The sequence below is a fragment of the Eucyclogobius newberryi genome, unplaced genomic scaffold (assembly GCF_026437365.1).
Source record: "Eucyclogobius newberryi isolate DKJ021-1_F unplaced genomic scaffold, fEucNew1.0.hap1 SCAF_3, whole genome shotgun sequence".
In the NCBI taxonomy this organism is placed as follows: Eukaryota; Metazoa; Chordata; class Actinopteri; order Gobiiformes; family Gobiidae; genus Eucyclogobius; species Eucyclogobius newberryi.
The window spans coordinates 22667157-22928980 of NW_027315945.1; the positions used below are offsets into that span (position 1 = coordinate 22667157).

Sequence of the window (261824 nt, forward strand, 5' to 3'; positions counted from 1 at the left end):
CAGCACCACCGTCATATTAAGCGGTTAATACATTGAGCTTGCGTTGTTGGCACCAAGCATTCTGTGTTTAATCAATTAATAGGAGTTAATTATGGTTAACTTTCAAGGGGATATACAGGCACGCAGCCATTACCGTCAACATGCAAAGCTCTACAATGGAGATAATTGCGTGATAGTTCCCCCATATGTGCAAATATGAGTGGACAATGTCTTTTTGGCTGCTGCCATGTTGATGACAATGATTAACTTACTTATGAAGATATTTAGCATACCAAGCTCCCAAGTGATGGATAGCGCTGTATTTTGTTTAGCACCGTGCAATAATGATGTAGTGATCACTTTATTCACTGCTACACAGTTTCATAAAATGTGATTAAGCAACAGAGAAAAATTCAATTTCTTATATCTTGTGGAGAATGTGTTGTATGAGCGAGCTGGCGCAATGCAGTGTTGACTGTAGCACTTTAGCAAAATAGACTTGGACAATGTTAGTGTGAAACCAATATGGAGTCTGCTGTGTATATATGCGTGTGCTGGGCTTTTATTTATGTAAGATGGTTATATCCACTTCATGGTTTCTTTTTTCATGGCAGAACATACATATATTTAAAATTCATCATTTAAAAGTTATAACTTTTTAAAAACAGACTTTATGCAATGGCAGCTACCTAAGCAACCATATTTTAAATTGAATTCATTTAAAGACTCTTTGATTAATATGAAACAGCACTTAAAAGTTATAATAATAGAAATATGATAGTAATGAATAGTTTATTTCTGAAATACATTGAATATTCATTGTTTTTCAGTTTTTTTTTACAAAGTTTGCTCTCATTTTATCAACAATATGGAATGTCAGATCTAACGCTTATGAGATAGTTCATAATAATACCTACTCAGTGGTAGGTATTGATATGAACTACGAATGTATTGATATGGAATGTCAGATCTAACGCTTATGAGACATGAACTACATATAAATAAAGTGATATATTGATATAAAGTGCTATTGGATTTTTTTTTTTTTTTTACATTCAATTCTCTCCATGGCCGAGCATTAAAGTACATCTCGGACATGTTAGTGCCATATGAACCATCTCAGTCTCTGAGGACCTCAGGGACCGGCCTCCTGCTGGTGCCCAGAGTCAGGACTAAACATGGACCGGCCTCCTGCTGGTGCCAGAGTCAGGACTAAACATGGACCGGCCTCCTGTTGGTGCCCAGAGTCAGTACTAAACATGGACCGGCGTCCTGCTGGTGCCAGAGTCAGGACTAAACATAGACCGGCCTCCTGCTGGTGCCAGAGTCAGGACTAAACATGGATCGGCCTCCTGCTGGTGCCAGAGTCAGGACTAAACATGGACTGGCCTCCTGCTGGTGCCAGAGTCGGGACTAAACATGGACCGGCCTCCTGCTGGTGCCAGAGTCAGGACTAAACATGGACCGGCCTCCTGCTGGTGCCAGAGTCGGGACTAAACATGGACCGGCCTCCTGCTGGTGCCAGAGTCAGGACTAAACATGGACCGGCCTCCTGCTGGTGCCAGAGTCGGGACTAAACATGGACCGGCCTCCTGCTGGTGCCAGAGTCAGGACTAAACATAGACCGGCCTCCTGCTGGTGCCAGAGTCAGGACTAAACATGGACCGGCCTCCTGCTGGTGCCAGAGTCAGGACTAAACATGGACCGGCCTCCTGCTGGTGCCAGAGTCAGGACTAAACATGGGGAATATGCATTTCAGTTTTATGCAGCTTAAATCTGAAACATTCTTCCTGAAGATGTGAGACAGGCTTCTACTCTGACAATGTTCAAATCTAAGCTAAAAACTGTTTTGTACAGCTGTGCATGTGACTGAAAGATCTTCTCAGCACTCTTCTCTTTTATGTCTTAAACTGTTTTGTGTTTTGTGATTTCTGTCATGTCTTTGTGATTATAATGCATTTTTTTGTCTCATGAATTGTCTCATTTTGTCAAAAGTTTATCAAATTTGTCAATTTCCAAATTAAGTCTGAACCTATTTTTTTTCCCATTTGTCTGATGTATGTTGTAATGTCAGTCCAGTCTTTGATCCTTGATGTGGTTTGTATCATTCATTTATTTTTTTGATGGCCTTTTTTCCTGCTGCCAAAAGTACATTCCAAAGGTATCTGTTCATTTTGTCCATGGCAGGAGTTTTGAGGCCTAAGTACATAGTTAAAAAATTGAGAGGGATGATTATATCAAAAACAGTCTTCAGTGCATGGTTTATTTCAGCCAAAGGACACTTTCAACACATCAAAGCTGAGGCCCTCTTATCGCATATCTCACAGTAAACATAACCTTGTGTTTTGTGGGAAGGTAGAGTTGATAAGTTTTCTTTCAGGTAAAACAAGTACATTTACATCATTCAAGTGACAGTGGCAATAATAATTAGCAAGAAAAATGATGAGCATGAGTCATTTACTTCCAATTCAAAACATGCAAACTAAACACCTCTGGGATATGTTGGATCAAAGCCAAAGTCATTAATGAATCAACCAGAGGACACAAACCAAAGCAATATGGACAAGCCTGATTCTGAACGAGGAAGGAATACAGTCTAAATGTAAGTAAGCACAGACTGTAATAGCATAATTCAGTTTGATGACTGCACAGATTTGAAAGTGCATTAGGAGAAAAACAAAAGTCTGGAAAAGTTGTTTAGATTCTAAATGTCACTGAAGCCCCACTGCGCTTTAAACTCTTTTTTTCTGTCTGGGAATTTACAGCATTTATTTTAAAGAAGATTATTGTGGTTAGCCGTGACTGCCAGGGCCTGACTCATGGGCCACTGCTGGAGGTTTGGTGTCCCTGCCTCATCTCTCCTCTGGGCCCTGTGGCAGTGTCCTTTGCCTGAAGGCAACTCTTTGCTCCTGGTGCTGATGGCTCCTCTGATGGTGCTTCCCCAACTGGTTTATCTGTACTCACCCTCATGTATTTTGTGTGTGCATAATATTATGTGCATGTGAGTGTCTGTTGGTGGGTTGTTTTGTTTTATTGATCAGGCGGTTGTGGGGTGATTAGGTGGGAGGTCCAGTGGGTTTTAATGCACTGTAAAGTACTTGTGTTATATGGGTTATGTTTGAAAAGCACTTCATAAATAAAGTTTGTGTGAGTGATTGATTTTGTCTGCTATATACTGTAGATAACTGTAGTTATAATTTATGACATTTATATTTTGTCATTTTAAAGCGCAATGATCTAAATTGACTCGATCACTCAAACACAACTTGTCAATGAGAAGGGAAAATAATATAGCCTGGTTTAAATTAGAAGGTACATTTTGCATATTTAAATACATGGGTATAGTTATTTTCTTCTTTTTACGCATGCTCTAAAAAAATGTGGGTGACTGGGGTAGCTATACTTGTTTTGGACTTGCCTGACCAGCCATTCCCAACACGTTTTGGCAAACTACTTATCAAAACTGTGTGTGGGTCTGGGGCTCGACCGCTGAGGTTCAATTTCTAGGGCGGAGTATAGAGACAGAACCAATCACATAAACCCAGAAGTGACGCAAAAAACGCGACACACTTAACCGGAAATTACGTAGCCCATGTCAACAAGGCGTGTTCCACGTTATCCGTCCCCCGAACGCTGAAAATGTCTCCTGAATCGCGATGACGCCCTTCGTATAACCGCATCTAACGCACATTCATCATGGCGAGAAGAGCGGACTTTCCTGATTGTTCAAACCGAAGCGAGAGCAGAAACACTCGGTCATGAGCCGGGTCACGAGCCGGGTCACGAGCCGGGTCCGCCATCTTGAATGTTTTGGAACTGGGGTGGAAAGCGCTACTTCCGTATCTCAGTGTGACGTGTTGTCGGTAACTGGATGACCGACGATTTCATTGGCTCTGACTCCGATTCCAGACCCTTATGCATTCGAACAGAATGTGGGTGGAGCTGGCGGGTCAAGCAAGTTTTGGACAGAAATCTGTGTCTTTTTGTCCATGATTTTGTGGTGGGAGTTAATCAACTCACCATCCTCCTACACTCACATTTTAACCTATAAAGAAGAATAAAAATGTTAAGCAATACTCTTAGTTGTTATGTGTTTGGTTTCTTTCGTAAATTACTGCCAACATCTATGTCTCTACATTCAATATGTGTAAGCAGGCAGCTCTTATTATTTTTTGCATTATGTATTAAAACTAAGGCTCAACCATTAGTGCACTGCCTATAAATGGCCCTGCATGTGCTGTAACCCTACACTGAGGTCATGTCTGCCTCTCTAAGTACCCCTAACCGCTCTCAACACCTCCACTCCACACTGGTTGTGTGTCTCATTGTCTCTGCTTGTCTCCTCATGCATCAATGAACCTCTGCAGAGAAGAGAGCTTCCCAATGCTCTTAAAAACTGTAGCATAGCAGCCCCGTGGAATTCAAAAAGAGAAAGACAGAACTTCATTGAAGTCATCATCTCCCCAGTGTAAAAATGGTTGCACAGATGGATACAACCTCCTGCTCCAGACACAGCTGCTCCCAAACAACATCATTAAACATTTGAGATGGTATTATTCTGTGCAGACGTGAATGGGAGTGTTGCAATTTTATGGACTTTATATATGCATAAACCACATCTGATGCTAGAAAATTAGACTATTGCTTTTTTTTGTAGCTTTTTTCCCCTAGTATTATTGAAAAACATTTTTTTTTTTTTTACCTGGGCTCTGACTTTTTGACAAATTGTTAAAGACGGCATATTCTTTTTTTGTCTGCATCTATCTATGACACCCGTGGGGGGTAGGGGAAAACAGGAATTTTCTGAGACATGGTCTTGAATGCAGAATAAGTTACTCAAGCATCCAGAAATAATTCTAAGCAGAACTTTGTGTAGTTAAATGAGCAAATTATAGTTAAAAGCTTTTGAAGTTTTTGTAACCTTCTAAGGAGTGTAGATAAACAAAACATATTTTTCGAAGATCCAATTCTGTGCAAGAGAATTGTTAAATAAAATAAAACAAAAACAATGTGCATATTTTTGCCAAAATGTGGTCATTTCAACCATTGTCAACTGTGATTAAATTACATAGTTATATGATTAAATTAATCAATTAATTTTCTAATAAAGTTTTAAAGTTTGTTGTTTAAAAACCTTTTCCTCATTTGATTTATGTTTATTTATCTGGTTACATCTTGTTTTATAGTCCGCTGAGGCGCACAGTTGCAATTTTGTGCTTACAAACAATGTAACTTGAACATGGATTTAGCCCTATACCTGATCTATTTCTTTTATAACACTTGCCCCATAGCTTCTGTCTGTCCTCTCCATGTGAATCTGATTGTTCTTTTGACACTATCCCATGATGGTACATGTAATTTCACAGACATTATAAAGTGTCTTTAGTGCCCATAATTAGACTTCCATCTGAACTCCACCCAGTCACGAGGATTCAACTAAAGTTTCCCTTAGTACTTTTCTTTTATTATTAATGAAGGTGTTAAGAAGAAAACTCCATATAGTGCATTATGACTCTGTGACTTTCATATGTTTTTATACCCCATTGTATCACCACTCTGAGCACAGTTTTTATATTTTCTTATGATTTCTGAAATATAGATGGTGGAGACTGGATTTTCCACTCAGCAGTGGTGCATAGGAAAAGACCTTTTAGAAAGCAAGTAGAAGGCAACAGATTATTGAAATTATTCAGGCGGACACAAGTGCTCCAGAGAAAGTTGCAAACCTGAGACATAGGAGAAAATAGAGCAGTAGTCAGCAAGAAAATAATAAATATGAAAGAGGATAGGGAAATGGGCTCCAAGAGGACTTTTTATCGCTTGTTGTGTTCGATTTCAGGGAAACTTCAGAAAAAGACACCAATAGAATTCACAGTGGGGTGATCATAAAGTGGAGCAAAACACTTTACAACTACAAAGCAAGAGAATTTAGCTCACTTCCATATCTGCTTACACTGGACAATGTAACAGTTTTTTCGTTTTAAGACACTGGGTGATATACAATACAGAAGTGAAACTGGTAATTCAGCACATTTATCCATGGAATTCTTGTGTGAGGCAACACGCGCCAATGCCCAACGGGCATCAATAATTGGACTGCAATCTCGTTCTGTCTCAAAAAGTCTCAGTTTTCATTTCAGTACTGTATGTTTCTCAAATGCTCCACAAGTTACATTTTAAATCTTATTTTCAGCAATGGTTGTGTCAACTTTTCTGTAAAACAACAATTTCATGGAAAGGTCAGGCACAGGCCGAGTTCACTCAGAACAGTTTAAGAGCGTTCATGGTTTGATTGAAGCATACGTCTGACACAAAGCATAATCAAGTAATTTACTGTAAAAATCTCTTCAAGGACGCCAGTGATTTCTTTCACTCTTTGAGACGCACTTGGGAGTCTTCTATGTCAATCAGAGCCTTCACCTTCAGTTGTTAAATACTCTTTCTTTTTTGTGCTCTTGTACCTCAAGGTTCTTCATTATTCTAGCGACAATAATCTCAATACAGCAACTTTGGCTTACAAAAAGCCTCTTAAACTAACAAATTCATTCATTTATACTTTTTGCAGTTTTTTAGATATTTATTCTCAAACACTAATTTTAATTGCTCTGTTAAATGGTTCAATGAGCAATTCAATCTGTTATTGGTGCACTATACCAATTTGTAACAGGTGACATTTTCTAAAAAAAACAACGAAACAATAAACAACCAGTGACACCAAATGACAACCAGTGGAGCACTGCATCTGCAGTGAACTGAGCCACTGATACTATAGAACAATAGTATTTCCCTATTGTTCTATATACAATAGGGAAATACCACTTACAACTAGACTAACTTATTGATCCTCTGATTGTTATTATATTTTTTGTATTATACAATTTAAAAATGTCAGCAAATGATTCATAATCATATTCTAACTACTGTAATCACTTAGCATATTCCTCTGCAGAGCAGAAAGAAACGGAAACAGTCTAGTGCTGCGCACACAAACCAAAGCTCCATTGGGCGACACATGAATCATATCCACGCGCCCCTTGTGAAGCTAATTGCTCTCCCTACACAGTGCGCACAATTCTGTTTTTATCCTCACCATTCCCAGCCAACAGAATCGCTCTGTTCCCACGGGTACTACACTAAAAAGACCCAACCTTTGCACTCTCTGATTTTGCATTGTACCTTTGCGCCTTTACAATGGAATTCATTAGAAACTAAAAATAATATAAAAAATAATAAACTATTTTCAATTCATTCTTTCATATATTAAATTATCTTAATCACTTAAATCAGATCCTGTGATTGTGCCTCTATTAATTAATAATTGTAAATATGTGCATGTGGTGAAGCTGTAACGTGCGCCTTCTAGACTCAAACACTAAGATTATCGATCCACAAAGGAAATAATTTGGTCTCAAAAGCTCACAAATTACAATACGGAAACAAAACACACGTAAATGTGTTTTTATTTCTCGGTTAATTAGTTTTTATATATTGGTTGATTTTATTGAATGTTTTATTTGTGGTTTATCTGGATATCCTGTTTATTTGTTCTTTATTCTGTGTTGTGTTTTAACAGGGTACCCATGAAAAAGAGAACTTTTCTCATTATGTTTTTTTCTATATAAAAATAATAAAAAGAAAATAGTAATAAAAAGTAGTGAATACAACAAGAGATGTACAGATTTCTATATGTACAATTTAAAATAAAAATTGAATGCTTTGGCTTAATTTTCCTTAAAATTAAAAAAAGTATTTTAACTAACTAATTTTAACTATTTATGATGCATTAATAAGCACTTGTTATATATTTATAGGCATGTGAAACCCATCTAGCATAAGCCATTAAGCATTTATCACTTGGTTGTTGAAAACAACTTAGTAAGGCTCTTATAATTTATTTTTACATTGTTTATTAACACACATGTTTTTGCTTAGTTGCACATTAACATTTATAAAGTATTATAAGCCATATATTATAATGATCTAAGTGCTTTTAAACAAATAACTGGGGAACCTTAATCTAAAGCAAAAGCGCCATATTAGATGGGTGGAGTTCTTTTTTATTGTTGTTGTTTAGTGACTCTGAGTAGGATGACATTTGATGATTGATTGACTGGATACAATTGGTTTTCCTCTCTGTTTGACATAAGCACTGCTAATCCATCTTTCAGTAACATCATTAGCCTGTGCATCTGCTACGTGACTTCAAAAAATCCATCTCCAATCATTCTCTGTATAATTTTCATTCTAATAGAGCTTAGCATGATCACATTGTCTGTGCAGAAATGTACTTCACAAGGCACTTTGATAATTAGTTTTGGAAATGTAAAGTGTGTCTAATGTCCATCAATATTCATTCATTACATGTATCTGGTTACATTAAATACATATTAAAATCATTTCAGTCTGCAAGAACACTGTGACCTCACAGTATGCTTTATCTGTGCCATGAGCAATGAGCAGTGCTGTGATAGAAGTCAAAGTTAATTCAAGATATTATCATAGGAATTATATTAAGTGTGTCGTCTCAGCCCGTGAGCTAAAACTTTACATTCACACAGAAGAAAAACCCTCATCATGCCATGCAAATATAGACCTAAATGTGGATGTAGCACATGTGGGAATGAAAATCATATTATTTACTGAATCTCTGAAATTTTCACATCACATTGTAGACTTGAATAACAAAAGTTCAGCCTTGGTAAAGTGTGCAGTGACTCAGTGGTACAACAATTACTGTACAGTCACTATATTTGTGCACTTGCCTATGTAGCAAACCACAGATTACCTTAGAACGTTACAGGGCATATGTTACATCCCCCACTTGCATATTTATGATGTCTCTGCAGGAGCAGAGACTTAACGATTTGAGCGTTGGAAAAAAAAAGTTTTCCATTGAACGACTGCTTTTGGATTCAAATTAACTCACATGGCCATTTTCTCTCCCAAGACAAAAGCTAAAACACTAAAGACTATGCGGTTTCAGTAAACAATCATCTGATTGTAGACTTTCTACACAAGTTGAATTTACTGTACATAATGTTACACATAATGTTATTGTGTTCTGCATGTTCATTGAAGGGTGCTCGATGGTGAGCGCCTGGTGGCCGGGTCTTACCCCACGGGGCCCGGCCGGGCACAGCCCGAAGGAGCGACATGGGGCCACCCTCCCGTGGGCCCACCACCCGCAGGAGGATCCATAAGAGGCCGGTGCAAAGAGATCTGGGCGGCAGTACTGGACAGTGCACCGACCGGGGACTCCGTTGTTCTACTGGGGGACTTCAACGCCCACGTGGGCAATGACAGTGACACCTGGAGAGGGGTGATTGGGAAGAACGGCTTCCCCGATCTGAACCCGAGCGTAGTTCTGTTATTGGACTTCTGTGCTAGCCATGGATTGTCCATAACGAACACCATGTTCAAGCACAAGGGTGTCCATCAGTGCACATGGCACCAGGACACCCTAGGCCGGGGGTCAATGATCGACTTTGTTGTCGTGTCATCTGACCTCCGGCCGCGTGTCTTGGACACTCGGGTGAAGAGAGGGGCAGAGTTGTCAACCGATCACCACCTGGTGGTGAGTTGGATCCGCTGGCGGAGGAGGAAGCCGGACAGACTTGGCAGACCCAAGCGCACTGTGAGGGTCTGTTGGGAACGTCTAGTGGAGCCCTCTGTCAGTAGTGTATTCAACTCGCACCTCCGGGAGAGCTTCTCCCATATCCCGAGGGAGGCTGGGGACATTGAGTCCGAGTGGACCATGTTCTCCGCCTCCATTGTTGATGCGGCTGCTCGAAGCTGTGGTCGCAAGGTCTCCGGTGCCTGTCGTGGCGGCAACCCCCGAACCCGGTGGTGGACACCGGAAGTAAGGGATGCCGTCAGACTGAAGAAGGAGGCCTATCAGGCCCCTCTGGCTTGTAGGTCTCCTGAGGTCATTGACCGGTATCGGCAGGCCAAGCGAGCCGCAGCTTGTGCTGTCGCAGAGGCAAAAACCCGGGCCTGGGAGGAGTTCGGGGAGGCCATGGAGGAGGACTATCGGTCGGCCCCAAAGAAATTCTGGCAAACCGTCCGGCGCCTCAGGAGGGGGAAGCAGTGTCTCACCAACACCGTTTACGGTGCGGGTGGAGACCTGCTGACCTCGACTGGGGATGTCATCGGACGGTGGAAGGAATACTTTGAGGACCTCCTTAATCCCTCAGTCACGTTTTCCGAAGAGGAAGTAGAGACCGGGGACTCAGAGGCTGGCTCATCCATCACCCAAGCTGAAGTCACTGAGGTTGTTCGCAAACTCCTCGGTGGCAGGGCTCCGGGGGCGGATGAGATCCGCCCTGAGTACCTAAAGTCTCTGGATGTTGTAGACTGTCTTGGCTGACACGTCTCTGCAACATCGCGTGGCGGTTGGGGACCGTGCCGCTGGACTGGCAGACCGGGGTGGTGGTCCCTCTGTTCAAGAAGGGGGACCGGAGGGTGTGTGGCAACTACAGAGGGATCACACTCCTCAGCCTCCCGGGTAAGGTCTATTCCAAGGTACTGGAGAGGAGAATCCGACCGATAGTCGAACCTCGGATTCAGGAAGATCAGAGCGGTTTTCGTCCCGGTCGTGGAACACTGGACCAGCTTTATACTCTCCATCGGGTGCTCGAGGGTTCATGGGAGTTTGCCCAACCAGTTCACATGTGCTTTGTGGATCTGGAGAAGGCTTTCGACCGTGTCCCTCGGGGTGTCCTTTGGGGGGTGCTCCGGGAGTACGGGGTCCGGGGCCCTTTGCTCAGGGCTGTCCGGTCCCTGTATGACCGGAGCAGGAGCTGTGTTCGCATCGCCGGCAGTAAGTCAGACCTGTTCCCAGTGCATGTTGGACTCCGCCAGGGCTGCCCTTTGTCACCGGTTCTGTTCATAATTTTTATGGACAGAATTTCTAGGCGCAGTCAGAGGTCGGAGGGTGTCCAGTTTGGGGACCACAGGATCTCATCTCTGCTGTTTGCAGACGATGCTGTCCTGATGGCTCCATCAAACCCGGACCTGCAACATGCACTGGGACGGTTTGCAGCCGAGTGTGAAGTGGCTGAGATGAGAATCAGCACCTCCAAATCTGAGGCCATGGTTCTCGACAGGAAAAAGGTGGCTTGCCCTCTCCAGGTGGGTGGGGAGTCCTTGCCCCAAGTGGAGGAGTTCAAGTATCTTGGGGTCTTGTTCACGAGTGAGGGAAGGATGGAGCGTGAGATCGACAGGCGGATCGGTGCAGCGGCTGCAGTGATGCAGTCGCTGCATTGGACCGTTGTGGTAAAGGAGGAGGTGAGTCGAAAGGCAAAGCTCTCTATTTACCGGTCGGTCTACGTTCCTACCCTCACCTATGGTCATGAGCTTTGGGTAGTGACCGAAAGGACAAGATCGCGGATACAAGCGGTCGAAATGAGTTTCCTCCGCCGGGTGGCTGGGCGCTCCCTTAGAGATAAGGTGAGGAGCTCGGCCACACGGGGGGAGCTCGGAGTAGAGCCGCTGCTCCTCCACGTCGAGAGGAGCCAGCTGAGGTGGCTCGGGCATCTGTTCCGGATGCCTCCTGGGCGCCTCCCTCGGGAGGTGTTTCAGGCATGTCCCACCGGGAAGAGGCCCCGGGGAAGACCCAGGACATGCTGGAGAGACTATGTCTCTCGGCTGGCCTGGGAACGCCTCGGGATCCCCCCGGAGGAGTTAGAGGAAGTGTCTGGGGAGGAGGAAGTCTGGGAGTCCCTGCTCAGACTGCTGCCCCTGCGACCCGGCCCCGGATAAAGCGGCAGAAAATGGATGGATGGATGGATGTTCATTGAACTATTTTATAATTCGTCTTGTGAATAATTTTACCTTTGTAACTATGTGGCCCTTTTTTCTGATCAATTCTGACCCAGCATACGTTCTCATTGGTTGCAAATGGTGCCAAAACCCAACCCCCTCAGGGGTCCGTCAGAGAGAGGAGAGAGGACCAACTCAATTCTATCAGGGCGGTCCCCCAGATAGGAGATGAGATGGGGATGAGGGCTCATCTCTGGCATAGCTATGCTAAGCTTACTTATGGAACAAAGACATTCCAAAGACACGCCCACAGAGGCTAACTGTTTTCTCCCATAAATAAGAATCGTGCCTGTCTTTTTTTAGACTTGATCAAAACACTATATGCAAACTCAAGCAAAGGACCTTTTTGCAACTTTTCAAGTCTACAACATGGATCCAGGACAGTTTCTTCAGACCAGCCTCATCTGTGAATCAGTGCAAAGGCCCATTTTATCTGAGGAACACCTCAGAGCCAAGGTGAACACACATCACTGAACCTGATCCACTGCTTCTTCAGCCTGATACTGTCCTGACCGTGCCCTGCCCAGCGTGTGGACCGAGCTGCCGCAGCCTCTCTCAGCGTGACCCCTGAGTGAACCCTGGAGGACACACATTGGCCAATCTCCTCAGGATCTCAGCTTCTTCTTCTGGTCGAATGAAAACGCATGTAATTCACAATCTCTAACACACAACTAGATAGATCTAGAACAATCATGTCCAGCGTCTCCATCTGTTATCGACCAATTTGCATATTCTCTATTCATTTTACCTGTTTAATTATTTGGTCAATAAATCTTCATAAACCACATCTGGTTAAGTGTTCATTCATTTCCAGAAAATGGGTCAGTGTCACGGTTACGTTCTGATTATAGAATTGTTAAATGCCTAATACAGGATGGTACCCCACATAACACTGATAAAACTTTAATAAACAAACCCACACCTATCATGTCATGATCCAATTCTTTAATCAATATCAACATTGAATGTCATCCTCTCTCATAAGTGGGAGGACATGAATAACCTTACAGTACTTGTACTAGTAAGAATCCCCTACACAAATGAGGCACACCATACAACATTTCTGGTCAAGGATCAGCCACCTGTTATTGCATTGGAATGTTCCATTGTTTTTTTACCTTCATGTAGACAAAAAAACAATTAAATTATTTTTTGAGCAATGAAACTGTATTCTTATAAATGCAAGATAAGTTTGATGCTTTGATCTATCCCGCCTGTAATTATTTGAAAAATTAAGAGTCTGAGTGATACATTTGGGGTTCTAAAATGTCACATAGCCACTTTAAACAAAATAAAACATCAATTAGAATCTGCTGCTTGTTACGATAAATATCCCTAGGAAGAGGCGGGACTTATCAGTTCTGCAATTTTGAACAGGAAGTCAATGGACGTTTTGGATCACTATTGAAATTTATAATGAACAAAATGTAAAATGATGAGCTACTTATGATAAAGTATGTTGTTATAGTAGTATGTTGTATATATGTATGTTATAGTAGTACAATATGTCTCCTTTAAGTGTCATCACTTTCTACAGACTGATAGTAATTATAATATTTACTGCACCAGATTTTCTTTCAACACACAATAGACGCTTTATCTTTCCATTATCACCAAAGTTTACAATGGAAACATTTGGAGGAGCAGTGCATGACCGAAAGAACGTTTGGTGGAATCCAAATCCTAGTCACAGCTACATCTGTCATCTAAATGCAAGAGAGACTAAGTAAACTACTCCTATATGACTCATGCTGAACAGATTCCAAACTGCATATAAATAACATAAATATTATCAGTCATGTGTTATGGAAAGATTCTTATTATTATTTTTCCATAACACATGTTACCTGTTTACCTGACTAAGACTAAGTGGGTTCAAGGTTACATTGGCACGGACCTGCACATGGCGTTTCCTCTCAGATTGCACCGTTCAACCTGTTATTTCCTTTGACATTGCAATCAGTAAAATCATAACCTTCGTGCAGTGACATTAACCCACCTTTTGGCCATGGCTATTTCACGCTGCATAAAGTCCTCCATAGAAGCGTAATAGCTAATAAAACCCGAGAGTAAGTAGAGGTTTGATGGTCAATAGAACCTCACTGCTGTAGGCAAATAAGTACAGTACTTTAACTGGCTCTTGATTGATTTTTGCCTCTCTCCAGAATGCACGATTGCTGTTTTATGCCGTGACGATAGATGGCTCCAAGTGATGTGAAGAAACTCAATCGTTTACAGCGGGGACACCATGTCCTTGAACCATTAAAAAAACAAAAAAACAAGGCTGAACTCCAGGTATACTCTGAGTCAGTGACCCTCAGTTAATGCAGACAGATAACCTGACCGACATTTTCATTTCACATTGGCACCAACCTCTGGTGTCAGTGAACCCTCTAAGCTGCTTATGCTGCTAATGTTCTCTGCATGTGAACCGTTTTCTTATAGAAGGATGTATATTTGGAGTGACAGGGATGATACATTCTTTCCTTTGCCAGAGAGAGAGTTGTGATATATATGTTCGTACTTTTAGTCGCGTGGTTGACAAGTAGGCCTATACAGTAGACATAGAACAATTTACTCCAAAATATAAAAAATGTATGAAATCATACAAGAGGCCCTCAAAGTGACAAAAAAATGAAAGCATAAATAAGTACTTTAAAATGTATTAAAGGTAATGAATTGCAGCTCAAATGCTTTCACTGAAAAGCACAGCTAAACAAACCCGTTTTTAGCCTAGATTTAAACACTGCCAGCGTGGGGGCCCATCTCACGACTTCAGGGAGACTGGTCCAGATTTTTGCTCCATAAAACTGGTAGGCTGATTCCCCATGTTTGGTCCTGACTCGGGGCACCAGCAGGATGCTACACCAGGATGCTATCCATTTTCATCTTTGAATCCTACATGACATGGCCCCAGCATCAACACTTTCTAATTTCATCAACCAGAGAGAAGATGATTGTTGCAGACACACCAAATCTGCCTCCGCAAACAGTCTGGTTTCCCCTCTACGAGAAAGTCCCTTCAGCTTATCTGCTTTCTCAGTGCGAGCTGTCTAGTATTGGAACACAACACAATCTCATATACGCAATGATGGTAAAGCACTTTTAAAAACATGCTGAAATCATGGTTCCTTGAGAATCCTGTGACCACTGTTAATAACGTGGATGTAAATTATAGGAGTAGCGAGTATTTGTCTTCCGATCCAACGGTCGGCGGTTGGAATCCTGCTCCTGACATAAATGTAATTTTTGGAGTGGTCAGATTTACTGGCCCACAAGTGCAATTCCAGCTCCTACAGATAATTACAGTTGTTGTGTTCTTGGGCAAGACACTTGACCCACCTCGCCCTCAGTCTGTAATCTGTAATTTAGTTTAACTTTTGTATAAAATATTGTGTTTTGTATTTTTCTGACATTTTGCAGCTTGCCTGGGGACAAAGGTCGGAAATGATCCGTATAGCTAATACTGGTACAGTTACAGATATTTAGTAACTATTTACACCACATATTAATACACAATCCTATGAGAAATCTTACAATAGTTCACCAATTTGTTCATGTCTTTGGACAGTAGGAAAAGGTGGCGCGAGGCCACTTAAGGTCTGAAACTGATGTGGGATACACTCAGAACAAACAGACACAAAGACTTACTCATCATATCATTTCAGTTTAGTCAGATTTCCATTACAAAAATGTATGTGATTTTCATTCAAATCAATAACAAGAATATTGGGGGTTTGGTTGGGTACTCTCTTAAAAAGCTTCAGTACAACGTTCCTGACAGATTTGACAAGTAGTCGCTAAAAAATAATCGACTACCAAATCATCCAAGGAATATTCTCCTACTGCATATGGAAACCTTGCTCTGGGTCCGAGGTGTGTTGTTCAAAGGCCTAAAATACCCCTTTAGTGTACAAATACAGATGACACTCACTTATGAAAGCAGTTTGAATGGGTAATTTTCTTCCCAGCAGGATCTTGAATTTGTTATGCAGGCAAGCAACAGACACTTGGCACCGATATACAAATTGCCTGTACTTACTGCCTCTGTACTTTTTGACGTCAGTGCCCTATTTTAGAAAGCATATAGTTCAAGGTAACTCTTGAGGTATTTTCTTAGATAGCTTTATTCAGCTATACATTGGCTTTTTTCACACCTCCACAGTTATGTCGAACACAGCAACTTGAAGGTATTTTTCGTAATTTTTTCCGTCTCCCTCCGAGGAATGAATCAAATAGCTGGCGTTTGCTTATTACACCCCTCCTCTCATCTCAATCAGCATTTTCATCTTTTGATCTTTTATTCATTAGATTAAGTCTGTGTATCACCAGACTGTTCATTCTAAATCTCACTATATGGCGAGACCATATCTTTGAAGTTGGGCTGTTTGCTGTGTTCACTTCAAGCCGCTTTAAGTTACCAGAAAGGAGTTTTGCTAATTATTGCTGGTGTGGGAGTACTTTACTGCCTAATAATTATCCCCCTTTTAAATGGTCTGACCCCGAGCGTGCAAACATAGGTCCTTAGATTTCCCCACCTTAAAGATTCTGCCTAACCTAGAGTAACCTTACTGTAAATATAAGCTTCGAATTCAATATTTGCATTTCCTTTTTTCATTTCTGTCCCTGTGGAAGCTTCTTGTGACTGTGTTGCAACATTTTCAGGACAAATGCAGTCTTTTAAAAACAAAGCATTGTAGGCCCAAGTGTATCTCTTCAGATCTCTGCTCATTACATTTCTCTTGTTGTACCGCTATTTTTGCCTCTCACCACTATTTTTCACCTGCTTGATATAAAGTGTTACCCTTGCCTGTTTCTTCCTAAGCCTCTTTATCAGACAAACACTACTAATCCATCTATCTGCTGCCCTCTTTTCTGTGCGTGTCCCATTTGCTTTTCATGTTGTCTTTCAATCAATATACAGTTAACCCTATTTTGTTCCATTTTTGTCCCGCACCCGCTTTCCAGTGCCTGCAAACTCTTTTGGATAAAAAAGATAAAAGGTGCAAGGCTGTTAAATGTCAAATGAACAAAGCACATAAACAGGCTTTCTCCTCAGGGATCAGATATAAAGTTAATGAGAGGGGTAAAAAACGCAGTGTGGCAAGCCAAGCTAATAAGCTAAAGGTGGTGATATTTCAAGGCAGTTTATATAGGTTTCCATGTACTTTCATCATCGGAATAGGTTTCCATGTGTAAGCAATGGGTTACACAGGGGTAAGACAAAACGTTGCATGATTCATATTTTGTGAAGCCCCCCGAAATAGATCAAAATGGTTTTCATGTTTTTTTTGTCTTTTTTATTCAATGTTTTTTCAGCTTCATTTGCCATGGGTCGTACCTCCCCGAGTGTTGCCTTGAGCTAATACGCTAGTGTTGCAATGACGGTGATCTTAGCAGGCATGTCAGTAAAAGCTGTCAATGCTGATTCTTCACACTGAACCCACAAGTAACTTGCTAAAGGATTAAGCAAAACATTTTTAGGTTTGGGTGAAGCTTCTCATTTTGTGTCATTCAATAAAAGCAAAAGTTGTTTCCCTTTTAACACAATTTTGCATATTTTTTATCCCGGGGCAACACAGCAGCCAAAAGACTCTCCACACTGGCATGATGTCAGAGTTAGTACAACCATAATTTACATATTACAGAAAGAACACAGACAGAAAGTCGACAGAAAACTTTCTGTAAAAACATACAGCATACGTATGTATTTCTACAATCAAATGTGAATAAAACTATTCTGGTGGCTAATGAGAGCGTGCATCTTAGTCCAAGCTGAATCCTTTTTCTCACACTGTGTTTCCAGGTGTCCTTACCAGTAGCTCTGACATGGCGCCCATGTGAGCACATATCCCCCCTCAGAGTCTCACCTGTCCCTGCCCTGAAGGCACTGAAGGCAAGGCCCGACCATGCACTGGATTATCAGTAGTATGTTAAGGCCAGATGCACACAGATCCCTCTGGGCCACTGCAACCTGCTAAACCCACCCCAGTGCTGACTTTATCAACCCCCTGCAGCTGTACTCTCTCTCTCACACACCCGCACCCGCACACACACACACACACACACACACATACCCGCACCCGCACACACCCGCACGCACACACGCACGCACACACCCGCACCCGCACACACACACACACACATACCCGCACCCGCACACACACACCCGCACGCACACACGCACGCACACACCCGCACCCGCACACACACACCCGCACGCACGCACACACGCACGCACACACCCGCACACACACACACACACACACACACCCGCACCCGCACACACACACCCGCACGCACGCACACACGCACGCACACACCCGCACACACACAAACACACACACATACCCGCACCCGCACACACACACCCGCACGCACACACGCACACACCCGCACCCGCACACACACACCCGCACGCACACACCCGCACACACACACACACATACCCGCACGCACACCCACACCCGCACGCACACACACACACACACACACACACACATACATGCACGCACACACCCACACCCGCACGCACACACACACACATACACGCACGCACACACCCACACCCGCACGCACACACACACATACCCGCACGCACACCCACACCCGCACGCACGCACACACACACACACACACGCACACACCCACACCCGCACGCACACACACACCCGCACACACCCGCACACACACAACCACACGCACACACCCGCACGCACACCCACACCCGCACGCACACCCACACACACACACGCACACACCCGCACACACACAACCACACCCGCACGCACACACCCGCACGCACACACCCGCACGCACACACCCGCACACACACCCGCACACACAACCGCACGCACACACAAAGCAGAAGCCATGCATGAAGATTTCAGCTTGATGTATGCCACAACACTTCATCTGTCCTCTAGCGCCAGCAAATCAACACAGCCACATTTGGAGTTCATCCCCAGAGGGCACCTGCAGTCATACCAGAATCCTCAAGCTCAGTCCCTCATCATATACTGTAAACAGACAGCTGACTGGACCCTGGGGCCCTCCACAGGTGTGACGGGGACCTCTGGCCCCTGCGTGACACGGACACCTCTGCTGCCGTCAGTCCTAATACACCACTGCTGCTAATCACAACAGCAGTCAGCACGGTCCCTGTGGGCTCCCACTGTGGCTGTGTACAGTTGGCTGAGTGATTATCTGGATGGTTACATGGAAGCTGCCTTCCTCTTAAAGACACACTTAAAGCAGATGTACATGATGGAGTTGTCCTCAGGATGAGCTAAAGTGAACAAATGTTTAGATCACTATACCTCACCTGCCCTGTAGAGCTGGTGACGCACTTCTTGCATCAGAAGATTATATGATACTATAGTCTGCTATACTATGGTCTGTACATAGACAGAAAGGGCTACAACGCCACCAAGATCAGCAGTAGCTTGTGATTGCTCATCAAGCAGCAGGCTCAATAGGACTGAAGGCTGCGTCTCCTGGGGCCACCTGTCGATTCCTCCTCTGGAGCCTGAGACTCGTGTAGAAGCAGCTGCTTCCGGAAACAGAAATCACACTTCACTCCAGAAGATACAGAGTAGTTTTCCTCTGCCGTACAAACCACTGAGATAAACAAGTCTACTGAGGAGCAGAGGCAGGATACAAATCCATCACCAGAGTCTGTGAATGAGACAGATTAATATCAGCCCTCCACAGACACATGGAGAAAAGGAGTTGTACAAAGACCCAAAATCTATTTCATTCATCTGGAACAGACACAAAAGATGGCTGAATAAATTGAAATTCACACAACATATAAATAAAACTCTATTTGTGGAGAAAACAGACATATCATGCAACAAAGGTTGATGCAGTCTCCACAACACCGTATAGCCGCCTTTGTGGAATTAAACTTGGATGAGGATGTTTGTCCAAAGGACAACAATCCCATTGCCCTCCGCTGCGTCGTAATTAGATGAGATCACGACAGGATCAAGCTGTTTCCCCATTTGTTTTGCCAGAGGAGAGCACGGGGCAAAGGGAGATGCATCCTTTTGGACAACTAACCTTGCACACCACTAATGAGAAGTATTAGGAAGGAAAATAGTGTTGTGCTGTTTCATGATTAGCATGTTATTTGAGTTTAAGTGACGGGTCAGAATTTTAGCTTTTACTTGTGGGTCATCTCAAGATGTTAATATGGAATGAAAGAAAATCATTTGGAAGTGTCTTCGAACAGTTTTGATTAAAAAATAGAATCGGATTTTATTATTGGATTTTGTTAAGATTTTTGAATTTGATAAACTGGCAAACACTAATATTTACTTCGAAAACTTCTCAATTACTAAATAATCTGTTTTAAATCTAAAATGATTATTGAGGCCTCAACGGCCTGAAAAGGGGAAAAACAAAATCCTCGTGAAGACCATCAGCACCACGGAGATCTTAATTTTGCTTATTTTTTACAGCTCTCACCTCACTGACTCCTGGCTAATAAATCCTGCCGACACGCCATATTGATTTGGACAGAGGTCATTCGACAACTTTGATTCATATTTAAAAAATGCCACGTCATCTGTATCCTTAAGTGGCCAATTGACATATTCAATCACAAGTCAATCGACCTTTAGGCCTAAACCTACGTGACAACACGTGAACGCACGCATCCTATAACCTCTCTCTTTTCTACTTGTTTCCCCCCCTTTTAAATCTAAAGCTAGATGGCAGAAGAGTCCCACTGCAGCTCCGTTCACTTTATGTACCGTCATCACCAGCTCTCTCTTTCTTTTCAGATTCACCCCTTTTGTCCCTTAGTCCCAACCCCAGAACGACCACGGGTGTAATCTGACGGCTTCAGCTTCAAGACCACCACAAATCCAACAATTTAAGATCACGCCTTCTGACCCTCTCTTTAAATTCACTTTTAATTACAAATCCTTGGACTTGACTTGGCCATCTCCGGCTTGCCTCACGCACCCACGCTTGTTCACGATTTGTTCCCCACGCGCTGAAACCCCCGTCTCATCCACCCCAGGACGCCCCCCCCCCCCCCCCCCCTCTCTCTCTCTCTCTCTCTCTCTCTCCTCCTCATCCTCTCTCTCCCCCTCTCCTCTCCAGCAGCACCCCTTCTCCCACTCCGTCTCACTCCGCTGATCGATAAAGCCAAGCAGCATTCAAAGTGTGGACTCGCTCCTTCGTCCCGACGGCCGGTTCCACGCGGGATTGGCGCACGGACGAAACATCCCGGAGACGTAGAGATTCCCGACTTCTGGATGCCCCTTTTGAGCCGCGATGGTTGAGCCCTGGTCCAGGTTGCCTCGGTCCTCTCCAAAAACCCATTCACCACTTCTCCTCCGCCTCCTGCTGCTGCTGCCGCGCTCCCATCAGCTGACATAACGCGGCGTGCGGTGCGTTTCTCTCCCCCAAGAACGAACCACGGACACTTGTTTCACATGTTATAGTTCGGACCATGAAGGGGATTTATAGAGAGGGATACTACGACGGATCTATCGAACTACGGGACGTTTTCAACAGGAGATGCGTTAAATGCGGCCGCGGGGACTTTGCACAAGGCAGAGCGATGAGGATTAGGGCGAGCGTGGTTTTTTGGAACGTCGTCTTCTCGCTGATGTTCACGTGTGTCAGAGGTAAGAACGTGGACTTGGAAGGAGAATAATCCACTGCAGTATTTTTTCCCCCGCCGTGTCTTTATCCTGCGCGTCTGTCTCACGAGCGTGTGTTGCGTGCGCGCGTAAAGAAGGTGCGCATCTCCAAACGTGTGCGTGTGCGTGTGCGTGTGAGGGGGAGAGGATTGTGAAGCGTCAAATAAACTCCCACTTTTTTTGTGTGTGTGTGTGTGTGTGTGTGTGTGTGTGTGTTGTTGTTGCTGGAGGGAGTTTTGGGGGGGACGCGTCCGCCTGCTTTTGCGCTGAATGCGGGGCTTTGAAACGCGCAATAGATATTCTTGCGGCTCCTTCTAATAGCCTACGTGAGCTGCTTTGCTTAGTAGGTGAACTCGTGAATTGTTAAGCGCGTGCACTGCAGATTTCCCGTATGATTGAGCCCCGTTTGGGTTCTACATCCCCCCCAACAAAACCCCCTCTTAGTTTCTGGGTCGAGTTTGGGACGCGGGATTTGAATTTCAAGGCGTCGAGCCGGAGACCCTGTGTCATTAGCGGCGTGGAACCAATTTGTCGACTTGTGTTTATCGGAGTTGCCGGCGCATGCAGGTGGAAGGTGGGCTTGTTAGTATTCTGGGGGGCTTTTACACGCACACTGCCCTGTCCTTTAAATGCAGCGTCTGAGGCCAGAAGTGTTCACTGTTGTGACAAGTCTCAAGTAAATTTGAAGCTGGACTTTCGATGGTGTAGCTTGTGCAATTATTCATCTGATTTGAAAGGAATGGTTAAAGTTTCAAATAGTCAATCAGCTCAATGGGTTTTAATGGAAAGGACTACAGTCTTGTGATGTTTTGTTCGGGGCAGAGTTGCATTGTCTATGAAGCTTATACTTGAAAGCCACATTTATTTGAAAGCCTTTGAATCGAATTGAAAACAAATCAATGCAAAAAAAAACTCATTATGATCATTGTTTTGACCGGATCATTCATCTTGCTTAAGCAGGGTTATTCGGCTTGTATCCACCACTGTGATGTCCATATTAAACAAACAATGTTCTGTGTGTTCATCCTGAAGATTTCAATTGCTCTTCTCTCTGCTGCAGTTCTGAAAGATTTCATGACTCACAGTATCTAGAGCCTCCTCTCATATCCAACCCATCTTTGAACACAGTATGTGGTCTAGACCATGTTTACACAGACACAATGTGTAGCCAAATTAAGCAGGCTTCCGGCTGATCAGTCTCCTTTTATATGTGCATCTCCAAACAACAAATTATCACCCTATACTTACCCTTTACTTCCTCTTCTATCGCACAGTCGTCATTCCCCTTTTCAGTAAATGCATAAATCTCTTCTTTGTTTTTTTTTATTGATGTTTCCAGCTCTACTATCTGTCTACCAATATTCACTTTCTCAAATATTTCTGCCCTGCCTTGACTCTAATCTCATTTCTTTCATGGCATGCATCAATCTCCGTTTTGGATTCGCTAGGCCTCCAGCTCCAACATTGTCATCATGCAATTTGTGTTTTTTCATTACTCTTTTTTTACTCAGCGTTTGGTTTCTTTAGCGTTCGAGACTTGAACTGAAAAGTATTTTATATTTCTTCATGTTCCACCACATCATCGGTCTTCCACTGGGTCTCTAGTTCCAATCTTAGCATTCTGCTCACAATGTTGCATTCATTAAACTTTCTCTGCAATGCATCCCAATCTGTCGTCTTTGACTTTATGTCCCAAACATCTAACATGAGCTGTCTCTCTGATGCACTCATTATTAACGCTGTCCCTCCTCATCGCCGACAAATAGCACTTTAACTTTACGATTAGAAAGAATTTAGGTCTTTTTCTTTTTTTTTTTTCTCAACAAAGGGAAAAAGAACAGAGAGTGAAATGACAAATTCAAAGGAAAAAGAGCCCAAAAACTGTATCGGCAAATAAAAAGTGCATCAGGCGTATGTCCCATCTGCCCCTGTGTCTGCTAAATCTGTCCATATTTAAAGCTCAAAGTAAGTCTTTCGTTTCATTGTATAAATGTCCAAACTTATTTCAGTCCAGTCCTTAACAGTCGACTCCATCCCGTCATCTTTTGTTGTTGTTTTAGGCAAAATTACATTCCGCAGGTATCCATCAATCATTCATTGTTGGAGTGTTGCATCCAAGATTTCATTGTCAAATCAAATATCAGTATTGAAGACAATTTGCAGTGCTCCATTCATCTCAGTCCAGTATTTATGAATAATAGGACAGTCCCAAAACACATGGTAATGATGAGGCACTTGACGACCACAGTCTCTCCAACAACCAGTCCTTAACCTGTGAATAATGTGCACAATAATGTACATTTTTCCAACCGCATTCTTTCCAAACATGAGCTTTTTCGTGCTTCTCCATTGGGATGTGTGTTTACATGTTCCCATTCTTCATCAAAATTGAAGTCTTAAACAAATTCAAATCTTCTTGAGTGAATTTGGACACACACACACACACACACACACACACACTTTCTATGCAGATCCAAGAGACGATGAGTAATTCTGGTGTCTGTCTGTTGGGGGCGGATGAGAGGTGCAGCATGCAGAGTAGCAGCACCCACAGCACAGAACCGAGCCAAGTCAAGGGCCCCTGTTTCATCACCACCCACGGCAAGGCGATGTCAGAGCACCCATAGGACCACTGCCAGATCCTGATTCTTACTCGGAACCCGGCCAGAAAGTTTTTTGAAAGACGTAAAGTCTTGAATGAATATGAAACATGCCGTTGCTCTTGTTTCTCTGGCTCGACACTTGACAAGAAGATATATAGCTGCAGCGCCGACGCCCCGCTAAGATAATAAGGCTTCAGAAATGCCTTCTGAACAAAGTCGAAAGTTTGTTCAACACCACTTTGCTGATTTTTCATTCACTTGAGCAAACCCAATTAAATATTTAAGCCGTGAATCGAGTGTGAGGGAGCTTACAGCAGTTATCCTTAAAAGTTGTCTTCTTTGGCACCTGTTGAATGGTTGGCAAGGCTTCTGAGAAAAAGAATGGACCAATTAAGTCGATGTTAAGGGCCTAAGTCTAATTATCACAGCAAAACCTTTCATTAAGATGGCTGTCATCTATTTCCCAAGGGGCTCAATGAGATTTATGCACCACGGTGGAAAAAAAATGGACTTTATCTGAACATACACACTATTGAAACTAAATGTTGAAGATTAAACATTTTAATTCATTCTAACAGATTTTGTGAGCAGGTGAAAATGGATACTGGTATTTTGAGAGAGCGCTGACAGTTTGGGGACATTGACTGAAACACAAAAAGTAGAGCTGGAAATGTAGCTTTTGTGGCAGAGGTGGCTATGATATAAAAACGTTTGTGTTAAGACTATTGTGAGAAGAAACATCATTCACAATTATTTTGTGACCTGAATATTAACCTAAGAATCTTTACATCTCAATTTGGGAGTGAAAAGAAAAGACGGGAATAAATACATTACATATTCTGGAGATCTAGTCAAAAAAGGAAGATTGACCTACAAGAGTTTAGTGAATGCTGAGCCAGCTAATATAGATTGACAAAAAGAACATTTATTCATGTATTAAGAGAAAATAATACGTTGTTATTGAAATCCAGGAATTGTTAGATGCAGTTATGACTCATAAAGCATTAAGGGGCGAAAAGTACTTCTCACAAGTTGCTTCTAGTTATTGTAAAATTATGCTGTCAGTTGCTCTACTTTTGACATTTACACACAATTTATTCCTTGTTTCTCTCTATTATATATATTTTGCTATAGTGTTCCTGCTTCCCCTTAAACTGACTGGTATAATGCCAAAATACATCACCCTGGAATTAAACACAAGTTTTGGACCGGAGGTTTTTTAAAAGCAGTAAAAGTCGCGGGCTGAAGACAAATTGAATTCCTTTGCGCCGATACTGTGCTCCTTATCTTCCTGTGAGTACAAAGGCGCATTTCCTCTCATTTTGACAAGTACAGTGCTTTCATTGATTCAACAACAATCAGTCAAGTTACAATAATGAGACAGCGACAGGCCTGCAGGCAACATATTGTGTAAGCAGCAAAAATCTGCTACTGTACTGGAAGCAGCTCTCAATGTGACTGCAGCCGAGACACGACACACGGCCTTAATGGGAACAGGCTATTTGCTGCTAAACGTTATAGATGGAGCTCATTTCAGAGATTATTAGGACCTCGGTGAGTCTAACTTCTGTGCTGCAAAGTTAGAGGTGTAATTGAAGAAAGTGACATGCTTGTGAGGTGAATGTGGTAAAGGATAGAAAAATATGAACTCTGATAAACTTACGATTTCGAATGAAAATAACTGTATGAAAGTGTTTACTCAACCTTAAGTTAGAACACTATATTAGGTCGGTGTAATCCCTCATTCGTCCAGGCGTGTTCCATAGTAGAAAAAGCTTCAGTTGTAGTCATCTGGACTCAGTTTGAAAAAATAGACGTTTCGACTCTCATCCAAGAGTCATTGTCAATAACAGAATTTAGGTCGAGAACTCCGATATTAATACTGTTCTGTGGTAAGACCCGCCCATTGGGAGGAGCCTTCCTGAAGTAGAAAGAGTTGTTTGTTTCAACAGAAACTCCCCTTTGTATCTACCGAGCTAGCCTATTCAGAGTGCTGGATTTTACACAGACAGCACAAGAAGCACAGCACAGGAAGAGCAAAGAACGCCAAATCAAGAAGTTCAACATTCTTTTGAACAAAAAGAATGCAGGTGAGGTCGAGCTAGATATTAGGACTGAGACAGACAAATTAGCGACCAGCAAAAACAATTGGATTAAGAACCTATCAGATCGTGTTCTGACACAGGCAGAAAAGGAGGTGCTCTCTAAAGGGCTCAACTTTTCTGTCACCTCTAAACACATCCCTACAGAGGACTACATCACAGCCACTGAAACTGCAATTAGGAACAACAAAATGACTGAATCGGAGGCTACAGACCTGAGGTTACGTGTCACAGCGACCCTGAAGAGTGCCAAACCACCGCCTTCAAATATCACAGCTGAAGAGAGGAAAGCACTTTCAGCACTGGAAAAAGATCATAGCATCAACATCCTCCCAGCAGACAAGGGACGTTGCACTGTGATTCTCAACGCAGCTGATTACGAAGCCAAAGTCCACACCCTCCTCGAGGACACGACCACATACGAGCGCTTGAAAAGAGATCCGACCAGTGGCTACAAGAAGAAAGTGATAGACTGTTTACAAAGGCTGGAAAAAGAGGAAGTGATAGACCGGCCTCTGTATTACAGACTGTATCCTGGTGAAGCCATGCCTTGCATTTATGGCCTTCCAAAAATACACAAAAAGGAGGTTCCACTCAGACCCATAGTGTGCAGCACAGATTCCATCACCTACAATGTGGCCAAGCATTTAACAACTATATTGGCTCCGCTTGTGGGGAATTCGGAACATCATGTGGAAAACACGCACAACTTTGTGGATAAAGTGAAACATCTCCAACTGGACCCAGATGACCTCATGGTTTCATATGATGTTGTGTCCCTGTTCACCTGCATCCCGACCTCTGATGCAGTAGCAGCAGTGAGGATCAGACTGCAGGAAGACACCACCCTACAGGAAAGGACCAAACTGACACCTGAACACATATGTAAACTGTTGGACATCTGTCTGAACACCACTTACTTTCAATTCCGGGGACAATTTTACAGACAGATTCATGGCTGTGCCATGGGCTCGCCCGTCTCTCCCATAGTGGCCAACCTGTACATGGAGCACTTTGAGAAGAAGGCACTGTCCTCATTCTCAGGCATAGCCCCAAAACTGTGGCTCCGCTATGTCGATGATACTTTTGTAACAATCAAGAAACAAGAGCTGGAAACCTTCTCTGATCACATCAATGCTGTGGACCCACATATTAGGTTTACAAGAGAAGACGCTAAGGAGAATCGCTTGGCCTTTCTTGATTGTTCCACGATCAGAGGAGAGGACGGGAAACTCCAAATAGAAGTATATAGGAAACCTACACACACGGACCAGTATCTGCTCTTTGGCTCCAACCACCCACTACAGCACAAGCTGGGGGTGATCAGAACCTTACAACACAGAGCTCAAGGTGTGCCCACCAGCTCAGAGGACAAGAAGAAAGAGGAAAAACATGTCCGAAATGCCCTCTCAGCCTGTGGTTACCCCGCTTGGGCCCTCAACAGAGTGAAGAGAACCAAGAAGCAGGACAAAAGGGAAACTGAACAGAGAAGGAAGGGTGTCTCTATCCCTTATGTGTCTGGCCTGTCGGAAAAATTGCAGAGAATTTTTAGACAACACGAAGTCCCTGTTTATTTTAAACCAGGAAACACTTTAAGACAAAAACTGGTTCACCCAAAGGACAAGTTGCCGACTCAAAAACAGAGCAATGTAGTTTATTCGATCCAATGCAGTGAAGAAAGTTGTAAAGAACGTTACATAGGTGAGACGAAACAGCCTCTACACAAGAGGCTTTATCAGCACAGAAGAAATACTAGTTCAGGACCTCAGAGCGCCGTGCATCTCCATCTTGAAGCCTCTAATCACTCGTTTGAAGACGGTGAGGTGAAGGTTTTAAGCAGGGAGAAAAGATGGTTTGAAAGAGGAGTCAAGGAAGCTATTTTTGTTAAAAAAGAAAGACCTTCTTTAAACAGAAATGGAGGGCTTAGGTTTCATCTTCCTGTTATTTATAATGGGATTCTGAACCCCTGGAAAGGTAAAGGACATTCAGATGCTAATCAGGTACTCAGGGTGGTCGAGCCAGGGTCTCACAAAGACAAAGAGGTTTCTAATAGCCCATTAAGATTCTGAATAGGCTAGCTCGGTAGATACAAAGGGGAGTTTCTGTTGAAACAAACAACTCTTTCTACTTCAGGAAGGCTCCTCCCAATGGGCGGGTCTTACCACAGAACAGTATTAATATCGGAGTTCTCGACCTAAATTCTGTTATTGACAATGACTCTTGGATGAGAGTCGAAACGTCTATTTTTTCAAACTGAGTCCAGATGACTACAACTGAAGCTTTTTCTACTATACAACACTATATTAGAACACTTTATAAGATTAAATGGTAAATAGTCACATTTATACAGTGTTTTTCTACAGTCAGGGCAAGGGGTTTACATCACACACAAACACACACACACACACACACCAGATGTACGCAGACACTGTGGGTGAGCCGGGTTAAGTGTCTTGCCCAAGGACACAACAGCAGTATTTACCTGTGGCAGCTGTGCTCGTGCATAAGTGGATGCGACCGCTCGAGCAGGAGAGCTTCGGCTCAAATGATGAGCATTCTACCACTGAGCCACTGCCACTCTTTCCATGTATGATAGCTGCTGCCCCACATTTTGTAACTACCGTAGTATTACACATTTCACTCACAATATTTTATGACATTACATGATTGTATTTAAGACTAAGATTTTTCCCATTAATTTGAACATTTTGATTATGTTTATGTTTATTCTTCCTTTTTGGACTTGGGCTGCAGAAGTAATTCCATAACTGTTACCTTGCCATACTGCAAAAGCTAGTTTGTACACAATAGTTATATTTTGATATGTAAATATAAATTACAACAGCTTTATTACGTTACATGAACGCTTAAGCTGAAAAATTTAAATCCTTTGTGTAAATGGTCATTTTGGATGCTATTGGTGTGTGTTGATAGATACTTCCAGTCCATGGATTTCAGAATTATGAGAAATTAGGGCCATTGCAATTAACAATTTCAAATTTCAAATGTTGCAAACAACTGGAATTTGAAGGTCATGAACAGAGCAGCTCAGGATTGTGTCTCACCTCAGTTAACCCAATGTTAAACCATTAGAGATTGATTAACCCTAACCCTAAAATGCTAAATATTAAACTTCATTCAAAAAGTGTTCTGACATGATAGAGATAAATGTATTTACCATTAGTGACCCAGCAGTTAATGGAGTTAATTGGAAACAATGACTTAGATTTACCACATCAGGTACTATCACCAAAGGAAGTTGCTGTTATCTTTATGTTATCCTGTTATCCACCATTACCACTGTTAAAGTACTGTTATTATTACAATTTACTGATCATAAAAGTACACTACACTACACTACTAAATGGAAAACTAAATATATTGTCATGTCTAAAAGTATGAGGTAGGTCTGAACTGAGTTAAAGGGAGGAGAGTGCACCTCAGCAGTAGCTTGTTTCCATATTAGCACTTTAAATCATCTAATGACAGCTAACAGAGTTGTGAAAATGCTCCAGCTGTTGTCTCTCATGTATTCTTCTCCAACTTTCTTCTTCACGTGTTGTTTAGGACATCATTCTTTTTCCTACCCAGTCCGAGGCACTTTAGTAATTAGTGGTAATCAGGTGCGTGGTGGACAGACAGTAATCTGGCCACTGAGCCCTTGATGAAGACGTTTTTTGGATATGATTATGTAAACAGGCTGGATAGGCTGCTGGGGCTAATCAGGATTACCATTTGTTGGTCTAATTATGCTCTATGAGGGACTAGGGGGCGTTATACATCTGCCCTACAGGTTTCTCCTCTGCACACAGGGGGAGACGATTAATGCAACCCAAGAAACTATGGTGTTGTTCATGACTAAACCAGAACAGAACAGGAGCTATAAGTCTATATCAAGGCTAAACTGGGCTAAACTGGGCCCAAATGTGAACGCACCCCATATCTCACAATGCTCTATTGGACCTCAACCAAGACAGTTCAGGAGTAAATGCACCGTACTGGAGTTGGTTGGGACTGGAACTGAACTACCTAAAACAATTTTGAAATAGTTGGTGCAATTTTAAAGTTTAACGTCAGATTTATAAATAGATTATAGATCATAACGATATGGAAAGTTAGTATTGAATATTGTGTGTTGTATTCATCACAATACAATAAAAACAACTCAATCATAAACAATTGGCTTTCTATTCAATTTATTTTTGTAACTCCCAAAATCACAAAATGGTTGCCTCTGAGGGCTTTGTGAATTCATTGGATTCATTGGCTCTTTCCATCAGTGTGGATGAAGAAGTGCTCACTGTTACCACCTGGCCCCCTCAAAGATATCTCCTGTGACTTCAGGCTGAGGTCGGTTACAGTTTGCTTCCTCTGATTAAGTTGGTTCTTGGTTCAGGTTTCATTTTTAATATAAGTAGTCCTCTTGGGTGAGGGAGATTTGAAATATCAAGTCTGGAGTCAAGAAATATGGCAGTCCGTTTGTGGTGTGAATGCTTTCCCAGTCAAGGGTACAAATCTTATGCACTGCATGTTGCCAGTTGTAGAGGGGATTTAACAGTACACATTTGTTTACAGGCCTTTCGGATGAAGAAAAATACACTGTGTGAGACTTCAAAGTCACACAATAACGAAGGACAAATTATATTTTAAACTGGATGCAGGTTTAGGGCTAAAGCCCACCCCTGTACTGTTTATGGGGCCATTACTATTTGTGCTTATTTGTCATTTTTACAATGTGCAATGTTTATGCATTCAATATGGATGTGCACACGTTCAGTGAGGCCCATTCAAACTATGAGGAAAAATACTTCACAATAACTTATAGTTCTAGCAAACTAAAACAAGAAATGTGTTATACATTTCACAATGACTGGACTTAGTTTGATAAGATTATATACTGTATCGTATTGTGATGCTACAGAATAGTTTCTGTAGCGTGATCTAACATAACATTCCTGGCAATACACGGGCTTGTTCTTTGGCCACTGTGCCTCTTTGGACCTTTCCATGAACAATATAACTGCCCATTTCCATGATAAACGCCACAATGGTCTCACTATATTGAACAGTGTTGTTACCACACAATTTATAAATTTATTATTATGCACTCCATCACTCCAAACTGTTGCATATAGGCGTAGCTCCATAAATCTTTGGGCCCCTTTCAGTGCTGCTCTTGTTTGCTGCTGCGTCTGACAGCTCTATGTTTTGATATGTGACAGTAGAGCAGACGGGCTGAGGGCCTAGATTCGGAGAAACAAAGCTGAGATGTGATGGTAATTGAAGCGGTAGGCTGGTTAGTGCGTGCCGCTTGCTACGTGTTAGCCTGGCACATTTCAAGAGCAATTAAAATGATAGCCGAGTGTGTGGCTTAAGATAGCGCAGTTGAATCACTATTTCCTGTTAAATAGTGTGGGGGGCCGTTGTTCTGAGGAGAGACATGGACTCTGTTGTGGAGATGTTTGAGATGCTTTCTAATGAGCTCACAAGAATTTTCATTGCTTTACACTAGGTCCATTTAACAACTGCTTCACCAAACCAAAGATGTGCCTCTGAGAATAATTGTTTCCGTAGTTTCCATCCATTTCAGACTTACTTAATTTTAGAGCAAAGGATATGCTTCCTCTCGCAAACTGCAAAACAGTTTGGCTTTTTTCAACATTTGACTTTTTTCAATACATTAAAACAAAATGAATTCAGTAATTAATATGAGATTACGGAAATTTTCCGTAATCTCATATTAATTACTGAATTCATTTTGTTTTGTTGTAAAATATTTTGGCATTATTTAGCAAGATTGCATGATTAGACATGATTAATTAATTGATCAAGAGATTATTATCAATCTCTTTTCAAAGAAATCTTAATGTTAAATTGAAAAAATATTACTTACATTTACCACAGCAGATTCTATACCACCAAAGGAAGTTGTTATCTTTGTACTAATCACCACTACCATTGTTAAAAGTACAGTTATTATTACTATTTCCTGGTCATAAAAGTAAACAAAGACAAAATGTACTGTCTTATAGGTCTAAACTGAGGTAAAGCGAGGAGAGTGCACCTCAGCAGTAGCTTGTTCCCATATTAGCACTTTATATCATTTAATGACAGCTAACAGATTGGTAAAAATGCTCCATCTGTTTCCCCTCCAACTTTCTTCTTCACGTGTTGTTTAGGACATCATTCTTTTTCCTACCCAGTCCGAGGCACTTTAGTAATTAGTGGTAATCAGGTGCGTGGTGGACAGACAGTAATCTGGCCACTGAGCCCTTGATGAAGATCTTCTTTGGATGTGATTATGTAAAAAGGATGGATAGGCTGCTGTGGCTCTGAGCTCAGCCAAGGGAAGTTTTATATTCAAAAAGTATACATTGTCCCTCAAAAGCATGTTTTGCCCCCAAAACTCTCAAATGCAATTCACTAGCAGGGACCACGCCACAACGGAGTATGAAAGAATATTTATTGATAATAACGACGATGGATTGGCGATGGAGCTCGATGATGGAGCTCGACGATCGTGCAATGAGAGTTGGCTGGGTACAGACTCAGGATGGGGGCTCTGTCTCGGGTAATCAGCCCAGCCGATTCAGAACCCCCCTCTGTAGATGGTGATGTGTTAAGGTGAAGATGATAGAGACATGGGGTGGGAGGGTGGGGTCGAGAGAACAGAGACGTAGAGATGTGATTAGAGAGTGGGGCGTGTTTACTAGTGGAGTAGAGGTTGAGGCGTGGTCTCTCTCCTGAACCCCAGCTGGCGATTAACATCTCCAACTTCCACTGATGTGTATTTCTGTGCTCCTTCATTCATTTGACACTGAGAAATATGCCATTGGGGTTCACTATATATGTTATAGGATGTGTCAATACATTCATACAGTTATGAAATAGACATTGTTTAGCCCAAACTCCTTTACTATGAAGAAGCCTGTATTTTGCTCTGTTCTGAGAAAGAGCTCAATAACTGTGTGAACTTATGATAAATGTTTCAAATGATAAAAACACCTAATCTTCTGTTTGGATACATATTTGAGTCAAATGATCAAACACAACCAAGTATAAAAATTCATTAAAAATGATTGAAAAAACTGTATGAGATACTTATCCCATTGCGTTCACCAATAATCTCAAGTCTGTACACTTTCTTTTGCTGGCGCTGCTGGAGCACTTCTCCTCTCTGCAGTGTGGTTTGATGAAGCGGCCATCGTCAGGCTTTTTATGCTGTGGACATTAAGCGCTGCACCCAGACCTGTGGCACTGCATCTATTAAACTACTTATTCATCCATCTCTGTCCTTTCTCAGTTTGAAACCTGGCTTTAATTTGGTTTCATAACTGCATTAACAAGGACACACACAATGTCACCAGTATGGGAAAAGCTGAACCAAGGCCTGCGGCTGATAGATATTGCTTGAGTTTCAGTTGTTTGCAGAGCCAGCAGTTTTTCCCAAGCTCCAGACCTGTGGAGTCTTAAGGGCAATAAACGCAACAGTCGCAGCGCCTTAGATGGCTGCAGGTGGAGATGTGCTGATGTCTGGAGACCGGGAGAGTAATAGCTACTGTACAAGGGCCCGGTTACAGTTCAGACCAACGGGGGATAGATGCATAAAGCAAACAAAAATTGTGAAGAGAGTCATACAAATATAAATATGAATAAATATGATACGGAGTGTGGAAGTAATATTAGTGGATGCTGAAGTGGTAAAATGAAAATTGTTGGTTAGGAAATATTCACATTCTTCTTGAAGTAATCCACATAGTTTTATAGCAAATATTCCACTTCTTTTGTACTGTTTTTCTACTAAATATAAATGTATTGTATTGAAGAAATGTGAAAACACTCTTTGATACTACAGGAATACTACAGATAGTCGTAGTGGTTATAGTAATAAAATATATATGATAAAATAACCTTTTATATGTATATATACTTATAGCACAGTCATTTCCTGTTGAAAAGAAGAGCGGATGAAATTATAGTATTCCATAATTTGAAGTAACGTTTTCAGTGCTTATTCTTTCATTTTAGTCAGTTTGTCATGTTGGTTTGAAATAGCTTGTTTTAAGACGAAACGAAAAGATTGAAACAGACAATTCTGTCCCAGTAATTACTGTATTTAGTGGCTCTGCATTCATCGTACGTACATTTTCTTTGCAATTGTGGGCTATATTTGGCATTCTTTTGTAATACAATACAATTTGAGCTGTGGAGGGTTTAGTAATTAACTTATATAGTTTATTATTATAGTTTCATTCTGCTATTTATTTGTGGCAGCTCATGCTTTTTAATAAAACTGTACTGTGCTGCCCGGTGGTTGAGTAGTTATGGCACAGCACACATATCTGAGCCAGGCCCCAGTGTCGTGAGTTTGATTCCTGACTCCAACTATTTACTGCATGTCCTCCCTTCTCTATCTTTCTCATCCCCCATTTCACACTTTCCTGTCAATAAAGCCTACGAACACAAAAAACAAAACTGTACATTATGGTCATTGTTTATGATATTTTCTGTAGCAATATATTGTGCTTCAAAATGTGCTTTGTGACAGGCCTAGACTAACCGTTCGTCTTTGCATTAACTCAACAAGAGGCTGATGTTAGACGCATACGTTTAGTGAATACTGTTGCTCAGCTGAAATCCGTTCCCGTCCATTTTCTGTGTATGTTTGTGTGTCTTTGGTTAAACTTGACTTCGCTCCAACCGTCCATCTTCACACGCCACTGTTTTCACTGTTTAGACTCGGCCTGTAGGGGGCAGGGCAGAGTCAACATGGCAGACTTTTCAGGCATTAGCTGAACTGTCCTCCATGCGGAATACTTGGCAGCTCTGCAACCTGCTAAATGTTAATGAGTGTTTTTACATTTGGATTGGGACCAAATTTCTATCTCAGCTCTTGCATCCAAAAACAGAGTGTGAAGCTGATGGGGGAAGCTGTTTACAAGCCACACAGTCATACTTTGTGCTGCTTCTACTTGTCCAAAAATACAGAAAAGATATAGTGGTATTCTTCTCTTATTTTTTTGAGGTGGACTTGGTTTATTTTAGCACTTGAAGCCAGAGGACACAGATATCCTATTGTATTCTGGGCTCACGGCATCACAGAGCGGTGACGTGGCATCAGGTGCAATGTGTCTCAAAAGCACTTTGAGGATGTATTGGTGTCTGATCATGAAATACTGTATTTGTCGGGGAGTGGTTAAAGCGGCAGAGGCACACGAGCCAGGGCTGACACTTATTATAGTTGGCGAGGCAGTGGCGCAACCTGTGTGTTATTCTTTGTTTGTCTCCAGTGAGCGCTGCAGTCAGTGTGCTCCTCTATTTGATTTTAGTATTTTTTTCACCCCAGTGGCTAACAATTTAAAACCAACAAATGGAATATTTCACAGTTCTTCTCCAAATTGGAGTGGCACACACTCAAAAGTCGCTCGTCGCTGTTTCTCTTGTGACGACCATTTTGTCTTTTCATCTAACATGAAAGAGCCACTGCACTCAAAAGGGGGAGGTTAAATTGTACTTCAAGTAGATATACCGGGAAAAAAAAGAAAAAGTGGTCATCTGTGATGACATTGTGTCGTATTTTAGGGGTGTGGTATTTCTTTTTACACCTTATTTTGGTAATTTGTCATTTATAATACTTTGGCATAATAAATCAAATTATTTCAGAAGATTGACGAAGAATAAAGGATTAACCATGACCTACACTGCCGATTTTCCCAGTTCAGCGGAACCCTCCTAAACTATAGAGAGAAACAGATCACAGACAAACTAAGCACAAAAGGTACAAATAGATTTAAAAAAATTATCATCATTAAAGGTGATGAAAAGTAAACCTGGTTCAGTAATTCTGCTGCTGCAAATATGGATAACTACAAGGTTCAAATGCAGAAGTTGAAAAAGGACATCAAGAGCCTCAATCTGAGTCTCACCATTTCTGAAGTTGAACCGAAGTTGAACAGAAGGAATGGGTGAAAAATGCAGAGGATGAGATGTTCTGATTAGGTAGATCAAAACAACAGAGAGAAACACCCTTAATGTGGTCATCCAGAAGACCAGATTGGCCTAAGATCAGGTTGTTCTAAAAAAAATACCCAAGATATCGTCATTGCCAAACATGGAGCATCTCTGGAAGTATCTGAGCACAGAAAACAGCTTATCTTACGAGAGTTGGAAACCCAAAGGCGTTCCCAATAGGAGGAACTGCAAAAGCTCAAAGATGAAACAATGTCTTTGGTATCTGAAAACCTTGAAGTTAGTGAAGCAGCCCGTCATTTGATTAAAGCTTGAAATGAGGCAAATGAGGGAGCAAGAGATCTGCCAAAACATGCTATGCGAGAAAACTACTCTCAAGAAAATATCTACAATCTCAAAGAGGCCACGCAAGTGAAGGACGTCCAGTTGCAAGCCACTGTGGAGTAGATGGAGCATCAGGTGCATGAGAGCTGAACACAAAGGTCCTGGAGGAGAAGATTGGTGCTTTGAAAAGGAAGCTGAAATGAAGGCAGGAGGTGACCACTCCACAGGTCTGTCTTCGTGCAGATGAGAGCGGAAGAGGCTCACAGGTCAACACAAGAGGAGATGATTGCTCTGAGGAAGGAGCTGAAAGGAGAACAGATGGAAAACAAGTGACAGGTGGAGAAGGTCAAACTCCTGGAGCAGAAGCTAAAGAACTCTACATCAACCACCACTTCACCCCGTTAACAGCATTTGGAGGTTGCCAAGGGAAATCAAGAATAGAAATACATTTAAATAGGATTTAAGAAATATATATATTATAATTTTTTTCATAATTTTCTTATTTTTTTATGATTACATCTGGCCACCAAGCAGACATATTTTCAAGGCTTTAGTAAAGGTACTCAATGTTGCCATCAAAAGAACGATGTTGAACTCATGTCTTCATGATGTGTTTTCTTTTATGTCTAAAACTTAACAAAAAGGAAACGGCCCTTAACACCTTTTTTCTTTAGGGACATCAATTAAAGATTCCTGTCAAAGGCAGTAGCTGGTTTGTCATAGATCTAAAGAAAAACGTCCATGGATTTCTAACAACAAAAACACCTCTAAACATCATCTGTAGAAGTTGCATTGGCTCTGAGTGTTATATGGGCTCTTCACTATCTGAAGACAAAAGTCTATTTATATGTTTTGTTCAATTGGAAACCGCTTTATAGAAACAAGTGAATGCGTTTTACAAGACAGTGCCCCATAGTTCAACTCAAAGGGAAATGTTTTTAGGTTAACCACACTTCCTCATTTTGGTTGTGTTATTATATATTTCAGGCAGTGCATATTTTCATTTATATTTTGTGAAGCACTTTGGATTTCTTGCATGTATTGTGTTTATGAAAATGTGCCTTTATTTTAGTCCTAAACCCCAAAAGTGGAGAGAATTGTGTCAAAAGATCATGTAAATACATCAGCTATAAGACTGTAATCACTGTGTGCTAAGGTTGATCTGTGGTGTGTCTTTAAAGGAAAAGTCAAAGACAGAAAAATAAGCATACTCTGTCATGATTCTTATTATTCATGCCCTGTCGTTGGTCATAATTCAGACATCATGTTTGAATGGCTGTATACAAATTGATGTACACCAGTGTATTTGTCACCGTTCATTGCTGCTGTCTGTCTGCCTGTCGGTATTGGAACAGCTGTGTGGACTGAGCTGCAGAGTGGCCCGGATGTTTGTTGACCTTTGCTTTGCTCACTAACAGCTCTATCACTCCACTTTTTTACCCCGTAACCAGCCCGGCCTGATGGATATCTCTATATTGGCTCACTCACCTTTAAGGTCAGGTGCATATCAGTGTGTGTTTTTTTGTTCTTAAACTTTGATTGGCGGTAGTGATGCTGTTGGCTCGCTGTCTGATAGCCCATCATTGAGAACAATGATGAAATCCATTGGCTGTAAACGAGGTGTCCTTGACTAAGCATACGCCACACTTATTCATGAAAAATTGAGAATCAGGCGCTGAGACCAGACTGATACATGCGGCTGCTACAACAGGAAGTGAGGCAGACTGACAGTAAACATCGTTCTTCACTGGTAAACAGGATGACAAAATTGCCTGTGTGGATATATGGAGACAGCAAAAAGTGAAGGTCCTTTCTCGATTATTCAAAATATTTGATCTTGAATTCTTATTCCTTGAATTTGAGTGTATTTGAAACAGTAGTTATGGCTAGGTTACCTTCTGTATCAAACCGTTTTGGAGCTCAGAATATGAATGGCAATATACATACATGGGAATACATATAAATATACATGGACATGACTCAAAATACTCCAAACATAACTGAGACTTCACTGACATGGAAGTATTTTTGCATTAGAGCTGCACCATATAAGAAACTATAGTGATATGGCTATTAAGTGCTGCAATATTGATATTATTGAGATTGTTGTGAATATGCTTTTTGACACAATAATTACATTTTGTTCACGCCGTATTATATTAATCAGAGACAGAGACAAAACAAAGATTAAATCAAGGTTAAGGAGGAGGAAAATTAAATTGGCCATTTTCAACGTTTTAATTTCAAAAGCATTTCACTTGTCAGATGAAGGACTTTGATGCTGTTGCACTGTTATTCATTTGTTGTGATATAGATATTTTTGCAACATATTGTGCAACTTCTTCAGATGCATTTTTTAACACCACTTTTGTGAAACATACATTGTAATCTCTTGTAATCTCACTGCGATGGTTAAAACGTTGCAGTTTTCAGAGTGGATCTTTACCGACAGTGAGCTGACATTACAGTCTGTTGTTCTGCTTGTCACCACACACAGTCAAGTCCTTGCAGCGAGATGATACACAGACAATGAAAAGAAAACGGAGTTGCTCTTTCCTCCTTTAAAGTCTTGAGAGACCAGAAGTCGTCCTTATGGCATTCAGTCTGTCCCTGACACATCTGAAAGTAGCAGAAGCTGTTTAAGAAAGGTGTCTCTATGATGCAGCACAGTCATTCGAATAGAACATACTGCATATCATACGTTGACTACTATTGAATACTGATAACGTTGCCATTTGCTCACTCTTAGAACTGTAGATCTACCAATAAATCGTTTTGTCTTTGGATATTGATTCATGGTTAAACCCAATTTGCCCAACAATGTACATTTTGCATTAATTAGCATTATTATAAAACATAAAAAACACTGTTGTCTTCTTAGATCTGCAGTTCAGCATTGTGAGTTTAAATTCGGGCTCCCTCCTTTTGCAGAATGCTCATACTGTTCTCATCTCCTGCTGGGCTGCTCGACCCAATAAAGCCTATGCACCAAAAGAATCCATGAAAAAGAGACAAATATTACAATTAAACGTTAGCAAGCTTTATGTTTTTTAACAGTGTAGCTGGAAGTAAAATAAATGTTTTTTATTACAAATAAATAAAATGTAATTTATAGAATCTATTTGAGTGCTGCCCGGTTGTTCAGTGGTTAAGTCACAGCACATATGCCTGGCTCCAAGTGCAGTGTCGTGAGTTTAAGTCCCGACTCCAACGATTTACTGGATGTCTTCCCCTCTCTCACATTCCCCATTTCACCTTGTCCTCTCCTGTCTAACAACGCCTGAAGGCAAACTAAATCTTTAAAAAAAAAAAAGGATCTTAAACAAAACGTTTTGAACGTTTCTGTTTTGCTTCAGCACAGTATGTTCAGGGTCTCATCCTGCCCGGTTCCTGGAAACTGGTCATGGTGTCCCCACAAAGGTACAAACTGTCCTGACCCTGACGCCAACGCTTTCTCAAAGAAACAGGAGTGTAAAGTTAAAATCAAATTATATTTTTGCATTTTATTCAGGATTTTTTCTACTCGTTTCTAAAAGGTAATTTCATGAAAATGATATGACATGGCCCACTGATCCCTGGCACTCCATTGTTACTGCTTATTGTGTCCAGGGTGTGATGTAACACGTCATGTTCGTTGAAACCAAAGTGCATGAGTGTTTCCATTCACCAAGGCTGCAATTTTGGGAATATAATTGGATTGTGTGGGCTGGATATTTGAGATTTTGTAAACAAATTTAACAAGCACAATACATAGCTATTCACCCAAATAATACCACAAACTTGATGCGAAAAAAAAACTTTACACTTTAAACATTCAAAACACAACACGTGATTTCTCAATGCTTAATACAATGAATGAAAATGAGAGAAACAATTAAGTGTGAGCTCTATCCAAAATGTATTTTAAAAATGATTGCATTCTTGTTTTTATTTTGAATGTGCAATCTACTATTTCTGTGTGGAAGATATTTCAAACGTCACACTTGAGGAAGGTAAGAGAAGATTCAGGTGGATGATTGAAGAAAGTCTTGAGTGATATCAGTACAGCAGGTAGTAGTTGAGGACTCACACATGCGATGGTAAACAAAGTCAGTTTTCTCACAGACTCAGATAATCTCTAACTACAGTACCATAGCACTATTGGCAAAAAAGGACATACCATAAACTGGACATATGAATGTGGCTACATCTGAATGGAAAAGGAAAAATACTTCTAAATGTAGAATGCATGTTCATGTTACTTGTGAAACCAGCATGCTCACATTGGCAATATCTGTCAAGAGCTAAAAGTGCATGAGGTATGAGGTTTACAGGCACGTTGTGGTGAGCTTGCAGATTCTAATCAGCTAAACACCCTTCTTCTACCAACCCCCGTAAAGAGTCATGGCGACAGTGACAAATTATGGTACAGTGATTTTCCCATTCTGGACCACACCAGGAACATTTACTGAACAGCTGAAAATGTCATGGCTGTGTCTGAAATGTCCACATTATTCCATAAATAGGGAACTGTTTAGGACTCATTTTTAATGCTGTCCGAATGTCCAGCTGGGGACAAAGTATTGCGCTGAAAATTTCCACAAATGCACCTTGAAAAGTAATGTCCAGCTCTGATCATTAGACTGGTCAATATAGATCACAATTCATTGTGAGAGTTGTAAAAACAACAGCAGACAGCAACAAGTCTTTAACTGGACACAGCCTGATATTAACAAAGCACTGTCCTGTGATTTCAAATAAACAATTAAGCTGTGAGGTCGCTAACGTTAGCCTCTTAGTTTAACTTGAGCTGTAAAGACATCACCATCACAGAAAAAGACTGACTAGCAAGTCTCTATGTCTGGGTCTGGAGGAGACGCCCCGCTCATCACCTGGTCAGTACCGTCCCTACAGTGAAGCACTGTGGGGGCAGCATCATGCAGCAGTGCACAGACACATCCTTGATAAAAACCTGCTCCTGAAGGCTCAGGACCTCAGACTGGGGTGAAGGTTTATCTTCCAACAAGACAATGATCCTAAGCACAGCCAGGTTAACAAAGGCGTGGCAACAGGACAAATCTATGAATGTCTTTGAGTGGCCCAGCCAGAGCCTAGACTTGATCTTTGGAGAGATGGTTTTCTGCTTTGGGTTATTTTGGCATTGAGCGAACATTTCATTACTTCAGTCCAGTCAAGGTTGAGAAAGTCGGATATAAAATCAGAGACCGCCACTGTTCTTTTTACGTCAGTGGTTACAACATTTTTGCTTTTTTGTGTGTTTTATAATCAAAGCATTTGGTCCAAGATGTTCAACACTAGTTAATTGCCTTTTTTTTTTATTTAAAGAATATTTTCTGTATTGTGCGTAAAATCTTCTTTTGGTTCATTTCTTTTCCAAAAGGTTTCATCAGTTGTAGAAAGAAGCGTTGTTTTCAGTGACCTTGGTTAATCAAAATCTCCTCTGCTAAAATGATAATGGCTACTTCAATTACAAACACAATCAGCATGTTCCAAGGACTTAATTTGATAGAAACAGACAAAAGATAATGTGAAGATTATTAATGTTTTCCCCAATTCCATATGGACTCCAAAGAAGTAAACCAACACATAAAGAAACATACAAGAACAATGGTGATGTATTTGCCAATCTGAATAAAGGAGTTTACTGTTAGTGTCTTTATTATGATGTAAACAATTCCTACAATAATTGTAACACTAAATTATATAGTGACATCCCTATATGAAAACATCACTATTCATCACAGATTATAGAACTAGCCACCGTCTCCTCATATGCTATTTGTTTTTCTTGTTTAGGATTCTACTGTTATTTTTGTTCAGCACTTTGTTAATCCCGAGCTGTTTTATGTGCCTTCTACAGAAAATAATAAAATGCAGTACATATTTTAACAGAGGAAGCACAGTTATTGGTAATACAGGAAGGACAGGACTCAGGAATCAGGAAGCACCAGGCCATTACGCTCCATTCAATACATGTGATTTGTTGTTTGTATCTTGGGGTGTAAATATAGTGTCTTTGGAAACATTAAGGCTTTTATCATAATGGTGTGTCAATGCTTTTCTCTAACATGACTAGACTATTCTTATTTTCAATGATTTTGACTAATTTTTAAAATGACAGGGAATAATAGCTTGCCTCTGCTCTATTTATGACTCAGCCAGGGTTTATCAGCGCAGCAAATTAAAGTTTTTTTTCTTTGTGGATTTTTCTTGGTCTTGGAAATAGGAAGCCAAAAAAGCACCGCATTGTGAGGTTTGATTGCTTCACCTTTTGCATTTGAAACAAGCTTGACAAAAGACCAAACCGCATGTACATAAATATGGATGTGCACTCTACACACTTCTGAGAGGGACAATCCAGTTTGAAGTACAAAGGGAACATGAAACAACTGTCATGTTTTGTGCTTTGCCAAACTATAAAATGATCAATTACCTGCGTCAAATTCTGGTGCTGTATCTGTGTGTGCATCCAAAGGCCCTGACAACAGGACATGACATTATTTCCTTGGAGAGGGACTGCCTTTTGTTGTTGTTTTTTTATTTTTATTTGTTTGGATATTTCCTGTTTGACTTTCATTAGACAGAGCTCAACTGTGACCATCCACTTTGAAGATTAATCTGGCCATGGAATATTAATTGTATTGCTTTTTGTTTAAAAGGGCAATTATCATTATGAGTGGCAAAGTTATTACATATTTAGAAAGATTCAAATTTTAAATACTAAAACTGAAATATTGTCACTTTTTGGACATTATTATTGCATTGCTGGTTTAACTCCAATGTGCCTTTTAACTCTAAATATGATATTATTCTTTTTAAGTTCATGGGAAAAAATAACCGTAAATAGACTTCCATACCTGGACTGTGCTTTGAGAGAAGGATTGTTGAGGTGTGTTGTCACAAATCTTGAAATGTGACAACGAGGCATTTGGTGATTTGAGTGAATTTCTTTGGATGGACCGTAGCCTCCTGCCTAAAGGGAGTGGCTGAAATTGTCCATGTCCAGGGTGAGAAGGGTCGGCTGTGATCCGACCTGCACGTCCCAGAGACCTGGAGACGTACAGGTCCTGCAGAAATGGAAGTCTGCAGCCGATCACCTTCTCAGCAGAGCGCACAATGCGCTGTAGTCTCTGTTTGTCCCTGGCTGTGGCTCCAGCGTACCACACGGTGATGGAGGAGGTGAGGGTGGAGTCAATGATGGCCCTGTAGAACTGCACCATCATCTCCGCTGGCAGCTTGGCTTTCCTCAGCTGCAGCAGGAAGTACATCCTCTGCTGGACCTTATTGATGAGGGAGTTGATGGTGGGCTCCAACTTCAGGTCCTGGGTGATGGTGGTGCCGAGAAAGCGGAGGGAGTCTACAGTGGTGATGGGGGAGTCTGTGATACTGAGGGGGGGCCGGGGGCTATGACTTTCCTGAAGTCCAGGATCATCTCCACTGTCTTCTGGACATTGACTTCCAGGTTGTTACCGCATCACCAGGACACCAGCCGGTCCACCTCCCTCCTGTAGACGGACTCACCCCCCTCCGAGATGAGGTCGATGAGGGTGGTATCAACATTTGATGTCAATGTGCATTTCCCTCAGCGGAAAGCCATATTCTGCATCTCATTTCTCCAAAGGCAACTGTAAAACAATCTGTTACTTGCATCAAAGGTGTGTGTGCATATCCAAAGGCCAGGGCTAAATGTAACTATTTGTGAAACAGCTGAGCCCATTCTTGAGCTGTCTGTCAGCCAGCCTGCTGCCTGCTGGGGCCCCAATCCTGCCAGACTTTTGCGTTATTATCTTGATTCATATTTCTGAACTGCATTCTTCCCACTGCGCACTCACAGCATGTCGTTAATTTGGTTTCTCATCACAATTTATGGTCAGTCGTGTTGTAGCATGGCGCTAACACAGGGTCAATGAAAACCCCCGGGAGTGCCTTTTTGCAATTGGAGTAATGATGAAGGGTAGAAGAAGGCAAATCCAAAAAATACCCATAATGCATCCTTGAGTAGTTGATGAATTAAAGGCAGCTCTCCTGTACACTCACGCGGCTGTGTCGCAGTTTCCTCTTTGAAGTTACAAGATGACTGCTAACAAAGAATGCCTTTTATAGACCCCGCTTTTATGGTGATGACAGTACATTACATATTACAACATAAGTGAGTGTAAAAACAATGATTATAGAGTTAGAAAGTAGAAAAAACTTCAGTTGTAGTCATCTGGACTCAGTTTGAAAAAATAGACGTTTCGACTCTCATCCAAGAGTCATTGTCAATAACAGAATTTAGGTCGGGAACTCCGATATTTATACTATTCTGTGGTAAGACCCGCCCATTGGGCGGAGCCTTCCTGAAGTAGAAAGAGTTGTTTGTTTCAACAGAAACTCCCCCCTTGTATCTACCGAGCTAGCCTATTCAGAATCTTAATGGTCTATTAGAATCCTCTTTGTCTTTGTGAGACCCTGGCTCACCCACCCTGAGTACCTGATTAGCATCTAAATGCCCTGGTCCTGGTCCTCTACCTTTCCAGGGGTTCAGTATACCATTATAGATACCAGGAAGATTGAATCTTAGCCCTCCATTCCTGTTTAAAGAAGGTCTTTCTTTTTTAACGAAAATAGCTTCCTTGACTCCTCTTTCAAACCATCTTTTCTCCCTGCTTAAAATCTTCACCTCACCGTCTTCAAACGAGTGATTAGAGGCTTCAAGATGGAGATGCACGGCACTCTGTGGTCCTGAACTAGTATTTCTTCTGTGCTGATAAAGCCTCTTGTGTAGAGGCTGTTTAGTCTCACCTATGTAACGTTCTTTACAGCTTTCTTCACTGCATTGGATCGAATAAACTACATTGCTCTGTTTTTGAGTCGGCAACTTGTCCTTAGGGTGAACCAGTTTTTGTCTTAAAGTGTTTCCTGGTTTAAAATAAACAGGGACTTCGTGTTGTCTAAAAATTCTCTGCAGTTTTTCCGACAGGCCAGAGACATAAGGGATAGAAACACCCTTCCTTCTCTGTTCACTTACCCTTTTGTCCTGCTTCTTGGTTCTCTTCACTCTGTTGAGAGCCCAAGCGGGGTAACCACAGGCTGAGAGGGCATTACGGACATGTTTTTCCTCTTTCTTCTTGCCCTCTGAGCTGGTGGGCACACCTTGAGCTCTGTGTTGTAAGGTTCTGATCACACCCAGCTTGTGCTGTAGTGGGTGGTTGGAACCAAAGAGCAGATACTGGTCCGTGTGTGTAGGTTTCCTATATACTTCTATTTGGAGTTTCCCGTCCTCTCCTCTGATCGTGGAACAATCAAGAAAGGCCAAGCGATTCTCCTTAGAGTCCACGATCAGAGGAGAGGCTTGGATGAGAGTCGAAACGTCTATTTTTTTCTAACTGAGTCCAGATGACTACAACTGAAGTTTTTTCTACTATGGAACACGCCTGGACGAATGAGGGATTACACCGACATATAGAGTTAGAACTGACAACTTATGGGAAAGGACCAAAAAAATATGAGGATGCTGGAAAAAATGAGTAAGTATAAATGGTTTCAAGTGACATAATGAAGAGGTGACACTGAATGAAAGATGTGGATGATGATAAACCAGAGGGATAAAGTGGAATCTAATGAAAAATAATACGTTTTGCATATTCAGTCCTGAATGTGTTAAAAGGACTTTGATGTTAAATTCTATAAACATGACCTCTCTGTATGAGCATGTTCAAATCAAATATAGATTTGACTAATAATTGGAATCCAGTGGTGGAAAGTAATAAAGTCACAAGTAGGTCAAATCTGCATACCTGGTGCGGCAGTGGCTCAGTGGTTAGAGCACTCACCCTGGTCGGAGGTTCGATTCCCGCTCGTTGTGTCCTTAGACCAGATGGCCTAGTATGAAAGTAGTAGTACATATATAATATAGTAATAGTTACATTTTACTTTTTGTTTTTGTTTTTACCTGTAGGCTTTATTAGACAGGACAGTGTAGCATGAAATGGGCAGCAAAATGTCAAGAGCTCATTTTATTTTATTTTTTTCATATTTACTATTTCCAAAACAAAAAGAAAAAAAAGTCAACTCAAAGCTCATTAGAACTGTCAATATTGTTAACGACCTTCAAAATGTAAGTTAGTCAGTTTTATGCAGCTAAAATCTGGAACAGTCTTCCTGAAGATGTGAGACAGGCTTCTACTCTGACAATGTTCAAATCTAAGCTAAAAACAGTTTTGTTTAGCAGTGCATATGACTGAAAGGATTTTTTCTCTGCACTCTTCTCTTTTATGTTTTAAATTGTTTTGTGCTGTAATTTCTTTGTGATTTTAATGCATTTTTCCTGTTGTGTGAAGCACTTTGAATTGCCTTGTGTATGAAATGCGCTCTACAAATAAACTTGCCTTGCCTTGCCCATCATCATAATCATATGTGCTCTCAGTTGAGGACATCAGCTCCTATCAACAGAAAACATGCTTCTAATAGGCTTTTTCCCCGTTAAATAATCAAGTTGGGCTTTTGGCACAAAAGTGTGAGTTCTGCAGTCTGAATTACCCTAAAAATAAGGGATTCAGAGCCAAATCAAAAGGTAATCAAAGCCATTCTATAAAACTGTGCAGTGTACTGAGTGAAATGTTCCACCTTCAACTACAATGGATTTCAGAATGATGACAAATCAGGATTGTTGCAATAGCGATTCACTTTTTAAAACTTAAGATAAGATAAGCCTTTATTTGTCCCACGATGGAGAAATTCTAATGTTGCAACACAGAGTAGGTACAGAAGTAAATAATAAAAAGCAGATAACTTATAAAAAACACTCTTGTAGAAAAACTCTTCTTATAATAAAAAAACTCTTATAATCTTAATAAAAATAAAATAATAACAACAATAGTATCTTTTGAACGGTAAAAACAAAATGTCACCTATAACAGGAAGCTTATGCTTTATGCTTCTTACAGAAAAACAGAATATAAAATATAGGAAAATAATAGGCAATGTAGGCAATTTATAATCAAGTAGAATATAGTAGAATAAATAATGTTCTGTTTATAGCTTACCTTTTGGATTTATTTTAATCAGTAGCCTATGGATATTAAACTATCTGATGGTACAAAAAATGAAATAAATGCAGGGAAGACATAACATTAAAACACCAGGAAGATAATGATAACACTCTGTTATTCTCTGGTCGAGACACATAGATATATAAAGAGACAAAATGGTAAGGAAGAAAGCAAGCTTATGCACACATGTATTAACCCAGAACTTCACCCAGTGCCAGCACAGGGTTAATCTTCAAATACGTGAGAGCAGCAGAGGAGTGGGTCAGCCTGCCCCTGTGCCCCTCACATATGTCTGCCTCTGTGCCCCTCACACACGTCTGTCCCTGTGCCCCTCACACACGTCTGTCCCTGTGCCCCTCACACACGTCTGTCCCTGTGCCCCTCACACACGTCTGTCCCTGTGCCCCTCACATATGTCTGCCTCTATGCCCCTCACACACGTCTGCCTCTGTGCCCCTCACACACGTCTGTCCCTGTGCCCCTCACACACGTCTGTCCCTGTGCCCCTCACACACGTCTGCCTCTGTGCCCCTCACAGATGTCTGTCCCTGTGCCCCTCACACGTCTGCCCCTGTGCCCCTCACACGTCTGTCCTTGTGCCCCTCACACAACTCTGCCCCTGTGCCCCTCACACATGTCTGTCCTTGTGCCCCTCACACAACTCTGCCCCTGTGCCCCTCACACATGTCTGTCCTTGTGCCCCTCACACACGTCTGCCCCTGTGGCCCTCACACATGTCTGTCCTTGTGCCCCTCACACAACTCTGCCCCTGTGCCCCTCACACATGTCTGCCTCTCTGCCCCTCACACATGTCTGTCCCTGTGCCCCTCACACACCTCTGCCCCTGTGCCCCTCACACATGTCTGTCCCTGTGCCCCTCACACATGTCTGTCCCTGTGCCCCTCACACATGTCTGTCCCTGTGCCCCTCACACATGTCTGTCCTTGTGCCCCTCACACATGTCTGTCACTGTGCCCCTCACACACGTCTGTCCTTGTGCCCCTCACACATGTCTGTCCCTGTGCCCCTCACAGATGTCTGTCCCTGTGCCCCTCACACATGTCTGTCCCTGTGCCCCTCACACATGTCTGTCCCTGTGCCCCTCACACACGTCTGTCCTTGTGCCCCTCACACATGTCTGTCCCTGTGCCCCTCACAGATGTCTGTCCCTGTGCCCCTCACACATGTCTGTCCCTGTGCCCCTCACAGATGTCTGTCCCTGTGCCCCTCACACATGTCTGTCCCTGTGCCCCTCACAGATGTCTGTCCCTGTGCCCCTCACACATGTCTGTCCCTGTGCCCCTCACAGATGTCTGTCCCTGTGCCCCTCACACATGTCTGTCCCTGTGCCCCTCACACATGTCTGTCCCTGTGCCCCTCACAGATGTCTGTCCCTGTGCCCCTCACACATGTCTGTCCCTGTGCCCCTCACACATGTCTGTCCCTGTGCCCCTCACAGATGTCTGTCCCTGTGCCCCTCACACATGTCTGTCCCTGTGCCCCTCACAGATGTCTGTCCCTGTGCCCCTCACAGATGTCTGTCCCTGTGCCCCTCACAGATGTCTGTCCCTGTGCCCCTCACACATGTCTGTCCCTGTGCCCCTCACACATGTCTGTCCCTGTGCCCCTCACAGATGTCTGTCCCTGTGCCCCTCACACATGTCTGTCCCTGTGCCCCTCACAGATGTCTGTCCCTGTGCCCCTCACACATGTCTGTCCCTGTGCCCCTCACAGATGTCTGTCCCTGTGCCCCTCACACATGTCTGTCCCTGTGCCCCTCACAGATGTCTGTCCTTGTGCCCCTCACAGATGTCTGTCCCTGTGCCCCTCACACATGTCTGTCCCTGTGCCCCTCACACATGTCTGTCCCTGTGCCCCTCACAGATCTCTGCCACTGTGCCCCTCACAAACGTTTGCCCCTGTGCCCCTCACACATGTCTGCCCCTGTCCCTCCTCTTGCCCTCCTCCATTCCTCCTCCGTCCCACCTCTGTCCCTCCTCTGTCCCCCCTCTGTCCCTCCTCTGTCCCCCCTCTGTCCCTCCTCTGTCCCCCCTATGTCTCTCCGCGCACCTCTATCCCTCCTCTGTACCTCCTCCATCCCTCCTCCGTCCCTCCTCTGTCCCTCCTCTGCCACCCCTGTTTCTCTGTGCACCTCCGTCCTTCCTCACACGCTTGTGTCCTGGTTCCCTTTTTTCTTGTCTCCTCTGTCCCCTTATAAAATCTAACTTTTTAACTTTCTCCGCTCCTCACCGCTCATATGGTGATATAAACATATCTGAAAAATATGAAAAGAGAACACGTGTGCATTCGCTTCCTTTCCGCTTTGATCCAATGCGCTTTTCGAGTGAAATGTGAAACACAAGTGCAGCAGTACGAGTCAGTACCACGAGTCAGCTCCACGCACAAAACAGTCTGTGTGACGTTGTGGACCCGCAGTGGTAATAGTGATCCACAGTGACGAGTAGTAACGTGGATCTTCTCCTTTGAATGCCTCATTCACCCCAGTGAAGTGCCAATTCTGTGCTGTCCCAGAGGACTGACCTGCCCTGGCTGTGCAGCTAAGGAGGAGAGACAGAGACAGAGAGAGGAGAGCACTCAGAGCAGTGAGGCTCTGTGTTGTGCCATATCTTCATAGCTTCATGCACCAAAGACAGTCTCAGGCTGTCAATGATACTAAAAATAAATGTAATTGAGCTTATTTAAACTCTAATTATATTATAATGTAAATATATAGAAAATAATTAAACTAATATGCGATTATATAGTTGCAATTTGTATTGTTTTATTTGATCATACTTATAATTTCTCGAGGCTGCGGGGGGCGTGGATACATCTTTTATCTCCCTGGGCACGCCAAGTTGGAGAAGCTCTGTATGAACCCTAAAGTTAGTTGACTTGAGGTTTTGTAAGTTTTTAGATGAACGTTAATTGAGCGGGTTTGACTTAACTTAAAGACTATTAGTGTGCTGATTGGTTTTACAGGCAATCCTAATCGCCCTTTTTGAAGAGCGATTAGAGGCAGAGGAAGCTGCCCACACCTGCACAATGATTGAATTATGACATTACAATTAAATGATACAATAAAAGCAGGACATTTTGGTTGAGTTCATGACCTGAGATCCTCCTTATACCAATACATTTGAAAAATGTACTTTGTTAAGTAACTAGAGTTTCCAAGTCCTCTAATTTTATTACATAGACAGATTAGATTAGAATTTATTTTCTCCATAGGGAATTTTGTTCTTTGCATTTGGTCCATCCTTCAATGCAATGACACTGGGGGCCCCTGTCAGGAGCAGTGCAGTGCTCGGGGACAGTAGGTCAGGACTACTGTGGATGGAGGATTTTTACCTTGTGCATGTTTTGGGTTACCACCACAAATATACATTCTGCTTAACTTTTACTGCTCAACAGTTATCTGTATTGGCTGGTCCCTTTTTCATTTTCTAAAAAGCATAAGTTTGTCTTTTCAAATCCACCTTTTTAATGTATTAATTTCCAAATAATCAAAAGTTGCAATCAGAGTGCTGCTTTGTCTCTTTCCTCCCAGTTGACAAGAAATTTAATATTTTATTATTAGCCAAAGATAATGTGCTGAGGTCTAATTTTGTCACAGAGAGCGGCTTTTACTGGGGAAAACACAAAATGTACTGATTTACAACCAAAAACTTTAGGAGCTCCAGCTTTAAATCATTTTTATGGTGAATATGTTTTTTTCTTTTACTTCACTACTTGTAAGAGCAGGTATCTGTACTATCTTTACTACATTTTTGAACTGGACTGAAAAGTAGCGTAGTACACTTCCTTTAATTACTTTGGGATATTGACTAAGTTGCTTCAAGTTCAAACTTTAGGGGAATAAATATGACCTTTTTGTGTTACATGGTACCAATCTTGTTTATGTTCATGCAATTAATGTTAAAACACAAATACAAAATAAAATCGATCAATACCAATTCCATCATGAATTAAAAAAAAACTTAATAGCTCTTGTTTTATAATTAAAAAAAAACAATAAAGAATTGCAAATGTATGAATTATTATTATTTAATGATTTATGGTTTGAAGTTTACAAGGGTTCTGAGCATATGTGAGGATGCTGCAGTAATTATATTAGATCAAATGTAGTCCTGAGACAGAAGAGAGGTGACACTTGGAGACCGTATTTGTTCTGCCACTGGAACATCCAAACAATCACCAGGCAAATGCCACTTGACTGGAAAGGCGCTGCTTCTCGCCACATTAGTTATTCAATGCCTTACAAACAGAGAAATATTTCAGGGACTAACCGAGCCTCATGGAGTAGGTATAAACTCAGGGTGATTGCAAAAGGCACCTATAAACAAGATGATGCCCCACTTTTATCTTCATAAAACGTGTGCACAGTGAATCACTGCCAATTAAAATGACAGAGTTTAGAGGCTACTTGTAGTGGGAAAGTCACGTAAAGCTATGGATAAAAAAATCTATCAGGCTCCCACAATGAAGTAATTATCAAATGTAATTTAAAAACCAATTCATATCCCTGGTTGCATTGCGGGACCATCCACAGTGCAATGTTAATCCTTTGACTCCAGCAACACTCTGAGTAGGGCATTAGCATTCCTCTTGAGTAATGTCATGCATTCCCTCCGTGTACAAGTCTGATTCAGCTTTTTCCACTAAAGGGAATTAAATGTAACCTATAAAAGGATAATAAGTGCACATTAGCAGGTCGGCTGACCTTCTCTTCTAGACCTGCTCTCCTCAATTTTCCTCTGTAGACACATTTAAATAATCAACATAAAGATGTATTCTATATAGAATAGCATGATCTAGTTCACTGATAAAATTATACCGATGAATGTGTCGTACTGTTTAGACACATCTATCTAATTTGAGCTCTGAAATCAAGAAATGTGCACAAGAAGTCAGACCGTCATCTTATTTTTAATTTTTAATCAATCCTTTTATTCTTGCTGTCTTACAACACCACACGTTATAGAGTTTTACCTTATTTGTCTAGATCTGACAGGCTGCCAACTCTTTGTGTGCCTCGGGGAATAAAAAAGGATGTGTAGTGGTGTATCAGTAGGTGCTGAGGGCGTAACACGATGAAACTTGGACAAATGCAGGGCTGACAAGCGTTCACACTCGCCTTCTCCTGGAGGCACAGAGACGTCACATCACAGAGGAACTTGTGTACAATGTAAGAATATCAGACACCCCTTTTGAACATAAGGAACATCTATAGCCATGTAAATAAACCCTCTCAAACCCTATCCTTTTATCATTATATCAATCCACACTGACCTTATTTAGTGTTGCCTAGCAACCTGCAAACGTTTTAGTGTGATTTCTAAATTTAACGCTGCTGTAATGCTCCCAGAAACTTCATAACAACAACATTTGGATGAGTCTCACCTTGAGTGGTGCAAATGACGTGCAGAGCCAAGATACTGTGAAATCCACGAGCGAGTACCAAGCGAATAAGCATTGTATAGTCACGAGGGATTAACATAATGTATTCGTTTTAACAAGCGGTGCAGCCGACGTATACAGAATCAGCTTTTGTCTTTTTAAGCTTACCTTATGTTGAAAAACTACTCATCAAGCTAACTGAAAGCCAATGCAATAATCACTATTCAGATTTAAAAAAAGAAATACACAAACACATTAATAGCATAGTTAGATATCATTTGTAAAATTGTAATTTCAACCAAGAGTTTCAAGGCAGAAGTTGTTACCAATCTTAAACACTTGTTTTACCTGCACTTTATATCACACTAACTAAGCATCTATAAAAGCTCCAGCTCCAAGTCATGAGTGTCACGGCACTAATCATACTCACAATCAATTTAAGACATTGTTTACCATAGACTGATGTGCATATATAAATATAATAATAATAATAATAATAATAATTATTATTATATCATTTATTTTAAATAAATAATCAAAAAGGGCTGGGCAGGACCATAGGAAACTCAGAATGATTTCTTTCTTTTTTTTTTTAAACAAAGCCTCTTAAACTGCTCTACCCTGGAATATTTAAATACAAATCTCTGGAGCACAAATAAGAAGATGATCTTTGATCTGATGTTTTATTAAATATGCTGTCATCAAATCCAAACTGGCACGACAATTAATCATGACTGATGTTAAACAAAACAAAGTGTCAGCTAACTGACATATGCAGAAGTATGGATTATGAGCTGCAGCTCGCTGCGGTCCACTTCACATTAAAACAAGCTCTGATCTTGTTATCAGAGAAGGCGGCACTTCTGAAGTTACATTAATGTCAGTATGCAGCACATATACTGACATGTGCACAGTGCAGCAGTCGTTATCGCATCGGTCAATTGCTCTTCCAACGTTTGCATGCTTCTCCAAGCTAAAAGAATATGCAGTGTTTTTTCTTTTAGATTCAAATATAAAAATATAAATAATAATCAGGCTCAATGCTTAAAAAGACAATATTCAATATTAGGGGATCACTTCTCATTTGTTTCCAAATGCACACCACAATATCTTGTGCAGTAATATAATATAATAGAATGTTGTGAGTTGTGACTGCCATTATCAATAAAACCACAATATAAAAGTATCCACTGAAATGTTCTTTCTGTGGACTTGTGTTGTACCTGCCAGCCCTTCTTGGCTTTCTGTGGTTTTTTCCCATTTCTTTTTGTGCTTTTTGGAGAAACTGTACTTACTGACACTCACCTTCTGTGCAATTTCTGGAAAGGACAGACTTATACTTTTAAGTGGTGTATGGTCTGGGTCCCCTTGTAAATTGCTTTTTCTCTCCATTATGAAGCACTATGCTACTTTCAGTCAGGCAATACTGTCTGGATAATGTCAGTGTACAGTAACACACTGAAGCACAATATTTTGACTCTGCCTTTGGTACAAAAAGCCAGGTCACTTTATGTCTCCAGATGTGGCCATGGAATTGTACAAAACGTGTTGGCAAACCTCTCAAATCTTTCTGTGACAAAGCAAAATATATTGAATGCATTTGTCTTTCTTATCCAAGCCCACTTTTTCAAATCACCTTATTTGAATCCTTTGATTCGATTTGAAATTTCTCAAAACTTTTCTCCTTCTTTGAGATTTTCACTACATAATGCTAATGGAATAAATAATAGTTTTATTGCATGGTTCCAGGGAGATAGGGTCAAGACAATTTTTCACATTTTAACTTACTAACTACGTTTATGTACAAAAGAAAAATGAATCTTCTTTTCTTATATAGTCTGTCTTGTCTACCCAAAAAAACATTTACCGTGCTTAGTTCCTGCAATATTTGTGAGTTCAGAAACTCTGTCTGGGCTCGGTCACTGGATGACTAGTCCAATCACTGCCGGGCAGCATTGTAGTTTGGGTGAAGCCGACGAGGACAAAACAAACAGAGGCCGAGGGACATTCTTTGACACAGTTTAAAAGAAAACATACAGAGGGAAGAGCTTTGTCCATTTGCTGATGGCAGAGATGTCTGAGCTTTTCTCTTAACTATGCTTAGCAAAAGTTGAATTTCTCTGCTCACTCTGCTGTTGTGACAAGTATTTATCTGAATGTTCTGACTTTTCCCGATGGATTTCAGCAAGAGTGATGCTGGATTGATGTTTGTAGAATTTCATTCAAGGTGCCACACACAATAGTTTGGGTTCTGCCAGGTAAAAAATAATCATTTTTCAACAAACAACATTTTTTCTGTTATTGGGTCAGTCGTTCTACCAACTGATCTCTAGTCATCCCCAACAACGCACCAAAATGTGACCAATCCAACCTCGGAGGTGCAGTGATGCGTCGTGTCACAGGTTGGCTTTGCTCACTCCTGTCGGCAGCGCATCTGTTCTCCACAGTCACCATCATCACCCCCCTAGCTTAATGAAAACAGAAATAATTGTTAGTTAGCCACAGGACAATACTTGGCAGCGTCCTGGTCCCGCTACAGTTGGACTAATGGTGGTTTGAAACAGCAGCAGCCCATGCTCATATAATCTGGAGAGGGGTGATGTATAGTGTGTCAACAGCAGTGTATATTGAAGGTCAGCCGCCTTGATCACTCCATCAGGGGGATTTAGTCTGTGCGGTCTGGGCATGTATGTGGACGTAGCAGGACAAATATATACCGCTTTGGGTCAAGACCGCTTCATGCAATAGCAGGCACTGGAAATAAATCAATATAGACATTTCCAAGTGTGATTTCTGTTTTCCGTTGTGTTTTCTTGTCCTCACGTGTCTTCAGAGATCTTCGAAAGCACTACATAAATGTTATAATATTATTTTCACTGATTTTATGACATTTAATATCATAGAGTGACTTACGATTGTGTTTAAATAGTGTATTATTTGGTCTTTTTTCATTACTTTGCACTTTGGTGTTTTGAAAAGCCTGGACAATTTTGTACTTAACAATATTTTTCTACTCGGTTACACATTTTGATGATCAGTCCCGAAACGTCTTTGTCTGAACCATAAACGGCTGCCAGACATTTTAAAAAGAAAATGAAATTAGTAAAGCTACTTCACAAAAGATGGAATCTACCGTAATTGCCGGTTTGTCTCACAGCACAACATTTGGACCTCTTACTTCCTGTCGATTTATTAGAAGGGCGTGTTTGTTTGATGGAAAAATGACTGTAGTGTGTGTCTAGTGTGCCTTTTTAGGGCCCATTTGTGATGCGAAGATGCCAAGTGATCCATGCCTCCTCTCTTCCTCTCACACTGCAGTGGGTGTGTGCGGCCCTCGCTAAACATTTTTCACCTAAAGAGTGTGAAAAGCTAATTACACTAGAGTAATTTGTGAGTGATATACTATGCATCTTAATTAAGGTCGTGTTCCATTAGACAACATGCAAGATAACTCTGGAATCAAACAGACATTTTTGCATTGCGTCCACACTATTAGGGGCTGTATCAGCGGCGTGCAGTCAGGGCAATCAAGGCAAGCAGTGATTGACCAAACAAAATAAAAAAATTACAGTGTGTTACAACTATATTTAAATTGGTCCAAAATGTATCCCGCCCCTTTTCATTCCCTTGTCGTATTCAAGTTCCGCTCTCTACATGAGCTTTTAGAACCGGAGCGGCTTCTTTTAGAGGTCTGTGCACGCGCTCTGAGGACAACACAGGCTTAGATCAAGCTGAATAAAGCTGTGCAAGAATCTTGGATGTTTGCAAGTTCTTCCCTAACTGCGGAAGAGAAGCGAAGCAACAGCAGCGAGTTTTTTTTACCTGCAGCTAAGGCTTGGTTCACGTTTCTTCTGATTAGACGTTAGTTAGAAATACAGTCATTTAACAACACAGAGTTCTAATTTGTGTTATAAATTGATCGAGACTATTCATGCATCCAGCATTTCAAACAGGTATTTTAGGTTAGCTCAGTTTGTTAGGTGTTAAACCCTTCATGTGATTTTTTTTTTTTAACTTTTGCGTGCAAATGTTATCCACTAAGTATTGATGAACACCTCAAGTCAGCTTGCTCATCCATAAAAGTCTCTGCACGCTAGTGGAATGAATAAAAGCCATGTACAGCCTTGTAAACTGAATTAATGGTACAGTAAGGATTCTGCCTTTTAAAGTCGTATAACAAGGTGCAAGCAGGGCAAAGGAGAAGGTCTTAAGTGTTTGTGAGCCTGATATAATGCAGGAGATGTTTGTGTGTTTGCTTCCTGATTGGGTTTTATTTCTGGGGGTTAGAAGCCCTCTGGAAAAATGAGCAACATGAATGCAATTGGGTTATTTACAGAAAGCACAGCTCGATAATGCTTTAGTCTGCCCTTTACTATAATTCAGTCCATTATGATGAGGCACAACAAATGTGCGTTTGTGGAAAAGCATATTTTTATATTTTCCAGTTATTAAATGTTAGATTTATTATTATGTATTTCAAATATAGAATATTGGTTGTGAGAGTAAGTCATATTGATTACTTGTGGTCACTCTTACAGGAACCAGATAATTTGAATACTATTTGAAAATGATTAATTCAATGAAATGTTTGAATTTAGTGAGTTTATATGATCAATCTACTAAATGTATTTTACAATTCAATTCATTTTACAATAACATCAATCACTGAACATTTTTTCCACACAGATAATTAGTTGGCTCAGATGGAAAATTTGACTGAGATGAACTGAACTGCATCAATGAAGTGGATTATTAGAAATTACACTTGCTTTGTATTTATTGTAACATCACAACATTTTGAAAGCTTTCTTTATATTGGAAATTGAAACCTCTTTGGTGTTGTAAGACTGATTTCTTTCTCTTTCTCTCTTTGCAGGTTTTATCCATACATGTGGAGGCACTTTAAAAGGAAAGAACGGGACTATAGAGAGCCCAGGTTTTCCCTATGGATATCCAAACGGAGCGAACTGCACCTGGGTCATTTTGGCCGAAGAGGGGAACAGAATACACATAGTTTTTCAATCCTTCGCAGTGGAGGAGGAATATGACTTTTTATCTTTGTATGACGGGCATCCACACCCGGCCAACTTCAGAACGAGGTAAGGAAGATTTCATTCTGCTTTGAAATCTGCAGGGGCCCAAAGATGTGAGGGATCTGAGAATCACTGATTAGACAGAACAAAGTTCATCTTCAATGTCCACATCATAGAAAATGGAATGGGCTTGAAATCCTAGAATCGTGATGAATCTAAAGCCAGTTTCTGAAGAACCACGTGGTAAAAATAAATACATAAATAAATAAAAATAGCATATTAGTGCCTGTACACAAGGTCAGATGAAGAGAGAAAATCAGTGCTATCAAACAGTGCATTTGAAAGGCTTTGACAATAATATCTATTCAATGAATAATACAGCTGCTTCACCTTCTTTGGAACTGTGAGGATAAATATTGTAGGTATTGTATAAAATCTGGAGTTGTAACGCTTGCTTCAATAATCATGTTTACAAGGTCAGGGAAAAATGGAAAGCTCAGAAATCACTTTAAATGTTCCCACTATCATTATGTCCTAGTTAGACAACCTGCACAGTTTTAAAGTCCATACATCATTGCTAGACTTGTTCTGAGCATGTCTGCATTTGATTTGCACTCATCACAATGTTCTCATTAGCATGCCAGTCACATTGCTTAAATGGCTAGGTTTTTAATATGATTTTTTTGTGATTGAATCCTATTGCAGTCTGTAGATTATGTGCTAACACCAAATCCAAAGGGGAGGGACACTGAAGCAAAATAAACAATGGTTCTAAGTTTGAAAATTTGAACTACTAAAGTTATACTCAAAAGCATGTTTAAAGTCCAATAACAATGAAAAACTAAAGCGTAACAATGTGCCATACATGCTTTATGTTGTAGCTGTGACAGCCTTTGTCCATTAAAAAATCTCATCTGAATCGAGATGGAATCTTCAATGTTCGTTCAACCAGGCCCATTGTTATTTCCTAGACACTTCACCCATAGATTGTTTGCTTTGGCAGCAGCTTCAGCCCTTTAGTGTGATAGACATACAGGAGTGCAATCATATTCAAATCAGAGAGAAATTCTGAACTCTGATTTGAGAGCAAGGAATTTCTTAGACAAAAACCCCGGCAACCCAAAAGACACGAGCAGCCTCCAGCATTCTGCCTTTATTTCCAGACAAGCGTGCCGTGTGGGCCTTGGGGATGTGTGGGTCAACTTTTCAAACGCTTCAGTGATGGAGAATGGACAAAGAACAAAAACAAGACAATGAATTTATCAAAGATGTTTTATTTTTTACGCTGTTGTTACATTTGTACAATTTGTACGTTCGGTGTCTGTACAAAGGGACACAACCCACTGCAACAGAAACAATTCTCTTCATTGTAAGCTGTATTTCCTCCCTGCACAACTGAATTATTAGGACATTGTGGATAGGATTTGGACAATAAATTCACTCAACAGAGCTGCGCACACTTCGGTAATTGAATTTTGAGCAAAAATTTATAATCTTGTTGAGATGACAGTCCATAATTTTGTTCCAGAGGATCTTATTGTCCTGGACCAAATTGTAAGATTGTAATTAGTGGATAGTTCTGAATATTGAACACTATTAATCCTGAAAGAGGAGTCAATATATTGTGGGATTATGCGAGTGATTCTAAACTACAAACATAAAGATTTTATTTTAAGTTCTATTAAAGTGTGATTTCACTACTTTTGCTGTTGAATACCTTAAGTACCTGTCCTGGCTTCCATGCCCTTCCGAAACAGAAAATAATTTATATTTAGCTTATCCAATTATCTACTATTTGTGACATCGGTAAAATTGCTTAGTGTGACTTGCGTTTATAAATCTCTTATACTTGTAGTCGACTCATCGCTAAAAACCTCTTAACCTCATCATTATCTACACGTGTCAGCTAATGCACATTCCTTCACTGTATTGTTGCCGTATATATATTTTCGCCATGGCATCTTTATAGACACTAAAATGGTTCACAGTGCTCTCAGACCAAACCAAATGCCTCCCTGCTCCTCCCTCTTGCTCCTGAGCAGGAGGCCTGAGGTCAAATACTAATATGATGAGGATCTGTAACATGCAGAGGTGATGGAGGAGAACGTGGAGGAGCTAAGACACTGTTGATGCTTGTGCCGATGACTAACTTCAGGTATATTATGTTGCAACATGGACCAAGGTCAGGCTCATAAAGATGTCCTCATACTCGATGGCTTCTAATCACTTCGTTATGCACATATTACGGTTATTACTCTGACTGCAGTCTTGCCAAATAATCCTTCAAATATGCTGTGATTAAGGGTAGTTGCAAAGTATTTTTTGACAATGTTTTGCCTTTGCCCATCTAAACAGAACATGCAGGGTATATCTTTGGCAGCTGCATAATTACAATATCCTTTGAATGACTGATAAATCAGAACCGTGAGCTCCCATCAATGTTGTGTAAACAAAAGGTATTTTATTGCCCGTGATTTGGATTTAATGCCTGCATAATGGCACTGCAACAAGGAATAATGTCATCATATGTGATTACAGATGTTGTTGGTTTTGCGCTTGTAAATTATGGACTGTAAAATTTGACTAACAAATGAACCTTCTGAAATCCCTACTCCCTGTCTTCAAGGCATTCAGCCAGCTTCATTCAACCACAATGAGCTGCAACATTTCATATACTACGTCTGATTATACTAGTGCTGATCAACAATAGCCAGTCAGGAGTTTGGTGAGCTTGTTTAATGCTTGCTGATTGTTTATGTATTTGGTTAATTTAATAGGGACAGTGTACATCAATCAACAATAAGAGGTACAAAAAGTGCAAATACACAAACAGTGCAATTAAAAGGTAATGAAGATCAAATTAAAGGCCATTAAGAATGTGTTTCATTGAGCTTTTAAGCATTGGTATTACTGTTATTGTTCCCACATCAAAAACATACCTGGACTACATTAATTTTCATTCATGCTTGTTAAGCATAAAAGAGACTCCATTCTGAATTGCCCCTGTCTCTCTCATAGGTCGAGCTCTGAGACACATTCTGAGCATTTTTGCCACAAATGTTGATCATTGTAAATGTGTGGCTGCATTGATAAAAATAACTTGACCTGGAAAACGCCAGGTGATATGAATTAATTTGTTTGTTTCACAGCTGCATATTTCAGTCATCCTACTTCTACTACTACTACTACTACTACTACTACTACTACTACTACTACTACTACTACTACTACTACTACTACTATTACTACTACTACTACTATTACTACTACATGCAGTCTCACCTCTTGTGGTAGTCATTTTTGAGACAGCAATTATGTTAAAACTAAACGTCCCTAGATGCCCTTCTTCCAAACAATGGAGGCTATTCTAATTCCTGATATCCCAAATAAATGGTTACGTGTTCATAAAGGAAAGCAATGAAACAGTTGATATCTGAGATGCTGCCAAAAGCTCTAATCCGGCTTTTCAGCGCTTGCGACGCGCGCACACCAGTCATTCTTCCACTGCAAAGAGAGAAAGCGGCTCAAATGTTGATGGGTGTTTCCTAATCCAGCCCCAAACCTCTAAATAGCAACTTTCTTTTCTGTCATTTAGTCACACAGTTGTTTATCCCGGCACCGGATCCCTTCATAATGTGGGTTTATATAGTGTGCTGCCAGAAAAATCCAGATTCCAAGACACACAATATCCTTTTGCCTCTGGGGGCCTGATTGTACGCAATTAATGCTGCGCGCCGAAGGAAAAACGCTGGAGTGGTGGGAAGCGGTTTGAAGGTTTTTTTGGGGGAAATTCTTGCTTTTTGCTTAACTTTGTCAAAAAGGAATTGTAAAGTTGCTCTATAAAGTGCTTGTTTCCGTATAAGGCACTGCTGGTTTGTTCTTCCTGACTCTGAAGTGGGAATGTTTGTCTCATCCAGGTGAAGGAGTCTGATCCAGTTCTCTCGTCTCCTCCGGCGCGATTAAAAATAGAAACTAGAAGATGTCTGATTTATTAACGCCTTTAATGAATCAGAACTATAACTCAGAGGGCAGCGTGACAAAAGCAAGGGTTAATAAGAGTAGAAAGAATGGTGTTGTGATGGACATGATTAGAGTGAGTGCATTGATGTACGTATTCTCTATGCTGAGTGAAGTTTCCTCCTCTGCTGCTGCTCTTGCTCCGGGATCGATCCCCAGTGTGCAGAGCTGCTGTACTGACACTCATTATTGGACTAAAGTCACAGATGAAGCTCCACTCAAGCTTCTATATGCCCTTCCCTAATGACAACCTCGTTATGGTGCAATCTTTATGTAATTATTATGACACAATAGATAGAATAGAATAGTGTATTTAATTAATTTGACTTTACTTTGAGCTATACTTTGCGTTGTCTGATTCTTCTGCTTGTCTTCCATGGGCATGATGATTCTGCAGAATGTCAAAAGATATCCCCTAAAACTAATCATCAAGAGTTGCCAGGTTAATAATAGCGGTTCATGCTTGATACATTTGTAACTGCCACATGTTGTTTACAAGTAAATCCAAGTTGATGAGTCAGAGTGAAGGGATCTTGTGTACAATAAATATATCCCACATGTCAGTTTAATCTCTTGGGATTTGAGTTGTGTGATCCATTAATTGCTGTTGAGATCTCTAGATTCACATCCTCAATCAGGAATCTGATCAGGTCATCAAAAGTCACTGACTTCTGTTTTTCACTCACACCAGTCATAGTTGATCTTGCTACTCTCTATTTTTAATATAACATTATATACCATTCTTACGGCACCGTAGCCTTGTCCTGACAGTCTGCTGTACGTGCCCCGTATCACAAATGCAAGCATCAAATTACTATCTCCACTCAAACTTGCTTGAGTTCACACAACGTGCTCGACATAGCTTTGATGACGGACAGAGTCATCAACACAGTGCTTCAAACTTCCTCCTCTGTGTTTGAGAGCGAGCACTGAGCGAGAGGCGGGGCTGAGGGCTGCACACGATGCCACCGCTCCCGTTACGCAGATTACACGTATGGCAAGTGCTCAAACCTGACCAGGCAATTTGGATTAAATGAAAGATTAGGCAGCAGTTTGCTGTTCCTTCTGCAATATTACACTGTCTTCAGTTCTTTATCATTTTAAAACTAACTCTAGGAATCTAGGGAGTTAGAGATGCGCACGAGCAGCTCCACTGTACAAGCCACAGTTTAAACAGACACAGACAGATCAGGGACACAGCTGGGAGCGGTTTAAACTCTACATACGTATTCTTCGATACACAATGAGCACAACAGTCTTTAGATGATGAAAATTGTCCTCATATTCAATTAGCAACAGACTAGTGAAAAACAACTAATGAAATGTGGCCAGCTGGCACGGCAAACCGCAAAGCTGACACTGTGGCATGCACAAAGCCAAAGTGAATCACGTTTTGTGCAACAGAAAGAGTTCATATCTTTCAGCCTGTAGTGTTTTCTATATTTCTGCTGATAAGCAGGAGAAGTGCATATTTAGGAGTAATGTGTTGCTAATAATTATACATCTAAATTGCACCAGAATACAGGAAATAATATAATCCCGAGACCACCTTTAGCAGTGATTTTAGCACTATTTAAAGTTAAATGGCCTGTATGGCTTGTTTGTTTTTAAATTACTTTAGAAATTCACATTGTTTTACAAGTTTGCACGGGGACAGAGCGCGTGCAGAAGCACGGATGGTGGTCAACAGCGTGTAAGTGTTTCAAATGAGTCAATCTGGCAAAGGATTTCACCAAACAGCTGTAAAGACACAGACACACTTACACTATGATAAGCACAGGCTAAATGCATCAAGCAGATAATTTAATACAAGATGTGGTGTAGAGGCCAGTTGGATGAGGGGCACATGAGTATAGTTGAAACCGAACATGTCTAATTGAACTTGTGTAAATGAAAACTTGGTCAAACATTGTGAAACCATCATAGAACAAAGGGTTTTGTGCTGGTTATTTTGGAATGTGAACAATTTGTAAATATAGAAAACTGTAAATGATACTTCAGTTAATGGCTCATTCTTATGTTGTGGTAATTGTTTAGCTCCTGGCCTAAACAATTAAGGGGCCGGTGTGTAGGAGCCAATTCCCTGCCCTCTTTATACCTGGGGTTACCACACCCAACAACTACCCAACAGTGCCCCATAGGGGCTGGAGGTGCACATATGAAGGGCAGTCAAAATGGCTCCTACATGTGGCCTGAATGTAATTAAAATATAAGAGAGGGCATATTAAACTCCTGAATCCTTACAGCCATATCCAATCTTATTTCTCATGTGTATAGTTGCCTTAAATTCTCAAAATGACAATATAGTTAGATTGTAGTGGCAAGTATGTCACGCCCCAGCTCTAACTGGTTATTGTTCTTTTTTTGTACAGTCTATTTTTGTCCATAATTTTACAAAGATGTTTAATCTGTTGAAATAAAGCTTACATGTTTTATTCTTCCTGAGAAATTACATGAAACTAAAATGATCTCAGAGGGGGTCAGTGGAAGCATGCCCTGGTGGTCCTCTGTGGGCATCTCACTAATCATGTGGGACGCCCTGACACCTGCCACCTACTGCGGGCCTGATGTGTGTGTTCAGGTGGGAGCAGAGGCTGCATCTGTCCAGCCAATCAGCCACGCTCCAAGCCCAGACTCCTGTGTTTCTCTCATCTATAACCAGGACAAGTCTGTAGGACGCAAGCCTACACTGTTGACTGACCTTCTCACCTTCGTCATCAAGAAGCAAGCCCGATAGAAGGCGTTTTCATAGAGCAAGCAAGTCTCAATTTGATGCTGTGGACAGGTTTACTTTGTTGGTTGACCGATCTGTAACAGTTATTCTTTGTTTTTGTTGCTTGATCAAATTTATATTTTATGTATGCTTGTATTATTTCAGTAAATAGAACTATATCAAAATAGGAATACAAGAATAGTAGCAATTTATAATGTTTGATCCAAATATATCTTGTCTTCTTGGGATCTTATATAGTTTATGGCCATTCCAGCTTGAGAATGGTCAATTATGTGCCAATTGGTGGCCGAGTGCATGGCACATATGCCAGGCTCCATCTGCAGCCACTCTGATGTAAGTGGCTCTGACAATTTGTTGAACGTCCATGACTCTATCTTCCTCATTCCACACTATAGTCAAGTCAAGTCCGGGGGGTCCCTCCCCCTCTTTGGGAAACACTGCACTAGAACACAGATCAAATGATGCAAAGGTGCACACTAAATGAGCACTTTACATCGCGGTCGTCATCCTCTTATAAAGCACTCATTTGCCCTAAGTAGCTCACGAATACGTTCCCCATCTCTTGCATGCTCCGTGCATATAAGCATGTAATGCAAAAATTGAACATTATTACTGTATAGAGGGCCAAAAACACAAAGTGGGCGGAGCCCACTCAAAATTAACGACAGTACCCGTCAGTGACCAGGGACCCACACCATTAGGTAGGAAAGCGCGAGCGCGTCAGCGCCCCCAAATGTACCAAAAATGCATTGAGATAGGAAATGACCCAAAAAAAATCTGATCGTAGAATCATGAAATTTGGCGCAGAGGTAGATGGTGACAAGAGAAGTAAAAAATATTATTACGGCAACGCCGTCCACCCAACCAAATGTCGGCCATATTGGTTAAAAAATGGCTAAGCATGACTCGGTGAAATGGTACTGAGGAGTGGGACATCAAAAGTTATTCAAATTACATTGATACCTGTCACGGTCTCTGTGCGGCGAAGCCGCAAACTTTAGCTGGATTTCAGAAATCTCCCAAATTTAACATTTCTGCCGTTTGCGCAGATAAATTGTTAAACTCTTTGCCCTAAACCTACTTGAAGTGAAATAAATTCATTTGGCACCACAGCGCCCCCTACAGATTTTATATGAAGGTTAAATGTTTAGTTTTGCGAAATGATATGAAATTTGACACACAACTCAATTTTAGCATACCCATCAAAAAAGTCAATGAGACCCATGTCATAATTGTTATGGTTTTGCCGTAGCGATGACTGAAACCTCCCATGTTATTCCAATGGGGAAATCGCCAGAACATGTTTGCACTTTAGACTTTCACAAACTCCTCCCAGGGCGTTAGACATATTAACCTGAAATTTGGTGAGACTCATCTTCAGGGGTGGACCATCAAAAGTTATCCACATTTTTATTCAAAGAGTCACGGTGTCTGTGCGGCAAAGCCGCACATTTTGCCAAGAATTCAAAATAAAATTGAACCATTGGGGCGCGTTAGCGCCCCCTCCTCTTGCGGCGTGGCGGCGTGGCGGCGGCGTTGTGGCGAGGGCCGATCATTGCCGCTTGCGGCTTTAATTATTATTATTATTACAAAAATAGAATGCTTGATCTTGTCTTATCCTGGCTGCGTTGCTCGCTCCTTTGCTACTACAGCAAATCCTTTGTAGAAATTAATTAATGACTGCTTTTCGTACAGAGGCACTAAAAGGATTGCTTAGTTTTTGTTCCAGTTATTTCATGTTGACTCCTCTTCGCTGCTGTGCTTGTTGCTCAGGAAACAGGCACAGCACAGTCCCAAATGACTTGTAGTGTCTGCCAAAACAGGGTCACAAAGTGTTTAAAAAGACCACAAAATAATTTCATTCACTTTCCCTTTGTTATGGTGCATATATAACGTTGCCTTTACTGTAGGCACTGTATACATCTGTTCTGTGTTCTCCTTTGCTATACATATCTGCATAAATAAGTGTTCATTTTACCATAGTCCAGAGTTCAGCCTCTAACAGCCACAGAGATAAGGCCGTGAAATTCAGCGATGCTTTAAGTCCTGTGCCTCAAGTCGAATGCAGCTATCGATTCTGCCCCTTTTTACTTGAGCTCAGTCAGTAATGATTCACCACATGGATCCCAATCCTCACACATGTGAAGAGGAGGGCTTTTCCTAAACGCTGCGCCGCATGCACTCAAATTGTAATTCAATGGAAATATATGACTTGGAAATGGATCTGCTCCTCCTCTTCATGGCACAAGGGAGCAAGAACCACAGATGACCTGCCATGACCTTCTTATTTAGTCAATAGTGAAATCCAGACCTCAGCACACTAATTATAACATGTTCTTTCTTCACTGCATGTCTTGGTTTTTCTATATTATGAAAATTGGTTGTGGTTGGTTGTGATTACGCTTGTACCAGGATCATTTAGGTTGTGAATGCTGTTTTGGAGATTTGAATATTGGGTATATTGCTCAGAATAATACTTAAAAATAACATAAAATTGCTGCGAAAAGGAGGAGATTCAAAATAAAAATGGGACAAACATAAAGTGATATATCTGTGCTTTTAATTGTCCCAAAGAGCAAGAGGAGGCCGTCCACATCATCAGCACCGGGCCATTATCTGTCACGTAAGACTGATCCAAATGTGGCAGAAAGAGTTTTTCCCCTTCTTTTTTTCTAACTTATCACGTTCCCACGGACGTGATAAGTTAGGAAAAACAAGAAAGAAAAAAAAAGAAATTCTATGTCACTTGCGGGGCTCCGTATAATGGTGCCACAAAATTTAACATCTTCTTTACATTCATTACATAGCCAGTTGTAATAACCCTACATATTGGTAACTCACATTGTTGAATACGTGTATCTGATAATCTAATCAACTAAAAGATTGAAAGATCCAGCACATGTCTGTTGGATTGACAAAACATCTCCTTTGTCAGGGTTAGTTAGTTTAATATTGCCCACACTTTAAATACATTTTGTTGGTGTCATAGCAGTTTGAAAATTCTGCATCTCTCATAGTTCCATAGCTTACCAAAGCTCTAGAAACATATTGAAATCAGCATCCAAAGTCAAAGCTGTGCAGCCCTGTGCCTACTGCAGTCTATATCTTCCACAAGAGTAATTGTGTGGACCAGGCTAGTTCACTGCGCTGTAATTTGAAACTCTATTGAAGTTGTAAATACAGCATCCTCTTCTTTGCTGCCACTGAGGGGATATCTGTTTTCTCCACATTTGGCCTCCTGCTGCCATTATTCACCGGGCTTATTGTCAAGCCGACCATCAGACACACACAAACTGCCCCAAAAACTAGCAACGGAGAACAAGATGGCTGCAGAAAATACGACATTTAGTTTGATCCACAGGCCGTGCTCATCCGGCGCGGCACGACTCGGAACAGCAGAGGTCGATACAACATAAGCAGCTGCTCGACGAGAACCGTCCGCAACACATCTTGTTTACGACGTCGTCAAAGTAAATGGATTTGCTTGGATCTGCACCTAATTTGAAATGCAGTAATGAAGCAGTCTGTTACAATGCATCTGCCAGCGCTCAAACACCACGCCGCACCAGAACAAAGGTCCTCACATGGCTTTTGATAGTAAACTACCCCAATGTATTATTGAGTTCTCTCTAAGCCATTCACTTTTATTACAAGTTAAATGCTAGCGCGAGAGGTTCTGAGGGGGTCGAGGGGCAGTAGTCATTATTTTATATGAGAATTGGTACCTTCTGGTTTTAGGGCGGGTTCCTCTCAACTATTGTACATTGGCTGTTCATCTAGTGGCCTTGCATATTTGTGCTGCTAAAGATGACGCATTGTACAAAAGGTTCATAACAGAAATAGTGAATATATTTTTGTTTGTGAATCAAAAAAATGCTGTAATCATTGACCTGTTATTGTTCAATTGCCTTTGGTTGTCTATTGAAATCATATTTTATTTTTGCCATGGTTCCAAATTCCACAAAACTTTGGATAAATAATAAAGTAGCAATACTTGAAAAATGTATTATAGGACGTTGTTTGGAGGATTGAAAAAAGTGGTTGTGGGTCATTGTGTGGGTCAGAAATTCAACATGCCTGACTTTGGTCTGCTTTAATCTATATCTATATTTAAAGTTTTGTTACAGGACCTTTTAGACAAGCGATTGTTGGTTTATAATAAAAATACATAAATATGAAAGCTTCGTGAGTGCTAATTTTGTGAGAGGATGGAATATAATATAAAACTAGATAAATAAAAATAATTTGAATTTGAAGCATCATCAAAGTACAGTTAGTCTTTTGTGAGAAACTTTTTCTTATTAAATTTATTTACATTTTTTTGGTTAGTTTGTTTTAGCAAAATATAAGCTTTCACTTGGAACATTTTACAATCTGCACCTAAAGATGTTTTATTATTTCATTTTGTCAACTCCATAGATTTATATAATTTATCATTTCAAAGGTTGTTTTCTGAAAATGTGTTTTTCCCATAAGGACATAATAATCACACACCAAACTTTACAATCTAGTACTTAGCAAGATTTTGACAAATTGTACAGAATTGTGCAGAACATATTTGTTGATATCTAATTCAAAGCATGATTTATTTATTTAAGGGTTTAACTCCCAAAAATTACTGGTAGAAGAAATTTGAATTTACTACAATTTTTGATAGATTTATTTTACTCAAAAACAAAATAACATATTCAAATACCCCCCTATCTATCTAATATGGAACAAAATAAAGCATGAACCAAACCACACATTTTTCAGATGTGGATGTTCCAAAAATAAAATCCTTATTCATATTCACCTTATTCCCGTGTGGGCGTCGCCATACGACGTAATACTTCTTCTGGTTGTTTTCGTTAACATAGGGCGGCCGACCTCGAGAGGAAAGAAGTTCTACACAGACTAAAAAGCCACTTTCGGGCCCAGGAAATCAGTGACTTGTTGGTCACATGAACATTGGATATTTTACACAAATTAATCTACTTTATAGCATATTCTAATGGTGAGACTTTTCCCTCGTTCTCCATTTAAACCAATGGAGTTCCCTCTGGACCGGAAGTGCGATTACAACGGGGAAAAAGAGGGAAAAGTGGGTGGGTGTTTTGTTTTTAAAACCAGAACAGAGGCTTTTACAGATTAGTGTCTTTTTAATAATCATGATAAAGTCTCCTCTCACAGGCCTTTGACAAATGCAACAATGTTGAATACTGTGCAGACATATTAATCCGTGTGTGTCCTCCACAGGTTAACAGGATTCACTATTCCTGCGCCTGTGACCAGCTCCGGATCCATATTTTCACTGAGGCTCACCAGTGACTTTGCAGTAAGCGCTCATGGGTTTAAAGCTACTTTTCAAGGTGAGTGCTTCATCTTTTTGTGTGTAAGTGCGCTCTGTAGTCTGTTACATTTTTTATGTTCATTTTATTCAATTATATTAGTTTTAATGTGAAATTAAGGAATTAGGTGGAAGAGTGGAAATATATTATATAATTTATTTTTTGGAGGATTTTCAGTTCATCTTTCCATCCACAACTGGATTAGTAGATTTCTAAAGCAGCGCTGCCTGTTTAAAGGCAAAGCAAATATATAATCTATAATATAATCTCCCCCTCTCCTCTCCTCGCTCTCACTCTTTGGTCGCTGTGCGCCAACAAGCCATCAGCTTTCTCTGTCCGTGAAGCAGCGGGCATAAACCAGCTGTACTCGCGCTGACTGTAGCTCGCGCTCGGACCGGCCGTTCAGCGTGCCACAGTCATGTGTACACCAGACTTTGCAGCTGGAGACATTTCTTCAGTATATTGTAGGTACCAAAATCCCCACAAATAGACCCCAGCAGAAAACTGGTGGTGGTAAAAATAGAACCTGAAAGAAAAATTGAACTCTGAAAAGGGGGTGTCGGAGGAGGGCATGGCAAGCCAAACTGCTGAATGAAGTGGATGACTGGTGACTGGCAGCTGCTGAGTCCATCATAACAGGGTGGGGTCTTCTAGGCTAAAACCACGCTTCACCTCACTTTACCCAAGTGTATTTAATTTCCTTTAATATTCCACTGTAAAGTCATCATTCCATTCATTCATCACAAAGTCAAACATTTGGTACCTTTAAGAAATCAAATCTAATTTCATATTTCCCAAAATTCATCTGTGAAAAAGTGGACCTTTCGGGTGGCTCCAGAGGTGCCTGTGAAATTGCATGGCAGATGGTGATGGGAATTGGTGGAGTTAATGGATGTAGTGAGTTATGTGTGTTGAAGCAGAGCAGAGTGCAGCAGGGAGTTGTCTAAATATGAACTGTCCTTCTGCGACCAACCCACTGCACTTTCTCTCACCCAGTATTTAATTCATCTACAGCATTTGTTTTTACTCAGCACTCTCATTTTTAATTTATGTAACTATGGAATTAATTTTCAACTAGTTGCAAAATACCATGATGCTGAGGCTCAGACCACTTGTCCCTTGAGTTACCTTGGGATAATGCCAAGAGATTTACAAATTGATTTAATATAATAATGTATCTATTTGGAGTGTCCTGGGCAAAATTCTGTACCAAAAAAGAAAGAACCAGAAAGTGCACCTCAAGGTCTGATTATTACAAATGGTGTGATGTGGTATCTTGTCAACCAAAAAAGTGTCCCGCAATTCAAAAAGGCTGAAAAATACTGCACTATTGTAAAAAAAAACAGTATCATAGGAGTTGAGTGTGCTTTACAGTCAGCTCCCTTGCCTCTCTCAGTTAGGAGAGGACTGGTTCAATTCCCAGACCAATACTCTTGGATTCAAGCCTGCATTTCATTCCCAGTTTCCTGTTTCTGGTTATAAATGGGATTCTTCCTCTCTCTGCAATGGCATGCATGTGTTAACAGGATAGCCTCTAGTGAAAGAATGCGCTGTATATGATTATCTGTGTCAGCCCAGCAGACAATCAATCATTGTCCACGTGAACCCGCCTAAGGCCCAAAATGGATGAGAGAGACTTCAATCACTTGTAACTGCTACACTGGGTTTATTTTTTTGGTCTCACAACACGTAAGCGCTCACCTGGACACAACAACATTGTCCTCGCTGCACCTTAATATGTAGTTTGAATTTCCAGTTAAAGCTAGTGTACTCAAATACTAAATAATACATGTTAATCTCCTCTGTACATGTTTTGTATCTAATATCTAACTAAATTAAGCAAGGGATTTTTTTTACACATACAATGGCTTTTTTTTATATGAAAACATTGCATGATTATACACTGTTGCATATGCTACATCAGTCACCTGCCCCTGACCAGTCCACCCATGCTGCCCTTTCCCCCCCTGCCCGTCCCACCTCGGAGCATCACCTCTCCCTCCATCTGTGCACACGGACCCGCTCTGGCCCTCCATGTCCCTGGATACTTACTAGGGTTTATTAGATCATGCTCATTTGTCTCCATTTGTTCACATTTCAACATAAAGGTTTGCATTATTAAAATGGTGGTAATTTTAAGGGTGGTAAAGTATATTCCCTAAACTAATTATATGAGTAATATTGCAACAGTGAATGATGGTAATTTACGAGTCTGGTAAAGATGATCGTCACCTCATGACCTGAATGGTTATTGTAAGTCAAATATAGCCACATGCTGTAATGCCCAACTTTTTTCTCATGAATGAGTAAATTCTCCTTTTTACCCCCACTGCACACTACATGCTTTTTCAACAGCATGTAGCAACAGAAAATATTTCATACTTTTCAATCCTGTCAAAAGAGTCACTTTGGGGTGTGAGCTGCTCTGTCCTTTGGTAGTTCACCCTGCTTCTCTTCTCTGTTTCAAATAGCTGTTCTAAAGTGTTTGTAGTGAAACAAAATCAGTGTGAATATTAGCGTTGTGCCTAAGGGTTTGGGAGAGCTAGGGACAAGTTTGACAGATTAAAATACCTATTTCTCTTTTCATGGTTTGAAAATCACTTTAAGTTAACATTTGTATGGCTTTGGTTTCATTTTGAAAAATGTGCAAAATTTGATCTGTACAGTTTTTGTGTCCAATGTTAACACAATTAAGCAACACATGTAAACCCGGCTCTATCCATAATGAAAGACTTCTGATATGTTTCATTAAAATATATATAAAGCTATTCAATTCAGGGGGTATATTCATGCACTTTAGGGTGTTTACATTATGCTAAGCAATGGAAAATCTTGGTGCTAAAACCCCAAACATAAACTTTCCCCATCGGAGTCAGGTCCTATCAGGGCGATGTCTCCAAACCAAATAAACAGATATTCAGTCAATGTTCTCATTCATAATTCAGAGTGGTGTCTAACTGCGGTCTGCTGTGTACATCGGCTTCTCTGTTATGCTGATACAGTTAGCTCCATTGTGGACATGAATATGGAAATCGTCTCATTCTTATGGTGGGATGTGGGATGCAGTAGACTTCCTGAGATGATTGAATCATGACTGCAATTAAGTGGATTTAGATTTGCATTTTATGAAGGACACAGTAAAGGACAGAGACTAACTGAATCTCATTTTGTGGTGTAGCTGTCAATCTCCCTTCAGGTCAGGCTCCTCTTACACTGAGCACTGACTTATGCTCAGCGCTGGGTCCATTGTTAGAGCTGTTATTTAAACAGATTAGGCCGCATTAGTGGAAGAAAAAGGATGTGTCCCAAGGTAAGAACTACACATCTAAAATATTGCTCATTTCTTGCAGCTTCATCGTATTTTTGCTATGGATTTTGAGACGCACAAGGCTATGAGTATTAGCCCCCAAAACACTCGTTCCTTCCTATGTTGAATCGAGGCAGCTGTGTTTGTCTGAAACATGTGTGAGCCTGGATTGTAGTTGATGCTTTTCCCTTTGTTTTGTCTGACTTCCTTCCAAGCAGCGTCAGCCTAAGACAGGAGGCAGACGTGAGGTTTACAGACTGTGGGGACATGCACTCCGTCAGACTCATCTTCAAAGAGCTGCAGTCAGTAGAAACACACAGAGCAAATGAACAGATTTAACCCCTCTCAGAATGCAGTTGACGAGGTGCTGCTCCATTAGCGCGTTCAATAGGGCAGCAATCTCTGACATATGGTATCTATACATACGTTTGTTCAGATTTGCTCAGTTTGGAATTCACAATGTGGCGTACAAAGGAAAAATAATGTTGACTTCTGTCAACTGCAATGTTTTTAGCGTGAATTTGGCATTAATTCAAGAAGTTCTTCAGTTCTGGCTCATATCTGGTTAAGGACTGGCTTTAATATCTATCTGAAGGGAGGCGTCACGTCTAGAACTGACTGTTTACGGTAAAAAGTGTTTTTATTCAAATAAGTCAGAGCTGCATCAGAACTGAAGAAGCTTAAAACTTAGAATGCTGTCTTGTTGACATGCTGTATGAACCCCTTTTTGTGTCATTGTATATGTTTTTATTATAGTTGCACATCTCAATCAAGGTAGTTTGTGGAGGAAACAAACAAAATAGAAAAGAAAAGAAAAGTTGCACCATGGAATTCAAACTTGTGCAATATAATTGGTTTGCATTTGGTTTTTATTTACATTTCAGAGCATTGCCGATGTTTTTTTTTACAGTTTTAGTTTTACCAGTATCCCAAGGTGCTTTTGTACCAGCTGGTTTTCCTGAGTTTGCTTCACTGTTATTGGTTGTCCTTCAGAAAGTAAAACTCACTTGCTTTGAGCTACTACTGTACCTAAAACTTTTGGATTCCTCTGGCGCTTCTGGAGAGGCTCATCAAAGTGGATCATCTTTTTTAATGTGGGCTACAGTCTGTTTGGAGATTGTAAACATTACTGGAATCTGAATAAAATGCTCTACTTGTATTTCAGTCCTACAGCTAAACATCATCAACATATGCTGTAAATGTGTCTAGCGCAGTGACATCATGGCTCTAACTGTACAGTGACCGAGGGGCAGTGACTCAGTGTGTGGATAATTAAGCCTGAGATGCATCTATTACTGTTTAATTAGAGACCCGAAGGTGAGCTTCTCCAAACATTTATTGCAGAAAGACACACTTGTTTTGTTGTAAACATTCAAAAACAGCTGACACAGTGCAATGACGAGCCCTTCTACTTAGAGTGGATCAAGTCTATTTGCAAAATGCGCTTCACCTCAAATTATGCAGATTGTAGCAAAACATTCAAACTGTTCATAATTATAACGTATTCTTATTTACTGTTTTGTGAAAATGTGTAATTGGCTAATTAAAAGTTTCTCATGTCTGATCAAAAGTAGCTGGATTTATGTATGGCTTAAAGTTTTATATTTGACTGAATGCAATCTGCTCGAACCCCCAAACATCTGGAGATAAACTGAGTGCTCTGTTCAGGGGCAGGTTCATGGGCGTCAAGCTGCTTTTCATTGAACATGAATGAATAACTCAAATAGAACTTTCTGGCGTGATCTAGTGTTATAGGCATGTGACACCTACAGGTCTATGTCCTCTTTGTTATGTTAGGTCTAAATTTAAGGAGCATATGACAGGTTCTCGTGTTTTTCTAATGATTTACTGTTTAGTGGGATAGTTCCTGTGGTAAATATTTATTTTAAAATATTTTCATCTTTTTCAGTTTACCCTGTCATGGGACAGTTTGTGAAAAAATGTTTTGGAATAAATATTGAAATTATTGGAAGTAGAAACTGTGATATTTCATCCAACTTGCAGGCACAATTTGCCGTATGACAATTTCCACACAACTGACTGTTATTCCACTGACTGTTTATTATTTGTGAAATCCTAACTACATTGTCACTTATATGGATATTATATTTGGCTCTTGTTGCTAGGTAACAGCTTTGGATTTATCTCTACTGATGTCACAGCTGCTGCTCTTGTCCAACCAGCAAATACAATTATAAACTTTAGTGAAATTAAAGAGTCAAAGCGAAATGTGCGAGATGCACTTTAAAGTGTATATGGGAGGATAGACTACACAGTTCACTAAATGTAACATGATTAAATTTCAGATTTTACTAAACATTTTGTCTAGTTCTCCCCAGTTCGACATTTTTTTTTTAAGTTTAGAATTGTCCTTGTTACCTAGCAAAATCCAAACAAAATATTTGACAATAATTATTACCTGAAAACACCTTTATTTTGTTGAATGATTATTTAAACTGTTTGAAAAATGTGTCAGTTGTGTCTAAATTGTGTATTTTCAATGGCACACAGATTCTACACCACCACATCAAGTCATAAAGACAAAAACTGGCTCCGCTCTCTAACATGAGCTTTTAGAACCAGAGCAGAGAGCAGCTTCTCGAACCCATGGATGCTAAAACCTGCTAAATAAACCTGTGTGGGACGTTTGCAGGTTGTGCCTAACTGAGCATGTTCAGAGTGAAGCAACAGCAGCTCCAAATTTCAACAAACAGACTTAAAATCTATCTTTTGGAGACATGTCTTTGTTTGTAGCTCTGTTCATGTTTCCAGTGATTAGATGTTAGTTAGAAATACAGGCAATCCTTTGACAACATAGAACGCTAATTTGTGTAATGAATTGGTCGATGTAGTCAGGTTATTTATCTATTTAGGACTCTGATAAGATATGTGAGTTTAGCTCAGTAGGCAGGTGTTTGCCCTTCATGTGGGAGACCCGGGTTTGAAGCCCACCCTCACAAAATAGGTTAATTATTTTGTTTCCACTTAATATTGATGAACATCCTGGGTCTGCTTGCTCATCCATAAAAGTCACTGCACGCCACTGGATTTAGCAAATGGATAACTGTCCTCAGACACTCCCTCTGGACAAGGAAAGACTACAAAAAACCCTGTGGGACCAAGTAGAGACCTCGACGACAACCACGGTGAAGAAGAGATCCTACTCGCAGATGAGGCTGCAGATGGTCCATGACTGACGTGCTTCCATTTGCAGATAAAGAGAGTTCATCCAGGCAGACGAGGAGCATTTACTTTAGAGTAGAGAGCGTTCCTCGTGGCCTAGCACTTAAGTGATATTCGAAAGCACTAGACAATCCGATCTAATTTTAGTTCCAGTAGATACGTACAACTACAAGAGTGTTAATATTAATCTATCTCTCTACCGGGGTTAACCCAGGTTCTAACTTTACATAATACTGAATACCTGCATTAACATTTATTTTGTATCATATTATTTATACACACATATTTTCACGTTGAATTGCATTATATTATAGCTTTTGGGTTTTGTTTAGCATTTATTGAGAAGATAAGAGAACCTTTTATCACAAATTAAAGACAGACAAATTGCACATGCCTTCACTATAAGAGCTGTATTTTCTATTTCTCTCACAGTGTAGTTCAAACCCTAATCTCATGATCAAATACTACAATGTATTCCCCTGATTTTAGAAAAGTAACTGTATTTTGTATTTCCCAACACTGTATGGGAATACTGAATAAAGATGGCTTGTGGGTTAGCTTTTATCAAGTATACATTTATACAGTCTACATTTGACCTCACTTTGCATACGTTCATGACTCTTATCTTTCTTCATGGTTAAGTTTTTATAGTGAAATTTGTTTTTCCATGTTGTATATATCCAGGGGGGTCTGTTGTTTTTGATGTGTTTAGCTACACTTTGTTGAACCCAGTGCATTTAATATTTCAAACAAATACATCTTGATTTGTGTCTCCATGAGCTCCATAGAGACATCATTGCTGCCAGACACCACGCTGTGCTCGGGGTTTTCTCACTCATTGAAGTTCGTGCTACATAGCTGTAATAAACATGAATATTGACATGAGCTAAAAACGGCATACCAAGAAACAATGCACTGAGATATGAACAATAACACCACTCTCAATGTACTATAGTAGTCCAAAAAGTAGTGGATTTATTGTAGTATTGTAGTATTGAAGTACATTTTTTTAATTTGTCATGTTGTCATGTTTAGCACAAGCTCAACAGCGGAAAGATATTTTCATTTTATTAACAGGCCAAAGCCGCATCTTCCCAGCCTTATTAACTTCTATTGATTTATTTCCTCATGAATGCTGTTATGCATCTTAATATGGCAATAAAATGCACAGTATTTGGCCATTTTAAATGCTAAAGGGGGAAATGTGTATCTGCCTGTTTTTTCCACTTATATTTCCCAGAATATACTATGGTTCGGTGGTGAAACTATTTCATAACTCTTTTTAAAATATTGAAAGAAACAGAACATTAGCTGTGTAGTACTTTCTGTACAAATATTGTGGCTTCCTGTGTTTTGCTCATTTACAGTTGGGACGAGGTTTAGACAGCCACAAGGCCCAGAAGCATCTGTTAAATGCAAGATGAATGGTTTAAAATAGCATCTAATTGCTGCTCTAAACAAACTGCAGTGTTCTTCTGTGTAATTAGAAACAAATCTGTCTAGACCTGTGCCATGGTGAAAACCTTTAGATAGACTTGCGGTGTCCCATGATGCACTGCTGTATGATGGAGATGGTCAGAAGGATTTTATAATGTATGGATATTTATAGACATATTAAACCTATTTTCTTGTTTATTTTCTTTTTCAGAACTCAGGAGCAGTGCATGTGGTAATCCTGGGGTTCCTCCAAAAGGCATTTTAAATGGGACCCAGTTCAATGTGGGAGATAAGATCCGGTACAGGTGTGTGAGCGGCTACGTGCTGGACGGACACTCTCTGCTCACCTGTGTGAGGAACACAGGAGGAGTGTCTGTGTGGGACTTCCCTGTGCCAATCTGCAGAGGTAAGACCGCTACTCATCTGGTTTACTTATTTCATCTGTAATGTTTTGTGTGTGTGACATGTTTGTTGATGCAAGGTGCCTTCTCTGCAAAGGTATTTGTGAGCACCATATTGTACATATATTACTTTTATTTCAACCCGCTTTCTTCTCCACAAAACCCCCACAGTAGATTGTTAAATATTAGGCATAATTACTTGGACATAATTAAAAACGCTGAGAAGCTTTCACATTTCTATGATTTTTACAAGTTTGGTGCTTTTTACCATGGCAGTTATTGTTTGGTTCTTATTGGTCAAATATCAAAACAAATCAAAGTGATTCATGAGAATCCACCTTTACTGTGTGTATGTAGTGTTAGATTTACAACACTTTTCCCTGAAGAAATGTCAAATTGACAGGTTATTGTTTCACATGCCGTTTGATTTCCCAGAATTACATTTAAAGTTAATTGCAGTGCAGTGAAATAATTTCCCCTTGGGAATGATCGAAAGTGATTCTCATGTGATTGACAGGGGAAGAAGTGCGTGCGCCCGCTCTGCCCCACAGTTAAATATGCATGTCTTAATTTGATATATTGATTTAATTCCAAACTCTTGAGATTGAACTGATTTGACTTGAAGACATTGACTGGAGCCGTGCAAAGTTAATGAAATAAATTCCTGTAGGGCAGCTTCTATCAGTCCTTCGATAAGCCACACCTATAACACGATTATAGGCAGTATTTATTGCGGCTGAAATTGAGTTTATATTTCATCTTGTTTTGCTTCCAAATGACTTTAACAGATCTTGTCTATCATGAGGAAAGCTGTCTGTCTTAATTGTGAGTTTGCAGTTAGCATTTGCTTGGAGTGTGCTAGTATTATCAACATAATTAAGTAAAACAAACTGGATGCGTGTTGGAAAGCTGATGTTGGTTTTGTGCTAAAATAAATGCCCATAAAGGTGTTTATTTATTTAATTTGTTATTATTTGTTACTTTTGTGTCTAGATAATACTGAACTAGTTTTCACAGACCTTCTCTAATTGCCAATGAGTAATGGACAGAGTGCCTTAAGTAAAGCAACTCAACAAACACGTAATGTCATGGTCGATTTGAACACATTTTTCTTTCTGCTAGTTGAAGTGCTTCGTCATCTAAACAGTAATAGGAGGATTAACTGAGAAAAGCCCACTTTCTAGATATACATCCCAAAGCGATCCCAAAGCCAGCAGAACAAATTTGCACTTGCCGTCTCATTCGACAGTGCCGAGCGCAGCAGAAAGGAAGTGGTCGAGCATATGCCGTGCTGTGACATGCTCCGAGGAAACAAAACGCTGCAGATGGAGGAGGGCTCTCGCCGTTTTAAGGATGATGTTAGCATTTTTTAGCCAGAGGCACACCAAACATGTCTGCTGTGCTGTACTGGCCCGCACACTGCCCAGCCACTCTCCTCTATCCTCTATGCAGCCAGATGCTCCTTTGATCTTATTCCTTAGAGATTCTGGCCTTGCTGCTTATTGTTTTTCACAATACTCTTCACTACAGGCCAGTCCCTGTGTGCTCGCTCCAGCTCTGCATCAGCCCAGGCGGCTCGCTCATTCAACGTGTCACCTCCTTTTGTGGCATCATTCCACTTTTATGTTCATGCAGTCTTCTGAAGTCCACTCTATTGTCCAGTGTGTTATTTATGGGTTTCTGTTTACTTTATCAGTGCCATCTTGAGCATCTATTCAAAAAAAGAATATTTTGCTTTGAATTGTTACTGTTATTGCAATAGTAATAAAGGCATGGGCTGTCACAACAATAACATGTTAGTATTACAATGACAAAAAAATAAAAATATTTAAGTGTACATTTTTGGAATACACATTTACATTTTTACATTTTACATTACATTTATTTTGTTTATAAAATACTCCCAGTTACTAGTTTTTGTTTGATATATTGTGACCGGAATGATGAAATTTATTGACTAACCAAAAAATCTTTACATCCCTAAAAGGCAGTTATCAATATATTACAATATTGTAGAAATAACTGTATAAAAAGTAACAACACACATGAAATATAAACAAATTCAGTGTGTATATTTAGTATTGATTCTGGAAATGAAATGTTATATAAATGCTGCCATGATCAGGGCCTCTGTGCTGTCCTTCAGACCAGCCCTTTCTGACCATTAGTAGGATTTTGTGAAATCAGTCACTTCAGTTTTGTTTCGGTGGTACATCCAATTTAGGGGCGTGTCCTCCCATGTAGGGGCGTGTCCTCCCATGTAGGGGCTTGTCCTTCCATGATGGTCCCTCCAGCACCTTATCTTCCTCTGTTCCCCAGTGTCTGAGACGTCCACTGAGCACGTCATCTTTAGGAGCCTTGTCCTTGATGTACTTATGGGTCTTGGATGTTTCGTCCAGAATAGTGGCTTTCACACTCACTAGTCCTTATGGCTAGTGTACAGTCTCAGGGTGCTGGATTTTGGATGGGACCCTCCATCCATGAAGGGCGTAACAGTTTTTTGCCATTGAGCTGGCTTCTTAGCCACAACAATTTTTCTATTTAATTTCCCTATGTGTTTTTGTTCTGATCAAGGTTGCTATTTATGTATTTATCAACCTTGCAAATAGAGACTGTTCAACTTAGCAAAGATAGACTCTTCAATTTAATGTCGTGTCAAATGTTACATCATAGTAGTCAGGGCTTGTTTTAGAAAATGGACTCTGAAAGGGTCAGACAAGCGCAGTCAGGACCTGTAGAATAGGCCCAGAATGAATGGATATTGTAAATTGGAGTTGCACCCGTGCCCCCAAAGACCTCATTTCGATTACTTTCATCTAAATTGTCTCTGGACATTCATTAAAGCGGGCAGTGAGACAGCAAACAGGGACGCGACGGCAGGGCACAAGAATATGGGCTATTGAGACAGAGCTCCATCACATGAGTAAAATGAGGAAAAAACCTCTCTAATTGGGTTTAGTACAATGGAACAAACAGAGATGTTCGAGCACTATAGCTTTAATCATCTGATGTACCACTGGCCAGCACTGCACTTCTGCTTTAAATCTTTTGCCTCCGCTTTCAGTCGCCGCTTATCAATATTATATGAAGTCCCCTGAGAACCAAAACAAGCTTGGAACATGTCTCTTCATCTACTATGTGATGGTGATGATGTCCAGGTGCTTTACAAAATGTAATTATAGATAAATAAATAAATTGTTTGCAATAAAATGTCCGGCTCATACATACATTGTTCAATATATGTATGATATATTTGAAAATACAGAGCTGAAGTTTTACCAAAAGTTCAGTTAGTTGAGTTCTTTATTTGTAATTATATGTGCAAGTATAACATCCTCAAAAGGAAATGATTTTTGTTACACACATGCAAACGACCAGTTTTCAAAACAAAGAAACAAAAATGTAATATCAATATAAAATACTATAAATCTTTCTTTTATTATAGTAGAAAAAGCTTCAGTTGTAGTCATCTGGACTCAGTTTGAAAAAATAGACGTTTCGACTCTCATCCAAGAGTCATTGTCAATAACAGAATTTAGGTCGAGAACTCCGATATTAATACTGTTCTGTGGTAAGACCCGCCCATTGGGCGGAGCCTTCCTGAAGTAGAAAGAGTTGTTTGTTTCAACAGAAACTCCCCCTTGTATCTACCGAGCTAGCCTATTCAGAATCTTAATGGGCTATTAGAATCCTCTTTGTCTTTGTGAGACCCTGGCTCAACCACCCTGAGTACCTGATTAGCATCTGAATGTCCTTTACCTTTCCAGGGGTTCAGAATCCCATTATAAATAACAGGAAGATGAAACCTAAGCCCTCCATTTCTGTTTAAAGAAGGTCTTTCTTTTTTAACAAAAATAGCTTCCTTGACTCCTCTTTCAAACCATCTTTTCTCCCTGCTTAAAACCTTCACCTCACCGTCTTCAAACGAGTGATTAGAGGCTTCAAGATGGAGATGCACGGCGCTCTGAGGTCCTGAACTTGTATTTCTTCTGTGCTGATAGAGCCTCTTGTGTAGAGGCTGTTTAGTCTCACCTATGTAACGTTCTTTACAACTTTCTTCACTGCATTGGATCGAATAAACTACATTGCTCTGTTTTTGAGTCGGCAACTTGTCCTTTGGGTGAACCAGTTTTTGTCTTAAAGTGTTTCCTGGTTTAAAATAAACAGGGACTTCGTGTTGTCTAAAAATTCTCTGCAGTTTTTCCGACAGGCCAGACACATAAGGGATAGAGACACCCTTCCTTCTCTGTTCAGTTTCCCTTTTGTCCTGCTTCTTGGTTCTCTTCACTCTGTTGAGAGCCCAAGCGGGGTAACCACAGGCTGAGAGGGCATTACGGACATGTTTTTCCTCTTTCTTCTTGTCCTCTGAGCTGGTGGGCACAACTTGAGCTCTGTGTTGTAAGGTTCTGATCACCCCCAGCTTGTGCTGTAGTGGGTGGTTGGAACCAAAGAGCAGATACTGGTCCGTGTGTGTAGGTTTCCTATATACTTCTATTTGGAGTTTCCCGTCCTCTCCTCTGATCGTGGAACAATCAAGAAAGGCCAAGCGATTCTCCTTAGAGTCTTCTCTTGTAAACCTAATATGTGGGTCCACAGCATTGATGTGATCAGAGAAGGTTTCCAGCTCTTGTTTCTTGATTGTTACAAAAGTATCATCGACATAGCGGAGCCACAGTTTTGGAGCTATGCCTGAGAATGAGGACAGTGCCTTCTTCTCAAAGTGCTCCATGTACAGGTTGGCCACTATGGGAGAGACGGGCGAGCCCATGGCACAGCCATGAATCTGTCTGTAAAATTGTCCCCGGAATTGAAAGTAAGTGGTGTTCAGACAGATGTCCAACAGTTTACATATGTGTTCAGGTGTCAGTTTGGTCCTTTCCTGTAGGGTGGTGTCTTCCTGCAGTCTGATCCTCACTGCTGCTACTGCATCAGAGGTCGGGATGCAGGTGAACAGGGACACAACATCATATGAAACCATGAGGTCATCTGGGTCCAGTTGGAGATGTTTCACTTTATCCACAAAGTTGTGCGTGTTTTCCACATGATGTTCCGAATTCCCCACAAGCGGAGCCAATATAGTTGTTAAATGCTTGGCCACATTGTAAGTGATGGAATCTGTGCTGCACACTATGGGTCTGAGTGGAACATCCTTTTTGTGTATTTTTGGAAGGCCATAAATGCAAGGCATGGCTTCACCAGGATACAGTCTGTAATACAGAGGCCGGTCTATCACTTCCTCTTTTTTGTAAACAGTCTATCACTTTCTTCTTGTAGCCACTGGTCGGATCTCTTTTCAAACGTTCGTATGTGGTCGTGTCCTTGAGGAGGGTGTGGACTTTGGCTTCGTAATCAGCTGCGTTGAGAATCAAAGTGCAATGTCCCTTGTCAGCTGGGAGGATGTTGACAAGGTTTACAAGAGAAGACTCTAAGGAGAATCGCTTGGCCTTTCTTGATTGTTCCACGATCAGAGGAGAGGACGGGAAACTCCAAATAGAAGTATATAGGAAACCTACACACACGGACCAGTATCTGCTCTTTGGTTCCAACCACCCACTACAGCACAAGCTGGGGGTGATCAGAACCTTACAACACAGAGCTCAAGGTGTGCCCACCAGCTCAGAGGGCAAGAAGAAAGAGGAAAAACATGTCCGAAATGCCCTCTCAGCCTGTGGTTACCCCACTTGGGCTCTCAACAGAGTGAAGAGAACCAAGAAGCAGGACAAAAGGGTAAGTGAACAGAGAAGGAAGGGTGTCTCTATCCCTTATGTGTCTGGCCTGTCGGAAAAACTGCAGAGAATTTTTTAGACAACACGAAGTCCCTGTTTATTTTAAACCAGGAAACACTTTAAGACAAAAACTGGTTCACCCAAAGGACAAGTTGCCGACTCAAAAACAGAGCAATGTAGTTTATTCGATCCAATGCAGTGAAGAAAGTTGTAAAGAACGTTACATAGGTGAGACGAAACAGCCTCTACACAAGAGGCTTTATCAGCACAGAAGAAATACTAGTTCAGGACCACAGAGTGCCGTGCATCTCCATCTTGAAGCCTCTAATCACTCGTTTGAAGACGGTGAGGTGAAGGTTTTAAGCAGGGAGAAAAGATGGTTTGAAAGAGGAGTCAAGGAAGCTATTTTTGTTAAAAAAGAAAGACCTTCTTTAAACAGAAATGGAGGGCTTAGGTTTCATCTTCCTGTTATTTATAATGGGTTACTGAACCCCTGGAAAGGTAAAGGACATTCAGATGCTAATCAGGTACTCAGGGTGGTTGAGCCAGGGTCTCACAAAGACAAAGAGGTTTCTAATAGCCCATTAAGATTCTGAATAGGCTAGCTCGGTAGATACAAGGGGGAGTTTCTGTTGAAACAAACAACTCTTTCTACTTCAGGAAGGCTCCTCCCAATGGGCGGGTCTTACCACAGAACAGTATTAATATCGGAGTTCTCGACCTAAATTCTGTTATTGACAATGACTCTTGGATGAGAGTCGAAACGTCTATTTTTTCAAACTGAGTCCAGATGACTACAACTGAAGCTTTTTCTACTATGGAACACGCCTGGACGAATGAGGGATTACACCGACATCTTTCTTTTATTGGCTAAACACCTAAAAATAATACATTTTAACATAACATAAATATAGTACCTCACAACACATACAGCTGAATAATGCACAACTTGACATTAAGATTTTACAGCATAGTTAAAGAGTTTGATGGTGACAGGACGAGTCATTGATTGATCATCAGTGGAGCATCGGTTCAGTAACTGTCTTTTGCTGAACGAGTTCTTGCAGCTGACCAGCACATTGTGGAGCGGGTGGAAGGGGAAGTGCAAATCAGTTCAGACAACATCCTTCCAATCAGAGAATCTGGAAAAGATCAGTAGATATATTGTGTTGTAGCTAATCTAAAAGAGCATTTACCCCTGAACCAAATAATCTTGTTTGTAGACTTTATTGTCCCCCCACTGCATTTGACCCTTCATTCAACCATAGGGCAACCTGTCAGGAGCAGTGCGGGGCCACAGCACACACACACCCCTCTCCAGATTGTAAATTAGGATGGATGTTTAAAGGTGCCATAACATGCTTTTTTTCACGTTTCGTAGTCTATCCTAAGTGTATAATTGATAATAATAAGGGTTGTGCAACACCCTTAACATAATAGTTAAGAAATATCACCCAGACCTTGGACCCCCTCACCAACCAGGAAATGCAGACGGCTTGATTTGATATTCGCCCCCACCCTTGCGAAGAGCGATCTGGCTCCCCCGCCCAACCCGTGACGTAGCCCCACAGCTGTCTGCTCCGCGCTGCGCCGCTCCTGCCGTGCGACTGAGTGAGAAACGATAGAACTTCAGATCAACACTACTTTGAGCCGAAATAAATCTGGTGTTTATTCTACAGCGTGCGCAGAACAGATATATCTATAGATCTATAGATCTATATATATATATATATATATATATATATATATATATATATATATATATATATACCAAGCGGGAGGCGGGTGGAGAGGGGGGAGGGGGAGGGGGGATGATGACGCGTGCCTGGGGTTATGGCGCGGTCCTGTGAACACCCCCCGTCAGTTTGGAGATTCGAGGAAAGGAGATAGTCTGCACTATAGCTAAACACTGCGGGAATCAATCAAAACAACACTCTGGGTACATATATGAAGCACAAATAGCAATGTAAGAAGGTTAAAAGCTCTGAAAAGTCGATTTTGCATGTTATGGGACCTTTAAAGTTGATAAGGGAAACCAGAATGACCAGAGTGAACTAGTGGTGGAAGAGGTACTTCAGTTTCGTCAAAGTAACTAGTTACTAGCAGTTGCTACAAATCGTCTGGATGGAAATCTTTACAAAATGATCATTATGCCATATTTAATAAAATATGCTCTTTCTTTTTCAGACGTCTCACTGTTCTCTCGTCCTGTTGAATGTTTAACGCGGCATTATACTGCTGCAAATGAAGCGCTCGCTCCTTTCCCCGCATTAACACAGGGATGATTACAAAGGGAATTCTGTTGGAAATATACATGAGTTTCGACTCGTCTCTCCTTTGGGGGGGACTATTCTAAGCAGAAAGACAAGTGTTTCATATCTGATCAAAGTCAAGAGGAGTGAGCATAATCCCTCTTCAAGTCGCATTAGAGTGCAGATGCTGCTGATTTAAATGAGCCAGGTAAGACGCGTGCTCTAATATATGTACTCTAGGGTCCCCATGCATCTTTTGTGTCGCTAGTTACTGTATATTACTGAGCTTAGGTCCCTCTGTCCTGGGCATAATGACAAAGAAATGTTGATGTATTAATGAAATCAAGTAGCAAATTGTAGTTAGTGGTGGATTATGTCACATGATGTCAAATGACCTGATACTTGATCCAGTTGATAAGTGAATCAAAATGTAATTATACTGTAGTGTTAAGCACAAACTTTATTGAGCCATGAGGGAAATGTCTTGGACACAGCTTAAATTGCTTGAAAAGCACCTTAACAATTATAGTATAAAATTAATAAGAGTAGTGTAAAATATGAGTAGTCTGAGCTGTTAAGTAAATATAAACTATTTTGTACATTTTCTATTTAGATTTGTTGCCATGTCAGATGAAGATAGACTGATGGATATATAAGTATTAAACAAATACAAGATGGTTAATTTTGTGTTGAATGCTTGGTGAAGCCTTAAGCCCTGTCCACACCGCCGCGGCCGAAGTGTCCAGTTTACATTCAAAGTCTATGGTAAACGCGCGTCGAGCACGTAGTGCGTAATCCGCGGCGCGATTTCTTCGTTTTTGCAGCGCGATTGGTGCGTTTTTTTACGCTCTCGACGCTTAGAGCGCGTATGAGCCGGCCGAGGCGACGAAAGCGGCTTACGCGACGCGTTCAGATATGTTGAGGTCTCTGGCTGCTGCGGCGGCTGCTACCCTTCAGCTGCCAATCAGAGCTGACGCTCCAGTGACGTACGTACGTACGTATTTCTCCTCGCATTTCCGGTATTCCCCGTGGAATTCCCCAAGAAGCGCCACTTTTTCCTTGCTCGCCAACAATGGCAGACGAACGATCGATTGTGGCTGTTTGTGGGAGAAAGGAACTGTACGATGTATTCACGGTGGAATACAGAGACCGGCGCCTCCGTGTGAGGGTTTTGAAAACCAAATACGTGAAAACAACACTCTCGATATCCGCCATTTTACACAATGAAAGGCCACAGCGTCAACAACTCCACTGCTCATGCGACAACACCTCTACTGCGCATGTGCGCAGAGAGCTCAAGTGCGCCGTACACGCGCCTGTGTACAGTGGCTGAGGCGTCCAGAGCGCACGTCCGGTGCGTAAACCTTTTAAATGTACACGCGCTCAAATTCTGCGTCGGGCGCGATTAGGCCGCGGCGGTCTGTACGTAGCTTTAGACTAAAAAGGACACCATTGTATATGTAGGATGTTAATTTCTGTGTGACATAATTAGACTAAACTAAATATTATAGTCAGTCTCACTCTCAACATTAGTCAAAGAGTTAATTTAAGTAAATTACAGTACACACAAGCATATGTACTTGTATACACACATATTTTACAGCTGAATAAGATAATATATAGTGTTAAATGTGCACAATGCAGGTCCATGTAATATAATAACCCTGCCTTGTTTTTGAAGCCTAATGAAAGCTTCCCTCTCAGTCTAATTTGCTAATTTGTGCAGTGTAATTGGCCACACATTAATGACCTCTGCATGAGATCGTTATCATAAAACTGCTTCAATAACTGTGTCACAGTTTAAAGAGCGTTTTCTTCAATCATATAACCTTTATTTCTAACTTAAATTAGGAATAAAGATGAAAGTGTAGTGGCCATCTGTATTGAGGCCCAAACAAGTAGCATGTGTTCACACTATTGGTCTATACTACTAGATTTTCTACCAGTGTGAAAGTTCACCTTGAGGGATTGTCAGGTGTGCCTTAAAAAAAAGGAAATCTAACTTGAGCTAGCTAATTCACACACTAATTTCCACTTAAAAAAATACAAATCTTGAATTGGAGTAATTTGATTAACCCTGCCAGCAAAATCACAAACTGATTCATGTGAATAAATCAATTCAGAGTGAGATACATATCAATCTGGCCTGAGCCAGGTTTACATCAAATAAACACTCAAAAAAAAGGTTGAAATCACCTGTCTGGAGGTGCAATTCAGGAAACAAATCCACACCAGTGCTCATGAAGTAATAGGTCTGGTTCATGTTCACATTTTAATTGTGTCAAACAATTAAAATTGTCTAAAGTGACCGAGGACGCAGTACGACCTTTCACCAGGAGGGGGTAGTGAGCCTTGTGAGAAGTGTGTCAGCGTGTTGGATGGAAACTGTAAATCTGTAAATATTAAAACAAAAGCATAACTCCAACATCCATCCAGTAAATTGATTGACCGAGAACAATGAAGGACACTGGACATTTTTATTAACAGGTTTGATATGTGTATGTGCAATGTAAATGCATTTACATCGCACATACACATGCTCTTGTTGGATTTATTTATATTTTTGTAATGCATATTATTTTTAATAGATCCCTGGATGAGTGCATATATTTGGTCTGGCCTTGGTGCGCGGCTGAAGTGTGCTGCACTGAGACGTCTGATTTCAAATGGACCAAATGAGCACACTTAGCCTGCTTTTGCAGTTGGCTTCCAACACTGAACACCCTTAATTGCAGTAAATGGTTATTTATTTATAATAATAAAAAAATATATAATAATGATAATGTTTCAACTGTAATCCAAAAATAATTCTCAATTGATTTAGAATGACTTTTGGAAGAAACGTCTTGTTTGTTTTCAAACCTTGTCCAGATGACTAGAATTTAATCTTTTTATACGATGGCACACTCCTGGACGAATGAGGGATCACACCGGTACTTAATAAATAATAATTTATGCTTTGGGGGCACTCAAAGATGACACTTGTGCTGTGACCCAAATTGAGGCCCTAAACCACCAACAATCACACAATGTCTGTGAATTCTGTTCATTGACAATGGCAATAAACCTTTTATGATTCTGATTCTGCTTCCACTTGATTGTGACCTTGGTCAGTATTTTTGTCTGACAATTGGAAGCTTTCAAATGAACAGATATTTCTGTTTCATTTTGTTATATGTAGATCACTTTGAATATAATTGCGTTTCAAAGCTACAGAGAAGCCTGTTGTGTTGAGAGGCTCCGGGGTTAAAATTGAGTCACAATGAGGTCAAACTATTGTGTTTGCTCGCAGTAAATTGCCATCTTCTTTTTCCCACAGATTTGTTTTTTTAGAAGGCAAAGTACTAATTCCAATGTACATACCACATACACACCTTAATTCTGGCTGTAGCTGTACTTTAACCTTTTGGTTTAAGATGGGCACAACTCCTTTTCCTGTGAGTAGTTTGCATACATTGAACAAACTAGATTTTGGCCTTGTTCATAGGCTTTTCATAGGAATCATAGCATGCGGACCTGACTGAAGTGGTATCAATATATCCCTCTCTTCATCTTGCCTTTGATCAGTGGCAATGACATGTTAAAATGCGCAAAAGCGTTAACTAGCATCCGGCTCATCTCTATCCTATATATCTTAATTTTTTTCTGCTATCCGCCCACCTCTCCTCACTCCTCAGACCAATGGCGAGATCTGGCACGCAGGAACGTTTTAAGCCTGGCAGCGCTGACAGGCCTGAAAGGAGCGTCGCTGAGATATCAAAAGGGTTTCCACTGGCACAGCTGAGTGTCACATATTAGTCTTAAATGATGTGAAAACTGTGAAAGCCTTGCCATCATTAGCATTCTTCAGGGAAAGAGAAAAAAATGTAAGATAGATAGAGGGTGGCGAGATAGTGAGATGAGACGGAGGATGGGGTGAAGGGTGAGGGGGAGACGAGGGGCGTGATATGAAAAAACGAAGTGGGGAGGAGTGAGAAAAGAGCAGGCCACTGTTAAATCACAGGCATTAACATTCAGCGCTTGTGCTGTTGGTCCACACTCTGAGAAAATATACAATTCCAGAGCCATAGAAGGCTTGTTTATCACCACTATTTTCTGCAGTTCAAGACTGTGGTAAAAAAAAAAAAAACACTATTATGAAAACTTTAAACCTTTAATCGCCTTAAACTTTCTAAGAATAAATCTGTAGCAGCATTTTCTTTGTGAGATTTAGGTCCTCGAATGGCCCTGCTGTAAAACATAAAACAAACATAATATGTCCTGGAAATCACTGGAAACAACACCATAATTAAATGTATTATCTATATATAAGTATATATTTTATGTTAAAGGTGCACTATGTTACTTTTCTAATGGAAGGTCTGCCCAACTGCTTGTCTCCACAGAGATGGTATTGCTATGTTTCACACTAGAGCATTAAACCTATCTCCTTGGAGACAAGAAGGTGACGCCACTGAGCCAAGTTGCAGGTCAGATCTGCAGAGAAGTAACCCAGCAGTTTTTCAGCAATTAAAAACTTGTAATGAATAAATGACAGTCCAGCCAAAACAATAACATCCCCATTTCACAAGCATGTGACAAACTGGCCCACCTGAAAAGTGATATAATGCACCTTTAAAGACGCACTACACAACTTTACTCTCCATTGAAATGTTGTTGCTTTTTAGTAAACATTAAGAACACTGTAACAGGGATTCTTATCTGTAAGTTTTGAACTCTATTATTGCACCATGCAAAGAAGTAATATATCCTAATTGTATGTGTTTCTTTTTTATATACCTACAGGTGCAGTGTGGCCTTTGCATCCTCTGTAACTAATAAAACGTATCACATATCTCACACTTCACACCCTCTCTCCCTCTTGCTCTGTCATGCAGCGGAGGACACATGTGGGGGCACACTGAGGGACACGAGTGGGCTCATCTCCAGCTTCGATGTTCCCTCCAGCGACTCCTCTCCCGGGGCTGGAGGTGGTGCCGGTGGGCGAGGAGCAGCCGGAGGATTGGGCAGCAGCGGGGAGTGCAAGTGGACCATCCTAGCTGACCCAGGAGACACCATTTCCCTGGTGTTTACAGAGTTCCAGATGGAGGAAAAGTCTGATTATTTGGAAGTGGAGGGATCCGAGCCACCGAGCATTTGGTGAGTCACTGTGTAAAACTGGACTGCTGCTGGTTTATCAGATTTTTTCAATACAGCTTTTTTCCTTTTTACAAAATAACAGTCAATCCAGGACTGAATAAAATTGCCGGACATTTTAAGACTAATTTCAATGGTTTATTCTCATTACCATAACCATACACGCAAAAGTGTCATTGTTGGTTTTATAAAATTGCATTTGGGGTTCTATTCCAATATGACAGATTTTCCTTCTGTAATGCACAGTTCTGTTGTATAGGTTAGATGCATGCTCCTGATGTAACCTTCTCCACTGATACACTGGCTAGTGACCTTCTGTATCTTAAAACATCCTTGGTAACATGTCTGTGAAAGATGATTGTACAAACAATCCTGGGGCCAGATTAAGCGCCAGTGTGTAAATGCACCTGACTCCCACCTTCAGGAGAAGGTTATTGATCAGCTGGCATCTGCTGTCTTTATGTGCTCCTGCTGGGCATCCATTGTAATTGGCTGAGAGAAATGTTAGTCCATCACTGAGCAATGAGAGCGCTGATGGCGTTGTCCCTGAAACTCCTTATGTGGAGTTTCAGGAGTTCGATCAGTGGGTCAGATTAGGACATTCTGTTGTGGAAACTGTTTTCAAGTGCACATTTATGCAACTGTTAAAAGTGTTTCCAGGAGAAAACAAGGAAAGACATTAAAGTTCACTGAGCCAAAGGACAAAGCTTGTATCTTTGTTATGTAGCCAACAGTTTCTTTTGACTCTATTAAGAGTAAAATTGTTAAATTTTGTAACATTTTTATTTACTTATTACAGATTAATGATACATATTGGCGTTATGTACATGCCTTTTATGGGCATGGCCTTCTCTATTTATCCTGGCTTGGGAGTGGTACAAAGTGGAGGTGGTGACTCCTGTGGTGGAATGTTTATTCCATAAAATGTTGGTGTTTTATTTCAAAGCTTTTCACATTTTTATGTAAACATAAACTCTAGTTGGAATTGTGTAAGCATAGCACTCAAAATACATCATTATGTAACAAAGCCTTCCTCCAAGTCATCCTTAAACCTGCACATTTGTAAAACAGTCATTTTGTGTAGTCAAATGTCAGTGTCTGTCAGTTGGATATCTCATCTTGAGTCTGGCACTTTAAGGCTGGCATTGAGCTGGGTACATGGGGCGGCTACATTTAGAGTAATGGCATCTGAACAGGTAAACAGAGAGACAAGCAGACAAACTGAATTCAGAGCGCACCTCACTCATAAATTTCATTGCTCTTGCTCGCTATTTTATGGGTGTTTCAGACTGTGCACAAGGCCATTGGCCTGCCAAACTTTCTAGTGTCCTAACTTATACAGCCCCCACTGCTCCCGGCTCTGACAAGAAAACTGTCAATTTACCCTTGAGCTTTAGAATGGCCTAACCAAGACTGACAGCTAAAAACCAAGAGCCAGCCCATTCAACCTCTCGCAACCTCTGCTGCATAAATGTTTTTAGGCAAATCAACCTAATTTTTTTACTGGCTCTGCTACTAGACTGATTTATTTACTGATTTGTTCCAGTTTACTTCACACAGAAACAGTAGTTAAATGTAGCTTGTTACACCTAGTTAGAGTTAGTTTATTTTTTTAGGGATAATTTGCAGTTAAAAAAATACTTGTTGACAGTGTATCAGCTATTAAAAAAAAATGAAAAAATCTGATCCCCACAAAGTGTGAGTGTGATAGTGTGACAGGGTTGAGGGGAGGGCAAACATCAGTCACTTAAGAAAGTGGACACGCAAATCTCCAAGTTCATTCACAAAAGCCAGCATCAATAATTTAACCTTTTATACCATTGTTCACATATCTATCTCTGTATTTTAATGTAGCCAAGAAAAATAAACCTGTGCCTGCATACATTTTGCAGTATGTGTAACAAAATGCATAGAAAAATTGTTTAAATGCAGTTGGACACCATATACATTTGTAAAGCAGTTCTTGAAACATGTTTGCATCTTGTAGCTAAGAAGCCTTCCCTGCTAGAAACGCTTTCACACAAGAATTCATTATTGATTGTCTCTTCCAAAAAACATTGTTTAATTTTAGTACTGCACAGGTCTGTATTTAATTGAAGAAATATAAATTGGCTGTGCACAACTGGGATAATAAGTTAGGGGCACTCACCTGCGCCCCATCAAACCCAAATAACTTCATGTCCTGAATGAGCTAATGACCTGTTTATATTGATTTATTTGTCATGTTTTACAGCAATGGTTTGGGTGGAAGGCTAGACTTATTGTTTGTTATTGATCAAGTGCTGTTACAACCACCTACCTAAAGATGTCATTGAAATAGATGTCAAGTCTTTTGCTACCGACCAAAAAGTGTAATATGCAAGACGATAATGTAGAGACACTTTGTTTACATAAATGGTCATAATCCTTTGCTTGATCCATACAAGTATTATAATACCAAAACCAGTGGTGGAATGAGTACTGAATAGTAGTACTTAAATGAAAGAACAGTTACATGGCAATATATTACTAGTATTAAACTACAATTACGGCTAGAATTATACTAAATTACAAGTAGGCTACAGGTACAGGTTTGAAAATCTACTCAAATCACCTTAATTGCAGTAACACGCATATTTGTAATGAGTTACTTTCCACTGCTGACCATAATACTACGCCTCCGAAGCTTATGTAGTATACCGGTAATGCCTTTGTGGATAAAACTTACAGTTGACAGTGGGTCATGTTTTACTTTGCTCCACAGACCTCTGCTGTTGTGGACCCAGTGTATTTATCTTCAGTTGTCTTCTATTTATAACATCACATGGCTGCAGCCTGGAGCACCCACACTTCCTCTGAATGGATACAACTATATTGTCAGTGGGAGTTTATTCTCACCCTTCCGACCCACAGTGGTTGAAAATGCATATCTTCATCTACAAAATACATATTGCCCGTTCTTTTAAAAACAACCAAGCTCCCACTGAGTTTTTGTGCTGAATAATTTATTGTCAGAGGTGCCTTTAATCTTATCATATCCCCAAAGCAGCTAGTAAGAGAAGTTGCACAGTTTTAAAGTGTTTTTCATTTCTGTCATGAGTCTACCTTTTACCCTGGATGCTCTGAAGTCAATGAAATAACAGCATTAAGTCTAACGCCTCACAAGAATCTCGGAAGGATAACGTTATAACCGTAAGCCTTACGTATAACAAAAAGTGATACATAAGCTAGTATGATATAGCAATACTGTTAGTTAAGGACTTTCTTCAAATCCCCTCCTGTTGCCAGTTCAATATTTTTGTGCTCTTTTTTGACAACCTGTGATAAATACTGAGCACTGTGGGCCTTATGGCCTCTAATACAAGTTTTGACTCTCTGCCCCTGCCATTAGAAATTCTTTGTCAAACTCTGTAACATTTGTATTATTTTCACACAATATTGTTACCTTTTCTGTCTGGCAAACAGACACATTATTTTGGCTGCAATTTTAACTCTTTAACTTAAACATTTGAATAAAAGTTGCAAAATATATATTTACTGAGTATATAACGCGATGTCTGATGTTTGTTTACAATCTGTAATCATTCCAGTTCTACCCCAATTTGAAGGTTCACTAACTGTAACTGATTAGATATTACCTTACGCGTGTAACTATTGGATATTAAGCAAAAAAAAGAGCATTTGCAACGATTTAGGTTGTTAGGTTGTGCATTTTAATTATCATCGGCTAAAACCGGATGTGTTGTCTGTTCTCTCTCAGGCTAACAGGGATGAATATTCCAGCACCGATCATTAGCAACAAAAACTGGCTGCGGCTGCATTTTGTGACAGAGAGCAACCACCGCCACAAAGGCTTCAGGGCTCAGTATCAAGGTAGGACTGCATTACTGATTCTGCATTTAGCTTCAGCTCATTGTAACAGAGGTTTATACTTGAAATGTGATGAACTCAATTCAACCAAACAGTAATTACCAATGTGTTTACCAAGAGAATATTAAAAAGTTGCCTGATGCCCCTTGTTAAGTGAAGCTGGTTCATACTGAGACCACAGACTTCAAAGAGCCTCCCTAATCAAATGTTTGAGAAATGTATCAGAATTTAACCTTTCATTGTTCTCTGGTCAGCTACAGGGGTTGTGCTTGATTCCTGGTAAAAATTGTATTATAAATATCTGATCTCATAAAAGTAAAATTTTGATAGATGGTACATGATTAATTAGCATTAGCTGGTACCTCAATACTATGACAATGGGTTGCATCACTTGGCTTTGTGGAGTCTGAACCCGCTTATGTGTTTAATTAGACTGTTATTCAACTGCTCTTGCAATATTTGTATTGCCTGTATAATGTATAGCCGGATCTGATTCATCCACATACACTAGGAGTTAGATAATGTATGTATTAAAATGAAAATACAAATCCAAGCGCAATTAAGCACATGATGCAACAATTGACCATTAGCTGCAAGTAATGTTCATTTTTACATTATTTATCTTTAAAAAAAAATAAGCTGTATCTTCTCACATGTCATGCTGTAACTATTGAAAACTAATACTTTTTCTGTTGTTCTTAGTTAAAAGTTCTGGAGAGCTTAAATCCAGAGGAGTTAAAGTGTTGCCAGGAAAGGACAACACTAACAAATTGTCTTTGAGTAAGTTTTACATTATACAAATGTATACTTAATCTCATTTTATTTATTTCTTTGTTGATTTGTTATATTTGTGAGTTTCACTGAATGTGCTGAAGTGTGCTGAATGGTTATAACCTTGTGCTGGATTTTCCATCTGGAATCCATCTTGAACAGCTCCCAGCTGATCCATTTGAATCATTTTAATAATCATTTCTAAGAAGGTAGCAAGCCTAAAAAACGGTATGCATGATGGGGAGGAGAAAGGGAAGGACATGCAGGACAGTGTTGGAGCCATATTGGAACTCACAACCCTGCGGCCGGCTGCACATGGAGCCTGGCGTGCACTCTACCACCAAGAAGCACTCTGCAAACAATGGGTGCCATTCTAAATCAATAATACAGAACTAACCTTATTAAAGCTATAACATCAATCTGGCTTTTGCCTGGTTAGAATGATAAAGCTACAGTATTAGATTTTGCAGAAGTGTTGTACGGCCAATTTCATTCCAAAGACCCAACCCCCATAAAATCCAGAATGCACCGATTACCATTTTAGCATTAAAAACTAACTGTAAATATAGCTCTGTTTTCACAGCTTAATAAACAACATCTACGAAGAGTATTTATAAGAGAAATTACATATGAGATGGTACATTGTGCACATAAAAATTATTAAAATGCCATATTGATTTTTTACATTGCCAAATGCGTGTTTCTAAAATAGCTTATTATAATCGTCCCAGTAGCTGTTCACATTCAATAGGCTGTCTACTTACACATAATCTTAATGACAAGTGCATTGTTTGAGCTAATCCATCGACACAATCCATCGATTGTGGCGATGGATTAGCTCACATAAGAAATGTTTATTTAGTGAAATGTGTATATTTGCTGAGTGTGTAGCCACCATGTTGGAAATGCATAGCTGAGAGCAGTGACAGACGGTTTTCCAAATGACTTAATGATGTGTTAACAGTGGTGTTATGACTTATCATAGTGGTGTCTATCACAGCCGTGTTACTTACTGCTCAGCACATTTTCTTACTTTATAGCATTTACAATTAATGTGTCTGTCTTATTGTAAATGTATTTCCTTTCTGTATTCACAGTGAATGAAGGAGGTATAAAACAAGTGTCAAATTATTGCCCTGATCCTGGAGAGCCAGAGAATGGTAAAAGGATTGGCTCTGACTTCAGGTAATGACAATCTAATGGATAGATTATGCAAAATGGACAGAATTATTAACATTCTAATAGAGAATATTATTATTCTATCAAGCTTGTTGCAGTCGTCACTCATTCATTATGTTTATAATCTCCTTAGTATTGGGGCAACAGCTCAGTTTACTTGTGATGAGGACCACGTGCTGCAGGGCTCCAAAACCATCATATGTCAGAGAGTGGCTGAGGTGTTCGCCGCTTGGAGTGACCACAGGCCCGTGTGCAAAGGTGAGCGGCCCACGCGCAGCTAATAAAACAGTTTGATTAAGGCAGCGCCTGTGAATAGAGGCTGTATGCAGATAGGAGAAAGTTCATTTCTGTTAATTATGTATGAAAGCCTTTCACTTTCCAAATTACACTGGCTGCTTTTTTCTTTTTCAAAACACCTGAAGCACATTTTACAATTTGATTAATGGAGGAACTGGAATAGCTAAAAGAACCTTCTCTGCACAAACAATACATTACTTTTCTGTCCTTGTACAATGCAGGACTCAGTGTTTTGTATTTTCGAGCACATTCCTCAGAACTATTGTTACTTTGTAAACAATACATTCATAAAAAAATATAAAACATTCTGACGTGCAGACCTGCAGACCTACAGACTCTATAAAGTTATTTTTGTGCAGTGAAAACCTGTGGTTCAAATCTACAAGGACCTTCAGGGACCTTCACTTCACCAAACTTCCCGATCCAGTATGAGAGTAACTCCCAGTGTGTGTGGATCATCACTGCCAGTGACCCAAACAAGGTATTTACATCTGAGACACATCCAAGCTTAAGTTGCTGTGATCGTTTTATCAGTTTTCCCCTGTTGTGTCTGAATATAGTTTATGCATATATATATATATATATATATATATATATATATATATATATATATAATATTTCACATGCAAATTATGTTTTATATTAGGTGCTAAGGTTGTCAAAATTTGTCAATTGGATTTATACAACAAATTCCCATGAACAGGATCACATTTCAAAATGTCACCTTACCTGACCAGTTGAAGCTTGATTTTGAGCATTATCAGAACAAGTAGTACAAGACCACATAGTAACATAAAGAAAGTGCTATGATGTAGTGTTGAAAATTCCAATCTATTATTTAAAAAATTGCAAGTATATGGTCTATTCCTTAATATCAAAATCGAGTTTGGAATTTTAGTATTTTGAAAACACTATTAGGGTCATAACAAAGACTAATGTTAAAAGATGGATAAAGTCTCAGGGAAGTTATCATTTTATTGAATTAATATTTAATATAACATGCCGAAAGCTATTACCAGGACTGCATAGTAGGTTTACATTTCACTTGCTGCATACATAACAATTTGTCTTTTTACTGTGGGTTACAGAGGTCTGAAGGTTACACTGTGCATACATCTGTATGCTAATCAGTGCTGTCTTGTTATCTCATTTACATAGCTGAAGTAGATTGCATACACCTTTTATTGGGCTGCTGAATAACCCAAGTGTTAAAAGAAAATTACGAATGTAGCTACAGTTTTCTGAATCGCTGCTGACCGCCAGAGGTGGTGCTTAAGAACTGAATTAATCCCTTTGCGCATGTGTAGGGATTCGTCAGTAGGGATGAAATAGAACCTGCCCATGAAGAGAGAATGATGTCCTGTTATACAGCTGCAGTGTAAACAATGAGTAAGAAACTCCCAGTCACCCAAAAACATGGGAGACGAGCAGGTGCCAAACTAAAAAAAACACATACATTGTTATGGCACTTGGATCATCAGCAGCATTATTGTCATCATATAATGAAACAATTACAGACTGATATTTTGTGCTTTCATATAACCACGGTGGTTTCATTAATTGTCAGTTATTTTAAAAAACATTCTATTTCACAGAGTTTTTGAATAGGCATTGTATGAAAAGTGCTTGAATATCATATTCTCCTTTCTCTGTCTTTTTTTATAATATAATGAGAGTCCTCATTTTTACTGTATTGTTTGATCAAATAGACATCTGCCTACAAGGCAAAGACATATAGGGACCATTCTCTTTATAGTCCTTGAACTCCAAGAGCAACTCTCTATCTCGAAGTGAGCTATGGAATATACTATTCTGATATACTCTTCGGAATTATAGGATGTTTTTTGATCATCTGACTGCTTCTTAATTAGAGTACAGGGAATTTACTGAATGTGGGTGTAGTTGGCACAAGGTTGGTTGCATCGTTATATTATCTATTACTATATTCATCTGAATCAGAGAGCATGATATACTTGGAGCTATTTTGGATTAGACATATTGATCAATCAACTTGATTGATTGTGTAAACATTTTTTCACTGAATATCCTGCATCATATCATGCAAACTGAGGCCCAGGAAGTCTCCTATTTGCTGATCCCTAATTTAACCTTTGGTTTTAGGAAAGGCATCTGATGCCCAATTCATATAAAATCAAGAATAATAATAAAGGTAGAAAAAAGAACTAGAAAATCTGCAATGGCTGAAGCCATTGCTGGAGTGTCTGCGTCTCTCCCTCTCCCCCCATCCCCCCCTCTCTCCCTCCCTCTCTCCCTCTCCCCCTCTCCCCCTCTCTCTCTCTCTCCCTCTCTCTCTCTCGCTCGACTGGCTCCGTCACAAAATTCTAAAGAATAAAGCCTAAAGTCTAAAGAATTCCGCAGACACTCAATGCCCAAATTCATTTAAATGGGGAAAACTAATACTTTTGAAATTCGACAATTCTGCAAAAAGTACAAGTTGTTCAAATGTCAAAAGTAATAGCACACATACTACTGTGAAAGCAATCATAATGAGGTATAATATGTTGAAATCGGTTGAAGCGTTAAGGAGTTAGAACTGGCTAAATGGAAAATCATGGAAAATATGATAATAAAAAATATGTGAAATACAAGAGCATATAGTGCCTGCGTGACATCAATTGAAAGGCCTAAAATAACACATTTAACATTTCTTCCATCTAATGCAGGTTATTCAAATCAATTTTGAGGAGTTTGATTTGGAGATTGGATATGATTCACTGACAATAGGTGATGGTGGGGAAGTTGGCAACTCCAAAACAATAATTCAAGTGTGAGTATTGCATCGGCCGCTGAAGAAAAACATTTGTTGTGCATTCTTTGACCTCTTTGTCCTCTACTGCACAGGCTGACAGGGAGTTTTGTCCCAGATTTGATCGTGAGCATGTCCCATCAGATGTGGCTCCACCTGCAGTCTGATGAGAGCGTGGGCTCCATCGGCTTCAAGATCAACTACAAAGGTAGACATTAGGGATAGCATCTTTTAGCGTCTCTATCCATGTCTGGCTTTGTCCGTAAAGCACTCTACTAAATCTCTCTGACTCCTCCAAACTTTTTAACCACATCTCTCCTTATTCCTGAACTTTTATAGATAATTTTTCTGGTCAAAATTAATGAATGCTTTTATCCAGTACGGCAAACCTAACTTTCTTTCCACTCTCCTTTCAGAAATTGACAAAGAAAGTTGCGGTGACCCAGGAACACCTCTGTACGGCTACCAGGAAGGCAGTGGCTTTTTAAATGGAGATGTTTTGCGATTTGAATGCCAGTTTGGATTCGAGCTCATTGGAGAGAGGACAATAACATGTCAGAACAACAATCAATGGTCGGCTAATATTCCAATTTGCATATGTGAGTACACAGTGCAATTTTTTACTGATGGTAAAGTTCAATATGACGGCAGTACAATTTGAAAAAGAATAGCACAGTCTGTGTATTTTAACTTGTAACTTTAGCACTACGGACAGCGCCACTGACTCATGCTCTATTTTGTTTCTTCAAATGTTTCTAGTTCTTAGTTTCCAGTGGTTAAAAAGCAGACTAAACAGAGACTTGGCATTGAACATCTACCCCAAGCATTTCAAACAGTCCTTTGTAAATATTAGAAACATTTAAAAATACATTTCTATTAGGATCTACATATTTAACCTCTGTGTTCCTCTCTAAAATCTGGCCACCACTACTGAAACGGCTAGACATATTCCGTACTACAAAACTGCTCATACATTTACCTGATTCCTCACATTGCTCTGCTTACAGTCGGTTTCTGCAACTTCACGGCCCCCCAGGGACCATATTCAGCACTGTCCTCACACTGCTGAGCTGCATTATACAATATCAGCACACTTTTATGATTTTTGCTCTTGTTTTTATTATGGCAAAGTCTCATTGTGGGACCACTGTTCCTCAGATAATGCCCCCTATAAAATTCTCTGTGCCTGCGTTGAATCAATAATAATATGTTTTGTTGATTCCTCGCCCTGCAGTCCCTTGTTTCTCCAACTTCACGGCTCCCATGGGCACAGTGCTGTCACCCGATTACCCAGAAGGCTATGGGAACAACCTAAACTGTGTGTGGCTGATCATCTCTGAGCCGGGGTCCAGAATACACCTGGCCTTCAACGACTTTGACTTGGAACCTCCATACGACTTCCTCACGATCAAAGACGGAGACCAAAGTGGAGCCACCATCCTGGGACGCTTCTCTGGGGCTGAAGTGCCGTCCCACCTCACCTCCAACAGTAATGTGCTGCAGCTGGAGTTTCAGGCAGACCACTCTATGTCAGGGAGAGGATTCAATATCACCTATAGTAGTAAGTCTCGTTTGATTGGCAGAGCTTTTGGGTTATTTACAAAGCATGATGGTTACTATTTGACAGCTTATAGAACAATGTTTTATGATATCATGCAGACACATTATGTCTGCATGAGTGCTTGTGAGTGTTGAATAATGCAGCTGCTAATGAAAGGCTGAACAAAGTACTTACAGTTCAGTTAAAACATCCACCTACCACATATCAATCCATCCAATCCATCCAGCTACCATGCAAAACAACACAGTAACTGCATGCAACAAGCAGGGCAAAAATACATGAATGTTAGAAGAAAATTGGAAGTGTAAGATTCTGGTTTAAGCTCCATAGGCATATGAGTTGTGTGAGTTGTCATAATGTTTTGCTCAATTTCCAGACAGCCAGTATCCATACAAAAGCTGGCATTCCTCAGTTACAGTACCATTTGTCACTTGCTCTCTCTCTCTCTCTCTTTCTCGCTCATCACTAGCATTTGGTCGTAACGAGTGCCCTGACCCCGGAGTGCCTCTCAACGCCCGGCGCTTTGGGGACAGTTTCCAGCTGGGCAGCTCCATCTCAGTGGTCTGTGATGAGGGCTTTATCAAGACACAGGGAGCCGACACCATCACCTGCCATCTGGAGGACGGCAAAGTCATGTGGAGCGGGCTCATACCCAAATGTGAAGGTAAGAACACTGACGGTGAATGCATGTAGGCGGATAGAAGGCAAAGTTGTACCATGGAGACTTCACTTTGTATTATGTATGTTTTCACTGTGTATACTAGAATTTTTTAGAAATGTTTGTAGAAACATGATTACTGTACATGGCAGTTTTCTTCAAAACATGTATGTATGTTGTTTATTTTGTACTCTATTCTTTTTATACCATATCTTATTTAGAGCTGTATATTTTAACTTTCTCCGATTTTTTTGAATTTTGCATTTATTCTGCCTTTCATCATACTATTTACTTTCCCTGTGTCTCCAGCTCCCTGTGGGGGCCACTACTCTGGGCCGTCCGGAGTGATCCTGTCCCCAGGGTGGCCAGGATACTACAAAGACTCCCTGAGCTGTGAGTGGGTCATTGAGGCTGAGCTGGGACGCTCCATCAAGATCAGCTTTGACAGGTCGGTTTGACAGTGCTGTCACAGCTCAACGGTGAAAACAAAGATTCCCACACAAATACAGGCTTAAACCTGCATGTTGCATAGTCCCACATGTATTTTATGTATCTATACTGCATGCATCTATAGTATATGCTCCAGCCGACATGTGTACATGGCTCTGAAGATTGGAGCGGCTCCTCTAATTCATAAAAATAAGTCTGGTTAATTATTACCCCACATAATCACTTGCATCTGCATATTAACTAACAATTGCTAAAATGTATTCTTTGGGAAATTGAATTAACATTTCCTGCTCACAGAGGAACGCTACCAGTACTAGATTAATGCTAGCTGCCTTTCTCAGCTCAAAGCTATCAATTACTTATTAAGAGAATAGCGTTTTACTGCTGTCTTTCATCTTTTATCTTTTCTCTGTTTCAGGTTTCAGACGGAGCTGAGCTATGATTTTTTAGAGGTGCATGACGGCCCAAACCTCCTCTCTCCTTTGATCGGCTCCTTCAATGGAACACAAGTCCCTCAGTTCCTGTTCAGCAGTAGCAACTACCTGTATTTGCTGTTCACCACTGACAACAGCCGCTCAAACAGTGGCTTCAAGATCTTCTATGAAGGTAGGACAATGTACAGTACATGTATGTTATCTGACTAACCATTTCTCAGTCTGTTATTTTATTGTTTCCCACAAAAACAGGATTATATACTTTTGTTAATACTTCACATGTTATTTTTATTTTCCTTTGTAGTGTGATGTTTTCTTCTCCTTTTTTTCTTCTTTTTTCCCTTCCATATATAAAAATAAAAAAGCCCTGGAATTATCCTGGTTAAACTTCTGCAACGTGGGCACACTGAATTCATGTTGTCAGTGAGTTTGGTTGGATGTGACAAAAGGCTTGTCTTTGTATATTGTTTCAAGAACTGTTGTGTCCTTGGGCAAAACATTGCCTCCAGTGTCTGCTTATACTGTAGGAAAGGTTTCTTGGTATAAGTGCTTTGAGCTCCCAAGGGTGGTAAATGTGCTTCTGGTAAACATTTTCATTAACCATTTATCTGTTTACTGAGAGGACTTTTGAGAGTGCAATGTAAATCCAAGAATGCTATTTTAAAGCTGCTTATCTGAGTGGTGCTGTGTTCTCTTATCATTATTGGCATTACGTTTGTTTAAAAAGTTACACACGGGCGGATGTACATCCACAGTTTGCATACCACATTACAAATTAAATATGATTCATGACATACTTTATTATGTTTGCATTATTGACTGAAAGCAAACCACAAGTGTCTTTGTTTATTAAGTTTTCCATCTCAAGCTATTTTTTCTTTTGTTTATGGGCTATTGAATAGCAATAACTCTAGACTTGTGTTAGCTTCTACCGCTGCTGTTTAAGATGTACATTTTAGTTTAAATGCTTTGGGTTTTCTCTGTTAATGAGGCGGTTTTAAGAACATAATAAACAAGATAAACTATAAAGCCATTTGTTGTAGTTCCCAAATGTCACCCAAGCATAGTACTGCATATTTATTTTGCAATTTAATGTAATAGATCTTTTTGTCTTTAGTTGTCACTTTAGATACTTACTCCTGCATGGATCCTGGCATCCCGGTGAACGGTGCCCGACTAAGCAATGACTTGTCCATTGGAGCTACAGTGCCCTTCCAGTGTGATCCAGGATATAGACTGAGCCACGAGGAGCCGCTGGTGTGTGAGAAGAACCACTTCTGGAGCCACCCACTGCCAACATGTGATGGTCAGTACACAACAATCCAGACAATTTACAAGTAACTAAAATACTGACATGTTATTTACATTTATGAGACAGTTTTTTCACTATTGATGGATACTTTTATAAGTTGGCGGGTACTTGCTCGATCAGAGAAAAAATTTATACAAAAAAGTAAGAATAAAACATATCACACATCTTCCTATTTTCTTTCACATTCAAAAAGCAAAGTATTGGCCTCAGTGGACCTGACTGTGGCAGAGTACAGGCATTAAAATATCTTATCTATGCCGCGGATCATTCAATTGAAAGAATATAAAAGTAATATAAACCCTTGTTTTGGTACGACTGGAGCCGAAATGTTTCTGATGTATTGCCTTGTGATTGTCCTAATAAAAAAATATCTTGGAGTTTTCTTGTGTTCAGGTGTTTTCCATTCTGCTGCCAAATGCATTGGCTGTATGCCTATGGAGCCTCTTAAGAGCATGCCTTGCCAAGTGTTCTCATCCACTTTGAATGACTTTATGTAATTTGGGCTCATTAATAAAATATTTGATATAATTCTGTTGGTGGGTAGATTGAGGGCTTGATGTGTTGTGCCGTTTGGGGGGCTCCTGGGTGGAAAGAGACCAGAGGAAAGGGCTTGGTGTGTGAAGCAGTGAAGCCCTGAGGCAACTAAGTTGCAGGGTTATCTGACATTTGTTATTTTGAAAATATGTGCGCAAGAGTTGTGCTTGAAATATTTGCATGCATTTAATGTGACAAAATGACATTCTGCTAATTGGCTGGAGTGATACAGGAAAATAGTTGAATATGTTGTTTGCATTCTTTCATACTTATTTGAAAGAAAATTCTGGCAGTGTAATTTCTTCTATGATTGGAAAATAAGAATCAGTATCTCTAGTTCTGTTTACTTTATATTTTCTGGGGTTGTATAATTGTCAACCTCTTCACAAATGTTTTCAGAATGCACTGTTTGAAACAGCTCTCTTTGTTTATCAGAGCTTAGGACTGACACATACATTACCCCATAACGGCATTTATTTCATATTTAAAAGCACAGAATGAGAAAGTAGAACACAGGTAGATGTTAAATAAATAATTGATTGCCTATTGACTGTGTTTGAGAAACGGAAAAACGTGATGTTGGCAGAATTACAGGTGCTCATAAACTTGGCAGGGTCTGGTACAAGTCTGGATGCATTTTTCATTCAAATTGCTTTAGTGTCTTAAGTTGAAGGATTTATTGGTTCATTTGAAATATGTCTTCTAGTTATCATTCATTATGCTCCTCTTTATGCAGCATCATGTGGGGGCGATATCAGAGGACCTCGAGGCATCATTTTGTCACCAGGCTTCCCAGATGTGTATCCAAACTCCTTAAACTGCACATGGACTGTAGAAGTCAGCCATGGAAAAGGTGATTTCAAAAAGCAATCATTATTATTATTGATCAAGTGTGTCACTATTCATTCAATTGTTCCACTGCTATGATGTGCATATTCAGTTTGATTATGTCAAAATTACAGTGTGTAAAAAGACACATATCGTATATACCATATTTTCCGCACTATGAGGCAGAAAATATCCCTTTCATTTTCTCCAAAAAATGCAGTGCACCGTAATTATGGATTAATTCTGGTTGTGCTTACTGACCTCGAAGTGATTTGTGTGGTACAAGTTTTTTTTGCTTGATGCGCCTTATAGTCCGGTGCGCTTTATAGTGCAGAAAATACGGTACAACAACAACAACATTTATAACTTACATAACAACATACCAGTAATTCACTGTACATTTTGATTTATTTAATATTTGATTGTAAAAATAATTGTGCATGTAAAACAAATATAGATACTATATTGTGCAAAATTGACCTCACCAAACACATCCCTGGAGTAGCGCTTGCTTCATTCCCCCCAGTTTGATGAATCCTGGTTACAAAGTCCTCTTCCCTCCGAGCGTCAAAGCAGCCAAAGCTCAATTAGTCCCAGGGGAAACAGCAGATATGGATTTGTTTTTGTTTTTTGTTCTAAAACGCAACATGCCAAACTAAGTACTTAAGAGCATGTTTAAAGGCTAATAACAATACAAATAATGTATAATATTTGTCCTTTAATTAAAAAATAAAATTCCATGTATTAAGTGACATTTAGTCACAAACAATATAAAAAGATCAAGGTGTGATAATGCATTCTTTGTAAATAAATGTGAAAAATGAATAGGAAATCCAATATTTTTTTTTGTCTCCTTTCTTCAAGGTGTCCAATTCACTTTCCATTCATTCCATCTGGAGGATCACCACGACTACCTTCTAATCACAGAAAATGGCAGCTTTGCTCAGCCACTGGCCCGACTCACCGGCTCTGAAAGACCTGCCACAGTTAATGCCGGTCTGTATGGGAACTTCAAGGCCCAGCTACGCTTCATCTCGGACTTTTCAATCTCTCTGCAGGGATTCAACATCTCCTTTTCAGGTAGAAAATTCACCATGTCCTATTTAAATAAATGAATTTGTGTATATTTATGTATATATATATATATATATATATATATATATATATATAATATATGCATTATGTATATGGGAATATGCAATGTTAAGAAGGCATTTGAAGTGTTGGTGGTTGGTGGAAAGGCGGATGCTCAGTTCTAGACACAGGGATTGACAGTTTGTTCGATGATGAGATCAAAAGTACTAAGCCCCTCTAAATCAGGCATGAAGTAATGTGAAGAGTGATTTATCGGCCTCACTGGGATCTGGCTTAAGGTGGACCATGCCTCGGGCGGTGCCGATCAGGAGAGGATAATTAAGAGACAAGCAGGTCATGCAGGAAGTGGATGTCTCCCCGTGATTGGAATGATCATCAAAGCGCACCATGTGGATCAGTCAGAGGAGATGGAGACCGAGGCATGTGGGATATATGCCGAGACCAAGAGGTAGAGAAGCAAAGAGGGAGATTGAGAGACAGATGGAGGTGCTGAGTGAACAGGGTTGATGGAGAGGGCGGAGAAACCAGCAATCTAAAAGAGAGAGAGAGGGAGAGAGAAAGTGGATAACATGAGCAAGAGCAAGAGCAAGCTCTTGAAGAGCAAGAGAGAGGGAGGGTCGCCGATGAGCATTCTGGCTAAATGTTTGCCTGCTGTTATCTGAAGTCAAGCATTACTCAGACCACATGAATATTCATTAAACATAATTTGTGGGTGTGTGTGTGCGTGTTCTCCTATTATGTTTAATTAGCTTTTATAGATTCCTTACGTGAAGTCACATTTGAACCTCACATGACCTTGCTCTGAGATGACAGCTACATTGGCCACCCGGAGTGTGTTTTGATGTGGGTTCAGCTCAAGGGGGGGGGGAAAGCCTAAACTCCATGTTCAGACAATCTAATTAAAGAGGCTTTTACTCAATGCTTTAAAAATGTCTTCAGTCACATTCTGTTATAACTCAGATTTTCTGATTTGAAAAAAAAAAAAAAACGTTCATTGTGGCTCGTCCTTGGGTTTAAAACTTTCCTTTTAATTCACATATTTGTTCAGAAATGTTTAGTGTGTAGTGTATCCTTCGTGTGTATTCATAAGATGAATTACGTATTCCTTTTTGATGCTTTTTACAGAGTATGATCTTGAACCTTGTAAAGATCCTGGGACTCCGCGTTATGGTTTGCACACAGGCTCCAAGTTTGGAATAGGGGACTCTCTTGTATTCTCCTGCAATACCGGCTATCGCCTTCAGGGGGCAAGAAGCATTGTGTGCTTGGGGGGTGGGCGCCGTATGTGGAGTGCCCCTCTGCCAAGGTGTGTGGGTAAGTGGTCGGCTGCTTTTCTATTCTTCCTCCTTATAACATCTTCAGTTGGTAACACATGTTAAGTGATGAGCTGATTGTTTTATTTTTTCTCCATTTTCATACAGCGGAGTGTGGATCCACAGTGTCTAACAATGAGGGAGCCCTTTTGTCTCCAAACTATCCGATGACTTATGAGAACAACCACGAATGTGTCTACAGCATCCAGGTCCAAACAGGCAAAGGAATCAACATCACTGCCAGCTCTTTCCACCTGGCTCCAGGGGACGGCCTAAAGGTCTCTGCTGTTTACTGGATGCTTCATGCTTTTGGATAGTTCTTGAAACAAAACAATTACATAAGGACAAAAAATAAGAATGCCATAATAGATGTTTTAAATATATTACATAGATAAGTGCATTTCAGGATGCAGCATTTTTGCTATAGGCATGGGTTATATGGCAAAAAATGTATGCCACAATTTTTGTAGTGTAGATCACATAAAAACAGATCATAAAAACAAGCTAGCTTTTCTACTGTTTTCAAGAAGTTACTACTCTTCTTCCTCTAAATGTTCACACTTCACTGTGATCGAGCATGGCACAGGCAAAATAGGAGATGTGGATGGTGTTTGAGCATTCAACATAGAAGCACAATAGCACTAAAATAGCATATTCAGCAAATCAGATCACAATTATTTTTTTAATCCTATGGCCCAACCTTAGGACCTAGACAGAGTATTGCTAAAAAATTAAATAATACCAGTAAAACCTTAATGTGAAAATTAACACACCATCTTATTATTACATCTTATATTTGTTTGTTGAAGAATTACATCTATCTACAGGATCTGCCTCTTCCCACATTGATTCAATGTTTGATTTGACTTTTCCATAACATAATCAGTTCAAAGATTAAACTCTGTAGCTGTATCTTTGGTAGTTTAAAAAAAAAAAGTGCTATATATATATTTTTAAAAAAGCTAAGCTAAACCTTTGAGATTATCTGTAGTTTTGCCATTCACTTCCTTTAGCCGTTCTTGGCCGTATTTATTTTCTGACTTGTATCAGTGGAACTTGAGCCTTGTAAACATTATGTTACTGCAAAGTTGAAACAAAAAACAGGGCCCTGCACTTGCTTTAATTTGTAGGGAAAAATAACATACTTTTGCAGACTCTCAGTAAATTCTTCTGGTAAATGAAATCTGTTTTGTATACTAATGCTATGTACTTCTATTTCATCTTTACCCCAAACCAGCTGTACGATGGCAAGGATGGCTCTGCTCCTCTCCTTGGGACGTACACAGGGACATTAATGCAGGACCTATCTCTTACCAGCACCTCCAATAATCTGTGGCTCGAGTTCAACTCCGACCAGGAGGCGACTGCCACTGGGTTCCGGCTCATATACCATAGTAAGTCACATGCCATTTCCTCTGGGGAAGAGATCTCCAAAGCTTTTCCAAACAAGTGGGTCTGGGTGCAACGCATCAGCCACAGTTTAAAACAACATTTTAATTGACCCTCACCTCTTCATGCTGTGTCTTTCATTGTTGCATCAATTAAGGGCGGCACGGGATTTCCTCTCCACTCCAACAGGAAATTAGCTCTGTCTCCTGCATAGTGTGAAAGCCCCTGCCGATTTTTCCCTTTGCTCTGTATTCGTACAATTAGAGTTTCAGTCGGCCCAAGTGTGCCTTGTTAAAGCAGGTGAATAATAGTTCGCATTGTATGCAATCAGTTTTGGTTACAGTTGGCTGTGTGTGTGTTTGTATGGAATGTTGGGGATGCGTCTCAGAGAAGGCCGGTAATAAATGGCCTTTGTTTCCCTGCCTAATTGGCTTGCTGAAAGTATTGTTTCTAACCACGTATTATTTATTACTTTGAATTGTCATGGTAACTTTGTGCTTTGCCGTCCAATTTAAAACATTTTATTTTTCTCCTTGCTGTTTTTCTCTGTGTATGCTCTTGTCCACCTGTGGATTTGAAAGAGTATCTTATTTGAAGTAGACGAGGCATAATTAAATAGAGAAGAATTGATGAAAAAAGGAAAATACCTGAAATAATTAAATTGTAGCTAATTTTGTTATTGTTTTACATAAATTATACATCATGTAATTTCAGTAATTTGTTTGATCTTTAAATGTCCACTATGTACATTTTCTAGAGGTCCATCGCCTGCTTATTTCCACGGTGATTGTGTCGTCTGGAATGTTCCACAATAGGATGTTAAACATATCTAGCATGCATTTGTTCAATTGCAGGTGTTTTGTATTTGTAGAAATACTTTGAAAACATGCATTCTTACTGGGAGCAGAATCACCTCGCCACAGATCTGACATGTAACTTGGCCTGGTGGCATCACGTTTTCGTTTAAATAATGTTGAACTTTATAGGTATAACAATAGCATCTCCATGGAGACAAGCAGGTGGTGGACCTTCCAACAGTTCCATACTGTGGTCAAAAGGAGAAAGATAAAAAAAACAGCACCAGACAGCAGTCCAGGCTTCTGAACTGTGTGAACATAAAATGGCTTCTTGTTTTCAGGGCTCTTGGACCAAAAGTGCTGGGGTAATTTTCTAAATGTGAGCAGTAACTGCAGGAGATTTATACTGGGCATGACACTTGTAATACTACCATAACATCTGGCATGGGCACGGCCCGCGCGGTGAGGAGAGCCCATAAATCTGTGAGCTGCTTTTATGTGCACGGACACTGTTGCTGCATGCATAGCAGAGCACTTCTACAGAGCACTGCTATAAAGGCCATGGCCAGATTCAAGCACTCTGAGCAGACAAGTTATTGTAACATTTCAGTCTTTATTTCTTTTCTATTATCTCAAAATGGTGCAAACAACAAGTCTATTTTTCAGTTCTAGTAAATGTCTACATTCAGTTGACCATTTAATTATGTCTGTAGAAAGGGTATATTTACGGGAATGCCACTATAAACCTACTTGCTAACTTATCCTTGTTCTGTCAAATAAAGTCTAAATTTACCACCACATTGCTAAATATAAGCTTCCTTTCTTAAGCTAGGCTTACACTGTTCGATTTCCGGGCCAATTTTGACACACATTTTAATTGCGCGACAATTTCAAAATCGTGCAGAACTCGGTCTCCTCTGTACGGCTTCTGATCGTACGGTCACAGGGATTTCAGACATTTCAGATATTTGTCGTGAGTCGTAGCGTCCGAGCAGTAAAATACAGCTGCAGGGAAAAGCCAAAGCAGTGCTAAAATTAACGGTGCCAATGGTTTGCTAACAGGTTTCTATGACGTTAAACGCGTTGTATGACACGCCTCGTCTGTCTCGTGTCCCTCGTGTACAGTGTGAGCAGATAAACATATCTGTACATCGCCCCTTACAGTGCGCACACTCCCGTCGTGAGCTCGGGCTCTTCTCGTATGAGGGTAAATTGCTCAGTGTTTGAGTTTGGGAGTAATTTAGAATGACATCAAATGTTACAAAATTGCACAGTGTAAGCTCAGCTTTAGGTTTTTATTATGCCAAGTCTCTAAAATGTCTTCTTCTTGTCTGTGTTTGGTCAGGTTTTGAGCTGTCTCACTGCGATGACCCTGGGGTGCCACAGTTTGGCTTCAAAGTCAGTGATCAGGGGCACTTTGCTGGAAGTGCCATCACGTTTGGCTGTGACCAGGGCTACACTCTGCACGGCAGTGGAATACTGAAGTGCATGACGGGGGAGAGGAGGGCTTGGGACAACAGCCTGCCATCATGCATAGGTAAGATTTGTATAAATGATGATGTTATTTTGTGTATATTGACATTTAGTCAGCTCTTTATATGTTTACTTTGGCTTGACTAGTTCCACTGTAATGTAATGTTGATGAATTGATTTTGCACTTTCATTAGTCAAACAATAATTACATAAAGGCATTATTGACATGGTAAGAGTGTGCGTGCGCGTGCGTGCGCGTGTGTGCGCGTGCGTGCGCGCGTGTGCGCGCGTGCGCGCGCGTGCGTGTGTGCGCGCGTGCGCGTGTGTGTCTTTAGCCAGGAAGTACAGTGTCCTTGTTTAACTCCATTACCTCCTGCTGCAGGAAAGTGTTAATTTTTGTGTTTTGCTGTTCATTTATTTTAATTCTACACTTGTTACAGAAGCTATTAGAGTTTACTTTAATTGTGTTTGCAGCTGAGTGTGGGGGGAGCTTCAAGGGTGAGTCGACAGGAAGGATCCTCTCTCCTGGGTATCCATTTCCATACGACAACAACCTCAGGTGCACCTGGACTATAGAGGTCACATCTGGCAACATTGTCAGGTAATGGAATGTTGCTGCGATAGACAATGATGTTGTACTTTATTTGAGAGTCGCATATAAATGCTAATTGTTACATCCAATAAATTGATAAACAATAGTACTTGCTTCTCTTTAATAGCCATAGCAAAAAGTAGATATGATTTTTATACATATATATATATATATATATATATATATATATATATATATATATATATATATATATATTCATAATTTGTGAATGCCTAATGAAAGAATCATAATGTTATGGTTTACCACAAACAGTCTGTAAGATTGGATCTGCCCTGATTTGAGGTGAGTCATTTGCACACTCTGATGTTCATATTATATTTAAAGTTGCCGGCAGCGACTACATTACAGATGATTGGGACGAGGGACTGCCAACGCACCGGGGCATTGTTTCTGGGACACAGGACATTTTTGAGAGATCCTGGTGCTGCAGTGAAATAAAGCCCATATTTGGCCCATATGGAGTGAGCATGATATGATTTTAAAAAGTCAGCCTCACACCCTCAATTTGAGATATATTGGTTCTCACATTTTGTTTTGGACAGAATTTGGTTGCGGATATATTGCTATCAAACAAACTATGGATTGCTTTTTTACCTCAAAATGTGAAGGTGTAACTGTAACATCTAATGTAGCTACACATTCTGAAACTACTACTACACTGCATTTTTGACTACTACTACTACAATTGCTCCATATTTCTGTTTGCCTCAGACTAATAGAAAGCCATTTGTCTTCTTTGTTCCTTGTAGTCTGCAGTTTCTTGCCTTTGATACGGAAGCATCCCATGACATCCTGAAAGTGTGGGATGGCCCTCCTGAGAATGAGATGCTGCTGAGGGAAGTGAGCGGCTCGCTGCTGCCCGAGGGCATCCACTCCACCCTCAATGTGGTCACCATCCAGTTTGAGACAGACTTCTACATCACCAAGTCTGGGTTCGCCATAGACTTTTCCAGTAAGCATATAGTCTTTATCTCATGCATTATTTAGGAGCTTTATTTGCTGAGCTGTTTCTTTGTTTAAGACGGATAAATGAGGCTTGATATGTTTTAGGTCAACATGTAAAAGGTTTGCAGTTTCCCTGAGGCTAAAGGCTGATCTGAAAAAGGCTGAAGAAAATGGATGTCCTAGTACATCCATTTTCTTTACGCAATCTTTAAATATCTGTCATTTGGGATTTATGTGACTAATTAAGCTCTTGTGAAATTTACATTTTTTGTATTTACAGCATATTGTTAAAATGTGATTTAAGTACTTTTAATGGGCAAAAGTATAGAGATAGTCATCAGTCAATGCTAGACATATTTCACATTGTGTACTTTCTTCTTGAGCCTAATTCCAGGTAAATTTCCTTTTCAACCTTTATTCCCATTTATTGGTGTTGGACGAAGGTGTTTGTTTTTATTTCAGGAAATTGCTTGTCATAAACCTGTATATCTCTGCCGTTTGTCTCCCAGGCTCTCTCGCCACAGCCTGTAGAGATCCCGGTATTCCCATGAATGGCACCCGAAACGGAGAGGGACGGGAGCCCGGCGACTCTGTGACCTTCTCCTGTGATCCAGGATATGAATTGCAAGGAGAGAGCAGAATCACCTGCATTCAGGTGGAAAATAGATACTACTGGCAGCCTAGCCCACCCAGCTGCATTGGTAAGTGACTGAGAAAGAAATGTGCAGATTGTGTGGGGCTATAGATTGAATTCAAAGATATAGAATGATAGAAAGATGTTTTGGACAAACACAAAGAAAAAAAGACAAGAATACCACTGTGAAAATATGATCCTAAATAAAATGTTTGATTTATTGTTGTATTCTTTTATGTTTGGCTCATGAGAGAAGGTCAAGTGAGTCAAACATTGACTGATCCAGTCTGAAATTTTAATGTATTTGTCTCGGCTGTTGGCAGATGACAAAAGGTTATAGAATTCCACTCAATTATTTTTAATGACTGGGAAAGTCACTTAGTGAGTGGCAAAGTGTTTTAGAGATGCCTTTTAACTTTTGTTCCATTTTTTGTGTTTTTAAAGCTCCCTGTGGTGGAAATGTGACGGGATCTTCAGGATTTATTCTCTCTCCAAACTATCCACATCCCTATCCTCACAGCAAGGACTGTGATTGGCTGATTGCTGTCCACTCAGACTATGTCATCTCCTTGGCTTTCATAAGGTAACTGAGACTATTATAAGGTACTTTAACGAGCATTTCTCATAAAAGGACAAGATAATGTTTATGTTATAAACAATTATTTACAACTATTTACTGCTACACATAAAACTCTGTGCCATTAAACATTGGTCATGTTCTGGTTGTTCTGGTGAGTTCTCTTATGCTACCGCTACCAACAAATAGACCCACTGCCTCTTGACTGACTATAACAAACTATAGAACTCCTAAATGTTATTCTCTGACTAAATTTGGAGAGGATGCCATTACGGCAGATATTTGGCATTTGGAGTTTATTTTTGTCATCAAATGAAGCTGTAAATAACAATATATCTTAAAAACTAATCAGATTAAACATTAGCAACCCTCACCTGGTCTGAATTGTAGATTGCGTCCTAAATTGGCAAAATCTGTACATCTGCTTCACTTTCCACCTTAATATCATCAAAAGTGTCTCTGGAGATGTTTGTGAGAAATACTTTATTATAAACCCCTGTACATATTACATTTACTAATATTGGAAAAAAAAAATAAAAATACTAACCAATATCAAATTGTTATACTGTTTGTATAATTGTAAGACTGCAAGCTATTTCACTCATATGTATCATTGGTTTAACTTTGTAATTTAATTTTGTAAACAGCGTTTTTTGAAAGCATTTCTCTTGCTTAATTCATAGATTGATAATTATTAGCATCACCAATGCGCCATCTTAATAAAGATTTTGAATGATGATTCCTCAAATGAAAACAAGGAAGAAAATACAAAGACAAAGAAATACATTTGCATCTTTATTAATGTTAGGCTTGACTCACTCAGTTTGTTTAGTTGCAGAAATCCACTTCTCTCTTCATTCTGAAGCTTTGTCAATCTGGTAAAAATACTCTGTCTTTCCTCTGCACATATTCATCAATTTTGTACATTCCAGTGCAAAAATTAAACCAAAATCTCTGAAATGTGTATTTACAGAGTTTCTCCCCAATGGTCACAATGAACCAGATACAATTGCACAATATATCCTTGATTAAAAAAAAATACCATTTTGAATGTGTTATTTCGATCATAACAACTAGAGCCCAAAAAAGTAGGAGACAAAAACCTTAGAACAAAGTTTATTTTTGAAGTCAACTTTCAAAACACTCATCTCTTTGTCAGCACAAATCTGTTCCTCCTCACGGGAACTCTAAATCAAAGGATGATGTTATGATGTAAAATTGAAGTTCCCTCCATTGAATTCAAACGCAATTATTTTTATGCTATTTACATTTTTGTAATAAACCTAACTCATTATTTAGGAAACAAATGCTGCCCTCCTCTCTCATTGCTCTATGTGATTTGATATCCAGTGCAACATTATGAAGCCATCTTTTCACACTGCATCGCTTTCGCCGTCTGGGAAGGTTTTGTGCCACCGCAATGTCACATCAATTTAATCTCCACTCACCTCATGGGGGAGATATCTTTCTTATTTTATCTGAAGATGCAAGACAAATCGCCTGGCCTGATTCACTTCAAGCACACAGGCTTCACCCACATTTGAAATTCCCATACAATCTGTGCAATACTTACGGTACAATAATGATTGTTTCATCTGTTTGTTGTTACAGTTTCAGTATTGAGCCCAACTACGACTTCTTGTATATCTACGATGGTCCAGACAGCACGGCTCACCTGATTGGCAGCTTTCAAGATAGCAAACTCCCTGAGAAGATAGAAAGCACTTCCAACTTCATGTACTTGGCCTTTCGTAGTGATGGGTCTGTGAGCTACACCGGCTTTCACTTAGAATACAAAGGTACTGAACAATTCTGCCATTTTCTACTTTACATTACTTTGGCTTTCAAACATTTTTGCAAAGCACCACAATGTTAATTATTTGGTTTCCACGTTTCCCTTTTTATCAATACAAAAATACTCAAGACTAAAAGTAAATGCTTGTAATTATTCATTTAAACTGGATATGCAAACTAAAACAAGCTAAAAACAAGAGTACCATGAGTTTGCCACTGTTGTTTGTCTAATGTGGAGGGTCTTTGCCACATTAGGTTCATGAAATAAGATCCTGGTGCCACTCACCCGTAATGGGAATTGAAAGACATGCAAAGTACTGCATAGTGTTTTGTAATTTATGCTGCTCTCTTTGTTATCCTGATTGAATACGACTTTGATCCCATTATAGCTCTATAGTAGACATTTATTTAATCACAGCGTTACACAATTCATATGCATAGTGCCATACAGCATTCGGACTAATTAGGAAAGCCCTCCAATTTTGGTCTGTTGCCATATTTCTGAGTCCATTTATCACTCTCTGATTGACAGCCAAACTGCGGGAGGCCTGTTTTGATCCGGGAAATGTGATGAACGGCACCCGAATGGGCACTGACTACAAGCTGGGCTCTATGGTGACATTTCACTGTGAGGCGGGCTACCAGCTGCAGGGCTACTCCACTCTGACGTGTGTGATGGGCAACAGCAAGAGACCCGAGTGGGACAGAGCAAAGCCCAGCTGTCAAGGTGAGAGATGAATGGGGCAATAACGTGACTGCATGCACTCTGCTCCAGCTGTTTGGGTCAATATTTGATAGAATGTGATACCAGGACTCTGCTGTGTATAACTGTCTGTCCTTGGGGTTTTATTTCTCATCTTGAATACAAGAGTGGGAAACATGTAATTTTGTGCTGTGCAACAAACTACATTCCCCCGTGTCAGTGCAGTACAGTTTAGTTTTCTGGTATTGACAGAATTTTTTTTTTTTGTCGAGGTTAAGACACTGCTCTGAGGGGGGTTGGTGGTATGATTCCCTCTCTCTGGGCATAATTATAAATTAACTACTCTTGTCTAAGCCAGGACTAGATAGATACACATTTATATGATTTCATGAATGTTGTTTTGAAGATATGCAAAATTTGAATATTGAGTATATTGTTCATAGTAAAAGTGACATTGTAAACGTTCAAATAGTGGTATACGGTTGTAGTTCTGCTCTTTTGTTAGTCATTTTTAGGCATTTCGCATTTGTCTGATAATTAAGTCTCAACTAAAACTTTTAGACATGTTTTGAAAAATGCCCGTTGCGTTAACGTAATATCGTCCGACTATAGTTATCGCAATACCCTAAAAATATTGAGGTATTCATTTTTGTCAATGTTCCCTACCTCTATCCAGGGCCACTATGTTGTGACTGGAAGGGCAGCAATATTATGTGTGACATGCAAACTAAAGATGCGTTCAAACTTAACACTAACACATCAAAATTGGGACTTTGGACAGAGACTAAACATTGACTAGATGAGGTCTAAACCAGCACCAAAACAGGACCAAACCAAGTCTAAAGGAAAAGTGTGAATGTGCTATATGATAATAACAGTTTTTTGTACTGCATATCCAAGTATATTTAGAAGAGCAAACACGAAAGACTTGACACTTGCAAATATCGCTCCGTACACTATTTTGTTATCATACACACCTCATCTGCCTAGACTGCATAAGGATCCAGGTGTCATTTTGGGGATTGAGGGGGAACAGGGGCTCCTCCTCTCTCACACCGGGGAGCTGTTCATTACTTTTACACTTGGCACCTGCATAAGTCAAACAGCCCTGAGGTTCAGTGTTTTACTAACTAGCCCATCAGCTACTCCTCATTTAGTAGCTTCACTTAGAGACCCAAAATGCGCCGATGGCTTAACTATATAAAGTCTGCTTCTAATCGTTTCAGATGTCACTACATATGGCCAGCTTCTGCTCATTTATATTACCGTTAATAACTGGTAGATTAGTAGTGCAAGAAGTTTTGGAAAACTATGGGTAAACTATTGTATTTATAATGACTTACTATTTTCTTATAAGAACTTTTAGGGCATTTATCACTTGATTATTGAAACAGTTCAGGAAGCAGCTTAATAAGGCTGTTACCAAAACTTTGTACATGGCTTATTAACACAGATTATTATTTTTTTGGTTAATGGCTCATGGCTACAAATGCTATTAAATGTATAAATGCTTATAAATATAATATATTCTTAACTAAAATATTGTAATGTATAATTACATTACGTAAAAAAATTCACAAACGTTAAACCTGATCATTTATATTTGTCACTAAACCATAGAACTAACACACAGATTTTTGACAGCTGATGTTTTGAAAGTTGGAAAAAATGGCAAATTTAGGGAAGTAAGACTGACTAAATTGTCTTATGATAACTGGGCCAGCATTAGTGAGGTGTTTCCAGCCTGCAGCAGTCAGTATCTATTGAAAATGGCCCATGGGAAGAACAGTAGTAAATAATAACAAGTGCTACACATACGAAGGGAAGGTTGGCTTTATTTGTCCTGCAAATCACTGTTTCACTGTATATATCAGAGTGGATGCTACTTATATAGGCCTGGCATGACAACACAATTTGAAGTGTTATATATTGTTTCAGCAAATATCACAATTAGGGATATCAAGATTATTAATTTGCTTCAGTATTTAATTTATTTAGATATGCCCCCTTTCCCCCCCCCCCACGACTGACTCAATTGTCAAACGCTCTTCTCCTCTAAGGCTAACATTGATATTCCGCTGACTCATCTTCCTGCCTTAATGCCTAAGTGCTTATTGTTCCCCCTTGTTGTCTTGCACATCTTAGTGTAGCAACAGTGACATGTGCATTGTGTAGGCCGGAGGGAGTTGAGAGCAGCTGGTGACAGATCCTTTTACTCTTTATATATTTTTTTCCCTCGACAACTGAGAATGTGTTTGTTTACTGTGGAGGCTCCCCGCCTGATGGCTCGGTCCACAGTGTCTGAGGCTACTGCATTAGCGGGGCCTCTTGACAAATTAGGTACATCATTATCAGCTTAAGATAGGACACTGAGCCACGACGCAGGTGCAGGACAAAGCTCTGGTCATATTAATGAACCCACTTACAGAGTGACTGTCGGCCCACGCTGCGACCGCGGTGCATGTGGAGTCTCAAAGATGGAAAATAATGTGTGTGGCTTTGGTTGGAGACCTGTAGTAGTAGTACTGTATACATTTAGTATGCAGCACAGTTTTTATTTGAGAAAAAACATATAAACAAATATGGCTAATTTGGCTGTATTTTATTTGTATTGCTTTAATAAAATACAAAAACACAAGTATATAATACAAAAGCACAAGTTTAGCATTGTAAACACATCTCGATAAATTTCATCTCCATTCTCGTGTTCAAAACCCTGTTCAAAGGGCCACTCGTTTACTATAACTACATTTAAATTAAATTGGTTTCTTGTCAGTATAAATCACTTTTGTTTGTATTTTTAACCGACTGACTTTACAGGATGCTACTCATATTTTTTGCATTTGGATTAGCTGCATTGCATTTATCATTGATACGAGTCTCTCTCTGGTCGAACATATAAACTCAAGAAACAAAAGACAAAAAAATCCTGGAAAATATGCAAAGAACATGACCAAAACATTTCTGAAGGGAAAAGAAAAGGACTCTCTGATGTGACTCCCCTGGCTTTCATCTAGCTCCACTCCAGTAAAAAAAGGGCCGAGACTAATATGGCTTTTAATAACAGGGCAAGACAGTTCTAAAATAGATAATGAACATTTTGCATCTAAAATTACACTCAAATCCCTGCAGGATATGGGGCTCCCGGGAGTATCCAACATGTTAAAAGTGAAAGCCCACAGTAAAGGTCACTTTATCTGATGTGTGAAAAACTGCTTACACCTGCATTAGTGCCACTTCTAATGGCTTTTCTGATTGTATTTCTGCCCTATTTCCCCAGGTATCCGTTAACCTGGTCAACTCCTGTTTGTTAACTCTGCTTCTCTGTTCCTCTCCCTACAGCCCCATGCGGAGGACATTTCACTGGGTCAGAGGGAACGGTGCTGTCCCCAAATTACCCCCACAATTACACCAGGGGGCAGTCCTGCGTCTATGACATTTTTGTCCCTGGAGATTTCGGTAAGCCCAATCAAGCATAATTTTAAATTGGTTTGTAGACTGTAATTACTTGTGCACTGTTCTGTTGCGGCGAACAGCAGCGAAGTGATGGAAATAAAATGGCTCATAAATTGGGACAGCTTTGCGATATACGTGTTTGGTGTTTTTACTGTTAATGATGTGGATAAAAAAGGAGCCAAGGTTTTTAGGTGACGGAACGCTGCCAAACAAAGACTGGAAACATACATTATTCATTTCGTGTTGGGCCCTAATTTGTGTTTTGTACGTTGCTGTTTCCTTTGAAATGGCTTGTTTGATGGTTATAGAAATTTGAGGTAAGGCTAAACGCAAGGCAGTCACTCCGTTTATGGTGAATTTAAAAGCTTTTGCGATGGCAGGGAATGGCAAGAAGACCAACTGTTGCTTTATTGATCCAGAAGTAAAATATGAAGAATAAGTAGAAAAACACTCACATTTACAGTCATTCCAAGAAGAAGAATAATGAGTAAAATAATGATTTGTTGCTTCCAAATTCTCTAGTCAGAGATCCCAGCTAGCCTTTGCCAGGTTGGATGGATGAATTTTAGTTTTTATACCCTCCCAGCCTAGAGAAACAGCACATTATTGACTTATTAGTGCAAATTAATTTTGAACATTTCATACAAATCATTCTCCTTTTATATCATATTCAAGACTTTTACCTTGGTCTCCACTCAAATGAAAAGAATTCTCCATCAACTTGAAATGCCAAAACAACGGAAGTGCCAATCTGTAGCTAAAAGAAGCAAAAGATGGGGGGTGGAATCCCGTGAATAGATTTTCCTACTTGTAAACAAGTTGAACCTTTCCCAGAATCTGATATTGGTTTGGTTTACTTATGGGCCAGAAGGGAAGGTAAATAAAAATGGGCTGTTGTGAAAATATTGTGTGCAATAGATAATAGGGAGGAAGGTCAGGCTGCAGAGTTCTAGGGGAAATATATAAAGCAAACAAATGCACGATCCCTCAGTTTGTCCTATACATAATTCAGCAACGATCTGTGCTAGACCTTGATGCGGCTCAGCCTGGTTTTCCAAGTTTGTATATCAGGGACGCTGGAGTGAAAAAGATGGATTTAGCATTTTGTAAGCCTGTGCGCAGATTAAACCCCAATGTTGTGATCCGGATGGCACCTTACATCCTCGGTTGCCATCTCCCACTGTTGGAAAAGTTCAGAGAGACCACAGGTTTTTAATAAATATTGCATAGAGAGACGGCGCCCCTTGCTTCAACTGCCTGTGAAGCTTAATGGAGTGTGGAAGTAAGCGAGCAGAATTCCCACCTGGCCCTGCGCGGATGGAGTCGGGAGTGGAGAGGCAGCACTGATGAAGAACAAGAGTGCAGTGGCATGGCTGAAGGAAATGTTAAGAAGTGGTCTGACAAAGAAAATCTCATACTATATCTCTATACTATATATTTACCGTAGCTAATACTGTTACTAAGGTGGGCAACTGTCTGTAATCACACGCAGATTTAGTACAAAACAATTACAACCGGCCTTTTGTTATAGCATCTTATTTCCCCAGAAAGACATTTTTAAGTATTTTTAATATATATTTCTTTTTCAAATGAGACTTCTGCTTCTAACTTTAATATTAATTGTATTGCTATTAACACTGCTAGTGCTTCTGCAATAACTAGTACATCGTTACAATTGCAGTTACTAGTACTAACATTATTTTCAGTGTTTTTGTTGAGCTACAAAATCACAATAGCCACCGCTTCGCAGGGCTTCACAATTTCATTGGTCAATGAAAGACAAGCAGATTAAACATCATTCTGGTAACGAGCAAAAGAATAAATGCCCGGGAGCATTCTCTGTTCTTAGACACTCTTTCTCAGAAAGGAAAAACCCAGTGGAACAAAGAGAATCATTGAGGAGAACCAGAGTGAAGGAGAGATCCACTCTTACGGACGGACAGGCTGCAGCAATGTCCAGGACTGACTCGCATCTCTTTGCAGATACATTTCAAGTCACTATAGTGCTTAAATGTTTTTAAGTAAAAGTAAATTGAAGAAAATTAGAAGGTGTGCAACCCAATGCACACACAGAGTTAAATTATTTTGTTACGTTCCACAACTGTTTCAGTAAATCACAAGCACCTTCTTGCCACCAATCCATTGTTACAAACAGTGATGGTATGTGGTAATAAGTCTTTGTTTAACATCTAGCAATCAATTGCAATAAGTCATTTGGCAAAACGTTTAAAAACCATAAAAATAACTGCCCTTGCAAACAGCAGGTTGGCATCAGCACCTCACCTCTAGGCATACTGTGAGAGGAATCACATTTCAGTGCCTCGTATACAGGTAATTGAAAATTCTTATTGCCTCCAGTGGAGTCTGTGTGTCTTGGTGTACCATAAGCCTCTGAGGCAGTGTGTCATTGTGGTTGAACTGGCAGGAAAGAATTCAGAGGATATTGTATATCTGAGCTGAAGATGCATTTCTACTTTTGAGTTAGTGAACACAACAAAGTCAGGTGTTTTTTTGCTTAACTAAAAGGAAATTATTTAAAATTCATCCTGATATCTTTTGTCTCCACTCTTAGCTCGCAACAGTGATTAACTTTGTGCAGGATTAGTCTTCTTGATTCAGTTATTGATATTTGGGAGTGACTCAAATTCTGGAGTGTGGCCAGATGTGAATCAAACATATAATTGATAAACGAACAGTTGGAAACATTTTTACCTCCTGCTGCCATATTAATGGCATTGACAAATTACTGTGGAGAAATTAACTTTTCCCATTGCGGTATAGTCTGTTGTGTTTGTGTAAAAATGAAAGAAAGGTGTTTAATAGCAGTCCCTTCTGGCAGAAATATATTGGGTTCATCAGTGTGTGGTGTTTTCTTCAGGATTTCATTCTGCCACTCCATTTTTCATCTTGTTTATTTTGCATACACATAATGAACTTCCACAGCATCGTGATGGTTTGAAATCTAATGCACTATTCTGCCTCAAGCTCAACTAGAAACATGTATATTGTGTTCCAACAGACGAGAACTTTTTCCCTTTATATACTGTTAAACTTTGTTTTGTCCATTTCAATAATTCTTCTTCTGTTACTGTTTTCATTAGACATTTGATCAGATTTATTTTCATATACTATATGGCTTTGCCGTACTTTCTCTCTAATATGTGTGTATTGTACAGTATGTGGTGTATTTTAGCCCAAGGCCCTGTTTGTGAACATAAGCTTCTCCTCTGGAACGTATTTGCATAGTTTGCATAGGGATTTGTTATGGAACAACGTGTGATTTAGTTCTGATTTAGTCAAGTTAGTACTTTGCCTACAGTGTTTGTTTGCACTGTTGTCCCTAATGCTTATTTCATTTCACATTCTTCCAATTAGTTTTTCCAACATGTTTCTCTGTTGCCGTTACAAACTTGGATCCGCTGTGAGGCGCTAGCTTCCAGGCTAATGAGTGAAGAGCGGGAGGAATTGGATAAATTGCATTCCGAGCTATTTATTTCCTAGTTGTCTATGTGTGATACCTGACATTTTCACAGATGGTACAGGTCTTTAAGTAAAAGGTGTGAAATTTGACTGTGTCAAAATTGAACACAATGTTATCGGCATGAACTACATATTTTTTTCTTCTTTAGGCAAGAGTTTTTTAATAAGTTGTTTCGTGAGCCCGCCGACGTCAAAAACGGAGATTCTAAAAATATATATATATATATTTTTTTTTTTCCTGTTTTCGCGGATTTCCCAGAGTTTTTTTGGCCCAAAAAAAAAAATTACTGCGCCGAATTTAAGCTGCTCAATAAGACATTTTCATTAATTGCACACTTTGTGTTCCTGTCAAGACTCAATAAAGTTTATCAAACCGACTTGTTTGGTCACAGGATGATTCATTTTCTGGAAAGCTGTCAGTCTGGGTTAGTTTATGACATTGAAGGTATTTTTGTACACCGCAGTATAATAAGAGTTATTTTCAATGTCTTGCATTGATAACTATAATTATGTAGATGATGTAGAGAGGTGGGGTCTATGGAGTAGGGCCTATATTCTAAGAATTCAAGAAAATTATTTAGAATAACATTTTATTTTTAAATTCAACTATAACTTTTGGATGGTAGAAATGTGATTTGATAATGGGAAAATAAAATGTTATTTTTATTTTTATTCCGCCCTCCCCTTTTAAAAATGTCAAGGAAAATCCGTGAAACAACAACTTAAAAAACTCTCTCCTCACATCTTAATTTTTTTAGTTTCAAGAAAAGAATTAATAACGAGACTTAGACAAGACTTATGCTGAAGTAGTCTGATACCTTATTAGTTAACTTAGTGTCATCTTTCAGAAGTGTTACATACGTATGCATTGTATTTACATGGTGAAATTAGAAGGATAGGCAAGGTAAGACAGGAGATACATGACTCCTTTTGCTCTGGCAGAAGAACGTGTCTGTATGAGCGACATATGCATGCTCGTTACAGTAAGTGACAGGAGGCGGAACAGCAGCTCTGACAGACTGTTCTAATACTGTACATTTATGTGGATGCACAAGCTACATCACATGAGGATTCAAATACACAAAGGTGATCCCACCAGTCATACTGATAGAAGCGAGAGGTACCAAATGTATCAAATAAAAGTCATTAAAGACAAATATATACAAACCAAATAAGTACTATGTAACTTTTGTGGTGGAGGGCCGGCCACTAGCTTGTCTCCACATTATTATCATGGAGAGAAGCAGGTGAAGCCACCATGTCAAGTTACAGGTAAGATCTGTGGTGAGGCAAGATGTTTTCAAGCAATAAAATGGCTGTAATCTAATAAGTGCATGAAAGATCAGTCCAGGAAACAGAATGATTTATCCATAGAGACAAGCAGGTGGTGGACCGCCCCACCAGAAAAGTGAAATCATTCATCACCTTTTAATGGGTAACATCCCATTTTTGCAGCCATATTTGACCAGACAATTCCTTTGACTGGAAGAAAATGTTCTGCATACTAAAACAAAAAACTGGCTCATTTTTGATTACATGTTGTTTTCTTTTATAACCACCAGCATCTAAATTATATATATAGATACCACTGGTAGAAATAGACTAATGTTGCCCCATTCTTTTTGGCCTGTTTGTGGTCAGTCCACTATGAACCAATTCAAAGATAGACTAAAGCTCGAACCTCAATTAAAGTGTGACCACTGTTTGCCCCATACCGATGATGGCATTGCCCATTGATAATGGCCGTTGAAAATATATGCCAGCAACCCTTGCAATTGTGTCATACGCTCTGCATGCTTTCAGTAAATGAAACGTCTGTTTGCCGTCACCGCTCTGGAGACCCCACCATACCAGAGCAAAGATGACAGACACCTATTTTATTATTCATCAGCAGAAGGATAAACATATGCTGCCATTTTGCTTACCTTTTGTAAATCCCAGTGCTGTGCCTTATCGTGCCTGCATTCAGCTCTGAGGCACATGTAGCTTTTGAAGGGGTTTGAGATCAGATACCAGTTGTGAGCGTTGCTGTTCCATGGTATTTTATTCATAACACCATTCACAGTATAACATGATCTAAGGATAGTATGTGTGCAGAGCTGATTCACGGGACACTGTGAAATATGTGATGGTTATCAAATCATCACATGGATTTATATGTCCATGGAAAATGAGCTTTGTGTCCGAGACCGTTTTCTTGATACAGTGTGATGCATTTCAATTTGCGTCATCACACTGGATCTGAATACATATGAGGGATGTAAAACAATAGTGACAACACGAGGAATGTCTAAATGCTCTTTTAAGCTGTAAGAGATCTTACCCTTGGGCTTTTTTCCTAAATGTTAGTCTACTTTAATATAAATGTGTCACTTCTGCGTTGGAATAACATTTGACTCTCTTTTTTTGTCAGGGGTTGAAATAGCAAACTAGTAATGCTGTGAATAGGCAATTTATTTGTCCGATGCTGTGCTACGACCAGCAAATAGCACAGTTACAATAGATGGCACAGATAATGGGTGCAAATGTTCAAGATTCATTCAAGATTCAATTTTTATTGTCTTTTTTATGTGCACATAAAAAAGAGATATCATTTTGCAGAATCCCTCAAGTTACAAATGAGCACAAAACTATAATACACATAAATAGTATCAATTTAAATAAATACTAGTGTTTAAAGGGTCCCAAACCCAGGGATTGCACAAACTGAGGTTGGAAATGCATTTGAAAATTTGAGCAATGAGCTGTAAGGTGAATTATTTAAAATATTATTTTCACTGTTTTAAAAATTATAAAAGCTTAACCCGCTTTCAACAATTTGCTGCATGTCATTACCCGGTTTCATTCCCATTGTAATATAAAGCCTATGCGCCAAAAATCTGCAAAAATAACAAAATGAAATGGTGAAATCCCAGTCCAAATCTCTCTAAAGGGGACATGCTACACAGAATTAACTTTTAACCTTTAGTTGTAAATTGATTGATTGATTGATTGATTGATGTGTTTGTTTCCGAATTGTTGCCTTGAGTGCTCAGAAAAGTTGTTGTCACCTACCCTCTTACTACATTTTTAAATTAAGAGTCTGAGTGATACACATTAGGTTAAAAATGTCACATAGCCATTCTAAAAAAGAAAAACGCATAAATCAAAATTCGTTATTTGCCACAGTGTTTAACATTTCGGCCATTTTGGACAGGAAGTCGATGCAACTTCCAATACTAAGCCGATTGAGATGAACAATGCATTCTACTTATGTTTAAAAAGATTATGTATCACTTAAGTAAAAGGTCAATCAGACTCATATATCATCAAGTCCACGCCCCTATGTGGTGTACTACTGCAAATAAATGTGAAAAGTAAAAGAGAAAGTTTGTACCTAACGACATTGTGCACATGCGTTCACAAATGGTCTATGCTTGAAGATGTGGAGTTATTCCTTTTTTAAGACTGTGGACTGCAAAATAGAATAAAGTTTGATTAAAAGTGAGAGCCATTGGTCATACCAGGCAATTCATCCAGTTCATGGTCAGTGCCTCCATCAGTCGTCCCCTTGCGAGGCACCATTTGTTTATTCATGGTACAGGAGGAGAATGGAGTGCCGTGGAGCGACAGAGATAGAGGCTGTTGAGGGATTATGACATTTTTCTTTTGGGCATTATTGTGGTGATCCTATCTGCCCATGCCCTTGTTCTGACGGGGAGAGGACTCTTGTCCCACAATCTCATGATAAAGAACCAGGGTTAGAGCTTAAAGAGAAGTTCAGAGTGATGGAGTGAGATACAAGTCAGCCATATTGAATCTGGCATTAACAACTGTTTATAGAAAGTACATTTATTAGGCATTTTTTAATATGAAAATAATATCCTTTTCAAGGTTACAGTGAATTGCTTGTCCAACAGGATGAACCATTTTATATATTTTGTCATTATGTTGATGACTTACATTGAAAACTCTATTGGTGCAATACAGATATTGCTTTTGATCATATTTTTATGGAGTATAAATGCACTGACTTTTCTCTACACAATGCAGCCCTTATTCACATAAATACTCTCTTGGTTGTGTGGTTGTGTGTAACTAAATCTGTTTCAAGTATTACCTCATTGAAATTGAGTTTGAAATGTTGTGACTCTACCGTATATCTCCGCTGCTATGTATGAGGGTTAGGGGTTAGGGGTTAGGGTTAGGGTTAGGGTTAGGGTTAGGGTTAGGGTTAGGGTTAGGTTTAAGATAAGATAAGGGATAAGATATTCCTTTATTGTCCACACATGGGCAAATTCTATTGTTGCAACGCAGGTAGATACAGAGGAAAAGGACAGATAACTTTGAGATATTTCGAGTTAGGGTTAGCATGCTTATTGTCGACATTCTGGCTGCCCAGGTGTGCATCATTGTCTTGCCTCAAAATCCTTTGTACACAGTTGATATTTCCAGCAGGATAACAAGTCGTCTTATTCTTGTCACAAAACGCTCTATTGTCCAAAGCAGTTCCCGGAACATGACAGTGATTTTAATTTCCTCTGCTTCTGTACACCAATCACAGCCCAATTGAGCACCTTTAGAGTGGGGTTTTCTCACCGTGACTTGAGAGACAAATACCTGCAGGAAATGTGTGTATTGAGTCAGAATGAACAAAGAGTTGCTTCCATGTTTAGTCCATGCACCAGTGAACATGCACAAGCTCAAATCTCCCCACGCAGATGGGTTTATGTGGAATAGCAGTTTTGGTTTGCACTTCTTTTATTTAGTTGTAAAAGCTTTTTATTTAGTTGTAAAAGCTCCCTACATGCATATTCTAATGTGCGTGATTTAATGTCGAAACAAAATCTCCCATAAAAAAAAAAAAAAAAATTCTGATTTGGGAAAAAACAACTTTTCATGCAAATACAGATTAATATCAAATGAGTATTCTGTGTGGAGTGTGTTAGTTTTATAGTTATATTTGCAGTGTTAAGCCCTGCAGGCGTCATGAGCAGAAATACCTGCTCAGTACTTAAATTAAATCCACTGCCTCAAAGTGTGTAAAGAGCATCTCTTTATATTTTGGAATAAATCAAGGTTGATTGTGGCATAATAATGTCGCCCATTGTTCATATGCAGTGCATTACATTACTGCGACGAGACCCAGAGGACAAAATATTCATCATAGTCCTGCATAAATTAGGCAACAAGTTTACCATGGTTTATTGACTTAATATCTGGACATGATTACAGCAAAGGAGCAGATTGGTGTCATGGTTGGCTGCCTTTGGATTAGAGGCACAATGAACAGCACTGTATTTGGTACATGTGTGTAGAGTTAGTGAGTGTGCAGCCCCTGTGTTGCTATGCTAATGCTCTAGTAGTGAGAAGTCCCTTAGGGTAAAACCATCTCTTATTCCACATCGGCTTTGTGCCATAGGCGTCCTCACGTCTCGCTAGATAAAGAGCCTCTGTTGTCTTTGTGAACACACCTTCTGTGTGGTGGGTTCTATTGTCTTCCCTTCTAGTCTATGTTTTTGCTGCTTCTAGTTTGTACGGCGAGGCCTGTGTCAAACATAAGGTTACATGTTATCTCATTATGGAAACATACAAACATTGCTCACTTTCCAAGTGACACCTGGTTGAACATTTGTACTCAAGTGTGATCTCATGGGGAAGAGTGCAGCGCTGCCTCTTGTGGTTCCAGAAGTCATTTAGGTATCAGTCTTTCTTAGTTGTTGTGGATATAATGGTCTCATTGTGCTAAACAAGACTGCCAGAGAAAATCCAGGGCTAGAGAGGGAACATGACAGATAGCTTCTACATAATTCATTGCCAGAAGGACCAACATATGCCGCTATATTTTACCTTTAGCAGTAGCGTCTGTTACGTGTGCTGGTTTTCTTCTTTGATGGTTTCATGTGGATTATGTTGTGGAATATAGGACTATGACAAACTTTCAGGAACGATTTTTATAAAAACTACACCTCAAATATTAAAAGTGTTGTTTTTCAAAAGTGTTACCAACATCCATTTACTAAAACTCATGAAATAATGTTACAATAGGCCAACATTGCAGTCAGTTGTATTGATTATTTTTGATTATTTATATAGTTTAAGCATTTTATAAGCAATATATGCCAAGCTAATGTGGAGATAGTTACAGGAAGGAGGGCCAAACCTAGTCCAGTGTTATGTTTCTAAAGATGCTTTGCTGTGTCTATATCCTCAAACCTCTAATCTTTGTGCCAATATAAATCGTGGAGTAAAGGTAAAGAAGTAATAGGTGTAAATCAGAAAGTAGGTACAGTAGCTGGGATCATTGACTTTGTAGGTTTGTTTTGGCAGTTGTTCTTGAATGCTTATTTTTGTTGCATTGTAAGCCGTAACAACCGGGACGGCTTACGCTTTGGTATGCAAAAATAAACGCTGATTGGTTTAGTTCGCTGTCTTCACAATGCGGATAAAACTCCACAAAGGATGTCAGGATGATTCTGCACAAGGCTCTCAGAATACAATGTTTTCTGTCATTCTTAATATACACACGTACTGTACTGTACTAAAGAAGTCTCAGTCCCAGGTTTTCTCTGGATCCAGTGGGCCGCATCTCTGCACACACAATGAAAGATCACATTATTTTCAAGGATGTGCACACAGTGATATCATCAAGAATGTTTAATTGGAAATATTCATGCCCTGAGTGTTTAAAATAATCCCCAGTTCATTACCATAAGCTCTGTGTAGTTCTCCCATTGCTCTGTAGTCGAGATAAGATTTTGTGATCCTGCTGCTGATCCCACATGCTGTGTCATTAGTCAGAGGTGGCTTAATCAATTTAAAGGTCAAAGTCTAGACACATATCCTCATTCCACCATCTTCACATGTCAATTATATAGGGAGTGATAGATAAAGTAGTTAATTGTAGATAGTAGTCCTAACCTGATAATCTTTGTATCGTATCATTGTTCTGAAACACTGATATAGTTATAGGTTTTGGCAATGTGTAAAGGGTAGATTAGGCACTACGTCCAACACGTGTATAATATATTATAATAAATGCTCTTAGAACAAAAAATTACAAATGAAATAAAAATAATATCATTTCATTGCTCCTTATAGTGTGGATAGTGGCATTCAGTTTAAAATTGTATAGACATGACAAATTTGTGTTCCCAGAAAATGTATTCAATGTATTTCATTTCAATCAGGAAAACCCCTACTGAGATCGAGGTCTCTTTTTCAAGGGGCACAAAGAGGTCAGGTCAATAAGGTCAATAAAAATACATTAAAAATAATTATTTATTTTTTTATCAAAAATAAAGTCCAACAGTTTAATAGCAGATTACATAAAGTGCAATAAATGCAAATGCGAAAGTGCCACAGTTTCACAATAAGTTCACTCATCACTCAGCAAACAGGCAGAAATAATGTAAAAGCCTATAGCCACCATTGTTTTATTAAATTATCTAACTTTTACCATACTTTATTAAAATTAAACATTTATTTTGGTCAATTTAATGTTTACTAATAAAACAGGTCTATATTTTCAGCTGTGGCTGTTGTGAAGTGTAAAGCTGTGGAGCCATCCTTTTTCTGCACAATCACGCTGGTTTGATGAACTGGTGTTTCAGTTGGTTCTGGCTGCTCCTTCAGCACCCTCTCCCTCTCCCTCTCCTCATTCCTTCGTTTCTAACTCCCTGTCAAAGCGCATCCACATAATCACTTTCATTGGTTAATTCTTGTTACATGCAAAGAGCTTCACTTTTACGTGCAGCTTAACTCCATACAAAGATAGTCAAGACCTGAAGGTACCGCACATCGAGAAAAGTATCAGGCAACTTTATACTTAACATTTTATTAAACACGCTGCAAGCCTCCTCTATCTGCTCGCAGAGCAACCAGGAGAGGAAGGGAAATCGAACGGGAGATGTGGGGGGAGTCCCACGCCTCTGATCAGAATAAACTGAAAACGTGCATATTACGAATCAAGCTCTGGCTCTCATTTAGTCAAATCCTAAAACACATCACGACTGATGCTCCTTTTGAGCTCATGGTTTCAGTGCTTTCATTGCTCCATTGATCCGGCCTCATCATGTTTATCTGGAGCGTGCCAAAAGCGCAGTTCAGACCTCAGGCCTGAATTAATGTTGGTCAGACCCAAGACTATTTCTTTTATTGAATGGCTTGAGGCTTAAGCTGGAGATGGAGCTTGATTCAGCCCAGGATTTCAGGATAAGCCTGGAAGTTTTCAACAATATTGATGGAATACCTTCTTAATGGCCGAGTTGTGTATGTTGTCCTTTGGTGATTTGGTTCTCAAGATTTCCCAATCAGAATGAGCCTCATGAGTCTCTCATTTGGGTTACAAAATCCAGCGTGTTTGTGTGGCGGTAGAGTGCTTGTCTTCTGATCTGAAGGTCAGCGTCTGCGAACACTGGTGTGAATGCGTGAGTGGGTCCTTGACTCTTGCACTCTAACTACCTTGAAGGTAGAAAAGCACTGTACAGTGAGGAAAGGCAGCAAACACCCTACATTGGGGAATCTGAAATTTTCATCGTAGGTGCAGTTGCACAGTGAGAGAAAAAGAAAGAAAAAAGAAAAATTAGAAATCGCATTGTATGATTTTTAAATTATTTATTTGTATGCTTTTGCTGCATAACATAACTGTGACCATTTACCATTTAACTCTCTGATCTGAACCGTCACCACCTAAAGCATAGCACTTGCACCAATCATGATTTAGTTGGTTAGCTGGTACACTCAGCTGCAGCTCAGTGGGGGAATTCTGGAGATTCTGAGCTGAACATGAGAAAAACATACATACCGTACATACATATGTCCTCAATATGCAGGTTAAGACAACTCGGGTTCAGGTGTGAGTCTAGTTCTTTTTTTTGAACCAGTGAGAGTGCGGACCCTACCATATATTTTATTCATTTTTTATTGTATAATTTAGTCAAGCAATTGCAATAACCTTTTTTCAAATATTTTCTTTATCTTGCAGTGCTGTTTGGACAGTTTGTGTTTTTCCAGACCTTGATGACTGATGTGGTGGAGATCTACGATGGCTCCTCCACAGAGTCTGCCCTTCTGTCCTCTATCTATGGATCTCACTCAGGTAAAAGCTTTAGCTCTCTAACCTTCAGCTTTAATGCTACAAGCAAGTGGGTATTTTTAGACTGGGGAGGAGAAGCAAACTTCCCTGTTGAAGCAGGAAAGTTTGTGCTGTTGTTGTTCCTGCAAATATATATATATATATATATATATATATATATATATATATATATATATATATATATATATATATATATATATATATATAATTATTAACATTTCTTGTCATCCACAGGCGAGACATTGCCTTTGAGTTCAGGAAATAAAATAACACTGAAGTTTTCTGCAAATGGAAGTGAAACTGCAAAAGGATTTCATTTTGTGTACCAAGGTAAGCATTGGGAAATGGTACCATAATATGAATGTAAGGTTTTTACTTTAGCATTTTTTCCTATACTGAAAGAATGATATTTATTATTTTAATTGGCTGATGAAATGTTTGCAACCCAACATAATGTAGATAAATAGAATGTATCAAATATCTTCAATATATGTTCAAATTCAAGTAGCTGACAAAAAGTGAATGAATGGTGAAAAGAAACACAAAAGCGTAAAAATATTACCTATACACATTCACAGTATGACATCAAACTTGGTGACATCACCAAGACAAGATACAAGTCGGTCCTGTGGTGATGCAACCCCGCTCACAGTGAGAATGGATGTCTTTCCAAGTTATTTCTAAAGCAATAAAAACACCTGAAGTTGTATAAATGCAAGACATATAGATCAGTTTATTGCCATACGCAAAGCAATAACATCCCTATGAAGACAAGCTTGTGGCAGATATTCCACCAGAAAGGTAAATGGTGTAGGTTAGAGCTGTTGTGAGCTGTCCTTCTTTCATTGTGGTCTATGTACCTTTGCTCCTTATCTCTCCTCACACATGCGTCTTGTCTTCTCGCCCTGTAGCTGTCCCCAGGACCAGTTCTTCACAGTGCAGCTCAGTGCCTGAACCGCGGTTTGGGAAGCGGATCGGCAACGACTTTGGCACAGGCATGGCAGTGCTCTTTGAGTGTAATCCAGGCTACACGCTGCATGGAGCCACTGCCATCAGGTGTGAGACCGTGCCCAATACTTTGGCCCAGTGGAACGGCACAGTGCCCACATGTGTCGGTGAGTCTCCTCCAGCTACACCACTCTAACACACATGCGCACGCACACGCACGCACACGCACACACACACGAACACGCACACACACACACACACACACACACACAGAAGGAGCAGGTGTATCCAAATGATTGTTATTCTTCCTCTTCGACAACAGTTTCACTAATGTCAGTCTTTTGTGTTTTTCTCTGTATGCATGCATTTTCTTTTTCTTTCCTGCTCGACTGAGTAATACAGTATACAATGTTAAATACTGACGCAGGTGCACATTGTATTAGCATAAATGCGTGTTTACTTTACGTAAGAATTTGGCATGGATTGCAAGTTGCTCATAATCAACCAGAAGATGTAGTAAATTATCAGGATGAGTACAAAACCTTTCTCATGCCATTCCCGTGTCTGTATGAAGGACAAATATAGTTTGGCAACCCTGAAAGGAAAAATAAAATCTGATAAAAACCCTGACAGTTGTAGAATGTTAAGACACCTAGCAAGACGCAATTTAAAGTAAGTCAGATTTCAAGCACCAAATAGCTTTTCGTACATTTGCAGAGAACCATAAACAGATCTGATGAATGAGAACACTGTTACTTTTAGCCGACCTTCACATGCACTGTGTGCCAGCTATGTTTTTACATGGTTTTCGTCTGCTCTTCATTCTGAGATGCAGTGGTTTTGGCATGCAAATCCACAACACATCCCACCTGGTATAAAAGAGCCCCTGAATCAGTTATATATGTGCCATCTGTTTACACACTCCTCTCATCAATTTACATGTTTTTAGCAAGCATTGAATAAACATGAATATGTATGGGAAAAAAATTCACACATTTTTTGTTTGCATGGGTTTACATGGAGCAGTTTTTCTAAGGGGCAATCTAGTGTCAGCCTCCCACATAGCAAGGGTAGATGTGGAACCACTTTTGATTGAGGTAGGAAAATAATAAGACTATAGTCATTTTTCAAAAGCCTGGACTTTAATGAGCTTTTAATCATTATAATGGTTTTCCCTCATAATTATCTTACATGTTTGAGTAATCCTGTATTTAAAGGACAAAAAATATACTACAAATACTTCCATCCATCCTTCAATTTTCTGCCGCTTATCCGGGGCCGGGTCGCGGGGGCAGCAGTCTGAGCAGGGACTCCCAGACTTCCTCCTCCCCAGACACTTCCTCTAACTCCTCCGGGGGGATCCCGAGGCGTTCCCAGGCCAGCCGAGAGACATAGTCTCTCTAGCGTGTCCTGGGTCTTCCCCGGGGCCTCTTCCCGGTGGGACATGCCTGAAACATCTTCCGAGGGAGGCGCCCAGGAGGCATCCGGAACAGATGCCCGAGCCACCTCAGCTGGCTCCTCTCCACGTGGAGGAGCAGCAGCTCTACTCCGAGCTCCCCCCGTGTGGCCGAGCTCCTCACCTTATCTCCAAGGGAGCGCCCAGCCACACGGCGGAGGAAACTCATTTCGACCGCTTGTATCCGCGATCTTGTTCTTTCGGTCACTACCCAAAGCTCATGACCATAGGAGAGGGTAGGAACGTAGACCGACCGGTAAATAGAGAGCTTTGCCTTTCGGCTCAGCTCCCTCTTTACCACAACGGTCCGATGCAGCGACTGCATCACTGCAGCCGCTGCACCGATCCGCCTGTCGATCTCACGCTCCATCCTTCCCTCACTCGTGAACAAGACCCCCAGATACTTGAACTCCTCCACTTGGGGCAAGGACACCCCACCCACCTGAAGAGGGCAAGCCACCTTTTTCCTGTCGAGAACCATGGCCTCGGATTTGGAGGCGCTGATTCTCATCTCAGCCGCTTCACACTCGGCTGCAAACCGTCCCAGTGCATGTTGCAGGTCCGGGTTTGATGGAGCCATCAGGACAACATCGTCTGCAAACAGCAGAGATGAGATCCTGTGGTCCCCAAACCGGACACCCTCCGACCCCTGACTGCGCCTAGAAATTCTGTCCATAAAAATTATGAACAGAACCGGTGACAAAGGGCAGATCTGGCCTTTGTCCAACATGCACTGGGAACAGGTCTGACCGGAGACCTTGCGACCACAGCTACGAGCAGCCGCATCAACAATGGAGGCGGAGAACATGGTCCACTCGGACTCAATGTCCCCAGCCTCCCCCGGGACATGGGAGAAGCTCTCCCGGAGGTGCGAGTTGAATACCCTACTGACAGAGGGCTCCACTAGACGTTCCCAACAGACCCTCACAATGCGCTTGGGTCTGCCAAGTCTGTCCGGCTTCCTCCTCCGCCAGCGGATCCAACTCACCACCAGGTGGTGATCGGTTGACAACTCTGCCCCTCTCTTCACCCGAGTGTCCAAGACACGCGGCCGGAGGTCAGATAACACGACAACAAAGTCGATCATTGACCTCCGGCCTAGGGTGTCCTGGTGCCATGTGCACTGATGAACACCCTTGTGCTTGAACATGGTGTTCGTTATGGACAAACCGTGGCTAGCACAGAAGTCCAATAACTGAACACCGCTCGGGTTCAGATCAGGGAAGCCGTTCTTCCCGATCACCCCTCTCCAGGTGTCCCTGCATTGCCCACGTGGGCGTTGAAGTCCCCCAGTAGAACAACGGAGTCCCCAGTCGGTGCACTGTCCAGTACTCCTCCCAAGGACTCCAAGAAGGCCGGGTACTCTGCACTGCTGTTCGGCCTGTAGACCGCCACAACAGTGAGAGACCTGTCCCCCACCCGAAGGCGGAGGGACGCGACCCTCTCGTTCACTGGGTTAAATTCCAACACGTGGCGGCTGAGCTGAGGGGCTATAAGCAAGCCCACACCAGCCCGCCGCCTCTCCCCGCGGGCAACACCAGAGAAGTGGAGCGTCCAGCCCCTCTCGAGGAGATGGGTTCCAGAGCCCAAACTGTGCGTGGAGGTGAGGCCGACCATATCTTGTCGGTATCGCTCAACCTCCCGCACAAGCTCAGGCTCTTTCCCCCCCAGCGAGGTGACATTCCATGTCCCCAGAGTTAGTCTCTGTGTCTGGAGATCTGGTCGCCGAGGCCCCTGCCGTCGACTGCCGCCCAGATCTCTCTGCACCGGCCCCTTATGGATCCTCCTGCGGGTGGTGGGCCCACGGGAGGGCGGCCCCACGTCGCTCCTTCGGGCTGTGCCCGGCCGGGCCCCGTGGGGTAAGACCCGGCCACCAGGCGCTCGCCATGGAGCACCCATCCCAACCGATCTTTGTCTGACCCGTCACCTAGGACCTGTTTGCCTTGGGAGACCCTACCAGGGGCTTGAAGCCCCCGACAACATAGCTCCGGGGATCATTCGGGCGCTCAAACCCCTCCACCACGTTAAGGTGTCGGTTCAAGGAGGAGACTACAAATACTTGTTTATAAAAAACAAAATCAACATCTGTATCTCTCCTGTTTCCCATGGCATAAATTAGTTGCAGAGGGAATTACACAAGTTGATAAAGTTTTCCCGGGGAAGCTAGCTTGCTAAACAGTTGTACTGGTCGTGATTAGATGGGAAAATGCACTGAATGTGTCTGGCGATGATGTATGGACTTCAAAACAGCCACGCCACAGATTGAGGAAACGTCACAGATTGGGGAAGTTGAGTGTTTTTGACTCTCGGAGGGGAGAGGACTTTCTAACCAGGATCCATTAAGCTATTGTGAATGAAGGGAAATGCTACTCAAGGTATGTTTTTAATGAGGGAACAGTGTTAGAGATTACACCGATCTGTTAGCAAAGACCTTATTTCAATGAGATGGGATTAGCATGAAGTAACATTTTATAAACTACAACTCTAGTAGGATGTTCCTGGTATAGGGAAAGAAATCAAGAACAATAGTGACACAGGTGCGTTGTGATTCATAAATATATACTTTATATTTTTATGCTTGACTAAATTTCACATGGTGCCAACACTGTTTTTCAAAGGGCATGAACTTAGTCTCACACAGACTCCCACCTGTCTAACTCTAGAAGATAAAGAAGTACATGAGCTGTGAGAAAAGATCTATGGAAAGCCAGGACCGATGCCAAACAACAAATTCAGAGTTCACACGGGTTTACTGCCAAGTGCTGAGGGAATAGAAGTGGCACGCGCGCTCCCATTTTAAACACAGTGATTCTTATCTGGAAATTCAATCTGGCTGCAGCATCGCTCTCTCCCAGAGGCTGTATGCAGTGCTCCAGAATAATGGATATATATAGTTTTATGGCAGTTTCCACAAAAACACAATGCTCAATTACCCATCTTGTTTACAGGGAATGTTGCTATTACGTTGTGCTAACATTTGAAATACCGGTACCTGTACATTGTTTTATATATGGGCAAAGACAAATTGATTGAATCTTTTGAACTGAACATTTTGATTTAATTAGTGTAGGATGAATGGTTGCATAATGTTTGGAATAACTACGCTTGTATAATTTACTTCTTGACTAGATACGAATTGGAGTGTGCTTTGTTTATCTTTCGCAACACGAAGTAACATTATTTCTTGTGTAATTGGTGAAGTAATTTTAAATGTTCTGAAACAATCCTCTAAATAGGTTTAGGCGTATGACGCGGCAGTGGTTAAAGTTCTATTCTGTTCATTCACATCAAAGTGCTGCAAGGCAAGTTTATTTGCAGAGAACAATTTGTGCTCAAAGTAATTCAAAATGCTTTACAGAACAGGAAAAGAGGCAATAAAACCACAATACAAACTAATAAAACATAAATAATCATCAAACAATTTACCTTTTGAAAAGAGACAAAACCTTTTCTATCATATACACAGCTAAACAGTTTTAGCCGACTGCTGCACACAGCGTGGATCCTTTCTCACCTGCTACTAAAAGTTAACATGCTTAAGGTCCTGAAAGGTCTTTGCTTGAGTCCAGCTGTCCTGGGGCAGACTGTTGGACATCATTTTGCACCTAGAACAAGAAAGTAGATATAGTTTTCTAGGACCTGTGTGTGTTTAGTAATGAGGGAAATTACAGTTCTGTTAAAGTTGCAGTACTTTCTTTGGTGATGAGTTGCCTCCTTCGAGCTTTCATTGCTTTGCCTAGAATGTTGCATAGAATGGCATTCAACAAGGTTTCATGCTATGTGGCCCATTTAAAACAAGAAGGTGGCAAACAATTCATAAGTTACATAGTGCATCTTTAATTTAAGGGGCAAATCTTCTGACACCTTTGAGATACTACCACTGCAAACTATTTAATCTATGCTACCACTGCGTTACCATTACTCCTTGCTGATTACCGGTACTTTTTGGTACAATATAAATAAGAACATAAACATAGCAAGCAATATACATTATACAACAAAAGATTTAGTACTGGTCTGGCCTTGGTTTGAAACGATACACAAGTCTTCCAAGTCCCTTTAGTTGTTATTCAATTTGCTTGAAGGGACTTCACGGACGACAGACTTTTGCTCAGTGGAATATACCTATTCGTGATGAGGCCTTTGTGGTGTGGTGATATAGATTCACAGTTTCACACTAAGAAAACCCACACGTTTGGCACAACATTTTCAGAGGTGACGACAAGTAAATAGTGTCGCACTGAGCTTGTTTTGAAACAGAGGATTTGTGTTTCGATATACTCTTCCGTTGCCCAATTAAAGCGGGCCTGTGTGTGTGGGAGTGCACTGAGGCCATGTCTACCATCTTCTACGACCCACCAGAGCTGCTCCTAGGTCAGGCTCTGTGTGGGGGTGGCTTCTTGAGGGCCAGTTATACATACAGCATTTATTTTGTGACAAGAAACAATACAAACAATATGGCTGTATTTAATAAAGGACATGTAGAGCTTCCTAGCAAATTGACAGCATACATTTCAACTTCTTCCTCAACAAAATGTCCGGCATGTGTGAGATATACAGTCCTTCTGATCTACTCATTTCTAAACCTTTCCATCCACATCACTCCCAACGAGAACCTTAATATCTCAAGCTCTGATATCTATTTTTTCCTATTGGCGCTCTAGTTCAGTCAGTATTACCCTGCTGAATCGTTCTTTCATCTACACCCACCACAACCTTTTCATATTTATTTAATACACTTTTAGTGCTAGTGAGGTAATTTGTGTTTATGATACCCAAGATATTAAATCATAATTATAAATTGTTTTGAACTTCCTGCTGATATGTTCAAAAAGTGTACCTCATAAAATGTCTAGTTTCTTGTAGTATCGTCCACAGTGGCATATGAGCTCGCTGCAGATTGAGATACTGTAGGTGAGAGGCGTTCACGCTTTTATGAGTGTCATGATATCTAATCTTACTCTTCCAATTACATTAACTGATAGCTCAGGGCACTCAAAGGCCCTGTTAAATTATAACTAAATGGTGCATCACTTTTTTATCTGTTGCCAAGATGATGGTCTCCTATTGATGTGAATTAAAGGATGTGAAGTGGAAGATGTATGCATTTATTTTCTTAGAAGCACCCAAACATTAGTGCTGGATTGAATTGATATGTATCACATTAATATTTCCTACCGGTATATAATTTTATATCATGTGCCTCAACTGAGATTTAAAAAAAAAAAATCCTGTCATGCTTTTATCTTTATGTAGTCCCATGCGGTGGGGTTTTGTCCGGTCGCAGAGGCACCATCCTCTCTCCAGGATATCCTGAGCCCTACGCAAACTATCTCAACTGTGCTTGGAAAATCACGGTCCCGGAAGGAGCCGGTATTCAAGTAAGTGACAAGTGTACTTCAGTTGCCTCTTGATGACTTAATATTATATTAGTTCTTATAATCCTAAAGTGTCTCTGTTTACCAACGCATTCTCTGTATTTTATACTTAAAGATTCAAGTTGTGACCTTTGCTACTGAGCACAACTGGGACTCCTTGGATTTTTTTGATGGGGTCGATGGCAATGCTCGAAGGCTCGGCAGCTACTCAGGTAAAACTGAGACAAGGGAAGCTTGCTTGACAGCCCCCACTTGAGTTTCAATCAAACATCACATGGCCCCAGCTGCAGACAGATGTGGTGATGGAGCTGATGACAATTGGCACGTCCTTTGAGAACAACATCTAAAATCAGTTACGGGAAGTCAAGTATTGGAACCAGGCCGCTGCCTCCCATCTGCAGTATAAATCTTCATAATCTAAGCCCTGTTTCTGTATGCAACTTTACAAGTGTCAGGGTGCCCCCGGGGGTCCTGCTAATCAAATAGGCACTATTGCTGCAGACTTACCAGTGCAAACAGGCCATCCCATAACTTACTAAGGTGGCTAGTCCCTGTAAAAGAGGAGGCAGTTTAGCATAATGACTTCCATTTGGAACAATCAGTTTTATGAGGTGAGGTGTCACATTAACCAAGTGCTGAATATCTCAATTTGGAAGATGTGTGCAAGGTAAGCATCACAACATGCACTGAGGTTGTGACATATCAAATAGTTTATGTATTTGCTGGTGCTTATCTCAGCAACTGTTAAACTTTGGGAGACACAATCTGAAGAGTGGCCAGTTAGATAATAAACAACCACCTACTCTAATTTGCAATGTTAGAATAGATATAATAATCACATTAGATTTAAAGGGACACTATGAAACTTTTCTAGTGCAAGGTCAGCCATTTGCTTGTCTCCATGGAGATGTTTTGCTTTGCCTGGAACGTTCCTCAGTACGGCATTAAAGGTTATCTTACATTTATTCAGTTACAAAGTGGTATTATTGCTCAAAAATGCCATGAAAAACATGCATTATTTCAGTGAGCGGAGTCTCCTTTCCACAGATACAACCTGTAACTTGGCTCCATAGAGATTGATGAATTTAATTCCATTCTGTGGAACTTTCCAGAGACAAGAATGTGGTGCACCCTCCATCAGAGCAGTTTCATAGTGCACCAATAAGAATGTAATTGGTGACTATAAAGGTGCACATGAAGCCTATGTAGTGAATCACTCCTCCATTGTGTACTTGAACTGGTATCATTGTTGAATTATTGGCTTCAAAGTTTTAATTCTGAAAACTTTTAAATTCAAAGTCAGCTTGTTCTTTTCTTAAACATAAATATTCAAAACCTTGATATTCCCAATGGTCTCAGAAACCCAAACGTCTCTTTGACATTATTCATTATTCAAATGAGTCTTCTTCAAGATTTGACTATGCCCTTTCTGAACTAATTTCCTGTATGTATTATTTATTAAAGGTACAACCATCCCACAACTGCTGAACAGCACCTCCAACTACCTGTACCTGACCTTCCAATCGGACATCAGCGTGTCTGCCGCGGGCTTCCACCTGGAGTACACAGGTATGAGGGGAGACAGCCTGTCAGCTCGTCTCCTGTCACTCTGCCTCGGCGCGTGCGTTTCCTGTTGGCTCGCAGCTGCTGTTTTTCCTCCACACTAAACCAGAGGGACAGCTGCTCACGGTGCCACAGCCAGACACATGCGCACATACCATTAAGTAAGGTGGAAAAGTATTGACAAAAGTTTTTTTAGTCTGGTATGAACTAAAGTCATAGTTAAACAAGGCATTATGGTCTAATTCCGATTAAAATAGAAATGTGACCTTTTTTTTTTAAACACAATCCTTTTCAGACACACATTGATCATTTATATTGAAATTTATATTCATGCAAATAGATTAAGTAAACACACGGTGAGCGTTTTAGTAGTAAAACATCATTGAACTTGCATCAGGTACAAAAGATAGTCTAGAATCATGAGTACATAGCTCTGCCTTTATGCAGTATTCAATTCAATTAAGTTTATTTTTGTAACGCCCAAAATCACAACTGCAGTTGCCTCGAGGGGGCGACAGTGAAAAACAGATTAAACAATGTTCATAAGGACTTGGCAATGTCCCAGCACCCCGTGTCCTTAGACAAATGTCCCAAGTGCCCTTGTCCCTACAAAACCCCCAGTGCTGTATATATAACACATCTTGAATGCAAACCAGAGACACGGGCCGTGCTGTCATGTCTCCGTCTGCTGTCAGCTCTGAACAAGCCTTCACAGCCGTAACCGTCGCAGTCGGATCCCCATTTCCCAAACACCTCTGTCTTCTCTCTTCCAATAGCTCTATCAGTGCGTCTGCCTGGGCCCTTTCTTCAGTCTGAATCCTCCCCCCCACCATCTCTGCTGACTGCTGAGAATCACTCCGGTGCTTTCTCGCTGTGCACTCGCAGTTCGGCTGTGTAAAGTGCATACCTTTGTGTCTGTCACCATGCAAATTTGCTATTGACGTTTTTATGTACAATACACGCATTAACTTTACTTGAAATCTGGCAGTTTGTTCTTCATTCCTGCCAATGGTCTGTGTTGACTCCATATATCTATTGAATGTTCTCTACTGACGCATTTGAGGACAATGTTAAGAGGAGGCTCCAGGGACAGTTACACCGCTTCCATCTGTTTTATTTAAGTGACTGCAGTCCTTTGAGAACAGTCTGAGATGTCTCCTCCACCAATACAGATTATTGCTAAATGTATTTCATTGACAACCCATAGACTCTAGCTCTAGGCGTGCGGTGCATCTCCCTTAACGCAATTACTATTTTCAGATTAATTAATAATAATTGCACCCGTACATAACATAAATGCTTAACACAATTGAGTTAGTTATGATTGCAGTTCTTCCAGTGTCCTCATTTGAATTGTAATAATACACACAGTATAGAGTACATATGCAAATAACTTGCTGGAAACATCACTGAGAAACATATTTCTGCTCAATTTCTCTTCCCGATCATTTCTGTTCTTGATGATGTATTTGAACTTAGACATGGGGTTTGCAGATGTAATTTTGTGGAATTTTTTAGCAGTGTCCGGTCCCTTCTGGGTAAACTGCTCGATCTCTTACTACTTTCCCATCAAATGAGTGGCCCCTAAGCAGTCTCCGCTGCTACGTTTTACATCAGCGCGCTCCAGAGGCAACAAACTTACCCATACACGATTTGCAGGCGCGGCTAAGATTTAATTGACCTGAATGATGTAATAGCTGTGGTGCGCTGTAGAAAATATCAGCTCACTTTGATAAGGACGGGCACATTTCTAAAGTGGCTGGCCTGTAGGAAGCTGTGGGTGTTCACCTTTTCACAGCGGGATGAAAAGTGTTCTTGCCAAAATGTGTATCCTGACAGTTAGACTGCTTCCCCTTTGTATCTCAAAGGGAATCTGAGCCATCTGTTAGTGAGCAACCACACTAACCCTGAGCAAAGTACGGACTGGAATCAAATTACTATGTCTGTGGTTTCTTTCCAATCTTATTTCCAGTTAATCATAGCTTAACTTTTAAATGTTATAAATTTGATATATCAAATTATACAAAAATCACTGGCTGTATTTGTTTGTATTTTAATCCTGAAGTATCCTTCAGTATCAAGAAAGGTTAGATAAATGAAATAATATTATTACCATAGGCTGTAACTTATTTTGCTCAACAACAACATATGAAATAAAACATATGACTGTTTTTATAATTTTATCCACCCACCTATTGTGCCTGCTTCCACATTGTCACTATTTCATCCCACACAAAAATCTTTTTCATATGGTGAATACTGAAACACAATTAATAATTTTCAGAGCATTGAACAGCCATCCAGGTGTCGCAGTGAAATGGATTTTTGTTGTTATGAATTATGGATTATGCTGGCAAAGCTTTGGAATGAAGTTATATTAAAATAATTTTGCAAAAACAAATTTATTGTATTTTTTAGCGCATCAACAATGCCAAATAATATCAAGCCGGAAAAGTTTTAAGATGTAGAACACATTTTAGTACAATAATTATTGCTTGGAGATTATGCATTATTTAGATACCTTATCATATTCTAATAACTATCTGCCATAAATGTGGCGTTATATAATACTGTATGAACCCTTTTCCTTGTACATATTCCATTACATGTGTTTTTCAACTGGCTGTTTAATATGCCAGAATGTAAATAATAATTATATCATAACTAGTAATAATATACCCTGAAGTCCATTATATACTGAGCCGTAGATCACAATACCCTTTAGCTACTCAGCATGAGCCTGTGCTTTTTCTGCTGTAAACACTTTGTTCAAACAGAGCTCACCGCTTCTGTCAAGTAACACTTGAGGAATGGCTTTGTAATTTCACACTGATTGCTTCAGATCACTGATGGAAAGATTTTGAGATTAAAACTACGAGTAGAAAAGGGCTTTGTGACTTGGCCCACTTTCTTAATTTTATGATGGAGACAGACAAATTCAAAGGACTGTGAATATGCCATCTAATTATGGAATTACCAGAACAAATGAATCAAAACCGTAATTACCTGTACAATTATTTTCATTAAATTCAGATTACAAGACTTATACATTTTACAAGAAGAAAATGAACACTTGAGTGTGGCTGGAACAGGAGATTAATGGCTGTCTGCACTTGTGTGTTGTGACTCTTTCCTAAGCAATAGGTTTAGATTCGTGCCCAGAGCCGCTGCCTCCCAGTAACGGGCAGAGGATTGGGGATCGCTACACTGTGGGTGACATGGTGTCCTTCCAGTGCAGTCAAGGCTATACCATACAGGTAACACCACACTTTAATGTCATACTGTTACAACTTAAAGGTCTTCTCTATTATAGCTACATGCATTATTGGAATTGCTATTTTGCTATTAGTTACAAATGAATTATTTTTAACTCAGATGTGGAAAGGATAGATACTCCCAAAAGTAAAGTTGTACACTTCCTCTTTGACTACTGTTTGAGGGTGCGTTCACCTAGAATTTTCTACAATTTGGCATTAAAAGTATCTATCCAGTATATCATGACAGCTGTTTTGTGGCTCAAAACTATTCTGTTAAAAAATACTTTTATCCATTGTGATAGAGAAGTTTAATGCCATACTGTGGGACATTCTAAACAAAGCAATAGCATTTCTAAGGAGAAAGTTGGTCACTCAGGTTTAGTGCACCTTACACAGTACTACTACAGTATACTACTAGTACTACTACTGTGTTGCTGTCATTAGATTACTAAATGAGCCATTTTATGTCATTATATTGTATCATAACCACAACGTATTATTTATGATCTATCCATGGGTTGCAGTAATAAGAAATTAGGACTGTAATTAATAATTTAATCTCTTTTGAATGCAATGTTTCAGATAACAGGGAGCTGAAACCTATGATTTGTGAACTTAATATGTTTTTTATGAGATTTCTAAAGAATTGGGTTTGTAATTTGCTCCCCATCATCATCATCATCATCATCATCATCACATCTATCGAGATTTTATTATGATTTAGGCTCTTTAGAAACCGTGTCCTCAGCACCCCCCATGCACCCACACTCTAATCTGCGGAGAATTCAGCATCTTGATTTACAAGTCTAAGTGTGTGTGTGTGTGTGTGTGTCTGTACATTTGTGTTACAAAGAGGCTTAAACGTTTTTCTATCTTCTCTGAGTACATAGTGTAGCTGTGGCTTTGGGAGCATCGTCCAAGGCCATAGGCGGTGGATTGTGTTAACAGTCGCCTCGCTAATCCATACACATTTTTTTCCCCCTTCAGCATTCACTTCATTTTACACTCTCAGGGCTGACTAGCAAACTTCTACACATCTCGCGGCTTAGAGTGAGAACAGCCGAAATAGACTAGAGGCCGTTGTAGACACTCACTGGATAAGCCCTTTGAATTTAGGTGAATGTACTGCGTACTTGAGTTCTACAAACCTTTTATTATCTGTGGAAAATAATAGTAATACAATACTACAGGAAAGTGGTTAATTATTTTTATCATTATCATCGTTATTATTATTAGACAGTTCTTAAATATAGCATTGACATGTAGTAATCATAGACTCCTTTTAAGACCAGTTTTAATAGTAGTTCCTCAAGTCAGAACATTCATTCCAAACGGGAATCCAAATCAACTTCATTTATAAGCATTGCAATAACAGTACTTTTGCACCTTTATGCACCATTCATGAGATGTGCTGCTGTCATCAAATGACAAAATAAGCCATTATATGTCATTAGGTTGTATTATTATTGTGAATGAAGTAATTTGCTTCGCATCAAATTATTGGATTCAGGCAAAAGCAACAACATCAATCACTGCAAAAGTACAAGAGTGTATCAAAACAAAATTAATTGAAATGTCTGTATTACCACAGTATTATCAGAAGTAGTAGTCGTAGGTGTGGCTGTAGTTGTATTTGTCAAAGTAAATAGGTTTAGTCGCAGTTGTGGTTATAATAGTAGTACTTGTAGTCTAAAGTACTTGTAATGTAAACTTTACACTCATATGTCACTCCTAAAGCCATTTAAATTAGTCCCACGTCACTCATACTTTCCTTTATGTATGCTTTGAATATTTCACATCTAACTTTTTAGTAGTCATCCAACAATGGTAACCTTGGTGTATTTGTCTTATTTTGTTCTCCGAGGCTGCTGGATAACCCTCACTAGTCGGATCACAGGTGCTCTCTGGCTTCCGGCGAGAGGCCCCTGTCTTGCTCTAAATCCCATCAAATATTTAAACAAAAAAGTTAAGAAGAGGATTGTGTGAAATTCCCCGTATGAAACCCAAATATGTTCAAAGATTCACAAGGCTAACATTAAAGCTGCCTCTCGCACCTGTTGTGATCTCCCCATGTCACTGCTTTGATATTGTTCAGAGCCAGACTTTGAATGTCTTTGTTTTTATGACCAGGGAAATGCGTACATCACTTGCATGCCAGGCCCAGTGAGAAGATGGAACTACCCTGTACCTCTCTGTTTAGGTAAGGAATGGCCTTATTTCATATTATCCACAGTTTATACTGTTTCATTTTAGATCACTGGTCACTCAAGCTATCTTCTGTAATCCTAATCAGTAAATAATTTAGTTTAAAAGCTTTGCATTATGTAACCGTTCTGGTTGAGGATCCTTCACCTGCTGTCTTCTCTGAGATTTCCATGTGTTGCCCAGAATATGCCTCAGTATTGCATTAGACTCATCTATTAACATGGAGACAAGTAGCTAATGCCACTAAGCTTGGTGGCAAGTCAGATCTGTGAAGAGGCGACCCAGTATTTTTCAAGGTATTTTCTGACCAATCGAAAAAGTAAGTGTTAGATGAGTAGAAATGCCATAGTGTGGAACACTCCAGGCAAAGCAGTAACATCTATGAAGACGAGCAGATGATGGACACCACACCAGATAAGTTACATGGTGCACCGTTATTCAAGTGTAGTTTATACATTATATTTAACCTATTTCATGTCTTATAGCATAGGTGTCAAACTCTGGCCCGCCAGACGTTTTAATCTGGGCCGCCGAACATTTCAAATTTATATTAAAAAAAATAAAATAATAATGTTTAAATCGATTCATAGAACCCTAGTTACATCCATAACCGTTTTTATCGCTAAAACTACGTGTCCCACAATGCCGCCGGTGGCCGCCCCTCCCCCATGGGGCTCTGCTGCACTGCTGTGTGAGCTGCCGAGGGAGAAGTGCACTTTAAGCACTTTTGAGCAGAAGTTTAGTGGTGTGTCAGTTCATGTGTACAGATAACTACACAGACGTGGACATGTTAGTTAGTATTTTTTTTTAGATCTTGAGAAGTTTATTTTGTCATAAAGACAAATGTTTATCTCTGTGTAGAACTGTAGATCAACTCTGAAGTTGTAATGACATAAACTGAACCACAGTATTGGTGAAATTACACTTGTTTTTCTAAATACATTTCAGTTTAACAAACGTTTTGTAATTTTTTTTTTTTATCGATCCAGTAATTTCTTCAAAACAGCGTAGGCTATATAAAGCTATTTATTTCTTATATTTTTAATAGTTTTATGTTTTACGTTATTTTCGGCCCGCAACCCAGCCTGAGCGTCGAAATTTGGCCTGCGGCCCAAATGAGTTTGACACCCCTGTCTTATAGCCTTGGTTTTGATTCATTTATTTTTTAAGGTGGATTTTTGTGCAATAACAAAGTCAGACTCGCACAACCAAGCACATCAATCAGTGCTCTCACATGGCATCTGTTATTGCATTAAGAAAGCTGATTTTCTGTTGTAAGTAAAGAAGCAGGGGGATGGTGGAATCAGAAAGCTTTGAAGCCCGGATTATACATTTTCTGCTTTCCCCTTCAATCAATACGACTTTCCACCATTTCGGGCTATTGTCTGATTCCTCATAGCACCTGATGAGCCCCCAGCTTTAACCCAGACATTATGCGATTTTGATTGCCATTGTGATGCATTAGAGATTAGCAAAGCAGCCGTCCACTTTGTCTTTATAATACCTCGCCTTGCCGTTGCCCCAAATTACACGCACACAAAAAAATCACAGCCTAGACATGCTTTTCGCTGCAATAAATGCTTACACACTTTCATCATGTAAATGTGAAGTCTCCATTGGTTTCACAGTTCACTGCCGGCATAAATCCCAGCTTTAGTGTTGACAAGTGCGTTTCCTGGACTTCCACTTTGCTCATTTGCAGTATATGCACTCACGCCAACGCCTCACTCTCTATGTAGCCTTAATAGATAATGTTACTTCAAAGTATTTGCACGCTCCTCTACAAACACCGTAACATCCCCATAAGTATTTTGTCCACTCCGCTTTTTAAATGTCATGCACAATTCAAGAGGTTATGCCACTATCTATAAACTCTAAATGGTGTTAATGTAAAATAGTTAATGAATTCAAATAAAACAAAATGTCAGCTGTTCTCCAAAAGGCAAAAAAAAAATGCATTCTTACTCTTGATGGTGATATAATTGAGTGCCCTTCTACAAATACTTGGGCATCTGGATCAATGTTACACAATCTTTCATCAAACATGCACAAGAGCTGACAAATAATCTTAAAGCCAGATTGTCATTCTTCTTTAGAAATAAAAAAGTGTATTCCTCTATCAGTTCATCCATTTCTCTCTTAACTATGGTGATATTATATATATTGTATGCGTTCTACTGCAACAGTCCTCTGAACTTAGTTTATCACTCAGCATTACGGTTTAATACAAGAGAAGGATACAGAACTCACAGCTGTCAATTATATCGTAAAGTAGGATTACAATCGTTGGATGTGAGAAGAGAACAGCACTGGGTTTGGTTTGTTTACAAGGCTCTTATTGATATTTTGCCTGATTTTTTAACGTGTATCAGTATGCTGAACATTTGATCAGATATTCGTCATTATTTTACAGTCATGTCAAAACATAATTGGGAAAAAAGGCTTTCAGAAACTCGCAAGTGCTCTGAGGGGCACCACCAGCTTGACAATGCAGTATGGGTGAATAGACTATTTGTGCAGCATCTTTTACAATTAAATGGGGAGCATATATAGTAGGCCGACTTTGTCTTTATTTGTTTATCAATCAAACTAACCCTAGGAGTGACATATGTTGGAGATGTGCGACCAACATCACATGGTCTCTGTGTCTGCATGTCCTTCCTGTGTTAACGTGGGTTCTCTCCGGGTTCTTTTCAAAGCATTTCTGCTTAGGGCACCCGAATGGCTGCGGTTTCCCCTATTGCTATGTAAAATAGGCTCCGCCCCTCTGGATCCTGGACTCCACTGAAAAAGAGATTCTACATCCTAGTAGGACTTTCCCGGTTAAATAAAAGTCAATAAAGAATAAACCTGAAAACAACACTGCTAGTTTCAAAGTGATCCTTATGGTGACTGCAGCTTTCGTTTAGGATAGCACTAAAATATAATCAAGAATGTTATGCAAGGGTGTAGAGAATAACCTACTTGAGACAGGATCACTACGGAAAATATAAGAGACTTAGGGTAGCTGAACTGAAAATGGAAAATCAATATTGAGATTACTTACCTATGTCCAGAGGATGGATAATGAATAGTGTTTGACAATAAACGATGCCAAGGTTAGATGACAAAGGAGATTTATGAACTTACAGAATGAAGTTGGTTGGTGTGAGAGAAAAGAAAATACAGAGGATAGTGTCAGATTTTATTAAGGAGGGAGAAAATGCACAACGATAGAAGGAGGCCGTCAGGCGTTTTTCAAGGTAGTACCGGTACTACGTAATCAATCCTAACAGTGAGAAAGAAATGTCTAATGTAATGCATCAATGTTAATTTAAAGCCCCGTGTAGCACAACACCTAAATCAATCTTCCAAATCAATGGCCAACATCAACATCCAGGGCTTGAAATTAACCTCGACAGAATCAGTTGATGCATCTTTCTGTTTTTACTCTACCTGTCTCCTGGCAAAACTAGTCACACACAGAGAACATGAGATACAGTAAATGTGTCATACCAGTCATGGTGGCTCTGCTCTCACCCCTCAGCAAGAGGGTTTGAAGATTGATTCCCTGATGGGGCCTTTCTGAGTTGCGTTAGAATCTTCTCCCTTGGCTAAGGTTTCTTGTTTCCCCTACTTCCAAAAAATGTGTTATTCATGTCGGACCACTTGCAGTCACAGTGGCTCGGGACTAGCCCCCCATCAGAAAACAGTGATTCTGTTTTACAACTTGCATAATAGCAAGTAAAGAACTTCAGTTTTCTAATATTGCTTTGGTCAAATGGTGATTATAATTCTGATTTATAAAGGGGCCGTGATTTCAACAAAATAATAGCTTGCACTGCCGTCTTTATAAAGTGTTGCTTGAAGATAAGGTTAGTCACACGGCAAAAATGCTTATCAAGTGCAGTTCACACAGTAGGTGTGAAACATTCATGATAATGCCAACACAATCATCTGCCGTGTAAAAACCCTCTTAAACCACTTTATCGCCCACAAACATCCCTCTTTAGTCCACACATATTACTGTATACAAACACAAATCCATGCTGTGAGCCATAGGGGTCCTCAAATGCTCATACCCCAACAATTACTGTTTATACTAAAAGCTGAAAATGTACCAGCACAAGTGCACTCTCCATATGTGATTCTTTTCCCCATTGTCTCTGATGTATGTTAGAAGTGACATGTTATTTCTTATTGGCTGGTCTTCTACAGCTCAATGCGGGGGCTCCATGACAGATTTCAGTGGCGTTATCCTCAGCCCTGGCTTTCCTGGGAATTATCAGAGCATCCAGGACTGCAGCTGGAGAGTTCAGCTCCCTATTGGTTTTGGTATGTCTTCCTTACCCGTAATTGTTCTAAATAAAGTATACAGTTGGCAGAGGTCTTGGACAAGGGTCTTGAAAAATACACATAATTGGAGCAAATCTCAACTTGGTGCATGGACTTATGCCTTCGATTTCACAAAAGTAATGTTGTTCTTTTAGTGAGTGTTTTCAAGTGTCTTCTTCTTAAATTGTGCAAAATCACAGTAACGACACAACAATTTCTCAAAACAGAGCCACTTAATTTGAAACTGGTTGCAACAGTTACAAAATCATTCCTCACTTTGTTAATGTTTTGTTCATGTTTGCATTCTAAATATTCAACACAATGAATTTGTAAGCACATTTCACTTTCAGGGGCCAGGACAGTGTTTTGTCATCTGGTTACTTCCCACAGCACACACCAGTCTCATTTTGACCCTTATAGCTGCTTTTACAACATACCTGTTTTGGGCCAAAACTATTTTTACTGTATTGCAAGTAAAAATTGGGTACAGCCCCTTTAACAGTAGCATTGTTCTATTTTTCTTACACATTTTCTCTTGTAGTGCATATAGACTTGATATATTCCTTTGCTCTCTTCCTTTGACGTGTCGTAGGGATCCATCTGCAGTTCCTAAACTTCTCCACAGAGCCCGTCCATGATTACCTGGAGGTGCACAGTGGGAGCCTGGAGACGGGGACAGTGATTGATCGTTTCAGTGGCTCCGTGGTACCCAACTCTCTGTTTAGCACCACCCACGAAACCACTCTGTTCTTCCACAGCGACTATTCACAGAATAAGCCTGGCTTCCACATCCTTTACCAGGGTAAGCGAAGTCATACCTTATGAATATAACCTGTTTTGACTGTAACTTTTTAAGTTTTAGAAACGTTACATGAGTACCAGATTAACAGTTGTGATATGAAACAGAACATGCATTGTATGTAACAATTATAGGGACTTTCAAAGTTGTATTCTTTCATTTCAGCATACGAGCTGCAGAGATGCCCAGACCCTCGTCCCTTTCGTAACGGCCTGGTTATTGGTCAAGAGTTCACCGTGGGAATGACCATTTCCTTTGAGTGCCTGTCTGGATACACTCTGATTGGAGAACCTTCCCTCACATGTCTGCATGGAATCAGCCGCAACTGGAACCACCCCATACCTCGCTGTGAAGGTCAGTTACAATTGGCTGTAATACAAAACCCCAATCAGGCATAACAGACAGGTGTTCAAGGTAGTGATCAAAAGTGATCAAAAGTTGCATATTTCTAGCATTTTGTTCTCAAAGTCTAAAGTGTCAATAGCAGTAGGCATAAAGGCTCAAACAAAGGGATATAAAGAAGACTCAATGATCATATTGTGATTGCTAGATGACTTAGATAAAATAAAATAGAAGTTTATTCTCCTATAAAAGCAAGAAATAGCAACAGTGAAGCGTTTAGAGAGGCCAGCTTGTGTAATCAGATAATACAATAAAAATACAATAATTTAATGGTGGTTGTGACAGCAAGGTGTCAAAATACATAGTGATCACTATTAGGTGAGGTAGTCAAAATTATTTGAATGACAGTGAATGCTGAGAACTCAAGCGACTGTTAGTCCCTTTTTTAAAAATGTGCATGCACACTCACCCCCCCACCTTCCTGCTCTTTACAAACCTCGTGTCCAACAGCCCCGGTGCTACGTTTGTTTATTAGCACAACAGATCGCATCTCTTGTCTCAGCAGATTTCCGTCTCTTTTGAGCCAGCACGAACACAGTTTTTCTCTGTCGTCATTTTGTACTGTACATTGAAGGAACTCTCTAAACACACACTGGCATATCAACCACGCATGTGCAGCCAGGGAAATGTGCTGCTATCCTGGGAACGAGGCTGCAGGTGTGCAGTAGCGCGCAGGGAATGATTGACATGTGGGAGAACTACTCGGCTGTCCACGCCACGAGAAAATTAGACTCTATTATTCCTTTAAAATGAAAGAAAACCCTCCTCTCAACAGTTTGATCATAAACATATCGCTATTTCTTAACACCGAGGCATATGACTCATGTTGAGCTACTTTACTTTATAAGATTGCAAAGTACTTGTTATGATGATCTATGGAGGAGTTGTTAGTTTGTATTACAGGGCTGATTATGTCTGTCTGAATAAATGTAAGTGGTATGTCCGGTTGTTTGTTAGGTTCAATGAATCATTACTTCACCTGCAAGTAGACTGGAACATTTTGTTTGAGACTGTCTGGTGGTGGCACAGAAAGTCTTTATTTCATTTTATGTGCATTTTTAGGTTTGGCACTGGGTTCACAGTCAACTAGAACACATTTTTAAAAGTGAATTACGTTGACGTTTTATTTTCAGTACCCTTCAATGTCATCTTATTGACCGTTTTCCCTGCGGTGATCCCCGGCAGGTGTATTCTCTCCCTTACTATCTCTATGAAAACCCAATAACATGCAGTTATGGTTTGTTTCATCACAGTTTGTGGTAGTAACAGTCATAACAGCAACTTTATGGCAGGAGGTAAATCAGGCTCAGACTTTTCAATATTTTATATCTAGAGTTCTGCCTTCTCTCGTGCAGCTCTCTGTGGTGGAAATATAACCTCCATGAATGGGACAATTTACTCTCCGGGGCACCCCGCAGAGTACCCCCACTTCCAGGACTGCATGTGGACAGTCCGAGTGTCTCCTGGTTATGGCATCTACATCAACTTCTCTGTTATCAATACCGAGCCCATCTATGACTACATCATGGTGTGGTAAGTTTTTCAATTATTTTTCATTCACATCCACTCCATTAACTGTGTTTCTCAAATGATGGTGCAGATACCATTCCCTTTGAACGTGTTGCTTTGTTCTTTAGTCTAAAAAATCCTGTTTAATTGAGGTCAAGGTTAAGTCAAGTTTTTAAATCTATTCATGGTGAAATGCTGTCCTTACACACCCCAGCTAGATTATTAAGGTCCTCTGACCAATGTCTCCTGAACTGCCCAAACTCCAAGCTTACGAGAAGAGGTGACAGAGCATTGTCCAGAGCAGGCCCATGAACTGTTTTTCATGACTGTCTAACAGTGGAGATTGGCAGCAGCATGTGCAGCATTTGCACAGAAAGCTGCAATAATCCAAAACGTTGTGATGACAATTTCACAAAAATAGCAGATCATCACAGGGATCAGATCACAATAACATTGTTATTGCCATATTGCCCAGCCTTGGCAAGTGTAGTGTTTCCGTTTAAACACCACAGGTACATTGGCCCGTTAATATAATTATGCAGTGGTAAAGTCAGCCATGTCAAGCTTTATGTTAGAAGCTATCTCTCTTTTGGTGTGCCTTGGCATCCTTTGCCTCTTTGAGCTCTTTGTACAAGATTGAGCCTCAGTCTGTTGTCCTCTTGGGTGCTGGAGAAGGAAAAGCCTTGAAGCATGTTGGTCTACTGTAGTCTGAGAAGAGTCAGCCACCAGCACAACAAAATAGTTCATCAACTAACTGTCCTCTAATGGCAACATTTCCCTCCTGACTGCTAGCTCCTATTTTGTTAGATCATACGGAAATGAAAGTGTCTTACAGTAAAGAAAAGTCTGTAAGACACTTTTCATTTCTTTTCAATGTATACAATGGGCTAAACATCCAAATACATCATTACCGTTGAAGAAAAACATTATGAAAGAAATATAAGGTTGCTTGTAAAACAGTTTTTTTTTAATGTAATATCCTTGAACCTTGAAGTTTTGGGATAACTTCATCACACTTAGTTATTACTAAAGGCAATCAGGACCACCTAAAAGCACCACTATATCCCTTTACATTAGTATTTTTTGTGTTTTCTCCCAATATAAATCTCCCCCATATTTCCATAGCTCCTGCTTTATGTTGGGCCATTGACTTGGCATATATGTTGACATAGCCATAGGTAGTTTCAGTGATGTCCCTGTTGTGGTCCTCTTGCCGTCACACTGCAGTGCTTCTCTGGGAGACCTCCTGGAGGTTATACCTAATTAGATGTGAGTTACCTCAGACGCCTCTGTTCAGGTGTGGTGCGGCAGCAGGTGCACTCTGAGCTCTTCAAACACCTCATTTCAGCTGCTTGTATCTGTACATCAACAATGTTCCCCTTCAGCAAAACCTCAACTTCTAATGTGCCATTTTTGTGCAATTCTATTACAAATTTAATATTCTACTTTTCCCACAACTTACAACTATATCCCAAAGATAGTTTAACTTTAACTCTAACAGAAGAAGAAGAGTGGCATCCAATATAACTCTAAGGCAGACGTTTAGCGCCTCAGGGTGGCATCCACACACTCCTGGCATGAAGTCTTATCTGTTTTCATCACAGTTAGAGTCTAATCCTCCTGATATCTCTTCCTGGCTTTTCTTGCGTTGGCTCTTTGGACTTGGAGATACCCGGTGCATGCAGACTGATGCCTATTTTACATGTGTTTTGTTACAAGATATTCAGACTTCACAGAAAACTAGAATACATAGGCCATATACTTATTGATACGTCATAAGGCGCTGGTAAAGCTGGCAGCCCGGTGTAAACGCTCTCTCTTCTTTCTCACACTTATTGTGCTTTATCTCCTATATTTTGTAAATATAGTTAGTATATTTTTTCTATTTTACTGTACGATAGGGACACGCGCTGGAATAGTTTTTTAATTCAACTGTTTTTGACTTTTTTCGGCTGGATTTGAGCGTTTTTCGTTGCGTTCGTTGTGTTGTTGTGACGTGAGCTAGCTCCGAGCGAGCCCACCAGCCCCCCCGCGCCCTCCGGCCGCGCTAAAGTACGGCGTGTCGTCGGTACACGTTTATATACACGTTTATATGAAAGAGGAACTTCACGAACGATCGGGACACGCACTGGAATCGCTTTAAATTAACTTGTTTTGACTTTATTCGGCTGGATTGAGTGTTTTCGTCGTGTCGTTGCGATGTGTCTTGGCTCTGAGTCCCCCGGCTCCGGCCCCGCCCTCCGGCCCCGCCCCCAGCCCGGCGCCGTACCGCGTTTACACAAAGGAGGAACTCATGAAACTGAGGAGAACAGTCGTCTTACCCGGAGATCGTCACGTTATCCCGGCGGACATCCTAAGGAAAACGCAACGAAGCAGACGGGCTGGACGTAAACTCCGAGAGAAGAGAGGGACAAACAGGAAGTCGGTTCCCGCCGTAGTCATGGGTAACGTGAGGTCCCTTCAAAATAAAATGACGGAAATAGCGAGCCTCATGCGGTCCCAGAGGATTTATAGGGACAGCAGTGTCTTGATTTTCACAGAGACCTGGTTAACAGCAGAAATGCCAGACTCTATTGTAGGTTTGGACAATTTTCATCTGCTGCGGGCGGATAGAACGAGAGAATCCGGGAAGAAAAGAGGTGGAGGTCTGGCGGTGTATGTGAACACGAGCTGGTCCAAACCCGAACACTGCACAGTGAAGGAACAGCTATGTAACAGGGATATTGAACTATTGGCTATTGGCATGAGGCCATATTATCTGCCCCGGGAGTTATCACATGTGATTTTGATCGCAGTCTATGTGGCCCCGTCTGCTAATGCTGAAGATGCTTGTGAAGCACTGCTCTCCTGCACTTGTAGGCTGCAAACACAGCATCCACAAGCTCTCTTCCTCATCTCTGGTGACTTTAACCACGCTTCTCCCTCTTCTGTTCTACCAACATACACCCAGTATGTTACCTGCCCCACCAGAGAGAATAGAACATTGGACTTGTTTTTTGCCAACACCAAGGAGGCTTATTCTTCTTCCCCCCTCCCTCCCCTGGGCAGCTCGGACCACAACCTTGTACATCTGAGGTCTGTGTATGAACCCATCGTGCGCAGGCAGCCTGTGGTGTCCCGTGAGGTGAGGATGTGGTCTGCTGAGAGCGAGGAGGCTCTGAGGGACTGCTTCAGCACCACTGTCTGGACTGAGCTTTATGACCCACATGAGGAGGACATCAACACCATCACAGAGTGCATCACGGACTACATCAACTTCTGTTTTGAGAACATTGTTCCCTCCCGGACGGTGCTGTGTTTTCCAAACAACAAGCCATGGATTAACCGTGAACTGAAGGCTCTGCTGAAGGAGAAGAAGAGAGCCTTCAGGTCAGGGAACAAGGAGGAGCTGAGGACTGTGCAGAAGGAGCTGAGGAGGAAGATCAGGCAGGCTGAGGCCGGCTACAAGAGGAGGATGGAGGAGCAGCTGCAGCAAAAGAACATTCAGGGAGTGTGGAGGAGCCTGAAAACCATCTCGGGCTTCAAAATCCCCCCTGCCCAGACAGAGGGGGATCTACAGTGGGTGAATGATTTAAATGCTCACTTCTGTAGGTTTGATCGGTCACCCGCCCCTCCCCCTGCACAGCTGCATGCTCCCTCTTCCACAGCTGGACAATGCCCTGCATCTGTTCCTCTTCGCTTATCTGCCCCGGACCATCAGCTCCCCACTTCGCCTGGACTCACCCATCCCCCCAGCACACGGTCCCCCTGCCAACCACTGACTGTCACAGCAGCACAGGTGAGGGGTGAGCTGAAGAGGATTAAAGTGAGGAAGGCAGCAGGACCTGATGGCATCAGCCCCAGGCTCCTTAAGTCCTGCGCAGATGAACTGTGTGGAGTTGTGGAGCATGTCTTCAACATGAGCCTGAAGCTGAGGGTGGTCCCACAGGTCTGGAAGACCTCCTGTCTGGTACCTGTGCCTAAGACACCGCGCCCCAAAGACCTCAACAGCTTCAGGCTAGTGGCTCTCACGTCCCACCTGATGAAGACACTGGAGCGGCTAGTCCTGGACCACCTCCGCTCCACCGTGAGCTCAGCCATGGACCCGCTGCAGTTTGCATATCGGTCTGGCATCGGAGTGGAGGACGCCGTCATCTCCCTGCTGCACCGCTCTCTCTCTCACCTGGAAAAGCCTGGCAGCTCTGTGAGGATTCTGTTCTTCGATCTTTCCAGCGCCTTCAACACCATCAGCCGCTGCTCCTGAGGGACAAGCTGGAGACGGCTGGTGTGGAGTATGACCTGGCAGAGTGGATCCTGGACTACCTCACAGACCGACCCCAGTTTGTGAGAGCCCGGAACTGTGTGTCTGACACTCGGACCTGCAGTGTGGGGGCGCCCCAGGGCACTGTCCTCGCGCCCTTTCTCTTCACCCTCTACACTACAGACTTCAGACACGACACGGACAGCTGTGTCCTGCAGAAGTTCTCTGACGACTCTGCCATCATCGGACTCATCACGGACGACGATGACGCGGAGTACAGAGGACTGGCGCAGGACTTTGTGGACTGGTGTCAGCGGAACCACCTCCTCATCAACGCGGGGAAGACCAAGGAGATGGTGGTGGATTTCCGCAGACGCCACCCCACTGCCCACTCACCAGTGAACATCCAGGGACGGGACATTGAGAGAGTGGACTCATGCAAGTACCTGGGTGTTCATCTGAACCACAAACTGGACTCCAGTCCAGTTTGTGGTTCAGATGACACACGCACTGTACAGGAAGAGCCAGAGTCGGCTCTACCTCCTGAGGAGACTCAGGTCTTTTGGAGTGACAGGGCCACTCCTGAAGACCTTCTACGACTCTGTGGTGGCATCAGCCCTCCTGTATGGTGTGGCCTGCTGGAGCAGCAGCATCACAGAGAGGGAGAGGAAGAGGCTGGACAGAGTCATCAAGAAGTCCGTTCCGTAGGTCTTTCCTTCCTGCTGCTGTCAGACTTTATAACAAAAACTGTTAGTACTGAACACTCGCAATACTGACCTAACCTAATACTGATGTGCAATTCTGTCATATGTGCAATTGCTGTTGGAATTCATGTGCAATTACTGTGAAATTCATGTGCAATCTATGTGCTGTCGTGACACATATTCATGTGCAATTACTGTCGGGATCACATGCAATGGTATTTATTTATTTATTTATTTATTTGTCTATGGGAGTTTTTATTTATTTATAGGAGATCTTCTACTGAAAGTGTTTTTCAGACTTCCTATAAGTGATCTGTTCTTCTGTATCTACCTTTGTATCTACCTGCGTTGCACCAATGAAATTTCCCCATGTGGGACAATAAAGGAATATCTTATCTTATCTTATATTGTATATTTTATGGCCATTTGCACATTCCACTGTTAAGCAACTGAAGAGATTATTCATAGCATTCAATACATCTGTTAGTTATATTTGTTTGTGTAGTTGTTGTGGATTTCCTCAGCAGATAAAGATTGCAGGAAGGTCAGGAAAGCCACATGACATAGAAGTTTTCAAATTATGTCTTGCTTAGAGGTAGAGCTGAAGGTCTAAATACAATTTTTCTGGAAAATATTGTGGTTGCAGTTAAAAATCAAGATTCAGTCCACAACACACATTTTTGACACATCTAGTATTAACATCTGAGATAAGTGAAATATGCTAAACTAATGCAAAATCTCTTGGAGCATGTTTGCTGAGGTCTAAATCACAGGGTTACCAGGTTTTACATTATTCTTAGTGGTTCGTTAATTACATTTTACTATCAAATAGACTGCAATTTATAGTGTATAGTACAATGAACAGAAGAAAGTTGGGTATTTGAGCTGTTATCTTTTTTACTTGAGTTGTGTTTAATTAAACAATGTCTAAATCATTACAGTTCTAAAAATCAGCAGGTTCCACCTGGTGGGCAGGGCTTACGCAAGTCAGAGTAGGATAAATATCTGAGTTGGACTCTTGGATGAGAGTCAAAACGTTTTGTTTTTCAAAAAACAGTGTCCAGATGAGATGACTACAACTGAATCTTGTTCTACAAATACTGTTTCTATCACTTTATCTTTTAAACTTACAATTACATCAATATGTAGCACAGCTAGAAGGGTCAAAAGCCTCATCAGTTAACACCACTCCAACTTGTGCAATGACATAGTAGTTAATTATGAGAACGTTTTCTCTCAGTCTCTCATTCGACAGCCCAGTACGGCTTTGCTTGAGGATAAGTGGACCTGCTCTTTCATCCCAGCAACCTATTACTGTTGTTTTTTCATTTATCATGCACTCACACCCCTGCCTCCCCGCTCTTTCCTCAGGGACGGACCTGACCAAGCTTCGCCGCAGATAGGTCAGTTCAGTGGGAGCTCGGTGCAAGAGGGTGTGTCCACCACCGCCAATCAGATCCTCATTAAGTTCCACAGTGACTTCAGCACCAGTGGTTTCTTTGTGCTTCACTACTACGGTAACATCCCCTTTGATAACATCTAAGCAAAGACCTTGTTACACAATATGCTGTGACCATTGTTTGATCCCCTTACACAGCAGAAGCAGAGCTTTCTAATCATTATGTGGCCTTTCTCCTTTTTGTACAAAGTGCTGCAGTTAATGATGGATATGTCCTTTGCTCTATTTAGAAGGGGGAAAAAACTGTTCAAAAGATCTTAAAAAATCTGCGGTCTTTGCTCAATTAATAATTTTGAATGGTCATGAAAAATGAATATGTCTGCATATTTTGTGATTTAATAGGCATCTGTGTATTTTTAACAAATGTTATTATTTTGTAGCTTACCAGCTTAGAACTTGTCAGCCGCCCCCACCTGTTGCCAACGCTACCGTACTAACCGAAGATGACCAGTTCGAAATAGGTTTGTCTTTTTCATTTTAGTCTTTTTTTTTTTTTTTTTTTACATTTTTCATCCAAATGTGAGTACATTAAATTAAACAGGAGCAGGCAAAAAAAAAAAAAATCTTTTCAATCAACAAAAACTCTTAAAAGCACTTTATTCCATGTGTGTAGTCTATTTCTAAGAGACTAATTTTCCGATTCATAATTTAGTGTTCTTACACATTACTTTCACTAAATTGTGTGGCTAATTATCTCCTAATGTAGTCCATTTGAATACCGTAGTCAGTGCTGACGTAATTAGCAAAGTGGCATCATATGGATCATATGGCCTGTGGCTGTTTCAGTGTCTGGCAAAGCAATGAGGTGTTATGCCTGTGACTTGTTTGTGTGCTTGTCCTTTGCACATTGACACTGTAATATAATGAAGTGTCTTTAGTCTGTCTGGCTAAAGAGATGCCAGTCTTCATTAGCAAATGCGCTGTTGATTACCATTCGAGCTGTGTTAACGGTTCTGTGCATGTGTGTGTGTGTTTGTGTGTCTGGGTGAAAATGACCTCACAGGGGACATTATCCGGTATACGTGCCAGCCTGGTTTCACCTTGGTGGGCAATGAGATTTTGACCTGTCGGCTTGGAGAACGACTGCAGATGGATGGACCCCCGCCAGTTTGTCAAGGTTGGTTTGTTTCACTGTCAGATTGGACACAACATGTTTGTTTTGGGACACGTTTCTGTCTATGCATCTCTTAGCTAAGTGCACTCACTTCTAGCTGTTGAGTATAAAGGGTTGGAAACAGTGCCGGTTTCTAACTCACTGATTGGGTGGGCGGACAGAAAAGTTGGTGGGCAGTTAGAGAATTCAATACACGGTTTCATATCCCCCCATTTTTTGCACAGAAAGTAATCGCGTGACCAATTTTGGCTTTGTTCCATGTTTAGATGACTGGATATCATGGCGTTGTGGTTCTACTCATTTAGAGTGTGGACTTGATTGATAATAGATTGTGTATTGTAAATTTTGCTTACACTTTCAGTTTGACCAGTCGGAATCACAGACACAGAATGAAAACTCCAATTATGAAAGTCACATCTGCAGATAAAAGACAACACAGGAATGTTAATATTGTTTTGCTTTTATGCAATCTCTGCACACTGACACCAGCGTCTGTGTGGATGAGTTTGGATGAGCGGGTGCACTTGTTTTAGACACAGAGGTGAGGCGTGGGACGGACACAGAGGTGAGGCGTGGGACGGACACAGAGGTGAGGCGTGGGACGGACACAGAGGTGAGGCGTGGGACGGACACGGAGGTGAGGGGTGGGGTGCGGGACGGACACGGTGGTGAGGCGTGGGGCGGACACGGAGGTGAGGGGTGGGGTGTGGGACGGACACGGAGGTGAGGCGTGGGGCGGAAACGGAGGTCAGGCGTGGGGCGGACACGGTGGTGAGGCGTCGGGCGGACACAGAGGTGAGGCGTGGGGCGGACACAGAGGTGAGGCGTGGGGCGGACACGGAGGTGAGGCGTGGGGCGGACACGGAGGTGGGGCGGACACAGAGGTGAGGCGTGGGGCGGACACAGAGGTGAGGCGTGGGGCGGACACAGAGGTGAGGTGTGGGGCGGACACAGAGGTGAGGCGTGGGGCGGACACAGAGGTGAGGCGTGGGGCGGACACAGAGGTGAGGCGTGGGGCGGACACAGAGGTGAGGCGTGGGGCGGACACGGAGGTGGGGCGGACACAGAGGTGAGGCGTGGGGCGGACACGGTGGTGAGGCGTGGGGCGGACACGGTGGTGAGGCGTCGGGCGGACACAGAGGTGAGGCGTGGGGCGGACACGGAGGTGGGGCGGACACAGAGGTGAGGCGTGGGGCGAACACAGAGGTGAGGCGTGGGGCGGACACAGAGGTGAGGCGTGGGGCGGACACAGAGGTGAGGCGTGGGGCGGACACGGAGGTGGGGCGGACACAGAGGTGAGGCGTGGGGCGGACACAGAGGTGAGGCATGGGGCGGACACAGAGGTGAGGCGTGGGGCAGACACAGAGGTGAGCCGTGGGGCGGACACAGAGGTGAGGCGTGGGGCGGACACGGAGGTGGGGCGGACACAGAGGTGAGGCGTGGGGCGGACACGGTGGTGAGGCGTGGGGCGGACACGGTGGTGAGGCGTCGGGCGGACACAGAGGTGAGGCGTGGGGCGGACACGGAGGTGGGGCGGACACAGAGGTGAGGCGTGGGGCGGACACAGAGGTGAGGCGTGGGGCGGACACGGTGGTGAGGCGTGGGGCGGACACGGTGGTGAGGCGTCGGGCGGACACAGAGGTGAGGCGTGGGGCGGACACGGAGGTGGGGCGGACACGGTGGTGAGGCGTCGGGCGGACACAGAGGTGAGGCGTGGGGCGGACACAGAGGTGAGGCGTGGGGCGGACACAGAGGTGAGGCGTGGGGCTGACACAGAGGTGAGGCGTGGGGCGGACACGGAGGTGGGGCGGACACAGAGGTGAGGCGTGGGGCGGACACAGAGGTGAGGCGTTGGGCGGACACAGAGGTGAGGGGTGGGGCGGAGACAGAGGTGAGGCGTGGGGCGGACACAGAGCTGAGGCGTGGGGCGGACACAGAGGTGAGGCGTGGGGCGGACACGGTCGTGAGGCGTCGGGCGGACACAGAGGTGAGGCGTGGGGCGGACACGGTGGTGAGGCGTCGGGCGGACACAGAGGTGAGGTGTGGGGCGGACACAGAGGTGAGGCGTGGGGCGGACACAGAGGTGAGGCGTGGGGCGGACACAGAGGTGAGGCGTGGGGCGGACACAGAGGTGAGGCGTGGGGCGGACACAGAGGTGGGGCGGACACAGAGGTGAGGCGTGGGGCGGACACAGAGGTGAGGCGTGGGGCGGACACAGAGGTGAGGCGTGGGGCGGACACAGAGGTGAGGCGTGGGGCGGACACGGAGGTGGGGCGGACACAGAGGTGAGGCGTGGGGCGGACACAGAGGTGAGGCGTTGGGCGGACACAGAGGTGAGGGGTGGGGCGGAGACAGAGGTGAGGCGTGGGGCGGACACAGAGCTGAGGCGTGGGGCGGACACAGAGGTGAGGCGTGGGGCGGACACGGTCGTGAGGCGTCGGGCGGACACAGAGGTGAGGCGTGGGGCGGACACGGTGGTGAGGCGTCGGGCGGACACAGAGGTGAGGTGTGGGGCGGACACAGAGGTGAGGCGTGGGGCGGACACAGAGGTGAGGCGTGGGGCGGACACAGAGGTGAGGCGTGGGGCGGACACAGAGGTGAGGGGTGGGGCGGAGACAGAGGTGAGGCGTGGGGCGGACACAGAGGTGAGGCGTGGGGCGGACACAGAGGTGAGGCGTGGGGCGGACACAGAGGTGGGGCGGACACAGAGGTGAGGCGTGGGGCGGACACAGAGGTGAGGCGTGGGGCGGACACAGAGGTGAGGCGTGGGGCGGACACAGAGGTGAGGCGTGGGGCGGACACAGAGGTGAGGCGTGGGGCGGACACGGAGGTGGGGCGGACACAGAGGTGAGGCGTGGGGCGGACACAGAGGTGAGGCGTTGGGCGGACACAGAGGTGAGGGGTGGGGCGGAGACAGAGGTGAGGCATGGGGCGGACACAGAGCTGAGGCGTGGGGCGGACACAGAGGTGAGGCGTGGGGCGGACACGGTCGTGAGGCGTCGGGCGGACACAGAGGTGAGGCGTGGGGCGGACACAGAGGTGAGGCGTGGGGCGGACACAGAGGTGAGGCGTGGGGCGGACACAGAGGTGGGGCGGACACAGAGGTGAGGCGTGGGGCGGACACAGAGGTGAGGCGTGGGGCGGACACAGAGGTGAGGCGTGGGGCGGACACAGAGGTGAGGCGTGGGGCGGACACAAAGGTGAGGCGTGGGGCGGACATGTATGTCTGATTGAATTTAGTAGTATTGTTTAGCTTATGTTTGCACACTAACAGGAGGCGAGTCCTGTGTGCGTGCCGAGACTCCTCCAGGCGTCAACTTATACAGACCCGGCCTTTCACTGCTCAATCTGATGCACGTTGAGGCGGGGAGCAAGGGGTTGGGAAAGACATCAGTTTAGGTGGGCAATGCTCAGCCTTGTCTGTAGCCAGAACTGTCCCCGGTATACCACCTAAAACAGTTTTTGTCCAGTTTTGTCGGTTTTGTCCAATTACTCCTCTGTGGAAAAGCTTAAAGCTTAAAGCATAAGGTAGTTTCTTATGTAGATGGTACTTTTAATAACTTGGTTATATATATATATATATATATATATATATATATATATATATATATATATATATTTCAGTCTGCCTAGGCCAGTCGCAATCACTGGCACATTCTCTGTTGATGCAGCGTTTAACAGACGGGTAGAAGCCCTTAAAACAGCACCATGATGACACACAGCTTGTCTTGGAACAAATCTGACCCAAAATCATTGACCTCCACATCTATAAAAACTGATGTATTTCTGTATACGCTGAAGTAATGTTGTGAAAAACACATTTCAGCAGCATAACAAGGTATTAGCTGTGGTCAGATCTATTTTGAAACAGATTTATTTCACAATCCTTGCTCAAAGAAGTTGATTGATGTAAAATCTTCTACCCATACTTTTTTCTCCATTCAAGCAATTGAAACAAACAGAAACATATGCGTTTTCTGCATGAGAGATTTTGTTTATACCAAAAACAAAAGCCATCAGCCAGGCTGTCGTGCCAAAACAGCATTTCTGAAACCTTCTATTCTGAGGATATTACAGGAGACAAAGACCCTGGAGGCCTTTGTCTACAAGTTGATGAGTATTTCTGCCCTGGCATGCAGAATGGAAAAATAACATTGTTCGTTTGATTGCAAAAATTGAAAAAACTGTGTATCTGTTACATATATTTTACTGACTATAAGAACCCGATCATTTATAATACAGAAACCAATGATTTATGTTTACCCATATACATCAGCAAATCTCATTTTTGAGTCATTTTTGGTTTAGTGTATTGATAAAGCTGCCCCATACTACAGCTTATGTCATAGCACTGAAACAACCTCAGCAGGTCAGTAAAATAACCATTTCCATTGTCTCTGCTTTGAAATATACTTTATATAGCTACAAACAATAACACCAGTAATTGTTCAAGTGCATGCAGACAATGAAGAATAATATATTGTCAAACACCTCAATAAATGAAGACGGTTGCATTAGGGGTTCACACGGTTCACACTATAAAACAAACTGTTGCAAATGCAGTCACTAGCACTCGGTTTAGATTCAGAAACGATTTATTCAACCATGGAAATAAATTATGCAATGTTAGTCATAACAATGGGACTCCTACAAACACTAAAAGCTACACTATTGCTACATTCAACAGCTTGTTATATCTGCTCTGAGCATTACAGTTTCATAGTGGAACTGTCTTTGGACGCTTGAGTTGGTAACTCCTTGTTTGACATTTTCATGGATCACCTCATTATTGTAGCAAAGAATTCATTACATTTTTCTGTGTGGGCTCTGAACTGTCCTTGTGCCACCTCCAGCATGAAATTAATTGCTCTCCTTGGGACATGTAAAGTTGAACTTAATTTAAGTTGACCTGCTCCTTGCATCTGAGAGACTTATGCTGCAGTTCAGTTGTGAAGGGGACAATTCCTATAGGTCTTCCTCCCCCTGGTTGTCATAAATTATATATGGTTGTACAAAATGTGTTTGTTTTTTTGTGTCGTTATAGGGCAAACTGTTCAAGTGTGACCTTATGTATGATTTGTAGTAAGACACTAATTTGTTTTAGGACACATAACTTATAAGACATATTTTCAGCACATGATCATTACATATTAAGTAGAGGTAGATGACAAAATAAATAGCTCAAACTCTGAGTATCGCGATTTTGATAATCAGAAGATATTTAGTCAATTCAATGAAAATGTCTTTAAATGTAATAGTGGAGGTTTAAGTATCATACAAATTGAATTGAGTACAAAAAATATAACCAATATTGTAATATGTTGTTTAACGTCAAAACAACAGTCAATGTCATAATGTAGTGCTCTTCCTATTATATTGCAATGCGTGTGTATTTTTATAATAACCTCTATTAAATTCCTCAGCAACATTTTTTACCGGTAATCCAGGCTCTGAAAAATACAATGTGACAATGACAATGTGTTATTGGTGCTAGTTTCAAGCTGACCCAATGTAATTGCACAATTCAAATTACTGTCAAGGATATCGACATGCATACAAATGATGTTGAAAGCCAAGAAATGACAAATACAAGTTTAATTTGAATATGTTTCCATGTACAAACAAGTCTGGACAATAAATATATATTACTCTCTTTTAGTTGAAAATATGACCAAAGTTTGGCTCAAATAAACTATCAAGGATTTAGTCAAAGGTGAAAGTAACAAACTGGCCAGATGGAAGCCAGATGGAAACAGTTTTACTAAAGACCTCATCCTGACGACATCATAAGCGAGTGAGTCTGCTCCTCCCTTGACACAGCAAACACACACATGTTATTCACAAAGGCAAAAGTAATGTGTCTGAACTACAGTCGTGGATGGATCATCTAGCCAGCCTTTTCCCAGTTGTATACAAAAAAGAGCTCTTAGAATACATTATTTTCTACTGTATTTATTTATTTTTTGCACATAAAGTATGAGAAATCATCGTGCCATTTAGGCATTAAAACAGCAGCAATTTTTTTTCATTTGTGCTCCAAAACGTTTTCTTAAAATATAATAATCCAGGGTGGAACGATCCCATTTTCCTGGAACATGATTTAAAAGCTTGGTTAAAGAAGGAAGGGTGAGCAGGATGCATCGTGCTGGGATGGATGAGGATTTTGTTCCTTGTTTGAATAATATTAGGTTTTGCTATTGGTCTAAATGAGAAAAGGGCCCGGGGTAGCTCTCCATGCAGCAAAGTATTTATTTAATGTGATTTTTATTTGTCAATGGATTTTTTGATATTTTTGTATACCTTTGTAAAAGCAGTGGAAAATGGTAAAGAGGCAGAGCTGGGTAAAGTAACGCTGAAGAGGTTGTGTTTCCTGTTTGCACTGAAGAGGATAGGAAGGATTATGAGGATTCTGAAGAATGTAACACACATGAAGTTGAAGAGGCTTCAGAAATGGGATGAATGATTTCATTTTAGGACTGTGAATGTATTATCAGTAAATCATGAACGCTATTTCCAAGATGTTGCTGCAAAATTGGCTGTTTCTGTAATTTTTCATATAACTCCACAGCAGAGAATATTTGGCCACTTCATTCGTATGCTCTAAGCCTCTTCTCTTGATATATGTCTAGATGTTTGCATTGACCTTTTTATTATGAACAGTTGTTCGCATTAACCTTTCATATGCGTCATGTTTCTTCACTAGTGGCTCAGAGACCTACTGATGCTACCGGCACAATCGACAAGAAATAGGAACTAGATGTCAGCAAATATAGAAAAATCTTTGAGCTCAGGCACACACCAACACAATATCCTCAGACAAGGTGCTGCCTCCCCCAACTCTACACTTTCATATTACCATCTATGGACGGGAGAGCAAACATGTTTTAGCTTTTGGTGTTTTACAACCAATGATACAGTAATATGTTTAAACTCAAATATGTGAATTCCCTCTTACTACATCTTGTCTTGTGCAGTTCATTTATTACCTCACTTCAGCGCTGACTCATCTTTTTATAAGACGATTTAATGTAAATGTCATCACACACAGATGAGGCTAAAGGTTAGAGAGAGGCCACACTGCCACACATTTGCGAAGGAGGGAAGATCAATACCAAAAAATACTTAATTTGAATAGCTTTTTCTTCACAAATTCCACAAATATAGTAAATAAACAGTTGGGTAAGAGTTGGGTAGTACTTGCTACTACTCTACATTTGCTACTCTGGCTTTGCTTGTCTTTTCTCTGTTCCAACAAATGATTTATTTTCCACATCACAGTTCAATGCCCTGCCCATGAGGTGCGTTTCGATTCGACAGGGGTCATTCTGAGTCCAGGCTACCCTGAAAACTACCCCAACCTGCAGATGTGCTCCTGGCTCATTAATGTGGAGAAGGGCTACAATATCACGCTGCACTTTGAGCTCTTTCAGACGGAAAAAGAGTTCGACATCTTAGAAATATTTGATGGTACGTTTTTTTGTGTGTCATCGCTGTAGTTGTACACATTCGGTCAGTCTTCCAGTGCTTGAAATATTGACCAAGGTTATCATGTGTTTTGCAGGGCCGAACATCTACAGCCAAAACCTGGCCTCTCTTAGTGGTGACATTGAGACCCCCTTCAGTCTGACCACCACAGGACACCAGCTGCTCCTGCGCTGGTCCTCGGATCACGGCACCAACCGCCACGGCTTCCACATCAGATACGTGGGTGAGTATCAAAGTATGTATCCAGCTTATCATCATTCTCTTTTTTATTAATACAATTTTAATTATTTTGTGCAGAGTGATAAAAGTCACTGGCACTTAAAAGCGTTCAAAAATAAAATAATTTACACTACCAACTTTTTTACCCAATAATTTATTTCAATTTATTGTCATGCCAGGACTTTTATCATAACTAACAATTTTGCCTTGTATGTTCTTTGCAGTATTCTCTGCATGAAGATACTATTTTAGTTTATGGATTTAAAATATGGGTATTGGTTTATTTAGCAGGGAACGTTTTCTCACTGCTAATCATGTGCAGGGAATAGGCTTGCATGCTATTTCGGACAGCTTAATTTCAAGTGGTTTTAAATTCCTAATTGCTTTTCTAATAAAAGAACGGGTGCCATGCAAAAGAAAAATAGAGAATCTTCTTCCATTTGAAACCCATCAATAATAATGAACAGCGCAAAAGGCATTAATCTTTTATGTTGTGTCCCTCCATTATGTTGAATACATGTGTGTATTGTGAGAACAGGCGGTGTGATAAATGTTGTATGCGCAAGTCCTTCTTGACTTGTTTTACTTCAATTTAAACTGACTTGTCCTCCCCGTGTTACTGTGGGTTCTCTCCGGGTTCTCCGGCTCCTCCCACCGTCCAAAGACATGCATGTGTTAGGTAAAAATTGGTGACTCTAAATTGGCCCTAGTGAATGAATGTGAGCGTGAACTGTCTGTAATGTCTATGTCTCTGTGTTGGCCCTGCGACAAGTTGGCCACTGTCCAGGGTGTACCCCGCCTAAGGCCCGAAGTCACTGGGATAGGCTCCAGTCACCCGCGACCCCAAAAAGGGAACAAGCGGTAGAAAATGGATGGATGGATAAACTGACTTAAAATCCTCAGAGTGTCCTTTCCTCTTAAGTCTCAGTGATCTTTTGGTAATTCTGATTTAGAATGTCTCAAAGCGTTTGCTGAGTTCTCTGCCCTCCTTTTTTGTATTCATGCCCAAGCTGCAGTGATATTAAAATAAAACTTTTGTAGTCCACTAGATGCATACAGTATGGTCATTTATAACAACCAGCTTGTGTAGCCATAAGCAAGACATAAACAAAATCTTTGTTGCAACTTCAAGCTTGTAAACTGAGGCATAGTGTTATTTTCTGTATGAAAATGTTAAGTCGATATAAACTAGTATTTTCAGATATATTTGGTTGTCTAATATTATGATGTGTATTATCTATTACATCTTCTAACTGTTCCCTTTGTTCCCCTTGTCTTGTCACTTCCTGTCACCCCTCGTCTACTGTAGCCATGTACTGCAGCACTCCAGATTCACCCCAACATGGCTTCGTGGTGAGTCAGACGGGTGGTCACCTCAACAGCATGGTGCGCTGGGCCTGTGACAGGGGTTACAAGCTGATCGGAAAGGGCGCAGCTGTGTGTAAGAAGACCGCCTTTGGCTACTACACCTGGGATGCCCCGGTACCCGCGTGTCAAGGTGAGCTCATCAGCTCTGGCAGCCTCTTATTTGTGACTCCAGTCTTGCCTCTCCCCTGTTCTTCTGGTCACTGCCTTCATAGCCCTGTGCACAGTGGGCAGACAGGCGAGGCATTTCAGGCAAGCGAGTATCTCAAGACCAAAAAACCTTTTATTGTGCTGGTAGCTGCTAAAATAGATGGCCTGATTGACAACCCGTAACCTGCCAGTGTGAAAGGAAACACGAATCAATTTTCCAATGCTCTTTGTCAATTTCCACTTCTTCAAATTAACTGCTAATTTGTGATTTGCATGCAGCTGCGGTTTGTGTTGGCTTTTATTTGTCTAATTAGATTTGGTGAATCACCATCAATGGTGTTGCACACATGTTAGCCTATGATTTTTTTCCCCACAAGAAAGCTTACTCTGATATGTGAAGCAAACAATGCTCTGTAACTTTGAATGCCATTGATTTAATTTGTTTCAACTTTTTAATTTTTTTTAACTTACTCGTTTAATCTTTGGCCATTCAGGCATCATACCTCACATTAATACATTTAATAATACAAGAAAATGACATTGTTTAAAATGCTGCCAAATTCTGATTGAATGAAATTGTATTAGTGTGCATTATGTTTATAATGTCTAGTCATAATAGTATCATAGTACATTCTATCTTGGAGTAACAAAGAAAGTCATCTACTGTAATGGTATAGATTAACCTGAAATTAGAGATTAAACTGGCCTCAAACTAGGACTAAACCAAGACAAGTGTAAATGGACCCTATCGATATGAAAAGTCTGCAACACTTTGAAAAGCTTGTACAACATACTCTGCAACATATAATTGAACATATTTCCATTTCCTCTAAAATCTGCCTTCTCATTGAATTTGCATATTGACCCTGTCCAACCCTCTCTTTAGCGGTGTCGTGTGGCGTGCCCAGTGCCCCGGTGAATGGAGGTGTGTTGGCTGCTGATTACTCGGTCGGCACACGGGTGACCTACTTCTGCAACAGCGGTTACCGGCTCTCCTCCAAAGAGCTGACCACCACGGTGTGCCAGCCAGACGGCACCTGGAGCAACCACAACAAGATCCCTCGCTGCATCGGTGAGCGCGGGACAACACCAGGGGCATTATCAAACCTTATGTAGAGAGACAGGTTAACCCATCTGATTTTTGCATTGTGACAGATGTCTTCCCAAACGATTAAGTTGAGTCATTCTGTGGTAAAAAAGTTAAAACTATGTGGCAAATGTCACAAAATCTAGACTATTGTCCCAGAAATTGCTGACGTTTTTGAAAAGTTGTTGTGTATTGCGGTGTGGACAGACGATGATTAAAATTGATTAATGGGATCGGTAGCAACTTTGTGACACTCTGGCCAATGTAAAAAACACCCATTTCCTTGCTGCTCAAGAATGAGTGTAAAAAGTGATTGACAATGTTGTTTACAAAGGGGACCTGTGTTTGGTCCCCAGCGTCAATATGTCTCAAAGCAAAACAGAACAAGTTTGATTTGAAACTCATTTGGTTCACATTATTAAACAGCTTTGTTGTGAGAAAAAAGTGTTTTATTGGGTGTGTTATACTTTGAGAGGCAGATCTGTTGTAATCTTGGAGTGAATAAACCATATTGACACATTCCACTCCGATAGCAAGGACAAGCTTGTTTTTGATGCGCTCGCAATTCAATGTTAACATGTTATTACTTGTTTGATAATTCTGTGGTTGAAGGAGAGACAAAGATTCACCCTGTGGTCAGAATTTTACTTTTTTTTTCTTTTTTTTTTAGTACAGCAAAGGGCTTAAACAATCAATGTTTTAGTGACGGTTAATTACTATTCCCACATTTAATTAATTTAGAATACAAGTAGCATCAGCCTGAATCTTCTTGAAATAGTATAGCACTTACTCCCATTTAGTATCGACTGTATCTCATGTACACTTTAGATCTGCCCAAAATATCCGCATGCTTTTCCACTTACACACATCTTTTAATATGTTCCCCTCAGTGGTGTCCTGCCCCAGCCTCAGCTCCTTCTCACTGGACCATGGGAAATGGAGGCTCGTCAATGGCTCACACTACGAATTCAGCACCAAAATCATCTTCACCTGTAATCCTGGTTATTACCGGATCGGCCCTGCCACCATCGGGTGTCTGTCCAACGGGATATGGAGCTGGAGAAACGAAAGGCCCAGATGTAAAAGTGAGTACAGTGAAATTGAAAAAAACATCCCATGGGTTTCAGATGAATGAAAAAGTATCACAGTTGCTATAGCAATTTACTAATTCAGAACAGAATATTATATCTTTTGAATTTTGAGTATTTAAAATGGTGCGTATAAAACAGGACACTGAAACTCATGAATAAAACATTGAGTTTATGTAACAATTGTAACAGTTTTTTTCATACAAGATTCTTTTACATGGCTTTATTGTATTTTCATTTTCATTCAGCTATAAAGAAATTGGCATTCACAATGGAACCGTTCCAAATTGAAAATCCACTCTATATCCTATAATGATAGCAGATTATTGCACCATGAAATAGTTGAAACTCTAATTTACCCCTCTAAATAACTGTGACTAAGGGATTTTGTTCACTCCATATAACTGCCTGCCTTTATAAGTTATTTTAAATTATTTTATTTTACAATTTCACAATCAAATGATACAGCATATTATAAGGCACTATCGTCATCAGTCATCTTTCTCTATAAATAAAAACTTCTAAATGGTATGCTCTGTTAATGACACTTAAGAGATTACACAGGTGTCTGGGGCTAAGCATCTGTTCATCATTTCAAGCTTGTTGAGTATGCTAAATAAGTGATTGTAAGTGCCGTTTGCTTTTCACCTCCTTTAACCTACTTTTTTAACATTATCTTTATAGAAGTTTTAAACTTTTGATGTGGACCTGGGTGTGGCTATTAAAAAGCAAATTAGCCTATGAAATTGCAATGGTAAATAACAGCAGAAGTACCAGCCATTAACATTAACATTGAAAATTGTACTTTGAGGCTCAAAATCCCATCGTCATTCTGAATATAATTCCTTCATTACTTACATTTTATTTTAGTTTGGGTAAAAAAGGAGATTTATATTTTATTGAGTGGTCCTTTTCTTTAAATACTGGAGTAATTATTTGAATGTCTCTCTTCTTTTCAACTGACAACATATTTCTCTCTTAAAGTCAAAACGAATGCTTTTAAACATAAAAAATGGCCAAAAAGCTCTTATAATGGCAAAGGGTCACACAGACAGTGTGATGAATAATGTATAAGGGACAAAGGCATCATTATCATAACAGTTCTGGTCACTCTTTCATCACATTAAGGTCAGTGAGATGGCTGTAAACGACTGATCCGCCCATTGACTTCTACAATATGAGCCAACTTTGTTCCCTGCATGTGTCTTCATCTGCTCTCTAAATGTCTTCTATGTTTCTACCCCTCCTCCTCTCCAATCCCCTTTACCTCATCACAGTCATTTCCTGTGGCGACCTGCCCACCCCTCCAAACGGCAAGAAAATCGGCACCCAAACTACCTTCGGAGCATCTGCCATATTCAGCTGTAACCTTGGCTACGTGCTGACGGGCTCTGCAGTCAGAGAGTGTCTGCTGTCAGGGCTCTGGAGTGGGATGGAGACGCACTGTCTAGGTGAGAAGAAGCTAAATGTTCTTTTTCAAATGCAAATAGGATTGCTGTCATGACCTGCGCTGGACATCCCGGCATTTGAGCTTTTAGCTTCAGACACATTGTCCCAATTTAGACCCAAGTTATAGGTATAACTAGGTAACTGCATTTAGAATGTATCTGTTTTATTTTCTAGCCTTGATCTCAATGAACAGAAATACATTTGGTGAGAATGTTAGCCCAGATGAAAGCCCTAAGAGGAGTATTTCATGTATTTAGCTTGTTCCTTGTTTCTATGTCGGTGTAATCCCTCATTCGTCCAGGCGTGTTCCATAGTAGAAAAAGCTTCAGTTGTAGTCATCTGGACTCAGTTTGAAAAAATAGACGTTTCGACTCTCATCCAAGAGTCATTGTCAATAAAAGAATTTAGATCGAGAACTCCGATATTAATACTGTTCTGTGGTAAGACCCGCCCATTGGGCGGAGCCTTCCTGAAGTAGAAAGAGTTGTTTGTTTCAACAGAAACTCCCCCCTTGTATCTACCGAGCTAGCCTATTCAGAATCTTAATGGGCTATTAGAATCCTCTTTGTCTTTGTGAGACCCTGGCTCAACCACCCTGAGTACCTGATTAGCATCTAAATGTCCTGGTCCTGGTCCTCTACCTTTCCAGGGGTTCAGTATACCATTATAGATAACAGGAAGATTGAATCTTAGCCCTCCATTTCTGTTTAGAGAAGGTCTTTCTTTTTTAACAAAAATAGCTTCCTTGACTCCTCTTTCAAACCATCTTTTCTCCCTGCTTAAAACCTTCACCTCACTGTCTTCAAACGAGTGATTAGAGGCTTCAAGATGGAGATGCACGGCGCTCTGTGGTCCTGAACTAGTATTTCTTCTGTGCTGATAGAGCCTCTTGTGTAGAGGCTGTTTCGTCTCACCTATGTAACGTTCTTTACAACTTTCTTCACTGCATTGGATCGAATAAACTACATTGCTCTGTTTTTGAGTCGGCAACTTGTCCTTAGGGTGAACCAGTTTTTGTCAGTTTCCCTGAACAAAAGGGAAACTGAACAGAGAAGGAAGGGTGTTTCTATCCCTTATGTCTCTGGCCTGTCGGAAAAACTGCAGAGAATTTTTAGACAACACGAAGTCCCTGTTTATTTTAAACCAGGAAACACTTTAAGACAAAAACTGGTTCACCCAAAGGACAAGTTGCCGACTCAAAAACAGAGCAATGTAGTTTATTCGATCCAATGCAGTGAAGAAAGCTGTAAAGAACGTTACATAGGTGAGACAAAACAGCCTCTACACAAGAGGCTTTATCAGCACAGAAGAAATACAAGTTCAGGACCACAGAGTGCCGTGCATCTCCATCTTGAAGCCTCTAATCACTCGTTTGAAGACGGTGAGGTGAAGGTTTTAAGCAGGGAGAAAAGATGGTTTGAAAGAGGAGTCAAGGAAGCTATTTTTGTTAAAAAAGAAAGACCTTCTTTAAACAGAAATGGAGGGCTCAGATTCAATCTTCCTGGTATCTATAATGGTATACTGAACCCCTGGAAAGGTAGAGGACCAGGACCAGGACATTTAGATGCTAATCAGGTACTCAGGGTGGTTGAGCCAGGGTCTCACAAAGACAAAGAGGATTCTAATAGCCCATTAAGATTCTGAATAGGCTAGCTCGGTAGATACAAGGGGGGAGTTTCTGTTGAAACAAACAACTCTTTCTACTTCAGGAAGGCTCCTCCCAATGGGTGGATCTTACCACAGAACAGTATTAATATCGGAGTTCTCGATCTAAATTCTTTTATTGACAATGACTCTTGGATGAGAGTCGAAACGTCTATTTTTTCAAACTGAGTCCAGATGACTACAACTGAAGCTTTTTCTACTATGTTCCTTGTTTCCTTCAAACTAATTTGATTTTACTTATTACAGTAAGATGTCACATTGTAAACTAGTTCTGCACTGTCTCCTACTTCCTCTTAGGTTACATACTTACTTACTACAGCATCTGAACTTGTAAGCAGACTAAGCAGGGTCATAAAAATGTGTTGAAATGTGCAAAACCCGGAGCAGATAGCTGTACTAAAAAGTCTCCAAGTGCGATTTGTTTCTGTCAGGACAAAAGTGGCTATAGATCCTCAGCTGGCCTGTAACCACGACACACTTGCCAAGGTTTAGCCGCACAATTTGAGCTGTTGTTGAGCGATCTAAACAATAAAATGTACCAGGGCTTGCATTGCACAGCCCATCACTGTTCCCTACTGTAGAAGGGAAGGAGACATGTGTAATTACTTGAGCCTGGCCACAGCAGAAAGTGATGCTTTCCCTGGCAGATGTATTAGTCCGTTTATCAACCCTGTAGCTCTAGCGCTTCCAAGATTGGTCCAATTCATTAAAGGAAGGGCACCTCTCTCTTGTTTAGTGATATGGCTGTCAGGGTTAACATAGCCAGGGCCTTCTCAGCATCCTGCCTACTTCAGCACTATCTAACACACTATCTGCCTGCTCCCTAACGGAGTGATAATAAAATGCTTGGCCAGGTTTGCGGTTACAGGAGTAAATTAGGGGTGCAGACACGCAGTCACTGGCAATTTCCCAGATTTTAAGTAGCTGTGGAAAATCTGATTTCAGAACAGAATTCATTATGGCTCAGAGCAAAGACAAAATTGCATGTGTGTGTCTTAATCTTCTTTTAATGAGGAAAATGGGACTTGAAATGAAGGATTTATGAATTGCTATCAAATTTTACACTGTGTTTGATCTTATATATTGCTATTACATAATATTTTAATTTTAAAAAATGGCATTATCTCTACTGCCATATTAAGTAATAGCTGTATATTTCTTATCTCTCCTACAGCGGGTCACTGTGGCACTCCAGAGCCGATAGTGAATGGGCAGGTGATTGGAGAGAACTTTGGTTACAGAGACACTGTGGTTTACCAGTGTAACCCAGGCTTCAGGATGATTGGCTCCTCAGTGCGGATCTGCCAACAGGAACACACATGGTCGGGACAGCTTCCGGTCTGCATCTGTGAGTACTTCAATACCATCTTGGTTAAGATGTTATTAAACGCTGTCTTAGCTAAACACTTCTAGTCTATTCTTCCATTAATCTATACACAACTGGCTTTTATTTTTGTAGCAATTATTTATTGACAGATGAATAGAGCGAAATAAAAAAGTAACAGCAGCAGAGGTTGTTTAGCTGAAGGTCGGTGGTTTGATTGCTATGTCTACTGTACATAGGGATGGGACAATAAACAATATTATTGTAAAAAGGGAAGACAATAATTGTCTGTGGTACATTTTGTATAGTTGTGATAATGCCCAACAAAGATAATTGCCATTTTGCCGCCAGACTGCAGAAAAAAGCCACTTTTCCATCTTGTTCTAGATTGTTGTTTTTTTCACTTATAACAACATACAATTATATAAGAGTTGTTCAAACGAGGAATGTATTCATAATATTCAAATAAACATATTAGTATCCATACAGCATCCATAATATTTTCTTATTTTCTTTGCACTCTGTCATGTCTTTGTGGTTTTAATAAAAAATAAAATCCTGTTGTGTGAAGCACTGTGAATTAGCTTGTGTACGAATTGTTACAAATAAAATTGCCTTACCATAACATTTTTCATAGTTTAATACATATCTCAATATTGTTGTTAATTGCAATTACTTTGGCCATGATAATTGTAACATCAAATTTCAAAATAGTCCAATGCATGTATGTACCTACTGTTTGTCAGTGGGCAGGACACTTAAGCCCTTGTTGAAGTCTCTGCATACAAAGTATAATTTTAACCTTTATATTAGCAACATTTACAAAGACGTTTCACAATAATGCTCAGTTGATAACTACTTTCCATACGCATAAGTAAAATCTTACATTTGTTTAGTTGCAACCTTCAACCGTCATTTCTGTCATTGCAGCTGTCACATGTGGCCACCCTGGGAGCCCTATATATGGACGCACTACTGGTGACGGCTTCAACTACAACGATGTGGTGCGTTTCACCTGCAACAAAGGCTACACCCTGGAAGGCCCCGCCACTGCCCAGTGCCAGGCCAGTCGCCAATGGAGCCACCAGCCACCAACGTGCAGAGGTAAAACCACTCACCACATATTAAAATCAAAGACATGTGGCTGTCCACTTAGTGTTGTGGACATTCTCTAATGATGATAAAATCAAAGACTGTAATTAGCGGTTTGTAAATCCTTTATAATCATCCAGTGAATAGATTTATGGTGATCAATGAGCCCCCTGCCGATCTATTTTCATGAACGACAAGCAACATCAACTTTGCATTGATCTGATGGCAAGCAGTCAATGCGGCAGTGTTTCTGGGCAGAGAAAATAACAAACATATGGTGCCTTGGTGTGAGCATAAAATCAAGACACAGTGATTAGCTTGTTGAAAAAGAAGAGTTTGTGAGAAATTAATTTACTATCTCATAATGTACTGATAACCTTTTACTCTCACGTGCATTTCCTTCAAATTTACATACAATTATGATGTGTCTGCATGGAAACTGGAATGCCAGGTTAAATCACAATCTTCCTACTTGGAGGCAAACCACTTGAACCATGTTACCTCTTTGCACTTAGTAATACACACTAGAAACAAAATGGCGTCATTATATATAATTATCTAGTGGTCAGTTGTGATATTGCAACAGACACTCTGATCTGGCCTTTTCCATTATGATGATGTTATTTCTCATGGCCATTACACCATTGGCAGCCGCCAGTTATGAGGCGACAGATTTTTAGCTGTGAAAAGCACCACAGAGACAAACGGCGAGGAGATCAAAAGCATCAAATCTTATTAAACCCTCATGGCTGCCTTTGTCAAAATGTGTTGTCACAATCATTTTTCATAATAAGTTTTCCTCATATTTGCATTGTTGATTTCATTTGATGTTGGTCTAAATGTGATTTCACTATCATCTTCATTAATCATTCGAAAAGCGCTTTTGGAAGCAGCGGGCTTTGGTGCGGCTTCAGAAGCGTGTCTGTGATTGCGTTTTGGGCTTTAACTTAATAATATCTTGGACTTATTCCTTTTTTTTGGGGGGGGGGGGCAAAGGTTGAGGTCATATCAGCACTTCTATTATTAACTCAACTCAAGTAAACATGTCAAGCGCGGTAACTCAGGTGGAACAACAATGTGGGTTTGAGGCCCTGAAAACCATGTTCATCACCTTTCAGAGTGGAGCTTGTGTAGATGCACTTGAGGGCAGAAGCCATTGAGCTTTTATATTATAGCACAACTATTATTTTCTACTGTAGCTATGTCTCTATGCACACCAAAAAGCTGATCGTTGTTAGATTATCAAAATTCCACATAAACAGTTACATCTGATGTATGTAATCTAAATACTTTCTGACTGTTCACAACTGTCCAGGTTTTGACAATAAAAATTATGCAAAAAATGGATAACTGATGTGGCCAGGGCAAAAATGAAATAGAACATCTTAAAGATTGATAGATAGAGTTAGCATTTTACTTTGTCTTCCAAATGCAATAACGTTTGATACTTTAATCCAATGTCATTCAAATTAATGTTCATTATGGTAGATGAGAAACTCTGTTGGAAGAGATGTATTTTATATTTAGCTAGATTAAAAGGGCAGCGAGAGTTTATTATAGAAACATGGTTGATAAATAGAAACAAGAAATTAGAAGCATATAAACAATAATGTAAGACATCTACACTAGTATTCATACTACTTTTCCATAATAATACAGTTAATACATAATTTATCAAAACCTCTCTGTGTTGAATATAATCACAAATAAAGAGCAATAGTGAAGAACATGCGTGAACATTTAATCCATAAAACATGAGTCCGACCAGTTCTATGTGCAATAACACAAGATGTTAATGGCTCCTTTACCCACATTTAGTTGAACAATCATTTGACTATGCAAATTGCCTATTCAGTAATAATAGCCTGATATTACATGGAGAAAGTCTTGTCTAAAATACCCCTGCTGAAAAAAACAATAATTGGACCACGCACTGTGTTTTATATTATAATTTGATAATTACATAATTCATGATATTCAAATAACATTTTTTGTCTCTTTGGCCCACAGTGGTGAACTGCACAGACCCTGGCATCCCCGCCAACTCGATCAGAGAGAGTAAGATTGAACATGGCAACTTCACTTTTGGCAGCGTGGTCTTCTACGACTGTAACCCCGGATATTACCTGTTTGGCTCGTCAGTGCTGACCTGCCAACCAGTGGGATTCTGGGACAAGCCTCTGCCAGAGTGCTTTGGTAGGCAACCAAATTCTTTGTTTTTAAGTATTTGCTTGGAATGCAACACTTTCGATGTAAAGGATCACATAATTACCAGAACATTCATAAACGTGAATCCTTAGAATTCACAATAGTAAATGGTCTTTGGTGAGTGGTTGTGTTCGAGTCAAATTTAGAAATTCGGACCATTTGTAGAGGCTCTAACTGATACTGAAAGCATTGAGAAGTTTAAAGTAGTGCTGTTGTTATCAAAGTCTCAAATGAAGTTCTAGAGCAGAGTGTCTTAGAAGTAAGGCAAGACCAAGGCAAGGCAAGTTTATTTATAGAGCACAATTGATACACAAGGCAATTCAAAGTGCTTTTGGACAAGCAACAACTAGAAATGCATTAAAATCACACGACAGAAATCACAAAACAGACAGCAATCACAAAACAGACAGCAATCACAAAACAGACAGCAATCACAAAACAGACAGCAATCACAAAACAGACAGCAATCACAAAACAGACAGCAATCACAAAACAGACAGCAATCACAAAACAGACAGCAATCACAAAACAGACAGCAATCACAAAACAGACAGCAATCACAAAACAGACAGCAATCACAAAACAGACAGCAATCACAAAACAGACAGCAATCACAAAACAGACAGCAATCACAAAACAGACAGCAATCACAAAACAGACAGCAATCACAAAACAGTGAAATAGATGCCTTATTAAATACTAAATGTTTAATTAATGCTTGTAAAATTGTTATTTCTTTTTAAGAATGCCTTACCATGAACACTTATTTACCCTGCTGACACACTATCAATATACACACTGATATTTTTCCCCTGTCCCACAGAGGTGGACTGTGGGCATCCTGGTAGCCCTCCCAATGCTGCGATGACTGGGGAGAAGTTCACCTTTGGCTCCACGGTGAGATACTCGTGCACTGGAGACCGGCAGCTTATTGGAGACACATCGCTCACCTGTCAGCTCAACGGACACTGGAGCGGACCCCTGCCTCACTGCTCAGGTACTCACAATTTTCTTTCAGCTTGACTTGTCACTTTACAGAATATTCAATACATACATCAATAAATTGCATGTATGTTCTGTAAACTTAATGGTCTGGTATGTTTTTTGCTAGCGAAAAGAAAACAATGGCCTATAAATTCCACACATTTTAGCCTCGCAACAGCACAGCTCTCCATTCATGCATCAATCCCCGTCCTCATCTCGGCCTCCCTTGTTAATTAGTAAGCTCGGACTTGGAACTGCTTGCCAAGCCTTTCCCCTTTTGTCTTCGTCAGTTCAATGGCTAAGTTGAAGACCTTATTATTTTTGTACAAAGGCAGCCTGGTGAACGGACATTAAGTCTAATTCATACCAAATCCACCACCATCCCAATTAGTGAGATTATAGCTGTCAGTGCATGCCGAGCCACGTTGCTTCAATTACTAAATAAGACTAATGAAGTACCAACAGCCTCTCAGAGATGTGTACACTTATTCACACCTAGGCAACAACATTTCACAAACTCGCTAATAGTAAAAATACTTCATTATATATTAACAGTCTTTCATGGTTCTGGCAATGATGATAAGCTTTTTCAGAACATTCTAAGTTCAAAAGTGCACTGCATAACCTTTCTGGTAGGGGGTTTGGCTTCTTCTTGTCTCCATGGAGATGTTAATGTTTCACAATATGACATTGAACTTCTTCTATTATTGGTTTAATATATTGGTGTTTTTATTGCTCAAAAAATCCTTGGAAATCATGGATTCTTGCTGTGAGCAGGCTGAGTCGTTCTAAAGCCTGTGTATGTACAAAACTGGCTCCAATCGTGACGTACACAATGTTCCGTGTCATGTTTGGGATTTATAAAAGACATCTTGACCAGGGGTTGTATAGTTCTGTCTGGAAACTCTGACTCTTGCGTATGGAGATTTCAGAGACAAGGCAAAGGGTGATCTGCGCCTGTTTGAGGATGTTTGTGTTTACTGCGCAATGCATTAAGATCCCATTACTTTACATTTACAAGAAATGTACAATAATGGTCCATTCAAACAGAACAGCTTGTGTGGGGAATTACCCTCTTGTTTTGGATTAGTGTTAATGTTTTGTCAATTGAAAACTGTCCGCGTGCACATGGACGGGAACGCACATTTTGTTTTATTTAAGGAGCTGGACATTAAGTTTGTCTAAAGCATCTAGCCATCAAAATGCTGCCGTCATAGACAACGGACCGGTAGCAAAGCTATGTCCTCTGCCCACATACACACACACACACAAACACACACAGCCATGCGTCCTGCATTTCATCTGCCCCTTTGCCTGTGCCACGTCACACACACTGCAGCGTGTGTCTCTGCTGTCCCACGTACTCACACACCTGGTGTTTCGTCCTGATGCACACGTACAGCGCAGATCATGGGAAATAAAACATAGGAAATGGTTTGGAGTGCATTAAGATGCGTTTAAACGCAGATATAAGCTAAAGACATTTGTCCACTACTTTACTGTTGGGTTCAAATATCTATGCGTTTGTAGTTCTGCTGCAGCGACTCTCTGCCCCTCCCTCTTGTACCTCTTGGTCTTCTTGTGTCACTCAGAGCTCATTATCAGCTCATGTTGACAAAAACTCATTCAATACTCACTTCGCATTGTCCTTAAATGGTGAGCTGGAAAAGAGGAGCATGACATAAGACTCATCTGTGCAGATTTGTGTTCCAGGTGTGAACCGCGAGGAGAAAAAGACCTGCTGGAGTGTGTATGGAGGGTTTTATAAATCTGAATATTTTTCTATGTACATGAAGTTTGGGTTTTGTACTCACAGAGTTTGTGTTTTAGTCAGACAATGACCCTTGGATGAGAGTCGAAACGTCTATTTTTTCAAACTGAGTCCAGATGACTACAACTGAAGCTTTTTCTACTGTTTTAGTCAGAGTTCCACGTACTGTTTTATAAATGAGACCCCTGACCTGTAATTTGATCTGGTGACCTCCTCTAAAAAAGTTACACAGTGCACCTTTAAAAGATGTCATGTTTGTCTATATAGTGTACCAAATACAAAAATCCATAGGTTGAGATAGGCAGTTTTTGTCTTCTGCAGACCAACAGTTCCTACGTGCAACATCATAGTTGACATATCTATCTGATAAAACCCAACATGTTTCACCCTTGAGTTCCTGAGCGCTGAATGAAGCATGAACATTGGAAGACACTCTTTTTTCCTCTTTCCATTTTTGAATGTCCAAAGTGATGTCCCAAGCCCTTTACACTCGCTCAATCCGCTCAGGTTGTCTGGCTTTTTGTCACTACATAAATTGTGTAGTAGGCACAGCATTGATTCCACACTTGTCATGGCTCACATTTCTTACACTCAGAGTAAATACTTAAAACATAGGGTGAAATTACTTGCTCATATATAAGGTTGCACAGGGCAGTCCAGGTTTGTTCCTTCTAAGAAAACAAACAGAAATGAATTGAAGTCCAGAGGTCAAACTATATTCATTCTTGGTCAGACCCACATCTGGTTGCCTTTAATGCTAGCCTTAGTGTTTTATGGACGCAAAGCTCCTGGTGTCAACCTCATGACAAATGGTGCTCGTGCTTGTTGGCTCTGGGACAACTGCTCATTGGTGCATTGTGTGTTATATAGCTTTCTGCAGGTCCCGGGAGCTGTGCACCATGAGTCTCCCTGTATTGTCCCTTAGCTTTACTGACAGAAGCACTGTGCTGTAATTCACTGGCATTACCATCCAACACACACATAGTTCAAAGGGATCACATTCATGCTCTCTTGTGTTCAGTTGCGTCATTGCAGTTATCTTCTGTTGCAGGTGACACGGCGGGCACTTGTGGAGACCCGGGAACACCTGCCCACGCCAGCAGGGAGGCAGGCAACTTTAAAGTGCGCAGCAAGGTCCGCTTCACCTGCTCAGTGGGACACACACTGTACGGCTCTGCTGAAAGGATCTGCTTTCCCAATGGCACATGGTCTGGGAGACAGCCCTTCTGCAAGCGTAAGTTATCTCTGTTGTGTCGCTATGTAAACAAAGCAATGGTTGGGGACGTCATGTATTACTCAAACGTGTATTGCACGGTATTACTGCAGACTAAAAAGATAGTCTTAAATTTCATGACATCAAAGTAGGTACATTTTGTGCAGTAAACACTGTTGAAGTGCTTCAGAAGCTTATAAAAAGCTACAGCTCACTGCCCTTGAAGGTGATTTTCCCTCCTATAGTCTACAGCCTTGCTATGTTCTCTGTTGAAAAGCAACACTCAGATTTGCAGTTGGATCAAAATAACACACTCTGCACAAACACAGAGTAGCAGCAGATGGACAAGTGTCCGCGTTTGCCTGCTCTTTGTGACAACCCGTGGTGTGGTAACTCACTCCCAGACTGCACCCAAAGATTCATTATCCTCAGCACCTAAAGCCAAGTCATCTTTGGGTTGTAATGAATGAATCATTGTGGGTTTTGCAGATATTAGTTCGGAGAATGGCTGTCCTATATCCTGCATAAATTACCTCCAGGGGTCAACCGGATATTGAGGTCGATGTTTCACTGCTTTGGCACTCGTACCCATAGACCCATAGAACTGTTCTTCTCCACGCCTCCCTTTACTGTGTCTGTCTTGTTTTCCTTGATGTGTCTCTCATCTCTTTCATTTCCCTCCTGTTGCTCCTCTGGTGATTTCTTCATCATAATCGTGTTCTGGCTCTGTCTCCCGGTGCCTGTCCACTCCTCCATCTGTTCCTCCTTTTCATTTTATTCTCTCTGTTGTTTAACTTTACCTCCCTTTTACCTAAAACTTTACCTTATGCCTTTATCTTTCAATCATCTTCTTCAGAGCTCTGACATAATACACTTTGTTCTAACCTTCTCCTCACACCTTCAGTGAAAACTGAACACCCTTATTCCTTTACACAAATAACACAACAAATGTGAAAATCACCAAATTATATCCTATTTGCAAATAGATTTGAACTGTGTGTTGCATCCGGTTTCTTATGGATGTCTCTGAGTTATAGGTTTGTGCCTCTATTAGCGTTTGATAATTGAGAAGTCACTAGTGCCCCTAAAAAGTCTGTTGCAAACTAGAGAGCCAGGTTCAGATTTTCTGTCAGCTGATAAAGAAATGTTACTTTCACCCATTTCTAATATGCATTTATTTTGTTTTGTAGCGGTGCAGTGTGGAAACCCTGGTACTCCAGCTCATGGACTTATTTCTCATGTGGACGGCACCACCTTCTCCCACTCCATTGTGTACTCCTGTGTGGAGGGCTATTTCCTCAGTGGCGCACCTACTCGCCAGTGCCTGGCCAACGCCACTTGGTCTGGCACAGCTCCAAACTGCACTTGTAAGTGTTTGGGATCAATTTTAAACTTGAATATTAAAATTAGCCATGAAACCAATTAAATGTTTTCTATTGCAAAACAATGATGTCGGTAGAATTAGCTGGACACCACGGACAGCTTTGTCCAAAAAAACAGCACTGTCGTTGGTTGTCTTTGCTTCTTACCGGGGGACATAGATCACCTGCACGTGCAATGATTCAAGCACTGCTGCATTAATCACCCCTGCGACACTTCATGAGCAATGTGCCCCTCACAAAGTGAATTCCCTCAAAAATCTATATCTATATTTTGCTCCCACTGTGAAGGTAAATAGCATTATACAGTTTATTAACTACCACATAAATCTCTTCTCTCATTCTAAGGCATTCAAACCGTCAGCCATCTTTTTTATATTGCCTGAATCGCTCAGTAAATGAACCTGGGAGTAATTAAGAAGTATGACAGTCTAAATTAAATTTGTAGATGGATTGCTATCAAACAAAATTACATCACACTCCTTTCTCGAAAAATACCAATATTCTTTCTTTGTCATCCTTTTGCTTGCTATTGAATCACAAGAAAAGCTGAATGGTATGGGCATAATTTTCAATTTTCACATGAAATGAGTCTCTGGGGATTTTCTAGGAGATGGGGAGAGGACAGAACTCAAAGATCAAAGATGAAATTAAATAGTAAGCATCTATTATGCCAAAGGCTTTTCTCTAACCTGTCCAGAGGCTCACATCACATTACATCACGCCCACCCCGCTCTGATTTCATGGACATTAGGACCTTTGATAGTCGTCTTAATTAAAGGGAAAGTGTTTGTCCACAAATAATCAATCTTTGTAGGTCACCAGCCAAAGTCATCACAAGCTTTTCAAGAGGCAACACAAACATTTTGAGTTGTTTCTTTACTTGCTTAGTGGCTGAAGAATGGGGTTTGTAGAGCATATAAGGAATTAGCAAATTAACTGAAGTACACCATAGAGATTTGCTCAGTGAACTGTGGCGTGAAGTATACAGTAATTATACAGCGCAGCCTTTCCCTTGTACATGCCACTGTACTGTTGATTTATTTTGAAGCTTCAATAGCATTTTTCTGTCATGTTGGACAGGAATTCTTCTCGGCTCAAATGTTTTTCTGAATTTGAAGAAACCTTATTTTCCAAAAGATCACACATTATCTCTTTGACCTTTTGCCTCTAGTAAAAAGTAGATCATCATCAATCACTATGTTTTAATTCTGATGTCAAGTATTATAATAATATGTGTAGTCAACACTTAAACCTGCTGAAATCTGTTCTACTCTTATTATGTGTTCATTATACACAGTGTGTACTGACCATAGGCTTCACAGGGGTGAAAAAAGTACATTGCTACAAATAACTCTTTTTCCTTGAATAATATGTACCATTGCCATATTGATGAATAGAAGGAAAATTGCTGCCATGGAACTCAACTCGTATAACGCTCGAATATGTTTCACTTTTATGACTCATTATCACATCTTTGAAATTTAACATTGAACAGATGTCAGATAAAGAATAATTAGGGTAAACTGTAACTTGAACATTGTACTTCATTTTATGTATTTATTTGGCAGGGATAATGAAGTCAGACATAGTTACCAAGCAAAGTTAGCTGCTGATGCAATGCAAATAGAGTTTATAGCAAGTGCTCATTTTTAACTCAATTCTACACGTTCGTATATAGCTCAGGGGGTAACTGTAATTCCCATTGGTACTATTACACCAATCAACAGTTTGCTTACACTTGGATGTTTTTGCATCATACTCTCTCTTGACAGTAATCACTTGTGGAGACCCTGGGATACCTGCCAATGGACTTCGTTTTGGGGAGGATTTCACAGTTGGACAGAATGTGACATTCATGTGCCAGCCTGGGTTTGTCATGATCGCTGCGGAGTCTGGTCTCACAAGAACCTGCACTAACAATGGCACGTGGAGTGGAACAATACCGGCATGTCAAGGTAAAGCCCCTCTAACATACACAAACGCTCCTCTGTTCTTATGTTATAAAGGACCTTGGTATCAGATTGAGCCGTTACAACCTTGGCAGAAGAACACCGTCACATTCTTTATACAAAGAACATGCTTGCACCCACAGATCTAATGAGATTAAGCAAGCAAGGTGACATACAACTTCCTATGTGGTCACTAAAGTATTTAGTTGTTTACTTACTGTAAGTGTATGTATAAGACAAATCGTCAACAGCTCCCTGTGCCTCTGGTGGCACAAAGGTATCAAATATCCTTCTCCACTAGCTCTTGTCCTTGTCCACTGATCTCTTCATCCTCTAATAACATGTCTTCATCTCTCTGAGTGTTTTTTTTTTAAGTTGTATGTTGTGTGTGCCCCTTCAGAATCTATTGCAAGCTTATTAGATATCCCCACATGTTAATTTTCTTACTTGCATTGTGTATAAAATGTACCTTTCCTGTTTTGGTACATTTCAATCTTCAGAATTTTTCTCCATACTTGACTCTCATCATCCTATTGTTAATGATGCCGTGGCTTTGGCTACTCTGCTTGATGTGTCAGAGTTTCGATGTGACAGAGTTTCTACTCAATAATATTGTCATATTTAGAGTTTATCTATCTTCTTTTTTTGTATGTGTGTTCTAATCAAAAAATATTTCTGCTATTGCCTGGCTTGTAATGCAAGTGATTTATGCCTGAGAACCAGACTGGACATTCATGTTTGGGAACAAAACTAGCAACAAAAGACATTGTTCCAAAGGGTGTGATTTCACATGTCTCACAGAGATTGGGACTGTCATGATTCATGATTCGAACTGAAAAAAGAAGCTCAAAGTACCATGAAGTTCCATGGTCAGCAATGCACAAATGTCAGGGTTGTATGTGCCTGTGTTATCAGAACATGTTTGAGCAGTGTTGTAGGATGGAAATAGGAGAAGTGTGTCCAGACGGTTGGCTGATCGGGACACGGAATGGCACGTTCACAAGCTTTTTAAAGGCACAGGACACAGCCAGGCCACACCAAATTCCGGCCACACCAAATTCCACCCTCACACAGAACAATCATATTCACACATTGCAACAACATGGGGCCGTGACAGGGACCCTGACCCTTTGATTTGTATGCTTTGTAATGCTGTTGTGGGCTCATGGGGGACACATGCAGAAGACTGCCGCAGAGGGTCTTCTGTGAGAGGCTCTCGGCTTGCACAGCCTCTTTTTTATTTCAAAACCAATTCTTCAGAAATCTATTGTTAATTTCCCTTAACACAGTCCTGTGTGTACTGTATAGCTGCCATATATCCCTTTAATGTAAATCCAGAGAGAGAAAAACAAGCAAATCACCTCAAAAGAGAACATAAATAAATATGCCTCTCTGTCTTAACATTGGTGGTGGCCCATCTTCACCCTCTAGGATTTACAATGCTTGAATGGAGGTAGAGATCAGCCCGGTTTGTTCATTGTCCAAAAGTGAGTATTTTGGGACGGATTAAGTGGTGCAGGCAACAGTTCAAAAGTACTTGAGGAAAAGGAAGAGGCAAATGATGGCTCATTGTTGCTAAGGAACCACTTCTCTCCTCATTCAGAGAGGGAGAGAGAGAGTTGTGTGACAGCAAGAGCTTCATCAGGATGTGGATCAGTGTGCACATGTGAATGTATAGAAATGCTCTTCCAAAGCAACATTATGCAACTTTTCATGTAAATCTCTTGCACAAGAAGCCTTTTCATGAAAATGCTTTCAAATAAATAACAGTGTATTTGTTCATTGATTGTCACACTGTTGCTTGGGTACAGGTAGTCAGTTATACACAGGCTTCTTGAGTGGTATTGAGCTATATTTTTTGTCCTAATTTGTTCATCCGAGTTTTAATGTGGGTCTCTGTAAATTCAACCTCAAGAACTATGCTTAATAATACAATCACCTTTTATTTTCACTATGCAGCTTATTCAATGCTTGAAGTGATTGTTTTTTTAGCTTGGTTTAAACTGCATCACTATTGCCCACGTCTTAGCAATCTCTGCTCTGCTCTTATTTTATGTAAGTAAAGTCTAATTGTGGTCTTTCTATGTCTCCCATACATAGTGAAAGCATGTGGTTTGGAGCAGAGTTCAAATATGGACGGATGAATTTGATTATTTTTGTGTTAGATGGCAATAAATATATTATTACAGGGTTCAGATTAAGGATTTTCACTTGTATAGCGGTGCTGCTAAACAATCCGTTCATTTTTTCAAATTTGTATAGCAATTTGATAATTGCATAGCAAAACACGAAAGTGACTAACAATCAATATTTTCCATCGATGTAACAAGATTATTTATTTCAAATGTATTTGTAAACATTCTATTTTTAAAAAAAAAACTCCTAACAAAGAAACTTTTAAACACTTTTTAAACATTTAAAAAAAAAAAAAAAACAGAAAACTTGCAAATAAAATTAGTTGTTGAACAAATTAATTAACACCAAGTTAGATTAACTTATTTACAATTTTATTCCATATCATCATCAATCAGATGACTATTTGCAGGAGTCTCATTTACATATTAATTGTCTTTACACAAAAAATATGTATTAAGCTTCTGATAGAAAAACAAAGGTTGCTGTGGCGTCCATCATGGTGTATTTATTGTGTTATTCAAATTGTACCGCTATATTTATTTATTCCAGCTATAAAACGTTTCTATTTTTCGTTTTGCTATTTGATGACTGTCCCTAAGCACTCGTCTCGGCTCCGGCTGCGCATTCGGAGCCGTGTAATTCGCTGCGCCCAAAATACGCATCTGATTGTTTAAAACGAGGTTGTGTCACACGTAAATATGAATATTTTGGCTGTGTATGATCTGCAAAGACTTTTGCGTTTAGGAGTTATTGACCTTGGAAGTCTGAATCTGTGACACTAACTTTACCGCACGTGGCTCCTCCCACTTTCAGACTCGTGGTCTAAGACAGCAGCGGGACTCGTCACGTCAACACAGCGTCCTACATGTGTCAGGCCGTTATTGACGATCGATTGACGAGTGATCAGTACTTTTAGGCGCTTTGGTTATACAATTGAACACACATTTTTGTATCGCAAAAGCTGCGATACAAAAGCACTTTTTATGCATCGCATTTGAGAGAAATTGCGTCGTATTTTGCGATGCGATACAGCTTATTCTGAACCCTGAATTATTATATATTATATACGGTACTTATATTTTTGTAATGCCCAAAAGCTCAACAGCAGTTGCCTCAAAGAGCGAGAGTGAAAAACAGAGCTGGCCTGACCATAATTTATTTCAAAGAAGAACGTTTCAACCCTGGTCTTAAATAAAGAGACTGTGTCGGCCTCTTTAACAAGGACAGGAAGCTGATTCCATAACACAGGAGCTTGGTCAACGCTTTACTTCCTTCTGTACTTTTAGAGACTCTTGGGAGTACCAGAAGTCCAGGATTTTGAGAGCAAAGTTCCTATATTTTATTCTGTGGGCTGGATTACACAGATGAAAGTAGGTTGTTTTAGAGGTTTGATTTATATGCGCTGTGAATGAGAGCTCCCAGGTTTCTTAACTGGAGGCTACATTAACATTGTCCAGTGCGATTATCTGCTTGGATAAAGAGTCTCTACAACAATGACCCCGGTTGTTTTCAGGTTTAAGAAGCATATTAAGTGTCACCCAGGTTTTTATACCCTTCACACAAGCACTAAGTCTGTGTACTTAATCAGCCTGATCAGGTTTCATTGATAAATACAGCTGTCATTTGCATAGCAGTGGAAGTTAATGCCATGCTTTCTGATAATGTTCCCTAAAGGCAGCATATAAAGAGTAAACAGAATTGGATTGAGTAGTGAACCGGGCGGAACACCATAGGTTAACTCTGGTTTACATTAACAAATTGGTACCTATCCAATAAATATGATTTAAACCTGCTGAGGACTGTCCCTCCAATCCCTACTCACATTCTAACCTCTGCAGTAGAATGTTGTGGTTGATGGTGTCAAACGCTGCGCTGAGGTCCAACAGAACCAGGATTGAGATCAGTCCATCGTCAGGAGCTAATAATAGCATTAGTGAATTTAACTAGTGCAGTTTCAGTGCTTAGGGAGCTCTGAACCCTGACTGGAAAACTGGAAGTAAATTATTGTTTAACCTCTTTCAGGGATTTTGGAGAGAATGGGAAACATTTGAAATAGGTCTACATTTTACCAACAAGTCAGGATCAAGCTTAGGCTTTTTCAAAAGTGACAGCATGTTTGAAGAACTGTGGAAAATAACCGCTTTCTAATGAAGTATTTATCATATTAAGAATATGAGTTATAATTAAGGGGAGAATTCCTTTGAGGAGTCGAGGGATCTTAAATAAAATTATTTTTTAAATGTTTTAGAGGACATAATGCCTAAAGTTATCTCTGCTTCATCAACAGCAATGAATCTTTCTAATGTTACTGAGGGATTCATATGGGACACTAGTTTTACAGTTTGGGCTTGCTCAGTGCTAATAGTGGGAGTAATTGCTTTTAATTTATTTCTATTTGTTGTGATTTTATTTTTTAAAAATCAGACAAAATCATCAGAGCTGAGAGTGGCAGGGATTGGGGGCTCCTGTGACAGTTTGTTGGCTTGGCTACAATGCTGAAAAGAAATCTAGTGTTATTTTTGTTAATTTATGTCAAATTTGAATAGAATCTCGTTTGGACCTTACGGGAGGGACAAAATGCTCTTTCTAATTTTCTAAACACTTTGTTTATGTGAACGCAGTTCTTCACTGTACCATGGGGAGGCACGTTTTGTCCTAATGACCTTCTGTTTTAACAGAGCTGCAACATCAAGAGCAAATTTCATGACTTCATGGTGGTGTAAACAAATTGAACATTAACACTGGGACTAAAGCTGTTCTCAGCAGGATCATATGACATGTCACTGAATGCTAGTTCTCTTATTTCTTTGATCTTTGAGATAGATGTTTCAGATATCGTCCTTTTGATTATAATTTTATTCTGTGGGCTGGATAACATTTAAGAATAAACTTAAAGGGTATTAGGAAATAATCTGACAATATAGGGTTTTGAGGGAAGATGATTAGGTCACTAATATTCCATATGGAATATTAGTGACCTAATATTAGTAACCTAATCGCTACAATATTATTGTGACCTGCAGATTAACTTAGAGTTTTGCCATGGTGACAGGAAATACCAAGCTTTTCATTGCTAGCTAGCACCATCCCCTCTTTGGAGATCCTTCTGGAATTCATGATGTCTCTGCCACAAGCAGAGGCTTTGTGCTTTGAACGTTGGAATAAACATTTCCTAAAATTACTGCTTTCAATTTGAAACTCAATTAATATGAACTCTGAAGAGCAATTTTCTCCCCCAAGATGAATGCTAAAACTCAGCTAAAAGACAACTCGTTTGAATGTGGATAACTTTTTGTCCGTGTAATTTGATAATATAGCCTACATAATGGGCTAAGAATGACCACTTCCTTCTGGCGGAAGATTCACCCATGAAGCTACGTGCTAGGCTAGCTCAGACTGAGGATAGTGAACAAGGGTTTTTAAACAACGAAATACAGAACAAAGTGTATACAACTATATCTATCTATCCATCTATATTAGCTCCCAGGCCTCTGGTAGAAGCCCTAAGCTTGAAGGGGGATAAATAGAGGCCGCCCGCAAATGGTGTATGTGTGTATATATATATATATATATATATATATATATATATATATAATATTATACCTTACCCTCCGCGGGTGGTCCCCTTCAAGCTCGGGTCCTGGGAGCTTGAGGGTTCCGCGCAGTATCTTTGCTGTTCCTAGCACTGCACTTTTCTGGACCGGGATGTCTGATGTTTTTCCAGGGATCTGCTCAAGCCATTCCTCCAGTTTGGGGGTCACTGCCCCAAGTGCTCCAATCACTACGGGCATCACTGATAACTTCACGCTCCCGGATGTTACCACAACGGCTTTCCTCTGACCCTTGTCAACCACCACTTTGTCCGGTTGGTTCGCCACTACCATTCTGTCTGTCTGTATCTGGAAGTCCCAGAGGACCTTGGCTCGGTCATTCTCCAACACCTTTGGTGGTGTTTCCCACTTTTGCCCTTGGGGTCTCCTGCCCGTACTCTGCACAGATGTTTCTGTACACTATGCCAGCCACCTGGTTATGGCGCTCCATGTATGTTGTCCCTGCCAGCATCTTGCACCCTGCAGTTATGTGCGGGATGGGCTCAGGGCCCCCTTTGCACAGCCTACACCTTGGGTCTTGTCTGGTAGATCAGGGCCTCTTTGCTGTCCTTCAGACCGGCTCTTTCTAACCATTGGTAAGATTTCGTGAAATCAGCCACTTCAGTTATGTTCCGATGGTACATCCCATGTAAGGGCTTGTCCTCCCATGTAGGGGCATGTCCTCCCATGATGGTCCGTCCAGCACCTAATCTTCCTCTGTTCCCCAGTGTCTGAGACGTTCACTGAGCACGTCATCTGTAGGAGCCTTGTCCTTGATGTACTTATGGATCTTGGACGTTTCATGCTGGATAGTGGCTCTCACACTCACTAGTCCCCGGCCTCCTTCCTTACAGCTAGTGTACAGTCTCAGGGTGCTGGATTTGGGATGGAACCCTCCATGCATGGTCAGGAGCTGTGGTCTGTATCTCCTCCTTTGGCAGGGCGTAGCTATATAGCGCTATATATTTATATATATATATATACACACACACCATTTGCAAACCTAATGTAAAGAAAAGGAAAATAATATTATAATGCTCTATTTTCAAATTGTGGCTAGTGGTTATTCTTTCCATGGCACATATATCAGTTATGATGTCCGTCCAGTCCTTAATCATAGCAGCAGTTTGTGTCATCCATTTTTTGTGATTGCCTTCATCCGGCTGTGAAAAGTACAAGATATCCATCCATTATGTCCATTTTGGGGGACATAAGGTTTTGAGGCCTAAATTCATTGTTCCAAAATTGAGTGGGATGGCAATATCAACATACACATATATTTATACATATACTTGTGGAGCATGTCTTCAACATGAGCCTGAAGCTGAGGGTGGTACCACAGGTCTGGAAGACCTCCTGTCTGGTACCTGTGCCTAAGACACCGCGCGCCAAAGACTTCAACAGCTTCAGGCCAGTGGCTCTCACGTCCCACCTGATGAAGACACTGGAGCGGCTAGTCCTGGACCACCTCCACTCCACCGTGAGCTCAGCCATGGACCCGCTGCAGTTTGCATATCGGTCTGGCATCGGAGTGGAGGACGCCGTCATCTCCCTGCTGCACCGCTCTCTCTCTCACCTGGAAAAGCCTGGCAGCTCTGTGAGGATCCTGTTCTTCGATCTTTACAGCACCTTCAACACCATCAGCCGCTGCTCCTGAGGGACAAGCTGGAGACGGCTGGTGTGGAGTATGACCTGGCAGAGTGGATCCTGGACTACCTCACAGACCGACCCCAGTTTGTGAGAGCCCGGAACTGTGTGTCTGACGCTGACACTCGGACCTGCAGTGTGGGGGCGCCCCAGGGCACTGTCCTCGCGCCCTTTCTCCTCACCCTCTACACTACAGACTTCAGACATGACACGGACAGCTGTGTCCTGCAGAAGTTTTCTGATGACTCTGCTATCATCGGACTCATCACGGACGACGATGATGCGGAGTACAGGGGACTGGCGCAGGACTTTGTGGACTGGTGTCAGCGGAACCACCTCCTCATCAACGCGGGGAAGACCAAGGAGATGGTGGTGGATTTCCGCAGACGCCACCCCACTGCCCCCTCACCAGTGAACATCCAGGGACGGGACATTGAGAGAGTGGACCTGGGTGTTCATCTGAACCACAAACTGGACTGGACTCATAACACAGACGCACTGTACAGGAAGAGCCAGAGTCGGCTCTACCTCCTGAGGAGACTCAGGTATTTTGGAGTGACAGGGCCACTCCTGAAGACCTTCTACGACTCTGTGGTGGCATCAGCCCTCCTGTATGGTGTGGCCTGCTGGAGCAGCAGCATCACAGAGAGGGAAAGGAAGAGGCTGGACAGTCATCAAGAAGTCCAGCTCCGTCCTGGACTGTGCTCTGGACTCGGTGCAGGAGGTGGGGGACAGGAGGGTCCTGGCTAGATTCACATCTATGCTGGACCATGAGTGTCACCCTCTGCAGGACACTCTCTCCGCTCTGGAGAGCAGCTTCAGTGAGAGACTGATCCACCCTCGCTGTGTGAGGGAAAGGTTCCGTAGGTCTTTCCTTCCTGCTGCTGTCAGACTTTATAACAAACACTGTTAGTCCTGAACACTCGCAATACTGATCTAACCATGTGCAATTCTGTCATATGTGCAATTACTGTGAAATTCATGTACAATCTATGTGCTGTCGTGACACATATTCATGTGCAATTACTGTCGTGATCACATGCAATGGTATTTATGTATTTATTTATTTGTCTATGGGAGTTTTTGTTTATAGGAGATCTTCTACTGAAAGTGTTTTTCAGACTTCCTATAAGTGTTCTGTTCTTCTGTATCTACCTCTGTATCTACCTGCGTTGCACCAATGAAATTTCCCCATGTGGGACAATAAAGGAATATCTTATCTTATCTTATACACATACTGTATATTTGGTCATATTACCAGCCCTAAGAGACTTTTAACCATTAGATTCAACCCTGCCAGGTCTAGATTTCCAGTTTAACCTTGTCGGAAAGTGACACACATGTGTAATATTTCATGTGTGTGCTTTATTATTTATGGATCCTGTTCCTTGACATGTTGAAACTGCCGGAAAAATCAATGGACACACAATTTCACTCAAGAAGCTTTAAAATGTGGAACATAAGCCAGTGCCCCTGTGGTGGTCTGTGCACTCTGGCGCGTTCATATATGTGTGTGAATATCTAACCTCTTCGCTTTAATCCTCGACACCTACCGACTCATGAACCTGGAAGTGTGGTTATGGTTTGATGAAGGCAGTGAGCAGGCAAGCAAGAAAAACCAGGGAGCGCGGCTTTTTCATGCCACTAACACCAGCCTGGCAAAGTGCTCTTAAAAATCAAGTGAAGACATTCAATTAGACCCTTACGTCACTCATGCATATAAAGATGCTCACACACTTTCAATCTGGCTCCCTCGGCTGGAGCTGTCACTGCCTAAATGCGGTCATGCGGTCATGCATACTTTGACCTGTGTGCATTAGTAAAAGAGCCAGAGGGTGGAGGCTCGATTTCACTGGTCCACTGCTCCTCTTCTGAAACATGGCGGTTTTCTAGTCTGAGGTCATTAGAAATATTCCACATTGGGTTGAGGATTTATTTTGGATTAAGATTTTGTTGTCACTGCCTCATACTTTGCCATTTTTTTCGCTGTCCATTTGTGATTTATTTCCATGTCATGCGTGTTTCATTCCTGTTTTTGAAGTTATTTAACCAGAGGTCAGCAATATGTCAAAGCTTAGATAATATCAGGCATTTTGATTTGAAGATATGGTTAATTGCGACTATCGTTTATAATGGATATATACAGTGAGCAAAATAAGTATTTGAACACCCTGCAATTTTGCAAGTGCTAATTAAAAATTGTGGAGGGGTCTTCAATTTTCATAGTAGGTGCTTTTCCACTGTGAGAGAAAAATCTGGAGATCACATTGTATGACTTCTATCAATTATTTGTATGTTATTGCTGCAAATAAGTATTTGAACACCTGCCAATCAGCAAGATTTCTGGCTCTCAAAGACCTGTTAGTCCACCTCTACTCTAATCTAAATTAGCTGAGCTTGTTAGCTGCATAAAAACACCAGTGGGAACTACCTGCAGGCCATAACCGCCTCCTCGGCCGCTTCCAGCTTAGGCCTCACCCGACACTGCTTCATTCCACGCTCCAGACTCGAGTATCAAGGGAGCTCCTCTGCCCACTCTTCTGGATCCTGGTGCCAAAACAAGGTGCTTACTTCGGACTCCAGACTAACAACTGTGGAATTTGAAACATCTCCGCACCTCAAAGCAAGAACAACGTTTCATGAGTAGTGTTGATTTGGCGGGGGACACGTGAACAAGATAAACTTTGTTCCCACTTAAGTACCTAAACTCAGTTGATTTCCTTTTTATGTCACTATAGCCGTTATTTTTGGGTAATTTTGTAGTCTAATTGAAAGCTGATTCTCTGATATTTTACTAAGTTGTTGAATGCTAATGCTGATTGTTTGAGTAAAAAGCCACACAAAGATATGTTTCCTCTTTTGCTAAAACACAATCACATAATTACACATGCATTCATTAGGGTTAGGGTTACTGGAGTAGTAGCCTTGCTCTTGCAATCTCGCTAATTTCCATCTTTTTTCCAGTGGCCTGTTTGATATATACTACATCACTCAAAACCCAGACTGTAACACAATGCCATAATCGTTACTCATAACAAACTAGCAACTGCCGTTAGCTTGCAGTGATTTGTATATCAGTGAGCACAGGTTTACAGACTTTGAGTAAAAGGGTAAAAACAGGTTTCTTACTCCATGCACCTGAATTGGCCTATTTATATACTGTATATCATATCACATTTGTATCATTCATTCCATTTTTTTCAGTTTTTTAGATAAAAAAGTAAAAGTACCTGTCTTTTGCATGATCAGGTTTATGTTGAAGGTCAAGTGGTGCAAACGGGGTGAGCAGTGTGTGTCATTCTGTCCGGGGTTTGTGTGATATGAGCCATTTCAGTGAAGTGACATTTTGTGGGAGTGGGCCACAGGGAGAGTGATTCTAAAGTGCTGTATATGGGTAAATGTGCTCCTAATGCATCGGTGCTTCTGTGTGTGTGCGGTGCGTAGACACTGATGACACATCCTAAGCCTCACGCAGCACGGATTCAGAAAGACTCCAGGTTTGGCGTGTTCAGCTGAGAGGCACTAATGCTGCTTAGAAGTACTTATGGAAATGGGGCACTTTCCATTCAGTTCTCTCAGCCACCCAGGCCTTCATTTATTTTATGTAGTATTTTGCATTTCTCAAGAAAATTTCTGTTGCTGTAGCGTTTGGAGATTAGTGGGCAGAAGTCACTAACAACAGTATTGGGCTACAGGCTCAGGTTTTTGTTCTTGTGTCAGAATGGGCAAACATACATCATTTTATACACACAAGTACTATGGGTGGTATGCCTTGACATAGGGATGTGATAGTGTATTCTTGGCTACCACTAAACAGGAGTTGTTCTGGCAGATTCAATTCTTAGAACAAAAAAAATGTTTCACCCTTGAGAAAATGTGTGAATATTCCACTGTGGCATGCTCCAGATTTATTGAAATCAGACAAAAGGATGTATTCTACCACAAAAACCAACAGACATTAATTATGTACCCGTCCTCACAGTATATTTAAAGCATGTACCTGGGCTCTACGTATGCAACTTTGCTCTATATCTTACATTTTTTTCTGGCTTAGTGAAGTGGACAATTTCAGATTTTTGCTGCAAAGATCAAAACTGATGTGATTGATTAATTTTTATTTACAAACTGTTGATCATACTGGATACCATATCCAAAACTGATTATATTGATTTGATACAACGACTAGACCGACGGTATTAGCACATTTAAAGCATCTAAATTTGTACACGAAAGAGTTTTGTATAATACCGAGCTGCATTAAATATGTGAATATGTGTTCAATGTTGCATCGTGTTTCATGAATGTAAATATGTTTTTTTTAAGTGATTAAGAGGGAGACTTGTGGATGTGCAGAGAGAGAAGAGTAATGGTATAAAGCTGCTGCTCTAATTTAATCATGTCCCTAAAACCCATATCCCATCTGCATCCCCACAGGTTCATTTCAAAGTGTGTCAGACTCAACTCTTTATTCTGCACACATACATCACTTGTTATGGCTTACATACACTTATCATGTTCCTTCAGTTCCTGCACTAATTTTTTTCAAGTGAATGTTTGGCAAAATCTGTCACAAGCACTAATCAATGCTTCTTTTTAAACACAAACAGGACAAAATTGTATTGTTCCTGAACATTTTAGTATAAGATCACATGGTAACATAAAGAAAATACAATAATTTTATGTTAAAATTACAATTTGGTGTCTAAAAAAAGTGTTATTTTGCATCATTGCGGAATTGAAATCTGTATTGAGTACTGAGCCTATTGAAATCAAGATTGAAATGTTTGCATTGTGACAACACTAGCCATGCTGCACATAAAGATGGGTGTTTTTGGTCTTGATAAAAATAAATTAGCACATTGTGAAGAAACTGTTCTATTACCTGCGGTGCTGAGGCTTAATCTGTATTTAATGTTAGGTCTGATTGCAGTCCAATGGATAACTATAATTTACAGACTAATTCAAATGAAACCTTGCTTTGTTAGTAAGGCCACAATTATAACTGTATAATAATTCACTTCTCTAACCCTTTGCCATTGCTTTGTCCACAGTGGTGATGTGTCCCACGCCTCCAGCCCTCCCTAACGGGCTCCTGGAGGGGACTCTCCTGGAGTGGGGGAGCAGTGTGAGCTACAGCTGCCTGCCCGGATATGAGCTCTCCTTCCCCGCGGTCCTCACCTGCACCGGCAACGGGACGTGGACCGGGGAACTACCTCAGTGCCTGCGTAAGCTGTATTTCAAATCAAATAGGATATCACTTAGAAATATATGCATATTCTTTAGGTAATTGTGTGAAAGATGAGGGGTGGAAATGTTTCACTATGGGCCCCAAGACAATATGATCCAAGACACACCACCTAGGGCTGGGCCATATGATTATTGTTCATTATATATATTGTCATTTGCTTTCAGGTCAATATGAAATTTGGAAAATCGCAATGTAATTTCATGTACACTGCAGCTGGACTTTCCTTGTAGTTTCGAGGAGAGGCTGACAAAGATTGTAGGTATTGCACTAAAAACAATAATAATTAGATTAAATAATTAAATGGAGCAGAACTTAAAATTATCACTTAAAAAAGTACAAATATTATAGATTGCACAGATTGCATAGGACTAAAAAAAAAAAAAACTTTTAGTGTAACTAAAGTATACAAAATAAAGTTTTTTTTGTCAAAGTAAAACCACAGCACAAGATATGTTTTGTCATCAAAATGAGGACAAAAATTGGAAGGCCGACATACCCATAGCCCATTCTGCCTCAATGCACCAGTAATTGGAAATTCTATTATTTTATAATGCTTGTCAGATAGATGACACTGGAGAAACATGACAATTCATTTTTGCAAATCTTACTCAATGAAAATATTGCAGCCAAGGTTATGAAATGAATAGATCACAGATTATTCAACAGACAGTGGGTGGGGTAGTTAAATGAAATTAGACTCTGCTGTGGAACAAAAGACGATGATATGTGTTGCATATTGCATTTATCCAGCTGTGGATGAAAACATAAAGGTTATATGAGGATATGTTGAGATGAGTTAGAAGTATCACTTCACTCACACAGTATAAAGCTAATGTTTGATCTTGTGCTTTGACCTCTAGTTCTTAAGGCAGTAATACAATAGAGATGATGAACTTCTGTAAGTGAAAGCTGTAAGTGGCAGATCTAGTAGGTTCCCAGATACTCCATGGCATCTTAAGACTAGTCGAAATGCTCATGGCAAACATAATAATAACCTGAAGGAGAGTGTGCTGCTGTGTACAGGATCAACCTTGAGCACATCAATCAGGAGAAAATTGTGACATATTCTTTTTAAATGTCAGTTGTACTCAAAAGACGGATGCACTTATTTCTGCTGTTTTTCTGCAGTTTTACTTTTGACACTGTCCATATTTAACTAAACTGTAGCAACATTTTTTACAATTGTAGTTGGTTGTCCCTTCTGCTCCCACCAAAGGGGCTTTCAGTTATCTTTTAGTTAAAAAACATACTTGTATTATATATTGTTGGTGACAAAGTAAATATTTTCAGTTGTAAATGTCTGAGAGTATCAGCCGTGATTGGGTTTACCCAGACTATGGTAGCAGTAGACAAGCAACCCAATAATATTACTTTGCATACTGTATACCCTGCAATAAATTAAATACAGTTTAATATGTTGATCTCAAAGCTGTGTTTGATATTTGTATTTTAGTTAGTTTTGTGGTTTCAAAATGAAATCTGAAGCTGGTAAATGTAGCGTGCCCTTGTTCAGTCGACTGTCATTATGACGCGGAGTGTCACCCCACACAAAGCAATCATTTCCACATGGCCACCCCCAAAACAGCCTCCTGCCATGTAACCTTTATGTTCACTGATGTGACATCAGGGTTTAATGTCTCTGAGCCACAAGTGTCTCTGATGTAGTAATTGCATTTATATGTCACAGCAACCTAACACCTAAAATGTCAATAGAAAAAAATCGAACACAAATTAATGTTGTGTTCTATAATTATATTCAATTGTAATCAATCAGAAACACAGGTGAGTATTTTCTGGTGGCAACGCCACATTTTATCTGCCTGATTTGAAGGCAAACAAATGGTCCATCATATTCTGGGAAGAGGCCCTACTACATTTGCATTAAAAAGTAATTTCAAGAATACTTCCGGTTATGGCGGCGCTTTGAGCGCAAAACTTGGATTTAAAATCATAGTTTAATCCAAAAGAGGAAGAACAAGGGATGCGTAAACAAGGACGACACAAGTCTGGTAACACTACGGGACAAAAACAAACAAAGCTGACGGTCCACGGCCCCATTGGAAAACAGCCCACACAATAAGGGCCAAAATGGGGACGGTGTGGACCAGGGTGACGGCGCTGGAGTCGGAGAACAATAATATGAAATATAGCCGCAAGCGGCAATGATCGGCCCTCGCCACGCCGCCGCCACGCCGCAAGAGGAGGGGGCGCTAACGCGCCCCAATTGTCCTTTTATTGCGCCTACTGCTGAATCTGTGACGCTGTCACATCTTCTCCCCTTTGTTTTACCATCAAAAAGCAATTTTATTTTGAATTCTTGGCACAATGTGCGGCTTTCCCGCACAGACACCGTGACTCTTTGAATAAAAATGTGGATCACTTTTGATGGTCCACCCCTGAAGATGAGTCTCACCAAATTGTTCTGGCGATTTCCCCATTGGAATAACATGGAAGGTTTCGGTCATCGTTACGGCAACGCCATAACAATTATGACATGGCTCTCATTGACTTTTTTGATGGGGATGCTAAAATTGAGTTGTGTGTCAAATTTCATATAATTTCGCAAAACTAAACATTTAACCTCCATATAAAATCTGTAGGGGGCGCTGTGGCGCCAAATGAATTTATTTCACTTCAAGTGGGTTTAGGGCAAAGAGTTTAACAACTGATTCTAATTTGACGCAATTCGGACTTTATCTGCGCAAACGGCAGAAATTTTAAATATGGGAGATTTCTGAAATTCTAGCCACAGTTTGCGGCTTCGCCGCACAGAGACCGTGAGAGGTATCAATGTAATTTGGATAACTTTTGATGTCCCACTCCTCAGTAGCATTTTCACCAAATTTCAGCTTTTTAGGGCCAACGCCCTGGGAGGAGTTCGTAAAAGTACGACGTTTGGAAAAACTCCAAAATCATGTTTAGCCATTTTTGAAGCAATATGGCCGACATTTGGTTGGGTGGACGGCGTTGCCGTAATAATATTTTTTACTTCTCTTGTCACCATCTACCTCTGCGCCAAATTTCATGATTCTACGATCAGATTTTTTTTGGGTCATTTCCCATCTCTCAATGCATTTTTGGTACATTTGGGGGCGCTGACGCGCCAATTTTTTTTATTTTAGAAAAGGGAAATAGCCAGAATGTAGAGAGGCACGATTTTTAGAGGTGTGAACATTTTTGTGACTTTTCGTCAATGTTCACTGGGTGAAAAATAGGGGGGTTGGTCCCGAGAAGAAGAAGAAGAAGAAGAAGAAGAAGAAGAAGAAGAAGAAGAAGAAGAAGAAGAAGAAGAAGAAGAAGAAGAAGAAGAAGAAGAAGAAGAAGAAGAAGAAGAAGAAGAAGAAGAAGAAGAAGAATATTCCGATGCGAAAACAATGTTTCCCATTTTTCAAATATCATAAACTATACATTTTCGGAAAGCGCTCGCGCTTTCCTACCTCATGGTGTGGGTCCCTGGTCACTGACGGGTACTTTCGTTAATTTTGAGTGGGCTTCGCCCACTTTGTGTTTTTGGCCCTCTATACAGTAATAATGTTCAATTTTTGCATTACATGCTTATATGCATGGAACATGCAAGAGATGGGGAACGTATTCGTGAGCTACTTAGGGCAAATGAGTGCTTTAGGGCAAATGACGACCGCTCGTTTAGTGCGCACTTTTGCACGGGCTTCGCCCGTTTACAACGGTAATGTTCCATTTTCCTACTATTAATTAGTATGCACGGGGCGTGCGTGAGTGAAGGAGTGCGTTAGTGAGTGTTTGGAAGTGGGCGAGCGCTTCGCGCTCGATTTCGTGCGCACTACGTGCGCACTTTCGCAGCCGTGCTTCGCACGGCCTTACGAGATTAATAGGCCTCTCGCCAGCTTGTGGCGCTCGGGCCTAAAAATAAGATCTTGGATCCAGATCACGTAGACCCAATATAAGACTTGTGGCGGGGAGGAAGGGAGAAGGTGAGGACACTGTGGGTTTACCTGAGATCTCAGAGGAATGAAGTATTGAGCAGTTCTGTTTGAAAGGTTCTTGAATGTGACTCTAAGAAATGTTTTGCATAGCATTAAAACAGCAATATTAGACAGTAGATACCACTAAAGTATACTCAGCACTTCTACTTAGCCAACCCCACATTATTTTTTATTTGCAAAAATGTGTAACCAACAAAATTTTAATCCATATTCTATATTGTCGTGCTACACATGAGGAAAAACAGTGTGTGCACCAGAAATAAGACTAAGATAAGATAAGATAAGATAAGATATTCCTTTATTGTCCCACATGGGGAAATTTCATTGGTGCAACGCAGGAAGATACAGAGGTAGATCCACAAGAACAGATCACTTATAGGAAGTCTGAAAAACACTTTCAGTAGAAGATCTCCTATAAATAAATAAAAACTACCATAGACAAATACATAAATACCATTGCATGTGATCCCGACAGTAATTGCACATGAATATGTGTCACGACAGCACATGAATTGCACATGAATTCCAACAGCAATTGCACATATGACAGAATTGCACATCAGTATTAGGTTAGGTCAGTATTGCGACGGGATAACGTGACGATCTCCGGGTAAGACGACTGTTCTCCGCAGTTTCATGAGTTCCTCCTTTGTGTAAACGCGGTACGGCGCCGGCCGGGGGGCGGGGCCGGAGCCGGGGGGCGGGGCCGGAGCCGGGGGGTGGGGCCGGAGCCGGGGGACTCAGAGCCAAGACACATCGCAACGACACGACGAAAACACTCAATCCAGCCGAATAAAGTCAAAACAAGTTAATTTAAAGCGATTCCAGTGCGTGTCCCGATCGTTCGTGAAGTTCCTCTTTCATATAAACGTGTATATAAACGTGTACCGACGACACGCCGTACTTTAGCGCGGCCGGAGGGCGCGGGGGGGGCTGGTGGGCTCGCTCGGAGCTAGCTCACGTCACAACAACATAACGAAAAACGCTCAAATCCAGCCGAAAAAAAGTCAAAAACAGTTGAATTAAAAAACTATTCCAGCGCGTGTCCCTATCGTACAGTAAAATAGAAAAAATATACTAACTATATTTACAAAATATAGGAGATAAAGCACAATAAGTGTGAGAAAAAAGAGAGAGCGTTTACACCGGGCTGCCAGCTGTACCAGCGCCTTATGACGTAATCAAGGATGCCAGTTCACGTGTGTGCGGGGGTGAGCAGTGATCGCACGCTGGATCAGGCCTGAGCACACTACTATTACTTCAAAGCATTGATAATTCATCAAGAGAAGAGTCAGGGCTTTAAAACAGACTGGGGAAACTTTGACTGCCTTGGATCATCTCTCCTCTCTGCCCTGCCTATGCACACTCCAATACTCCCACACTCCTACACACACATGCAGGAGGCACATTAAATATGCTGAGCTTAGTTTGGCCAGGGGCATTGCTCTTACATATCCATAAAACAGTACATTATTTCCCTCAGGCCCGAAGCTTATGATTGATGTGTGTGTGTCACCTGTTTGGCCTGTATTGTCAGCACTCTAAACAAATGCTCTCAGAATACCAACTTCAGTGCTTCTAATATGAAAACATTTCACAGGATTTGGTAGAGGTGGACAATGTATTGTAATTTAGATAATATTGTACATGTTGTTTTAAAATAAATAAAAATCATAAAAATGGAAAAAGCACCCAAGGGATTAATTTGAAAGACATTTTACATTTGTCTGATAATTAAACTTAAACGATTCCCTCCACAAACCTAAGGGAGAGAACATCACCCTCCCTTAGGTTTGGTTTTGAGTGTTGGTAATTTATTTCTGCAGCACTTTTTGCCATGAATACAGTGTAAAAGCAGAAGCATTCAAACTTGCACTAATTAAAAGTTGTATCAGTAACTCAAGGTCTACTTTAGGCCAGTAATGTATGTATAGGCCTACATTAAAAAGTGAGAAATAATAATAAAAAAAAAAAAAATTAAGCTGGATGATTGAGGGGTACATAAATATTTCAAAATAATAAATCAAAATATTCATACAATAAAAAATAGGTACTCAAGGCTAAGTAATCGCACATTCACCCACAAACCCGCAGTCTCGTATCACCATATGAGTGAGCAGTGATTGAATTATGCATGAAATTGTAAAGCGATTTTGAGACTAATGCATAATGAATATTCCTATATCATTATTTTTGTTATCACTTTTTACAACTATCCGTGGTAATGAGAATGTCTTCTTGTTACAGATTTGAAGTTTTATTGGTGTTGGGGATTTCATGTCTCCTCCAGGCTGTCAGTCATGTCGGGGGTCAGCAGCTGCAGGAGTGTGTGATTTGACACGGAGGGAAAAAAGCAGAACTTATCGGAGCTTTAGCTGTAACATATGTCAGGTCTGAGGAGGCAGCGCTCGTATTATTAGCCTCATCCTGTGGAGCTCAGGCTGCATGACTGAGCCCGCACTCTCATCTGTACCTCTGCTCTCACTCAAGCTCCCTCTGCAAACAAGAATCCACACCCGAGGTTACAGACCCAGTTCGCTTATAGGCCCAGCCTATAAGCGAACTAAGCAGCCGCGTAGGGCCCCGAGGCGTTAATAGGGCCCCCAATCTGGCAACCCGTCTTATGCGAAGTGCAAGCGCAGCGTGCGCCACTAGTGTAGTAGCGCTGCTGGCGCGGCAGCGCACACAGCGGTAACATATAACACAAACCGCATTTATTTGTAATGACAATCTGGCAACCAAGACACCAAACCTGCGCTGATTGGGCAACTTCATTGTGCGCGAGCAGAACGAGAGCAAAACATAAACACAACACAACGTGGTCCTCATGTCCAGAGGAATATATCCCCCCGATGCCGAAAAACGAAAGAAGAAACTTCTTGACGATGTAAAGAAACTGCAAACTCAACAACACTCTCCAGGTATTGAACTTCTCTTACAAAGAGACGGTTAATGCTGCTGTTTGAAACAACACGATTCTGTCACGTTAGTTCGCTCAGGCTGGAGGCGACGAGAGCTCTGCCCCGCGCACAATAATATGTCTGAATGAAAGATAATAAGCTTCACATTTACACCAGCCCGGTAGTGTCAGCTGCAGGTGAGGCCGGGGAGGGGCGTCTATGCCCCGGGTCACTAAGAGGCGGAGATCCGGTCCAGACGAGCGCCGTCTCATCCAGAACCTCTGACGTGAAACTTTGGAGTGAACAGTGTGCGGCCCCTGTCCCGGGCCCCTGGCCCCTGTGCAGCCTCAGTCAGAGATGAGCGGGTTTGAGTTTGCGTCCCCTCTCCCTCACATCACCATGTGTGAGATCAATCGTGACTCGTGATGTCTGTTTGACTTCTTAAAGTGGAATGAGAGGAACGTAAAGGTTTATGCGTGTAAGGTCCATCAGCCAATCACATCGCAGCATTGTTTCATGCAGGAGTCCAGTGTGTGATGTTCTGATCAGAACAAACATTTATATTGTAATTCACTTTTAATAGAGCAATAAAACATTTCAATTTATTTAAAAAGCATCATTAGACTATTTGTTATAAATTATAATAAATTGATAGTGAAAAATAACCAGACATATTATGATTACGTCTGTTATAGAATAATACTATATATTTTTATACAAAAGTGGCAAAGCTGCAGAAACGCAGTCTCTTCACAATAGCTAGGTTTGGACCTTCACTTCTCGTTCTGTTCATTCTCTGGGAATAACATGTTTGCACTGTTTTATCAGTGTTAATTGTTAATCAAGCAATGCTTATGCCATTTGTTTAATTTAATATAACTTGTTTTGTCACTTTGGCAAGCAGGAACAGTTGGGAGCTGTAAAAGATGAATTAGTAAGGATAACTATTACTTTTACATTTTCAGTTAAAATTAATCAATTTGACCATAATTATTTTTCCTAGCCAATATTGTATTGAGTAATTAAGTACACTAATGTATTAATAACTGGCTTTAGTCACTTTCTCCTGGCACAGTTTCATCACATCATCATTTTATAGCATTACAACCTCAACATTTTACTCTTACTTTAGCCGGCTGGACCACATTAAAATGCACCAGAAGACCCAAAAAAGGTCTGAAAATCTGTGGGAGAATTGAGAATAAACTAACTGGCAAACGGATGCCCTGGAGTTTTGGTGCGCTTTGTTTGCGTTGAAGAAAGTTCCCATATGTGAATTGTTTACTGACAATGGCAATAAAACTGATTCTGATGACGCGGTGAGGGGCCCCCAAAAATGTTTTCGCTTAGGGCCCCCTGAAGGCTTGGGCCGGCCCTGGTTACAGACGAGACATGTACAGGCGTATGTGTTGTAATATGAAATAGCCCTGAGGATTGTTTTTCATTAGTTGTACTATTTTGTTAACCTTTGTATTAACAAGAATTTCCTCCAGAGATCACAAATGGCGATAGAGTCGTTGCCAGGAGCTAGCATTGCCTAAAGAAAATTATACAAATACATTTACATTCATTATATATACTTCTGGAGCAATACTTTTAATAGAACTCTTAAAATGTTGCTGCCAAAGCAGAATATTCAATATTATATTCATATTTATTTTGGCTTTTACTCTTAGTGTTGTATAGTTTTGGTAACTTCTTTCCCTGTGAAGAAGAATTAAAATCTGCAGTAAAAGTATTATTACTCTAGTTGAAAAATGTATACGTCATATTACTCTAATTTGCTAATTATTTTGATTTATAATTGAGTGCATTGGCCTCCGTCTTTTCCTTTTTCCACCTCGATGATCATTGTATAAACCTACTGTACTACTCACGTGGAAGGTTAATTGTTTCCAGGAGCGAAATAATTACATATTTTTAAGATGTGGATGCCAATTCTACCCACATTCAATGAAACATTGATTTAATATATGATAACTAAATGTGAATGGTTAATAATTTAAGGTTATATATACTTCAGTGAAATGCTGGAAAGAACTCAGTGTCATGATAAAAATAATGAAGAGGAGATAGGCGCCGTGCTACAGCAGTATAGAGACACTTCTCTCAATGATCCTGTTTGGGTGAAGCCGCAGCCCACACAGCCTATTATTTCTGAACTGAATGTCAACCCAATCTGACACTCACACGCCTTCTTTCTGCTGGATTGAAGTGAAGCAAAGATGAATATACAGGCGAACATACCACACAGACCATACAAAAGCTGCTACTGTAATTACATTTTCAAATACATTATTTATTGATTTCCTTGGTTATTGTTTTGCCCCTGTAGCCAAATTCTGTGGAGACCCGGGAGTGCCTGCCAAAGGACGGAAGGAGGGGCAAAGTTTCATCTTCAAATCGGAGGTGACATTCAGCTGCAGCGCCCTCTATGTGCTGGTGGGGTCCTCAACGAGACTGTGTCAGGATGACGGAGCATGGAGTGGATCTCAACCTCGCTGTATAGGTGAATAGTTCAGTCATTGGATTATTCTAGAGCTGGGGACCGCTTTATAACCTCGGTCTAAGTGTGTAGTCATTGGTGCATGGTACATTTGTCATGCTGGGGTTGCCCGCATACAGCAATGTTTTATATGTATTTATTTTTGAAAGTCTATGGGAAGAATCATTGGGGAATGTAGTTCTGGAATCTCAAAGTGGCCTGCCACAGTTGAACTCCAGATCTAGAGCTGCTTGAATTTAAAAATATGAAAAATTCTTTGCTGCTCGTGGTCCAGTGGCTTGCACACATGCGGGGCAGGCTGTAAAATCGTGGATCTGAATCTGACCCTCAACAATTTACGGTCTGTCCCCAGTCTCATCCTCATTTCACGCTCTACTGTCCTGTCAAATAAAGCCTTCAGGCCCAAAAATATTAAAACATCATTTTGATTTGATTAGATGACAGATGCTTCCAATATCTAATAGAACAAAACATTATAAGCTGTTATACATGAAGCAAATACAAAATAATCCACCACACAGTAGCTGAACATGTCTGTAGTGGCTGCGTTGGACACTGTCAGTTGCTTGAAGAGTCACGTGTGTCCTGACCGGCTTCATCTGAATTTGCCCCTCATTGCGCATGAGCACATGTGTGATTTATGTTTCTTCATAAGTGCCTCGGTCCTCAGCAGCACTCAAACCCTGTAATAATCAGAGCAATATATATCAGGCCAGCACCTTCAATTTCAGTTCTTCCTGCCATTCATAATGTCTGCTTTATTGGAGCCTTTTTGCGCCACGTCAGCCTCTCTGCGAGCTTTTGGACCCGCCCTCTATCGAACGGCACTTCACACCATTTGCATAGCACTTTAGATGGTTAAAAAGTGGGTAGAGAACTCATCAGGGTGATTGTGCTTTTGTCCAGCCTCTCTAGTCATTTTTCGCCTGTACGTGTTACACCACTAGAAAATTGCATTGTCATTACCAATGATTGCCTCTGTGTGCTGGTCTCATTTTTATTCGCATGGTGTCCCTCTCCTCATCATGACAGTGATTTTTTTTGTTCCAGAGCCCAGTAGAAGCACCTGTGAAAATCCAGGGACACCTGAACATGGCTTCATGAATTACACAACAGGCTTTAAGGTAAGATGGGAACATTTGGTTACTGGCTATGTAATTCATTCTTTAGATATATTCATGGCACAAAAAATGTTAGGCAATTAAAATATATTTTCTACAGCATCTCATATTTTTAAAGGATCTGGTAAAAACTGTTGTTATGAGTGAATGAGTGGGTGTATTTCAAAAGGCTACCGAACCCTTTACTAAACTTTTTTTCAGCCTCAATATCACAACTTTAAATTATTACCAGAAATGATTCCCTTTTCTGTACCGTGCCATGGTGTGAGAAGGTGGAACTATCCCTGATAGCCAAAGGGAAGTTCCTGCTGCTCTCTGTGACTGAACTGTAAAAGTCATGAGGATGTACCAGGGCATTTATCAAAGATCCAAAGCTCAGGAATATAAAGTTTGAAGTGACTATAAAGGTATGATAATAATTGTTTCTCAATTCGTGGTATCAACACTGTGCCTGATTGGCTCATCCACCTGTCAGTCCCACCCATCTGATTGAATGCTGAAAATGGTGACCAGAATGATATCGATCTGTATAATAACAAAATACAGATATCATTCTGGACTTTCCAGGCAACAATCCGTCTTGGTGGGCCTGGACTACATGTTTTCTATATGAACAATTCACATTACAAACCTCTCCCTGCACAAGGCCAGTTTGAGCCAATTTTCTGCCTTCAAATTCATCTTATTAAATTCATGTGCTTGCATCACTCGAGTCCATGTTCTCAATTTGCCTCCACTCTGTACAGCGAATCATTAAAAACAGTGAGAAAAGAAAACATAAATGCGCCGTTTCCCTTTCTCGGCTCTTTAAATGTGATGCTTGGAGCGTATTGGCATTTGCATCAGCGTATTGACTCGTTCTCCTTTGTCCTCCTGCGTGTTTGTGGTCAGGTGGGCAGCAGAGTGGACTTCCAGTGCCAACAAGGACACCTACTGCAGGGCTCCACAACACGCCTCTGTTTGGCTGACCTCACCTGGACCGGCACTCAGCCTACCTGCAGCCGTGAGTACAGAATATATGACCGAATAGAAACATGACTCATTGTTGCATCATTGTAGTCTTCCTCTGTTTTCTTCGGCCCCCCACTGGCTCATTCTGCTAGTATAGGCCTCCATTCTCTCCTTTTCTATTCTGTTAACCTACTCATTCCCTGTGTAATCTTTTAACCTAGATTAAATTTCAGATCTCACCTCAATCACTAAATCACTTACACTGGCAGCAATTATGGACATTTTGTTTTGAAGTACTCCGATGCCCAGCCCACACAAAAGTAGGGCAGAGTTGCGGGAGCAGTTCAGGGATGCCAAGTGCTGCTTTGAACTGTCTGAGAGAGTGAATTGTATAATCCTTTTTTAGCTCCAGGAGGTTTCCTGGGAATTATGGAACACATTTAATCACACTACAGGGCTCAAGGTTTTAAATCACTGAACCAACATCTTTACATCTTTGCTATACTTACTGTGCCCTTTATAAATGTTAGGTGTACTCAGTGTGTGGATTTACAGCATTGGATATAGTGCAGATTGTGTCTTAACTGTGGTATTAAAAGTGCATTTGTTTTTGTCATGTGTTTATGGCCATATGTATAATTCACCAATGCTAATCATTCAATAAAAGGTGTTGTTAAATCTGTTTTTCAAACCACAAGAGTAGGAAGTATGTATTTCAATTTATCTAACTAGTTCCTAGTGCTCACAAATCTTTTGACACATCGCTAGTATTCCCATGAATGCTTTGCCATTAACACAGCTTTAGAACCGCTTTTTCAGACTGAAAAGTTACGCAGGGTGGAGCTCCCTTGCACAGCCATTCAGCTCCCATCACGGGTCTGCAAGTTTGAATAGATAAAATGTTTTAGAATTAGATCAAGACTAATGTCTTTTACATTACACTTTCTGGAGGGAAAACTGAAAGTACACATTTATAAGGAAAAGAGGTACTTCTAATCTTTTGAATGGTGAAACGTCCTCAAAATGGCTCCTGTACTCTCATACATTGTACTTACATACATTCAATACTGTGCACATGCACTTATTAGTCATTCATAGCATGACGGGCTTTGGTGATTGAGCTGTTAAAGTATGAACCCTAAAAGAGACATGAGTTAACACACCCAGCACTCAGTCAAATAGGATCACGCATGTCTCTGTGGCTCATGCTTTTCTTCTACAATAACATACTAAATAATAATTACAAAAGATAAACCTTAACCTTTCAAATTGGGTTTCCATCCAGTCACCTTTAAAATGTTAAATTAGTTCCCAAAAGGTCTGTGGTTTATTGCTGTAATACATAACAATATGGCCCGCATTGTGGTAGAAATAGTTAAGATTCACTCAATGTATCAGGCCTTGGGCTGTGGCGTTGGTTTTTGTGTGTTTTTTTCATAACGCTGATGGGGAGGTTAACAGGTCAACAGCTTTTCCAAATGCATTATGTAACGACACATCAAAACTCTATTGTTAACTTGCTTAATCAGTTAACCTTTATGTAGCTGTGTTTTTTTTTGGGTTCATACATTTCTCCAATGAAATGTCACAACTTCACTTGAGAATTGAATGGATCACCTTCAGGCACCATATGTTATTTTTCTATAGAGCAGGAAAAAATGTGGCTATATGTTTGGCCCTCAAGCCTTTCCATTTAGCTCAATATGTTACTTTTTATAACCAAACTAAAGTGAACAGGTGTTTTCCTGCAGGTCATTCGACTGTGCTGAAAAAAAAGTTGCTGAGGTGCACATTTGTAAAAATCTGAAAAAGAGGCCAATTCAGCTGAGTGTGCTATGCAGTATAAATGTGTAACTAAGAATAACTTAATCATTAAACTAACATATATACAGTACAATATAGTGCTTTTTACTGTTATTACGATTGTTATTATGTTAATTCAGTTTCTATAACAAACTTTCACAATTGGTATCCGAAAATTAACGTAAAAAAGTTTGTATCCAATCAAATCTTGCTCATAAAAGTCAGACTGAAGTGAAAAGGTCCTTGGTGCTTTTTATATTTTGCATGCATGCAGGACTTGATAAGATTAGATACATATTTTATTGATCTCAAAGGAAATTTAGGTTCCAGCCGTAGCATCACAGAATTTACAAGCGGGACACACCATGTAATTAAAATAAGAAGCAATGCAAAGTGATAGTGTTGCCACTGACAACACCCTTGAAGGGCGCTGTATAAATCCAATGCTTGATGAATACAAAAATGATAATATACAGTAAAAGTCATGCAAGGATGCAACAGATGTAATTGTATATTTATAATGGTATCAACTTGCACAATTAGGGATTTGATTAAGAGACTCCTGGTTCACACATTAAGAATCTCTAGAGGTAATTTCATTTTTGTGCTATTTTTTTTTTTCCTTTTAGTGACTAAATCAGGCACATAAAATATATGATGACTTTTAGAGACACTGCATTTTGTGGCATAGAAAAATAGACTGTCAGCATTCTGCCAGTGTCAGTGTATCATTATACTTTACTCACCTTATTTGTGCCATTGAGAGAGTGGCCAGTGTGCACCTGACAGCTGACTGTGCTTACGTTTATGTTTAAGCACAAGTGCTTTTGTATGGCTCTGACACCATCGACCCTTGGTCAAAGCAGGGCCATAAATCCTCTAAAATACCTTTCTCTATGATTAAATGCTCTTTTGTTATTGTGAATCCACCTAACTGGATTTGGAAATAGGCCCGCCTCCTGCATCGCTTGCTGAGGAAATATATTGACACAATAGTGATTAAATGTCCATAAGTCAAAGTGTGACATTATTGGAGTTTAATCACGTTTAGCCGTTATCCAATTATCATATCAGTTTTATTAGAATCTGAACCCGATGCTCTTTGGTTTAGCTGCAGTAAACTCACTCAAATCTACAATGTTTATTGGATGAGACAATATCTAACCTCAACTTTTATTGAGGAGGTTCCACCACCTACTTGTCTTTTTGGAGATATTACAGCGTTACCCACCAGGAAAGTTACATAGTGCACATTTAATGGCATTATCAATCAAATATATGACATGTGTGTTGTGCATAAAATGTAAAAGGAATAAGCAAGATAACAAATACATGCACCGCTTTGACTTCGGGGTTTGGTCGCAAAACTCATTAACACTGACTTCCAGTTCAGTTTGCTGAAAGTCATTCACTTTTCATCATTTCACATGACTGTTCTGCTTAGTACAGCCTACGACACTGGAAGGAAATGGGTAAGATAAACATTTTAGATTCAATGTTATTATACAATTACATTTGTACAATTTAATTTAAATGCAGATTGTGTGTCAGTCCTTAAAAATGTAGCGGAAAAAGGGCCTTATTTACCTGTGTGCAGCTATTTCCATTTTCTCATTTGTACTTGTTTTGTTTCTGGCCAGTCCCTTTGGCTCCTGCAAAAATCAATCAGACTGGTTGCCTTTATCTGCTGTTCCTGTCTGTGTTCTTAACCAGGGCTTTCTGTCTCTATCAGGGCTTTGAACCAAGAGCTTTACATGTAGCGGTCTGACACAAAAGTAAAACTCTCTATGTTTGGGCCCCTTGAAATCTCAGGAGGAAAAAAAAATCTTTCTTGAAGTGTAAATAAACATGGCAGCTGAATTTGATGAGGGATAAGACGTGGCTTTGATAAGACAATTCGGGCGTTGTAAGTGTCGTCAGTGTTCACTCGCTACAGACACTACAACCAACTCTGGACATGTGCAGACAGTTTGTCATCTTAAATGGGTTACACACGTTTGTGCTTAGACAGCCAGAAGGGAGATTTACTTATTTTTTAGCAACTTATTTATAGATTAGACAAGATTGATTTGTCAGGGTGCTGAAAAATGTTGAGTGGCTTTTGCAGTTAACCAAAAAATGTCTCCATTAATCTCTATGGGGGAGGACTAAATCACATTGCACTCTCAGAACGAAGTTAAGATATCCTTCATTTGTGCCTTGGCTTTGCACATTTTCAGAAACATTACCAGAATTGCAAGTGAAATTGATAACACTGTAACATTTCTTAGCTTTTGTCTTAAAGTAGTGTGTTGCCTGAAGTAGACTAGTCCTTTGTTTTATCCAAACTTGTATGAGTAATTATGTATTCTGTGGTGCTGCCCTTCTCATGAGATGAAAAGGGCCTTCACAACCTAAAGTCAAACCAATGTCTTTCCTTCTCCAAAGCTTTTGCTTGATTCTAAAGTACATCCATTCTTACCTGATCATTTACACTTCCAGACAGAGCATGAACTCATTTTGTCTTCTCGGTCGGAAACATGCTAAAAACGTCAGACAGGAGCAGTATTATTACCACAAGCCCAAGTTTCTAACAGTGTTTTAGGTTTAATCCTGGCGTCGTGTTGCTCCTAATGTCATTAAGGCTCTGTGAAGAACCAATTTACTCCTGGCTTACTTGCAGCTGTCTCCAGTTTGACGACTGGCAACATTCTCTCCCTGAAAAGATGCAGAATTATTTTGCTAGTTCACATTTTTGTGGATGACTCTGCATCTGAATATGTCTTAGTCCTTGGAGTTTTTCCTGGCGCAGACTCATTTGCATAGATTTTGTTTATTACAGAGTTTGTTGGTTTTTGTTGATGAAGGCATTTTCCATGCAGTTTGGTGAAGAAATGAAATGTTTAAATGTTTATAAAGGATGTATTTTGGCAGGGAAAAACACAATTTGATGCAGCCAAAAGCCTATAGCATTTTGAAATGAGCACACATTAATCGTGCTAATTAAACGTAATGACTACCTTCTATTTCAATTCTAAAAGGATCAAAGCCAAATCACTTAAATGCATTTTGTGTTATAAGCACAGCAATTAAGATTAGATTTCCAGTACATTGTAAATATTATGCACATTGTATAATGCATTGTAAATCAGCATTTCCCTTTTTCAGTTTAATTGCCTTGAATTTTTCATTTTGTCCTTGATCATTTCTACTTTACAGGAATGCAAAATGCAGCCGAAACAGTGAAAGTTTGAATTTAATTAACAGAAGCACAGTTCCACAAGCCTATTTTCAACCGATTTAATCCGCTGGTAAACATGACAGTGTCTGAATAACTGTTGAAAATATCAAAGTATGAATAGTGTGGACTGATAGAAGGAGATAAACTGTCTGTGTGTCCTCTTTCCACCTTCTGCTGCAGTGCTTAATTAGCAATGAATATTTATTGTTTGGAAATACCAGACTTTGCAAATACTTGTACGTTATCAGTTTCATACACTCTCAGTATTTACAGTATATATTTTATTTCTTATTTTTTACCCCCCTTTGGTTTGAGTAACATTCACTTTTTGGCTCCTCGACCTATCCCTGATTATGTGTTAGTCTTTTACGTGTGTGGATGTAGCACTAACTAACTAAGCGTGTTTTCTTCTTGTCTCCCTCTCTCTCTCTAGCTCACTCGTGCAAACAGCCCCGTAGCCCAGCCAACGCTGATGTGGTGGGTCTGGACCTGCCCTCGTACGGCTACACTCTGGTGTACACCTGTCAGCGCGGCTACTTCCTCTCGGGGGGATCGGAGCACCGCGTGTGCCGCTCCGATGGCAGCTGGACGGGCAAGGTGCCTGTCTGCAGAGGTATGTACGTGGGCAACAAAGGTCTCCCAAGCAGCATGCTGGAGAAGGAGAGCAGCAAATACGGCAGGAGTGTGAAATTAAACTCTTTCATCCTGGAGAAAAACTATACGGGAGGTCAGAATTATACACGGAGTACATGTCCACTAGTTTTGGCTTTTGGAATCAAACTATTTCATCAAACTAAAATGTGCTAAGTGTACACTGTATGATAACCCGTGTGCACAGTTCATAGGAGGAAAGTGACTTTTGAAGGCTAATAATGGCTATAATATAATAAAGGCTATAATGTTTTAGCATGTTTTTTGTGCTACAAAGAGATAATATAGAGATGGCAGTAGTAGTATTTTCTTATGGTAAAACCCCGACGCAGTACTTACTCTTACTTCAGTGGCTGTTGTCACTGAAAGGTGATACTATATTGAATAGTCAGTTCGACACCAACTCTTTCTCCACGCCCAAGTCTTGATATAAGATCTGAAAACTGAGAAAATTAAAACTAAATGGTTTAATTTCACCACATGTTGTACAAACTGCTTTTGACATTTTAATACGGTGCTTGTTGTAGTGTCCAATTAAAAGCTAATCAAATGCACTTGTAGAGTTGTTTCAGTGATATTATCCCCTCTGTATCTGAGATAAAAGCCACAGTTAAACTTTGATATGTTAATATTTCACACTCCACTCCAAAGGAATGTTTCTGCTCAGTAAATTTTACTCCTTCGTTGTCCTCCCGTTGTTATTTGCCACTGTGCAACGTTGCGTTTCAGTGCTTCACATGTTCATGTTTTATTTCAGCTGGCTCCAAATCATATGAGAAAACTGTCAAATCCATACCAGGAACACCAAGCCCCAAAATAAACGGTAGGTTTGAAAATTCACCTGGAATATAACCATTTGAGAATATAACTCATATTGCTTATTGTACTGCTCCGCATTAATTACTAAAGATTTAAAAATACATCACAACACAATCTACCTAATATGCAAATTGAAATGTTTTCATTTTGTACATGGCTGACGTTTTGAGCCAATGGCAGCGCTCATTGGTGCGTGTTGCCAGTTTAGCCTTTAGTAGTTCTCTTTCACGTGAGTGCGTGCAAAGAGTTGCTCGAGCGGAGAAGAGCGAGCCAAAACTAAAGATCAGATCTAAAATAGGCCATAATCGCTACAAAATCCTACCTTTGTGAAAGCTGTAGGTGCCTGTCAGCCGAACACGAGCAGTTTGTTTTTACTATTGCATTCAATGGGAAAAACTGCAGTACTAATGTACTGGCCACTGGTTCAACTCATGACAAGTTTGTGCTACCAATACCCTATCCAGATCATTAAATATGTGAGAAGGAAGAAGTAAAACAGATTAATCCTTCCCTGGTTCTCCATTACAGTTATTTTATAGTTGCATGCTGTTATTTTTTCCAGTAATAATTATTCAAGCAACAAATACAATCCATAATCCAGTAATATTCTTCAATAGCATATATACATTGCATGACACAATATAAAACAAACATTATCTGAGTCACTTTCATCTTGTTAATGATGTCATTATGCCTAATTGATTCCTGTTATAATGCAAATGTTCACATGTTCAATCTAAATCAATGTTATATGAAGGTTACACAGTATGTTGGATACAAGAAAGCCCACACAGCCTCTCCATGGCTGATCAAAGTACACTCTGGCCCCTCCTTCTGGGTGGTATTTGGTTTAGCAGCAGGATTAATAGCCATGACATTTGCTTTAGACATTTATGAACCCACAGCAAGTGCAATAGTTTTGGCTATTGCTTATTTTGCTGTCACAGTTTTAGTGCCATTATATTTTTCCCCACTCTGATTTTTTGTTTTGGCCTCATCCGCATTGGCTACTTTTTGCAGTAATGAGCATGTCATCAAGGCTATGCTGGATTTTAGCTAACTTAAAAAAATAAACCTTCAAAATACAGTGGGTGTAATTATTCCACTTTTTTAAACACTTAATGTAAAGATTTCATTTTCCAAGGAGACAACAAACTTTGTGGTAACATTTATGAGGGGTCCGCTACATGCATATCTCCATAGGGATAGATAATGCCATACTGTGAAATATTGGCAAAGCAATAACCTCTCTGTAGACAATACGGGGTGGAACGTTAGATAATGCATCTTTAAACAAATTAATAATAATTGATTTGCACATCCAAAAAATGCCACATGTTAACTCTAAAAGCCTTGGGAGACATTGGCTTGCCCACACTCGAACCTGGGATCTTCCTCTTTGGTGTTTGCTCACTCAGCAACAAGAAGGACAAGCTATCACTACTGATGAGAAGAAACAAGGTCTTTTCTTCCTCTTGTGTTTTGTGCTTGTGGAGACATGGCTTAGTGGACAGATCTTTGACTGTGCACAGCTCCTCCGCACTAATGAGCAACTGGAGAGAAGTAAATCTCTCCAGTGAGAAGACAAAAGACGGCAAATTTTGTTTCTATATGTGGTATTCTGAGGGTCTTGGCTTAGCCCTTCTTGTCCATAGTGGCTAAACCAGACTAAACCATCCAATGTTGATAAAAGCCAACAACGCCACCTGGGAGTTCGCCCAGGACCAGCTAAATATAAGGGACGTAGGTTCGTTGCTGATAGGCAGAGACTTGAAGTTAGCAAAAATACATGTTTATTTATACATTGTCCATAAGTTAGTTCTGGATGGACATTACAGTTGGAATAAGTTAAGCACAGATTATTATTGGACGTTCCTCTCATAAACAGTTCAGGTCATTCACAAACTTGAAACCACTGAATTCAGATGATGGGGCCGGAACAGTGTAAAAGAAAGATCAGGAAAAGGCAACAAGGCAAGGCGGCCTTGTTGCCTTGGCACCCTTACTCCATGGCTCGGATCTGCAGCTGGATAAGTGCGTCGGAGGACTGGACAGACGGCAAACAATAACACGCCCGATAGCCGGCATAACGGGCGGCACACAGAGAGCGCGTTGCAGCAGAAAGTGCAGGCCCATGTCAACAAGCATTGAGAGTGGGAGACCGAAAGTAAGAGCGAGAGGTCAGGGGGCGCAAGGTAAGAACGGAAGCGCTTTTAAGAGTGGTTGACATCACCTTCAGCCAATAGCAAGTCTGATCAGTAGTAGAGCCCGGCTGCAGGCTATACTGTCACATTATATATATTATAAACAACGGCCCAATGTGATAGTGATTTCTCAACACTGCTCTCCTCCTGTGGAATATAACTTCATACATTCTGGCCCCTGTTTACATCCCGAGGCTCCAGTGTCCTGGTGCAGTGGGAACAACCTGGAGCTCAGTGCTCAGAAGACAATAAGATGATGTTGGACTTCAGGAAGTTCACATCCCTCTGGCCCGTCTTGCCCTGTCAGACACTTGCGACCACCATCACCGGGACCAGAAGTGGCAGCCCTCTCGTCAAGAAGGCCCAGCAGAGGATGTACTTACTGTAGCAGCAGAGGAAAGCCAAACTGCCCGCCCAGATAATGGTGCACACAGGCACCATTGAGTCCATTCTCACCGGGACTCTGGGGCAAGCAGGTCTGGTCACAGCGGATCCTTTTCACCCTGGACACGGACTATTTGAGATATTCCTCTTGGGCAGGAGGCCATTCTGACCAGAACCGCTCACCACAAAAACTGTCTCTTCCCCTCTGCTGTTGGACTCCCAAACACTGTATGAGTTTAAAGTGTCACTTTAAACAACTCACATCAACAATACTAACATTATCTATTTTAAATGCTATTCTGTCCATACTATATGTTTTGTATATTCATACAAGGCAAGGCAAGTTTATTTAGGCAATTCAATGTGCTTCACACACCAGACAAAATGCATTAAAATCATAAAACAAAATAATATTTTTAATTGACCTTTATATAACAGAGAAGAGTGCAAATAATATACTTTCAGAGATATCCACACCTAAACAAAATAGTTTTTAGCCTAGAATTTTACATTGTCAGAGAAGAGGCCTGTATCACATCAGGAATAAAACTGAAATGCATATTCCTCATGTTTAGTCCTAACTCTGGGCACCAGCAGGAGGCCGGTCCCTGAGGTCCTCAGAGTCCGAGATGGTTCATATGGCACTAACATGTCTGAGATGTACTTTGGTGCTAGGCCATGGAGAGACTTGTACACAAGCAGAGCTGCTTTAAAGTCTCTTCTCTGAGCCACAGGGGCCAGTGCAGAGACCTGAGAACAGGACTAATGTGATTGTACTTCCTGGTTCTAGTCAGGACCCGAGCAGCAGCGTTCTGGATGTACTGCAGCTGTTTTACAGCTCGTTTGGAGAGGCCAGTGAGCAGGCCGTTACAGTAGTCTAATCTACTGGAGACAAACGCATGGATAAGTCTCTCTAAATCTGGTTTTGACAATAATTTGGTAAAAGTATAGTGTTATTGATTTGGCGTGTCTTTGTTTTAGGTGACGCACTGATCTGTTAGATGCAGTGAGTGAATCCACAGGTCTATATTCACATCTGAGTGTCGTTTGCATAATTGTGATGTTACACATTTATTATTAACTGACCTCACGCCAGCACGTAGAGTGCTTCCTGTCTTTCAGACTTTTAACCAATTTAGGGCAGTGCCAGTGATGTCCACCCAGTTTATGTTTTACAATTTTTTACCACACTGCCTGGCCAAAAAAAAGTCACTACCTGGATTGAAATAAGCAAATAGGTACAAGCCTCCTATTGTATAATTGCTTCATGGGTGATTGTCTTTTAACTACAGTCCGTGGTCATGGAGATGATGTCAGTATGTTTGAAAAGGGTCAAGTCATTGGCATCAAGCAAACGAGAAAAGAGAAAACATCAAAGGAGAAACAGAAACTAATCTACTACAGATCTGAACCCAGTGAACCCTTTGCGCAGTGGTCAGTCTCCCAGCGTGAATACAAAAATTGTTTTACATTGTAGAAGCTTATTGAAACAAAGCCACAGTGAATGCATGCTGTAATCAAAGATTAAGGCGGTCCAACAAATTTTGTTCTATTTTGTTTTTTTCTGTGTTTTTTCTAGGGCCAGGCAGTGTATATGGACCCATTGTTTTTGAATGCATCATATCGCAGAAGCACATTCTTAGTTTGGGATTTTTGTTATTTAATTATTTTATTTTATTATTATCTCTTGCAGTCCCTGATGATGTCTTCGCCCCTGATTTCGTGTGGAAGGGCTCCTATGATTACAAGGGTCAGAAACAGCCTCTGACTTTGACAGTCACCAGCTTTAATACCTCTACAGGAAAAGTCAATGTAACTTTAAGCGACAGTAGTGTGGAGTTTCTGCTCTCTGGTGAGTCATCAATAAATCACTGGACTGATTCTTACTTCTCTTTCTGTCACTTTCATTTGTCTGGAGGAGGCCTTGTATCAATCAGTTCATCTCAAAGCCATCTCAAGCATGGGAGGGCAAATTAACTATTGGCTCAAAGACTAGTGTATTGGCAAGAGGCAATAATCTACATGTATCTGTTCTATTCCATTGTGCTGTTTTCCGCTGTAGACTTTTAGTGGCATGCATTTTTCTGTACCGATTGTTTATGTATAGATATTAATCTTAAATTAACAAGAGGGTATTGTCTTTTTTGTGCAGTACATTTGTGCGTTCATCCTTCAGTTATGCATTACAAACACATGTATCACCTTCAGTTTGTCCTCAAAACCTCTCTGACAACTGACAATCACATACTCATTGGGGAAAGAAGGGCGTGTTGTCTTGCCCAGAACCACATACTGCAGTCTTAGTTTGATAACCTTCAGTTGAAAAAATGTAGTTGGCTTTATCTAAACTGATATATATGGATATGTGCTCTTGACTTTCCTCCTTAGCTTTTCTTGTTTGCCTGTGTGTCCTCCCTGCTGCGTTTCATTTGTCTTTTTGTCCTGTTTATGACGGGTCCTCATTGCTCAATCGCTTTATTTACATAATTTCTCCATGTGCCTCTCATTTTGTGTTATTTTCTACTTTGCAGGAGTGTACAAGCGCCATGAGGCACGGTTAGCGCTGCTGCTCTACCAAATGAGAGCTTTGGCCCACAGTTTTTTGGGCCGGATTACTGATGAGACCTGGGCTATGGACGGATTTGTGAGTTATACACAAGGATTTAAAAATTATCTTTGAAAGATCTGACAAAAGTTGGTAGAGTTTAGTCATGGTTGTCAAAAATATTAGTCCCATCGGTAACATAGTAAATGTAAATAAGCACTAGTTCTTCATTTACCAGAATGTATGAGCCATTACTAACATGTATCAGTTTAGTAAGGGTTGTATTAATGCATCATTTTCTACATAGTTCAATAAGACATATGTTTCTTGTTGATGGCTTATTAACACTTAGAAGGTATTATAAGCCCTCTACAAATGCTATTAATTGCCTTCAAAAGGGCATTTAAACAAATAACCAGTGCTTATTAATGCCTAATGAATAGTTTAAAGTTAGTTTTAATAGTTTAAAGTAACTGGGCTCCAGTCACCCGCGACCCCTAACTGGAACAAGTGGTAGAAAATGATGTTTACACAGGTACCTTATTTTAAAGCGCTACAGTACATGTTTAAACCATATACTCCTTGAGTTTATGGTTTAAAGGTTTAAAGGAGATTTTGGCCTTGTATACATGAAAATTACTATGATCATCGTCACACAATTATGACATAAACTATTAAAATAATAAACATTTATTTTAACACTGAAGCAAATGGTGGGTAATCGAAATAAAGTGAAAATCAGAAACCCATAGCTCAAAGCAACCATCTGCAATTTTCAAGTTGTATTATACACAATTATTACATTATACACAAAAGCGTTATTTGTAACAGAGGAAAACGCTGCACCAGCTGGCTCTTGTGCTAAATTCAGAGTTTGTAACTGGTGAAGTGGTGTGGAATACTTGATTTGATTTCTTTGTTGTCAAAAAACACTGGCTTTTATGTGCACTTGAATAACAGGCACGCCTTGTTTCTGTGTTCAAGGTCTCAGCTGAGCCGGAGGGAGGCAGTTATGTTTTCCAAGGCTCTATACAGGGTAAAGACTACGGACAGTTTGGCCTTCAGCGACTCGGTATGTCACATTTTTAGATTCACTTAATGTAAATACAGGTATTGTTCTTTTTGCTTTTCTACTTCCCCTTGCACTGAATAAAGAGTGTAGTTGAATAGAATGTATGCTTCTATCATCGACTTATCTCAAGCAAAATGATCCATTCACTCCATAAAAGCAATGACCATTTTATGTTGGTAATGCTCTTTAATATTTGATTGAAAATAACTTGACATTCTATCAAGGTTAAAAGATACTTATACCATGGCTGTGGTACAGCAATGGTATTTTCATTTCATAGTCTCAAACTCAAACTGTTTGAATATTAAATGGTCTGCACTAGATCATACACGGCTAACGCACGGAAGTCAGAATTCGGTCTCGCAGCAGAGAATCTTCAGATTTGTTGGCCCGCGGTTCAAAACACGGCGTGGGGCGCTCGAGCTCCTGTGTCCGACTCCCGCTCCGACCCAAAATTTATTGCGGGATTAAAAATGTTTTACTTATAGATTACGTTTTTTTTCCTTTGTCTCCTAACTAGTACAAGAAAGGGTTAGGGTTATTTATTTTATGGTCAAACACTATCTTTGAGCAGACTATACGATGTGTGAAGTGGAACAGACTGTAATGCAAAGAAAAAAAGCTTTTTAAAGAGAGAAAATGATTGCCTGAGCTGTATCAGCGGGACTGGTCTCGGTCGCCGCCATGTTGGATTCAGACACTTTCGCCCCGATTCCGTATATTAACGAGTAGAAACTGTTTAATGTCTGTTATAAATGTTTTGTAGTAAAGAATTTTGACAATAAAAAAATAAATACAAATAAAAAAACTATTTCTGAATTCTGACTTCCGTGAGTTAGCCGTGTATAATCTAGTGCCGACAATATTAAATGGTTGTCCATATAACAGTAGCTAGTTGTCTGTGTACAGTAAGTGTATGTGTTATGTTTTTTTTAATTTGAACGCCCGTAATTCCTTCACTTTGTATGTTGTTGTGACTTAGATCGTCCTCTCCCATTACCACTGCCATCTCCCTGACGTGCTAATCATTTGCTCTTCGGTCATTTACACTTATCATTTGTGTGAACTGTGTCCTGCTGCTCGCTCTCATGGCCTTCATTAACATTATCATCATTGTCACAGTTTACATCACCATTAGCTCCAGCCAATGATGCGTATGACTTTTGTTTCCCCTTTTAATTGCACAACATCGAAATATTGTAATATTTTACCACAGCAGAGGTACATCAATAGAAAAGACATTTTCTACGGAATCACAAAACTGACTTCCAGTTATGGCTCTGGTTTAGACGGTTGCCTACATTTGCCTTAAAAAAAATTCAGTTTCACCCACAAAACCACAAAAAAATGAGGAGCAAGACGCTGGGAAAGCCGACTAAACAAATAAGGTAATGCTTCTGGAGCTAAACAATTGAAGCTGACAGACCGTAACCATGGCAGAAAGCTGACTCGCTCGCAAGCTAATAATGCTATTATTAACACGGCTCTTGAATAGACGCCCTCAGAGATGAATGTCGCACAGACAAGCACCCTCCACGATGTAGACTTGGTGGGTCCCCGCGGGCCGGACAGTGGAGAAGACGTAGCTCGTGGGAGCCCTGGAGGGTGAGGAGGGGGCAACACTGAGGGTTTTCTTGAGGCCGTCTTGGAACTGTCAGGACTGGAGTTGCGGTCCCACACGTCACCATAGAGAGCATATCGCCGAGGCCAAAAAATACGAGAAGCTGATAAGCCACGAGGACTGATAATGCAGTTCCTTAACCACCATGAGAAGGAGAGCGTCGTGAAGGCTGCAAAAGCTAAAGGAGACCTCCAGTACCAAGGCAAGAAAGTGTTTTTTAAGACTTATCATACAAGATCCGTCATCAACAAGCAAAGTTTTACTACGTCTATGAGGAATTCAAGTGGAGACGTCTAAGGCATGGCAAAAACGCTCCTCAGCAAAATACAAAACATAGAACATAGAACTGAACCACAGCAAGAGCTGAATCCACCAACATGGGGTATGTGATTTCAGGTAATGCTCACATTGTAAGACATTTCTGTTGTTTTGAAGAGACTTTGATTGTTGTGTGATTGTTTTTTGGCGTCTGACCTTCTTATATCTTATAAAGCTTAAATGGGATTATGAGGATGCTAAACCGAAACATACTTTAAAATGTATTAAAGATATATGTTTTGTTCATTTGAGTTTTTATTGCCAGAACAATGATTGGTTGTCACGATGATGATAGTGTCACCAAATTGAAAATGGTATTTACATACATTTTACATTTTAGCTGGTGTTTCAGGAGTTTGGAGCCTCTCTTTTGTACATATGTGTACGCTGTGTCTAGCGTCATGTACTCAACTAAGTGAAATTGAAATGGAAGGCGGTGGGGGAGCGTGGTGGTTTCAAGAGATCGTATACCCAGTTCACTGAGAGGACTGGCACCACGATTAGGCTGGGGGACATTCGGGGGACATTCATTAGGATTGGACTTTCCTCCATTATTTTATCGTTGATCGTTACAATCAAGTTTTGGGTTCAGTGAATGTTCAAAGCTTTTTTAATAGTTTGGCAACAGAGAACGCGTTTGACTCTGTTAGCTGGCCTTATTTCAAAGTGCTGAACACATTTTAAATAGGCAATTTTATAATGGTTCAACATCAAGATTTAAAATCAATGGTCATCTGACAGACCCATTGACCCTGGTCCCCCCTTTTGTTTGCTTTGTACTGTACTTGGAAATGAATTAAGATGTGCTATGTGCTTTGTGAGAAACTGCTAAAAAGATCTTGAGACATTGTTAACATAACAGTGTGTCCAGAACAGTACTCTAAACTATTGGCCCAAAATATTAGACAAAAACAATTGATGATGTTACAATTGATGGGACAGAAAATAAAATTGCTGCTACACAGATGATATCCTATTATATTTGCCCAAACCAGAAATTCCCATACCTAATGTTATGCATTTTCTTTATGATATTGGTCCAATGTCTGGATACAAATGTACAACAAACCCATTTGACCTATAGAAAAACCTACACATTACGGTAAATGTCCTCCATAAACATCAACAATCTTGGACAAAACTAAAGCACTCTTTATTCTACTAGAAAGAAAGACCTTGAAAAATGTACTCATATCCCATACTTGAGTTTAAGTCAAAGGAATGAAACTATAAAAATGAATGTTTAGCCCAGATTTCTCAAAAAATCCAGACTCTCCCATTTCCATCTCCAACAGGCCATTCGACGAGTGGAATAAAACAATGTCAAGATTTGTATGACAAGGCAAAAGACCTCATATTCAATTAAAATCTCTACAACTATCAAAAGAAAAAGTAGATCTGTCGACTGTGTTGAAGCCAAAACGGACATGATCAACATTTTGCTGTATTCATCTAGGTAAACGTGTAAACCACAAGTGAATGTGGCGTGGTTCAAATCCAGTGAGAAGATACAGCCAAACAAAGTCTTCGTAATGTTGCAGCCAAAAAGAAAATACTATCTAATCTGCCATGATCCTCCTCCTCTTCCCTAAACGTGTAGTAAAAGCATAAGCAGGTTCTGTGCAAAACAAAAGTGTGTCAGGCGTCAGCTGTTATCTGACACCAGGCGCTTTTCAAGATGCTTTTTTTGCATAATATTGGCCATTAATGTACACACGCACTGTCACTTAGGCCTGCTGTTATTTTTTGCTGCGATAATTACATGTACAACCTCAATTTACATGCATTATTATGAACAATGGGCCATACCGCAAAAGGCACGCAAAATTACTGCAAGGGAAATTGTTTAACCACACCATCTCACTCGATTTGAGAACTGTGTATCTGGCAGTTAAAACACCTGCCATGTACACAATCAGGATCAGCAGGGGAAAAGGCCCTCACAAAAAAACGGATGTCTCAAAATGTACTGTCAATCAAGGACTGGATTGAAATTATTATGGACGTTTGCAAAATAGAAAATGACATTCAAACTCATTTTGAATATAGACAAATTCAAAAGACTTTAGACTAAATGGGACAGATGTATGTATGAATGTGTTTATTTGTATTGTATGTTCCCTTTCTGTGACATGTTCTCGATCACAAAACCATCATATCTCACAACAGGATTTACCGTAAATATGTTTCTTTGTTTTGTTGTGTTTATAATTCAAATGTAATACAAAATCAACCACAATGATCAATTTTGTTCACTTGAACTTTCCACATCTGGCTAAAACCTGAATATGTGCATCCCTCCTTCAGTATTTGTTCAATCTTTGGTTTTGTTTGTGTGTTTTCTGTAGGTTTGAGTGTGAGGGAGAACGTGACGCTCCCAGACCCTGAGTCTTCTGGCTCCAGTAACAGTAGCTCTGTGGCAGTGGCCATCCTCGTGCCTTTCTTCGCTCTCATCTTTGCAGGCCTTGGCTTTTATCTCTACAAGCAAAGGTGTGCATCATATCCACACTCTACCGCTGCAGACTAAATATAGACTCTTGTTGTTGTTCTTTGAGAGTCTGAAAAAACTGTTTCTTTTCTCCCTGGTGGATGTTGAGAAAGTTTTAGATAGATCTAGATTTGTGTATGTGTGAGGGGAGTCAGCTGAAGAAACTCAGCAGTAGACCACTGTGGCCCACTTCCTCGGCCCGAGTTTACGCCCCACTCTGTATTTATACGCTCTATACGAGGCATCAAAGACTGATGAAATATAATACAACCAGTTACCGAGCTCCCTACATTACGCAACACCATACGTCAGGCATTGTAAATGAAAACAAATTGGCGGAAACTCAGTACAGTACAAACATGCAATATAAATGCACGGGGCCCATACATCGCCCTACAGGTATTGTTAGGTTTTGAAGATGTAATGAACCTGAACATTGTTTATTTAATTGGAAAGAGAGATATTGGTGCTTTGACTAATGAGTACTTGTCTTTGTTTTTGCAGAAAAACTGACAAAGCGCAGTACACAGGCTGCTCAGTCCATGAGAACAACAACGGCCAAGCCACTTTCGAAAACCCGATGTACAACACAAACACTAAATCAACAGAGGGCAAAGTGGTCCGCTTTGACCCCAACCTCAACACCATCTGCACTATGGTGTGATGGACTTCTCACAACTTATACATGCAAACACTGTATGTATGTGTCTGAAAAGACAGAACTGCTCAGAAATACAAAGCACATTTTCAGATTATGGCAGTTACAGTGGATCTTATTAGAGGAAAATCTCCGTACAGCTTGGCGGAGAACGTGTTCTACACTCTGTGAGTGTTGGTATGAGAGAAAAAGCCTCTGGCATATAGATAAAATAGAGTATTTTATACTCTAGTTCAAAAATAGTGAGGCTTCTTGACAAAGCCAAATGGATAAATATAGTGGGAAATCATCCCAAAACTGGGCCTCATGTCTTACATTCATAATAATGAGTTATTTTCACTAAAGTGCGGACCTTTTGTGTGTTGACCAATTTAATGTTCAGGGTCTGTTTTGTAGCAGCAGATTTGTGACAGCTGAAGAGGAAAGTGCCAGTGATGCAGGCTGTTTAAACGTATGGACATTTATACCTCCTAATTGGGTGTTGCCTCCTCATGTTGGAATTGCAGTTGGGGATTAATTTCTGTAGTGCAGGACAGTTTTTGGTTTGTTGCTGCAAATGAGGGTTTTATTGTACCAGTGCAGATTGTTTGAGCACAGAACAGTGCATTCATCATTAGCGTTTATTATCAAGCTGTGTGCAATGCTCTTTTTTATTTGATGGAAATGGTCTTGTATAAATTGCTGACTGGCTTGTGTATGTACAGGCCACGCACACTTTACTGTACATTTTAGAAATTGCTTCTGTTTAAAGGTCTTTCATCACTCAATTTTTTTTTATTGGCAAACCTTTAAAAGTGGTTACGCATTCTCACACTAAACCAAATGATCTCCATCTTTAACCAATGTCTTGCCACATCGAAGGAGATCAAGGTTAGATTTTTGAAAACATCAGCATGCGGCTCGGTTTCCCTGAAATGTTTTTTACTGGTATTTGCAAATAAGTCTGCTCAATGGTTAGAGGTTATATTATTGTTATTTAATCCTCCTTTTTGGAACCATTCAAAGACTAACAGAATCTGCAGTTTTCCACAATCTCACATTCCGCACTGTGTGTATTCTTTTGAAAAACCTTGTCTTAATTAATAAAACCTTGTTCTCTACTCCTACTCTGAGATACACAGATAGCTACTGGCAAATTTTATGGATTTAAATTTCATCTGAATTCTTATTTTAACCCATGAACTTCTGCCAACAAATGTACAGTAAGCATAAAAACAGTTTTTTGTCATCTTTTTGTATTATATTATCATTGATTGACCAGATTCAACTGCACTCTCATTCTCTACATTGCAGTGCCTTGAATACCGTGTGGGCATATGTTTTTACTGCATTCGTCAGCCAGTACATCATTGTAATTAATCCACACAGTTTGATTGGAGAGATGTAATGCGAGTGCTGATTACATTCATATCTGCGCATGACGGCAAAAAGGGAATAGAGCGCTGCTGCTAATGTTCCATCATGTCATTGGTTCTTGCCATCGCAGTTACATTTTGTACATTTATACAGTTTTGATATTCAATGGATTTTTTTTGGAAGATGTCTTGTGTTAAATGTATGTACTATATATTTTGCAAATTCATATTTGCTACAAAGAGAAAAGCGCAATTGACATCTGTTGTTTCACCTCCTGCTCCAGAGTAGACTAGAAAGATTTTAAATGTAACATACTTTTATTTGCCCATTGAAAACGTTTGTAAATGAATGTAAATAGAACAAATGTTTTGTAAAGAGATATATTTTTTAAGGAAATTAAGAGTTTGTAAGTTATTAAATATGTTGTGTAAAATTTCACATGTAAATGTCATGTAAAATCAAAAATGTTTTGTATTTTTTTCTTTATCAGCAATGTATAAATCCTTAATTTATATATAAAATATAAAATTCATGAAGCTATAGGTTTTTGAGTATTTTTTTCACACTTTGTGTTCAGCTCAGTGTCTCAGCGATCTGTTTTCTGGGCAGCTGACATTTTTAGGATCATTTTAAGTAATTTAACAAGAGATTAACACGAGATTAACACTAAAAAAATAAAATCTCTATCAAAACCTGTCAGGAGATTTCCAATAGGTTGTAGTTGGTGGACACATTTACTATATTCTTGCAGATATACAGTACCTTATGTGGAAGTATCACCACAATACTACTACCAAAAAAAGATATATTCTTTTGCCATATAATACCACAATCGGCATGTTTAAATTGAAAAGTCACTGAAAACTTAGTTGTAAAATTTGTCAATATTTCTAAACCAATTCAAGATAAATATTACTTGCACTGTCTTTTAGTGATAGTGCGGCACTATCTTTTATGTGACACTGGGCCGTTTGCTCTTCTTTGACCTGTGGAGGCTTCTCTGAGGCTCAGGGGGCTCTTACCTACTTCAGTTCAACTCTGAAGCAACGCTTTTCAATAAGCTACAGCTTTTAAAGGTCTTCTGGGAGCCTTGTCCAACACACTGCAGCCGCCATATTAGAGATATGCTTTTTCTTATCAACTTCTACATGAAGACTGGTGTAACACACCACTTGGATCTTGTTGGTAAAAAGTAAACGTGTCGATAAATATTTTTCATAAAAATCAGAATTGATTTGTCCAGGTTTATGTTTCCTCATTGTAGATACAGCTATGACAGTGCAATTCAATTACGCCAAACCAATGGAAGACAGAGTTGAATGTGTGAAAAGCATTTGGTGTATATTGCTTAGATTGGCCAATCCACAAACAGGAGAAATGAGGTTATTTGCAAAGCACTCTGCAAAAGCAATATGTACGTGCAATAATGTGTTGCAGAAGGAGGTCATGGCCATGTGTCTAAGACTAAGATAATGTGTTTTGCTGCTAAGTTATTATCACCGTTATCAGTAAGGGTTGATTCAGAGATATCTTCACTTACCCTTACCCAACTTTAAAAAAAAAACAAAAAAACATACAGCAACAAAGAAGAATATTTTCATTTTCAAACTCTGAATTTAACATGTATTTTGCTTTTATCTATTGCGGCAGGAAAAAAAAAACAATACAGTTTTACTTTTAATGGCTATTCATTAATTTGGGACTTCAGATTAAAATGTTCCCTGTGAACTAGAAGGCACATTTTCTGAGATCTTGCCTTTTCTGGTTAAATCAATTTTTTCTAAAATTTCTGTTTTCAAAAACATGATTCAGACCGACATTCTTTTTCCACATTGGAAGAAAGTTTTTAACCAGGGGTCTCCAACCTTTTTTTCACAGTGAGCTACTTTCACTAGAACGAAACAACTGTGAACTACTTATCTTCCAAAATATTTTATAGCTTATTTTGTCCGGAACAAACTGTAATTTCTGTTGTCTGAACAACTATCTCAGTATATCGCACAAACTGATATATCATTACTACAGTGTATTTATATAACACAAGCTACTCAAAATGGGCCCCTGAGCTACAGTTAGCTCGCGAGCTATAGGTTGGAGACCGCTGCTCCACGCCATGTGACAAATGCCTAATGTATTGAGGAAGAAGTGAGGGAACCTGCTGAAGCGGCTGTGCTTATCTGAAGGCGCATGCTGGAGAGAATCCGTTTGTAGAGGTACAATACGGAGAGTTTTACCTTCTCTCTGATGCTCTGAAGCCTGTGGCGATTTCGCACTTTCATCAAGCAGTTCTGGTTTGTTACTGTGAAATCATTCTCTCAACATCACAACCGCAGTTATTGACATGTTGCATAAAAGATGGAAGGCCACGGTTTTGTAACGTAAGCGGATTGTTTTTTTTTATTCTCTGTTGCATAAAAGATCAGGAGAGGTTTATTGATCTTCATCTTTGCTGTGCACAATTTGTCATGTTTACCCAGAGAAAGGCGAGATGGAGAAGAAGCTGGGTTTTCGGCTGCATGGTGGAGCATAATGACCTGAGAGGGTTTCATGGATGTTTGGTTTTCTAATCCGACGAATCCTACGCCCTGCATATTCTATTCTTTGTTTAATGAGTAATGCTTTTTTGGGCTTTTTTTTAGATTGAGAAAGCCAGACAAAGCACACAGGAAATATCAAGTATTGAGTGTTTGTTGTTTAATTATGTTAGCAGATCACATTTCAATGAGATTATAAGGGAAATGTGTTGTGGACTATGGACTAAATCTATTTTCATGCTGTTTGAGTATGAGAATTTTAAAATAGAGAAAGAGATAGCTCATCCACAAGGGATAAATACACAGACCGTGTTGGATTATTAGAGACAAAGTTTGATCAACAGTAAATGTGGTCCATTTGCCATCAATCAAGGTTCCAGTTTCAGTCTTTGTCATAAAGAGGATCATGAAAAAAATATTATTGATTGTTCACCAATAAGTGGGATAAAGCAAGGGTTTAGGAGAAAATCTACCCCCAAGTAAAACACTGTTGTTCAACTTAATCCGACCTGCCTCTTTTACTTCTGACTGCCAATGACTCTGTTGTGATTTCCATTTAAGCGAGAATTACATTCATTTCAAATTGAGAGCTAGAGAAAAGTTGCACCTCTAAAATAATATTTATGTTGTCTATGTTATTAAGTGTTGATTTGTGAAAAATGTTCAGGGTTCATGTGAACCAATAATGCAACAATGCACTCTTTTCCCTGGCTTGAAAATGGCTGTATGCCACTTAATTGCAGTGAAGATCATCGTCCCTGTACAAAGTCAAACAACCAGAAAAAGGTGCACTGATAATGGCAGTGCCCGTGGCAACTTCAGGAATAAGGTGAATAAACAATGATCATTTGAGTCCATCTTTTAAACTGGTAAAATATAAAAGAGGTTTTACGTGATTTGCTTATCTATAAAACTCATTTCACAAAGTGCTTCTCATTTTATTCAAATTCTCTTTATCTTTTTATACAAGAAAAAGAATAATAAGGTGAAATGGTCTGTATTAAATAACACACACAAATGGCAGCATTCTAACAATGAGAAGTACATAAAAAGGAATAATTTTGTTGCTTCCAACTGCTCACAGAAGGAAGACTTACAGAGTGTAATAAAGACATTTTAATCTTGAGGTGGATGAATAATGTATAGCATATCTTTCTGTGATCATTTAAACTAAATAAATGTTTAATCTATGGTTAATTATGTTCACACTGGGGGCCAACAGTGGATCAGATATGCACTGGGTTTGATGGGAATGTTAAAGATTTGGTTCCTTCTTTTTGTAAATGTGACCTCTCAATTATGTTGCTATAACAAACGTTGATAAGAAAGCACCCTGTCAGTTTCATAAAAAAATATATTCTGAATGTTATGAGAATAAAGATTTGGATACTAGGATGCTGACCGTACTCTGTCAATAAAGCTACTGTTGCCCTCACCTTGTCACTAATTTCTGTCAAAGTCAAATCAGTTTCATGTAGCGTTGTAAGACATAAGACTGTGTCCACTAAACAAGCGCAAAAACATTTTTTTTTTTTTATCTCAAATGTAGCTCTAGAGCGCCAGGTTTTTCTCCCTTTATAATCCTCTATAATTTCCTGACAGTTCCAGCAGCCTACTGTCATCAACTGTCCAAGATGTGAAGTATTTTATTATTATGTGCATCTTAATGAAGTTCAAACATGTATTGTACCCCTTATTTCTATCCTTCGAAAAACATGTGCTCTGGGCTTGCAACACTTTAAACCCCTTACTCACTATCAGTCCAGATTAAAGGGAAGAATCTGCATAATAAGAGTTTTCCTTACATTGCATCACAAGCAATGCAATTTTGACATTTCTCTTGAACCACCCCCATGCAGCCAAACAGCATTATTTTCCCCTCTTGTATAAAAGGCATGAATACTATAATTCAGCCTCTAGCTTTGATTTGAAGGAAGCCACGAAAACGGATCAAAAGTCCCAACCCTCTTGTCAGATTAATGCTTTGGATTTCAGTGCTTTGATGGTGCAACTGAAAACACAGTAAATATGACTAACACTAGTTGTTAATTCCTTTTTGCATATTTTTGATTTTTTACAGGGGGAAAAATCTGAATCTTTCACCATAATCTTTCATTGGGGAAATAAAAGTCCCAATATCCACACTATTCTCATTTCATGTTTGAATACCGCCAAGCCATAATAGAAAGAGGAGGAAAACACAAATGTCAAGGATTCTAAGCTTGTTGTGAAAGAGAATAAAAGCAATTCAAAATAATACGTGCATATGAGCAACAACAAAAAAAAGCAGGTGCAGCGAGCAGTAGCTGGCAAAGTGTAAAAGAATCAGAGGATGAGCGAATAGGCATAGAAGAGGCTGTCCAATCATGGGCAGCTGGACGTGTTGGGTCTTATTGTACATCTGGGGCGCCTCAAAACAGACAGAACAATTGTTTAAAGGGAAATATTATGCAAAATCAATCAATGAGCTTAAACCTTAAACAGTTCCCTCGTAATTTGTGTAAATGCAAATGCAAATTTGTATGTTTAAGTAATCCTGTGTCATCCTGCAACTGAGGCTCGGTTCTGAAAATTCCAGTTTCCATGTACTCCCACATCCCTCTGCAATTATTTGAAACATAATTTGATACACGTGAAAGTGATACATGTGAAAGTGAAAAATTTGGGGTTCTAAAATGTCATATTGCAACTTTTCAAACATACATTTGCGTACAACCACAGTAGGTGGCGGTAAATGAACCTCTTCAGTTGGCTGCAAACCACCATTAATAGTAACACAACAACAACAACAACAATCCTGCTAGAGTGAAATGTCACCATGAAGAGGCGTGGCTTATTAGTTCTGCAGTTTAGTTCTGATTTTTATAACACCAAGCTTTAGATCTTTATGGCTATTTACAATTAACAAAATGTAAAAATAGCAACTGGTTATAGTTCAACACTATCTAAAAGCATAATATGGCTTCTTTGAATCATTTGGAGGGCACAATAGAGGCCAACATTATTAACCAAAACAATATAACTATTAGCTGCTTAGGATTTTAGGCAAGGCAAGTTTATTTGTAAAGCACAATTCATACACAGGGCAATTCAAAGGGCTTAACACAAAAGGTAAAAATGCATTAAAAACACAAAACCGAAGACATATAAGAGAAGAGTACAAATAAAATCCATTCAGTCATATGCATAGCTAAACAAAACTGTTTTAGCCTAGATTTGAACATTGTCAGTAGAGGCCTTTTTTATTATATATTTCTACAATTTTACTTACCATACCTCTGTGACACTTAGATCAGGGGTGTCATTTTGGGCCGCAGGCCGAATTTTGATGCTCAGGGTGGGTTTTGGTTCATTAATTAATTGAAGCTATATTCAAAAAGAAATAGCTTCATACAGCCTAGTAATAGTTATTTGTGGACACTGTGGCACAAATCCACTCAATATGAGCTCAACATTTTATAAACTTTAATAAAATATTCATGTGGTGAATCAAATAAGTGCATTCTGATTGTATTGAACAGTGTCCCGCTCTTCAGTCACATTAATGTGGACACAGTCAGAGCTCACAGCAGTTTCACTCGGAATCAGAAAAGGGTTGCCAATTGTCAGTGAATAAAATTCACAAACATAGGAACTTGTTTCAGTTTTAAGGTGTAACATACAACAATGAATAATGATAGCAAAGTATATCAAATCAAATACTTAAATAAGTAAATAAATGAAAATATGAAATGAATACTTATTGTTTTGAATAGTTATTAAAGTGGCAGGTGTTAAGTGTTCAAAAGTCCAATGGCAGTGGGAAAGAAACTGTTCTTGTGGCAGGAGGTTCTGGTCCGGATGGACCGTAGCCTCCTGCCTGAGGGGAGTGGCTCAAATAGTCCGTGTCCAGGGTGAGAAGAGTCGGCTGTGATCCGACCTGCACGTCCCAGAGCCCTGGAGACGTACAGGTCCTGCAGAGATGGAAGTTTGCAGCCGGTCACCTTCTCAGCAGAGCGCACAATGTGCTGTAGTCTCTGTTTGTCCCTGGCTGTGGCTCCAGCGTACCACATGGTGATGGAGGAGGTGAGGATGGACTCAATGATGGCCGTGTAGATCATCTCCGCTGGCAGCTTGGCTTTCCTCAGCTGCAGCAGGAAGTACAGCCTTTGCTCGGCCTTCTTGATGAGGGAGGTGATGGTGGGCTCCCACTTCAGGTCCTGAGTGATGGTGGTGCTGAGGGAACGGAGGGAGTCTATGGTGGTGATGGTGGAGTCATGATGAGGGGGGGCTGGGGGCTCTTGTCCAAGATCATCTACACTGCCTTTGTCATTGAACTCCAGGTTGTTGCCGCTGCACAAGGACACCAGCTGGTCCACCTCCCTCCTGGGCTTACATGCTGACCGGTGTTTTTACCTGTGGCTACGGATCTGTCCAGGTTTGCACTTGTTTGAATGTTTTCCCTCACAAAACTGTCATTGCAGAATTTTGTTTTCTTGTTATTATCTCCACATTAGAGGCCCTTTTCCAAAGCCACATGTCTCTTTCCCCACTCAAAACTCAAGTCAAATCTGTTTAGCACGAGTTGGCACTCGGCACTGAGGAGACGCTCCAGCAGCGTGGCACTGCTGAGAAGTGCGGGGGGAGGGGCCGCTGTTGCAATGGATTGGGGTACTTTCAGTTCTAGCAATAAAAATGCTATATTTGGATCAGAAATCAATAAATATTAATAAGAAATGTTTTGCGGGCCGCATCAAAACCTCTGAGAGGCTGAATACGGATTGCTGGCCTTATGTTTAACACCCCTGCTTAAGACAAATAATGTATACTATTTGTGTCTAAACTACTATTTAGACACAATTACAACTGAACATGTAAATAATTCCGCTTGATATAGCCCATTGTGCCGATGTCCAAGCGCAGCCACATAGAAGGTGTCTGGGGAGAGTCAGAACACACATTGGTTTTATTTATTTATTTAGAGTTGCCAATTTTACATAATACATGTCTTTGGACGGTGGGAGGAAGCCGGAGAACCCGGAGAGAACCCACGGTAACACGGGGAGAACATGCAGACTCCACCCAGAGTCTTCATGTGATGTTGGTCTGGTCCGGGAATCAAACCCATGATCTCCTTCTTGGGAGGCAAGAGCGCTAACCGCCTTTGCCACTGTGCACCCCGGTTAGATTGTCAGTCGGCACCAAGGCCACTGTAAAGTCCAGGAAGAGCCTGGTGCACCTACCCACTGATCAAGAGCGAGTTTTAACACTAAAGGCTTTGGTCGAGTTTTGTCTGGGACAATTAGTTTAGCGAAAGCTAAAACTAGGGAGGGGCAGACGAGACTGGGTCCATTGTTAAAGATACTAAAGCGCCACACATAAGGTGGAGGCGTCGACGAGAGAGTTGTCGTAAAAGATACATACGCTCAGCACAGACGTGTGCAGAGGCAGATAGTGCACTGACGTCTAGGGACGGTCTAACATGGGAAAGAATCAATCTAAAAGTGATGTCCCCATCCCGGAGACACATGTCACGCTGGTAATGTCAAATAAATATGGGAAAGAGTGTCTGGAGTGTCTGAAGTGGTCCAATAGATTTGGTTTTCCATCTGGCGGATCACTAAGCACAGAAAATGTATGACTCATGTCGACAAAATTTTTAAATCTCCATCCATCCATTTTCTACCGCTTGTTCCCTTTTGGGGTCGCGGGTGACTGGAGCCTATCCCAGTGACTTCGGGCCTTAGGCGGGGTACACCCTGGACAGTGGCCAACTTGTCGCAGGGCCAACACAGAGACATTGACATTACAGACAGTTCACTCTCACATTCATTCACTAGGGCCAATTTAGAGTTACCAATTTTTACCTAACACATGCATGTCTTTGGATGGTGGGAGGAAGCCGGAGAACCCGGAGAGAACCCACGGTAACACGGGGAGAACATGCAAACTCCACCCAGAGAGATCATGTGATGTTGGTCTGGTCCGGGAATCGAACCCATGATCTCCTTCTTGGGAGGCAAGAGCGCTAACCGCCTGTGCACCCCAAATTTTTAAATCTAATGAACAGAAATAAAAGTTTTGTGATTTCTGTCATGTCTTTGTGATTTTAATGTATCTTTTTTCTTGTTCTGTGAAGCACTTTGAATTGCCTTTTTTTTTGCAAAAACAAACATGAAAACAACAAAACAAAAATACAGTTGGGCGTGACCAGAGAGAAAATAATATAAATGAAGTATAACATTTTGAAATAAGGGGGTGGGCATCAAATGTACAGAAGAGTTAAAGCAAATTGATTCCAAAATAAATAGCATTTTTTTGTCATTCTATTAAAATTGTCTGTTTTCAATTTGAACCAGGTGTGATTTTTTTCCCCATTGTGCCTATTATGATATCACAAATGATATCATTATGATCATTATGATATCAGTGCAGTCCTTAAGCATTAGAGCAGTATGTGTCATCCATTTTTATGTGATTTAATTTTTCCTAGCTGCCAGGAGAATGTTCCAAAGACATCCTTTCATTATGTCCATGGAGGGGGTTTTGAGGCCCAAATACATTGTTCTGAAATGGAATGGAATGGCAGAGTATAGGCCTGTTTCAGATCTTCTTTTCCAGATTCCCGCTGCAAAACCGAAAGGCAGATTGTCCATGTTCAGAGTCTGTGTGGGAAATATTCCACTCTGCGCTGTAACCTGAATGCACCAAAACACAAGAGCAGTCTGACAAGTTTTACTTGTAATGGGAGACAGACACCAGCAGAGGACTCAGTGAACTTCTCCCAAAGAGCTGTCCCCTTGTCTACTCTTTTATTAACCAGTATGAGAGACCACATGACATTCTCAATGTTCAACGTACACAAATATAACATTTAAGTCTGCTAATGACATACAGCTGAACAACTCTCTTGCCGTCAGGCTCAACTGAAACACCTCCTGCCTGAGACATCTGTCTGCACATAATCACATGTTTATCAATGATAACGTTTACATGGAATATTCCAAGATCATTCATATGGCACTAACATGTCCAAGATATACTTTTGTGCAAGGCCATGGAGAGACTTGTACACAAGCAGAGCACAGTCTATTATCCGAGCCAGTCCAGAGAACACAGGACTAATGTGATCATTCTTCCTGGTTTCCCAGTGAACAGGGTGTTACAGTAGTCTAATTTACTAAGACAAATTTTTGGCAATGCTTTTTAGATTATAAAAAGCTGCTGATGTTATTAATTTAACTTAAGTTTAAGTCTGAGTCCATTATTACTCCCAGATGTCTAACTTGATTTATTGAACTATGAGGCCATCCCACAGGTGAAGGCATATGGTCTTAGAAAGAGTTACCAATATCAATAAAGTACTTCCTATCTTCCAGATAGGATTTTAATTAATTTAGGGCAGTGCCAGTGATGCCCACCCAGTCCTCTAATCTCTGTAAGAGGATCCCATGATCAAGAATGTCAAAAGCAGCTCTCAGTTTTCAGGCTGATGTCATGTGTCACCTTGATAAGAGCAGTCAGTGATGTGATTTAAAACCTGACTGGAAAACAGTTGTACTTATTTCTGAAGAGGAAGTCAGTGAGCTGTTGGTGAACAACTTTTTCAACTTTGTCCAAAAATGTCGAATTAGAGATGTTGTTGCTTAATGCTATGGCATCCAGACTGCTCTTCTTTAGGGGAGGCTTTATGACTGCAGTTTTCAAAGCCCTGACTAGTGCTAACAAACTGCTCAGCACAGACTTTAGAAATCTAATGAGTAACAAATTGAGGCAGCAGGTAGAAGAACTCAGCCTGGGGATGATCTCTTTGACAGTTTGGTCAGGTAAAAGTGCAAAGAGAGTGACTTGTACCTTGATGTATGCACTTCAGTTGTTAGGTTTAGTGAGATGAAGTGTGGTCCTGCGTCTTTTTTTTTTTAAAAACATTTTATGATGTTGGCTTTGCTGGAAGCGTTACGTGAACTTTAAGGTGTCCAAAGTCTGCTTGATTAATGCATGATACAGCTGCCTTTTACTTTATGGAACCTTGTTTTGAGTCAGTGACAACAACTATGCATTTCATTTACTGGAATGGTCACACCTCAGTGCCCGTTTGCATTATTCCAACTTTTAACTTTTCATATTAGTTCACTTGCAGTAGCTGTGCATACATGAAGAGACATGCTGACAAATAACATAATTTCTGATGACTTCATGGTAGGTGGGCAAAGTGCTGGAGGAGCACGGCAGCTTTTGGCTTTAAGTGCACTGTCTGAACATAACTCATGCTAACTATATGCAAACTGAATGCCACCTGCTCTTAGCGTCTCAGCCCTAATTTCCCGGACATGCAGATGAGCAGAATTGGGGGAATAATGAGTGTTGCGGCCGATCAGTTTGACCTTGGGATATAGTGTACCATCCCCACAGAGAGCCGACAGCCAGCGCCGCAATCAACATATGACAACGTAGATTTAATTGCTCACGGGGCGCTCGACTTAATAGCCCCCCTGTCTGCAGCAATTAATGGAGGAGATGTTTTAAATTAGCCACTAATGCCTTGTGACACTCGTCTGAGAGAAGCGGCCTCAGTGTGATATGAGACAAGCTTGTGCACACGAGCAAAATTTATGTTTTTAAGGATTCTTAGGAGAAGGTAGTCTTGTCTGTCATGTGTCAATCTATTTGTCTTTACATGTGGTTAAGCTATAAGAAAACTCTCCTGACAGAAAGAATGACAATGCAAGTTTTCATCTGAGCCTTGAAGCCGTGGTTTTATTACAATAATAATGGGCAGGTTCTATATAGTTACAGAATAGTAACAATTAATTTGAATCGTTGGGATCCAGTGTTATTTCACAAATCCATGAAATAAAAAAGTGAAATAAGAAATAAAAAAAATATTTTTGCTGTATTTATTTCCTTAATTTGGATTATTCTGTTTTATTCATATCAAAGGACTTTGCAAGAATGTTCACTGACTACTCCAGTCTCAGTAGTGGTTGATTCTGTGTGTGTTGTTTTGTTTAACAGGCTTTGAAAAGTGATACAGCATTTAGTTCCAATAGCCTTTCTGTCTCATGATGCCTCCATGCACAAGTCTGTTTCTGTTTGTCTGTTTTTGAAGGGACTCTTTTGAGAAGTCAATCACATCAATCACATGCAACACAACTCCTTTTCATACAAGACAAATGCTTAAAGCGTCTAATTAAAGTGAGTACTAAAATGTAGTAAGACTTTTTAAATGATGTGAGAGCTTTTACTAATCATTCATTACACTGGTCTTATATCATATGAGTTTTTCAGACACAAGTTGTTCATTAGTCACTCACTTCACATTTTGTGGTTTTTAACATATAATTGTAGCCACGGCTGCCATGGGGTAGACTGAAAGAAGTGAGGCTACCAATCTACACCCTCAGCCCCTCGAACCACCACTCACTCACACCACATTCACACTAGGCAAAGTGAAGTGTCTTGCCGAAGAACACAACCACAGTATGTAGTACTAGAGTCACTGCTGCCCCACTCTGGTGTTCCCAGCAGTTTCCCATGATGCCAGTATGAGCCAGACCAACCCTGCTAAGCCTCTGAGATCAGATGAGAAAAGACACTGGTATTATAGCCACATTTTAGTCATTTCATTAGCTTTAAAAACAAGAATTCCGACGCAACAAACAGAACTCCCATGAGGGAAATTCATGGAAAAGAAAAGCATACTAAAGAACATAGAGGCACACGTTTGATCAGTGCTGCTTGTAAGTGCGTAATTGGGAATCGTAATTGAATAAGCGCATGTAATATTTTATTCAGGAGATGGAGAAATCTGAGCTACATTTTGACACTTGATTTTGCTTTAATGTTTCCCCGCCTCCTCTGTCAAAACAAACATGACACATTTGGTTGGTGCATGAAGAAACTTTTAAGTAGCATTTCAGCAGTGCCAAACACAAAAATGTTAAAAGTACGTACAAGAAATATGAATTCTCATTTAAAACATGTGTGTGCATTTTCTGTGAATTGTGTTGTATAGATGCAAGAAACACTTTCAGAACAGATATAGAAATAGGATTTGAAGGAAATTACCCTTCAACTATGATGTGTTTAGATTGTTTGGATGTTGTCATGTCTGTTCATTAACATGCGCTGTAATAATAATAATGATCATTTAAAAAAGGTTATGATGTTTGCTTAGGGTATGATGCCCCAAATAAATAAATTTATTTACAAAAACTGTATAGTTGCTCTGGTGTTTTCCCTAAAAACGTACAGCCATCTACTCCAGACACAAAATAATTGCCAAACTGCTACTCCATAACCGTTGAGAGGCTAGTGTTTGTGCTGAACGTCACGCAACACTTACATCTGCTATTGTCCATTGTTCTTAATGAAACAATTACGCACTTGTATGTCGCAATTAATTATCTGCTATGTAGATTCCATGTGAAAAAACTCCCCCACTCACCATGCTGATCTGAATTTTTGAGTGACTTGGAATTACTGAAAAAAATAAAAGATTACGAACAATCAATTAATATGTGGCATTTCATCTTGTCAAGGAAATGTTTGGCCCGTGATATAGAGCCTCTCCGTTAAGCACTGCATTATAAATCACAAGGCAGTGACATTTTGGAAGTGTTATCATGCATGGAGAGCAGGAAGCAGCTCTTGTTCAGCACCCGTCCAAAGAGGAGGGGCCAGATGTGATGCTATCAGAGCGTATGATTGAGCGAGCCCGTCGTGTGAATTATAACATGGTGTTTGTGTGTGTTGGGAGCTGCTTAAGTTGTCTATTAAAGACATACTGAAAAATACTCTTAGCGGTGCATCAAGGGGATTTGTGTCATCTTACTGGCATGTCCAAGGACGGACTTATTTATTAGGTACTTAGTGAGTTTTGCCTCTTTTTTAGTCGCATCAACTGTGTTTAAAATGTAAAATCTTGAAAGGCAAAGCAGAGGTCTTGGTAAAATAAAAGCAACCATTTTTATGTTAAAGATTCATTCACCACTCTAAATCCATTATAGTTTCAGTCACATGACTTATTTGCTGTCACCGCCATTTTGAAGACATTGCCACATGCTGTCTCCAATCTCCGCTGTTAGATGGTCATGAAAAAAAGCACATAAAAATAAAAAGGGTTGATACTTCAGGATGACAGAAGTTATGGGTTCTGACACTTAAAAGCAGCGACAACTTGACACAACAAACGTTTGCGCACATTTACATCTAAGCTTCCTCTGCACCGGACAAGTGTGCTTTGTGTGCGAGTGAGTGACTGTCTGATCCTAAAATATAACACGCGGACAGTTGGAAATTAGACTAGCTAAAGATGTAGGCAGATGTTTATTAGCACAGTCACACAATGACATGTAAACTAGCATTAGCCAGCTGCAAACTACAAACAGCTCAGCGCTCAGTCTGGAATGACGTCTGTAAGTCCTGACCATAGGGAATACTGGCTCTTTGAGAATGTTACAGAAGTTGTTTTGAGACTTCTAGTTTGCACAGCCCACAGTGAGCAAGCACTTTTGTCCTCAAATTGGCAGTAGAAACCTATAAATGGACCTTTGAATAGCTGTATGTAATATACCTAAATGATGTAAAATGCAGGGCTATATTCACTACTTGTTGCCTGATTTTACATTGACTGGCCTTAGGTAATGTTTTTTAAGCTAGAAACTATAGTAAAAGGTGCACTTTTTAAACTTTTTGTTTCTCGTTTAATTAATTACAGGGGAACAAACACATCCATTTTACTGGCTTGCCTTTCCACAGATCTGACCGTGACCTTATGGCACCTGTTTGTCTTCAAAAAGATAGGTGTGTGGAGCATATTGTGACACTGAATATGCTGAAATGTAGTTAAAAGATTAAGCTTCCATTGTGCAAATCCCAGCCTGTAGTGCTCTGCACTACAGTTGTACAATGTTTGTATTCAGACAGCGCATCAGTCACTTCAGATGTCACTGACTGATAACTGCCCCAAACTCTCCTCTGCATCCTGAAAACTTCAGCTCCTGACTGAATTCCACTAATCCATCTCCCCAGAAACCAGAGCCTCAGTGTTTGAAAAACACACTGGTTTCTGCTGTCCATCTCATTTAAACCAAGGTGCAAATATTAACGTTGGTGTTTGCTTGGCTTTAAGATTCTGTGTTGAACTTTCTAAAAAAAAAAGAGTTAGAATCTTATACCATTTCAAGGCATTATTTTACACTGCACATTGGTATAGAAAGTAGATTTTAGGAATAAAATGTTGATTAATAGTGCATCTATGCCTTAATATTTTTTGTATATGATACAAACACATAACTCTGCAAAAAGGTATTTCTTTTTGTGGCTTTATTCTGCTCTACAGATCTAAAGAATCCAGTCCAGTTTCACAATGCTATGATGTGCATAAGGTATTTCTTAATCAATCAAACAAACCATTAGCAGCAAAACACAATCTCCATAGCAACTATTGTGCTGTCGAGTTCTCTCCTTTTCATCTCAGTCTGTCACAGTTCACTTGTCCCACTGTAAAGAATGGCATGCCTGCTTGCCTTTAAATGCGGTCTGACCTTCTAAACCAAAAGCCTTCGTCCACCTCTTACCGTTTTATCATTTGACACCTCGGCAGAATAATAAAGAACATAAGTCACACTGTCATAGCCATCATAGCCGTCAGAGTCATCAATTCGGTTTTGCATCATTTGCTATTGACTTGCACAATTGAATCCCTATAATGTGAGTTCACTGAAAAGACATTTTAAAGTCAAGGTTACCATTGAAATTCACACGTACTTTCTACAGCATAAATCTAATTCACAGGGGAGGGACATTTGATGGTTCTCCTGATAGGAAATGGTGTAGTAAGTATGTAAATAAAAGCTGTAAAAATGTTGGATCTGAACTATAAGTGAAATTTGAAATAATCCAAGTGTATCACCATAAACATGTTTAAATTAAACATTGCTTTGGGTCAATTCATACGAACGCGTATACGGGCTAGAAACTAGACTGGACTAGAAAGTGGAAATAAATACAACAATTTTGCTTGAAAAAACATGCTACAAAAACCCTCAAATTTCTGAGTTTTTTTAAACAATTTTACATATTTAAATCACATACATGTTACTTTTTCTCATATGTTTTGTTCGTTCTGGAGCCCACAGCTCATAGCAGCAGAGGCTGGAGAAGGAAACGATCCTCATCATCATGTCTTTCACATTATTATAGGACCCAGGGGGAGGTCCTACAGTGCAGTGTGATGTGTACTTACATTTGTCACACAGTTTGTTAGATTTAGTCCAGTTTAGGTCTGTAGATCTTTCACAGCAAACTTCTCTAATCAAAGTGCAAAGATCAGCACAAATTGGCAAAACTGCAGTCATAAAATATAACCATGGCAAATCTTGATATTCTGCAGCTATAAGTCATTATTCCTCCTGTAAGTGCTTCCAAAACCAGGCTACTTCTTCCAGTCCACATACACAGCCAATCTGGCATTTTCGGGCAAATTTTGGGCAAATTTTGAGCATATTACGGGCAAATTTGCATTTTTTCTCAAAGATTTGCATGTTTAAAAACTCCTACATTTGTTTTTTTCTTACAAATTGCATGTTTCAAAACACACAGAATTGTTACTTTTTCTGGTAAATATGCATGTTCAAGAACAACTTTTTTCAAGTTGTTGGCTTAAAATCCCATTAAGTTTTTTCTCACAAATATAGTACGTTTAAAATATCTTGGATTTGCATGTTTAAACTTTTAAATTAAATTAGTGTTAAATATGAATGCAAAGGTGCCAAAAAAATTTACCCAATTGATTAATACAGCAATATAATATCAGACACTTTGACATAATCTCACCAGAACAAGATAAAACTCAGTAAAAGCAGGACTCCAGAACCGTGTTATAAAATACAGTGACTCGTCGGCTTTGCTCTTTACTGGTGCTGGCCTTTTGTGGCCTCACAGCTGGCACACGGACAACAGGACGTCTTCAGGTGCATTCATGTTTTGTCCTCGCTCTGCTCCTTTTGTGCCACGCTTGTTTGGACTTTCTGTCAGGAGTTCAAACACAGGTTAGCACGCACAATGCAACAGTCTAATCAGAGGAAACAAAAAAGCATAAATTCAAATCATTACTACGGGACTGATGTTAATTTGAAAATAGATGATTTGGAAATGTTCGTGATGAATTTGAAAACGAAACGAGACAAAGATAATGCTTTTATGTGCTACTGCTGGGTTGCTAATTTGGTATTCAATAAATATATGCATGGTTTTTAAATATTACATTTTGAGCTGCTTTTATTTTTGAAATGGGAGGGCATTTAAAAATTCCCTATAGCCGTTTTAATCATTGAGTTTGCCAGCTTCTGTGCCATCGTTGACTTATTTTCAGTTATGTCAGTGATTTGCTTATCGACTATATTCACTTAGGCTGGACTTTAGATCTATTTCAATTAAAAGGTTCATTTTCAGACTAGAGTTTGTTTGTTCACTTGACGGTTTTGACTGCTCACTCACCGTCTTTTCAGAGTGTGTGATGTTGCCATGATGTGTCTTGTTTGCTGATTAAAACAGGTTTTGTTCTGACGAGGCAGGACGACAGCGCCATCTGTAGTCCGGCTCCTTTAGGACAGTATTCCAGGTGTGGAAGGGTAAAAAGGCCCCTTGTCCTGGTTTATCGTCTTATGGGCACATTTCTTTATTTCAATTGCTTCCTTAATCCAGCGATTATGGTTGTTGTTCTTATAAATGAATTATTACCATGGTTTGTATTGTTTATGTAAAAATGTGTGTTCTGTAAGCTATACTACCAAATATAAAGTTTTTTTTTATCTGCATCTATCCAAACCATTATTACCGCGGCATCTCACTCTATTGACACTGACAGTTTTGACTCTTAAAAAAAAAAGGTACAGTACAGAAAACTCTATTTCTATCCATTTTTTTAAAATATACAGTAAAAACAAATCTGGTTCACAATTCACTGTTTTTCACAATTTGTATATATATATATGAACGGGAATATAGACTTGTGTAAATACTACAATCACGTGTAACTAAAACATTACTTAAATTCATCTTAAAAGGGCACTGTTGTGTTTTTGCTTTGTTTTGCCTGGAATGTTTCCCAGTATTGCATTAAACACGTCTATCTCTATGGAGACAAACTCCCAGTAAGAATGCATGTTTTCAAAGATGTTTTTACGTGTTGTTTAATGCTATATTGTTGAACATCCAAAGTAACGGGATGTCCATGACGACAAGCAGGTGACAAATCCCCCACCAGATAAATTACAGTGTGCAGATTTCAAATAAAAACACTGTAACAGAAAACACTTTGTTCTCATCTCTATCCCTGTCAGGAGAAGCTGTTCAATACAAGCAGAAAGATGAAACAAAAAGCACTTTTACCAGTTCTAAATTTATCTTTCTTGTGACATGAAGCACTGTTGCACACATTTCATCTCAGCCAGAGCACAGTCCAGTGAATGGTGTTTTTATATACGTGATCAGCAGTGCGTATTTTCACATTATTAAACCAGGCGTGGTGTTTGGGGGGAGCCGGGTGCGGGACAGCCTGACATTTGACCACTGGTTCCTCTGTCAGTTCTAGAACAGCGGTGAAATGCCACTGTCACTTATTGTTCGCTGCTTGTCATGGCTTATATGAAATCCTTTTTCTCTGTTTAAATACGTTCTGTCAGAGAAGAAAAGAGCCAAAGTCTCTGACAGGCAGCTGACACACAATGGCTGCACAGACCCTTCACATATGAGCCATCCATCTGTCCTTGGACTCCACACTGTTTTTCCACAATAATTTTGCTGTTTGTCTGCTGCTTCAATGAGCTGACAAATTAAACAAAACGGTCCCTATATTACTTATGTTGACTCTGCATTTCCAAATGTACCAAAAATAAGTATTTTCCCCCCGTCATCTCTTGCTCTCGCTCCTCGGGGACTGCATGGAGCTTGAGTATAGATTTGACCTGGCAGTTTTCACCCAACCTGTCAGACACTGCAGTGGCTATGAAAGAATCTTACCCGTAGTAGTGTGTTTATGAACTGAAAACATTACATTTACTAACTGCTAATTTAGAAACTAAATGTGTGCTTACCTCCCGACATAATGATTGGATCCTCATGTCTTGCAGATATTCATGTTAACCGCTTGTTTCCTTTCGGGCTCGCGGGTGAGTGTGTCTAGTTTATGGGTAAATGCTGTGTCAAAGCTGGTAATAGTAGGAATTAAAGGAATCTAGCTTGTCCCTATAGCTCTCACAAACCTTTCAAAACATTAGCATTTACATACATGGATTTTCTGGCACATACCGTACACAGTTTTAGAACACCGTTTAGAGATGGTGAAGTGAAGCTGAAATGTGTTATAATTACAGTAGATGCAAACAGTGTACAGTGATCTAAATATGTCTCTTAGAGCTGCTTAAAGAAAAATACTGTGGGGTGACAGAATTTTACTCGTAAACAATAACGTGGAAACCATCTTTAATTTACTCACAAGTTGTTTTTATCATGTGAATAAACAGTGTAACATGTGTTTCTTTATGGACCCTTGTTGCTGGAGTTCTCATTTCTTTCATTTGTACAAAAGCGTCAATTTAAATAGTAGCTATTATTCATAGGAGACATACAGAAGAAAACCATTGGTCAAAATACCTTAATTAGCCTTAGCAGTACGATGAATAATAGAATGTATTGCTTTTGTTAGTTTTTGGGGACACGTTGTACTCAAACATAATTAGCTAGACACAACAATATGCCAAAATTGAAAAATCACTTAAATTCATGAATTGATAAAGGTGTCTTGGCTACACTTTATTATTCTCACAAAGATTTGTTATTTTTAACTGTACCACAGTACAATCTTCCTTGGTCTAAATAATTTAAAAGTCATTGGAGAGTGCATGTCTGGCATGCCTTGAATCTGTCATGCGCGTTTGAACAATGGTCAGTGATACTGGGTGAAAATGAGTTTATTCTGCACAAAAAGAGCCGGAATATATTACATTTGGCGACTCAGATGAGCATGTTTTGTTGAAATGTGAAAGTCATCCTTTGTAATTTACTACTGCACAGATGTTCCAATTTAAACCAAAAACATTGTAGCAGAATTAAGAGCAGACTCAAAACTTCTATGTTTCCATTTAATGCAATCTATATTGTTTTCTTCTTCTTCTTTAGTTTATTCCTTTTTTTTTCTCGTGTACTTAAGTCTTGATATGTCTACAATACTTCAATCCATATATATATATATATATATATATATATATATATATATATATATATATATATATATATATATATATATATATATATATATATATATATATATATATATATACAATATACAACATCCCAATCTCAAAATGATAACATTTCAAAACTTTTTAAGGAAAGATCTTTTTACAGCACTTTCTAAATTGAATGATTTTATGCCTTTTAATGATTTTAAAGAACTGGTCAAGGACTGCCCGCAGTGCCGATTCACTTGTTTTATATAATTGTATCTGATATTGTATATAGGGACACGCGCTGGAATAGTTTTTTAATTCAACTGTTTTTGACTTTTTTCGGCTGGATTTGAGCGTTTTTCGTTGCGTTCGTTGTGTTGTTGTGACGTGAGCTAGCTCCGAGCGAGCCCACCAACACGAGCTGGCCCCGCCCCCCGCCCGGCGCCGTACCGCGTTTACACAAAGGAGGAACTCATGAAACTGAGGAGAACAGTCGTCTTACCCGGAGATCGTCACGTTATCCCGGCGGACATCCTAAGGAAAATGCAACGAGGCAGACGGGCTGGACGTAAACTCAGAGAGAAGAGAGGGACAAACAGGAAGTCGGTTCCCGCCGTAGTCATGGGTAACGTGAGGTCCCTTCAAAATAAAATGACGGAAATAGCGAGCCTCATGCGGTCCCAGAGGATTTATAGGGACAGCAGCGTCTTGATTTTCACAGAGACCTGGTTAACAGCAGAAATGCCAGACTCTATTGTAGGTTTGGACAATTTTCATCTGCTGCGGGCGGACAGAACGAGAGAATCCGGGAAGAAAAGAGGTGGAGGTCTGGCGGTGTATGTGAACACGAGCTGGTCCAAACCCGAACACTGCACAGTGAGGGAGCAGCTATGTAACAGGGATATTGAACTGTTGGCTATTGGCATGAGGCCATATTATCTGCCCCGGGAGTTATCACATGTGATTTTGATCGCAGTCTATGTGGCCCCGTCTGCCAATGCTGAAAATGCTTGTGAAGCACTGCTCTCCTGCACTTGTAGGCTGCAAACACAGCACCCACAGGCTCTCTTCCTCATCTCTGGTGACTTTAACCACGCTTCTCCCTCTTCTGTCCTACCAACATACACCCAGTATGTTACCTGCCCCACCAGAGAGAATAGAACATTGGACTTGTTTTTTGCCAACACCAAGGAGGCTTATTCTTCTTCCCCCCTCCCTCCCCTGGGCAGCTCGGACCACAACCTTGTACATCTGAGGTCTGTGTATGAACCCATCGTGCGCAGGCAGCCTGTGGTGTCCCGTGAGGTGAGGATGTGGTCTGCTGAGAGCGAGGAGGCTCTGAGGGACTGCTTCAGCACCACTGTCTGGACTGAGCTTTATGACCCACATGGGGAGGACATCAACACCATCACAGAGTGCATCACGGACTACATCAACTTCTGTTTTGAGAACATTGTTCCCTCCCGGACGGTGCGGTGTTTTCCAAACAACAAGCCATGGATTAACCGTGAACTGAAGGCTCTGCTGAAGGAGAAGAAGAGAGCCTTCAGGTCAGGGAACAAGGAGGAGCTGAGGACTGTGCAGAAGGAGCTGAGGAGGAAGATCAGGCAGGCTGAGGCCGGCTACAAGAGGAGGATGGAGGAGCAGCTGCAGCAAAAGAACATTCAGGGAGTGTGGAGGAGCCTGAAAACCATCTCGGGCTTCAAAATCCCCCCTGCCCAGACAGAGGGGGATCTACAGTGGGTGAATGATTTAAATGCTCACTTCTTGAGGTTTGATCGGTCACCCGCCCCTCCCCCTGCACAGCTGCATGCTCCCTCTTCCACAGCTGGACAATGCCCTGCATCTGTTCCTCTTCGCTTATCTGCCCCGGACCATCAGCTCCCCACTTCGCCTGGACTCACCCATCCCCCCAGCACACGGTCCCCCTGCCATCCACTGACTGTCACAGCAGCACAGGTGAGGAGTGAGCTGTAGAGGATTAAAGTGAGGAAGGCAGCAGGACCTGATGGCATCAGCACCAGGCTCCTTAAGTCCTGCGCAGATGAACTGTGTGGAGTTATGGAGCATGTCTTCAACATGAGCCTGAAGCTGAGGGTGGTACCACAGGTCTGGAAGACCTCCTGTCTGGTACCTGTGCCTAAGACACCGCGCCCCAAAGACCTCAACAGCTTCAGGCCAGTGGCTCTCACGTCCCACCTGATGAAGACACTGGAGCGGCTAGTCCTGGACCACCTCCGCTCCACCGTGAGCTCTGCCATGGACCCGCTGCAGTTTGCATATCGGTCTGGCATCGGAGTGGAGGACGCCGTCATCTCCCTGCTGCACCGCTCTCTCTCTCACCTGGAAAAGCCTGGCAGCTCTGTGAGGATTCTGTTCTTCAATCTTTCCAGCGCCTTCAACACCATCAGCCGCTGCTCCTGAGGGACAAGCTGGAGACGGCTGGTGTGGAGTCTGACCTGGCAGAGTGGATCCTGGACTACCTCACAGACCGACCCCAGTTTGTGAGAGCCCGGAACTGTGTGTCTGACACTCAGACCTGCAGTGTGGGGGCGCCCCAGGGCACTGTCCTCGCGCCCTTTCTCTTCACCCTTTACACTGCAGACTTCAGACATGACACGGACAGCTGTGTCCTGCAGAAGTTCTCTGACGACTCTGCCATCATCGGACTCATCACGGATGACGATGACGCGGAGTACAGAGGACTGGCGCAGGACTTTGTGGACTGGTGTCAGCGGAACCACCTCCTCATCAACGCGGGGAAGACCAAGGAGATGGTGGTGGATTTCCGCAGACGCCACTCCACTGCCCCCTCACCAGTGAACATCCAGGGACGGGACATTGAGAGAGTGGACTCATACAAGTACCTGGGTGTTCATCTGAACCACAAACTGGACTGGACTCATAACACGGACGCACTGTACAGGAAGAGCCAGAGTCGGCTCTACCTCCTGAGGAGACTCAGGTCTTTTGGAGTGACAGGGCCACTCCTGAAGACCTTCTACGACTCTGTGGTGGCATCAGCCCTCCTGTACGGTGTGGCCTGCTGGAGCAGCAGCATCACAGAGAGGGAGAGGAAGAGGCTGGACAGAGTCATCAAGAAGTCCAGCTCCGTCCTGGGCTGTGCTCTGGACTCGGTGCAGGAGGTGGGGGACAGGAGGGTCCTGGCTAGATTCACATCTATGCTGGACCATGAGTGTCACCCCCTGCAGGACACTCTCTCTGCTCTGGAGAGCAGCTTCAGTGAGAGACTGATCCACCCTCGATGTGCGAAGGAAAGGTTCCGTAGGTCTTTCCTTCCTGCTGCTGTCAGACTTTATAACAAAAACTGTTAGTACTGAACACTCGCAATACTGACCTAACCATGTGCAATTCTGTCATATGTGCAATTACTGTTGGAATTCATGTGCAATTCATGTGCAATTACTGTGAAATTCATGTGCAATCTATGTGCTGTCGTGACACATATTCATGTGCAATTACTGTCGTGATCACATGCAATGGTATTTATGTATTTATTTATTTGTCTATGGGAGTTTTTATTTATTTATAGGAGATCTTCTACTGAAAGCGTTTTTCAGACTTCCTATAAGTGATCTGTTCTTCTGTTGTATCTACCTCTGTATCTACCTGCGTTGCACCAATGAAATTTCCCCATGTGGGACAATAAAGGAATATCTTATCTTATCTTATAAATGTATAAATGTGTTTTTATGTATTTTCAAATCTATTGAATGTTTTGTTTGTGTTGTGTTTTAACAGGGTGAGAACTTTTCTCATTGGGTTTTCCCTGTATAAATAAATAAAATGAATAAATGAACTTAGTCAGTCAATTTACATAAGTGACTAAATAGATCAGTTATTGTAAATACTTCACATTGCTATAATGGAGTGCTCAGTGTGGCTAATGTAGACCTAGAGTCTAATGAGAACAAATTCTGCTGCAGTTTTGTGTTTTCTGCTTCACTAATAAAGTAGTATTAAATCAACTATGGATAACAATAATTTATTCACTTAATTATGTCCGTTCAGTTCGTCTGGCTGCAGCTGTGCCTTTTGTATCATGCTCATTTAGAGGATAACACAATCTGCTCTTAAACTAATACAACATGGGTAGTTGTATGTAGATATGTCAGAGTCAGTGTATTTCATTCATATAGTAACCAGGTAGAGGCAGCAATTGAAGTATTGTTATTGTCAATACTTAAAGTTGCACTCTTCTGGTGGAGGGTTCGTCACCTACTTTTCACTTTGGAGATTATAATGCTTTGCTTGGAATCTTGAATTGATCAAATTGCGGTTTAATTAGCACTAAGAACGCACTGGAAAAACATGCATCCCTTAATAAAGCGTGCACAATTTGACATACGTGACTTTCCATGTTAAGTTTGAGATGCAGAAATAGACAAATTGACCAGAAAATGAGGGATCTCTACTGGTGAAGACGATCAGTGCTCCGAGAAGTTTTTGGGAGTTTATGTTTTGTCCACATGTATATTTTTAGTAAGAGGTTTTATAAATGAGACCCCTGACCGCTCTGACTTGGCTTGGTGGCATCATTTGCTGTTCTCAAACACCAGAAACTTTACAGAGTTCATCTTTAAATAGACTTCACATATTTTTCTTAACGTGATGGTCTAGCAGTGTTATTTGGAGAACTTGTAGTGTTAAAATAGTAGGTAAAATGGTATTAAATGGTAGCAAAATGACTAGTGTTTGTGATCAAGTAGTTTTCACATATTGTTATAATTTTAACATAACCACTTTTACTCAAGTAGATGTGATTCCATTGCAGACCCACTGCATATAATTTGGAGGGGAAGAGCAGTATGATTGGAACCCTGAAGGAAGAACTCTGGTTACTTACTTCTACACAAACATTATTTATGATTTGTTAGAGCTGGACAGGCTGATATGATTAAGATGAACACATTGCAACTCCAGTCATTATTTACAGTATCAAACTGATCCCTCAATCATTGTCTCGTAACGCTCGCACCGCTTCCACAAGGCTGTAAATTAAAAATGAAGAGGTGTCTTGTGGTCTCCCAGTCCTGCACTGAGCCCGAGAAAACCAGTGTTTTCAATTCCCCGAATGAATCCTTGTGTGGCCGGCCGGGGGAGCAGTAATCCACCAAAGCGTGTGTTGCAGAGACACATGATGACGACTACATCTGTGCCTCTCCAGTGACACCAGAGCACTCCCTATCTGATCTGCGGTCCCCAAAGCCCCAAAGAGCAGCGCACCAGCCTGACAAAAACAGAGCTGTCAGAACATGTCCTCGTCCAGGGAGCGGGACATTACAACACTGACTGTCTGTCCAACTACATGTCCCTGTCTCTCTATCTGAGAGACAGGGACATGTGCACGTCCCTTTGTGGGTTTTGTTGCCACCACGGTCTTACACCTTTGGCCCCTCTCGCCCCATTTCACGCTTCAGCTGTTATTGTCCAGTATGATAAATTGTGTCAGAAAAAATTTAATTGTAAATATTCTCATCAGTCAGAACTTGAATGGCTCTCTCTAATTAGTGTTGATTGCTGTGATTTAGTAGGATATGTTCAAATTAAAAAAGCATTATTGTATACCCAATTTTCTTCATGTAATAAAGTAAAATATTCAAATATATTGTAGCTATTTGATTGAAAAAGAGACCTATGTGCCCTCTCTGCTTGTTTGCTTGTTAGTTGTGACGGCAAAACATACTCTGGCCTCAGGGAGTTGTGAAAAATATTTATAAACCCATCACGGTGAATAATTTGGATGCAAGGAATGCATAAACAAAGTGAGCAACACATTTGCAGTTTTACAGTTAACTTTTTAAAACAAAAAATCGTGAAGAGCCCCAGGTCAAGCTAAACCTTAGAGACAACATGTTATGTTCTTTTGCAGGTATTTAGTGTCAAAGTATAACATTTAAAGATCATTATTTCACATTCTGTTCATTGTAAACCGCAAACTTGATCAAAAAACAGAAATATTTACTGAGAGCCTCATTATGGCACTTTACCAAAACATGTACTCGATTTGGTTGAAAAATTCTTATGTGACATTTTTTAATCCTACATGTATGACTCTGATTTTTTTTTTCAATAATTGTATGTAAGTACAGAGAAGTGGGTGGAGATAGGGGGTGGGTGAAATCAGAAATACAAATGTAGGACAATACAGAATTTCTCAAACATGTATGGATCAATTGAAATAGAGCTGTGATTAAACTAATGATGATGCCGCACTATTATAACATGCATGGTTAAAAGCTCATAAAAGTCTATTTTACATAATATATCCCCTTTAATCATTAACCTGTTAGTCACTAGATTTAGTTTCACTTCTTTAAGATAAATGCAGCCTCTAAATAACCATCAAAAACACTGCCAATGTCCATAAGAAGATACTTTATTCAGTGTGTTTGTGTGTTATTATTGGTTTTCTTTTTTCCCAGCTCCTTGACATAGTTAGAAACAAAAATGGAAATACTGTTAAAATGTGCACAATGGTATAAGGTCAGCACCTGCTTGTTTCTATGGATATGTTATTGCTTTGCTCACAGTAAAAAAATGTCTTTCAAGATACATTTCGAGCACCTAAAACGCCAGTAATTGAATACATGCAAGAGGTCCAATGTCACACTGTGGAACATTTTAGGTAAAGCAATAACATCTCAGCGGGAACAAGCATGTACCCCTCCACCCTCCACCCAAACGTGCACATTTAAATAGCTTCCAGGGTTTTGCTAATTCATAACATGCATCTATTTTTGGCTTTCATGTTCCAGGATGTCATGAATGATGTCGTACTCACAGCTGGGGGTCGGGAGGAGTTTATCCCTGGTGTTTTTTCACAGGAAATATTGAAGCAAAATCCACAAATGTTGAACCAAATAGTAGTTTTACCTCACCCACTATCTTCCTTAAAGGTGCACTATGTGAGTTTCCTGGTGGAGGGTCTCTCACGTACTTGTCTCATGAACATTTTATTGCATTGCTTTTAATCTTTCATTCATTCAATTGCAGGCATTCTTTTTGGTTTGGTGTAGTCACAGGCTTGATTGCTAATTTGCATGTCATTTTGTGGAACATTCCTGTCAAAACAGTAGCACGGAGAGTAAAAGGTTTCAGACCCTCCACTTAACAGCACGTGATCTCATGTGAAACCCAGACACATACACAGTTTAGTTGTCATATCTCTTTGATTGCCTTGTCTGTCCATCTGTCCAACCGCACACATTGGGCTGCGTGTGTCTCCGGGTCGTGCGTTGGTCTCGTTTCTCCAGCTCTGACACCATCAGGATACGCACTCACACCACCACCACCCTCCCCCCTGCGCCCCGTGGCCCCGTGGCCCCATCTACTGCCCCCCACACAAAATGATTGGTCTGTCAGTGTCAACACAGCCCTGGATTTCCGCTGCCTGCTCAAATGTGACGCTGTTTGCTTTGCAGGCGATACAAATCCCTCCCAAATCTGATGAATGGGTGAAACTGCGGCTCATCCGATTGGAGTATATAGCAGTGTAAATTGAAATGTTTTCTGACAGACCAATCACACTGGAACAGAAAGAGAAGCATCCATATTAGATTTTGGTCAGGTTTGAGTGTAATGCAAGCTCACAATTTGAACAATTACTGCCATACGGTGAAAACAAACCTGTAGTGAAAGCATAGACCATATAACTATAATAATATTTGATATGATTATGTGTTACTTTTGTTTTCAAAGCTGGAAAGACGAATGGCTTTGATTCCAGTTTTCCTGGGTAGAATGTGAGCACATTTAAACAGAAGGTAACTCATACAACGTGTTTGTTATTGAATAAAGCTCAACACAATAAATGTGACTGAACAGCGCTAAAATGAAGTAAAGAAAGTATGGTTTGTTTTGGTAAGGAATATTGTATTACTGTTCATCGTATTAGGAAAGATTAGTAATGGCCACTGTAGTAGAAGTACCGTAGTAAAAGTGGTAGTACAATCTAAGCATACAGTAGCTTATTAACTTATTCAGACCATTTTTAATTCAAATTTTACTCAATAACAGGTGCTACTTTAATCGCCCAAAGCCAGGCGATAAAATTACATCAATGTATTTGATTCAGGGACAATTCTTAACTTTTCCTTTTTTGATTTTTCTTAACAAGTTTGTCTTTATCAGTTTCTCATCCTTGGTATTTGACTATAGCCTTCTGATTTGGCTCAGTGTTCATGTCAGATGGCCTTACAGACACACTCACCATTTGGTGTATTGGTCAGTTGAAAGAGTGGTTTTGCTACTCTTGGATGGATTATCTACAACAAACACTGTTAGCTCTGAACACGTGTCATTCAGCTTCATAATCATGTGCAATACTGTTATTCTCATGTGCAATACTGTTATTCTCATGTGCAATAATACTGTTATTCTCATGTGCAATAATACTGTTATTCTCATGTGCAATAATACTGTTATTCTCATGTGCAATACTGTGACATATAATAATAATATATAATATTATCATCCCTGGTGCAATATTTTCTGTCCCTACAACAGCTGATAAGAGTGTTATTTTCATTAAGAGTGTTTTTTATAAGTTATCTGTTTTTTTATTATTTACTTATTTGCCTAATCTGTGTTGCAACTCTGGAATTTCCCCATTATGGGACAAATAAAGGTTATCTTATCTTATTAATAACGCTGACCATGTAACGCTAGCCTTTTACTGTATAATTGTGCAGTCATTTGAACACAGTATTTATGGACCCAGTAATTATAGCGCTATAATACCTCTAAAATTGGAGTAAAAATACAACATGCAGAGCAGAAAAGCGTAGGCTATTCAATGCAATCGTCATGGTGAAATGGGAATGTCTTGTGTTGTTTTTTTGCTTCATCTGTTACAACGATTCTTATTCAAATGTCTTTGTCCCCACCGTGCACAGGAAGATAAAGCAAGTTAAAGAAATGACAGGTTTGGTCCAGCCAGTTTAGGGGGCTCTCAGGAGGATTTGGCGCGCTTGGTTGGACAGAGAAGTGGCAGAGAGTGAAGCAAAACCAAATCAGCGCAATTAAAACACAATCGAAGAAGACTAGTGCCCCCCAGTGGTCGTTGGGGGTACTAAACCTTATTTTGCTCTCATGAAATGCTTGGACACTCTTTCTCACCTGCAAAAAAAATCCTGTAGCTGTGAAGAGCAATGATCTCATGCAGATTTATTTATTAACATCAGTATCAACCGCAGCTTTATCTTTAATTGCATATAATCATTCATAAATAATTTCCAAGAGCTTTGTGGGCTGTGGATGAGGGGAGGGCTGCAGTAGCTGCTCAAGCATGACTGCAGAAAAGCTTTTTATTTTCATTTAATTGCCCCATGTGTGAAAATAAACTCTTTAAATGTCATATTACATAGGCTAATGCCTGCTAGTGTGTTTTAATCAAGTGCTATCAAAGGCTGAGGAATGGAAATTAAAGTGTGCTTACTGCGAGCTGTAACATATTTATCCTTGACTAGTGCAGCATTCACGGGTGAGGACTTGATCGTTTCCTTTGAGAGCCAATTCTCCACGGAGCAGCTCTAAGACAGAATTGACCTACATTGCCGCTTGTATTTACAATATGTCTGATATGATATTATTCTGCTCATAGAGAAGACCGAATTCTATAATCCCTGTGTGCATAATGGTGACAT

The 261824-nt window shown here is 40.6% G+C and overlaps 1 protein-coding gene across 3 annotated transcripts; it reads left to right on the forward strand.

Annotated features, from left to right (window-relative positions):
• The first annotated feature begins 21024 nt into the window (after positions 1-21024).
• LOC140373520 (CUB and sushi domain-containing protein 3-like) lies at positions 21025-232945 on the forward strand. 3 transcript variants are annotated; one of them, XM_072460052.1, is made up of 70 exons: positions 21025-21443; positions 57766-57988; positions 69912-70024; positions 78142-78336; positions 91187-91448; positions 95185-95297; positions 95997-96074; positions 97163-97250; positions 97378-97502; positions 97901-98022; positions 100226-100329; positions 100404-100516; positions 100725-100907; positions 101543-101869; positions 102339-102533; positions 102837-102975; positions 103396-103583; positions 104529-104717; positions 105994-106110; positions 106950-107165; positions 108306-108494; positions 108602-108771; positions 109731-109887; positions 112025-112216; positions 112627-112753; positions 113515-113717; positions 114220-114411; positions 114789-114927; positions 116533-116720; positions 117248-117442; positions 120761-120877; positions 133320-133433; positions 133665-133760; positions 134342-134545; positions 141091-141215; positions 141328-141424; positions 142677-142781; positions 145914-146032; positions 148163-148232; positions 152435-152551; positions 153144-153353; positions 153516-153704; positions 155108-155285; positions 161577-161722; positions 162045-162125; positions 162668-162781; positions 170057-170245; positions 170340-170498; positions 171792-171980; positions 172884-173069; positions 173975-174169; positions 175450-175623; positions 178461-178634; positions 179541-179714; positions 181713-181898; positions 182734-182907; positions 185717-185899; positions 187069-187245; positions 189033-189215; positions 201634-201807; positions 211028-211201; positions 212249-212322; positions 213211-213322; positions 218727-218906; positions 219702-219767; positions 224045-224203; positions 224883-224995; positions 225881-225968; positions 230256-230397; positions 230900-232945. In XM_072460052.1, the coding sequence occupies exons 1-70, from the start codon at positions 21266-21268 to the stop codon at positions 231057-231059; spliced, it is 10887 nt and encodes a 3628-aa protein (XP_072316153.1). In that variant the 5' UTR covers positions 21025-21265; the 3' UTR covers positions 231060-232945. The 3 variants fall into 3 exon arrangements, with proteins under 3 accessions (XP_072316153.1, XP_072316155.1, XP_072316154.1); XM_072460054.1 differs by having other exon boundaries at positions 170340-170486; XM_072460053.1 differs by having other exon boundaries at positions 145920-146032.
• Positions 232946-261824: the final 28879 nt, after the last annotated feature.

What these genes read in the sequence shown, in the direction of transcription:
- LOC140373520 (XM_072460052.1), top strand. Translation starts at nt 21,266, where the DNA reads ATGAAGGGGATTTATAGAGAGGGATACTACGACGGATCTATCGAACTA. An exon ending in GTTCGCCATAGACTTTTCCA is followed by an intron (nt 113,718 to 114,219) that starts GTAAGCATATAG and finishes TTTGTCTCCCAG; the next exon opens with GCTCTCTCGCCACAGCCTGT. An exon ending in TTTTATCTCTACAAGCAAAG is followed by an intron (nt 230,398 to 230,899) that starts GTGTGCATCATA and finishes TTGTTTTTGCAG; the next exon opens with AAAAACTGACAAAGCGCAGT.